General features: G+C 44.1%; 14 protein-coding genes and 1 non-coding gene across 22 annotated transcripts in view; 6 read left to right on the forward strand and 9 right to left on the reverse strand.

The window, feature by feature from the left end:
* Positions 1-7,605, reverse strand: part of ext2 (exostosin glycosyltransferase 2) — a 17,949-nt gene extending 10,344 nt beyond the window's left edge. Inside the window, exons 1-8 of one of the 2 annotated variants that reach the window (XM_076155835.1) lie at positions 7,455-7,605; positions 6,613-6,952; positions 6,305-6,528; positions 5,979-6,068; positions 4,317-4,433; positions 3,524-3,719; positions 3,297-3,436; positions 3,118-3,211 (exon numbers count right to left, since the gene is read on the reverse strand). In XM_076155835.1, the coding sequence (XP_076011950.1) occupies positions 3,118-3,211; positions 3,297-3,436; positions 3,524-3,719; positions 4,317-4,433; positions 5,979-6,068; positions 6,305-6,528; positions 6,613-6,927 (1,176 nt within the window). In that variant the 5' untranslated portion in view covers positions 6,928-6,952; positions 7,455-7,605. Of the gene's footprint in view, positions 1-3,117; positions 3,212-3,296; positions 3,437-3,523; positions 3,720-4,316; positions 4,434-5,978; positions 6,069-6,304; positions 6,529-6,612; positions 6,956-7,454 lie in introns of both variants that reach the window. The other variant, XM_076155834.1, reaches the window with a different exon arrangement.
* Positions 7,606-8,275: 670 nt separating this feature from the next.
* trnac-gca (transfer RNA cysteine (anticodon GCA)) lies at positions 8,276-8,347 on the reverse strand. Its single transcript has one exon. It is a non-coding gene; the product is annotated as a tRNA-Cys (tRNA).
* A 4,362-nt stretch (positions 8,348-12,709) lies between these two features.
* On the reverse strand, positions 12,710-41,603 carry dagla (diacylglycerol lipase, alpha). 2 transcript variants are annotated; one of them, XM_076155465.1, is made up of 20 exons: positions 40,869-41,603; positions 28,191-28,292; positions 27,786-27,997; positions 27,586-27,687; positions 27,357-27,495; positions 27,153-27,240; positions 26,081-26,215; positions 25,902-25,979; positions 25,255-25,379; positions 24,962-25,112; positions 23,186-23,269; positions 22,548-22,625; positions 22,200-22,280; positions 21,661-21,803; positions 20,409-20,477; positions 20,236-20,308; positions 19,543-19,751; positions 18,580-18,706; positions 14,809-14,975; positions 12,710-14,101 (listed from the first exon to the last, which is right to left on the reverse strand). In XM_076155465.1, exons 2-20 carry the CDS (start codon positions 28,283-28,285, stop codon positions 13,009-13,011), a joined length of 3,249 nt encoding a protein of 1,082 aa, XP_076011580.1. In that variant the 5' UTR covers positions 28,286-28,292; positions 40,869-41,603; the 3' UTR covers positions 12,710-13,008. The 2 variants fall into 2 exon arrangements, with proteins under 2 accessions (XP_076011580.1, XP_076011581.1); XM_076155466.1 differs by lacking the exon at positions 40,869-41,603 and adding an exon at positions 35,688-35,763.
* A 5,263-nt stretch (positions 41,604-46,866) lies between these two features.
* On the forward strand, positions 46,867-48,085 carry polr2l (RNA polymerase II, I and III subunit L). Its single transcript, XM_076155822.1, has 3 exons — positions 46,867-46,996; positions 47,357-47,458; positions 47,830-48,085. Exons 2-3 carry the CDS (start codon positions 47,364-47,366, stop codon positions 47,936-47,938), a joined length of 204 nt encoding a protein of 67 aa, XP_076011937.1. The 5' UTR covers positions 46,867-46,996; positions 47,357-47,363; the 3' UTR covers positions 47,939-48,085.
* A 284-nt stretch (positions 48,086-48,369) lies between these two features.
* On the reverse strand, positions 48,370-52,840 carry LOC143004699 (cleavage and polyadenylation specificity factor subunit 7-like). Its single transcript, XM_076155820.1, has 9 exons — positions 52,379-52,840; positions 51,440-51,658; positions 50,841-50,944; positions 50,584-50,729; positions 50,040-50,493; positions 49,853-49,956; positions 49,431-49,575; positions 49,099-49,317; positions 48,370-48,688 (listed from the first exon to the last, which is right to left on the reverse strand). Exons 1-8 carry the CDS (start codon positions 52,523-52,525, stop codon positions 49,107-49,109), a joined length of 1,530 nt encoding a protein of 509 aa, XP_076011935.1. The 5' UTR covers positions 52,526-52,840; the 3' UTR covers positions 48,370-48,688; positions 49,099-49,106.
* Positions 52,841-52,997: 157 nt separating this feature from the next.
* Positions 52,998-55,474, forward strand: sdhaf2 (succinate dehydrogenase complex assembly factor 2). The gene is made up of 4 exons (XM_076155821.1): positions 52,998-53,187; positions 53,737-53,960; positions 54,790-54,899; positions 54,993-55,474. Exons 1-4 carry the CDS (start codon positions 53,170-53,172, stop codon positions 55,121-55,123), a joined length of 483 nt encoding a protein of 160 aa, XP_076011936.1. The 5' UTR covers positions 52,998-53,169; the 3' UTR covers positions 55,124-55,474.
* Positions 55,475-60,916: 5,442 nt separating this feature from the next.
* On the reverse strand, positions 60,917-134,545 carry syt7b (synaptotagmin VIIb). Its single transcript, XM_076156060.1, is given in 12 exon segments — positions 60,917-61,242; positions 62,040-62,239; positions 62,327-62,441; positions 62,726-62,895; positions 62,980-63,244; positions 66,849-66,942; positions 82,221-82,240; positions 88,717-88,731; positions 92,789-92,927; positions 93,840-93,919; positions 99,469-99,572; positions 134,469-134,545. Coding segments are annotated over 12 exon segments (1,341 nt in total). The 5' UTR covers positions 134,503-134,545; the 3' UTR covers positions 60,917-61,137.
* A 3,942-nt stretch (positions 134,546-138,487) lies between these two features.
* Positions 138,488-139,401, forward strand: LOC143004521 (serum amyloid A-5 protein-like). Its single transcript, XM_076155472.1, has 4 exons — positions 138,488-138,596; positions 138,715-138,814; positions 138,930-139,068; positions 139,193-139,401. The coding sequence occupies exons 2-4, from the start codon at positions 138,727-138,729 to the stop codon at positions 139,329-139,331; spliced, it is 366 nt and encodes a 121-aa protein (XP_076011587.1). The 5' UTR covers positions 138,488-138,596; positions 138,715-138,726; the 3' UTR covers positions 139,332-139,401.
* Positions 139,402-140,414: 1,013 nt separating this feature from the next.
* On the reverse strand, positions 140,415-141,333 carry LOC143004520 (serum amyloid A-5 protein-like). The gene is made up of 4 exons (XM_076155471.1): positions 141,222-141,333; positions 141,004-141,103; positions 140,750-140,888; positions 140,415-140,626 (listed from the first exon to the last, which is right to left on the reverse strand). The coding sequence occupies exons 2-4, from the start codon at positions 141,089-141,091 to the stop codon at positions 140,488-140,490; spliced, it is 366 nt and encodes a 121-aa protein (XP_076011586.1). The 5' UTR covers positions 141,092-141,103; positions 141,222-141,333; the 3' UTR covers positions 140,415-140,487.
* Positions 141,334-141,889: 556 nt separating this feature from the next.
* Positions 141,890-143,830, reverse strand: LOC143004522 (serum amyloid A-5 protein-like). Its single transcript, XM_076155473.1, has 4 exons — positions 143,719-143,830; positions 143,501-143,600; positions 143,247-143,385; positions 141,890-143,126 (listed from the first exon to the last, which is right to left on the reverse strand). The coding sequence occupies exons 2-4, from the start codon at positions 143,586-143,588 to the stop codon at positions 142,988-142,990; spliced, it is 366 nt and encodes a 121-aa protein (XP_076011588.1). The 5' UTR covers positions 143,589-143,600; positions 143,719-143,830; the 3' UTR covers positions 141,890-142,987.
* A 1,009-nt stretch (positions 143,831-144,839) lies between these two features.
* apba2b (amyloid beta (A4) precursor protein-binding, family A, member 2b) lies at positions 144,840-195,255 on the forward strand. Its single transcript, XM_076155796.1, has 15 exons — positions 144,840-145,028; positions 158,039-158,091; positions 174,719-175,276; positions 175,355-175,527; positions 175,801-176,493; positions 180,102-180,182; positions 181,325-181,364; positions 181,832-181,977; positions 188,382-188,468; positions 190,451-190,636; positions 192,298-192,477; positions 193,843-194,055; positions 194,152-194,271; positions 194,397-194,537; positions 194,689-195,255. The coding sequence occupies exons 3-15, from the start codon at positions 174,739-174,741 to the stop codon at positions 194,758-194,760; spliced, it is 2,670 nt and encodes an 889-aa protein (XP_076011911.1). The 5' UTR covers positions 144,840-145,028; positions 158,039-158,091; positions 174,719-174,738; the 3' UTR covers positions 194,761-195,255.
* A 993-nt stretch (positions 195,256-196,248) lies between these two features.
* sord (sorbitol dehydrogenase) lies at positions 196,249-199,125 on the reverse strand. Its single transcript, XM_076155913.1, has 9 exons — positions 198,986-199,125; positions 198,844-198,877; positions 198,326-198,490; positions 198,030-198,189; positions 197,806-197,924; positions 197,310-197,375; positions 197,055-197,233; positions 196,844-196,965; positions 196,249-196,695 (listed from the first exon to the last, which is right to left on the reverse strand). The coding sequence occupies exons 1-9, from the start codon at positions 199,037-199,039 to the stop codon at positions 196,530-196,532; spliced, it is 1,065 nt and encodes a 354-aa protein (XP_076012028.1). The 5' UTR covers positions 199,040-199,125; the 3' UTR covers positions 196,249-196,529.
* A 42-nt stretch (positions 199,126-199,167) lies between these two features.
* terb2 (telomere repeat binding bouquet formation protein 2) lies at positions 199,168-201,612 on the reverse strand. The gene is made up of 6 exons (XM_076155815.1): positions 201,549-201,612; positions 200,944-201,025; positions 200,696-200,835; positions 200,530-200,591; positions 200,344-200,434; positions 199,168-200,101 (listed from the first exon to the last, which is right to left on the reverse strand). The coding sequence occupies exons 1-6, from the start codon at positions 201,610-201,612 to the stop codon at positions 199,989-199,991; spliced, it is 552 nt and encodes a 183-aa protein (XP_076011930.1). The 3' UTR covers positions 199,168-199,988.
* A 45,730-nt stretch (positions 201,613-247,342) lies between these two features.
* Positions 247,343-285,888, forward strand: tjp1a (tight junction protein 1a). 6 transcript variants are annotated; one of them, XM_076156212.1, is made up of 29 exons: positions 247,343-247,835; positions 262,142-262,198; positions 263,146-263,270; positions 263,527-263,629; positions 263,775-264,084; positions 264,294-264,397; positions 264,863-265,031; positions 265,167-265,302; positions 268,628-268,767; positions 269,018-269,123; positions 269,458-269,608; positions 270,934-271,042; positions 271,167-271,386; positions 272,039-272,223; positions 272,324-272,419; positions 272,812-272,835; positions 274,591-274,673; positions 274,981-275,191; positions 275,442-275,542; positions 275,633-275,983; positions 276,916-277,167; positions 278,343-279,256; positions 279,397-279,591; positions 279,724-279,833; positions 279,955-280,214; positions 280,330-280,484; positions 280,732-280,949; positions 281,235-281,378; positions 284,640-285,888. In XM_076156212.1, the coding sequence occupies exons 1-29, from the start codon at positions 247,812-247,814 to the stop codon at positions 284,732-284,734; spliced, it is 5,148 nt and encodes a 1,715-aa protein (XP_076012327.1). In that variant the 5' UTR covers positions 247,343-247,811; the 3' UTR covers positions 284,735-285,888. The 6 variants fall into 6 exon arrangements, with proteins under 6 accessions (XP_076012327.1, XP_076012329.1, XP_076012330.1 ...); XM_076156214.1 differs by having other exon boundaries at positions 247,344-247,835; positions 281,235-281,339; XM_076156215.1 differs by having other exon boundaries at positions 247,344-247,835; positions 281,235-281,318.
* Positions 285,889-287,370: 1,482 nt separating this feature from the next.
* Positions 287,371-288,358, forward strand: part of fam189a1 (family with sequence similarity 189 member A1) — a 63,334-nt gene continuing 62,346 nt past the window's right edge. The window contains exon 1 of the mRNA XM_076155970.1: positions 287,371-288,188. Coding sequence (XP_076012085.1) covers positions 287,949-288,188 — 240 coding nt within the window. The 5' untranslated portion in view covers positions 287,371-287,948. The remainder of the gene's footprint in view (positions 288,189-288,358) is intronic.

A 288,358-nucleotide genomic window follows, 5' to 3' on the forward strand; every position in this document is an offset into this window, starting at 1 on the left:
CCAGATTTCACTCTTTGGTTGATTAGATAATTAAACTTAAACTGCTAAAATAACTGGCCGAGATCATAAACAGTTTGGAGTAAAGAAGCCTGGATCGCTTTGTTTAACTCTGTGGGAGTTGGAAGAGTGTGACAGATGAGCCGACCTATACAGAGGAACTGGCAGCCAGCGACTTGTGGACAGAGTTTAACAACTCACAGTATTTTTGGGAGAAAATGAAAAACAGAACCATGGGGCTAAAACTGAGTCTGTTCCAATCGCACCAGTTGCTCACTGTGGGTATTGTTTTGCTCATAATTTATTAACATCTAGCTACAATGAGAATCAGCTGGACTGTAGTTCAAGAGAAGGAGCTTGAAGAGCAGCGCCCCATGGTTTCCTGGATTATAGATGAACCCACAGGCTGAAGTTTGCCTCTGAATATTCTGCAGAGAAGTACAGAGGCACATCATGAGACTGTGGTGCCCTTTGCTGCTGAGATGATCAACTCTGGGCCGTATTACCACTAGTGGAGAGCCTTGTTAGGGTAGGAGAAACTAAATCTAGAACTCTAGGTCGTCCAGGAGGCCAGCAGCACCTGTGACTGTCCTGAGTGAGTGGACAGTGAAGTTCTAGAAGTACGGGGGTCTCAACAATAACACCTGTGACTGGGGCTGAGGGAAAAGAGGAAGTTAGAATGGGAAGGGAGTCTAGATGGACTTGATATGTTCTATCAATCAACTCCTGGTGTGCAGGGGAGGCTCCACCACAGAGAGAGAGAGAGAGAGAGAGAGAGGCAGGCAGCTGTTGGGCAACACTTCCTAACCCCTATACAGTGAATCATACAAACATATAATATTCCTCACGTGTCAAGATGAAACCCAGAGACTTAGTATGAATGCTGGGATGCTTCTTCTCCAGTATATCACTGTAAATGCATACTGCACCTCTGAACCTGTTATCTACAACTGTACAGTGCCATAACTCCATCTGGAAGCAGTATGGACGCACTGTAAGTCTACATGCCTCAACTATTCTGTACACATGTTTGCCCCCCTGCAGAAGCATCAATATGGACACATTTTGCACATTCTTTGTAAGTGCTTTGATGTATACACTCTTTTATAGGATGTGTATCACATTCTTGTCAATCTATACAGAGGACGTAAAAGTGTAATCTTTAAATAATTTACACCGACTATAAATTATATTGATCTTTTAAAACCAGTGCTGTATCATTTTTGCAGTATCACTAAAATGTCTTCATATCTGTTCTACTTTATTGACTAAATAAGGCTCAGTTTATGACCCAAACACAGATAAAGGGGGTCAGTAAGCAGAACCTGGGCTCTACCAAAGCTATAAAACACAAAACATTCATTATTAAAATCAAAAGACTTATTGGTGGTATAATTGGTATGTTCCATTTTAGTTTTTACACATGCAGGCACAAAACGGAGACGTTGTGAAGAGAAACGAAGCAGCTATGTGAAGCAAAGACTGCTGAGCCCCCTGCTGGTCAAATTAAATACAAACAGCTCAAACCCAACAGGAGTCCAGACGCTCATCAAGACTACAGTTACTATCACCCTGTTTAATCCAACAGTGGCGTCAGATCAAGCTGTGTGTGAGGAAGTTAAAAGCAGACAGATTGGACCATTACAGCACCGAAACGTATCTTATCTTTAGGTTAAATGTACAAGTTTATCTCTCTGCTGTGACCCTGCTGATGGACAGGAGACACACTTCTCTTGTTCACATTACAGAGAGTTGTTATTCTTAAGTCTCAGAAGTTGAGGAAGAAAAGGAGTAAATGTGAATTTAATAGTAAATAAGTTGTCAGCTTTGATCTCATTCTGACAGCAAATGTTCTGCTACATGCCAGATTGGACCTCATGCCAAAACCTCCTCCGACGCTCTGTGCACCTGCTTTGAATATCTCTCAGCGCTTCAGCTAATTTATTACAGTGTGATAAGTTAGTTTACAAGCTGCTCTGGCCCGTTCAGCCGTCCAAATGTGCTGCACGGCGGGAAAGGAAAGTATTTGTAGGTGCAAAGTGAGAAATAAATGTAGTACACAAACACAGGCTCATTCATTTTAGAATCTGATACAAATGTGGGACAGAGATGGTGCTTCAGACATCGACAGACCTTTCACAGATCTTATTCAGACTATCTTTGTGTTTCAAAGGTCTGGATTCAATTAACTCTGAGTGAATATGATAAATGCTTAACTGAGTGACTGCTCCAGGATTATTTAATAACATTGTACATCACTGTGACAGTAATAAAATGGTACTTTGTCAGATTCATGGCTAAATCACTTCCTGACACAGACGCCTGAGAGACAAGAATAGGTCGCCGCTATCTTTAGATCATCGAAGAAAAACAGAAGAGTAAAGTGACCGGAGGATAAAGGCATCGGATCCATTTGACCACAAACAGAGCTGTGAGCCAAACCCCGGCCCCACCTGGTGTAACCCGACCTCTAACCCCTGTCTCTAAGCCCTTGGCCCTAAAACGTCTGTTTGGCCACTATAATTGGTAAATGGACTGGAGTTGATACAAGGGAATAAGAAACAGGTTGAATTTGGCGCACGCCTCTCATACAGGCTTTCACTTTTGTTTATTGTGGCTGAATGAAGCGGTGGGATGGAGAGGGAGAGTGCAGCGCTCTCATCTTTGCATTTCACTGGAGCCAAAAAAAATCGAGATTGGAGAGATTTGACAAAGGTCAGGGTCAAATTCAAGAGTCTGCACTTCGTATCCTACCTCCTTCTGACGTTTGTCATTTGTAGTATCATTCATACGTTTTTGATCAATTTAGCCGTTACTGAAATCTTGTTTACATCTTTGTAAAGTGCTCTGAAGTGTGTGAATTGTGCTATATAAATACATTTGCCTGTCATGATGCACATCAGAGAAAATTTGACGTTTGGTTAAAAAAAGAATTAAGCACAACTACTCAAGTCTGATAAGGGTTCATAAAGTAATAATGTGGATCCTTTCCAACTGTGTGTGTGTGTGTGTGTGTGTGTCTGAACCAGTCTGAAGGCAGTTCTGTGTTAGCACTAAACCGTAAAGCACCAAATCACCGAGTCACTTGATCATGTACAGTTGATCCAGTGTGATCTGTACCTGTCTCTGCATCTCCTCCACCTGTCTGTGAGGGATGCTCTTTAGGAAGGTGTACATCTCTGATAGCTTCTCCTCCGGAATCACCACAGATGCCCTGCGGAAAGAAAAAACACATTAATTACCCGAAAAACAAGCAAGCGCTGGTTCTGTCTTTTAGTGGTTCTGTGACCCGTACGGACCTTTTCCAGTCAAGGACTTCGGAGAACGGCAGAATGTAGGAGTCAGCGAGGATGACGGGGACGCATCCGGCCTGCAGCACATCGCTGAGGGCAGCCTGACCCAGACGAGCTCCTCGCAAAACCACACAGAACGAAGACTCCTGCAAGTGAAGTGGGACTTTAGATTCTACATCTTTCTTTAATTGTTAATTTGACACAATGACGACACATCTCTACACTCTGCCCACCTGAAGGATCTGTGGGTAGTCGTACACCTGGCCCTTGTAGCAGCGTTTCCGTGCAGACGCGGCTCCCTGAGAGAGGTTGCTGCACTTATCTAGCAGGAGCAGCGCCTCCCCGTTCTCTTCCTTCAGGCGCTCCAGCTCGGCTCGGTACTCCCGGTGGATGGCGGTCTGAGCGGACAGAATGAAGAAGCGCCGCGGCCTGGGGGGAGGAATGGAGACGGTAGATGTATCGGAGGTTATTACGTCGGATTTTTAAATTCTGATCATAAATATCAACCGAGAGAGAATCAATAAGAAACAAACACTTTGAGTTCATTTCAACGTGAATTCTGAGCATCACAAAAAAATAAGACAGAAAGAGTTTTGGGAAAATTAAAAATAAAAAATAATTTTCAAATCTCATTTTAATAATAAAAAATAATTTATACAATATTGTAAAACGTGGAAATCACTGTAAGCTTTGAACAAAAACAATTAAAATAAAGCAAATATAAATGTTGTATTTTAACCAAGTCATTTGGTTCTTACAAGACAAGCAAGCAGGCAAACTTATTCAAAGTAAATGATCCAGTTTGGTTTATGTTAATGAAAGGAAGGAAACGTTTTAATGATATCGATGATGATGTAGATCAGTATTTGTACCACATTTCCACCAATATAGTCAGCGATAATAAAGGATTACGATGTGTCTGGGGAGCACTGAGTCTAGAGAAGCTGTGTGTAATTAAAAACATGACATGATGATTCAATCTCAGAACGAGACAAAGGTAGTTGAGTGTGTGTGTGTGTAGCTCACCCAGGCTGCCTCTCAGGCAGCTCCACGTCTGCAGACAGGGGGCTGTACACCGGGATGCTGACGTCATAACCTTGTCTGTAGGTCCATGTGGAGAAACCACCACCAGCCAGCAGAGCCCTGAAACAAAGACACGGCTAATTATAATTCTTGAATACCACAGGGTTTCCAAAGAAATGGATTGTGGGAAGAATTCAGTAAAACTCTGCGATAGACTGTGTTGACGTGAGACACAAAGTCACATTACACAGAATGTATAACAGACTGCACACTGTACTGTAGGTGATGATATATATTTTGTATTCTGTCTTCTTCAGACAAGGTGCACACACACACACACACACACGCACAAGCGCACACACACGGTTCTGATGAGGCTCTCTGCCAAATGGAGTCCATATGGATGAGCCCAGGAAATTCCTTACAACTACAGATAAGTGATCATTGTCTCAAGGCTGCCTGCTGCAGAAAAAACAGCTTCTTCCATCCAGAACCATCCGCCTAACCATGAGGGGATCTGGAGAAACACGGATTCTTGGCTGGTAAATACCACAAGATTTGAAACGTCTGCTCAAGGCCTCTGGAATATATGGAATCTCATAACTACTTATAACTATCTCTTTCATCTTCATCAAATGATCATTTCTAACACATTGTGAGCGACTGCAATTATGGTCTGTGTTGCCGAGAGTATCATCCACAGGGAAAATAATTTCCATCTGTTCTGTTTTACCACAAAGTAGCAATACTGAAAGAAAATAACAGCAGAGAGCTAAATGTGAAAATAAAAACATGAAACCCTTCCGTCCTTTTGCTTTTCACCTTCAGGTGTCGATTCACTGAGAGCTGTTTTGACCGCGCTCATCCTGGCATCATGCTTCCCTCTGCTGGTTTGATTGAAAACTTTTCACCTCTTCACCTCTTTATCGTTCACTACCCTCGACCCCAAGGAATCATTAGATCCTCCAGAGTTGAGTGCACACCATGACACAATTCAAAGTAAAAGGCCCTGAACCTAGAACCTAGTAGTGTTTTGTTTTATTTTCCACTAACACACCATAAGGTCTACATGAGTGTTTACCAACCAGTGGCCTTTGTGTGTTCAAGTTAAGCATTTTACCTCATTTCAGTTTCACTTTTTAAGACATGTGAGAGGATTAAACACTCTATTCAACACTTCCTCTACCAGGAGGGAAATGGGAGAGCCTGAACATAAACCATTCTGTGTCACTGGTCAAAATGAAACACATTCCATCACCAAGGCTCTCTGTCTCCCTGCAGCCATAGACGGCCAGTGTTTTGGCTAAAACCAGAAAGCAGACAAAAACATCCTAAATGTGTTTTCCATCATTTTAGGGTGATCATGAGACAGGAGAAAATGGCTCAAGGGTTATACAAGACAAAAAAGGTAGAGGACCACTTGTCTACATAGAAACTCAATAGAAAAAGAATAGTGTGTAGTATTTGATCCCCACAGGCCGCCTGTAGATGAGGTACTCAAGTGTGAGGATGAATTGAGATAAATGATCATCGAGACATTGTAAATGCTCATTCTTACCCTGCCAAAAATAAATTAGATGCTAATTATCATTAGTATCAGTAAATTCATAACATATTAACGTAGATGATATTGATCATAGAGACGATGCTCAAACAGGCATGTACCTGTCTCTGGGCACATCCAAGGCTGTGTTGTAGTCTGGTGGGCCTCCAGGTAACATGTTGAAAAGGAGGTGATTCATCCCTTTGTCCCACCTAAAGCACACACACACACAAACACACACACGCACAATTAGAGCTGAAGTCACAGGCTGAGCTTTTTTGTAGTTGCACCATGTGAAGCTACTTCGTTAAACCACACCAAACATCTACTGGCTATGGAGTAGCTCAAAAGAAGCGGTTGGGGGGTTTAAGTGTCTTGCTCAGGGGCACATCAGCTATGGTCATGGGGAGGGACGAGCTCAAGCTCTTCACGTTGGCGTCATGTTTACCTGGGCAGCATGGCCAGCGCCTGAGCCGTCTCTCTGATGCGGAGGGAGTTCTGATTCAGCACATCGATAGATGGGATGAAAAGACAAGCCCTGGTGACGTCATCCGTGTAGAAGTCACTGTCAGATATGGCGCTGAGCAGGTCGTTGTATTCCCGTGACAGCCCCGTGCTGCTGATGGGGACGCCAAGCTCATCCACAAACCTCTGCAGGGGGTAGATGTAGACCTACGACACACCGGGTCACAACCACAATCAGAACCGCTGCCAATATGTGCTCATGCTGGAGAGGACCATGTACAGTGCAGTCACCTTAATGCGGTTCTTTGGGTTGTAGCCACATCTGTACACATCAAAGCAGGTGTGCATGCGACAGCTGAGGTCTCCCCTCTCAGGAATGGGGCTGGAGGCGGGGAGGCGGACCAGGGGGGCATCGTGAACGCTGCGTTTATCTACAGTCCAGTCAGCCGTGGACTCGATGGAGTGCGGCCAGAACTGGAACATCCCGGTGGCGATGAGTCCCAGCAGCACCACAGAGAAGAGGGTGATGTAGTATATGCGGTGCTTGGTCTTCATCCGCGGGATCAGAGCCGGGCCCCGGGAGCTGTACTTACCTGAGGCGTACATGTCGGACTCCTTACTGCCCAACCAGCTGCTGTTAAAGACACAAGTATGATGAAGGAAGGTTTGAAACATTTGTCACTCATATTGGAGTCCAGTATGGCGTTAGTGCTGACAAACACCTTACATTGTTAGTTACAGCTGATGTTCCTGCTTCGTTTGTTATTGTTTGTTACATAGTTCACCACAGCTTCACACAACACGGGACAGTAAACGGGAATGCGGCCCATTTTCTGACGTCACAGAAAACTACATCCCGATATCTCCATGACGTATTGACAACCACATTAGATCATGTTAGCAGTTACTATCTCAGGATGTAAACAAGATGACGCCACTAAATTTAAATATGAACCCGAACTCAACGTAGAATGAAGCTGACATGACGAAATCAGCGATACAAGGATGTTTAAGTCAGTGATGATGAAGTAGCTACAGCTGCTGCTACTGCTAGTAAACACCTATGAAAGCGCCGCCATTCACGCCCAAAACACAATCTTATCCGACAATTCTATGAAGGTGTGTATGTTTACCTTAACGTTTGACAGAACAGACGTCCACAGCTCGGTGTTAATTCATGGCAACATGTAGAAAACCCGGAATTACAAACATACACCGCTAACGCTAACTTAGCAGCAGGCTAACGATAGCTCTCCGGGAAGCCTTTGAAGTTATTTCCGGAAGTCGTTCTTCTTCGCTTTGGTTTTGGATGTGTTATGGAGAGAAAGTCTACCGTCAAGCGGCCACACGTGGGACACATATTTTTCATTTACTAAACAATTTGTTTTTTGGGTTGTTTTGGCTCAAGCTTAGTTCAATATCCAACACGATACATTGGAGCTTAATTCAACCAGAGACATTAACAAGACAAGATTGCAGTTTAGTGCAATCTTGCTTTTTTTAGGGGAAAGTCCTGCTTTATTCTCCAATGTGATCAAATAACAACTCATCACATAAAGAGCTCACACAGGGTGGGCTGACACGAGATGGAGAGCAGAGTTCAGTTATGAAATGAACAATCACCTGATTAAACTGTGACCAGGTTTGCTCAGTCATTCTCTGCTTTCTTGGCTGGTGAAAAAGAGCTCCAGTAGGACATCGGTGTGACCCATGACTCCTCCATAAAGCTCCAAATAAGACAACCTGATTATCCCAAGGGCAATCGCTGGGTGAATTAAGATAAGATAAGAGATAAGATGAAATTTTATTATCCCGAGGGAAATTACTGTGCAACAGTTACAGCACAGCATGAAAAAACAAGACCCAGAAATCAGAAATCACCCAACTAGTGCAATAATGACAAAGTGCAAGAATGCAAGTAGATAATAAGTACAAGATATTTGCAGTGTAATTAAGGGGGCATCTGGATTTGAACCAGAGACCTCTTGATCTGCAGTCAAATGCTCTACCCCTGAGCTATACCCCCCTTCTGGCAAGTCTACTTCTGGTGTCCATTACGTTCATAATCCACTGCTCCATCACACTCCAAATCCATCCACACTCAGCAGTTCCGAAACTTGATTTTTTACTGCACCATCAATTAATTATTTACATCACAGAAAAGCAACAGAGAAATAGAGAGGGATTGTTTCCTTTCTTGGGGGAATTCAAGGATGAAGTCAGTTTGTGAAATGTAGCCTATTACCTGATTAAATGTCCCCACACTTACAATTCATATCTTCATAATACAACGTGTTTGCTCCAATTCTCACCCGATTAATCTACAGCCGGGTTTAATGAAAGTATTGTAAACAATGCGTCAGACTGAGAAAAGCCGGCAGACCAAAAAACAATGGCTATGATAATCAGAGAGCCGGTGTTAATGAATAAATCCTTTAAAATGGCATTTTCAATTATAACCATAACCTTTACACAATGCCCTTTGGCTTATTCAAATGAGTAATCACTGAGACAATGGAAACAGGCAATTTGAGCATGAAAGGAATCTGACAGAGTCCCGGTCATTTTGTTCATAGTTTATTCCGTTACAGGCAGGGCAGTGAGGGGGATTAAATACATTAAATACATTCTCATTGTGGGGCAGAAAAGGGAGGGAAGCAAACCTGGTAAACATGGACAAGACATAGTTGAATTATTCCTCTTTCAATATAGACCAATTTCTAAATCTGCCAATATTTTGAATATTAATAATATAATAACTTTCAGATGAAATAGATCTTTTATACATGTCAATACATACTGTATATATATATTATAATATAGTCTTTACTTCCTTACAGTTGTTTTCTACATTATTCTATTGGAATTTAATTTTTTTCTTTAGACATCTGCATAAATAAGTACACATATGAGATGGTGCTGTACACATTGTGGTGAAAAGTATCCTAGTGTCTTCTTTACGCAGTGTTAGTTTAGCAGACCACTGCAAACAAAGCTACTAAGGAACACGGCTGGCTCACCCTCAGGGAGTCATGGGGGGGACCCCTGGGACTAGCAGCATTTGAATGGTGACAGTAAACTGAGTGGAACATGTCTGCTGTGAGTTACCGCAGCATGTCCCATTCCAAATAAACTCCCTTAGGTTACTATGGTGACGTCTGTCTTAATGGTGGCATTGTACTAAAGGTCACTGTGAGCAGCCCCTTCTTCACAGCGTGCCTCACTACTATGGAACGTCTGTGAACATACTGTAACCATGCAATGGTAGAATGTGGAATACTTTTTCTTTACTCGGATGGCAAAAAAGAAATCCTCAAAAAGACTCTTAGACCGGGAAAGCCAAAAATTCCCAAACCTGTCTGAACAAAAGAAATTTTAAAAAACCACTGACATCAAACCAATCTGTTGCAAGAGTAATAAGGATAATAATAATATCAAATATACCCATAAAAGTGATAACAACATTAATGGCAATAAATAATGCAAATTATGAGCCAACTGTTACACCTAAAGTGATATGGAAGATTGCATGCCCGTACTTTAAAAAAACGGCATACATAATGTACGAGTCCATTTGGTCCAACTCAAGGATGCCTGAGATGAACCAGTTTAAAGGGAAGCAAACACCTTGAGGTCCAAGATGGCAGAATTTAGAGCACCTTGAGAAAGAAAGAAATGGTAACCAGCTGTACGTCTCCTCGGTACAGAAGAGAGGAGAGGCGACATGCTGTGTTCATAAATGTAACGCAGCCACCATTTATAGAGCGCGGGGACAAGATTCACTGCACAGGAACAAGAACCAGAAAAGAACCAGAAAATATATAACGAGACCAAACAGGAACAAATAAGACCTGGAACTGGATCCAGTTTGGATTCAGCCGTCTTCTGATTACAGTTTGTTTCAGCTGACGTCAGGAGATGCCACAATAGTTCTCCACCAATATTCCAACTTGAGGAGTGTGATTGGTCAATTGGTATCACATGACACCGGAATGCCACACTTGTTTCTCAGTTTTGTGACCATATAGTTCGGAGGGTGTGACAGCATCATGGAGATGAATGAAGCTATTTCTATGTACTTTAAACTAGGAATGTCTCCTGAGCCAGACCAGGATCTGTGTCAGGATCTGTGCGCGCCACCTTACAGTGATGTCACCTCTCCTCTTCCATACCTGAGACATGTCTAGGATGCACAGGTTGGTCTGGTGACCTGCGTTTGTACTGCGCCTCTCAAAGTTTGGGGTTTTCATGTCGGGTCATTTCTGTGTCTCTTTACAGTGTATCCACAATGACTCATTCTATACCAGCCATGCATTACACACGCAGCACCTGACCTGTAACAGCCCGGGCACATTGCTCAGAGCTACAGCACCGTAGCTAGAACAGTTGGACATCGTGATGCACGGATTGGCGCAAACCCTAAGTAAGGGGAGAGTTTTTCAGAGCTGAAAGCCATGGCAGTGTTTCAAGCTCATGATGGCGTTGTCTCCATGGTGCTGCAGTACAAAACCATACTGGTGACTCTACAGAATGTCAGGGAAGGAGATAATACATGAGCTCGGTATCATTGTCTTTAAATTTAGCAATATTCACAAACATACACAAAAGTACATCTCATAAATACATTTGGCAATAAAATGCATTGCATTTTTGGCAAAGGGGGCATATTGAGCATTTGGATGTGTGCAAGAATTTCCAAATGTTATTCTATAAGTGGCTTAGTGACAGTTTCTCTTTAAAAAAAAAAAAAAAAAGGAAAAGAAAAGAAAACTTCATGCACTAGAAACAGTAACCAAAAGACTCAAAAAACATCCATAGGCGTCTTTAAATAACTTTGTCACAATCACTAAATTTGTAAGACATATGAATTCTCACTGATAAAACACACTCTCTCTTTCTCAAAGTCAATTCTTAATAGACCTGAGGAACGTTTTCATCATGTCTGCTCATTTCAATCCGTCGACAATTACGTCCATCTTCACATTCCTGAATAAAAAAAAAGCTGGACAAAAGATCCGGAGCTGCTGAGGGTGCAGGGAGGTGTTCAGTACATCTACCCAGACGATGTGCCTATGCTAACCTCTTCTACAGTATTAGGTTCAAATCCCTGCCCAGTTGTCTGTTCTCCCCCTTTGATCTTAAGTCTGTGAATGAATGTAACACTGATGCGTCCCTACGTGCGGGAGTGGGCATCGTTGTTTTTGAATGGCATCGTGAAGCTACAGTTATTTATATTCACCCATAAGCAGCACAGCCCCCCTGGCATGCAGACAGAGGTATTGTTTTTTTTAGTTGTTGCAATAGTGTGAAAATGCTATACACAGCATTCAAAGGGGGACACCTGAAGAATGGACAAAGTCTGTGAGTTGGTCAGTCATGTTCCGTCATTGTATCACTGATGAGCGACTGCACGGCAGACTGCATTCCGTTGCATGCATGTAACTGTGATATGTTTGAACGTTTTGGATGGATGCACCTCTTAAAGAGATATACTCCTGTGATTTTACAACACGTCATGTTTTTCAGGTGGTTTAGGTGTGAACTAGGTCAGCGGCGTTGTTATCTTTGTAAGTTGCAGCATTCTGGAGACATTTGGCTTTCACTTACCAAGTCTGCAGGCCTTTGAATAGACCCCTGTGGGTCCCCGTGCTCAACATGTGGAGAAGCTTCTAGAAGCAAATCCACATGATATCACATATTAGAAGTGGAGTTAGATAGGAATACTGCATGTTCACAGTTGCCTCATAAGTTGTTCAACTGAAACCTCTTCTATTCATGTGAAGTAGCTGACAGAATGTTGTGGCATCATTGATAAGGTTGGGAATTGTAGACTTTATATGTTCTGCTCTATAAAAACATTTATGAGTCCAACACATCGACGCAGTTAACCTTTGCAGTCCAAACAGCTACAGTGAGCAGAAGATTGGGCACCAAACACGCAAGTGTTGCTTTGTGTCAATCATTTGTTTAGTTATATTATCAATTAATTATAATATTAAGTTATCTTATTTGTACATTTATCTATTTAATTGAAGTGAGATTGATTCCCTTAACATCAGTATTGATTAAAAAAATATATTTTCATTGTTCAAAAACACAAACATGCATTGTGAGATGTCTAAGAGTATCTACAGTACGTCTAACTGTATGTACACTATGTGTCTACACTTATATACGTATAAGAGTATCATTTCCAGCATTTTTCTGACCATATACATTATAATTATCGTTAGCCACAGTAACCCTCAACCTCACTCTGTCTGAGCCAAAATATGATACAATGTACTGTCAAGCACTGGCCCCCCAGCAGCTTAGACTATTAACCGTTAAGGTGGGTCAACTATTGATTAAATAGCTGAAAAATGGCATTCATGCTTTTTGTGAGACATATGGTACATGCATGTTACCATCCATACAGGATATCAGTTCTATTTGTGAATCCAGAAGATACATTTATTTTTTACTGAGGTGTTCATAACCTCTAATTCTGCACTGTTAAAGTAAAGGGATCCATCAGGGTCCATTGAAAGGCAGACGGGCCCCATAAGAAACACCAAACACCTCCAGAATGCTACAACTCACAAAAAAACAGTGACTGTGTTCAGACATAGAAAATCATACAATCTTATAAAATCGACAGAGTATCACTTTAGTCTGAGCAAAGGACACAACAGTCTTCAGAGGACGCTACACCATGGATGACAGTGTGTTGTCCTCCGGACAGTGGCAAGGACCAACCGTTCGTAGGGGGTGTCCGGCTGGAGTAGCACCCTCACCAGGCGAGAGGTCGTTGAGCTCCTCGGATGACGAGAGAGGGAAGGAGGGTGACAAAGAGATGCCGGAGGAGGGCTCAGCAGATCCAGCAAAAGTGCGTGGGGGCTTGGGGACAAGGTTAGGCTCCAGTGTTGCTCTTGCAAGTAGTTGTTGGTCATCCAACTGCTGTTTTTCTCCATGACCCTCACCCTGGCTGAAGGATCCCCGCCCTGACTCAGACTCTGCGTCAGACAGCTCCAGAGGTGGCGAACTGCTGCCGTCCAGTCTGAACAGAGAGTCTAAGTACTGGGCAAACTCCAGCACTGCCTGGCTGGGGTTTCCATTGGATAGTTGGGGTTGAGGAGTAGAAGCTGCCGGTTTGTTCTCTGCACAAAACTGTTTCTCTCCTGTTTCTGTCTCCCACTCTCCGTCATCTCCATCCATTGGTCTGGAGCCAGTCCGTGGACTCAGGGGGGCATCAGGAGTGCTCCCTGGGCTGTAGACACCAGGGATCTGTTGTTGCTGTTCCCCATCAGGAAGCATTTTTGAATTGGCATTAGGCTCAGCTAATGTACTCTGGTTTAGCAGAGCTGGGGAGTGGTGTTCGCTGTAGTGAGACGTGGTTGGGGAGAGTCTCATGGTGTAGTCTGGGGTAGAGCTACCATCCATGGGGGTAAAAAAGGGCCCCACCTCACCCATGTGGTCTGGCGAACCCTGGCAGAGGCAGTCGGCTGCCAGCAGTTCAGTGCGAGAGCTTAGAGACGGATTCTCCTCTGGAATGGGATCATCCAAAGGGAACGGGAGGCTGCTCAGCATTGGTGAGCCCCTTAGTATAGCTGAGGAGCGTCGGGAGTCCAGGCTATAGACAGACTCTGCGTCTGAGAGACTCTCCATGATGGCCAGTGGCGCTTTGCGGTCCCTCAGTTCCACCGTGAGGCGTTCCCGTGCTCCACGCAGCACTACGGGGACCGGAGGAGGAGCACACTCTGAGAAACCATCCAGGGATATTTCAGACTGGGCACAGGAGCTACAGGGAGAGAGGGCGGGAGAGGAGAGCAGAAGGGAGGACACAAGGAGAGAAAACGAGGAAAGGAGAGGAAAGAACAGGACAAGGAGAGAAGGGTTTGAAAAAACAGAGAAACTAAGGGTCAAACACGTCACAGAGGGGAAATGGATTCTAAAAATAAGATACACACCAGCATCACGTTTACATGGGACGAGACAACAGAGAGTAGAAGGGACTGGGGGTCGAGGAGTGTGTACTAAAGTCTATTCGCTTATATTTGTATCTACTACAGTAGAGGAAACATAAGAATTCCACCATCACGATGAGGAGTTGACAGTGATTTAGAACCAGAGAAGGCGAGGAGGGAGCTGAACACTACCATACGAGACAACCGCTCTGTGGTCAGACAGCGTGCATGCATGCGTGTGTGAGAAGAGAAGGGAGCACAAATGCAAAATTAGGAATCTCATGCTTTGCTTACCGCAGCAATGTTTTTTGCCTTTTATCCAAAGAAAAACAGATGGAAAATTGGAATTATTTTGAGAAACAATAAACTTGCAAGTAGAAACTGAAGTGAGAAGCAGCAAAAGCGGCATGCAACAGCTTTCATTACCACTTAACGACTTTGTGTTCTTTCACGTTCATCTCAAAGTGGAATTTTCATGGAGGGAGGATCGACCTCTTTCATAAAACCCAGATTTGATTGACTTGCTCCCTGGTTTACTAACCGAACGCTGCTGTTCCTGCGGTGGTGGGTTGAGGGCGTCGGTTGTTGAGACGTCGTCGATGCATCCAAGAATATGCTCTCTGGGTTCAAGTCCACTTCTGTGGGGCTCACCATGATCTTGGCCGCTGACAACAAGGCTGTTTTCCCTTTGTTGTAGTTCTCCAGCACCTATGAACACAAGGATATGTCACTCATAGTATTGACTGATTACACCATTACATCAATCAAGCAACTTCTGAATTTGGTTTAATTAGCATAAATTCCATCGTATCAGATTGGAGCTATTGGCGAATTTGAATTTGTAGGTAAACAGGTGAAAAGACATAGCAAGATAAAAAGTCAGAAAAATATAGAACACATAATAAAATATTGGATAAGGTGAATAAATCAAAGTAGATTAGAAATAAAATAAAATGATACAATAAAACAAGAAGGTGTAGAAGATATGATAGCAGAGGCCGGGGATCAAATGGATTCCAATTAGGGAAGAACATAAAGTTAGTAAGTAAATGAATCAATTAAATCAATGTGAAAAAAATAAGGGAATGAATCAAATAGATATGAGTAGGACGGATGAAAACAAATTATAAAAGATGGAAGAAAGGATGGAAAATTTGATTCATAACAACAAATAGACTCCAGGGTGTGAGATGGTGCCATTAAAAAGTGCAGAGAGATAAAATTGCAAATAAATCAGGAGAAATATATAAAGATTCATGGGGAAATGCTAATTCTAACTTCTAAATTCTGTTGTCAGTCCTCTGCACCAATGAAAAGAGCCCAGAGCTACAAAAAATACTAATAAACAAAGAAACACATGGAAAGATGAGCCTGCTAGCTTATTTGGTTTTGGTATTTCTCCACTTTCTTCTCATAAAACTTTCAAAAGCCCTCTTTATCCTTCACCAATATCTACTTACGTAAATGAAGCAGCTTAGTCAGACTAGTGTGATGTACGGAGACGTTTCCCCGCCAACAACTCCATCAATATCTAAATGCAGATATGCTTACATCTATTATTATAATGTATCAAAAAGCACAGCGTGGTTCAGATAAAAGTCGGTTGGATCCAAAAGCTGAGCTCACTCCTACTCCAGCTGACATTAAACACCTACAACAGAACCACGGATGCCTGAGCAACAACTACACAAGACCTACCATACATACTTCAAAATCCAAAACGTTAAAGAAAACTCCATCTTACAAGTTCTTATCAATTTGTATAACAAAAGAAAGAAAGAACTAATGCTGCTGGGGAGTCACAACACACGTATTTGCTTATCTTTAATGTCTTAAAAAGCGCTTTTTGAAAGCACAGGATGGCATAAATACAACAGGAAGACAACATTTAACATAAGGTTACATGTTAGAATGATACAAAATACAAAATGTAAATGGCAAGTATGATTTTTTTTTTTAAATGACATGGGTTCAGTTGGTTAAAAATGACATGTTAACTGTGTGTTAACTGTGTTATGGATGTGATGGAGGGTTATGGGTCACAAATGAAACATATACACACATGATACACACATGAGCAAGATCGGTGATGTTGCAAGTGGACCCCTGCGGCAAATGGCACCAAAATTACAACAAGAAATGATTAAAAACAATACAAAGTATGAGGCTGCAGTCTGTACAAAGAGAGAAATGTAAACCACATCAGATCAAATGTACATCGGTTCATTTAACGCAGTTCCTACATTCATACAAAAGGGAGTGGTTCATCAAATGTAAACACGTGCCCTAATAGTTACATCACTTTCATTCACAGGAGCACACAACTGGATGAAATGTACGGACTGGGTGAGGGCAATGTAGAGTCGCAGGTCATAGAGAGGTAAAGAGGTTCAGAAGGAAGGAATAAAGAATGCAGAATTTGGAATAGAGGCGGGGAGAAGACAACATTTCTGGAGCTCCAGTTTTACGGAAAAACCCTGCAAGAAGCCGAGCCAAGAAGGAGGAAAGAGCATTTCATGTGGACGAACTCTGGTTACCATGGAAACCTTGTGAATAAAAAGAAAAACCCGTTAGCTTGAGGGAGAAGGATGCAGTGGATTCATGCCATAGCGCTTGACCAAATGTGGCAGAGCTGTAAGAAGAAGGGAGAAGAGTGAAAGACCGGCAAATAAACCTCCACAAAGAATCTCATCTTTCACTAGAAGAATCCAGCAGGTGGGGTCAGCGTCACGGCGTCAAAAGGACTGGAGGGGTTTTAGACATGTACAACACTGCATCGATCTCCTAAATGACCTTTGCCTCAATCTCCTCATCAACATGGATAAGTAGCCGTGCTTTCTAGGCTGAGAAAGTGCCGTACATGCATTACATCTTCAATATCGCAGCTACTATAGTTTGTATTAGATAAATGGCATCTATAGCAACTTTCTAACACTGATGAGAATGAAATGTGTAGTCTGTACTGAAGGCCGTTTTCCTGCGAGGAAAAGCCTGAACATGACTAAAACGCTTCAAATGGACTGTGCTGCACTGAAAGACATCACTCTATCTGCACATCATTCACAGCATTAACAGTTCCAATGGCAGTGGCCTGAAAGCCGTCTCCTTAAACAGTTAATACTTTTTCACAGGGCTGTCTAATGCTGTGGTGCAGAGAATGTGGAAAGCTGTCATCGATGCTATGCCAATGAAACAGGAGGACTATCTGGCTCTTATAAACTACCAAGCTCATCTGTTTGCAGAGAACTATTGGGCGTTAATAGTATTATAGAACGATTGTCTGCCTGAGTACAGTTAGGCTTCAGATGAGATATCAGGCAGAGGAGAGGGATTTACATCGTCACAAGGGGGAGAGTCAGATGGGTCTGTTTGAGCTTTAAGGTCTGCTGTGGCGTGAGGATAAGAAGAGCCGTTATAAAGTGCTAGGACAGATAAGTCTGAAGGAGGAGCAGCAGGAGGGACAGACTGATCATCTGAAAGAGAAAGAGGACGGGCTATATCGGTCACTGGGACAGGGAGGGCATCAGTCTCTGGGAGGGGGGCGGGGCAGGACAGGTCCTTGTGGGTGAGAGCAGAGGTATCAGATGAGAGAGCGCTCAGGTTTAGTTCACTGCCTGAGAGTACAAGCACAAGAGTGTTGTAGGCAGGATTGGTGAACTCCAGCACCTCTGGTTCCTCGTTTGCCTGCTCAGACAGGGGACAAAATGGCTCCAGTACCTGCAGGAAACACCAGAGGCGTCACACTGTTGTCTCAGCCAATTACATGTACTTCATTCATCACACAACTCCTAAATCAATCAGAAATGAGAAGAGAAAGTGGACAAGTTGGACCCTTTGACATAAGAAACCATAGTGCAAACCCGAGGAAGAGTCTATGCATGCATACCTATCATCATCATCACTACATGTTTGACACCTGAGGACGAGAGAAACCCATGAAGCCTATGAGGAGTGGACAGATCCCATACACCACTGACAGAATCAGAAAGTGTGATTAGTTGTAGATTATCAGTGTGTCCTGTGCATAAATTGCCCATGAGAGAAGATACAACCTAAAGGAGAAAGGGGGGCGTACCACTGCATTTGAAAGCTCGTTTTCGGTCGTACACACACACAGGAGTGAGATTAGATGAGTCAGAAATGGTTCATTGTCCAGCTTTAATTGATCTTATCAAAGTCAAATATGAAAACAGTGGTATTCCCGTAGAGGAACATGAATGAAGAGAATGATTGGCAATCAGTCTGAAGTGGAAACTCATACATGCACCATTACACCAGCACCACCATGCAGATCCGTAGGGGTTAAACAGACCTTGTTGAGGCCCTCCATCACCATGTGGGGCATGTGCTCATTAAGCATGGCAGGTGAAATGATGACCTCATCGAAGGCCTTGTTGTCCCCCCACAGAGCCGAGTAAGTGGGCTCCTCCTGGCCACAACTACAGAGAGGAAAGCAACACTCAGTACACTTATATGCACTTTCAAACTTCGATGACACTGTGAGTACAACAGTTGGTGGCCTTTCATTATGTACTATTTGCACCTTGATGAAATTCTACACAAATCCTATTAGTAAACACAACGTGTTTACTAATAGGATCTGTGTAGAATTTCAGTGGCCTCAGCTTCCTTTTAATTCCGTGCATGTACATGGGTAGATTGCTTTTTTGCATTTACTCACAAGAGGGCAAATAGTGGTACTGAGTCTTGTGTGCATGTACATACACTCAATGTGAAAGAAAGTGACCACAGCCTGGCTCACTTGATATCACTTAATAAGACAGCAAGAGTAGGAGATACTGCCCATCCAAACAGATAGTAGACAAAAGTGATACAAAGGAAGAGACAGAACCCATCATTATCATGTTCTTCAAGCTAAAACCTGATTCTAATATCTAATATCTAACACAGATTGGAGTAGAAAGTGGAGCAGCTGCTGTTTCCTGTATTTCCACAGGAAATGAGGTCATTTAAACCCACACATTTCAATGTTACTGCCCAGTACAGTGGTAGATAGTATTTGTGTGGCCTGATCAAAGAGAGAGAGAAAGAGAGAGAGGCGCTTACAGATGCTAGTGGATCACAGCCTAGTTAGGAGAGGGGAGGGGGGGGGGGGGGGGGGGGGGGGGGGGTCTCTGGCTTCATTCCCTAGTATGATGTGTGTCTTTGCCAAATGACTAATCAGTTATTTTTATCAAATAAATGGCACATTTATACAAATTAATCATTTGCGAACCCCCTCATCAGTTCTGAGCTTTCACAGCTGAGGCCTCACCATGTCTCTGGGGGATGGTTATGCACCACGTGGATGATCCTGCCCGGTGGGTAAAGAGGCGTGGAGGCTGAGAGGGCAATGCTGAGGTCACTGGGGTGAAGCCACAGGCGACTGCTAGGGGGCGCTGCAGGCTGAGACTGAGGATCGTCGTCCTCAAGTGGAAGCTCTGATTTTGGGATACACTTGGTGCCTCCCGCAATGATCCTCCACTGATGCAGGGAAACACAGTTTAGAACATCTCTAACTAAATATATCCTCTGTAAATTGCATATTGTCCTTCATAATTAACATTCACATGATTAACTGCAGATATGCTGTGAATCTCATCACTGGCTCAGCTTTAACAGGCTTTACTGACATTTACAGTTAGACTCTGACAAACTGATTCCATTTGACTCGATGCTACAACCATGATACATGTGCTTGTTTGTATACTTTGTAATATGTAAGTAGACTTGTTTCCAAAGATTAGATTAGAGCCGATCACATTGATTGAGGTTGGAATGAGGGAGTAAAGTGGAACAGCTCCCTCTGCCACCTCCGGGCACAAAATAGCTCTTTACTCAAAAAGACTAGCTCATATCGAGACGTGTTTCCTCTCCTTCTTTTAGATACTACTATACTTTAAAAAGGTGTGTGTGTGTGTGTGTGTGTGTGTCTGTGTGTGCGTGTGCGTGGCCAGCAAAGTCTCACCTTTGGCTTGTTACTTTTCTGTAAGACTTCCAGAAGATGGCGTCGAAAGCCCTCCAGTTGTGAGAGGCCGAGCCTGTGAGAGACCAGAAGCAGAAGCAGACGGGTCTATTCTGGGCAGCTGCAGTATAGATGTGAAAGTAGCAACAGTGCAGTGGCTCTATCAGAGGACATACCTTGGGACCAGGTCTTTTCCCAATACCACAGAGGTGACAAACTCCTTGGAGTACTCCATGGCATCCTCACTGGGTGAATATGAGGGAGGAAGGAGAATTACTTGACAGAATTCAAATCAAAAACAAACTGACCACATGGGATCAAACCATAAGCGGTGGCAAAATATTTAATATATAACAGTGTGAGGGTCGCTGGGCTGTGCCTGTGGTGTACCGGGGTTGTTATGATAATTGCCCAGATGCATTGTGGGTGCCCGTGAGGCTGCGTGCTTGGCCTGAAGAGATTGTAGATGTGTGGTGCAGTGTAACCACAACAAACATGTGGGTGTGAGAGCTGAAACATCCAGGAGCAAAGTTTGGTTTACAAGCTGCTCATTAGTCCATTAGTGACTTATTAAAACCCTACAGCAGTGATGAGAAGAACACACACACACACACACACAGTGCCTAATTTCACCAAATATATTAGTATATTTAGAAATAAAGTAATTATCAATCAGGTTTACTGAGCTGCTTATCACTTTAGCTTGGTGATCCAGGTTTTAAATAGTTGTTGACCATAGAACCTTTTCGTGGTGACAATGGCCACCGAACTAATACACTCCAGGGAAATACTCACAGTTCCAGACATAATCGTAAATACATTTATAAAAAACAAATCCTGCAGCGCTACTGAGAATGAAAATAGTTAAATTCATCCAAAGCTAAGTGATGCATGAAACACTTTACAGTCCAGCAGCTGCACATATTTAAGGTTCATTTATGTATTATCACATCTACATAAGGGTTGTGGTGTAAAATGATGATAATGATGGACAGAATGAGCAGAAGGACACTTAATATACCAATAAATATTTAAAAAACTACCCGTGCAAGCTGGCTTTCTCACTGATTTGCATATAGATTAACTACACAAACAAGTGCAGTTCCCATCCAGCCGTTCCCATCTTCCCTTCCTTTGCATGTGAACACAAACCCAGGACGGGAATGAAGTAAGACAAGATCTGCTGTGTATTTGCTGAGTGTATTGCAGTCAGAAACCCAGAAAGGTAAACAGTGAATGTTGAGGAAGACGTCACACAGCCTCAGTGTTTGCTGTGTAGGTGGAGGCCCTCGCTCGAGTAATCCACAGCACAACAGCAGTGAACATCCAACAGTTTAGGAACACGCAATACAGGACGGTCTTGTGTGTGAGCGATGGAATGATGAGTAAAGGTTGGGAAAAGGTTGACCCGTGTGTTGAACCACTCACCTCAGAAGGCCGCCGGGTGGAGAGTAAGAGTAGCAGTGAAGAGTGGGGTACTGAGGCCTCAGCAGGAAGGAGAGGATAGCAGCAGTGCCTGCACCGAGAGAATGGCCCACGATCACCAGCTCATAGTGCATGGTGCCCTTGTTCTGCAGGGGGACAGTTGGAATCATTCTCTTTTGTAATAACAGTGAAGAGAATCAGATGAAAACAGAACACAAAATGCTTCCACTGGTTTTAACTGTTTGCTCTCTGATATGTTGCACAGCTTGTCCAGCTTTGAAGGAAGCAGAGCAACAGACAGCTGATAGTTCACAGTCCAACACAGACAATGACCATTATTCATCCTTCTCACACACACACACACACACACACACACACACACACACACACACACACACACACACACACACACACACACACACACACACACACACACACACACACACACACACACACACACACACACACACACACACACACACACACACACACACACACACACACACACACACACACACACACTGATGTACTGACTCACGCACCAAGTCTCTTCCGAAAGCTTGTGACAAGATCATTTCCTGCTCCAGTTTCTTCTTAATATATTCTGCTGAGTAAACCATCCCCTGTGAGAGGAGAGCAAGAGTGAGAGAGAGAGAGAGAGTGAGAGAGTGAGAGGGTGAGTCAGCGGAGAGAGAGGGAGAGATTGGACCAGGGACAGAAATGTGGACAGGAAATCTGCCTCATTAATATCTCATTTAAATATCCTTTGTAATTATTCTATTAACTGAAACAACCTTTGGGGTTTATGAGATGATGTTACTTGTCAAAGCTGCACTTTGCAGAACAGAAAATGTGAGGAGGGAATCTCAGAGAAAGCTTAAATGTGGGACCTTGTGGCCGAGCCAGGTGACGTGTTGCTCCTCCACAGGCAAATGCTCAGAGTCCCCGGTCAGGTCAGTCAAGGCATCCTGACACAAAGACAGAGTTAAATATAACCGTAAAGCACAAGCACGGCACAGGGGGAAGAGAAAGACAGGCGATGTAGACGAAGAGGAAGGAGGGAAATCATCTCCTTTGGAATATTAGCTATTACAGACAGGATGAGCTGTGGTGTGTGTGTGTGTGTGTGTGAAACAGTTGCACATGCTCACAATCGCTACACTTCCCAAATCCTGAAGAAAGCTCCAGCAAACAATGAAACCACTGTTACCACGGAAACGTTGTTGACTCCAAAGTTGACTGCCACAACTGAGTAACACTGACCCCGCCCCCTGGTTGGACCTGACCCTCCCTGCCCCCCCGCCTGGTAAAGCACCCAGCCCGTGTGGTCTCTGGGCCAAATGCGGCCTTGGAGGAGGCGTCACAAATCTGACCCGCTGTGCCGTGCTGTATGTGGCGATGTGGCCATGTATGACGTTCTCCGTTCTTCCATTGTTTTCCATCCTCTGTCTTTTACACTGGAGCCTAAAGTGTTGCTGCTTGCAGAGTCAAAGATACAAAATTCCGTCAAAAGAAAGCCGAGTCTCACCTTGGGCGATAACGTTCCTCTGATGCTGATGACCACCTTCTTCTTCCCGTGATCTACCGCCACGAAAAACGGTGTCTCGTACACCTGTATGAGAGGAGCAGAGAGGGGGGGAAAGGAGAGGAAGAGTGAAGAGAGGACAGAATGTACACTGCTGAAATTCTCCTCCATCCCAGCAAATTGTGCCGTTCACAAGAGTCTCAGAGAGAATTTTATAGTTGGAAAGTCGGAGTCGGCCAGCCGGAGTGAGCCAGCAAAGTGCTATGTTCTACAAATCATCGCCATGGCACTGCAGGAGAGTTACTGAGGAAATTCCACATAAAAATAGAACCCATTTTATTGCATGTGATCAGTAAACTGTTTTTACTCGATGCTTTACTGACTGAGGTTGTTTGTTCCATGATGGATCTGAGCCTAAGGAGGATTATCATCAGCCCAGTATGACCGTGATTAACCCTATTATGTAATCCTCTCATTTATAACCAGGAGGGGAAATGTACCTGAACTGGGAATTAAATGACTCATTATCAAAAATGACCCTTAGCAAGTAAGTAGGTTTAAATAAGACCTGACCATTACCTTACAAAATCTAAATGACATTTCCAGGACTCATGGACTGTTAAAGTACTGTATGCTGTGCTTCATGTAATGCATTTGGGCATCTAAAAGCCTGTCTGAACGCTCAAGTGGTTGCCCCGACGACACGACTGGAATGTTGCGTCTAGCATCGTTCATCATCATCATTCATCATCCAGACATCCAGTCCAGATCACAGCGACGACACCCGAGGCAGAGGAGCCCCGCTGCCAAGCCACATCCTGTAGCCCCGCCCATGTGATCCTGGGGTGTTCTTAGCTCCAACAGGATGTATAATCCATCCAGCACATTCTAGGCTGGCCCCCTTCAAGCCATTCTGCCCAAACTGCCTCAACTGGATCCTTGCCTTGCGACGCAGCACCATCCTCCCTGGGATCTTGCGGTCATTTTCAATGCAATCCCACCGGTGGCCTGTGGAGGGCGCACACAGCCACATGCCATGTCTGTGGCACTGGTGTCACAACTCTGTGCAGGCGCCCTGACCAACCAGTAGGGGGCCAGGGTGAGAACACATGAACACAGCCAACTGTGTTTGCCGGAATGCAACAAGGAAACCTTTATCACAGCAGGGATCAGAACCTTGGGCTCGGCGGTGGTGGGAGTGAAATTTGCCCCTTTGCAACCCGTGAGCTCCTTCATCCTGAGAACTGGCATGCAGACTAGCAGGTAAACTCAGAGGCTTTCTTTCAGGATTGGGGTGGTCTTCACCAAAGTTGCTCAAACGTCCAACATGACCGTGAATCCATCTCACACTCCCTTTACCCTTCACCTCCAGCGGGTAATTGAGTTCCTATGGACGTGCTGAGCCACATCTCAGCCGCTTCACACTTGATTGCAAAATGTGTCTGTGTATAGTGGAGTGGCGGTCACAGCCTGATGAAACCAGCAGGAGGGCATCGCCAATAAAGAGCAGAGATGCGCCCAACTACCAACTTGACTTGCCGGTGATTAAGAAGGCAGAGCTCTGGTTCTACTCCCTGTATCTCAACAACGCAACAGATCACTTACAGTACATGTATCAAAACACAAACATCCTGGTATGTGGTTTAACTGATTACCAATGCTTGTTTGCCTATTGGTACGCAAACACAGAATGTTCCACAGCCCTCTTCCTTTTGTTATCCAGGAAGTGGCGCCTAATAGCCCTCTGAATGGCAGTTAGCCTGTTGTCTGAATACTCACGGCATCGTGGCAGGAAGTGTAGACAATGTGGACCTGCTTGAGGTCCCTGTCCAGGAAGTGTCTGCGTATGGCAAGGACATTACAGCCGCAGCAGTTGTCCTCCTCCACGGTCACCGACTGAGACAAGCGAGATCCAGACACTGATGTACAGCTGAGGCGAGATAGAGAGAGAGGGACATCAAAGGGCATCAGAGTTTGTGTTTGAATCTACGACGCCTGTGTGGCTGAGCAACTCAAAAGAGACAGAAGCCAGATGAAAGGAAAGTGTGCAGGTGTGGGTCGAAGGTGCTTACGGGCAGGAGCTGGCCAGGCGGCACACACCGCACGCAGGCTTCCTCATGAGGTACATAGGCCAACCGTACGCAGCCAAGGCAAAGAGCATGTAGTAACACACCTCCTTGTACATGCTCATCTCCGTCTGCGGGCAGAGGGACACGAGTAAGGGCAAGTAAGGGTGATGTCATTCAGATAGATACATAACAAACACTTGTACACACTAATCTCAATATACACTAGAAACAAACAGACGTGTGTTTTGTTGAAAAATGATATGATGTAATTATCTATATTGAATTACATCTCTTTGCTGCGTGACTGAACTGAATTTCTTTAAACGGAGATTAATTGAATTTGCAAACTGTAATTCATTCAACCGGTCACAGATCCTTCATTGTTTTAAACGAATAAAAACCTTTTGAGGGCAAATAGGACTGAAGAGGGCTTTTACTCACTACTGTACTGTGATAGAAGCAAAAATATGACTGATTGGATATTTACTGCTTTGTGAAACTATAAAAGCATTGAATCATGGGAGATCGTAATATTAAAAGTGTAACATTCAACATTCCCAGCTGTCCTCTGCTCTTTCATTGTAAACACACAAAAGTCAGCACTGGTAAAGATCTGTCGCCTCGGCATTATGACACTGACAGAAACCCACCGAGTTCTTAAGGTCCAGGTAGCGAGTATTGCGAGTGACAGGCATTCCAGATAAGAAGGCTAAAATGTCATTGTTGGCCTTAGGGAGAGAGAGAACAACAGAAGGACACCATTATTATCATCAGAGCACATGAGCACACGGGCACAGACACGGTATACAGACATGATGGACAGTGATACCTGGTCCAGGATAGCAGATCTTTTAGATCTCTGTCTCTGGCGGAGAAGCACCAGACCAGCAATAATATCACTAGGCACGATGTCCAGGTCTCTGAAGAACTCTGCAAACAGGCTGGCCACTTCTGAATAGGCATCCTGGACGGGAAAGCAGCAACACGTTCAGTCACTTTAGACACACAAAGCCTACCTTTTGTGCTCATTTATACTGAAAACACAGGCTTGTATATTTGTGCATGGCCCTATTTTGTACACCAAATTTGTACGATCGGGTCGATTCATCACAAAAAGAAGATGAATAATGAAACGTGGAGTTCACAGCTGTCACACAAACGGCTCAATCTCATCTCTGGCTCTGTGAAATACTCACTTCTAATGTGCCGGCAGTTATTTGTTTAGCACATTATACTGTTGACAGAGCAGGTAGCTGTGTCACATCAGGGATCATGTGTGTGTGTGTGTGTGTGTAGACGACACCATTCGCTCTGTCCTTTGCTGTGTAAACGTGTAACGAGTCGGTTAACGTGGACGGACACACACTTGGGCAGCAGCAGCAGACCTCCATAAGTGGCCACAACGCTTTAACAACCGCAGCACCACTGACCAGCCTTTGCATTATCTTTGCATGCTGCGTGTTTAGCTATGCCGTGTATTTCTCCTCGGCCATTAACTGTCATCACTGTGAACGACTTCCATTGAGGGAAAAAAGAACATTTGAAAGCTGACAGCCATTTCTCTTGTTTTGTTTACCTCCTCTGCCTGCACTTCTGCTACAGTGTCGTCCACTAAATGCTTGTCATCAACATTTATACGTCTGTGGTTGAGCTGAACTATTTTTCGATAAACGGCTATTAAATTGATTTTAGCCTGTAATGAAAACACTCCCATTTATATTTCATAAAGTTGTTCAACATGTTTGGGAAGTAGCTGTGTAATGAGCTCTGTGTCACAGTCCTGTTTCAACCCGCTGGGATCAGGAAACTCCATGCTACTCCACACAATTCTGCCTTTATTATTTTCCATATTTTAGTTTAGCTGAGGAAGAGAAATGAGTTGCAGCATTTGGGTGACTCACAGATTGTGTATCCTGGGCTCTTGTGCAGCACATGAAGAATTTCAGCCTCCTGCTCCAGCTGCTGGCTTGGCCTTCCTCTAGTCTGTGTCTACACGCACAGACAAACACAAAGTCACGACTGAGGCGGCCGTGGAGTAAATCTATGCATCACAAGTTAAATGAGACAAGGGACAGAAGAAGCAGAATCTAAGGCCCTGCTGGTACCTGAGCGTATACGTAGTGAGGTTGCGCTGACGCCGACGGGTGGCTTTGAGTTTGACGAAGGTCCGACCCGTAGGATCGAAGGTGCACATGAGGGTGATGCAAACGCTAAATATGACTAACCAGTTACACGCCACGATTCCTGGAGAGAAAAAGAAAACGTTCACATTCAGACATTCGGCAATTCAGCACTGTTCCCTTATTATGTGACTTTGTGTTCCCGTTCACTCACCCAACGCCAGGTTTTTGGCAGTGACGTCAGAGCACGGCTGGTAATACTGGACGAGCCAGGCTATTCCCACTACAGCATACGCTAGCTCCACCAACAGAATAGCTGGTGACAAGGGAATCAGAATGTAGGAAATCTGTCAGCATTTTATCCTGCATAAAGCACATCTATATAAAAGGAAAGTGTGCTTCTTTGTGTCTTACCGAGTCGTATATAGAGGACATACTGCACAGCTTCCCTGGGCTGTGTGTACAGAATGCTGCCTCTCATGCTCAGCCACATGATGGCGCTCTCACAGATGAGGCAGCTGACCAAGATGCCCAGATACCCTCGGCCATGGTCCACCAGTGTGAGAGAGCAGGACTGATCTGAGCCATATGGGAGTCCGAACAGAACCACAGACAGAACCACCAACCTGTGCGACCACACACACACACACACACACACACACACACACACACACACACACACACACACACACGCACACACACACACACACACACACACACACACACACACACGTGAAGAACCAGCCACAAACTCTTTGCTCAGAAGCTCAGTGGAAAAATGTGTTTGCATATATGTAAGTGAAGGGAACGTGGACTTACCAGATGCAGTGCAGCAGAAAAAGGAAGAGGGCAGGCAGCACCAGGTCATCACTGCCAACTGACCAGCGCCGCCGGAAAATCACCATGCCCGGCATCACTGCCCTGTAGGGAGACAGACGCAGCAGAACGATGATGATGATGATGCCTCATTCTGCAAAAGGTACCATGACATCACTACCATCTTATGCACAGAGCACATACAGGAAGTCATAAATACACAAACCAAAAGAGGGTCGAGTCAATACTCTGAGGTTTACCATCTTTCATTTAGCAACAAGGACTGGAGCGTCTGCCTGCGTCCCACCTGTGGCAACACAACACTAAGACACACAGTACACATGCAAAAAGACGCCGCGAGGTCAACCTGGATGTCTGAGTGTGCAGCCATTATTTGTACAGCTCAGACACCTTGAGGAACCTCCTCAGTACACACAAACCAAAGGAATTACTGTATTTTGTTTTCCTATGGGGTTAAAAATGCAAATAGGCAGAGTTGCAGAGAGGTGGAGGAAGATAATGGGAGACAGAGCAGATGAGACTAAAGGCAGAGAGACGGGAGAGAAAATGCAGCACTTAATGAGGTAAAGATCGAGACCCAGCTTCCATATATGATTAAGACTCCCTTCTTATTCCTCATTCCATCTGTTTTTGACAAAGCATTGTGCGTCTCTCTGCTGGCGTCGCCTCAGGCCTGAGCTGGAAAGTAAAAGAGGGAGACCGGGAGAGCAGCAGCACTCACAGAGGGGCTGATGTCGGCCTTCTGGTGCTGATACAGGCTGATGCAGCCTTTACTGTGCACTGCTCATTCTTATTTGTAGAACACTAAAGCACAGACATCCCAGTTGTGACAAGAATATGACCAATGTGAAAAAAAAAGCTTTTCTCTATATAAAACTGAGCCAAAAGACCGGAGGTGAGCTTTGCAACTGATTTAGTAACTCAACTTAGACGTCAATATTAAGGATTTATGTGTCTTACTTAACATTTCCAGTGACTGAGAGACTGGCAGGGCCCCTCCATGATCACCAACAGGTCTCACTCGCTACCTTTACCTGCACACTGATTCAGAGAAATCATGTGCCGATATCAATCTAGTTATGCTGGACCCATTACCCCTGATCCCCGGCCTCCCCTGACCCGCCTTCATACCCCTTAAAAGGGGCCCTTTGGGTGTTTCTACCCTTCCTTGCCGACCCTCCTCAGCACCCCCACTGAGCTGCAACATCTTGTCGAAGCAGTCGCTGTGTCCACTGACATCATTCATGATGTCACTAACTGTGACAACATTCACCCCTAAGCCCCCAGCCTCCCCAGACTCTCCCCTTAAAAGAGCCCTGACTAAAGCAACAGTACGGCTCTCTTACTGTTTCCTGTTAGCTATTAGCACAAAAACGAAGTCACGCACTCGTATCTCTAACATATCTGGTAATGCGCTGCCAGGGAGGACATCATTTATACAAGCCCAACAGTAAGGAAAGCCTAAATGACGTTCAAATTCCTAGACCATGTCCCTATGACCAGAGAACTACCTGGATATGAGTCTTTGTTGAAATGATCCCAGTCATTTGTAACAAACCATCAAATCAAAACAGCAGTGAAGGAGGCATTCAGGTTCCTGAGACGAGGACGGTGTGAAGGCAACACCACTCAGAATAATCTGAAATAGAAATTGAAAATGGAAACCATTCTTACATGCGTTACTCAACGTATGTTTGTCTTTCGACAGACCTCTTCCTCTTTTCTTTCACAAGAGGTTGAGAAACCCTGGTGAATGTGCTGTTTGGAGTCTTGTTTGCAGAGATGGCTGACCTGTGTGTGGAGGGTCTCTTCTCATCTCTCTTCAACATGCAACACTAATGCCTATGAAGTGTTAAAGTCACCTGAATGCATCCCTAGTGTTTGTGACTAAGACTTAGATCCCATCCACAAACCAAGGATGGGATGACTACCAGTTAGCCACAATATGACAGCTTTGCACGGGGTTGTGGACTCGGGAATAAGGGGGTTGGAATTCAATTGGAAAACAAAATTGTTAGTTTCATTGATGTTAACAGTTCCGCACAACCATTTAAAAGTATATAAAAGGAATTTTTAGAAGGTCATCGGTCTGCATTTGTGAATTCACTGTGAATTTGTGACATTTAGCATTGAGGGGAGAAGTATGTGTCTACTTTGAAGGTCACTAAGGTCAGAAAACAAAGCTTGTGCCCCCGAGTGTCAGTTGTTCACACTCGTACAATGATCTAGATGTGGATTGTTGCCAGGTTCAGCCAACTCATTGTATGTAATTAATCTTTAACTGAACACTGAGACTTCCTAAAGCAGAGGTGTGGACGACAAAGTCTCCAGTGTGTGGCGGATGAGGATACTGGGTGAAGGTCATTAGCAAACCGGCTTTATAAGCTGGTGTAAGGCTTTGGTACCTGCCATTAAATCATAAAACCGAGGCACAACAGTGGAAGAAAAAGTAATGGCCTGATAGACGAGATCTCCATAAGACAAAGGGAACGTGAAATTACTTTTGATATACAGCTCCAAGTTCACAACGTTCAGTCCTTCTCACTCAGCGTGGAGGTAAAAAGCAGAAGCGTGAAGGAGACGTGGACGTGTGAATGGGTTCATATCGCTCTCAGAGCTCCGTGTTAAACTCCCATTTGGGTTGGAGTGACATTAAAAGAGGACAGTGGAAACAAGAGGCAAGAAAGAGGGTAAAAGAAGTGAGGGAGTGTCGGAACAAATCACCAACCAAAAAACTAAATTAGGCCAAAACAATGAGGCCAGAGAAATCAAAGCGATCTCCTAGATCCAGGAGGCAGAGCTGAGACCTCGGGGGACCCTGTTATCAGCACTCTGTCTGTCTGTTTGTTACGACATGGCTCAAACTCCCAGCAGAGACATCGGAAGGGGAAAAACATTACAACATAATTGCGAATTAGATGGGATTGGACAGTAAGGATACAAGATGGAAACCAACGCGGTGGCCCAGCGTTCCCTTCGGTACATTTTGTCCACAGTTTACATCCATTCTCTCTACCCAATTATCCTGTTCAGGCTCACGTTGGGGCTAGAATTCACCCCAGGAGTTGGGAAGTGAGAGTCTGAAGACACATAAGCTACTTTTCTTACCAGCAAGGTTCTAGTTCTGGAGCTGGTTTGGTTCCGGTTCTGTGCCGCCAGAAACCACAAAAGTGAATTTGCCACCTACAAGACTTCATCCCTCACCATTTATTGAATCATTTAATATTTCTCTCACCGTCTCTAACACCATGGTTGTCCTCTCTTGGTTCTCTTTTCTTCAAGTTCTCTTTGTTGGTTCTGTAAAGCTATGAATAGAATTGAATTGAGACTGTAAACTATCACATCATTACCTTCTTCACAGTCCTTTCTAGGTTATTTCTTCTTCTCCGATTTGTCACTACAGAGGTTGAGTGGAGATCAATATACAAGGAACACTGAGAAATCCTCTAAATTCACCAAACTATGGCCCTGCAGTGCCGTCACAGCAGCAGAGCCGACGCCGGTCACATTCCACAGAGGATGATCCCAACACTGCTGCTTATTGACATCTTGTGAATATTCCACAGAATCCCATTTGAAGTCTCCGCTCTGCACTTCAGTGTCAGTAGGTTTAAGCCTTTAAGTCATCTGAAGACAGTAACCCTGTAATGGTGGGATCGCAAATCAGTCAAAGGGCATAGTGACACGTTAATCAAAGCCATTAGTTCTCTGTCCGGCTAATCAGCACCGGCCTCTGATGAGACGGCCGCGCTCGCATCGTTTTGTTGAAACACACCGCGGTCATCAGTATCTGCCTTTCCACACTAATAGCTACTGCCTCCTCAAGGGCAGTCTCATCCATCACCCCGGGGACGCTAGGCGGTGTTTGGTTTCGGCCCCAGACAGCAGCAGATGCACTTACTGGAGATGCTGCAGCTACTTTGTTTGGATGCTTTTTCACGTTTCGTCTTCAGCGCGCTCACATCACATTATGTTCTCTGTGTTCCGTTACAGGAAGTAAACACCGCTATGGCTACAGGTGTTTTTGAATTTGAATGTGACTGTTTAGAGGTAACATATGGTGTCGCAAGTGCAGGTATAGAGTCTTATACTTATATACAGGGAGGGAGAGAGAGAGGGAGACTTGTTACATTTGGACCTGGGGCCTTGTTGTCAGGGCTCCTCCACAGTTTAGAAGGTCTAGAAATACATTGAAGGTCTACAGTGATGTCATATTTCAAAGTTGTGACGCACATTCAGCACGTCATTCAGTGTGAAATGGTTCTTTGAGAGCTTTCCTGACATTCCATGTGGTCAGCACTCCTGACTAAACCTTTCCTGATGCATGAGACTCAAGCCGACACAAATCCTCCGTCTACTCTAACTGCATGTGTGCACACCGCTGGGGAGAGCCGTCATTATTTTGTGTATTTACAATAACAACTCTTTCATATCAAAGTGCAGCACATCCTACGCTTTATGAAGTCAAAAGTCATGCTTGCAGAATAACCATAATACCATTTCTCATTTTATTGTGAAAGCAGAGTGACGCTCTCAGCACATAAGCAGGAGGAAAAAAGGAGGAAGTGCTGCTGTGTGTCCCTAAGGTCCCCTTCCCTCATTTATTATGCATCACAATTTAATATTTCAATGCAAATGTGTCTCTTTCTGTCCAAACAACCACAATACAAACACACGTTGCTGTAAATCAAAAATATTCCTTGCTTGTGCATTTGTCATGATGCTTTTCTTGCTTGTTTTTCTAGATTTGTAAATTTAACACAGATAAGGAGCAGGTGTCGGTACAGAGGAGATGTGCAGACGTTAATTCCACAGCATGAATGGGTTGAGAGAATGCTGCCAGTCAGCAACGGCACAGAGGGAATATGTCGGGGAAGAAAAGTGAGAACGTAAAAGGCGACACTAGGGTTTGACTGATGACTGTTCTTACTTCACTAATATTTCATTACTACCGAGACGTTGACCTCCTGTTTGGCGGCCCTGTGCTACCATCCGAGTGGACCCGTGCAGAGTCCCGGCTCGGATCACATGGTGCCGGTGCGTGATAACAACAGAAGCCCAGAGGAAGAAAAGTACAACCCTCCACAAATTTCTTCTACTGAGCTCATTTTGGCACTCACCATTGCCACAAACACATCAAGTATCAAATCTTAAGGTGTTTTGTACGATTCTTGAGCCAACCCTTTATTTGTGGCACTATAGTCGTTGTCCAGGGTAGAACAGAGCCAGAGTGTTGGTTACTGGTCTTCTGTTCTGGCGGTGCTCTTTCTGGGTTTCTGTAGGCTTCACTGAGCTACAGTTGCCCCACCAGGGGGCGACGGCTTTCACGGCCATGGGGAAGCACATTCTCTGGGAAGGGAGAGTAACTACCTTCCATCCTATCCCTTGTATTATATTCTCCCAGTGCTACAGCGCGACTCGGTGGACGTCTGCAGGTTTTTACATTTTTCCAGCTATAATAATCCTTGTGAGCAAAAACACAGTAAAGGGTTGACTTAAGTGGTTTAAATGACTGCAGGGAGGCGTGTGCTTGATGAGGTGAGATGAGCGAGTGGGAAGTGGAGGAATAAAGGAGGCCGTCTTTGCCAACATGAGGAGAAAGTTGAGAGAGAAGCTGCCTGTGGTTGATGTTCTTTCTGTTGAAGCGTTTCAGATGGTGTCTAAATATACAGGGGTATGTTTTGGGTCAAGTCTAACTGTCCTCAGGTCCCTTTTGGGTCAGGTCTATTTTGGAAAATTAATTTACACAGGTTGGTTCGGTTTAACCCAAAAATACACCTCAGCTCCTACAGAACCATCGCAGTTCAATCAGGTAACAAAAGTCCCAACGTGACATCAAAAGGCCTGCGACCTTCGGGCCTGAAGGACGAGGCTACACCGCTGCTGTCCGTCTCCGCTACGCCGGTGCTCCCTCCGTTCACCATGAGTCACGCAAACTCGCACTCTCAGCCAGCAACTCTGTCTGAATCCCCATGACATGTGTTTTGTGAAAAGGCTGTGACAAGTCCCTGCATGTGAGAAATGCTTTTGTGCTGCACGCCGCGTGCTTCTGTGTGCCAGGCCCGGGCCCATACCCACGTGATGCAACAACAATGATGTCACCACAAAGCCGGGGCTCCCTGCCTGTCCTTAGCGTGGAGCGAGTGAAACAAACAGACTGCATCATCACGCAGCAACCATAACCTTTCATAAAGAACACTTACTATTCACCCATTAGCAATGACATAATAGGGCGAGCACCTGCAATTAAAGTATTAACCAACCAGCCTGCTTACTTTGGAGATATATCAATAGAGAACCACAATTACTGCCACTAATCTAAAGCCTCATCACTGTTTTGTTGTTTAGCTGTGTTTTGTTCTCCTGACAGCAGGTTGATCTGGTTTATGAACATATTTCTACCATGAAGGTTAACTTACACATTTTTGCTCTTCCATCACAGCCTCTGTATCCACACACACACACCTCTGAACCCCACCACCTTCACACACTCTTCCAGCTCATTTCTTACGTGTTTGCCTTGTCCTTCTCTCTGCACACACACACAGGACACCGCCGACATTAAAAACAGGTTTGAAAACAAACAGCTGAGCAACGCCGAGGCAACCGTCCATCGCCATAATGGGGTTGTACTCTCAATTCTCGCTGATGATTAATCTGCCACTGATACAAGCGATGAGATCTGTGTCACCGTTGTCTGAATTGGCTGGAATTAACTTTGTTGACCTTTATTTGTAGATGGTTGTATTGCATTAACGTGAATGAAAGACAGAAATCTACTTCAGCATGATTCAGCACACGACAAGCAATAGATCATCATTTGTAATTGGTAATGGCTTTCAGCTGCTCTGTGGCCTAAGATGACAGCAAATCCACAGCAATGAAAACGTACAAATGGTTCAAGCTACAGGCTTTAAATGACAAAGGTGAATTCATTTCAATTACAATGAAAAATGGCACTGAAAGAGGCTCGATTGGAAACTTGGAAAACCTGAAAACCTATCAGAAGCCTTGCAGCGATGATTTGTACTGCAATAAGCTTCCATGTTGGTAGAAACACAATTTGTGGCTAACAGATTTAGTCTGAAATATTGAGAACAGGACACCAAGCCAACCTGGAATCAGGGAACTTGTGAAATGTTTGTATGAAGCAAAGACAAACACAAAATGAAATCCAGTTTCTCTTTTCCTCTGCAGTCTGCTGGCTGCTTCCTCTGGGTGAAACTCACATAATTCATTCTGATGTTTGTGTTGATTTGCTGATCAAACAGCAGATCGAAAATACCAACAAGTAAACAAGCCGACGTGTCTCAACTGTGTGCATGTTCACCTGACAAAAGCAGAGATTGTTTGGATTCCTTGTCTTGTCTTGGTTACCTGGTCATACATGTCTCATTCCTCTGCATAGAGAACTGCATAGTTTTCAATCAGCACGCACACAGAATGTAAACTAAGACATTCAAACACAGCAGCTTGTACCTTAAAACAGCATCTGACACCTTCTGCAGCTTCACCTACTCCCTGCAACGTCCTGAGCCGGTCTGCAGGGTCTGAGCTCACATTGAAGGCATTGAAGGCATGTCTAACAGATCTTATCACTTCAAAAGCCGCTGTCATCCATTCCTTAATTTGTTCTTGTGCAACCTACTGCACTTGATGTAGCAGCTATCAAACACAGCTCGCCATCAACGGTGTGAACCAACAAACGGCAATCTATTTACACAAGTCACGATTCCACCACATGTGTTGCATAAAAGACACAGTTCGGAACGGTGATGGCTGCACGGTGTCAACAGCTGTGTGACGCCTTCAGCAGCAGGCAGGCAGGCAGGCAGGCAGGCAGGCAGGCAGGCAGGCAGGCAGGCAGGCAGGCAGGCAGGCAGGCGGGCAGGCGGGCGGGCAGGCTCAGCACAATGAGATCAGTTACTATGTTCACATTCACTCAGATGATTTCTCTGGACTGTGATTAAAGCAAATATGTAAGGTGCATACATGTGTGGAATGAATGGGATTACACAGTGAAGGAGCTGCATGATCACTGACCAAGATGTTTACATGCCTGGATACATCTATTTACAATTGCGTAATCTAGGTCGGTTACTTGAGGTAATTCTACTGCAAATGATGTTGATTTTCGAGAATCGGTTCATTTATGGCAGTGTAATCGGAGTCTAAACAGGGATTTCTTACAAACTAGGTCTTATAATGGAGCCTTATGGAAGCCTGAGTGATTTCTTCAATGGCAAAAAGATGGAGGTCAGGTACACAACAGCATGTGTGGACACAGAGCCGTGTTATGCTACGGTCTCAAATATGTTGTTCTCAAATCTACCTTGGATACAATAAGATGGTGACCCACAAAGACACAGTGAAGAACAAATTTGTATCCATCTCATATCTTAATGTAGAAGAGCTTTTAGTGGATTGTTCCATGGATCACATTCTCTATAGACTATAGGTGGTAAGAAAACACCAAATATCTTTAACAATGTTCTAATTTACCAAAAGAAAAATGTCAGGGCCCTAGTTTGGACATCATTTCCAGATAGTCATCGTATTTGTGCGAGATACCAGCTTATGTAAGATCCCAGTTTCATTCCTATAGTCATTGGACATATTCCTGCTTAGAGGCGTGTAGTCCTGTAGTCGTGCAGTCGTGGATTGACTTCCTGTCCTGACGGCAGCTTGCAGTGGTGTGAAATTTTAAGAAGGTATAAGAAGAAGAAGAAGAAGAAGAAGAAGAAGAAAAAAAGTGCTTGGAGCAACAGTGTGGGCAGGCGTTTACTGAGGTGTGAGGTTTGGTTCTGGACAGATGGGCTGCAGTGAATCCCTCCACAAAGCACTGAGGTTAAGACGGCGGCCCCCAGGTCCAACGTCTCCCCTGTCCGTCCAAAACCTACCGGCTCACAGTCACGCCACGTCCATCTGCTCCAGTCTCTCCCTTTTTTCTGCCTGGGTCAGAGTCGCATCCCTCACTGCTCCACTCCCAGCGTCTACGCTCATCCTGTCTGTCTTTCTCTCTTTCATTCCAACCCTGTCAGACTGCAGCAGTATTCTGTCCGTCCCTGCTGTCCATCCTAACCTCATCTCTCTCCCATTTGGTTTTTCTTCCTCTCATCTCTTCTCCTCTTCTTACTCTCTTGCCATCTTCATGCGTTGTCTTTCTTCTACCCACACACTCATTCAGTATTCATATTTGCGAGAACATTTATGAACATGGAACAGAGCACGAGCATCTGCACCATTTCCAGAGAGGAAACCGAGATTTCTCTCTCTCTCCTTGCCTCTCCTCCTCCTCTTTCTTATCTTAGCCAATCCAGATTCTGGTTTTGGTTTCGTGTTGCTCTTCTTTTTTTAGACTGAAAGCCATGTGCCACTCACTCCTACTCTCCCTCTGCCTCTTTCTCCATCTTTTTCTCCCACTGCCACCCACTCAATCCCTTTCACCTCTTCCCACTCCATTTTCTCTTCTTTCAGATGAAGTAATAGTGTGTGCACGGCATAATGCAAGTGGGTATGTGTGTGTTTCTCCCTGTGTGTGTGTGTGTGTGTGTGTGGTGTATTAATGTTGGGGTGTTAACATATGTGCTCTGACAACCTATCTGTCTCTTCTGTCTTTCTGCCATAAACCAGAAGCAGATTTGTTTGTCATTTTATCGGTCAGATACTGAAAATAGCTGCTGCGGTTTGGACCGTGATGCGACACACTGCAGTCGTAAGCTTTCAGTGTTGTGTAACCGTCTTAAATAATAGGTCAGGTGCACTTGTCAATGTCCTGCAATGATACAACATCTGATCTTGGTCACTGGTATTATTCTTTTGTAGCATTCTGGAGGTATTTGGTTGCACTTACCAAGCCTGTAAGCCCAACAATCCAATCTATAAACCACCAAAAGCTACTCTACATGATGTTGTACGTTTACTTAGATACAAATATGTTCACCTTTCAATCACGTTTGACCCTGGATAACCATTCATTTTTGAAGGATTTGTAACATTACAGGGACGGTGAGTGAAATATCTGTGGAATAGTTTGGGCCTGAATTCCGTTGAGCCAATCAGTGAGTGACCATTACATTCTACTTTCAATGACATCACATCTTGACTCATTATTAAGGACCTCTTGGGAGCTGTGTGGTGGTGAATACTGTATGAGAAGGAGACTTTGGTTATCACTTTTTAATATCCAGTACAGTAGATACACATTTAGTATAGTGTCATATTTCAGAACTTCAGCTGATTGTGTGGAGGCTCTGATGTTGTGAAGACAGAAATTCAAATTGTGCAAGAGTTGTACTTGAACTCTGGCTTTGGATGAGATTTCGAACGAAATCCAAGATAATAAACAAGACAAAAAACTCAAATAAAACCACCAAGGTTTCCCCTGAACATAGACAGTACCAGGGGGGCCGCCCACGAATCGGTCACTAACCCTGTGGACACTTTCAGCTGTGTACTACTGCTGAAAGTCAGTTGTTGCACTTCCACAGCCTCCTCTGCTGCGCTTGTCCACATTATTCCTGAAGACATTCATCATCCATCACTTTAACATATGCAAACACTAAAATATACGAGTATAGTGGTCAACATTTTCAGTTTCAGCCCACTAAGAAGATTTGTCCAGGGGGAAACACTGCAATACTGGTCCAGGAAGTATAAAGGTTGTTCTTCTGTTTCAACAAACAACTGCAGATGATTCCTTCTAATCTCTTTTTTTGGCAAGTGCCTGAGCATTAAGCAGGATCACCCCCCCCCCCCCCTAACGTGAACTCATCAAAGACACTACACTCTGCTTTGGGGGATTCTTAACAACCGTGTCATCTTCAAATGCCATTCCTGATCCCAAACCTATCCGTTCCTTTACACGCGTGTTACCTTAGGACAACAACAGTGGCAGCCTCAAATTACCACATTGATTCTGGCAGCAGGCACATCTACCAAAGAAGACTATAGATTACTGCTGCTGCTGCTGCTTCACACAAAAAAAGGCTCTGTGATTGCCTCACGTAGCTGTGGACAGGCAAACATCGACACGTCAGGCTGAATCCACCTAAAGGCACGAGTCGATAGAGGACGAGGCCCCAGAAACACATACATGATACTTTTGCCTTTTTTCACGATCACTGACTGGTGGACAGCACCCTTCCCCATCCTTAAGCATGACATCATGGAATAGGGATGAACTGGGTGCTGCACACTTAAAGGCTGCATATGCATTTATTCAAATGTGATTCTATGCATTTATTCAAACGTGATTGTGCCTGTTGCGTGCGCTGCCTCTCTCTTATCTTTGACACAACAAATGTCAAACCGGAAAGAGGCAATGTAGTGGAAGTAGTAGTAGAAGTAAACGCTGGTGTGTGTTTGATTATTCGTGTTCTCAGCACCTTTGCTCGTCTCCAATTCCTCTGCTGCCCTGATGTATTAGTGAAGACTACAACAGGTCAAGAACTGCTGCTGCATTTCAATTATGAGCTGGATCCTCTGGAGCTGGTTTGTCTCTTTTCAGATGGCCGTGCATGCAGGCTGTCCTGTCTTAATGGACGTGCATCCTCCAGAGGATCAAGCCTTTGAATTGGCAAACAATATACGTGCCAACTCGTGTGTAACAAGTCATTAATTAATTTCTACAAGCATTTGCAGATTGACACAGAATCTCAGTGTTCTCTCAGGCTGGGATTCACAGAGTAAGCCTGTTGTTAAGAACCTGCTCCACACAAAACTTGCCCACCATCTGTGACATCAATGATTTTGCTTCTGCACTTGGAGCAGCTGAAGATGACAATCATTTTAAAGAAGAGCTACATGGAGCAAGTCACGTGTGTTTGAGTGTGTGTGTGTTTGTGTTTTAATGGCTCCACAGGGGCTGAATTACATTTCCTGAATTGAGCAGCAGTCCAGAGAGGAACGCCCTGTTATCAGCGCATCCATGGTGACAGTGATAAACGGGTGTGACATTCCTATCATCTATACCAGCTTCTTTTTTTAAACCCAACCATGTCACACACACACACACACACACACACACACACACACACACACACACACACACACACACACACACACACACACACACACAGTCCCAACCAAAGGCACAACAGTGGAGGCATGTAGGCTGAGCTGCAGATCTATATCAGTCAAGATCAATCACCCCAACAAATCAACCAGGTATCCCAGGTTTTACACTTAATTTCCTTCTACAGTTAATTAAGTCTCTATTCAATTTCATGTCATAGTAAAATGAATATTTAGCTGTTTTGGTGGTTAGTTCATCATGAGCACTAGCTACTGTCAAGTGACCCTCTGGTGTCTTTAATCCTAATTTCCGATTATGTCATATCTGATCAGCACCTGTGTTTAGGTTTTACAGAGTAAATCGAGCAAAATGTCATTACATAAAGACGAATTCCATCATTTAAGGGACATTGGCTGCAATATTTAAAAAAGCATCATTCTAACAAGTCCAGCAGCAGCAGCAGCACCAGGACTCTAATCTCATTCAATCAACCGCTCAAAGTGTCATTCTGCAAGACTACTAGCCCAAGGGTACGAGTGCCGAACCACGATGAAAACAAATGAGTCATGTCACTCAGCTGAACGTGCATGCAGCTACAAGCACGTTTCCAGGTATTAGTCTTGTCCCAACCGGCGGCTGCTCACCTGTATTTTCACGATGCCTCGCCGAGACCCACTGTGTCGGTTCCGCCCGCTCGGCCATATCCTTCCGGCTGCCTCGCTCTCCCCCGGCACCAACCAGCCGGCCCAGGAATCCTCAATGTCCACCCGAGAAAATTATGATTTAGCGGCACACACACACGTCATTGGAACAAAACGGGATGAATGGACATCAAAGAACCGGAGCTTCCTACGATATCTGGTGTCAGGCAGAGCTGATACGGGAGCGTATGCCATCAAACGTCGTAGGCGGCACACCGGGCCGGTTCTTCCCGTCTTGGGGGGACCTGGCGGCGGGTTGGACCTCTAGTAAACTGCAACACGTCGTCGGCTGTGGCAGCTCACTGACTGGGTGTCTTTTTCATGTCCCCCCCTCCTCCTCGCCCGGCCGAGTCTCGGCATGCACAAAAGAAGTCAGTCCCTCGGCTTGGACGGACAAGATGGGTCGCTGGGTTTCCAAGGTGTAGTCGGTAGCTCGGGTCTATCATCAGTCGGGCAACTCCCGAACCACAACGCGGATAGCAGCTAAACGGCATCAGCATTTCCCGAGGAGCTGGCCCATCCCCTCGGACATTTCCCCCACTGGATTTTACGTACGCACGGCATATTCTCCTTCCGTTTTCCGCTCGCTGCCGCTGGAATGTGAAGTCGTAGCCGAGCATGTTACGTAGCTCATTTTGTTTACGCACACCTGACTCGGTTTTTTTTTGGTAAATGGAAGACGCGTCGACGGTTTACGGAGAAAGGGCGCCGCTAGTGGCTTTGTGAATACCATCAAATCAGCTCGGTGACGAGAGAAGGGCATATTGTCGACATTACACACTCTGTACGTCAGAAGTCGCGCACACACACGGAGCGGCTTTTTACACACACGTTCGGTCCGTTTGAGCTGTCGGCCGGCGTTCGGTTCGTTTTGTTCGACATGTCGGCCCGTCACATCAAAAGGATGTTAAGTGTGTTTCGCTCCCGTCGTCGTGCCACTATTACGCATGTGCGTGTCAGTCTTGGCGAAACGCAAGCTTCGTAACCATGGCAACGCCGTAGATTTTTCGGCACCATGGCCAAATCAATTACAAATCAATAGACCGTAGGCATAGGTTTCTGTTGTCAACGTATAAAAGCCGAAACCATTTAATATTGATTGTCTTAAAAGTCTCATCTTATTCTAAGAACTACATATAATGAAAGCCTTTTTCTTAAGAAATACAGTTTTTCATATTAAGAAATAAAATATTTTCTCTATATCTTTATTTAAGAAATCTAAAGATGCTGTTTATTTGATCTATTTCCCTTCATGTGTGTAATTATCCCTTTTCCCGAACAGGTTGAGAGTGACTAAACAGTGCCCTCTAGAGGCGACATCATATATTTAACATGGATCCACAAAATCTGTATGGAACCTCTGTTGGTTTTTTACGCATCTTGTAACTTTTGTTTATGTCTTGTAAAATTGAACTCTAAAAGTGTCTGTGGATTGGGTGATCAAGTGGCTGTAAATTATGATGATCCCCTTTTTGTTATTTTACTTTGATTTGATTTTACGAATAATTATGTTATGTTATATCATTATGTTACATTTTAAACTTGTTTCTAATCTAAATGTTAAAGGCCTGTTTGAAGACAAACAATTTGTAAGAACAATCACAACTAAATTTGGACCTACAGTACAATGTTTCAGACCAAGATGACATCAGCAGTGAAAGCACAATGGAACACGTGGCCTACAAGCAACATCTTTGTCAACAACAAGCACTGATATAAACACATGGATTTCCTCTCACATTCACACAACACTGCTGAGCTCAGGGCCTGGAGTTGTTTGACTCCTGTCTAAAAATAGACTGGACGCTCAGCTTTGCAATGTATCTATCCATGAATCTATGTGTCCAGCTAGGTACCACTGTGCATGCTTGTAATATTTAATATACCGTGTTATTTATAAACATGTGTTGCCGCGTCAAAATATGATGCTTCACATTTATATTCCAAATAAACAACATCACTTATCTCTGCTTTATCTCAAAAATGACCAAACTGCTCTGCTGTGTTGTGTGAGCTGAAAAGTGTGAGATGATGCACAATGAGGAAAAACACAGGCGTATTATAGAGCATTGATGATGGCTGCATTCCACTTAGGTGTGACTTAGGGCTCTGGAGTTGTGCCTAATGACTCACTGGGTAAAATGGAACAATATTTTAGTTCAATATTATTTTTTAAAGGTTGCATTTCAATGTTTATCTGTTATTATCGAACAAAATGCTAACGTGTTGACATTTTTTGTCATTTGTCTATTTTAAGTATCACCTGGGTATTAAATGTGTGACTTGTCTTGTCTGGACATGGGACTTGAGTACCAACACTTGAGACTAATTTGAGATTCGACGTCGTCACACCTCTGCTGATAGAATTGCTTTTTTTGCTCAAGACCCTATTTATAAATTGCTGAATATCTCGCAACAATAGAGAGAATCTAATACATGGGAGTATATTTATTCAAAATGACACTCACGACATCCCTAAAAGCTACCAGGATTACACAATGCTCCCATAGCACTAACCAAGCACGCAAAGATAGATTCCCCCCTATGATGAGGATGAAATGGTACATCCCAGTCTCTCCTCCTCTCTCTCTCTCATTCCCCTCCCTCATGCTTTTCACAGTGTCCTCCATCTCCCCAATGTCTCTCATGCTCACATCTTAAGGACATTCTGACTTCCAGTGATTGCTGTGGTGCATCATTCATCCATTATTCCTGTGACATCCTTAAAGCTGAACAGGTATGTAACGTTTCCTCTCATCACACCACAGCAGTATTTGACAGCAGGCATGTATAAAGGCCAGATTACATTCTGCCATCCAGGATTCGATGACATGGTTATTCCATTTTTATAATATTTATTCTTTTCTTTCCTTTTTTCTGATTCAGAATATCTGCCTGAGTATCAGTGATTTTCCCTATTGCACTCTCTGCTTCTCCCCTCCATCTTGTCCTCCATTTATAGCACATATGACTCATGCAGTTCTTCAGGGAGAGCAGAGAGCAGAATAGACAGATTAAACCTGTGTTATGTTGCAGTATCTAGATTTAAGTCTTCTCAGAGTGAATGAAATAGAGGTTTGGTCCTGAGCTGTGAGTGTGACGTGCAGCTGCAGCACCATTCTCTCTTCTTCTATATGGAAACTAGAGGATGCTTCCACAACAAAGCTTTCCACAGGAAACAGCCATAATGAGATTTCTTCAGCGGACTATTATTTGACAGCTGCTCTAGTACAAATAAACAACCCCCCCTGTCCCTCTGTGCATCACAGTGTTCCCATCAATGTTGTCTTTCTCCAAGGTCACATTTTAGGCCCCACTTCCACATGACTACTCTGTTGCTGTACAACGACAGCTCAGATTTTAAGCCTCTATCATACTGGAGCAAGTGCACCATAGGGGCAGAAAGTGCAGACTGACTCTTAGATCAGTGGGATAATCTGTGCCTGTTTCTTTTCAGTGCAGCAGCACAGAGCTAACGTGATCCAGACTCCCCGTGACAAGACCACACCTCTGTCCCCGTGTCCATGGAGGCCAAGGCCAAGTCTGGGGCTCCAGCACCCAAGCAAGCACCTAAAGCAGAGAAGAAGGAGCCAGCAGCCCCACGCAAGGCCGACCCTGCTCCTCCAGCCCCTGAGCCTGACAATCCCCCTCCACAGGATGGTGCAGCAGAAGCTGAGGCATCAGCAGAGGCTGACAATGGTGCAGCCTCTGGAACAGACTGTTTGGAACACCTGAAACCCTTTCTCATTGGTGGTGCAGTCATTGCTGCAGGAGCCATTTTACTGGGAGTGTTGATATTGGCGAAGAGAAATTAAAATCAAATAGATTTCACAACCTACAGTATTTATTGGTTGATGGTTTAGTGGGTCACCTGCAGATTGGTTCACAGACAGTTACGGTAGAGATGGGGGATGGGAGAGAACATGTGACCATTCTTTTTATTTCTCTCTGCTTTCACTTGTAGTGAAGTGAATGCATCAAGATTTGATCAACACCTTAGAACATAAGTACATAGTATATGCATGGCTTCGCTCAGATTTAGTTACTGCAATAATCTGTTTCATAAAAGAAAACTCACACTGTAGTTTTGTGCTTACAGGCCTTAACTCTAAAAATAGCCCATTCATTTGTTGTCTTGCTTAATCCAGTTTGCCCAAATACTGATAGAGGTTTGCAATATTTGTACTTTCTTTCACTGGAAATGAGCTTGGCTACATGGAGATATTACGAAACTAATTTGTGAGGTTAAAACTGAATTCACCAGATATTATGAAAGGTTATTCCTGATTCGGGGTAGAACACATCTCGTCCCAGCAGATCAAAAGTATTTACAGAAAACTGAAGACTACAATGCATAATGTCAACTTTTCCAGAGAGAGAACACCAAAGCATACACTTGTTTGGGAGGTGTGTGTGTGTGTGTAGGTTTGAGAAGAAACGTGTGCGTGATTACTGTCGTATGCAAGTTACAGAGAAGAATAGTGGATTTATTTCTTACTGTAGAATAAGAGATATCTATTTTACTGACAACTGATGTGACAAATCAACAATCTTTCACTTCTCACACAGCTGTCTCATCATGCTGGTTCAGACCTGACCAGTCGACAGTGTTTCAGAAGCAGCTTTGAATGCTGCTGCTGCTGCTGTTTGTTTCTGTTCTCTCTGTGCTCCTCTTCTGTGGTATTAGGACAACCCAATGTTAATCAATGTATCAATGTATCTTTAATTTGGTGTGATGACTCTAGATGGTTTTGAAATGTTGAAGATGGGGTTTAGTTAGATAAACAAATTTTGTCGAGCACAGCCAATTGTCGCTGCTACACACGACTGTCAGCTCACATGTACAGCTCATAGACATATACCTGTTACATGCAGTAGGTAGATAGCAGAAAAGAGCCCAAACAGACACTACTACACTACACATTATGTAGATGTCAGGGTTTATAGGATTCAACAGGTCACTGTAGACAAATACTTCATTGTAATCAACACCCTTGCACACTACGCCAACACCAAAAAACTTCACATCACATTGTGCAATACAGTATATCAAATAAAAAATATTTCATGATTTCAACAGCGTATAAATGCAATAATTCAGATAGGGTTCCTCATTTTAGCACCTGTGTCGTAGCAAGTTAATTTACATAAATGATTATGACAATGATGTGGCGAGTGAGGATGATGTAATGGATGATTATGGTGATGCTGCTGACGATGATGATGGCCATGATGATGGTTTTATGATATATTCTTGATCTATATTCTTATTCTTATATTCTTTCTTAACATATTTTCCTTTGCACTCTCCTCTGCCCTCAAAGCTCTTTAATGTAAAAAAGAAGAGATTGTAACCAGATATTTATTAAAGGCAGTGAACCAACCAAGTCCATATTTCTTTGAATTCAAGTCTTCTCTCAATATATAGTCATTTAAGATTTTGGATTATGAATTGCAAATAGAGTCTTAACTCCTACACATAAATTAGAGGGGATCTGAAACGTGTTCGCACTTTGCCTCATCAAATACATACACACACGTATTTAGTCTCGAATGATTATACATTACATTACGATCATTTGGCAGACGCTTTTATCCAAAGCGACTTACATTACATTACCACCCTTCGCAGAGGGGGGAGCAATTGAGGGTTCGGTGCCTTGCTCAGGGGCACCTCGGCAGGGGCTCGAAGCAGCGACCCTCCGGTTCCCAAGCGGAAGCACTACCCACTGAGCCACTGCCTCCCTTATACAAAGCAAATACTGACTTGGAAGCCCTGCAATCACAATCATTACAATGTCAACAATCGTTTTAATATTAAGTATTCATTGGCAAGTGTGTCTTGAATAACTGAATGATCTGTACAAATTATATTCTTTGTAGCGACTGTACTTTTATCTTGAAGGATTTATAGCGGAAGTCGTACCTTTATTGTTGCTCTAAGCGGAAACCATGCGGCACAGCCATCGTCTCGTTCCTGCTGTGAAATCTCGTGTCAACGCTAGCTAGCTAGCTTCTCACAACAGAGAGGCATTTACTGCATAAATACATAGTAAACCAGTTTGCCGACGGTGAGCAAATACATCTTAAGGTTATGTTGTATATGATTTTAATTTGGTGTTAATTTAAATGTTAGTTAAGTCATCTTCTGGCAGCATCTTACTTTGTTATCATGAGCGGTTTGCTAACAGTCCACTGTGTTATGTTGTCATGTCGCTCTCGTCTTTAACATGTTAGTTTGTCGCTTTAAGCTAACCAGTTGCTGCCCTAACTGTTATGCAGAGAATATATTGTGATGAGTAGAATCTAAATTGCTTTCGCTAGCAGTTAATAACACTGTTTATACTACAACGTGGAGTCGCTCGTGTAGTCCATGACGTCATCAGTCTGCTTCTCGGGTGTTAACGAGTTTGTTGTGCTTCTCCTCCCAGGTTCACGATGATCATCCCGATACGGTGCTTTACCTGCGGGAAGATCGTAGGGAACAAGTGGGAGGCGTACCTGGGCCTGCTGCAGGCGGAATACACGGAAGGGTGAGGAGCTGCAGTGGCCTCGGTGGCCTCAGGGTGTCGCTGTAGCTACGTGTATATTGCGCGCTTTGAAGGCGCTGCTTTGATCTTTGTGAACGAGGAGAGAATACATATTTAAACCCATTTCCCTGTTGTCTCACAGTCCAGCTGCTGTCCGGTTTAGCACAGACAAAGTAACTTCATCCCATCAAAACCTTTATTGCCCATTCAGTATTTGAAGCATGGTTGTGTCTAAATTGTGGCTCAAGATGCAAGTAAACAGAGATAATAATGGTTTCCCTGAGGCCATTAAGCCGTCATCCTGCTGCTTTCATTATTTACTCTGACCTACATGTTTTGAATTTTTCATTATTATTCCCCCGTCTCTCTCAAAGTGATGCTCTGGATGCTCTGGGCCTGAAGAGATACTGCTGCAGACGGATGCTCCTCTCTCATGTGGATCTCATTGAGAAGTTGTTGAATTACGCTCCCCTGGAGAAATGATCACCTGCAACAAACTGCTACATAGACTTGAAACAGAACAGCCTCAGTAAAGTTACATTTGCTTGTAACAAACAAACCGCAGTGACGATGAACATTATTCGTTTGTTTCCTTTCTTTCAGTTTTCTAAATAAACCTGTTGAATGACATTTTCTATTCCTGTCTGATTCAGTTATAATCATAGTCTACAGTTAAGACATTATATTTTTTAGTAGTAAAGGAGTCTAGTGTGCTGTGCATCATTAAGCAGTCACTTACTTTGAGAGGAAGTTGTTTTATTCCATAGCTATAACTTTATAATCACTCTGGATACTCATTTTAGAAGCTGGTTTGTATTTGCTAAATCAAATTCCGCTAGATTTGCATTTTATTAAAGAACGATTAAATCCTGGAACACGACTGCAGGGATAGAAAAACTTTGATTACTAAAGAGTGATTTTCCAACGAGTGTTTTAATATTTAGATTTATATACAATAAGAAGGGGTGAAAACATTCTATGACATACATGAAGAGTCTTTACATGTATAGGTTTGACTTCCAGCAACAAATGTACACCTACATTTCATTTAAAACAGGTTAAAGTCCCAAATCTGCTCACAGATGAGTAGAAAACAAAAATAATAAAAAGGAAAGTTTCGGAGTTAAAGTCAGTCTCATTGCCGTCACTCCTCCGGATGTTTATACAACTTTGTGCAGAAATCAAACGTCCAAAAACAAAAAAGTCCTGTCTTCACTTAGAGACACTGCCAGCCTGGGGAAAATAAAAACAAATCAAACAGTGACTTAACAGATTGAGTTAGTTTTTAAATGATATACAGCTGAGAGAAGGAATGGTTACACATCTGATGGAACATGGACAGATGCAGAGTAGACCACCAGTCGCCACCATGTTCATTTACAGAGCCAGAGTTCAACCGGTGAGGAGGGGAAATGGAGAGAATGGGCTGGAACCTAAAGGGTTTCTCAGTCATTTTTGGTTTCTCATTAAGGCAAATTTTGCGAGGGCTGGATAAGTTTAAGGGAAAGCTGAAAAAGGGATTTGTACGTTTGGTAGAAGATCATAAATACTAACAACCACAACATGGTGCCGATGATGTCATGCAGTAAGAATAGTCCAGGTGTGATGGAGCTTGATGATCATCGTAATGAGGAGAAGCTCACCGTGCCAGCTAGCGGTATCGGTCTCTGTGTTCTCTGTGTCTGTCCCGCTCTCGCTCCCACAAACGCTCCCTGTCCCTTTCTCCGCTGGCAGAACGCCCCCGCTGTCTCCGGGACATGACTTCGAACGGCTCCTCCCTCTCTCGCTCTCGGTCGCGCTCCCGCTCTCTGTCTCGTCCCCTTTCCCGCTCCCTTTCCCGCTCCTTTGAACGACTTCTAGACCTGCAAAGAGAAGAGTGACATGTCCTGTGTTTACACCTCAGTATGTGACAGCTGTGAGTCTGTAAGAGAGTCTGTGTGAGACAGGAAGATGAGAGTCACAGCTGGAAACAAACCTGTAGCCGCAGTTGCCCTGGATGGAGACTAGACAGTCTTTCAAGGAGGTGACCAGGGCTTGGCAACGCTCGTCTCTGAACACTCTGGACTGCTTGATGATGGCGATGGCAGTCAGAAGCGTCTCCATGGCGGCTCGCAGGTCTCCTGAATTAGGCACAGACACATTTCAAGCAGTGAGACATTTCAGAATTGTTTTAAAGAAGGACAAACATGAAAACTTAACACCCTAAAGTCTAAAAGGTCTATAAGACATCACCACAGCCTTCATTTGGTTCAATGTTTCATCACTAATGCTTGCCATTCCATCTGCAGTAGAGATGTGGCCGGCTAATGTGATTAGTGACTAACACTGTGGTCTGAAGGTCTCTGGCTACCTGGGCTCCTCTGGTCCATTATGCAGCAGCTGAGCCGTGGTACTCACCGGTCGTGGCTCCTGACACGGCCTTGGTGATGGCACTGCTGGCAACAGCTCTATTCCTATTCATTAGCTCCTCAAAGTCTCCGTCGGTCGATTCAGACGTGTTTCTGAAAGACACACAGATCAGCGGTCAGAGCGGCGAACAGAACTAAAGCTCTCCTCCAGCCTCTCACCTCCCAGACCTGCTTACTTCTGCTGGCTGTAGGCTTTGCTGCTGTGTCCGTCCTGCACCGGCGTGAAGAACGCCGGGTTTATGTGGAGATTTGGAGACGGCTGTGGCGCGATGGGGACGGGATGGACGGGATGAACGGGATGAACGGGATGAACGGGATGAACGGGATGTACAGGATGAACGGGATGGACAGGATGAACGGGATGAACGGGATGAACGGGATGAACGGGATGGACAGGATGGCCGGGGAACATGTGGTGCGTCGGGGGCGGGGGGATGTTAGGCGGCATCCCGGGGAAGGGAGGAGGCGGGTGAGTGAGGAAGGGGCTGGGCATCGGGGGGAAGCTGTTGGGGAGCGGGTACGATGGGAAGGGCGGCAGCAGAGCGGACGAGCTGGGCTGCTGTGAGAGCAGGGACGGGATCTTCTCTGAGTCCGAGTCCTTGGAATCCTTGGGAGCGCGCAGAGGAATACCTGGAAGCACGGAGCAGAGTGGGATTAGATGGCAGAGGAGGAACATGACATCATCTGGGTCATTTTGTCGGCGTGATGCAACGTTCTTACGTTTGTTGGCGACGTCCTCAAACACGCCCAGGTTGTGGCGAGTGGCAAAGCGACAGTCGATCTTGTCACCGTTGAGTTCACATTGTGGCACTTTCTCCAACAACGTTTTGAGTGACATTTCTGAGGACACCACAACTTCTGCATAGCTTTAACACAGAGAACACACACACATCAGATCACCGTGACTAACACAGATTTATATTGTAGAGCTTTCTCTGTGTGTGTGTGTGTGTGTGTGTGTGTGTGTGTGTACTCACCCTCTCGACTGGCCGTTCATTTTGTTCTCGGCAAACTTGATCTCAGTGATGTCCTTCACACCCAGAGTCTGAGCCATGGTGAGGAGGTCCTTATCAGACGTCCACTGAAGAAAGAGATGGAGGGGAGGAGAGTTACCTTTGTTAGTGAACGACACAGAAACAATGAGAGAGCAGACAGTTTCGTCTCACCATGATACAGACTTTAGAATTCAGATTGTGAATTTGTTCATTCAATTCTCCTTCTGTTTTCTCTAACAGTAAAGAGACTCTGGTGCACACACCCACTCTCTCACACAAACACACAATCTCTCTCACACACACAAACACACTCTCTCCCAGACTCTCTCCCACACGCACACACTCTCTCTCTCACACACACACAAACTCTCTCCCTCTGACTCTCTTTCTCAAACACACACACTCTCTCTCTGACTCTCTCTCTCACACACTGTTTCACACACTGTCTCTCTCTCACACACTCACACACACTCACACTCACACACACACACACACACTCACACACACACACACACACACACACACACGCACACACACACAAACACACACACACACACACACACACAAACACAAAGCCTCACCCAGGAGAAGTTTCCGATGTATATGGAGAACCTCTTGAATGGGTTTGCTGCTCTGACGCTCTTCTGTACAGACTTCCTGTTCTCCTCGTTGCTCTCCTGCGGTCCTCTGTAAACTGAGACACTCTTGCAGGAAACCTTCCTGTGCTCCTGGTTGACCGAGCCGGTCAGCACGGCGTCGTAAAGTTCATTCGCTTCGGCACTTTTGTCGAAGTCGGCGTCCTGTCGGGGAGACACACACACACACACACACACATCTCACTCTGAGGCTGTGAGGAAGTCGCTCACATCTCTGATAAAATAGTTTCCAAGATCACGATGATGTCACTTTCTTAGATAATATCCATGTTAGCAGAGAAGAAGCAGCTTCATATCTGATCTCACATCACAGACTCCTGTGGTCTAAGACACATGTTAGGTTTCTCTATCCTTACCTCCACCAAGGAGGATAAGTTCATGTTTTAGTTTTTTGTTATGTATTCAGAATAACATTAAATAGTGAGAGATTTTAAATGAACTTTAGGTGAGTCTAAGGGACTGTGGAGTAGATTTGGAGGCATTACTGAGTCCAGATCCAGATCCAGGTAGTTCATGTAGTGTGTGTGTCCCATGATGGACGACCATGAGGTGGATGCTCAGAGTGTATCAGGGCTTTACTACGGATCACTGACAGGCTTGGTATCCTCCAAATCGGGGGTGTTTGTATTCACAGTCCAGGAATCTGATTATTAAACTCAAACTATATTTAGTTGTTATGACAGATCAGAGTTTGGGCTCTAAAGTCTGTTGAAAATGTGTTTTAAATCCTGCAACATCCAGTCAGCTGTGATCTGTGTTGTGATCGTGAGCACAGATGCTGAGATCTTACTGAATTCATTGTTAAGGTTCCACCCCCGTGTTCCCTCTGGCTGTGCAGTCAGACGCACGTAAACACAAACTAACCTCGCCGTCGTTCTGGATCAGGTCTCCGTACAGATCAATCAGCTCCTTCTGCTCGCTGTCCGCCGCCATCCTGCAGGCCTGCGGGGATCCAGGCGACCGCACTGCACCGCAGCGTGTGTTTGGGTTCAATGTAGTCGGCACATACATACGCACAAACACCTCCACAATTACGAGCACAAACAGATAACAGGCGCGCCGCCAAAATACGTCGGAGTTTGTCCTCCGCCTTGTTTCCGCCGCTAGCTTCAGTTGGCTAACCAGCGCATCCCGCAGCTCCGCAGAGATTTGTAGATTATTTTACAAACTAAGTATGATCATAAACCGAACGGGCGGCCAAGTGAGCAAACACTAACACTTAATCGGACGGGGCAGTGCAGAGACGCATGCGGTTACGTGGGATGAAGCGCATTGCGGGTACACTTCCACCATCTACGGCTGATGGTGATGCTAGCGGAGCATCTCGGTGCATCCGCGATATGTCACCGCCTGACAACAACAAAAACAAACCCTGGTTCCGCCTGCTGTGGGTGATCAAATGTGGATGAATTGACACAAGCTTGCTACAACGCTGCGAGGGAAATACAAGAGGCAGCGAACGCACCGCACTGTAATCATTGATGTATTGTTTCTGCTATATAATATTTACCATAGCAACGTGGCGTCGGTTTACGTCATTCGATCTGTGATGTGCTTCCGGTTAGCTCCTACTTAAAGCAAAGTTACACAAGCCGTCGTGACCGTGTGAGAGGCGAAACGAAGGATCAGAGAAAAGAAACACACAGCGGGTCAAAATGCTTTTAGTACAAAGAGTAAGTAAAGGAGTCGTGCATTTATTTGTGCCGTTCTTTCCCTCGAAGTCATTTGTATTCCGTGTTTTGTGTGATAGAGGACAGCAGGAGTGTGTAATGTTATGAAACCGTCCGAACAGTGAATATCAGCGAGCCAGGTTTCTGTTGTGATTCATTTTCCTTTGCATTTGAAACAGAAAGAGATATTTACGCACTCGTGTGGTGTAAATTGAATTTTCGAATATATTTTCTTTGTTATTGATAACTTACACACGCACATAGCAGTTGTGTTGCGTTTACGTTCTCAACAAAGACACGGAGGAAGGTCAAGATGCATTCACAACCACAAACATGCATGTGATTCTTGACTCTCTCAGTTAGATGAAATATATTACTGGTTGAATTCAGGGACATGTGTTTGTCTTTCTTCTAATTTTGTACCCAATGTGTTTTAAAATGTGTTAAAATGAGTCTTATATTTGTCAACAACAAAACTGAGTGCAAGATTCCCTGTAAGAAGTTCAGCCCATTGTTATACCTTAAACATCACTTGTGTTTGTGTGTGTTAAGCTTGTAAGCAGGGCCTGTCAGGCAGCACGGAGGCCAGCAGTGACTGGGCTGATGTCGTCCCGGGATTACCGTGGCGAGGCACCGGAGGACAGCAGGGGCGACCTGATAGAGATCCCTCTGCCCCCGTGGGAGGAGAAGCTGGACGAGCCCGTCAACATCAAGAAGAGGCGCCTGCTTTACGAGAGTCGTAAGAGGGGCATGCTGGAGAACTGCATACTGCTCAGGTGGAGAAACTGCACACCTACTTCCTGTTTGACTCAGCTGTCATCTATTGAGATATACGATGGCCCCCTTATACACACACACACACACGTCACACACAGAGTCCAGTCTTAAACCTTCAACAACAACAAAAGTGACCTACAATGCAACAGCAACAACATTCAGATGGACCCCAATGTGATCCACACACACACACACACACACACACACACACACACACACACACACACACACACACACACACACACACACACACACACACACACACACACACACACACACACACACACACACACACACACACACACACACACACACACACACACACACACACACACACACACAGTCATGTCACGTCACATTGGGCTTGTTAGTGTGTAGGAAAGATTTATGGGCTCTAGTTTGTAAAGACAGCAGTCTGTCCCTGCAACCTGACAGCATCAACTCGTGTCCTCTGAAACAATGATTTATTGCCCGTCCTCTCCTGTCCTCTCCTCATCACCAAGGACTCACAGAGCTGTGACATTTTGTTGTTGACCCCCAGTCTTGTCAGACAGATTTACTACACGATGCGGTAGATTTTTAAATCGGCACGGACAATGAAAAGCAAAACAGAGGTTAGAATTACGCTCCATAACTATAAAAGAGTAGCACTGTGTCTCCTTTAGTGACAGGTGAAACATAAATATTGTATTGTAATCTAGTGCCCTGATCTCATTTGGGTCTCCAGTCCATTCATCAGCAGCTCAGACAGATAATTAGGCTTTCACATTTGAATTAAAGGCTCGGACTCAAACCAACTCTTTGTCTCTCTCTCTTTCTGTTTCCCAGCCTGTTTGCAAAGCAGTACCTGAACACGATGAGTGTGACGCAGCTGCATCAATACGACAGACTGATTAACGAGCCCAGCAATGATTGGGACATCTACTACTGGGCCACAGGTGAGAGCAGTCAGTCAGCATGACCTCAGGTAAACACATCAGAGTTTGAAAACCTCACAGCTGTTTTATTCTCTTTTCTCTTCCCGTCTGCAGAAGCAAAGCCGACCCCTGAAATCTACCAAGGAGAGATCATAGATATGCTGATAGAATTCACAAAGAATCGCAATCAAGAGCAGAGGTTGGACGCTCCCGGGTTAGAGTACCTGGAAAAGGAGAGCCAATGAGGCAGAGACTCTTTGATGAACAAACCAAGACGACTCGGTCATCAACTCTCCACTTTGGTTCCTGTAACATTCAAGGAACACTTCACTGTTGAGCTATGGTGGAGGAGAAGTCTTCAGTCAGCTATGTTGGGGAGAGTTTGGTGGATGAGGAGGTTTATTGCTGCGATGCGTCACGATGTGAGGAAAGTGTTCCAAATACGTCAGATTGTTTGGAATCTCATGTTGCAGACACGGAAAAGGATCAATAAGGTATATCAAAGGTGTGATGTCATTAACGGTTGACCTTTGATCTGTATAGCCTTACTTGTGTACAGTGGTCATTGTGTTTTATCTAATAAATATTGATCCTCTACTCAGATTTGGTGGCTTTTTGATGAATTGCATGAAGAGATGATGTCATGACAGGAGGGATGAACAGTTATGTGACTGTGTGTGAAGACTGCAGTACCCACACATGGACACCAGAGAGAAGCACATTTCTTCCATCGCCACCAAAGCACACACAGCTAATGGTTTATGCAATATACATGCAATATACAGCAACACAATATAATACAGCGTTCTGTGTGAATGAGGTTCAATTTGAAGTTAAAGTCAGCGATTCTGGACATTTGATGCACGTGACATTAACATGTTGCACTCATTCAGTCACACAGTGTGTCGGCATGTAAACACGGTTCCTTCCTGTATCAGAATCTGTCGACTGAGGGTGAAATTCCTTTTTTTCTGAGCTGTGAGTCATGTCAGTTCAGTGAAACCTGGTTCTGAGAGCAGAAGGCAAAAGCCCCGTGGCCAGCATATGTGCACGGAATCACAATACGGATGACAGCCCTCCTCGTGTATGGCCACAGAATCATAATGAACACACAGCCACACAAATAAGACGTCTAATGCTCCAGCATGGGATGAACGCAACTCTCCCTCTCATGCAAACGTCCACGGAAGGAAATCAGCGAAATCCGGCAACACGTCTGGTCTCAGTGTGTCCTAAAATAGAGCAAAGTGATGTCAGAAGGGCTCCCCTCTGTGTGCACTCTGCTCCTCTGCCTTCTGTCTCATTATGTGGCTCCATGCAAACAATGATTAATGGGTGTAACATCTTTGTTTGTGTTGCTCGTCTCCCTCTGTGTAAATGCTTCTCTCTGGCTGTACTTTTGTATCAGCAGCCGGTCTACCTTAAATAATAACCATACCACCTGTAGATCCCATGTGCACGTGTTGCAAAATCCCCGTCTCCAGTCCTCTGAAGCTTGTTTGGAGGGTATATTCATCATTGGCCCACGCACGCCTACTGTGCCTATCTGTGGACCTGCTCTCTTGTCATCCTCCACGGCTGCTTCCTGCGTCGTGACAGCTCTCTCTTTTATCCGCAGCCCCGCTGTCACCCCCCTGTTCCTCTGGAATTTCCATCTCGTGTTCTCTTGTTTCCTCCCTCCTCCATCACCTGCATCCCAACCTTTGTCTCATCGTCCCATGGCTGCAGTGGAGCCGCGAGCAGAGAAGCACAGAGGTGGAAAATGAGAGGGAAGTTGCGGATTCCTCTTTGACAGTTTGAAGTGAACTAGTTAAATATTAAACACACACCTCCACCACGCTGCAAAACACAAGAGTGTGTAGGAGGAGGAACACAGGCAATTTCCTTAATTCTAGTGATCTCCTTCTAAAGGTCTGTGTTAATTACCCTTACGCTCTAGGTCCTATTTCTTGCCCGAGGTTGGAGGGAAAGATGGAGGGAAAGATGGAGAGCTTGAGTATTTCCCAGCAGCATTTGCAGTTTGGCGACTCAATTATGATGCAGCGATTAGCGTGATCACTCGGCCCATTTATTGCAGTTAAACAGCTATGAAAGAAGACGTTGATGCTAATCAACACCCAAATCAAACAAAGTAAGTAAACTGTTTGTCAGTAAGTCGGCAGCCAATCTGCATAAAGATTTGTGATTTAGCCGTGCTTGGTATGGGCATTTAGATTGTGGCGCTCTGCAAAATAAATGGAATAAAGCTTTTTCCACAAGTGGAGACCAAATCACAACAATTTAAATAGTGAAATCATATTGGATGGAATGAAGAAATGCATGAAAATGGAATGGAGGCGGAGATTGAAGGAGGGAATGGTGGAGAATGGTGGGCTAAGTAGGGTAAAGGGATGGGATGATGGGGGTGGGGGGAGAGATGAGGAGATGATTGGATGAGCGGGGTAAGTGGATAGCCGGGTGACGAATGAAGGGATGAGAAGATGATTGGATGAAGGATGGGGGAGGAGGCAGGGAGGAGAGGAGAGGATGAGTGGGTGAACGGGACGAGGGAGCGCATGGAGGGACGGATGTAAGGAGAGGATGCAGGCAGATGAATGAGGATGAAGGTGAGTGGGGTCGCTTCCTTTTCTCTGCACTGTAGAACGCCAACAAACAAGACAAATGCACATCAGAAGAATTCATAACATACCAGAAGTATCTTTGTTTTATATACACATTTATATTTGTATATACACTGTACAGACTGCAAAAAATAAATGGTTGATATGTAACATTGTGCAACCCACTGATGTGTAACTACAAACAAACAAGGCAGTGAAAGGGGGGGAGTGATACCAGGACACACAGATATCACACACACACACCCCAGCAAATACTGATGGCTCCATGTTACACACAGCACACACAGTCACAATCATCTGTACAGTAAATCACTTAAATGAAATCAGTTGCTGGTTAACCTCTCTTTGTCTCAAGCAGTCCCCCTAAGAGAATGTCCTCAAGTCCTAAAGTCCTAATGTCCTAAATGTGAATGTGTTCCCAGACGATTCCAGTTAAATTTGTCAAAAAAATTAAACAAAACTACCAAAAACGGACTAATATCTTAATTTGCATCAGACTCTTAGAGTGACTCACTGAGCCGTTGGAATGTAATGCTTGTCGGCAGCGCTCAGAGTGATGCTTTGTTTACACACACACACACACACACAGACCATCAGGAACGGGAGATGACTGTGTTCCCGGTTATTTTTGGGACCGGCGCTCCGATGCTCTGCTCCGACCTGAGACGTAGCAAACTGTGATGCAGAAGAGGAGGATGACTGTCTTCCGTCTTCTCACCTTTTTTTAATTTCCCCTCCCTGATACTTGGAGAGGGAGAGGGGGTAGAAGGAGGAGGGTGGGGCTGGTTGAGGGGGCATATGGTGAAGAGCAAGGCATGGCGGGGTTCATAAGGCACACACACAACACTTTGTGCCAGAAAGCATGTGTGCACAACGGGGGAGATTTGGGGAATCGTCAGCTGTGATGTTCTTTTTTATGGTCTGGTGACAAAACTGGAAGGACACATATGCCTGATGACTGCAGCTACACCGGGCTCACAATACAACACTCAGGGCTGGATTCCATCTCTATTAGGTCTGATCTTTGTGACTCTGTTCACTCTATGTTCACATCTCAGCATCTGGTCACATTTGCAAAGACACAAGACTTCGCTATCAGGATGTGATCAGGACACAATCCATACAAGACGCCTGAATGAACTTCATGTAAACTGTGTGTATCTTGACCGTTCACACTGGTTTAACACAGCTCTGCTCTAAAAGCTCACATATGCACAAATTCAACACACACATGCATGATAAACAAACAACACACACACACACACACACACACACACATACACGACATATGTTCCTCCCGGCCACATACCTAAAAACCCCTCCATGCTTATTTGTAACCAGGCTGCAGACAAACACGGCAACAGACAAAGTGACACAGATGTGATCTCCGTAGTATTGCGGTTGTGGCGACTCAGTGTTGGCACCATGCAGCCTGGGGGGAAATCAACATGGAGGACGGCTACAACAGTGATGGGGGTCACTGAAGAAGACGAGTAGATGGCAGATTTGTTAGTCGAGCTGAATGTGAAGAAGCTTCCATCCATCCCAGCCGAGCACAAAGGAACATATCACAACAAGAGATGGCAGAAGAATAGCTGAACACTGAGCAGGGCGCCATTTGTTGTTGTTGTTGTTGTCAGGGTGTGTGTGAATGTATATCAGAGTTTTTGTAGATTTGGTTGATGTGGCGTTTGAGGGCAGAGCTGTTCCTGAATGTGAGCCATCAAGTCAGACATCAACATTGAGCATAGAGGTAAAGGTAAGTGAAGGTAAAGTAGCTTCCGAGACCAAACGTCGATATCTGCTTGTGTCTGAACTCCAGCCAAGTATTGACCTCTGGACTGCTTTATCTGGGGATTGTTCTAAAGCTAATTTGAGACATTTTTTCCTTTCCTCCCATCCGCTCTGGGTGCTCGTGTGATACATATTTACCTCCTCCCGAGCTGACATCTTAAACCGAGGCGGCTTAAAGCAAATGAACCCTGCTGTGAAGAGAGAGGTTTGTTCCAGCATCGCCGAGTGCAGCAGCGATTCTTTAAGATCATCTGTGACAACTTATAAAAAACAGATTTCTTTGTACATCTGCATCATTTCATACAGAATAAAAACAGTAAACAATGTTCTGTATTAAACTGGCAAAATAGAACTCAGTGCAGACACACACACACACACACACACAGAGGGACTCACAGTAAATACAGTCGCACAAAGGAACCTCCACACAGTGCAAACATACACACATACAGTAGACAAAACCTCACGTTGGAATGTCAAAATGTGTTTTTCATCACACAATATTACTCTGAAATATTTATTTTCATCCTTTCTATTCAATCTGAGACTTGAGGAGCGTGACGCGTTCAGGCGTAAAGCTCTCACCAACGCTGCAGTGTAGATTGTGTAATGTTGTGGTGATGTCATGATGGGGTCATGATGTAACGTGGGTGATGGGAGAGGGGGGGGGGGGGGGGGGGGGGGGGGTTTGTTACTGCATACTCATGGTAAAGTGACCTCCTCCCCAAGTCTTCCGCTCTCTCTATCAAGGGCAATGCTGTAATCGACAATATCTTTAATTCAGCTAAACTCACACGGGACCATTTCTTACACACACACACACACAGACACGCAGACACACAGGCCACTAATCCGCTCTTGTGGTAAATGGTCTGTGCTTCTAGGATGACCTCACATTCTCCTTCATTCACACACTGATGGTAACCTGCAGACCAGGAGCAGTTTGGGGTTCCGGCTCTCTGGGAGGAACCCGGAAGCTTTTTTCTTATTTTCTTGTGTCTGGAAGAACATCTTGATTCTCTAAAACAAAAATATAAACACAACATTTACACTTCACTCTTTTTCTGTCTGTGTTCTTTTCCAAGGAAATAGTAAAGTCAGCTTCTTTTTTTTTTTTTTACACTCGCTCACTGGACCGGGACGAAATGTTCAGTCATCTTATTCCTTTTTTGTTGAAGAACTTCATTAGGGGTTACAGCACATCACCCACAGTACGCACAGACAACGAGGGGGTTCCAGCCAAGGGAGAATTACTACAGCAGTGCCAGAAGAAACTGAGTGAAAACAAGAGATATCAAACATGAGTGGAATTACTGCGAGTCCAATCCAGATCCAAATCTGTCCGTCACTCTCTCTCTCGGAGCCTGTGTTGGTTTTCCTGATTTTCCAGGGAACAGAGGAGTAGTGACAGTAGCAAGAGAAGACGTGGAAAACGGAGCTCCGGAGCGGTTTGACAGGAGGAAGGATCCTCGCTGACAGCAGCTCGTCTCTGAGGGAGGGAACTGGGGTTGATCAGTGTTTTTTGGTCGGTACGTTTGTATTGACGTGAGTGGTGAGAGGTTCTGCTCTGATGCCAGGAATGTTGGACAAAAGTGGTGAGAAATGAGAAATGTGAGTAAAAGACATCAAAGACACATTTAGTTCAGGAGGCAGGTGGACCGCCACAACATTTAGGGGGATGGTGGCACGAGGACGGAGGGGAATCTGGGCTATCAGAGAGGCCTGGGAACCAAAAGATGACGCAACTAAACCTGCATGGAGTGATTAGGAGACGTGTGTGTGTGTGTGTGAGTGTGGGAGGGCTGGGGGGGAGAATACTGTTGGCAGGTTGGTCGCTGGCTCTCTCAGGCCTTGAGAGCGTGCCACTGGGCTACGGTGGTGCGAGGATGACCCATCATGTCTTTCCAATGTTTTACCTCCGCCGGGCCGCTCTTCCACGACAGATAGATCTGTGAGGAAACACACACACACAGACACACACAGACACACACACACACATTAATGTTATTTCTTAAACACACGCTATGAGTCTGAGTTCACAGCCTGACTTCTCCTCTTTGTCTGTCACTCTTATCGCCCCTTTACTTCAATCCAAAGCAGGGAAGAAGAGTGTGTGTGAGAGGAGCGATTTCACTTAAGCCACTAATCCTGATACCAAACAAAGAGAGAGGAGAGGCTGGGCCAGTTTGATCCTCCAGCCAATTACAAAGATATTTATAAATGTGGTGTAATGGGCAACATACAGGAGAACTGTGGTGTGTAGGAAGATAACAGATGCTCCGACAAAGGAAACAACTAGTGGGCTATTAAGCATTTGCCTGAAGAAGAGAATGTAAAGGATCGCATTGAAGAGAAGAAGAGAAGAAGGGAAGAGAATTGGATGTATTAATAAAACTCTGAACAGCTTTATAGATACGAGTATTTAATGGAAATGTCACAAATCTGCTTGGATGGCCTTGCTGTAGTTGGAGCAGCTGCACGCTCACAGCTACACACTAATCTAAGTCTTCAAGCAACAAATGGGACCTAATGCAAAGCGAATTTCAACTCTTATTTGACTGAAAAGGAGTCCTCTCTGTTCATGTATGCATGCCTGAGCACACACACGTGTCTCTGTCTCTGTCTGCGTGTTCCAGCAGGGGTCAGCACAGACACAGACACTGTGTGAGTGCTCAGGCGGCGACGGTCAAACCCTGGAGCAGCAGAGGAAGAGAAGAAGGAGGACACAGAAGATGGAAGGAGGTACCTTTCCAATGACATCATTGCGACTGAGCCTGTCCTTGTCCATGACGGTGATGATGATGGTGGTGTCTCTCAGCACGTGGGCGGGCACGTCGAAGGGGAAAGACTCGTTGAAGACGGGGTTGAGGCAGCGCTTCATCGTCACCGTCTTCTTCTTCTCCACACGTTTGTCCTTGTGCATCAACCACACTTTGACGTAGGGGTCTGAAGGAGAGAGGAGACGCGGCGGTTTACGCGGCTGATCGTGTTAACAGGAAGGAAACGTGGAGGGAAAACAAGCAGCCGGCGTACCAGAGGTGCCTCCGATGTCCATGGCTTTGAGGTTGCGGGCTTTGATGATGCTCACAGTGATGGTGTTGGCTGTGGGGTTGTAGCACAGAGACACCAACAGATCCCCTCGACTCCCCTGGAGAAAACACACACAACACCAATTATTGTTTACCTTTCCTCTGCATCCATGTTGCTGTGTATTCCTGCTCCTCCTGTGGCTCCGTCTTCTCCCCGGTCTACCTGTCAGCCTGCCTCTATCCTCCCCACGCTTCTATCTTTGCTCCCCCCAGCGCTCTGCCACGTCTCCCCCAGGAGCGCAGCGGCAGCCAGGAGTGACATCACCGCATACGTTCTGCCCCGTCTTCTTCTCTTTCCCCTCATCCCTCTCTGTTTCCCTTCTCTCCCCCCTCCTTTACTCACGCTGCCATCGCTACACGGTAACAGCTCCTTCCAGAAGGTCTGCATGTTGGCCAGGTCCAGTTTGCTGAGGGGGATGGATACCTCTCCTATGGGGTCGTTCCTGCTGAAGCGGTCGTAGTCCAGAACCTGCAGATAAAGTGTCCTCTGGACCACCTTATCATATGGGAACCCTGGGAGACAAGCACACACACAGATATGAAGACAGAAACACACAGGCACATGCACACAGAAGCAAAACACCCTGCTGGTCAAACCTTCAAACAGGAAGGTCTCGTTCCAGTGAGGGTTCAGGTTCTTCCTCTTGACTTTGGTCTCCAACTTGTGCTTTTTGTCTGGCAGCAGGTAGAGTTTGACAAAGGGATCAGAAGTCCCAGAGAAGTCCTTAGCAGGCAGATCCTGGCCCTTGAGGATTTTGACGGTCAGGGTGGAGTCTTGGAAGCTGTAGCCCACACTGAACTGGATACGACCCAGCTTCTCACACACTGGACCCTCGTGTTCTTCTTCCTCAGAACCAGACAACTAAGAATGAGAAGATGAAAGAAAATACAAAGTAGTTATTTGTTTATTATGCATTTTGAGATCATTGGGGACTTGACTTGAGTCTTAACTTTCCTGTGTTGACTGAAGACTTCAGTGCCAAGACAATCCACAATGTTGTTATGTTGTGCAATGTTATCTTTGATTCCATTATGAAGGGCGTGCATGTTTAAATGTAGGTTGAACACTTCCAGGGGAGTTTACAGGTGGTCTCATACTTTACTGCAATCCACTGGGGGGCACTAACTCTGCACGCCAACAGAAAGAACCTCTCCTAACTGGTAAAGTGCCACGCTGTTATGTCATACGTCTGTCTGCAGAATGTGTGCAGGGCTGTGTGGAGATGAGGGGGAGATTATTTGCTGGTAGACGGACACTTTGACTGATGGCGGTTTGGGCCTGGTGGGAGAAGGAAACCAGTGAGAATAAGAGCGAGCGACCTAACTGGGGACGAGCTACAGGCATTACAGTTACAAGTTGCAGTTCCAGAAATGTAATATCCAATTCTGTATTCCTCCACACATTTCTGCTCCGTCTCATTCTGCATGCTGAATATGATCGCTTTTCATTATGCAGTCCTCCACCCAACAGCTGGCCTAAATTGCTTTCCTATTGGCTGTGTTGGACGCTCTCTCTCTCTCTCTCTCTCTTTCTCTCTCTCTCTCTCTCTCTCTCTCTCTCTCTCTCTCTTTCTCTCTCTCTCTCTCTCTCTCTCTCTCTCTCTCTCTCTCTCTCTCTTTCTCAGTGTCCTCTCCTCCGCTCATTTAGTTCTTAAACTCACCACTCTATTTTCTCTTTTCTAAAATCCAAACAACCCACGTGCGGCGGAGCCAAACCTGCCTCCGGCACAACATACGGTACACACCACTCCATGAACACTGCATATAAATACACATATAAACCTACACTAACGTACCAAAGTGTCATGAAACTGCGTCAGAGATACGCTCCCGTCTCTGTGATCTGTGGTTCTATGAGCGTTTGACAAAGTGAGCGCAGCATTGAGTTGATGCATCCTTGCCTGAGGCTCTTCACAGGGTCAGTCGCTGGATTTTGATGGAGGATCATACAGCACGTCCGTATACTGACTGCTTTCTTCACAGCAGAGGTGCAGGATGGGTATTTTCAGAGGGGGTTGTGTAACATATAGACAACGCCTTTGGTAAAACTGCCCAGTATGAGTACGATCATTAAGCAGCGCCACTGTGGATCCCTCAGACACACCAAGTGGGCCACATAATTACAAACTGCTTCCTTCCCATCTCCACCATGTTCACCCCGGCACCCACCAGCACTGTATGTTCTCTCGCTGCTAATTACCGAACTACGCTGAATAAGGCACACTTCATCTGTCACTCCGTGGTGATGATTAGGTCTCAGTTAAATGAGAAATAGCATTAAATTCCAGTCAATTCCCGAGGTTGAGCTGCGTGAAATGGGGAAAGTGCCCCCCTGCTTATTAAAGAGGAGACAAAAATGATTCTGACACCTCATGCAAGAGGATTTTAACCATCCCGGTTAAATAATCACTTACTAACCTTGCTACAAAGGATGGCTATATTAGGTCAAATCCCATTTAGCAGCATCTGTGAACTGATAATCAGCACTCAGGCAATCAGCTCTTTGATACGTCAGTGTTCAAAGCCACACAAGGCTGCCAGCAGAGCTCAAAAGAGGCCCATTCATCTGTGTACAAATTGCAGGTGCTTGACTTTGCTTGACTTAAACCCTTTTTCGCACTTAGCGGAGCATAGGTTATCAACAATAGCACAGCAAATTGGATCCACCTGGAAAACACGCTGGTCAACAGGGTCCGGGAGCAGACCGGCGGAGTCAGAGCGTCACAGGAACACAGGCAGTGAAACGTGTCGGAACGTGCAGAGCTAAATTATTTAGCACAACAATGAGTCAGCGGTGACCTCGGGGTGAAACTAAGCAACTTAAGTGTGATGCACATACAGCACACACAGCTGACACGTGTTTATAAGTGACATGGACCTCAACAAACTAAACTTATCATCTTAAAGCACTGAAAGGTTTTGCATATTTTCACTTTACATCACGACTCCTCAACAGGTTTTCAAATTCTAAATCCTGCACTCAACTGTGACCTTTTGTGACACTCTTATCTTTTTCTATTTGGTTCAGTTGGTTTCACATCACTTTAAATGAAGGACATCAAACTGCGGTACATTTATTGACGCGGTTGCTCGCTGATTGGCTGAATTATCTGCTGTCTCAGTCGCTTTTCATTGAAAATGTTTCCTCAGGCTTACTGTGTTCAATGTTACGACTCCTCTTGTGGCATTACAACCAGACGATGACAATGCAGCAACTGTGCGAACATCTGTACAGCTGTCTGAGCTGGGGCGTGTTGCGCTCCATATCTCTTAGGAGGCTGCTGGGTCTCTGCATCGCTCCGTCTTTGGGGAGACTGGTGACCTTAATTGTTCTTGCTTTGTTCTCATTTTGGCGCTCATTTGACATTTTTAAAGTGTCCATGTTTTGTGTGTGGTTGTTTGTTCCAATTGTTCCTTAATGTAGCCCATTTTTCAAGAATGCACTTTATTTGTCCCTCATTTCAAGCTCATAAATCAGTCAGACTGCTGTACAAAACAAGCATACTTCATTTGATTTGTCTGGGTATCACTGTGGTCCAGACCTCCTGCAACAAACTGAACCAGGGTCCACTAGGGAGCAGATAGAGACCTCATTTTTGTAGGATCACGGTTAACTTATTTCATTTGCATCCGAGTGAGACTGAGCCTGTTCCCCCGCCATGCTCCGTTTTTTTTAATACCTAATAACTTCTTCTCTGGGGGCTGTAACGTTCAGGTACCTATTCACAGCCAGGCCCAACTCCCATTTGAGAACTTTATTAAGAAAGAGTGCAGCCAGCCAAACTACATCCATATATGGTATTATAGATCGCATCACAATGTCTTATTTACAACTTGGATGTTGGAACAAAAGGGAGGAAATATCAATATAGTGTATGATTGTTCTATTTCTGAAATCTAGTATCTTTGTGCTATTGGAGAAATAGCATGTGGGGTCGAAAAAGGCTTAGTAAGTGAACCCACATATCTCCAGTATGACACAACTTAAAAAGAAATCCGCCTCAGTAACCGAGTCAGAGGTCCTTCACTTCACCCAAAATGGTAGATCCAATGATTGAATTGAAAAACATGCAGTTTTCATTATCCGGATGGATGCAGCTGCATGTAAGCACGCTGCTAAATCAGTGTGTAAGGGTCATTAAAATGCATGGAAGCACACAAACAAAGCATTCTGCTCCAATGTGGCTTCAAACTGAAACCAACGTTAAAAAGTGATGATCATTTGGACACAGTTTCTCTTTTTGCCACACTGAGCTCATGAGGAAATGTCATAATGGGAGGTTGAGTGGTGTGTTAATGGTGTATTGCATCATTTCTCTCATCCTGGACCTGCTGAGGTTCTGCTTATTGTCTTTGACTTCAAAAGACGATCTTAAAGTTTCATTCATGTGTCTCAATCTCAATTGTAAAAGTATCAATACATGTGTCCTATAAGGCAACAGATATGTCATGTGTGTGTGTGTTACCATGAGCATGTCACTGGTCACAGAGTTGGCCAAGTCAGAGGAGGAGTTGGCATCATGTCGGCGTCCGGTCTCATCAGGCGTCTGACCTTTGGGGCTGCTGCCTGTCTTGTTCCTGTTATAACGGACACACAAACAACATGCGCACACACACACACACACACACACACACACACACACACACACACACACACACACACACACACACACACACACACACACACACACACACACACACACACGCACACACACACACACTCTCTCAATGATGTGCAGTACATCTCTGAAGAAACAAATATTATTGCAGCAGTGACAGTGGTCGATAGACATTGATTGAATAATTATACAGCCAGTAGCCGTGTTTCCTCTGACGTACGTTTTGTACAATTGGAGTTTGCCAAATTGAAAAAATGTGTAATGGAGACACTTTAGATGTTAAATTTCGCAAAAGAAGTTTGTGCGTTCAGTTGATGTGTGATTTTGTGGCGAGTCGGTATTGAAGTCATTTGAAAAAGTGTAATGAAAACAAGTGTGCCACGGTGTGGTTTTGTAGGACATGACATCGTCTCCAGGTTGGGCCTAATGGATGTTTACAGAAGCGTGTCGTATTTTGTGTGGACTGATGAAAACTAAATGTATATACAGGAATTTATCAAGAGCTGCAAGACCATCTGACCAACTGAAGCAAGTTTGAGCTTTCCAATGCAAATCGAGCAAAGCAAGAAATGCTTTGAAATGTAGTTTTTTTTTTACCCAATGGATGAAAGATTAGGCTGATGCATGAAACAGTAGTTTGCAGTCTGCAGAAGCGTTTCCAAGGGATATCCATCATACTGGAGCAATATAACTCCAAACATACACACTTACACATATTAGAGTTTGTTCATGCTTCCCCCTTCACCAAGGATGTTCATGCATGAAACCATACAATTAATCAAAAAAAACAAATTCCCTATTCAAAGGCTTTTGGAATATGAAATAACTCCACCAGAGTGATATTTATCCTTGAAGGAAATCGAGAGAGAGAGAGAAAAGAACCAGAGCTACTAATTGCTCTTTGGGAAATAAGGAAGAGACAAACATCTGAAGCTCATCTCACTATATTGACAGATATGAGTAATGAGCACTGATTGCCGTGAGAGACGCAGCGAGACAGAAAGAGAGGGAATAACTGTGCGAGTCAGAGAGACAGACAGAGCGTGAGAGAGTGAGAAAACAGGTAAAGTGAAACTTGGAGAGGGTATTAATGCGACGCGAAGAGAATTAGAAAGCATCTGTGCAAAGGTTGAGTGAGGAAGAGTGAATATTTCTTTGTGACGACTTGAGGATTAGTAGAACGAAACAATGAAGCTACCGACTCAAATGAGACGCCGCAGCCCGGAAACCAAACAGACAGGGTTTGCTTTGGGAAGCTTTGAAGTGGAGCATAGAAGCAAACTGACACATTAGAGGAGTGAGACAAACAGAAAGAGGCTGGAGAAGTGAGGGGAGAGAGACTGATGGAGGTTTTACAGCAACGAGACAAGTGGAAGGAGTGGGTGAGTGAAGAAGAGGAAGAAGACGGAGGAGAAAGGGATATGATGTGGAAGATCTGAGCACCCACTTCAAAGCCCAGAGTGAAAAAACACGAACACACGGGAGGGAAAACATCACCTCGGGTTGTTTCCTTCAATTCCTTTCCTCACCTAAACAGAGTTTTCAGTAGAACCCTGACTATTATGGATGATGCATAAAGTCCACACCAAAACCAATTGTGAGAGTGTCCATGGAACGCTTCCTGATGTTCCTGTCATTCAAAATGACAAACGACCTCAACATGGACATCCCATAATGCCTCCCAGGTCTAAATGTGTCTTTAAACGCGGCTGCTGCATCCTCAATATGTCAACTACTTCAAAGTCTTCTTCCCAAAACCAACCAAACTCTATCCACTCTCCTTTCCCAACGGCTGGGTGAATAACCAACTTAGTTCACTCGACCCAGATGCCTCTTTGCCTCTTTGCCTCTTTGCCACTTTGCCGGTGGCCACTTTGGCTAGAAAGCACATAAAATACCTGCCTGTCACTCTCGTCTGTCTCCATCCAAAGAGTGTATAAATGTTGACTTGTAGGAGTGGCTGGTCTGTCACTGAGCAACACTAAATCAAGCCCTCACACACATGACAAGCAGAGAACATGAATCCTAAAGATCCACCCTTACATAAACACAGGGGGCATTTTCATTATTTACAATGGAGATCTGCATTGTATTACATTCTACTGCCATCCAGTCAATGTTTGGCTATAAATCATCAAAGCAGAAGAAGCAGATGCAATACCTTAAGCACTGCATGGGAAACTGCTTTAGTTATTGCTGCCTGCATATATTAAGCATGGAGTTTGCCTGTGAACATATTTGCAGCTGGAGTCTGCTGACTGATTATATAATGTCTACTGAAAGACTGTCAGTTGTTCCAGGCGGAATGTGAGAAGTGGAACTGTTGGTTGGACAATAAATGGACGGAGCAAGAGGAAGAAAGTGACGCTATCCTGTGTTTAAGATGACAAGTTATAGAAAACGTTGTCAGTGAAGATGATTGGACATGAATCCAGAAATAGGATGTAAGAAGAAGAAAGGGACAACATGGTTCAGTGCAGGAATGATGGAATGAAATCAGGTTCTTACACATGTTTTATAGTTTTAAACCAGTTACTTTGTTTCAGTCAGATTAAACTGCACTCTGCCTCTGGTTCGCAAGAAACACAGACAGATTAGAGGACATAATGATTATTCATTCCCCAAGAGCTACTAGATTGTGGAGAGAGCCCACTCCATGGTGACGACTCCCTCACTTCACTTCATGTTTAAAAGAAAAAGTGCCGGTTTTGCAAAATGAAACCAACCTTCTTACACTTCTACACTTCTTTCTTTGTTAATCAAAGCTGCACTCCTCAAATTGCACGCACAGATGATCAGACCATGGTCCATCATGGCCGTTTATCCAGAGAACACCATCCCATAATAACACTACAGTACAGTACAGCATGTGTACATGTACAAAAGTGATAGCAGTCTATTCATTTCAAACCGATTCAATAAATTTCCTTCCTGATGCCTCTTTGCCTCTTTATGTTGAAAATACAAAGTAATTGAATTAAAACAACTAATATGTAGTAATTGGCATCCCATCATTCCATTCTGCGACGTATAAAGATGATAACATTCATTTAGGATGGATAATTGACCGAGTCTCCATCATCCCCTCGACTCCATGAAGCCCTGAGGCATTTAGATGAGAGACTACCAGCTGAGCGGTGGCTGCCGGTTCTGGTCAACATAGATTTATATACGCTGACATGATGCCGCCACAGAAGGCAGATAAATCCCTGCTGCCACACCGAGCAGCCTCCTATCACCGCTGTAGAGACGGCAACGGTCTGAGGGACACGGAGCAATTTAGATGCCAACTAGGTGCAGCAGTGAGGTGAGTTCATCCAAGCATATAAATATACACATTTACAGTTAAATATACACACACAGGCAGCAGCAGGGCACTGGTGGTCTGAACCAGAAATAATAATATCCTCACATTAGCTATCTGCAGTGTAGAGGAAAGGAAACATAAACAGGTGGAATTTGATGCAAAATGATGGAGACAGATACAGATTCAGAATAAATCCATTTCCATTCCAGTAGTTCTCACCAAACCCTGGATTATTCCTCATGTAATTGCCTTTATGTTGACCTCACGACCTGCGGTAAAATGGGGAATAAAGTCGGCCATAATGTTGAGTGAGAACGACACACAGGTATAAACTCTTTCTTTATACGATCGTTTGCCTTCTCATGCCTGCGAGTGACGACTTGTCCTTAACACAAACACTAGTTACATAATTTATCCTTTAGAGGTTGTTGTAACCATGGCTACTCAAATATGTGCTTCCACTTAAGGTTGTACTCACTACCACCATCATGTATTTTACAAGGCTTTTGGAGTAGCCATGGTAACAGAAGCCTACATAGAGGGGCAGAGCTCCACAGAAAAGGGGGTGAATTGAAAAATAGTCAAAAGCCCACAGGGGCCAAAGGAGCAAACATCTAGAAACCTTTGAAACTCCCTCTTGAAACACACTCTTTACCTGCACCAACACTCCCATGACCCTGACGGATAAACACAGTGCTGGGGATGTGTGAGCTCATGCTGAAATGGTTGATTCATAAACGACCTCTGGCCATGTGACTGAGAAGATGAGGTGGAATGAGCATCTGTGCTCCTTGAGTTCCCTCGGCTGAAGCTACACAGCTGAATTAAGCACCTGAAGAAAGCTCTGATCTCACTGTGTGTGTGTGAGGTGGAGGGTGACATCCCTGGAGAAAGAGCAGGTCGATTTTAAGGACTGAAGCGTAAACCTTGACTTATGACCTTGTGACCTCTATCTAGGACACCCCTGTGAGGTCTTCACTGCATAATTGCACAGAGCAGGTTGTGACATCCCCGGGGACAAAGCAGAGACATTTTCACTCCTCCTGTCTCATAGATATACGTGTCTGCTGGGGATTGATTAAGGCTGGAGTAAATTAAACAAATGTTTTCCAGTTATCCTGTTGTCATGAACGTGAACAATCAGGCAGAAGAGGAAGAGGAGGAAGGAAGAGGAGGACATCTGTGTAGGAAGTTAGAGGTATAAAAGCAACATGTGCCGTCCAATTTCACGTCTGACACGACATCGGTGTAGCCTGTTCCTGTCTTCACAATCACGCGTGATAAACCGCTGTTGATTCATTGTGACCACATTGTCCTGCTCTCTGCCTCCTCCAAGCTGAGGAGCAGGAAACTATTAGAATGTCTATTGTGCTGGAGCATCCAGCTGCCATCTGTTTGCTTAGAGATGAAACCAAAGCATCTAAGTGTGGCTTTGTGAAGCTGATGACGACTTTCTATTTTCCAGATTCTAGATCCTACTACTATAATTGGAGAGAGGTATGTGTGAGGGTGTGTGAGTGTGTGTGTGTTTGTCCAGATTTGCAAAGAGCACCATTCCAACAATTGCTTCTAAGCTTGCCAAAATCAGGAGTTCAGGCGTCTGTCATTTGCATAGGGAGCTTTTCATTTCATTCACATAAATACTCTATTAGCAGCTTCATTTTTATTTGCATTACTAATAAATGATTATGGAGGCTGGAACCACTTTGGGGCATGCTCTGTGCATAACGTGCGCAGGATTTTAAATCGCCAGCATTTCTAATGAATGGAAGCGAGAGCTACTTTTCAACACATGTTCTGTCCGGAGCTAATGTGAGAACACTACTCTACTTTAAGACCCGGCTACATAATTGTTATTGTCGGGACAAATCAGTTTCCTCACGATGTCTGATGCATTATTTAAACGTACCGACAAAGGTAGCACCTACATAGCTAATCTAAATTTAGTAAGGACTCCCTGCAGTGTGTTACATAATTGTTATTGATAGTGGTGATAGCGAATCAGCTCGACAACTATGTAGACAATTCAGGCGTACAGTGTCTAACCGCCTGTTTTTATTGTCGTACATAAACGTGGCTATGGGGTAGATTGAAGGAGATGGCTAATTTCATCCCTCGCCCTACACTAACAACATAAACAGCCATCATTTCCACACGCCTTACCCCTAACATGGTTACGTGGGTTTAATTTCAGACAACTAACGGTTATCTGACTTTTCAGGGAACTGCTGGGAGGACGATTGTAAGACAAGGAGGCTGATCAGATCATTGGAGCCGCCTACGATCACAGGCAAATACTTAAACTATGACTTTATCCCAGCATCATTCATTTCACATTTGTATTATGGGCGGGAGGGGGAAGGAGGATGAAGGGAGGCTGGGGTCAGGGGTGATGTATAGTGCTGGACTGACTGGGCTGAAACTAGGGGAAACTCTGCTGTGGTCATTAAGATTTTAGAATTCAGTCAGTGTTCCACAGACTGATAACCTTTTTAATCTGTCTGCATTGCCTTAATGTTCATGCTGATTGTTTCAGTGCAAGTTAATAGGAGTTAATAATGGTAAATAATAAGACCCAGCGTTCCTCAACATAGCCCAGCTGTGAGATGTTCTTCATCTGCATCGTCTGCTGAGTGGATCTGCTGCGATCTGCTCTCATACATGCAACAGCAGAATTATTGGCTGTGTTTATTTTCATGAATAATGCACAGCCATGACTTCCAGGCGTGGAAAACAGAGACAAAGAGACCATCAGCACATCTTAGAGAAACATGACATGCCTGAGATGATGACTACATCCTCATACTGCACACTGCTGGAGAAACATGCAGATAACAACAGATCATATAGCAGCTCAATCCAGGCTGTGTCGCAAACTTTGCAGAGTTTTCCATCGGCCCAGCAGAACACTGAACCTACAGCTGGTTGAGCACAGGTTTATATGAGGATTTATGAGGCTTATACAAGCGTCGCTGTGCAGTTTATCATCTAGTCATCAGAATTAGTCACACATCAGTAAACCTTCGATACACTCTCACAAACAGCATAAATAGACTTATCTGTATATTTCACTCAATAGAATGTCTCCATTAGTGCCTGAGTCATGGCTGCGATGTAAACGTTCCTGCTGTTGTTGACAGTAATGAATATTCAATTATATCATATCATTTACAGGTAGAATACTGAATAAAGGAGGGTTACTTATACGACTACGGGACAGCTTGTATTAATAGCTGCGTAATCTCTGTGTTTAGTTTATGGGAAACTAAACTGTTATGTTGCTTTTTTTAAGAAGACGGTAACTCTTCACATGCAACAAAAATGGCTGGTTAAGCCAAACGAAGGGACCGAAAAGGATTCCTCTTTTCTTGTAGGATTCACATGCAGCGTGTAATCACAGCACCAGGTGAGGCCTCCTGTTGAGCAAATGCATGTGGAGTTATCTTACTCACTCACTCAGTCTAAATAAATAGATTTGCAGTCACATAATGGACGTCTATGACTCAGCATGCTCTGATTGATGCCAATTTCATTTCATTATGGTATAGACATGACGTGTATATGCAGAGTGCGTCCATTATGCTGTAACAACCAACAGTAAATACTAACTGCGGATGAAATATGACCAGAGTTAAGCAATGTACATGAAATGAAATGAAATGGTCGGCTTATTCAATAGACAAAATCTGAAAGAGAGTGACAAAGATGCATTGCTTTTCATTTGAAATCCTTGGCAAGGACGTCAGCTTCATATGATGAAATAGTGAGACATATTGAAATAATATTTGACTGAGATACAAAACCACACAACTGCAGCCAGACTGGCACATATCAGAGGTATTAAAAGGCCGTCCAGTATGTGATTACATGGGTGTCCATACATATACTGTATACTGTATATTCATTTGTGAAAACAGTCCAGAGGGAAATCTCATTCCCCCCATTCTGATGTTCAGCAATGATGGTGATTTATCAAAGTGTGGCCTCGCTGACAGTCATCTGCCCTGACAGAGGAGCGCTGCTGTGACATCATCCCATCACAATGCCAGTCAACACCCTCAGGAAAGAGAGGATTAGATGAATATAGAGAGAGAAATGGAAAAGGGGGGAAATGATAGAGAGACTGGCAGACAGGAGGATGAGCAAAGTAAGAAAAAGGGGTTTAATAGATGCAATTAAATAAAGCACAGATGAGATATTGAGGGGGAATGAAAGGGAATGGAGGAGAGATGAGGAGACAAATTGTTATTGAGAAACAAAATGAGGGGTACAGAGGGGAGATGATGGAGAGGAAGCTGATGAAGGGATGGTGAGAGGAATGGGAAGCAGATGGGGGAGGGAAAAGGGGATGGACGGGTGAGCACATGAGGGATGAGGGTTACCAGCAGGGCCAGGCTAGAAAGTGTTTATCCATAAACATATGTGGGTCTTGCTGATCATACACTGCCCCAGGAGACCATGAAACACAATATAGGTTCCATGTGCTATGATGAATGAGGCCAGGGCTCCGATGTCAGCCCATTCAGCGCCACCACCAACAGGGACGAATCACTCAGCCTCCGCCCTCTCAACACACGAGCCTAATACAACTAATGGAGCCATCGACAACAGACGTCTGGGTTGAGGCTTTCCAATAGACTTCTTCTCCAAAATCACTTTACCATCATCATCACCGTCACCATATCCACGGCTGATGCTTAGATGAATACTTATATCGGAAAGTTTCATCAAAGTATCTTTCATTTTTCATGTTAAGTTTGCATAGAATGAGTTTCAAAATATGAAAGTATCTACAATACACTCGACTATTTCTTATGATGTGTTTTTGTGTTGTCTATTCCTTGAACTCAATTTAACAAATCCTAGTAATAACCAGTGTGCTTAACAATCAATAGTGTCTAAAAAGTTACATTGTGTAGCTTCGCAATATTCTACATTCATATTGCAATGTGGGCAAAAATGCTCAATTTAAAAAAGCTCAGAAATCAATCACATCTTTAACCACTGAGTGCACAGTACAAGGTTTTTTTTTCTTTCTAAATGATGGCAATAAGCAGAATGAAAAAACACAATGATAAAGGAGACTTCCAGGTTCTGTAATATAAACACCATTTATGTGTGGGGGTGTTTTTTGTTCCAGTCTCGGTTTTGCACCATGAATCAAAATTTACTTAACAATTGTTCCTGTTAATGTATTATATGTGATGCTAACTGGCGAAATGAGCTCAGTAAAACAAGAGTGGTCGACTAAATGTAACAGTTTGAACATCACAGTGAGAACAGAGCTGTGTGTATCCATGGCAGACTGGACTTCATGGTTTAACCTGACATGTCTACCATGCATTTTTCTTATCAGGAACAGTAAAGATTTGATCAGTGTGAGGTCGGAGAGGCACCCGATACTGACTCACTCTCCTTTCTCTTAAATCAGCTCCCTGCTCTGCTGCAACCAGCCGCATGGTGAATGAGCTACAGGCGTGTATCTGACAGCTTTCTTAAAAAGATGCCTAGTTTGTGCTGACCTACATGGCTTTTTCTTTCCAATCATCTTCCCCCCTGTGCCACTGCTGGCTCTGTGGGGACCAGGGGCCGGACCGGATCCTAAGGAGCCTTGACTCACTGTGATTGCTGGCGTGCACACATAACTTAAACGGTTGAATATAAGGTGGCAACAGCTTCCTGCTTGATTTGTACAGTACAGTGGGTGGGAGGTTACACTACAGGAGTATGTATACATTCTAGATGGAGGGGTAGTAGAAGTCAAACAGTAAATAATTAAACAGTCAAATAAGGGATATCTCTGACAAGTATAGAACTAAAATGACTTCTCAACAGCTGTGATTACCTTTCACACTCACATTTGACCAGAGGGACATTGGTGTGGATTGCACGGGACAACACACTGGCCTCTGATTCTGAAAAGTCAGACCCGATACCTGAATGAAGACCTGGGATTGGCTAAATCAACCCCCCTCACTGAAATCTGTGACTGGCCTGGTAGGATTTCAGTTCCTGACTGAAGCTCTGTGATTGGCCCTTACTGAATTGAGGCCTATGACTGTTTGCAGGAAAAAGATGAATTTGTGGGTGAAAGCAAGTTATGATCCAATTCTTTCCAATGGAAAGTATAAGGTATGAAAATGAGTAGTGAATGCGGGATCATAGCTGGAAGATGGAAGGTGGCTTTATTTTTGTCTGTCTACCCTTAACTGTGGAACTCAAAGTGCTGTACACGCTCCAGATTTCATCTTTCAGAATGGAGGTCGTCCACGGTTCAATTTATTCATATTTCCCCCGATTGCGTGTGTGTGCGGTCAGTCTCTGAGCAATACCAGACTCAGCTCAAACACACAACAACAGGTTTCTGTGGTGATCAGAGCACAGAAAGCTTCACAGCATCTGTCCTAGATATCTGCAGGTGGGCGATTATGTCCAGTCCACTTAAAGACTCAGTGGTCAGTTTACCAATGCAGGACAAATGGTGTGCAACGACTAACAAGAGGCTCCACAGAGCTGCTTAGTAGAGCTTTCACTGAGCACGCAGAGAGAAAAACACCACCATTGTTTGTAGATAACAGATCAGCTAGAGAGGAATGTGCCCTTTGACAATAATATAATTACTGTAATCACAGCAGCCATAGTATCTTATGGGATCTTATCTCTATGATGCAATAAATACAAAACACCATTTGTAGGCAGCATCTACGGCGGCTGCTCCGTCCCTAATCACAGATTAACATTAAATTTTCACGCAGCAAAACACAATGGTGATAAGAAAAACTGGTCCTGTTCCTTCTGGGGTGATTTTGGCCTCACACACACACACAATGTATCACATTACAGAGAGGAGACAAGAGCTCAGCTTTCATCGACTAAAACAGTGTGTCCTGCAACTGTGTGATTAGTATGAGGTTGTAACAAGGGTGACAGGAGGTAAATCAGATCGTGGCTCCATGTTACCTTGTCCGCTGAGCTTTGACTGATTCTCTGCATGCACACCACTGACTGTCTCCATTTCAGAGCTCCATAAAGTCAAAACTACACAATAAGAAAACTATGACACTTGATCACTATTTTATTCTATTCTATTCTAATCTATTCCAATCTATTCTTGGAGTCTCTGATCGCTCCCTTGCTGTCAATTCCCTCCTGTCAGTTTTCATTCCAGGCTGTGGCGTGTGAAATGTTAATGTTCACTCTTTTTCATGATAAAATTTGGGTTTTTTTGAGCCCAGAGCTGTATTTCATTTCATTAATAAACCAACTAAATCCCAAACCTCCGTGGGAATCTATTTTTACCGTGGAGCGCATTTCTCCAGGAGCAAACATTTGCCTCTTTTCCCTCCGTGTCTCTCTTTCTCATTGTCTAACAGCATCTAGTCTTTTTGTGTGTATTCATGGCGGGATGGCCCTGGTCCATTGTTCTCAGTCTACTGGACTCTAGAAAAACAGCCTGAAGCCAGCAGCCAGCAGGCGGGTACAGGAAAACTCGCACTCGCATGGTAACTAGAGCGACAGAGAGATGAGAGAGGAGGACAATGATGGAGAGCTGTTATCTGTTGTGAAATAACACTAGAGGACTCGGCCCGTGCGACCCCTGAGGGCTGAGCTTGCTGCCCGGCTGTGATTACACTTGGATGCTTGACAGACCTCCAGACAGGGAAAGGGAGGAAGACGGGGGGCAAACCGGTCCTCAACACCTGACTGCTTTTGTTTCTGTTTTAAAGAGTAGAAATCACCAATTGTCGCGTCAACATCAAACTTATTATGAATTCATCCCGACACAGATGTCAGCTTTTCTTCCAGAACAGACTTTTCATCCTAAACCAAAAATCCACAGATGACCCAGTTAGTGCAGCACACTCCGATGCACTGCAGAGAAGTTCAGAAGGAACTTTGTGCATTTCAAAAGTAGATGTAAGTTGGGAGGACCAAAGCAGCTTTTCAGAAAATGTATACATAAATATTTATATGAAGGATAACAAAGATGGTGTGGGCCAGTGTGGGACGACATGCAGTCGGATGCTCAGCCTGAGTGTGGAGTGCTACGGCCCTCAAACAGCCTGAAGTGTTACCCAGGCAGCCTAGTTAGTCCGTTGTTCACCGGAGTTGTGCGTGTTTGCCTCTGACAGCTGTTGTGAGATCTCTTACAGATGAGGGTTTAGCATTTTTCTCGAACATGTGTTTCATGCAGCCAAATAATGAGGGTGGCCTTCTCCTGCGGCTGGCACTCGCAGATCAAACTCACAAAGAGTTGCAGACGAGCAGACTAATGAGGGCCCGGATGAATGACATCCAGCGCACAATCGAAACAGAACGACAGGATTCAGAACCTCAAGCTGGAGAAGAAGTGCAGAATGTGAAGGTTTCACAGGAATAGAAAATAAACAACGCATTTGTTCCAAGCACGGCAAAACTCTAGTCCTTCCTGCCTCTGTTTTGCTTTTACAAATTAATATTCTCAGTGGAGTTAACATGAAGTTTCTAGTGTTTAACGGTAGACGAATTCTACCCTGCAGCAATGAACTCTTGAACTTCAAATCAATTCTGCTTGCTTTTTTCATTTCATTTATTGAATTCCAGGTCACCTTCCATTGAGACAAATCGTCCCATTACGCAATCAGATGTCATTACATCATAACCATTAGAGAAAAATGTATTCTATTTCTCCGTGAACCCCCCGACCCTTTGTCATACAATTTGTGCTTTGGCTTGTGAACAGTTTAATATCAAACTGTGTATTTGTCTTGTAAAGATCAGAGTAATTAAGAGAGGCGAGAACACGTGAGCATGTTCCTTTATGTAAGCATGAATGGGAACAGGCTGCTTGAACTGTTTGCACCTCATGATTAATGAACATGCCCTTCAAATATACACTCAAGGAAGATGAAAGTCTGACTCCAACCATTTCTATTCAACTTACCATATTTCTCTCTTAAGTGTTTTTCAAAATTCACTTCTGGGTTCAGTTTGGGGAAAAACAGCAAACCATAATTAAAAGCTCTGCTGATCAGAAAAATCTGGAGTGTGTGTGTGTTTCCTCAGTGCCGAATGTCAAGAGCAGCACCATTAAATGAGCTAAAGTCTCCTCGCACTTCAATCTCCCTCTCCTTACTCATCTGAAATATGTGTTCCTTTGACTCATTATGGTTTTAAGAAAGGTGGTGAGCACTAAGCCCTCTGTGGGTCCAGATGGACTGATGACACATACATGACAAAAGGGTCTCTGTGCTGCTCTCTAAGAAAGCACACATGTGTAATAGCTGCACTTAGACAGTCCCAAATGAAAAACGCACCTGAGTCCGACTAAACCATGTTGGTGTTAAAACAGATCAACTCCAGCAGCATCTCCATGTATCTCTCTCTCTCCCTCTCTCCGCCCCTCTCTCTCTCCCTCATTACCTCTTCTCCGGTGTGGTGTCGTTCTCTTTGCTTGCCGGTGCTTCCTGTAGATCTGGCAGGTTGGCAAAGTCGTCCTGTTCAGCCAGGCCGATGGCTAGAGACAAAACAACCATCTTCCCCTCACTGGACACACAGACAAATAAGAAGGCACAGATACACAGCGTCAACTCTCTTGTCCCATATTGTGTAAAGAGACCAATGTGACAGCGTCCACACAAAGTTAACAAAAGGTCTCCGACACAGATGATGGCTGCATGAATCATTTCTGAACACTGTTTGTTCTTGTAATGGCTTGTTTGTTTGGGTGATGTTCCTCATTGATGTGGGTCTAACACAACATTCACACTGAGCAGCTATGGATAATAAGAATCATGATCAGACTCATCCATAACAAAGCCTTTCCTTAATTATTTATATTTATTACATCGAAGAGTGGTTTTCTAATGCATTAGTGAATACTTAAGTGTTTTATGAGTGTGGTGCTAGAGGATGATAAATGTCCATAATTGTTTTATGAGCCACAGATAGGTGCCATAAATAAAAATTGGTAACAGAATTTGGTTCACTTAAGTCTGCAAAACCCCAGCAGAAAGGCAGGGAAGCTCTGATGCACTCTCAGCTTTATAATGTCTGGATAATCTGTCATCTGATTCATTAAAGAGAAAAGAGAAAAATAGGAAAAGAGAGGCAGTTGACAAACAAAGAAAAGGAAGAGGAGTAAAAGCAAAAAACCGAGCCAGGAGAAATGTGAAATAAACCAAAAGCAACAGCAAAGAAAGATTATTTTTCCTCTCAACATGCCTGAAGTCTTTGAAATAACACTTACTGAAGTGCTGCACAGAGAATCCAATGGTCGGTGCAAACAATGACCTTATATTAACATTGGACCACACACTGATCTTGGTCACAGGCGCACACATGCACACACGCACGCACACACACAGACACACATGCATGCAGCATGTTCCTCAGGGCTTCGGCTACTCTACTTTAACTTATAGATGTGAAGCAGTGAGGTCAGTAATTCTATTCTGGCTTCTGTTCCGCTTCATCACACTCTTCATCACACTCTTCATGATGCTCTTTTTTCCTATTATCCAGCTTCAGCGTCTTGCATAGCGAATCAAGGACAACCACTTCTCTCCACTCCAGCTTTTTTTTTGCTAATTTCCTCCATCCCATCCAGTCTGTGGCCATCGTGTAACATTTTGCTCTATTATCCGTCTTATTTTGCATGTTACAGTTGACTTCAGTTGAGTTTGCATGTTGGCTTAACCAGACTATGATTGACAGAAGGTCCCAGAGAACATTAATCATGGCTGTCAGGTTTATTTTAGACACGAAAACAGAAATCAAAGATGAGGAAATTGGATGGAAGATTCCCACTGCCGTCTTCTCTCCCTTATTGTTTTCCTCAAGATGAAGAAGTGAAAGAAGCTCGGCCAGCCCTCGCATATATGTATTCCTATGTGCACAGGTGGTGCAGATAAAGCATTGGCCCACCGTGGCAGAGACTTATAAACTTTGAGTATTTATTGGGAATCCGTGCGTCTCAGCTCAGCCAAAGACGACGGTGTCATGAATATTCATAACAATGCCCTTGGCTCACCTACTAAAGGAAAATTTGCAGCCAGGGCAGAGAAGAGATTTGGCTGAGGATAGTGAGAGCTCCCCGAGAGTTATACCCAGCCAGGGGGGAAGTCTGACTCCTGCAGGTGTAACAGAGGCGCCTGGTGACATCATGCGTCATGGCCGGCTGCCCCTCCCCCATGATGGATACTGGGGCAAGCAGTGACAACAAGTGGGATTGGCCGCTCCAAATGTGCAGACAAAGGCAGAAAAAGAATCCCTAATCTATGATTCTTTACCAATTAAGATCTTATTTCTCCTTATGACTCATTTGCTCCTCCTCAGTGTTTGTGTCTGATCTGTTCTCTCCTTCATCTGTATTCTAGTCGAGCCGTCTTACTCACACTTCTGTGAGTAAGAGCCAGCCTGCAGTTTCAACTCAAGTATTTTCTCTTCTAGAGCAATTCCTCGACAACAAAAAGGCTGTTTGTTGAAGCAATATCGTTGGCAAGAGGAACACAGGATCACTTGACAAATAGTGGCCCACTGGGGATGAATAAATTGTAGTAACACAAGGCTCGTCGATAAGTTGAATGGATTTGTATAGATGACCAGAAAAGACGTGCACTCCAACTGAGAGTGCTGAAATCATTACCTCCCACACTCTTGCTCTATTGATTGTCAATGTGAACAGGGAGGCTCAGTTCCCACACTGTGAGACACGTGGTAGGTGAGACTGCTAGATAACAGATAGCTTTTGGTTCTTCATATCCCACTGATCACAAACGCGTGAAATAGTACTCCCTACTCCCCCCACGATGTATTTCCCCCCCAGGGTCAACAACCGACAAGTTAGGTCCGGTAAGATTCACGAGGACGGGGACAACAGGCAAGGCCACATCGCCACATATCTGTCCGACCTCATTAGAATGATGACTCACGTGGGGAGCGAGGTCACGGCCTGGGGACAATGTTAATAGGAAAGCACGCAAAAGTAGCAGAGGCTCGAGCCATGTGTGTGTGTGTGTGTGAGACTGTGAAGGGTCCGTGAGCGCATGTTTGTGTGCCGATGGTCAGGAGAGGCCAGCGTTTACGAGAGGCTGTTTTGTAGAGCGCAACATCTGTAATCTATCATTCAGCTCAAGCGGAGTGGAGGCCTCCGTGCTCTGTATCTCAAACAATCAGCCTCTATACATCAGCAGCCGTCTTATTCAGTTCAGACTAAACTGGACAATCGCTTGCATCATCAAATCTCCAATGAACTTTTCCAAGTGTCGACTGAAAAAATAAAGATTTCTCTCTGTGTTCAGAATTGTCAGTTCAACTGTAAAGCCCTTTGTTGGGCAATACCAATCAACTAGACTCGACTTACCTGCTTGTCTGCAGCAGGGAGAGGAAACAGGGACCCTAGGACGCTCACAGCTGCATGTGGAGAACACGCTAAGTCCACACTGAAGGGCCTGAGTCGGAGCCAGCGGGCTTCCAATCAGGACCTTCTTGTAGGTCGACAGAGCCAAACATCAAGTGCCAATTACCGTGTACGTGTTACTCCATATTTATGCCTTCATTACAGTACAGGGAAAGCTTAGTGTATAATGTGCATGTCCATGAAAATGTGACTTATAAAATGATAAAGTATCTCAATTTAACAAACCAAATATCTGTCAAAGCTGTCCAACAAACGGTTCCTCCCCACGCCTCCTTCACACCCAAGGTAATAACTCATCAGTGTTGTGTTATTATGATTCTGGACACATGCGGTCATCTAGAGGAGATTATCCTCACTGCAGTCCATATATCTTAAATATTGCAACCATGTATGTGTGAAGATGCACAGTAAATCACGACCTTGAGGTTTATGAAACCTCCTGAAGAAGCAGCACATTAATTCATGAATGAATGGCACTCTAAGAAAGAGCCAAGGTCGGATTTCTTCGCGAGCTTGAACAGCAAAGCATCAAATGTAAAATAGGAGTGAAAGGCTTTTCAGAAATCCCTGAGAAAACACACTCGGCGGGGCTAAAGAGCACCTGAGATTGACTGATACAGCCTGAAGTGGGCGGACACAACAACACGGCCTGTGTTAACGTGCATACGGCAAACAAAAAGCTTCCATATCTCTTTGAGCAGGACTGTGTTGTGTGTTATATGATGTGTACGTCTTTGTTTACTAGACAGTGGAAATGTGAGGGAAGATGAGATGAAAGAACAAGCTGGATGTTTACCACTGGGGTTAATCAATATGTGCCTGTCACAGTCGCATCAACAACAAAGAGATCATTACGAGCTTAAGAAAGAAAAATATTGGCTTTGATATAAGATCATAAAAAAGGCTGATTTGAGGTAAAAACCTTATTTAAGTGGGCGAGACAACACAACACAAAGAAGACATTGTGGCTCCAATTTCAGAGATTTCATTCTATTCCAGTCCGGGCTTCATGACTTCATCATAAACTGAATCTGTAGCTTAGAGATAAAAGGCCTTTTTGATGACTGATACACTAACGTGAAGTGAACATCAATCAGTAAGTTTAACATCAAACATTTAGACATCACTGTGAGAACTTTGACTTTATAGGTTTTATAATTAGATCTTATTTATGTGATTGAATGGAGTTTTTATATTTAAAGGCAATACTTCTTCCATTGAGGCATTTGCACTTTAACCCAAGTAAAGGACTTCTGTCTGTGTTCTGCAGTGTGAGATTAACAGTCCCATGCTGTGTGTTATCCTGTTTATACCAACATGAGCAGAAGGCATCATGATACTTACAGGAAGGACTTGACATCCAGACCTCTGTGGCGGAGCTGCTCCATCATGTGGTCCCAGCTGCCAGGGTTTGACCTCGATCTTCCGGCCCCCGCCCCTCTGCATCGGGGAGCTCCAGCCGGACTCCCCCGGACCCCGCGCGGGCCCCCGCGGTGGCCCCCGCCTCCCGGGCCCGTGTGGAGTTGGCCCAGGCTCTGTGAAGTGACCGGGGGGTCGTTGGGGCCTGGTGGGGGCCGGTGGGTGAGCGGCTGTTGGAGGCTCTGCTGCCGGACCAGGGGCCGAGGGCGAGCGACAGCCGAGGACGGGATGTGTTCCAGGGTGGAAGCCGACGACAGCGAAGCATCACCGAAACTAAAAACCAGGGAAAGAGACCAATCAAATGAGGAAGACGTCAAGGCTACAGGTCAATATGATTGACATGGGGGCAGCTAGCTTTGATACAACAATGCTATAGCATGCTTTTATAATAATGTGATAATACCAAAATAGAGATAATAAAGATATGAAAAAGCTTTAGATTACTGTAAAACGCATAAATTGACAAAATTGAACTACATATATATATTCTCTTCAATCATTTATCTTTCATTGATTTTATACATAAGATTTATTTTAAAAAATCTAGAAATGATGGTCACATCTTCTAAACTCTTTGTGTGTGTGGCTTTATCTATGAATGTGTGGAAGAAGTGGAAGTGTCCCCAGTGTGCAAAATGATTTCTAAGAGAATCTAAGTGATTGAGTGAATTCTGTTATTGTTGGAAGTGATTCTCAAACATGACTTTCATTAAGGAGAAGATTGATAATTATTCAGTTTTAATAAGAATACATAGAAACGAGACCTGACGCAATAAGCATGGGACCCAACCGGCCCAGAATATGCAGAATATCGTTTGACTCCTCCTGAAGTCTCCGGATGTACAGCACAGTAAGTACACAAGCATCCAACGATATTTAGTGTAAACTCTTGCTTTAAAGGTGGAACCTGGTCAAAATGATACAGACCCATTGCACTCGATCAATATTCTCTAATCTGATGTCACAAACACTCCTCCACATTAACTAGGATTCATTTCAAAGTGCAGTTAGTCTGTCAGTGAGTCTGCAGGAGTGACTTCTGTACCGTGAGCTAACCTGATCAGTCTTGAAACGCTTCTCCATATCTCACCTTTGGCTTCCATCAGTATCTCCCCATGCTTTCTCCTCCCTTGACCTTTGCGCTTGTGAACCCAACCACTTTCCATTTCCCTCCCTCCATTCATCTTTTCATCACCCTTTGGTTCGGCCGTAACATCAGTTTACCTCCACGCTGCCTACACTTTCTCTTCTCAAAGCCCGTTCTCTAATTACAGGGCAGCTTCTCGTACAATCATTTAATAGCGCCTCTCCTCTTATCCGCCCCTCAATCACTGCCCTCCCTGATGACTGTAAGCTTGTGCTAAACAGGCCTGTCTGAAGCTAATGCTGTGCGGGGGGCGATTTACTGCCTGGACTGAGGGTTGTGTCAGCTGCTCTCCAGTATCAACATCGCTTTAACTGTGCTGGAGAGCCTGGAGACAACACACACACACACACACACCCTCCCTCCCTCCCTCCTGAGGAGTAAAACGCAGCTAGACAAAAATAAATCCAAGGAGATCACACACAGACATTTACGCTTGTTCTCAAACGCCTCACAGTGTTTTCAATTGTGCATAATAAACACAAGCCGAGGACGGATTAGTCCACAGGTATACAAGCCTGGTTAGCCGTAATATAGAGCTGCTGTGCATCTAATCATCGTGTGTGTGTGTGTGTGTGTGTATGTGTGCAGGTTTTTCCTTTCTCTTTAGGCCAGTGTATTATGACGAAAAGATGTTTTGTGTAAGATTCTTCGGCCTTGGTGGCGGTAAAGATTCCGCAAGACTGGCCCGATGTGAACGAATGACTGAATAAAACGTTGCTGCCGCTGCGTTTGTGTTGGTCCAGAGTGTCAGCAGGAACATATCAAAGTTGTGTGGCGTGTCACAGCGGTTTGACACGCTGGCTCTCATGTGTGTGTGGAGAGAGCTTTCTCATTCTTTCCTCCACATGATGAATTGTTCTGCTGGTAAAACCACTTAGATTTACACTGTCCCCTGAGAGACGGGCGGCTGGAGTAAGATGGAACGTAAAAGGAAAAATGAAAGGAAATGAATGAAAGCGATAACAACACAGTATGAAGAAACAATGAAGATAAGAAGATTGGAGTTTATAAACAACAACAGGCCAGATGAAGGTGAAGTGTATAAAGTGAATAAACGCAACAGATACTATTTTGCACATGACTTCCTTCTTCAGCCAACATTGATATCAACTCTGACATCATTATAAATCAATACATCTGGTTGGAATCACGGTGGCATCAGGCCAGACATCTGTGAGGAACTCTGTGTGCTAATACATCCTGCCAGTCTGTGCTGTGTCAGGAATTTGGCAAAGTATTTATTCAGATTACAAAATCGGAGGATCTCTGACACAGGAGCCTCTGCTGCTGCTGTGAGCTCCTCTCTCTCTCTCTCTCTCTCTCTCCACTCTATCTCCTTCATATGGCTTCACAAATTAATACTGTATGTTCAAATACGTCTGCGGCTAATCGTCATCCTCTGAGCCCATGATTAGCAACATATACGCCGCCATTCATATTCATATTCATCCTTTGTGTCGGCCGTATCCTGTTATTGACTTTATTCTTTCCTGGGAGGCAATTAAGACGACTATGAGCCCTGAATGAGTTCATAATTAAGGGAAATAGAGGAGATATGAAAGACAAGGAGACAGAAGGAGAGAGAGAGAAACAAATGGCAATGATGAAGAATGAAAGATTGAGAGAGAGAGGGAGGGGGAGGGGGGGAGAGACAGACAGAAATGGAGAGAGAGAGGGAGGGGAGGAGAGAGAGGGGGGAGAGAGAGAGAGAAAGTGAGAGGAGAGGAGAGGAGAGAGAAAGAAGGAGAGAGAGAAAGAAGGAAAGAGAGAGAGAAAGAGAGAGAGAGAGAAAGAAGGAGAAAGAGAGAGAAAGAAGGAGAGAAAGAAGGAGAGAAAGAAGGAGAGAGAGAGAGAGAGAGAGAGAGAGAGAGAGCAAGAGAGAGAGAGAAGGAAGGAGAGAGAGAGAGACAGAGACAGACAGAATGCCCCAAAATAGAAACCAATTCCACAAGAGGAATGGTGATACTGGTAGATGTGAGAGGGGGAGTTAAGGGGGAGTTAAAAGGGAGTGAAAGAGCAGAGTGACAGCAGTGATGGATAACAGCAGACGGGGATTGAAGCTAAAGTTCAACTCCATATTCTCAATTAACGCCCGAGCGTCGAAATCCCAGGCAGTTTTGCAACAACTAAATGGCTGAAAATGATTAGCTTGACTGGGTTCTGCATAAATCAGACTAACAGGCAGTAATGAGTCATCCATGATTTGTGGAAGCAACGCGTGATAACTGACATCCAAAAAGAGACAGGAAAAGAAAAACAAACCCAATCTACCGCAGCGTAAGTGAGTGAGTGAATGAATGAACAAATGGACTCGTTGGCATCTGCAACCTTTACAGGGATATTGTGAGATTTGGCTCTGGATCTCCTGAATGATTTGTTTCAGACTACATAAACACTGTTTGATTATCTGGGGTACAATTTACATACAGGCAACTTTCATAAAATATTCATTGGCCTCTCCTGTGTGCTAATGGTAAACAGCAGGGAAGCTAGAGGAGTTCCAGTAGGTCAGGTGTGGCATGAAATCAACTCCATTCTTCATTTCCTGTGTTCATTGTGTTGTGTGACTGCTGGCCGGAGCGTTTGTGAGGCTGGTTGGATATGAAACTCTCCTGCTCAGTTACATGTACACAATGTAACTGCCACTGGTGCTATGCTAACTGCTACATTCGAACTATGTAAAGTCTTTTTTACTTTCTGGATACATTTCATTAGTTTGGAAGCTTTAGTGGAGCTTTTTCCCCATTATTGCATCAACTAATTGCTCTGGATGTGCAACAACTGTGATTTATACGTCTGGTTGGCATCTTCTCCTTAGAAATGTGAGGTTCATGGGCGCTCGTGTGCTTAAAGCTTTCTACTAAAGCAGCCAGAAGGAAGAAACAGACTAAATGGCTCGTGTGGCTGTGTAAAGCCAGTAAAACTGACCTCTATGACATCACACGGGTTATTTCCTTTTAGTGAAGTAGACAACATATGATGGAGCTACAGATGCTGCTGATGGAGAGAAGTAAAGCCTCTCCTAGACCTTTCAAACATAGCAGTAAACCCACAGATCTACTCATAATGTTTTCACCAAACTTAATTAACATCAACCTAGAATTTCAAGCTCAGCAAATTATAACTTCAGCAAAGCACCTCATATATTCACAGGGCTGATATTGTATTTGGCGCCTGGGCCATGATCTTATCACTCCCTGTGAGAATTCATTCAAAGCTCAATACTGTGGAGCCGGGGGGAGCGATCATAACAAAGTCCCCCCGGGGGGGAAACCTGGAAGGAGAGCCTGCAGGTGGGTGCTGGTCTGCTGGGGATGATGACATGCTACAACACTGAGCAGAGGAGTGAGCAGTGAAGCGGAAGAGTAAGCAGAGCACAAGTTCAGCTGAAACAGAAACCACCTCGCTGCACGTGTGTAGAGTGTGACATGTGTGACTGAACATCACCTCCGCTGGGCTACAGATCACACACACACACACACACACACACACAAACACACACACACACACACACACACACACACACACACACACACACACACATCTGGCTTTGTAACTCATTTGAAATAACATCACACACAACAAATGATATCACTGTGTGATATTTAGCTGGTGGATGTTCTTCATATTTTGTAAATGTCAATCTATAGATCAGTTGTTGGTTCTTCCTCAGGGTGCTTTCACACTGTTACACACTGTCACACTGGTGCAAGTCATACATCTAAATGAAAACACACCTTACTAGCTCAAAACCATCTTGCAAATAGAAACAAATCCAGTAAACACAATGTGGTTTGCTACACAGCGTGATGAACAGACGGGTCACACTCCCCAGACACAGGGACACAGGATCAGGAGAGTTTAAAGTTCTGTTGTAGATTATATAAAGTAAAGTAAGAACATGGTTTTATTGAGTGAAGTTATCCAGATGCTTCTAGGAGCAGGAAAGCAAAGGCCTGTTCCAGTGTTTGTCTAATTTGTGATCAGCTGTGTTTAAATTTAGCTCAAAAAGAAAAAAGAGAAGAAAAAACAAGTGGGATTTCAACCCCATGAATACATAATCAAGCTTCACACACACCTCTCAAAGCTGAGCACTACTTCATCCTGGCAATTTCATTTTGTGGTAATTTCATTGTAATTGTAAAAACAATTTAACTGTTGAACAAAAACAAGCAATATTTTTAAATGGACACGGTGAAACACAATCCAACCTGGGTCGACTTCAACTGTACAAACATGTAATGTTGGCCTTCAAACACTCTTCACATCGAGCTCACTGCTCAAGTGTTACATATCCCACAGCACGCGCTGTGTTAACCTACAGGTGTTCATGGAAATGAGCAACAAGCTATTTCTGAATATTCTCTGTGAGCTTGTTTTGCTTTGGAAATGGTGGATCTGTCACAGGCTTCAGTAAATTGGCCTGTGAGAATGCAGAGGAACGCTTTAGAGCGCCTGTGGTGAGTCACTTTGTCTACGGCAGTCTTGATATCAGCTGGTGGAAGAGGAGTAGCTGACATAGAAGTGGAATTTGTTTATAAGTGAGGATGCTCTCAGTAGTCAAGAGCCTTTAACTAACAGTTTGTCATGCACGGCGGAGCGTCTCCGTGCTGCAGAACAGCTGGCTTCTCCTTCAGCCTTTCCTTCTATTCACGTTGCCTTACGAGTTCATACATCTTCATATCCACACCATGCAATTGTTGTGGCCACTGTTGCCCCTCGTGCATGCCCCTTTTTGTCTCCATGCCACTCACTTGCTGGACCGCAGGCCTCCGGCATGAAGGTGGCTCTGGACCGTCTGCCACCTCCCGGTCTTGGAGCCCCCTGTAAGCATGCTTCGAATGCTGTCGCTGCGACTGGGCCCTGCCCCAGTCCCAGCTCCAGCACCACCCCCGCACTCACTGGCCCCCGGTGAGGGCCCAGCACCGCCCTGCCCGCCCTTATCCACAGCCCCACTTGGAGGGACAGTGGAGCGGATCATAGACAAAGAAACACGGACCCACAGACGATACAGAGAGAGGGAGGGTCAGACGGACAGAGGGAGAGTCGGAGAGCAAAAGTGTTATTAGTGAGGTTAGTCAGGCAATCCGGACGGGCTAAATCCAGACACAAGTGTCCAGGAAACAACACACACTTGGAACAGAAGCTCTTGGTCAGGGAGGTAGTTAGTAAGTTAGATGAGCTAAGATTTACTGTGGAACCCCAAAGTTGTTTTTCAATCGGACACTTACACACAGTCTTAAAAAGTAATGGGATTGTTTTGAGAACTGCACTAAATTCATGGCCAGAGGGAAATTTAATAAGACGCTTTAGAGTTAAAAGCTTTTGTTTAGCTTGCTATAACTTTTGATAAGTGAGTGTGTACTTTTATACGCAGGGAAATTCATATGTCTGACATGTTTAGGTTAACATGTTGGATGCATGCATAGGTCAGGACCCACAGGTGTGTTTGTACTCGATGTGCTGTGGAACCTCAAGTTTTATAAAAATGACAGTAAGACTAAAAAGCACAAGTGGTCCCGCAAGAGTTCAGACTAAAAGAAATGCTTTTATCTTATTAGCTTGAACTAGTAAAGTGTCTAAAATGTTTCATAACATGTTGCCATATTGAGAGGATATAGCTTTTAATTCTTTATGATGAGCACAAGCTATATTTGTGAAGCACATATTCATTATTGCTCCTGGCTCATTCAGCAAACCAGCACTTAGACATCACAGAGACGAGTTCAGACAGCACTTTGACATCCCTACGGGGACGTCCACTCAGAGAGGACAGACCAAACAAGAGACAGCTGCACACCGGGATGTCTTTGACACACACACACACACACACAGTCACAAAACAAAATACGCTGAATGAGTATTTATTGAACACAGAGACATTCTCCACTTCCTGTCACTGTCCAAAGGCCTTGGGAATTTGCACTATAACATTAAAACTATTCCAGATTCACACAGTGACAACGAACCAACTTATCGATCTGCTATCACCTTTTTCCACAAAACCACTTGGCCACTCAAGCCTGAATACTTAATCAATAACTTGGTGTAAAGCAATCACAACAACCACTGTAATCCCTGACCCCATCTTCACACCGTGCCTCTTTTTCTACAAGTTCAACATCAGTGAACAGATATAGAGCAACGTATTGTGCTATTAAAAGAGTGGAGTGAGTTGTAATTAGAGAGGATATAAAGGGAACAGGTTATCTAAAGCCTCAGTGACACCTGTAATGTATCTCAATTACAGCATGAAATGTAATGAGGCGGCGTTATTCTTCCGTCGTCAAACATTTGATTGTCTAGTTTTACCATCTGCACTGTACGGGCTGAATACAGTGTCGGGCCCGGCAGATGAGACTCAGGTGGGCTATGAGGGATGATAACAAATGAGCAGCAGCAGCACAAAAGTGTGGAGTGAAAGAGGTGAGAAGAACACACATAACAGCTGTAAACTCACAAACAACAACACGTCGCAACAGTGACAACGAGTACGAGAGGGAAACGACCCCGCAGCATACAAACACTGGAAGGTTCAGACAAAGCAATTCGATGCTGGGAGCCTGAGACAGATTTTAAGTAACTGGTTTGTGTAAAGAGGAGGCGGTTTGGGGGGGAAACAGACAAGTCCTGTTCTCGGAGGTTTGTCTATCTCCATGGCAACAGTCCACGGGCTGCAGGTGAGAGGGAAATAGGCCTAATGAGTCTAACAGGGCTGTAAGTGATGAAGATATCAAACCTTTCACTTTGAGATTGTTGTTGTTAATCTCACTTAGTTTTGACTGGGACTCAAATCGGCGGTCTTAAAGTGATACACGCCCCAATATTGGAATCTGTTAAAATGCCTGAATTCCGGCTGGAGTTTCACTTTTAAAATACATTTTACTTGCGTACTTAACAGTCCCTGGAATAGTTTAGGAATTGGTTTCTCTCCTCTTCGTATCTTTGATGGATCTTTCAGAAAATGACTGAAATGATGAAGGTTAGGCCAGGCCAAGGAATCACAGTATTAAGGGATGATGGTGGCCCACATCTCTATCTGTGCATGCATGGGCAGCAGTGCATACTAAACACCAGCTCGCTGCCGACATGGCTGAATGCAAACACATGAGGATTACCAGGGATGAGAGCCGACTCCAGTCAAAAGATATGTGAGCCAGACAGTGTGACAAAATAAGGCTTTCTCCCACCCTGAGGCCATTTCATTTGACCTTTGCACAGTTCAGAGTGATGTATCAATGCTTTACTTTGATTGAGAGCATCTATTTAACATATTTTACACAGCATGATCATCATCCTGTTGCATAAGGTGTACTTATGTATGCAAATACCCATCTAGCTACTAGACAGCATTAAAATTACCAAAATTAATGCGCAATACCAAAGCTATATATGCAAAAGAGTTATAATAATACGGAATTTGAATTTGTTTTGGGATTTTACCAGGTGAATACGGAATAAAGGAATAATCCCTGCCCAGGTAGAGGGGGTCCCTTACCAGCCAGGACTGAGACTCACTTGGGTGTGAGGCGAGGGTCTCCATAAGGAGCATAGGGAGACATGTTCAAGAGGAACTCCTTGGGCGGGTAGGAGCTCCATCTCTGTTGCACATTGCTGCTGTCATTGTTATTCCAAAATTCTCTGTCTAGTTCACTGCCATCAGAGAAAGAAAGAGAAGACATGTAAGAGGAATAAACAAGCACAGACATCTGCCGTCATGCATAAGAGAGAAAAAGGTTCAAGAAGAATCAACATAAAAGATCAAAGTTAGAATATTGCCTCAAGAATGTAAAGGTCAACAACGAGAGTTTGTTAATAAATAGGAGAAATGTCAACAATGTCCCTTCAGTTAGAGCCGGGCAGGGAGTTTGCACAACTCTATAAAAAGAGATATCTGATAAACAGTTTTTATCCACAAAGGTTAAAGGGTTAAAATAGCACAACATAATGCTGCCTGATTATAAAACAATCAGGTTGGAAGGACAGTTTATGGCAGTTAGTCATTCAGTCAGGGATTAAGAAGCAAACATGAGAGAGCAAATGGAACAGGAGTTTCACATAAACACATAATGGACACTTTACAGCCTAACCATGGAAACATACATATTAAAATAGCATCAATAGTGTGTTAATAGTGTTAATAGTTCATATTGCTTTCTTCTCTTCCAGGATGGAGCGTCTGGCTTGTTCCATATGAGCTCCACACTTCTGGGCTGCCTGCCTTCTTGCCAGACAACAGGTGGGGAAACACATCCTTAACCCCTAATGCTCCATAGAAAAGCTCCTTTATCAGATTGATTGTAAAATGTGTAGCTTTTTAAAAATGCACAATAAACAGCAAACACACAGTATCTGCACATTTTCTCTGTGTTGAGGACATCATCATCATCATTTCAGGGCGGACATTACAGGCCATTGTGGGGCTGCAGGATTAGTTTTACAAGCAGACGTAAACACAATCAGTAAAGATAAACCAGTTAAGATATGATACTATCACCACGCCATGGCTCATTTCCATGTGCGTCCATCTACGCCTGCCCTGCTCGGCCAGTGTCTGACACCTACTTGATGGCTTTATTTTCCCCTCGACCTCGCACTGAATCTGGCGAGCTGGCAGCCTCCACCCCGGGCTTATTCCTCTTCCCCTGCAAAGAGACGGAGACAGAGAGAGAGAGAGAGAGAGTAATGGGCAAGGCTGTCGTGGAGTCGTGTCTTGTTCATCGTTCACAAAAGCATCCTTACAAGTCAAGTGCTCATTACAGAGGCCTTAGCATAGCATCAGCCTCCAAATGTGTTGTAAAATATGATGAATGAGACAAAAGCAACAAATTGGTTGGATGCCAGCATTACAGCCGGCTTCAGAGGAGCAGGGACCACTTAACGGCAATGAGATGCAAACACACTCTGTCACTCATCCATTGGCTGAAAGTCACACGTGCATGCACGCGTGTTCACACACAAAACAAAACAAGAACTCATTACTGTTATGTTGTGTGACTGATGGTTACCTGGGATACAGAATCAGGCATGATAATGGTGGAGATGCCTACAAACATCGAAGAAGCCAAGATCAGAATTCTACCGAATCTTTTACTGGTTGTATTTTTCTCAACAAGGTCCCGGCGTTCTACTACAGCGAAGCCCGTCAGAGGCAGTTAAAGAAGCTTTCTGACAGCTCTGCTTCCACCCGGAGCAGGAGAGGAGGAGAAGGCTGAGACAAACCTGGCATAAATGCATACGTGCCTCTGTTTGTGCTGCTTTAATTGCTTACTCTTTGCTTCACCGTGTTTTAATGCTTATTTCAATTTTATGTTATGTGACTGTGTGTGTGTGTGTGTGAGAGAGAGAGAGAGAGAGAGAGAGAGAGAGAGAGAGAGAGAGAGAGAGAGAGAGAGAGAGAGAGAGAGAGAGAGAGAGAGAGAGAGAGAGAGAAAGGGGTAGATTGAGACAGAGAGAGAGAGAGAGAGAGAGAGAGAGAGAGAGAGAGATAGAGGGGGGAGGGAAAGAGAGAGAGAGAGAAGGGTAGATTGAGACAGAGAGAGAGAGAGAGAGAGAGAGAGAGAGAGAGAGGGAGGGGGAGACTGAGGGAAGAGAGAGAGAGAGAGAGGGAGGGAGGGAAGAGAGAGAGGGGGAGGGAGGGAAAGAGAGAGGGAGGGAGAGAGGAAAAGAGAGAGGGAGGGAGGGAAAGAGAGATAGATGGAGGGAGGGAGAGAGGGAAGAGAGAGAAAGGGGGAGGGAGGGAGGGAAAGAGAGAGGGGGAGGGAGGGAGGGCGGGAGAGAGAGAGAGAGAGAGAAGGAAAGAGAGAGAGTGGGGAGTGTGTTGGCCTTGTGTCAAGTTTCCGTGCTGTACTGTTCTGTGCTGTTGTACCATGACTCGACCTTGATGAGGTTAAATATCTGAATCCTTTTCCCTCTGAATCCATTCATACATATAATCTGTACATTTTGGACTTGAGTCCCTTTTGAGATCACAAACAGTGATGTGAAACGGTGTCTTTGAAGAATGCAGTAGAGGCTGACGCAACCAAGGTTACAACCTCAGCTTCCATTAAGGAGCCAAATGTATTCTCCTTTGAAGTTGAAGTAATGCCTGTGGTTCCACTTCCTCTCCTTTTTCCTGCAGTGACGTTCACATTGTCGTTGCGTTTAAAAATAGCTGCATCTTTCAAAGACAAAACAAACTTGGTTACTTTTACTCATGCGTGACTGCGTTTCCTGTCATATCTTTGACAGAGGGTGTGTGTGGTTTGGTACCAGCGCCATTTTAAAACACTATTTCGGTGTGTATTCTGTTTTTTACAATGCCAAACGAATGTAAAAATCCAGTCTCAATCAGTGCAAAATACGCAATCAGGACGACTTTCAATTCTCTCTTAAATAGTGCTTCTGTGGGGTCAATGTCTAATATCTATATCTAACTCTACGTTTTGTTTTGTTTGTTTGTACGTTGTGTTATACATTATGTTTCCAAGGCGATCATTTCATCCTCTTGTTCCCCTGAAACAGGAGGCAGTTATGCTGTCGGCTCTACGTCTCCTGATCACCTGAGAGCAAGCTAAAACTTCCACTTGACTTTGTTTCTGCACTTTATTAGCTTTTCTGTTCAGAAAAGCAGCAGAAAAGTATGAAAAATGGAAATTGAGAATTGAGAATCCCATCAGTTTGAAGTTTCTAAGCAGCCTGCAGCCTTCAGTCAGTCAGTAGAGGCTTTCAAACACAACACAGTGCCCAACACTGGTGTGTGGGCAGACAGGTGGCCTCTTTAGAATAGTAGAATCCTGCTGTATGTCTTACAGGTTATCTCCAAAACATCAGCTATACACTACAAACACTTCTCCAGGGAGAGGGGGCAAAGCTTGGGGCCTGACCTGATCTGTCCACTGCACTGTACACACACACCCCCCCCACACACACACAAACACGGAGGACAGAATCACAGTGGATACAGGGACACAGAGACTCAGAGAAGGATGGATTTCTAGCAGTCAAGAATATGCTATCAAGTGCAGCTCATCTATCATTAATCATAATCATAAAATCTTCAGGAGTCAGGAGGGGGAGAGGAGGTCCAGAGAGCTGAGCGAGTGGGAGGGAGTGAGGAGCAGGCTGGTAAGAACAGGCTGGTGAGGGAGGAGAGGAACAGTAGGGTACATCGATGAGTGGAGTGGAGTAGAGGGGCGAGTCGGCATGAGAGAGGAACAGGACCGACGAGGTTTGAAACAGAATCTGGAATAATGGCGGAGGAATAAGGTGTGAAGTGTTGAGGGTGAACTCTGGAGAGAGAGAGGGGAGGAGGAGAGGATGAATCGAGTAGAGGAGCCTCAGTGAGACGAGAGGGGGGGGGGTCCCAGACTGGGAGCCGTGTGGCGCTCTGAGCCGTCCTCCTGAGTCCTGCTGTCATCCTGTCTGTCACACACCTGGATGTTCAACTGTAACCATCACTGCCCTCCCCTCCCCTACCGTCCCCCCCTCCCCTCCCTCTCCATCTGCTTCTCCTTCTGCCTTTCTCAGTCCAACACGTCCCTTCTTCTTCTTCTGCTCTCCTCCTACTCTCCTCCCCTCCACTCCCATTAAACAACCAATGGCATGAGACCAGATCCTGACGTCTTCTTCTTCTTCTAGCCGCAGCACAAACGCTGCTTTCTTTACAGCTTATGTAACTAACATTCATATTTCTGTGACTGATCACATATCTCCTGAATATCTGGGATACACAAAATCTGATTTTAGTAACCTTTTTAATATTCTCATCGCCGGCACATTGGCATCTCTTATATTTAACCTTTGGAATGTGCTACATAACGGGCGGCTAGAAGAAAAAGATAATGATATGAAAGACATAAAGAGTGACAAGGACAATGAAAGGGAAGCCACAGCGGCGGCAGAGGGGAAGGATAAAAGAAATCAGTGACATTCTGACAAGGACATGCAGATAAAGTTACAAAGGGGCAAAAACAAACAAGAGCATTCTGTGTATAAGAGCAGGAAAGAAAACAATACAAAGACATGAGAGTAAACAAAGATAAGCTACAGCTGATGGGATAAAGGTTTGTCATTTAGTGAGCTTCAATGCTCCACAGTAACGACTGGAAGAAGCACGCAGGGCACTTTCTCAATCTGGAAGCTCAGGGATAAACCAAGAATATGGCATTTGGCTTAAATTTGCATTAAAACGGAGATTTGTCTAATTTTCCAATGTTGTGTAAACACAATAATCAGATAGAAATGATCTGATATCAACGCTGGCTTACTAACAGAAGCCACAATAACAGGCGGAGATTAATGCCACGGCAAATAGATTTGATTAGTCTTGTAAATGACTGACGGTGCTGTAATCAGAGTCAAACCAACAACACACACAACGCACACACACACATCTCCTCCCCTGGTGGACGAATCAGGAGCTGCAAACAATGGAGTACTATTGATTCAGTCCATGTGTATGCATTATTTGCAATTATGCTTTAAGGGAATGTAAACACAGAGAGAGAGAGAGAGAGAGAGAGAGAGAGAGAGAGAGAGAGAGAATAGAGAATAGAGAATAGAGAAAACAAAAGTAGGCTGTAGGAAGAAGCAGCAGTTGAGAACATGAAGGAGGAATTACAGTTTCTCCAGCCGTAGCTCAGAGTGTGGCTCATTAGCATATGAATCATTAGCATGGCTCTGGAGGCCAGAGGCAAGCAGCCATGATGTACAAAGCTAAAGGCACACAAAGCCATGTTTGCTGAGCGCACCGAGGTTTTTGATCCCGTTTGCTGTCACGGCCAAACACGCAGCGTCTCTCAGCCCCGGCGTTTCATACAGCGGCGTGCAGCAACGGCACATAGAAATCTGTGTACAGTCAAGCCAAGGTCACGGAGTCGCAAAGGAAAGACTGACCGCCCACACAAGTGGAATTCAACTTCAATCTTGTGTCCAGAACACGTTAATAAATAAGGAGAGCAATCTGCCATCAGTCCTAAGAGAGGAAGAACAGCAAAACTGCAAAAACCTCCAGAGTTGTCTACGTCGTGACTAACTTGAACATAACACTAACACTAAACCTAAAAGCTCCACATCTCCAGCAGAAGCTCAGACTCTAAGCTTCAGTGGTATGATGCTGATTTAGGGGTCCAGACCAGAACCAGAACCAGAACCAGAACAGACAGACCCAATACTCAAACAGAGACAGAACACCAACACTGGCAGCGCTGTGGTGTAAAAATTAACCTGCAGCTTTTCCTTGGGCCTCTTCCTCACGTCTGCGAAGAGCCCCTCAATTTGTCGCAGATCACGACCTCCATCTCACCTTTAAGGGCTAATTTTACTCTACGATGACGGTGATGACGCAACGGTCCGATCAGAGCTCACACACACAGAGAGAAGGAGAGAAAGAGAGAGAGAGAGAGAGAGAGAGAGAGAGAGAGAGAGAGAGAGAGCCTGCTCAGCTCCAGACGCAGGTGTAAGACATATGGACATGCAGGCCCAGGAGCTGATGAATAGCGACACACAAATGAGAGAAATATTGACGCACAGTTTCACACATCTGGAATCATTTGCCGTGTGTCTGATGAGAGAGTGCTTATCTGTCAAATACGCTTGATTTATTTATCCATCTAGTGACCGGACTGATTTTTTTGTGTTTATGTCATTGATGACATGCAGAGGACGTCTCACACACAGCGCAGCGTGAGGGATTCCCACTAACAACTGCACCTAATTGAAAGCGGCCTTGATAGATGGTTTAACATTGGTGTATTGTTTGATATGATGAATGTAAACATGAACAGACTTACTTGGCTGACTTGCCTTAATGAAATGCATCAGATAAAATATTCCCACACTTGATACAGGCCTCGAGAATGAGCTTACAAATAACAAAATACAGACAGCTACGCCCCAGATTGATGTGCAGGAATGAGGTGGAAATTGTTTGTTTACTCGATTTATAAAGGCAGAGTTTGGAGATGAGTGTGACTGGAAGCCTAATGAGGTTCATCTCTGCTTTACTTCATTATTTGTCGTTACTGGCAGTGTTACTGGTGTTCATTAGTTATTTTAAGATGTCGGCACAGGGCGGTGCTGCAAATCTGGAGGAAAACTTAATTTCTTTTTTTGGCTATTGTGGTTCATTTGTTATGGAAAAATGTGTTAAACGAACAACAGTTTAGAAAAATGCCTGCAGTCAAGTCATTTACATAACAATGTCACTCACCAGTTTACGTTGACACCAGGTACAGACGCCACATAGCGCTACGAGCCAAATGGTGCATACTATAGATGCAACAGACACCAGGAATACACTGAGAGACACCGAGCCTGAGGGAGAGACACAGAGAGGGACAAGGGGGGCATTAGAGCAGCAAGTACAGAAGACATTCTCTCTTTCAATGTGTCTGAGGTCAAAGCTTAGGTCCATTGGTTAAAAATCCCCTGAAGTGCAAGTTAAAGCAGGTCTTTCTGACAAAGCTCTCCTTTTGTGGGGAAATATCGGCGTAATAATTAGGAGTATTGCCCACAAGGGGCCCATAGGCATCGACACACAGCAGGGCCATAAATGAACAGCTGTAAAGACACTGAAGCACCATCATGTGTATGTTTCATGCATGTAAGAACAGAAGGTGTGCACATATCAGAGTGAAGTGATCATCACTGCATTATGGGAACAGACGCCACGCAATCAACAGCTTCTGTCTCTCTGTCTCCTTCCAAAGTTGACAGACGAAAACTTGAATTTTTCATCTTCCATTCTTGCCTGACAGCTAAAGAGCCGTTCCTTGATTCTGCAGTGTGATAAATGATTAGAAATGCAGCGGCATGAAGGCAAAACAATGTCAGCAAACAATGAGCTCATAAGTGGTTCATGGTTCCTTCTGTGCAGCTCATGGTGTGTTCCTCTGGACCTCCAGTGGCAGAATGCATCCCATCCCTGCTTTACATCCCTGAACCTTCCACATTTCTAAATTTGTTTGAATCAGTGGATTAGCTCAGATGTTCTAATCCTCCTTATCCACCCTCTCTCCCATTTTTCAATCTGCCTTATTCATCACCTTCATGTATTCTATGCTCTCTCTCTCTCTCTCTTTTTAAATCAGGTTATACACACATGCATTCTCCTCTAACATTCCCTTTCCCACCTGTTTCCAGTTACATAGAACCCTGCTTACCACCGATTACACACTTGTGAAGCCATTCAGATATACAGTGGGAGACATGTGCTGGTGTGGCACATGTCAGCTCTGCTCTGATCTGAAATGTTTCCTCTCAGCGGCACACAGTGCTGCATTCTGCCTTTTCAAAACTGTTAACTGGCTTTTACACCTGAGAAAAACTTCCCCAAAATGTGTCTTCTTCCAACACAGTCATGATAAAAATGGCACCATTAGGAGAGAGGATCAGAGAGTGCCTCACTTTTTGTGGCTCTTTCAGGGGAAAAGCACCTCTACTGACTGACTACATGGCCGATTTGATCATTTACTCCAGGCACTTCCAATGGATACTCGCAATATGTTAAGAACGTCATCATGGCAATTAGTATTCTGAGTATATGCTTGTTATTATTCTACAGCCACACTTGTAGACAAAGCTATCGGCCTCTTTGATAAGGTGTCTGACATTTCTGCATTTCCTTTCCTTCCTTCCTTCCTTGCTTCTCCTCTGTATATTTGAGTGCAGACATCTCACACAACTCACTCATTTGAAACCAAAATGAGTGAGTTCAAATGGCAGCGTTTCATCCAAGAACGTCTTATCGTTGTGTTTTCCAGACGGCCATTCTGAGGACAAACATCAGGACAGCAGTACTCTAAGGTTCTAACTGGCATTTTGGTTGAAAATTAGTTAAACACGTAAACTTAATGAAGGACATTTAATGCTCTTGTGGGACTGTTTTTGTTGTTATTTTATTAAGTTTAAGCGCATGCAACTGAAACTGAAAAGCCAAAATATAGTATTACTAACCAATTAATGCAATGGAAGAAACTTGTATTTGATTGCTGTCCATCCGAGTGAGTTATGAGCCAAAACAATCAACTGATGACGTTCTTCCTCATCTGTAGTCAGAGCAGACTCCAAGACAAGCATGAGAACTAAACATCTATGACATCATGCCTAAATATTAGCTTCAGCGTATTGGATTGATCATCTGCTGGCCAAACCCACATCCCTCCAGACCTTCTGATTGCAATCACACATTCATCATCAATGCTTTTGGGAGCCAATCTCTGCAGGTGTTCACACTGCAGCCCCCATCGCTCATCTAGCCCTCCATTCATTATGCATGGAAGATATTAATTGTAGCTGCGAATTTGGTTCAGTTAGTTTAGTTAGTGGTGGCAGATAGTTAGTTAGTTGTTAAGTTATTTGTGGTTAGTCAGAAATGTCCTCTCATCAACCTGGAATCCCATTGGCTTGTAAGTTTCCTAACTGTAAAACAAATCTTTAAACAGTGGCAGTAGGTGTTGCCAGAATTTAACCATAAAAATTACGATTCAAACATTAAAAAAAACATTACAGTACAAAATTAGAATTTACACTTTAACACTGTGGTTTCATTACAGGGACTCTCACACTCACATGTGCTTTATTTAGAGCTGCTTGCTGGTTTCTTTGCACACACACAGGGATGATGCCAAGTCTTAAAACTATAAGTGTAAACACACAGGGGAAATAAACACAAACACTAGAGAACTGGGGTACAAATGAAACTAATACAGTACAAATAACAGATTAAAATAAATTAATTGATTAGACTGCTGCCAAAGAGATGAGCTCACACTTCTGAAATCAAATGCACAACGCAAGCTGTTTTGTAAAATGACGTATTAAGTGTCTGATAACATGAACACCTGGTTAGTTGTGACTCCCCATCAAACTGCCAGACTCTTGCATTCACGATTGATAACACAGCAGGGTGACGTGTAAAGGCAAGGTGTCAATGGTACAGGTCCTCTAAGAGAAAAATGGATAAATGAAAATGAGGTAAATTTCTGAGATCATTTTGAAGCCAACTATGGAGAAACCTCAACCAGTTGGTATTGGACAGTCTTTGAACGTAAAAATCTAATGCAATTACACAATATCCATAGAAGGAGTCAATTAAAAGACCTGGCCGAGTTCCATCCCAGTGGATAGAGCAAATGTCCAGACTGTGAACCATTGGTGACAGAGAGAGGAGCTCAGTGACGCGGGAAGACCCCAGTGCTGAGCAGCTGCTCCTCCATTTCCAGAGAGAAGCCATCTGAGGTGGTTGGGCCACATGTAAAGATGCCTCCCACATGTCTCTTTGGAAATGAGAAGAGCACAGCTGACAGGTGAGAAGCCCCTGGGCAGGCCTCAGGGCACACTGAGCATCCAGCAGCTGGCCTAAAAAACATCTGGGGATCTACAAAGAGGAGCTGGAGGAAGTAAAGAAGTGTGGCCCTGTGCCACCCTGCTGCCATCATGACTGGCTGTGATGTGGATAATATGCTAGAAACATGGGCAGATGGATGAATGGATGGAAGGATGATGCAGACTGATTGCAAATGGAACTGATGAAGCACTTAGGTTGACCGTGAAGAAATCAATGTTTCTTTTCATCTTTCCACGACTTTTAAACCTCTTCATTGTCCAATTTCCAAAACAAACAAATATTTCATGGACAAATGAATCGTTGTCAACCAGCATGAACGTCTCAGCAAGCGCTTATTAGTTTCCTTTGATGTCGCACACACTTTCATCTGACATTGTGCTTTTTTGTGATACTTGAACTTGGAAATGGGAAATAACATTCTAAACTCTGTAATGGAAAATCTATCATCTCTCCTTGTGACAGGATGTATCTGACATCTCTGTGCTTATTTTGTGACCATATCTTCTGCACTATGTAACTTTGAGAGGTCATGATGCCCTTATGTAATCTTTCTATCATGTCATGAATAGATGTTTGTCACCGTGACCAGACTTGAAGGAGTCACACGGATCTCAACCAGAGCACTATTCTTCAGCAAAACAAGATGTCATTTATTGATCTTAAGTAATATGTCTTTGTTATTATCTCTGTGTAAATATCAAGACGCAGCTCCTGGCTCGTTGCTCATTTGGAGACACTTGCATTAGAGTCAAGCTGTATTCTGCATCTGTTCCTTTCTGAGCCCATGTAGATGCAAATTAAAACTTTTTGGCGTCGGACTTACACCGCAGCACAAACACACAGCATAAAACCATTAAAATAGCAATTCACACGTCTTTAGTGACCTCTCCTATCAGCTCTCAGCACGGTGCCACTATTGGTTTGGATTTCAAAAACCAATCACAGTGCGTGGACGCCCTGTGTTTGAACTGTACACGCTATACCGATGTCATCTCGGGTCACGGATGGCTTGATGAATGTGGATCGGCTCCAGAAATAAGCGCCCGCTGCGCTGTGTTTGCTGTCACACTGTGCCTCCTGTGGATCCCAGTACAAACACGCGACTCTAGCCGTATTGCTCTTATCACTGAATCTCTCTCTCTCTCTCTTACTGTATGCTGTGTAGTATGCATTGTGGCTGTATAGTCTTAGATAATTAAGTTGATATTCTCTACACTACATAACAGAAGTGCTGAATGATACTGAATCACAAACACTGTGTAACCCAGCACCTTCATTTTCTCTCATTAAGTCCTTCAATTCTCTCTTCTTCCTTCTTGCAGACTTTGTTATTTTCACTCTGTGTTATTATATAATTGACTACAACAATGAGAGGACCTGTTCCTATGACATGAGTCCTGCTGCCTCTATCTCTCTCTCCCTCCCAATCCAATCTGTTCAACATTTACAGTATGTAATTATTGACACTCTCCTCATGTTATGGGACAGAACAGGACACACATATTCATCAGCCAGTGAAGTGAATAACGCACAGAACTGCACAGCAAATAGCCTCATTAAGTTTTGTTGATAGAAAGGGTTGCAAATGTGTGTAAATGATGGACTGACTGGGAAGAAAATGCTGAACACACAAGGAGCCATCAGTCTCCTAACTCGATTCTGAGTTCCTATTGAGCAAAAATTAACAATTCATGACATATCAACCCCCCAGGTAATTAAAAAGGCAATACAAAGCAACAGTTGACCAGTTAGTGATTTACCAGACCTGTCAGACGGACAAAACTAGAAAACAGTGTGTGAGAGGAAAGAGAGCGAGTTGTACACACCCTGCCCGTCTGTCTGTCAGCTCACTTGTCCTACACCCCAACCTGCTTCCCTCTTGTTCCTGTCTTAACCTGTGAACAGGTGCATGAGCCGGCAGGAGGGAGCCCAACCCTTCCTCCTGCCCTCACCGCTGAGCCAAACACCAGCTATATATGCGGTAAACAATCATTGTTCCGCAACTAGAAGAATCTCCTGAAGAAAAAGTGCTGGGATCACCGTTTGCTGAAAAGTGTAGCGAGTAGAGAGTGATGTAGGGGGTGGTTACTAGGCCTGTTGCTATGGTCTCGGTAAACACTGATCCTCAGCGTAGGAAACCTGTGCTAGGAGGTAAGAGTCAGTTTGGTGCTTTGGCCCACTCTGGATCAGGCGTATTTGACTCCTCTTGCAGCACTTGCAGTGTCTCCGCTGCTCTGAGGATCACATTCTACCTGCTGAGGGCAGTTAGATTGATCGAACCTCGTCTGCCGCTGTAACTGAGCCTGTGATCTTTGTCCTTTCTTCTGTGTGTCACACAGAGTTTCAGAAGCGGAGTTTCAAACAGTCGGGGTGTGTGTGCGTGTGTGTGTGTGTGTGCCACTTGCCTCTCTCAGCAGTTGGGCTTTGTCGCCTACATCTAGATCTGCCACCTTGTTCGATTACTTCTTCCAGACAGTATTTTAAGGGTTAAAACAAGAAAGATGTACTGAAACACAGCATGAGAAAACTACAAAATCTCATTTTCACATTGAACAGACTCAGAGTAACATGAGCATCCCATTAGAGTTATGCCACTGGCCAGCAGTATTCACCCTTTCAGCTCTGTTTTGGTCGGCAACGGCAACTCCTGAGAAAACCATCTGGGTCTTCCACTCGACGGGGAAGATGCTCGACTTTCTTCCTCATTTCACACTCAGCAGGCAGTGTTTGTTGAGCTTGTCTGAGCTTGTTTGCTGGAAACAGCTGCCTACTGTTTTATTTTGGGGATGAGGGTGGAGGGGGGGTGTGTGTGTGTGTGTGTTTGGGGGGCGTGTGTGGGCGGGGGTTGAGGGGAGGGGAAGACTCAACCATACAGTAGATGCATGGGCTGGAAAAGCAAAAACAATGAGCTAAAAGCCTCACAAAGCTGTAGAGGTGGGTGTTAATTATGTCTGTGTCAATCAAAAATATTGAATAATTCCGGAATCTAAATGTAGAACAGCAGCTTGTCATATTACACATTAAAGTCCAGCGGCACACACAGGATGCTTTGTCACAACACAACAAGAAAACACACCCATGGCGTTAAATCAGCAGTTTAGGACTTTGGAGTGGGTGGAATCGCTGAGGACACCTGATCGACTCCTTCCTCCCTCTTCCTACCTGCTTCTACAAGGTCCCGCCTCCACAACTCCTCCCACCTGAGGCACACCAGACATGACTGACAGCTGGAAATAGTGGTAAATGGTCGTATATCCCAGATAGTGGGCTCTTTAGAGACACGAGTGTGGATTCAGATCACACTTGCCTTAATTTAGGTGATTCATTAATGATTTGCTTAATTACACAACCAGGCAGAAAGAGAGATCAAGGAATTAGCAGCCGTTACTAAGGCGCCATTATACCTGCAGAGCTTATTTGCAAGACCATAACTCCGCTTTAATATCATCATAATCACAAATAACACAAGCAACATTAAGTTTAAGTGATACGCTCTGGAATGCAGGATAAAAATATGACTTTCGTAAAAGAATTGGTGGTTATTCTGTCTGTTGTTGTTGTTGTTCCTGGCCATGATTGGTCCCAATGTGTCATCGCTGAGGCTCCAGCAGGCAGAACTTGACTTCTAACACAAGCAACCATGTGATATTGGCACCAATTGTGGCCAGCGGGAGGTATCGAAATTATCAAATTATTTCGAAAGACCAAAGTTCTCCTTGGGGCCTGAATCACCGTGAGCCTCACAGAGGTCAAGTTTGCTTTGTCACTTTCTGCCTCTTGCTAAAACTCTGCCAACATCCCCTGTTGTCCTTATTAATCCAGTTCCTGCTGCCCTTCCTCGCTGGCCGCAGTATCTCTCCCTGACAAATCTCCTCCTTCCTCTCTCTCTCTCTCTCTGCGCCTCCTTGTCTTCCACCTGCTGTGCTTATCTGTTTGCACTTGTTCCTCTCAGCGACTGGCTCTAGCGCCTGGCCTGACACCGGGAATAAGCACCGTGTTAGTCACAGGAGACTTCTGGTGGAGCGTCTCTTGCCGTAGGTTGGTAGAACATGAAGGGGGCTGCCATCATGGGATATGACCCTTGACTGGCAGGACAGGCGCACAATGAGACCGGTGGGAGGAACATGGGCATCCAATTACAGAGCCAACCTGAGGGGGATGGAAGGGGAACAGCGTGCCTCTGTTATAAAGATTATTACTGTGTCAAAGCGCAGGATTACTTTGAACATCTCACTTGTTTGGATCGTTACACATCTTGCCACGGATGTGTAGTTAATTAACTCTGAAGACTACATAATCTCCTGCTTGTGTTTCAGTATCGGTGACAGCAGTGAGGTAAAACAGAGAGCGCTGAGACGGTTGGCAGGTAGAGGAAGCAGTCGACTCAGACTTGAATTTCCCGTAGGTGTGTGTTTGTCTCACGTAGACACTAACTGACTGCCCACTTGGCTGGAGTTCTAGTATTGAGCTTGTTTATTGTGCTGTCAGACGTACAGAAAGAAACTCAGCGGATGTTTAGATGTGTCACGCAACATAATTAGTCATGGAAAACATCCCTATTTGTCAATTTCTCAGTGTAATGCTTCTATTTGACATCAATGATGTGTTCTCTGAATGTTTACTGTTATACAGAAGATCATTGTGTTGTCCCTGATTGATTTTACAGCCATGTTTGTTGTGGAAACTCAGTAAATTCGATTTCCAGGTCACTTACATCTGAACGAGGTCACTGACATTGCTTTCGTTACTATGGAGATATTTGCAATATTCTATGGTGTTATCTGGCATCTGGTTGAAGATGTGGCTTCCAAACTTCATGTGTGATTGGAGATTGGCTGCTAAAAAAGCTCAGAAATAGAGGGAAAGGTTGTGAACTACACAATATTTTGAGGAGACAACAGGAGAAGTAGAGCTTTATCTTCACATCATGCACACCAAACCTGTTCTATCTGACCATGGAGTCATTAAATTACACCTGGAATCTTCAGGCTACATCCTAATGCTGCCATTTGTCCACAGACACCACAGACTAACTAGAGCATGTTTGTTTTAGATGCAGCCCAAAATGGTTATCATGTCCTCTCCTTTTCCCAGGGGTTCAGAGAAAACGGTAGGACCACATTTTCACACAAAATCGGGATTTTACAGTGAAATATTCACCGCTGTTACAAATCCCTCTTTCCTCTCCTTCTTCTTCAAGCTAAATCTGTTCTGCTCGATGACATATATATTCCCAGTGTCAGTGGGAGAACAGGGTGATGATGGTGGAAGGAAAGGAAGCAGCTGTGTAAATCAACTCCACCAGCTGTCACTCTCACATGGTCTTGACTTCCACATCCAACCATGAACTCCATCATATCACTGCAGACATAATCCTTCGGTACACAATTGTATTTTCCCTCTCATATATGTCAATAAAGCCTTGACACTTGTACATAACAGATGCTATTGTCTCTTTTCAGGCTGGGGACATTGTGAAGTGGATGTGCTGACAGGCTGGGGTTTGTGCAGCTGCACAAGCACAATAGCTCATTATGATGCTAAACACAAAGTGATGGAAATCTGACCTGTGCTGTGATAATTCACAACTCATAAAGGACAGCACTTCCACATGCCATCTACAGTAAAGTGGATAGTTTTTGTGGCGTGTGCTCACCATCAACATTATACAAACATTCATAGTCTGCATACTTGTTTACTTGTGGAAAATTGGAGGTTCTCAAGGGATGTTTTCAGGTCTATGTTGGCCTGAGAGAGTCCCAGGAAGGTCTGCCACCCAAACACCTTACGTACGTTGTGAACTATACCCATATTACTTTGCTAATTGAGTTATTCATTGTCTGTGGAGGCTTAGGCCAGGCTGATGAACTTGCCAGAAAATGTGACGTTCCAGGTCAGCCAGGCTTCGGAGGTATGCAATGTCTCAAAGGGCTTTCCAGGCCCAGGCAGCAGAGGTTTCTGTCTTGGCCCAAGCTCTATGTGAGTGGAGGAAATAGAAAATGTGTGCATATCCTAATAGGAGCATTGATAGCAGCTGCAGTTTAGATCAAAGACAGTTGTGTTATCTCTCACACAACCATGGTGCCGACTTCATAAATGCCTGAGTTTGCACTGACAGAGGAGTTACTGCAGTATTTCCTCATAAAATCCCTGATTTCTTTGCCCACTCAATTGATGAATAAGCTCATCTAAATTTTGAGTGTTCATTGAATCCGGCTAAAAACACCAGTCGAGAGCATGAGACTCTGCTTTCACTGTATGTATTCAAACTGAAAACCAACATCAAGCAAGCGTTTGCCCTTGTGCTCCATAGGAGCATCATGCATGTGTCAATATGCAACAGATGGTCATTAACATGCTGGGTATACTGGTGCGCTAATTAAAGAGTTATTATAAATTCACACCTACAACTCTCAGCAGCCGTCACTGGCTGATGTAGTAACCTGATAAGGGAGTAGACTTCATGGAAATAATATCAGGTTGGTTTATAGATTAGTGCAAATGTCCATGACTTTTTCCAAACTTCGGATATTTCCTCCTTTTCCACGACATTTACATGCCTGAAAAACACAAACTAAATACTTCAACAGTACAAAACCCACATACCACATTGATTTGTTTGTGGCGTGTGAGGGATCTGCATCTGTCCAACAACAAGGAGCAAATCCACACCTCACTGTTTTCCACCAAAACCAAGAATGTAACATTTAATGGCATGGAGCCGCAGGTTGCAGTGGGATGAACAGGGAGCACAGAACACAGAATAAAAACACTTCCTGAACAACAAAGAGCTATAAAATAACTCAGCTAAGACCGGGGCGTCCAGCAGCATGGGTTGTCTCAGTGGCCCTGGAGTGGAAGCACAGTTTGATTCAATGGAAAACTAAAACGCTATGCATTTGTTTTTAATGAAAAAATGTAACATTCCAATGTGCATTGTTCCACTCCACCTGCTTTTTTGTCCTCCTTTCAACCCACAAAAACCCTTTTCACACCCTTTCCCTTAAAGCCCGCCAGCAGACTTCATTACTACCCTGCCAAAGTCTCTCTATGAATCTGGAACCCTGCAAGTCATTCAACTCAAAGTCAAAACATTGCTTGATGTTTGATGCCTCTTAACGCCAAGCCGCACACCGAGGATTGGCACAACAACAGTGCCAACCATCCAGTCCACACTGTCCTTTCTTTCTGCATAGAACATGTGTGTCTATCAGGAGAGACGTACTGTATGACTGCACACTCTGGGATCAAGCAAAGATGAAAACCTTCAGCAAAATAAACAGACATAAGTTCTGCTGTCAGCTACAGTCACTAGCCACAGAGGGCCATGTGTTTTGTTTCTGCACACATGAAGCGCAGGGAACAGGCAGCTTGTTTGCCGTCTCAAAGGGCCACGATACCACAGACCCATGACAGGCTCATAACCTAATACGCTTGACTGGCAGGTGTGTTTATCCAGGCAAAACATCTTAACAGTGTGCAGACAGAAGCATCAAAGGGCGTTTCTGTAAGCCCTGTGCTCTGCTGTCTGTAATGAGGAGGATCCAGAGGTTTTCTGTGCAACAAAGCAGTCTACGGATGAGTGGACACAGCTGAGGAGTCGTTATGAGTCAGACAGAGATGCTGAAGAGCAGCGGAGAAAGAAGGATTCTTAGAGATGCTCACAAAGGGGTTAACAGTATGAAAGTATAAAACACTGAAAAAGTCTGATTTAACTCACTGCGATTTCATTTTGTGACATACTGCAGTTTAGAGTTTCTGCTTTCTTTACATATTAGGCCTAAAAAGTCCCTACCGGCTCTGTACACACACTTGTTGTGATACTGTAAGTACTGATCCCTCACCTGCTTGTGAGACATACAGCAGTTGTTTGAGCCCCTGGGGGGAAGCCGGCAGAGGGATCTAATCCTCCTCTGTGTAGGATCTGGGGGCGCACAGACTCCCGTAGGCGAAAAAGAGGCGTGTGGCTGCATTACAGGGGAAGCATGTGGCAAGCAGTGACAACGACTGGAGAGCGTGTGGGAATGGTCGTAACAAATTGAAAGAGAAGGCGGCAGGGGGCTTCATGTAACCTATGGCTTCTCCCTACATCCCTAATGATATTTGAAGAGTGTTTACATTTAATGAAATATTTAAAACCAGTTCTGTAAACTTGAAATGTGTGGTGTCAGTGTCTTCACATTAGCCTTCTTCCCACTCCCCCCATTGATGGGCCTGAATTAAGTTTTTATGCAAATATGAATGAGTAAATTGCCTCTGTGTTTTAGAGGGGGAGAGAGGCGCACAGGTCCCTCATTAATTTTTCTGTAGTGGTTTATGAATCTGGGTTGTTTATTCATTCTGGTCAGCCCAGCTGCAGCTGCTGTTTGAGTACAATTCCCTGTTGCCACCGAGTATTCACAACTGCACGCTTCACTCAGACGCTGCCTTCATCTCTTTCAGTGCTGAACATGCAGACTTGTAAGCTGACATGTTGCAAGCTACTTAGTGAGCCTCCAAAGGATGAAGACGAAGGCAGCAGTCAGACACAACACTCACACATACAGTAAGTGTAAAGTTCCTAAAGTTTCTCTGCCTGTCTGTTGCCTTTTAGTCTTCTTAAGAAGCTGGCACGATTTGACCCTAAACCCCAATCTCATGACAGTACTCATTCTGTTTCTGTAAATATTTCAGAACAACAAATTTGTTGATGTTTTTCAACTGAACCTGAGGTAAAACATCATCAGAAGACATAAATAAATGACTTCTAGCCATTAGTCCAAATACTAAATGACAGGTCTGTCTGTCTTTGCACCAACACCAGGTTCTAAATCTGTGTTTTGGTTTTTATTTTGGTGGTTGCCAGGCCATTTTAATGTCAATTTGCCTGCAGTTTGTAATGAATCCAATAGTATCTCGAGAAAGGAAATGCTAAGGTGAAGGCCTGATACTGTATATGGGTGTGGCTTAGACCCACAAGTCACTATCAACAGACAAACGCCACTCAATCCCTCCTAAAGACTTCCAGGGACTTAAACAATCTACACCAAAGCAAATTGAGGCTGCTCTGGGGGACCAGGGGGATATTTACCGTCTACTACATACAAACCACATTTCTTCAATTTAGTGAGGTATTGACAAATACTGTTGACATAAGTGAGAGAGGAGAGCCACAGCGGAGTTAACAGAACAAACTGCTTTGTTTAGATTCACAGGAAGCTTTGTGATCTCCTGCTCCAGCTTCTCCTTAATTCAGCGGCACAATAAAGCCTTTGATCTCAAAGAGCTTGATCACCTCAATGACAACACCTTAGATACACAGCTGCTCAGTGCGGCACACATTCTTCGTCTCCTCACCATCTAGACAACACCATGAAGCCGTTTCTTTAATGGAGCAGCTCTATAGGATCGCAGGTGTAAAGAAATAAAGAGTGATGCTATTTGACACATTTGTTTTTTTACGTTATGTCTGGCACTGCTGGAAGTAGAGGGGGATTCATTAAGGATACGATCAATTCGCTCATTTAGAACCAGTGTTACTCTTCTGATGGGTCTCATTCCCTGTGGAAACACACAGAATGGCCAAAGGAACACCAGGACAGATATATGAAGGTCTTTGCAGGTGAGGTATAATGTTTGGAATAAGTGAAGACAACAGGTCTCTAAGCTGCTGCTAGCAATCAATGCCATGCTTGACCTATTGATACGGTCAGTGATTCCTGCTCTGGGAGGCCTAAGGTGCTAAAAAAGTCTTGATTTGATCCACCCACTACAACTCTCCCACAATGGAACTGCCACTTTGTTTAGTATTCCGTATCAGGTAGAGGTTACTTCTTATTGTTCTTCTGTAGGGTTTTTTGACATTGAACTAGTCCCACACACTTCAACCTTTCAGGCCTTCAGACTTCAGGCTTTATAAACAAACAACAGCTTCAAAGAATTTGAGCTTTAGCTGTCACTCAAAGTGCTTGTAACTTCTTCATTCTTTCAGGTAAAGAAAGCATTCACACACATTTCAGCACTTCAGGCTTCATTCTTTCAGGGGTTTGTTTTTTTCAGCATTTTCATATATTTCACATTTTTCAGATAGCTCAAAAACACAAAGGTTTTTCAGCCAAACCCTATTAAAAGGTTTGTTCAGGCCTTCATACTTTCAGGCCCTTCTAACTTCTTCATACAGAAACTATTCAAAAACATTTCAGGCCTTCACACTTCAATCATTCCGTCACTTTTTCAGCATTTGACAAAACTTTTAAGCAAGTTCAATCAAAGCTCATTTTCAGGAAATGCATTTGTAGTTTTTAATCACACTTCTTAGATGCTTTGAATCAAAAAATGAAAGAATCTCACATAAATGAAGGAAACAGTGTGAATAGGGGATAGCAGCAGCAGAGTAGGAAAGGTTTCCAGGTTTTGAAGGGGTTTGAGAGATAAGGGAACAGGCAAATTTGTGTCCCAAAGGAGAAAAGCTGTGTATCAGTAACTAAATGTGAAACTGCAGCTGAGGCATGCAGATGATGATAAACGTGGAGGGAAACCTCTCCAGACCGAGCTGCACTCATGGGCAGACAAATTAAAAACCCAAACTCTGACATTTTGGCATTTTCTAACATGTCGGGTCCGTAGCAGATATGCACCACCTGTAGCTCTCCCAAAAGCAGATGTGCGCAAATACACCCACGCCCAATTTATGAAGAAAGCTTGAGTCAGAAATTGAATTTGGACCTTTTTACAGTACAAATCAGTTTGCAGCTGGTGTAGCGAGTGTGCCAGCGCCCGGCTAAACACAACTGAATAAATTACAACACAAAAGACTGCAGGCAGCCAAGTTTGGGTCAGCTTTGGTTCTATCTGGACACAACTTAAACAGATTTTCCCTGTGCTGTGGCTCAACCTGTTATTTCACATTTTCTTCCAGTAGACGTCTCCTCTTTGGCTCAATGCACCAACATCAACAAGTGCACAGACTTTGCTGTCTTTCCTCAATTATTCACCTGACTGAATCATTATTCAAGTCAATACTTCTCAGCACAACACAAAATACTCCAAACTGACTTTCTGGTCCAAGATTAAACATTATGGCGCACAGCTTAGGGCTCTGTTGGCTGGTTTGCTTTTGTCTCACTAATTTCTGTGGCTCTGTTTCAATATTGCGAAAAAATATATTTAGAAGAATGTTTCTACTCAGCATGACTCACCTCTCCACTCCATCTCCCTCCTCTTTCACTGCTTTCTTGGCAAAGAAAGAAGTTGTTTGTATTTTCTTTTCTCCTTCCATACAGATGTTGCTGTCATAAATGCATTTTTGACTGCTCTGGAGAAAATCAATTGTTCCTGCCAAATCAGGCTCAGACAGACAGGGCACGGCCTCAACTTGGACGAGCTCAACTATTGAGAAACTCCGGCTTGTTGTACTGATGAGAGTCAAATCCCAGTGGAAACTAACATTTAAAGATTATTTTCTGAAAGTAAAACAGACAAATAAATATGTTGGTATTGAGAATCAAAGCAAAAATGCTGGCAATGCCTCACAGGCTTCATATTTAGTATACGGCATCATTTACTGTCAAACTAAAATGTATGACATCAGATACAATACACTTGATTTAGTAATATATATAGATACAGTATAGACTCTCACAATAATGAAGAATTCCTTTTAAATGTCTCATGCCCAGATGCAAATCCAGATCCAGAGCATTTTATGAGAAAAAAAGAACAAATATTTTTTTATAATGAGATATTATTGTGATAATTGTTGTTATTCCTATCAATGATGTCGTAACAACAATAGGTTAGGGGAGATTAAATGTGATTTATATTTATATAAAATATTTATCAAATTGTGACAACCAGCTAAATATTAATATTGAACTTTATTGGATTATTTTCTGAGACAAACCTCTCTCTCTCTCTCGCTCTCTCAGAGGGCGAGTTTGAGCCATGAAACATAAAAATCCCATTTGATAAGCTAAAATGTAACCTGATTGTGGTTGAACATGTAAACAAAGAGTCAAAGCAAAGGAATGAAAGGGATGGAGAGAGATTTGACACCGTCTCTGGCTCACCTGGATGTCTGCAGTGCTCACACATTCAGAATATAAAATCCTGTCTTGTGTTTTTTTGCAGTGAAATGAATATGATTCCTTTTGTCTTTTCCGTATCGCTGCAGATGGCCGTGTGCGCTCGGCAGCAGCAGCAGGACCAGACACACTACTGGGGAGTTCAGCAATACAACATGCAATGAGCTGTCAGCCTGAGCATACAGCGGACATTCAACAATTGTTATGACTGTTGTGATCAATAACGACCTCATACAGGGAGCACCATTTGGAGACATATTCAAATATGTGATATAGGCATTTCTGGTTTCCTTTACCTAAAATAGTAACCGTGCCCTTAATTTCAGTACGGTGGGCTCTGCCAGGATTCAAATTGTAATCTCTACCGTGTAACATCACAGCACTGATAGCATCGCTCGCCCATCTCAGCCCTTCCGCCGTCTGTCCACTTCTTATCTAATCTGTCTCTTTCTCTGTATCATCCCTCCTTTCTCTATCTGTCTCTCAGGCGGAGACACAAAGCCAGACACACGAGCCCACACGCTCCTTTCCCTTAATACACCAGACATGGAGGAGATATGACACCGGGCAGCTTTCAAAGAGGTCCTCAGATGCAAAAAGATTAAAATATTAACAGTTGATATCAGGCGATCTGAGTGTGACGGGTTTAAGTATGACTGTTCTTTCCTGCTTTCAGAACTGGACTGTCACAATCTTAATAAATATGATTCCACATACATCAGTGCATATTTCCTCCTGTTGGATCATCTGATAAGTCTGATTGACTGTTTTTCAGGCCCATTTGTTGTTTTCTTGATTCGTAATGTAATGTAATTTTGCTTCAGATAATGTATATCAGTCGCAGTGTATTATAACACACACTGTATTATGATATATTAAAACGACTCATATATAGATGCTTGATTTGCATCTTTTCCTTTTTCTTTTGAAGGTAAACCCTTTTAAGATAAGACACCTTTGCCAATTCTTAAGATGGGTCTGATTGTTGATGAGGTGTTTGTGGTTTCTGGATAAATACTGAAGTTAAATCCATCTAATCTGAATCTAAAAGTGTTATGAGATCACATCAAAAACTATCTTGTATTTGGCAAGAAAACAAGAGGAAACGAATGAGAATCTCTGAATAATTAAAGAATATTTATAGTAGTTTTATCCAACAAATCCACCTGTGATCATCCAAAATTACATTCACGTCTCCTACTGAGAAACACTGACCTGCACTACACTTTCCTCCATTATTTATCATTCTTAAACCCACCATCAGCCAGGATGAATACATTAGAGCTGAAAAAGGCTTCAAGAAGCTTAACTCAATGTTTTGTCATCCACCTACTGTTTGTTTTTTTTGCAGCAGTAACATAGCAACAGCTGCTCAGTAGCATACTTACTAGCACGTGCCCTGGAGCAGAGTGACTGACATTTTAAAACCTTGCTCCCTGACTGACTGTCACCTTAATCACATAAAAAAACTGCAGGGAAACTAGCAGGACTCGACTAGAAACACACACACACACACACACACACACACACACACACAATAATGTATTTTGCTCAATCATAAATCCAATTTCTATCGTATACCATACAAATAAAAGGATACTGTGATAGATATAAAGACCTTGGTGTTTTCTTTTGGTGACATTGGAGCGAGCGCCAATAGATGGTGTGTGACAGATTGCATAACATACATAAATGCCCTTACATAATACCCCATCTACCATGAGCATTGGCACAGTAATAAGAAGCTGGTTTATGTGTGGTTTAACTTTTAGACACGTGCAGAAACCCAATCGATACACTGATCAACGAATGGTGGCCGTGTCGTCACTTGAGCGTCTGTGTGTGCAGTGTTTAATGGTGTCCTTGCTGGCAGTTAGACCAGAGCGCCGTGTTAACCCTGTCCCACAGCATTATGATGGACTGCTGAGCTGAGTGGCTGTGACAGGGAAGTCCATATAGACACATTTCCTTTAGCCACTCTGTACGGCTCCACTGGCCTGACTAGGTGGCTCTGTCACAGCTCTTCTTATCTCCACCTGTGTGGATGGAAGGCTCTGGTTTGCTCTGCGGCCTTCCAGTCTCACTGGTGCATAAAGGCAGATAGACACAGGCACAAAGGCACATATACCAGGGGCACAGAGACCATGGGCGCCGTGTTTGCGGCTGGAGCGGTGAGGCGGTCGGGGTTGGGCTCCAGAACAGCCTGAGGAGCAGTCAGATCATTAGTAAGACTGTGTCCCGTCTGTTTGACAAGAGAAGGTCTAGCTCATGGAAGACTGCTAATGTCATCCTGTGCTCTAGTTTGAGCCCATTAAGCAGCCAGGATGGACCCCCATCCCCCACCCGCCTCACATCAGGACTACTTTTAAAAATGTGTGCGATTACAGGCGGCACGGTGTCTCAAGGTCAGAATCTGAGAGGGGAAGTGGCCATTATGGCTGCTCTGTAAAATGACCGGGCCGTTGTTGTTTGGCATGTGACACTACAGAGCGTCATTATTCCTGGGACTGAAGGTGACTTTGCAACGGAGAGCAGAGCAACGGGAGGAAAGGAGTGAATTGGGTGTCTGTGGTTATGAAAGGTCAATACAGTAGCACTGGAGACACTTTTGCTCTCAAACTATTTGGCAAAAGTGCAACAATATAGAATGTTTCCTGGATGAAGGCCTTTCTGTGGAGTTCTGCCTTTTTCTGCAGTGGTTTCCTCCAAATGCTTTGCTTTCCTCCCAACTCCAAAGGTTAGCTCAATCGGAAATGCAGAATTGCTCATAGGTGTGAAATGAGAGTGTGAATTTGTGTGAATTGTGTGTGTGTGTGTGTGTGTGTGTGTGTGTGTGTGTGTGTGTGTGTGTGTGTGTGTGTGTGTGTGTGTGTGTGTGTGTGTGTGTGTGTGTGTGTGTGTGTGTGTGTGTGTGTGTGTGTGTGTGTGTGTGTGTGTGTGTGTTAGCCCCGTGATGGACTGGCAACCTGTCCAGGATGCACCCGTGTCTTTGTTGCAGTGTTTGTAATGTTGTTTTTTTTTTGGAATATTTTAAAAATAAATAAATCGGTAATAATTTCATTTAGGGATTCATTCTATTAATTCATTTTCACTTTGATGCATCTTAATCTTCATTATACATAATTGCTGCAATTAGTAAATCCTGACACACACCAACCAGTGTGTCAATATCATACAATGTGTTGATGTTGTGCATTTTCTAATTATAACTTGATGTTTTGATGTCACTTTCTATTCTACTAACTATAATACTTTTAAGCTGTTCATGTACAGCAACAACAGTCTCCTCTTTCCTTTGATGAAGAACACAGAAATTGAGGATCTTACATTCCACTACACTTGACTTGACGTGAGACGAGACTGACCATCATTTCATGGTTGACTCACCTGCTGGTATTGCGTAATGGTTTTGCATTTATAGTGCACTCTACAATGTGGTTGTTTTCTTGGTTAGAAGCTGGGATACAAGCCAACAGACGTTGAAGAGACAGCATTGTTGCTTCAAATGAATGAAGTCAGACGAGGACAAACGTTGAAGTCCATGAGCGCCTTGTCTGGGCCACACGCTGATCATTTATTCAGTTTAACTGTGTAACGCTAATGCAGTGTAAACTGAATTAAAGGAAACTTTCTTAAAGAATATTTGCCAGTGGCCCATTCCATTATGAAAACAATATCGCTACCAGGCACTATGAAATTTCAATTACTACGCTAAAATCACATTTTAATATCATCCTTGAAAAGTGGCCTATACTATTAATTTGAGCATTAATATATTTGTCACACTCCATGACAGCAGGGAGAATTTTTCACATTTTGTAGCGTAGAAAGCTCTTTGCCACATTCACACTTTGGTAAGGGAAAAGAATGGCGACGGCTTGTTTGTTGTTGTTGTTGCGGTGGTTAATGTCTTGAGAAAGCAAAGGTTATGTGTCATGTAGTAAAGACAAGAGGAAAAGAGAGGGATGGGTTTACAAAAGCACTTTCTCAGGCTAAGCAGGAGGAACAGATGGCAAACTGTGGACGAGAAGACAACCTGAGAGTGAAATGTGAAGAATGGAAGAAATGATATGTTGCCTTCATCGTCAAGCCACAAATCCAATCCAGAGAAAGCCAAAGACTCAAGTGTGCTCTCAGTCACAATTAAACCATTTAATCCATACAGCTGGGACATATTTATGAGAAAATTCACCCAAAAGTCAAGAGAAAGAAGAGGAAGAAGAAAGAAAATGTCCCGCTGCTTCATCTTCCCAGTGCAACTCCCTGAACTGAGTTATTTTGAATCGGAAGCTGCAATTTGCCATCAATTTCGTTTTGAACCTGGATATAAATAGAAACTAATTTGGCACCGTAGCCATCTTTGCTTTATACTTACAAAAGACAAATGAAGATTTCTGGTAGAAAATTGCCTGAAGCAAAGTCATAAAAACTTACTCAGTCAAGGGACAGCTCTGTTTTCACTCATCTACCACCAGATCTGGTAATGTGAGCCGACGCTCAGGTGGGTGTAGCCTGAATGCCTCGCCCTGCCTGCCATATCACCTGTTGCCATACCAACAGCCATATTACTCACTTAAGTTGATAATTCCTTGTCATGTTTTGCATCACGTCAGAAATGGAGCTCTAGAGACGCAAATTGGAGCTTTTGTGGAGATCCATTTCAAAACAAAACAGAAAGCACAATAGGACTAAAAGGTTTTAAACGCCATGAGAGAAGTCCCTAAAGGCAATGGCAATGCATGTTACAACCACACAATGTGAACATGTGACATACAGATGGCTATTATTAGAGCCTTGCCATTAGTAAGGCTATAGTCTGTTTGTCCCAAGGAACCTGGGGTTAAAGAATGAATCCTCAGTGAAGCTTCATAATGATCCGCCCTCTACATTTTTAAAACATTTAACATTTCTTTAACAAATGTGGAAATTGAGGTCTGGAGTAGGGCCCTAGAAATATTAGTCTCAACTCTCCAGGGACCATGAACACAGACATTGGGTCTCTGTTCATTAGTTTCTGTCTGAAGTGGTGAAGAGGAAATTTTGGCTATTTTGTGCCATAGAAATTTTCGAGCAGAGGTCATTTGGTTTCTTTACTGTGGGAAAAATAGAGGCAGGATTTTGTAATCACACACACACACACACACAATGTCCAACTGCTCCCAAATTGTAGAGCGGTTTGTGTCAATCCATCCGTGTCTCTTCAAACCATCATTACTACAATCTGGGCTGGGACTGTTACGGTCAGCCCTACTGTTGGCCTGTTGTTACGGACAGCAAAGTGTGTAAATGATGGGGTTTGATGTTGTGATTGAATTACAGCCTAAGTGGGAGTGTGTTGTCTGGTGAAGGCAATGCATCACTTCTGTGCGGAAGTATAGAGGTTGTTGAGGATCCCAGAAGTGCTGTGGGTTTAAATCACCGAGCTGTTTGAGATGGAAGGTACACACAGACTGCGATGTAGCAACAGCCAGCTTCCTCCATAAGCACTCACTTCACTCTGCGGAAAAGTCAGTTTCACTACAGCGACTGCAGCTGGGAGGTGTTTAGAAAAACAACCCTGTGAGGATCTGAGAGGGTTCAGGGTGAGGAACGTAGATGAGCGCTGTTAGCAACAAAGCGTATTTTTAGAACTCAGTGGGCGTTTCCGTTCCAGGATGGTGTTGTGTGCAAGTTAAGGAAAAAACTTCAGACAATCTGAGACGTATAGAGGACGCAGACGCCACATTAACACATAACATTTGAGTGAATAAGCCTCTTTCATGCCCTCGCTTCACCTGTCTCGCTTCTCCACGCCTTCTTGCCTTCCCTCAGTCAGCCAGCTCACTTCTTTCTGTTGCTCACGGCAATAAGTTGAATTCGTTGCGTGAGATTTCCTAAATTCCTGAGACATATTCTGTCATTTAATGTTGCCTAATCCCTAAAGAGGCTTCATCTTTTAAGAGCCATAGCTATGACGAAAGGCTGTTTGCTTGTTTTACCGTAAATACGGGGGAAATTAACATCATCAACTCTTCATGATGGCAGTCCTTGATATCATTTTACATACTCCACTATCATTTCGCAGCTGCCGACTCTTCTGAAGTCAGTATTTACACTTTACAGCACTCATTCCTCAAGATATAAATCTGTGATCTACTACCTTCCACCTTAAACCATCTATAGTCCACTGCTTTCCACCTTAAATCCAGCTTAAGTCCACTACTTTCCACCTTAAAACCGTCCCTAGTCCTCTACTTTCCACCTTAAAACCGTCTCTAGCCCTCTACTTTCCAACTTGAAACTGTAGACATATCGTGCAGCAACATCTAGTGTAGCCTTATGTAACCTGTCTTTGTATTGTCTTGTCCAGAGAATACCAAGAAGAGAGAGAGTTGATACTCCAATGGAAACATCTTTAACTGAATTTAGAGTAGCATTAACTGAGGGAATAAGTTTGGACCTGTAATTTATTTTTAACCTGTGCACAGAAGCACCTATTAAGTCCCTCTGCAGGTGCTTTAACAAGAATCCAATTAATTGAATACTGTAATTGAGGATAAAACGGTCACCAGGGTGTTACCTATAATTAAACGGGTCGATAGCATGTCATTTGTCCAACCAATCATCAGTAAAACGTCTGATCCCAAATTTACTAAGCAATTAAGAGACACCCGTTAGCTGCAACCACATATACATCGATTTTATTCCCTTCATGTTTGGTTTATAGATTTCACGTGCGCACACACAGTCTGCATGTTCCCTTCATGCGTGTGTGTTTTCTTTGGGTTTCTGGGATCCTCAGATAGCACAAGCACACACACACTTGTCACCCACATTATTTTTAGCTCTGTGTCTGAATGAACTTCACGCTTGCCACTGTGAGTCTTTACTCAGACAGGCCGAGCCAAAAAATTAGGCTTCAGTCATGCATTTTGAAAACATTTATCCTATAACAACTGAAAACGCTCTTCTGCGTTCCTCCGGCTGATCTGATCGGCCTGTACATTCCTTAATAACCCACCCGACCTGCAGTTTAGCAAATGTGCCCACACAACCCACGCATCACTGCTCCACATTCACAATGTGTGCAGCTCAGGGAAACACAAACTCTAAATGTGCTAATGTGGAGTTCTGTGCATCTTCCAGCAAGCATATAGATGGATGGATGGATGGATGGATGGAAATGTGTTTAAATCTCAGCAGTGCAAGCCTTATACTATTCAAAACAAACTGTTCAACGAGGTGTGATAGAGCTCGATTATGTGAAGGCGTAAAGCAGCAGGCGTGTGTTTTCCCCCCCGACCTGCCCGTCTGAATTTGGCCGGGTCACATCACGCCGCTGTGGCTCTGTTCATAATTAGTTATTATTAAAGGTAGACTGTTTCAATATTGGAGCCACGCTGGATTCCCTTGTCATGATTAATTTAATATACTCTCTAATATGTCATATATAATTTACAGGAGACGTTGCGTTCTTCTCTCTCACGGCTTCGTCTTGCAGCAGCTGGAGGGCACGACAACTAAAACCTTCTGCACTGTGACATTAAGTGCTGGATATCGGTGATGCTGTTATGTATCGAGTGCTGGAAGAGTCTGTTGTTGTTGTTGTTCAGGTTGCATATAATATAACAGACGTGCTCTGAGGAAATATCTGTGTTGTTCTGAGTATGATTTGATGTGATTGTCGGCTGTCAGTTTTGGGGTGTGACCTCTGCACTGGTAGAGTGTGTTCTCTCTTCTGTGTGTGTGCAGGTTTGTGCTGTGGTCTTCAGCTATAACCTGAAGCCGTTTGGAGCCGTTCATACAGTAAAGTGCAGAAATCCAATGTCACATTACGTCTGTGGGCACCCGATTCAAAGTAACGATCAAATACCGCCTGGAGAAAACGTTCTTATCCTCTGCAAACAGCCACACTGCTGATTTCAAAGATGTCATGTCTTCTCTTTCACTTCAGTAGTCTGCTGTTCCGCCCACTATGCTCTGTGCAATAATTAAATATATTAAATATTAACTGATGCACTAGATATGTGACTATTCCCTGAGCCATCATCTCCTGCAGAGGCCCAGTTCAGAGTCTAACTAAGTGATATGCCACCATGCAGATGAGCACTACAGCAGAGCATCACGCAACTCTCACCACACACCAGACAATCTAATCAATAAAGCGATCGGAGCACTCACACAGCCAAACCCTCGAAATGACCAGCAGCGTGCAATTAACACACGTGACAAACCACAAGTTTGTGCCAGTTATGGTTGTTGTAATTAACAAAAGTATCAACGACCTCTGTGCAAGCAGGTTCTCACAAGACACGATTTTAGTCGGAAACATTTGACATTTAAAACTTCAGAAAGCAGTTTGAATATGTTATTTCACCACTTAAAATCAAATTACTAGCAGGGCAATAACAGCAACCCACAACCACATCACCACCCTGTGATTAGACAGTCAACAGGCCACATTTTACAAAACAAAAATGGGTATTTAATTATTGTCATGGATGGGGTTATAAAGTTCTCTCAGCCATAAAAACACTAAAATATGCAAACTTACCGTCATTTTGAAGCTGGAACTGACCCCGAATTCTGTGGAAGCTTAGTTTGCGGCTACACACTCTCCCACCTACACTGCTTTGATTGACAGTTTCATCCATTTAGGACAGCTTCTGAAATGGCCTGCTCCAATCGGCAGTCGTTTGGCCGACCTATGACCTTCAGAAGAGATGACATTACCATTTTCTGGTTTCTGGTTCCCTTTAGCATTGAATCTCTGAATCAAAATTGAATCTAACTCCATTTTTGGAGCATACATAAGTAAATAGGTTAAGCAGGTTTAATTGCAGAGTGAGGAAAAAACAGGCACCCCCATCATATCTTTATTCGTATTTTTTCAATTATTGTCATTCGTTTCAAGCGCAATTCATTGCATTAGAAGTCACGGCACTGCAATTACTAATCTAGGCCGCTAGATGGCGCATTGACGCTCGAGAGGTATAGAATTAGGTGCCTGCACATTGACGAAGAAGTGAACCTGCACCAGCTAAAGGTCTGTGTCCCTTTCTACTCTGCCTTTATTTAAATGTACACACACACAGTTTAAGAGATGAACATATGTAGTTGATGAGATTGTTTCAAATGTTGTTCAGATAAACGGGTTGTAAGAGGTTTTGTGTGCGTGTATACATTGATAAAAGGCTGTGTGCTTACTCGCCAATGCTAACGCACCTGTGGAGTGTGGAGTAGTGTGTACTGCGAAAGTTAAAGGAAAGTTGTGAATTTAATAAATGCACTTAATTTATTCTCATGTATTACGGACTTGACCGAATGTACTTTTTTATGTAAATGTACATTTACAAAAAAAATGTAATGCACTGTTATCTAATAAATTGGCATATTTAGTGTCAAACTTGCCAAATACTTGACGCAATGATTTAGTACAAAATGGCGACCGCACGATGTGTAATGGAGGACAGCGCACATATTTTTGAATGTATCTGTAGGAGTTGGAGTCGCTGTAGAAGATGTTTGTTTCTTGAACAAATGGAAATGTGTGATTTGTAGTTATTGAAGCAAGCATTTGACATGACAGTGGAAATGTGTGATTTGTGTTTAAAAAGGCAAATAATCTCTTTCATGAATACTGTGAGGAGAGCTTTGTTGTTGCAGCTCAGTGTTGTATGTGGTCATGCTGTACAAAATAAATAAATCCAAGCCTGAAGCCTTAACTCAAGAAATAGACACAGCCAGTTTTGTCATATAAATGAGATTCCTCTTTGGTTCCAAGTTGATAGATATTTTTGAATAACCTAATAATAATAATCTTAGTTTCTTAACATCAACAATCTGGGCAATTGTTTTCCAGAATGTGTCATTACTTTAAGAATGTAAGTATATTTCATTGCTAACATTGTTTTGTAAAAGTATGAAAATAGTTTTCCTCATATTTTTTTTTTTTACTCAAGCCTTTTATTTGAATGGATGAATCATTGGTTAATAAATACAGCTTGTATAATACAGATTTATACAATAACGGTGCGTTGTATAAGGTTCGTTTGTCTATCTAGTAATACAGCATACACACATCTACAGATCTACTCTATGACAAACAGACTGGCTATGTGTGAATAAGGGGTTCTTTTATTTTACACTATTACCCTACTTATACATCTGTCCCTTTCATGTTATCCAACACACACAAACACACATCTCTGCATTTAACACACAGATTCAATGCACCCAATCACACATCCTCTTATATAATTGCTTGCTCCGTCCTTTTTGCTATTTATTTCTGCCTTTGTGTTTCTGGGCCCTCGGAGACACTGTGATGTAGGGCAACATCATAAAGCGCATCAGTGTAAATATTTTTCGCCTATATAGAGTGTAAGACTGAGAGAGAGGGAGTGAATGAATGGAGAAATAACAGCATGAAGGATCTTTTTGATGGCACAGATTCCAAGATAGCAGACAAACTGTAGTCTAATAATGTTATCATGTTAACCTTGGTATGGTAATATCTGTTTTCTGTCACCGAAATTGATTAAGCATTTTCCCATTGCGACCTGATGCAGCTGCACTTCCTGAGGACATTATACTGTGTATACAAACTGACTCTGACCATGTTTGAAAATTCTGGATTTGTGTTTGCATCCCCTACATATCCAACCAGGGAATAACCCATGAGGCCATTTGATGGTTCCTTTTAAATTATTCAAAGTGTTTATTTATAAATAAACACTGGCTGCTGCTGCCTCTCACTGTCTAGTTCTCTCTCCAGGAACTGTATAACCTCCAGCAACCATCACTCCAACCAAGTACACGACCGGAGAACTCGCAGCAAACCCCAGAACTTCTCTTTTTACATCACTGTACCACACCTCTGACCCTTCCTACCTCTCTCTCCCTCCCCCCCCCCCCCCAAGTATTCTTCTTGGATCTTAAACTTCTTCTTCTCCTCTCACACCGAAATAAAGTTATATACATTAACTTACAAACAAAAACCTGAGTTTTTATGGGATTGTGACCTTGCGCAGTCATAGGCGCGGAATATCGGATTGAGGATGTTTCGCTATCGTTTGGTTTGTTCATTTACGGTGATGAGACAGATGCCTTTTCTTCCAGAAAAACCTGTGACCCTCCATGTGTCAAACTGAGCTAAATGGGAATAAATAGTAGTTGGAAATAAACATCTTCAATCTAATTTTACAGTCCAGTGATTGCACTTTAACTTTATCTTCCTACTACCTGGATGGCTGAGCTAAACCGTCACACACAGCTAATGAACATGCCTGCTATCTGCGCTTGATGGGTTCATATCTGCCAGCTGTTCTACAGGATCAGTCTCTGTAGGCTCTGTTTACGCAGATTTAAACCTGCAGATGGAATTTTGACACACAATGACACCTGCTTGGATATAAATATTCTATATTGGCTAAACAGAGTTGTGGACTTGCAGGTCATTGAATGTGATTAATGTGAAATCTTTACACTGCAGATGTGGCAAACCATGTAGGGAGGATTGACATTGGTGCATAAGATGTAAATTAGGACTTCTTCTTTCTAAGGGCCCTAATTGGAATTGGATTGTTGAAGCAATACATATACGTAGTGTAACTCTACACAGCAATCAACGCACAGTGGGGAAGAACATTAAAGCAGAATGAAAACATTCACTCAGTTTTCTTCACACGTGTGATTGTGCAAAACAAACTGAAGCTAATTAGTATTTATAAAACTTTGTTCTTCAACTCTAATCATTGAATCAGAGCCTGCTGGCCTTCAGTTGGATGTGCTTGCTCAAACTACTGACGCCAATACCACACAGGAAAAGCTGGATAGACTGAAAACTCCCAATAACTAATTATTGTTAGATATGAATCTAGAACTTTTGGCCATGAAATATTCAATATGAATAATGAATTTCACAATGAAATGTTCCTTTTATGGTACCTGGGGCTAAATACATGCACCTTTTTCAAATCTATTCTTCTATTGTGAAGAATTTGCGGTTAATATTTATTGAAATCGACATCAATATTGGCTGAGTTTCCAATAATTCTGTAGCTCATTAATCTGTGAATAAGAAACCTGTGCTTCAAGACCGATAGATCCAATATTTTACTGTTGCGACCCTTTTGTTCACTCCTAGATCAGAGAATTTGCCACTTGTCGATCCATTCAGACAGCAAACGCGTGTGTATTTGGTGTCGAGTGTAAAACGCAGAGCAATGTGTTTGGCTGAGCCTCTAAAGAAGCAACTGTTGCCTGAATGAAGACCTGCTGCCTATGTTGGGGCTCAGGTGGTCCGGCCTTATTATTTCCTCACTCCTCAGATCGTCTCCCTTTCGCCTGCTTTGTTCTCCTCGGCAAAATTCTCAGTGGATTGTCACCTTTGCTCTCCATCCTCTTTCCATCCCCCTGTCACCATTTCCATTACTCCAATTTAAGCGTTTTAAATGTGTGATGGCTTTTAGACACACAGCAAAAATAAAAATCGTCCATTAAAAGCAGGTGGAAACTGAAGTGATGTTGGAGCTGCTTGACACTGATGCAAAAATGGATGTGGACGGTCTCACACACCAATGAAAAAAAACACACACACACACACAGGCGCTCTTCAAATCTAATTCCCCTAAGGAGAGGTAAGTGTATATACTATAGCAGTTACAATCATCAGTGGCATTATACAGGTAGTGGGTGTTTGTTGGTTTGCTAAGTGGAATATCACTAAGTGTATTGTGAGGTTAAAGCGATCCGGTCAGCCTCTACCAGGCTTTTAAAAAATATGTATAGAAACACACTCACAAACCCACAAACAGATTCCCAGATCACCAGACCACACTAATTTACAGTGCTGGCCCATAGACAGTAAGAGCTCTTCCCCAGGAGTGAGCAGACTACTGATGAGCAAGGAAGGGCCAGGATTACATGTGTGTAGTCAACAGTAACACAGGCAACGTAGGTGTACTGCACATACAGTGTAATTAGATATCAGGGAAAGGGAAAGGGAGCAAAACAAATGGATGAGACAGATAGAAAAGGTGAAAATGTTCAGGTATTTACATTTGATGGTTATTTACACTGAATTTCTCAAAATATATCACTGCCTCTGCACAATCCTGTCAAAAATGTTCAGCAAGAGTAAGGCTGAGTCACCATCAGGACCTGTGTGCCTCAGGAGAGGAACACCGGAGCACATCTTCAGCCTGTTCCCAAATGGCCAGAAATGGCCGCGCAGTGACCAGACGTTGAAGGTTGCAGCAGACATTGTCCTTGGAGGCAACGTCCTAAGGCAAACCGCCTCATCAGGCAACGCAGACCTCCACTTTCACTATTGGAGGAGAAACCGCTGCACATCACAGATCATCAGTCCTCGGAAGACAGTGAAACTGGCAGATGAAGTGCAAGCGGCTCAAATTCCCATATTCTCTGGTCTGAGGATTCATGTGTCAGACATGCGGTTCTGTCTGAAAGAGCAGGAGTGGTGCGTTCGCATCAGCCGCACACTTGTGGTATTGCAACAGCTTGGTAAGAAAGTGTCATGGTTTCATCTCACACACTCCTTCCTCGTTAAGACTCATGTCTTGACTGTTACTGTGAGATGAACAATGGGAGATAAGCTCGTACCAGTGCAGTGCTGGAACAAGACAGTGCACCACCAGTGACGTCAACGTGGAAGCTCGACTGCAGAGCCTCAGCAAATCCCAACTTGATCTTGTCGGAACGCAATAAGCTAAAGGCAAATGGTGGGCTGGCTTGTTAGGCCGGTGAAATATGGAGATTTGTTGGAAGCGTGCCAGGGCCAGTGTGTGCTCATCAAGGTGAGCTGGAGCAGGTTGGAAAGTCTCTCCTGAGCATGACAGGGACGGGCACCCGCGACAAACACCCCAGGGTGATGTTTGGGCGTGGGTGTCTGCTGTGCGTTTGACAAGATGCAAACATCATTAACTGTCAGGTAAACATAGGTGCAACATTTAATACTTACAGAGAGCTTTACTGCACCATCTTATTTAATTATATTGCAAGCCTACTGACTGTAAAAAGAAATCATAAAGTCTTCCAATCAGAGTGGGCTGCAAAACAAGGTCAAATGAAAGTATATGGCTCAAGCAAGAGTTATTGAATAGAATCCGTCTGTTTTACATAACATTTCTCAGTAATACAGTAAGGAACATTGAAGGGTAGATGGAGGGTTTGTAGAAGAGGATTGGTTGGTGGCTGAAAATGGAAAAGGAGAGGAAACTAAGCAAAGAAGGAGAGAGGAAATGATGGGTTAGGGGAGCAACGGTGATGGGGATCCTCCCGTCTCATCTGTGCTGCTTCATCAGGACTTTTACAAGTCCAAATCAGTGTTTGTGTGCTTCTGCGCATGTATACACTCACGCTGACACTATTCTGTCAGCCTCGTATTGGCAGGAAGATCCTGTCTGTGCGTAGATCTGTCTCACCATCTGTTCCTGGCTAGACTGCTGATATCTGTTCTTATAATATCCTGTTTCCATCGCCACGCTCCGTCTAGGTGGGGTGCACACGTCTTGTATCGCCTGTTCTTTTCATCTTTCCTCCATCCATCTGTACCATCAGTCTAGCCATCCAGCTACCAATCAATTATTTTTGTGTACTGTTCAATAATATGAGAAGAGGCAGGTTTTTCGCTAATTCTTGATGGAATTTTCTCTCTCTCTCTCTCTCCGTCTCTCTCTCTCTCTCTCTCTCTCTCTCTCTCTCTCTCTCTCTCTCTCTCTCTCTCTCTCTCTCTCCTCCTCTCTCATTCTCCACTCTGAGCAGGCGAACGAACCACAAATAGGCTGTGTGTGTTACTCATCCTGAGAGTCTTTCAGAGTCACACCAGGCCATCGTGGGCTGAGATGGGAGTCACACAATTCCACATTGTCATCGTTTTTTTGGTCGACACGTTTCTCCTCCTGTGTCACAGAAGACAAAACCACTCTAATTCCTGCCAACACTCCCTCTAAATTGGACTTTTAATGGATTTGTTCTCGCAAAATGTAGGTGTCTGGGCATAGTTTCAATCCATCACTTGCTTTGAGATTAATATAGAACAGTAATTATGAGGCCCTTCATGTGCTTTACTTGGAGTCTCATTCTTCATTAGAAAAATATAAAGGGTGAAGCCGTTAGTGATACGGAGAGCAGGTGGAACATCAGGAGTGAGCTCTGATCAGAACCAATGACGGGGTTCTGACATCCAATCAGAATACCTCATGGCCTCTTTCCCCAGCTCCACATGCCTGATCCCCGTTTCCCCATCAACTACCTCAGTATGTTACGAAATTAAAGACTGTTGTTATTGATCTGCCGCTCTACGGAGAGCGAGCTAAACGAGCAGCTGCCCTCAGACTACAGAGCCACCGCAGCTGCCTGATAGAGGCACAGCATGTATGTACACAACCAGCAGTGGAATAAGAACAGACTCGGACCTTTGCAGTGTGAAATTCCAGGTTCGTGTTTAAAAAAGCGATGTTGATACTGTGACAGATCCTACAGAACACATAAACTAGGCACTCTTGTTAGCCAGATGCTAACATATCGTAGCTTTTTGTCCATACTCGCAGACTCTAAGCCGATAGAGTCATGTACAGTGGGAATAGAGCCGTTTCCCGGAATATCACCCACACTAATCCATCCCCATGTTAACAAAACAAGTCGTGATGAGAACATGTCCCACGCCACTGAGTCCTCCCTGAGTGGAGTGGGCCAAATACTGTACCTTCTTTGAGTGTTCAAAATTTGAGATTATGTGGATGTAATGTTCTTAGAAGAGAACAAAATCTATAGTGGCTCTTATTGCCTGCATAGATAAGAGAACTTGGATCCCACAGTTCCCGCAAATTTTCATCAATGAGTATTGAAATAGACACATCCACCCTCTTGCTTCCCTCTTTCTGTCCTATGTACATGTGATTCCCTCCTTGTAGAGTATCTAGAGACCCTCGTTGCTTTAGACTGGACTGATTAAAAGGCATACTATGTATGTCTCTCTGTCTCTTCTGCTTCCTCTTCAGAAGTGCTCACTTCTGGGAGGCTTTACACTGATATTCTCTCTAAATTTCTACTCCCTCTTCTTCTGTCTCCAATTATCTATTTCTGTCTTTCTCCACCAGCCCCTATATCTGCCAGTAACATTTCCAACCCACACTGCTGGTAGTGGGCTTGCTTCTTGATACAACCTCGTCCGGATTACAAAATCTTCCCTGCCATCTCTGGTCTGTTTGCCTGCTCGCTCCTACTTAGCAGTAATTGCAAAGTAGAAGCCAGACAGGATGGCAAACAGGGTCAAGTGAGGAAGGGGAGAGCAAAGGGGAATGAAGAGAACAATTAAGATGCTGTCTTCACTTATGAAAGATTGCAGGCATGTCTACTTACACACACATGGACACACTCACACACCACATACACTGTGGTACAGAACATTTTCTTGATACCTTCAGTTCAGATTGGACACCATGAGGGAAATCAATGTGACAGTCTACTGAAGCAAGTGTCCAACCATGCTCTCTCTCTCTCTCTCTCTCTCTCTCTCTCTCTCTCTCTCTCTCTCTCCCTCCTGACATGGTTTTCTCACACATCACAGCCACTCTTGCACTCTCCCTCTCTCGCTCCCTCTCCCTCTCTCTTTTCATGACACTTGGTGCGTCTTTCAGCCCCTCGGTTGTAAATATGTATGCAGCCAAGTCAAACGGAGCCATACTTCTGCTTTCATGGCCTTACTGTCCTCTTGTTCCAGCGGTCTGTTCATCTGAGCTTGTTTCCAAGCAATGTGGTTACAGAGGGGATAAAAATAAATTTACTTTCTGATGCTATTAATTACCACTCTCTCCACTCTCTTTCACACATTGTCTGAAAGCCATAAAAAAATTGCATTTCATTATATTTAAACTGTAATGCAATAAAACACTCTCATCTAAATGTGAGAGAAGTGTAATGATAAGCATGTACCTCTGGGACTCCATGTAATGGATTAATAAAGAGCCTCTTCTCCACCTTGAGACCAAATTGACACCTGACTATTACAACTGTCCTTTTTTTGCAGAGATTACAACACACCAGGAAGACTTGACGACTCTTTGTGCTCCACACTACATTCATTTCTTTCTTTTATGAAGTGTATTCATCTAACAGTAGAGTACATAAGGCGACGGTGTGTATTGTTTATCATGTCATATTCTGTGCAGTTGTTCCAAGCATTACGACTTGAACAAGTTGTGTGTGATAGTCTGATATTCTTCATCTCTTGGACGGCCAATTGATATTTGTGAAAATGAAAGTGTGTTATGCAGCGTCAGTCGCCACATATTGTGTGATGGTGTGATGAAAATATGAACTTGTGACCTCACAAAGACACAAATGAGGCAGTGAATGTTTGATTCTGTTTAACACTCAAAGGAAGTCTGAAATAGAATAATTCTACTAAGCCTAAGCGCACCCGTGTGCACACTCATCTTTAATGTAACCACATCTTGTATTTCATTATGTGACATTCCAGACACTGTACCCCGATTAACAAAGAGGCAGATGTTTCAATTCTATGGTTGAGGTTTTTTAATTGTAAGTCACTCAGACGATGTCCTGGTCGAATCAAACATACACCCGTTTGTATCGCCTTCCCAATGGGGACATTGTACCAACTCACATTCCTTCCATGGAGCCCTTCATTTAGCTCACTGGCTCTACAGTTAATGTAATATTCTCTGGCATTAGAGGGTAGAGTCGCATCTAATCAGATGGATGTGTTTCTTTACAGTTAGCCTTGCAGTTTGCACTTAAAGAGCTTGTTTGTGACCCTGCATGAGCACATTTTCCTATCAGCTCCATTACAAACACTATATTACACATTGAGGCCAAATGAAAACATCTTTCCTCAGTCAACTTAACTTAAGTCAACTTAAAATACATTGACAATCAAGGCTTAAGGTTAAACTGTATTTTTCTACGATTCATCTACACTACTGATCTAATACATTTTGACACAGTAGGCAAAAACTCTCTGTTGGCTGGAAAAAGTGGATAAAGCCATAATAAAAAACCTGTAATCTTGAATATGTCACAAATATTTGGCTGTTTGATTCAAATGTACATGTTCTCAAAAACATTAATCAGCATTTGGGATCTATTTTGTTTTATAAATGGGTCTCAGTCATTAAGTGGTGGATCATAGTTACTTGAAGAAATGAATTCATCTTTGTATCATTTGTAAATTCAGTATGTTTCCTAGAAAGTTTCAATATTTATTACCATTGTTTTGATATTATTATCAATATTATCATTCAAAGTAGTAGTAGTAGGAGTAATAGTTGTAGTAGTTGTAGTAGTCGTAGTAGTAGTGGTAATGCACAAATTGTTATGAATGATCTGAATTGCTTTACAAAATTTACAGATGAATAATTGTAGATCATAACAATGGAAAATCTCTTCTCCTCCACTGATGTGCACCACTCTAGCACACATTTGCACTCATTCCCTTGGTTACACACACACGTGCATGCACACACTCACACACACACACACACACAGTCAAGCCTGTCAAACAATCGTGAAATCTCCTCTGGTTGCAGATGGTGACTCATCTCTTGTCCCCAGTGAAACCTTATCTGGCAGTGAGGTCATAAGACATTTTGGATGAGGAACCACACAGTGTGCAGGGCGCCGCTCACTGCAAAGGGGGAACTCCTCACAGAAGAGAGCAGCGTGCTTTACAGCTGCTAAAAACAAAGATATTAGCTGCCAATAAATCTTGACAGCTGCACATAAAATTGAAATGTTGTTAGTCCCTTGCCAACAATATCATATCATTATCACATGGAAAGTGTTTCAGGGGAGGTTTTGTGCACTTGCTGTGTGGCAGAGTAGTGTCCTGGCCGGGAGTTCAGTCACAAATAACTTATTTCACCAGGGACAATGTGGGAGCCACCAACACTGAACCAGAGCCTCAAACACACAGAACTGATGGGTGGATCTCTAATCAGTCTGGCAGGTTAAGTCATACATTTATCTTTTCTTTTTGTCAGGGGCCATTGAAACTGTCTCTGTAATATAAATAAAATGATGCTTTACAAACTCTTTGCTGATGTGGTGCACACAGGACGAGTCACAGGCGATCTGCTCTGCATGCAGCATCAGGTGTTAGTCGGTGACCTCAGCCTCAGACAGAGAAGAAGACACGCGCGCGCGCACACACGCACACACACACACACACACACACACTCACAGCGCTCCCTATTTACTCCATCGTTACTTAGCGGTTCGTCTCATGACACGCCGCCTGCTCCATCACGTCTCCCCCCTCTCTCCTCCCCTCCGACTGCAGAGGGACACCGGTGATGTGGCGGTAAATCTGTTACACCCGACAACTGTGCAAAACACACGCAAGCAAAGCGCCGCCGCGGTCCGTCGGTCGGTCGGTATGCAGGCGGCTCATCGGTATGGATGACCTTGTGCGTCTCCACTCAGGTCACCCCCGCCGTGGATGTGAGACCCACAGCGGGTACAACAAGTGCCCAAGTGCCCGTCTCACCACCTGGCTGCACGCAGCGTCAGACAGCTGCCGTGTGTGTGTGTGTGTGTGTGTGTGTGTGTGTGTGTGTGTTTGGGTGAGAGGCAGTTTGGCAAACACACACACACCCGGGCAGGTGCCAACATCTTACCGGAACATGACCCTCAGCAGCAACACTTAAGCAACATGACACACTTCAAGGGCATCTCGCTGCTCAGAGGGAGGCAGAGACATTTAGACGTGTCCCCTGATGAGGAGGATGAGGATGAGGATGATGAGGATGATGGCAGCTGATGTTTCTTTCTCACCTTTGCTGTTGTCTTCTTCTGCGTTTAGATGCATGACTCTTCTTCTCGCCGTCTACTCATTTAGAGCTGTGTAGTCCCCTCTCGCTCCTCCCTCCCACAGAGTTTTGATGGAGGTGAACTCTTATTAGTCCCCAATTGTTGGATGTCTGCTCCCAGCCCTGCTTCTTGTCCTGCCGGGCTCACACGCATACGGACACGCCTGCACTTGTGCGTTCTCCTCCCCTTGTTTGTGCCTGAGCAGGTAGTCTAGGTGATGTTTGGAGTCTGCATGGATGCTGCCTCCTCCTCCTCCTCCTCTCTTCTCTCTCTCTCTCTCTCTTACAAACACACACACGGGCGCGCACACACACTTTCTCCCCCTCCGTCTCTCTCTCTCCCAGTCTCAGAGTGGCTCAGAGGGATGGTCGCCGTAAAGGTTGTAGGGAGGAGACAGCGGGCAGACACACACACATACACACACACACACACACACACAGACACACAGACACACGGGCGGGGTGACGTGTGGAGTAAAGCGGGGTAGTCTCCCTCCATGCGCCCTCGGTCATGATGGTTCCCTCCGAGGTGCCCTGATTTTTGGGAACATTTTGCGCTCAGCTTTCTTCTTTGAAACCAAAAACCAGTTGATTTGACAAACGTAACGATGTTGTTGACAATCACAGGCTGCACGGTCACACGAGCGGGCGGTGTGTAAATATGAATTATGGCACAGATGCGTTTGATATGACATGATGTTATCCTTCTATTCTATTCTGTATTGGTGATTGTGTCACATGTCCTCGTTCCTCTATACTAGTAATCAATTGTAGAGCAGAAGTAGAAGAATATATAAGAGAAATAGGTGCTTATGGTGACAAATGTGAGTTTTTCCCACAACCAGACTGGAGAACAGGTTGATGTTGACTGTTTTGTATGGGATTGTGACACAGTCAAATGAGCAGCGTGAAGCGGGTTTGCACCTCGCATCGTGTATGAACAGACTTCCGGTGATTTTATTGTCATCAATTAATTTTAATTGGATACATTCGACAATTTAAACCGTCTCAGGCACTCGTGTTGTTGTCCTACACCAAGCTCTCCATATGCCAGTTGAAAGGTATTGAAGCCCGTGTGTGTGTGTGTGTGTGTGTGTGTGTGTGTGTGTGTGTGTGTGTGTGTGTGTGTGTGTGTGTGTGTGTGTGTGTGTGTGTGTGTGTGTGTGTGTGTGTTCATCATGAGCATCATGTCATCGCAGCCAATAGGTCTGTACAGCTGATAAGGCACATTGACTCCCAATTCACGTCCGCCCGGAGGAGCAACTCAGAACAAGGCTCACTGGCGGCCTCTAGCGTTAGAGTTCAATCAGTGACATTCATGAAGGCGCTGATGATTGGGGTCATTATTCCACCGATCTATCGTTATCGCGCCTAAATCTATGAAATAGACCGTGGACAAATGATTCCTGCAACGTATATGCTATTTATAAATGTATAAGTATTAGTAAAGTAGTGGAATGAGGGTGTGTGGTGGCTTCATGAGAACATAAACTGAATTGTGAATACAGAATATTGCAGTGGCACAACACTCTGGATGACTCGTTCATTCACTTACTGGCTTTCAAATGATCTCATTTTGTATAGCAGTTATTGTATCTGTGTGGAAAACCCATCTCACACACAAATGCTCTTACAAGGGATCAAATACAGGAATAGAAACTTCAGAGACAACAGGAAATAGTTAGGGATTGCTCCATAAAGTGATGTCAAAATGTGAGCAACCCCAAGAAGTCACATCGGGACCAAAAAGTTGTGATTAATTGCCTGCAAAGTCTGCAGATGCATAGAGAGACTGCAGGGTGAAAGTGTAGCTGCTGTGCTGCTGTTGATGAGCGACAGTTTCTCCTCACACCTGTTTGTGTCTCACACCTCTGTCTCTCTCGCTCTGTGTCTCACTCTGTCACAGCACCTCTGGCATTCCGTGATGTCTGTGTTGGTGTAAAGACGCTCTTCTGGTTCTGCTATAGATGTTCATTCCACACTGATTCTAGTCTTTGCATGTATTTTTTCTGTTTCAAATGTCTGATTGCATCATCTCTCTCTCTCTCTCTCTCTCTCTCTCTCTCTCTCTCTCTCTCCTCACCCTCATCCTTCTCACACATCTTCAGAATGCATATTTATTAGCCGGCCACAGTGTCTGTGTCTTCTCTCAACTCAAAATACCTTCATCAACACAAGTCACAACACAACTTTTGTCAGCTCATGACACATTGTAATCCACCGGGGGTTGGCAGTGACACCGACAGCACTGACGGAGGAGAGCGAGGAGACGTTCACACTGCCAGTCTGATGTCGGCATCTTCATCATCATCAATATTAAAGGTATTAAAGCGATTGAAGTGACAATGTTGTGTTACTAAACAGCAACGAAAAAGGAAACCCCCAGACACACACAAGATGACAGATCTACACAACAAGTTGATGGTTCTCAAAGATCAATACTTTCATCCATCCATCTCCACCCCTCTAACTGAACACTGATACTCCATAACTCCACGTTTCATGTTTCACCACATTTGTGTTCCCTTCAGCTCTGACAGCTCTGCAGTGTTTGCTTCTCTCTACAGGAAGCAGAGGTTAGAACGCACACATGAGGGGAGAGAGGTTGCTTCTCCGACTGTTTGCTCTTCAGTCCCTTTAGAATGGATGAGACCCAAGTGTTGTAGCATCAACATTGCCTGTGTGCTGTGATCATTCTCAAACTCCTGGCACAATTGAGGCTGTATCAGGCGATGATTCCACCTGTTCTGATTCATACAGGTGATTCTGGAGTCTCTCTCTCTCTCTCTCTCTCTCTCTCTCTCTCTCAAATTAACACACAAAACACACAACATCACCACAAATTTGATGCTAAACCTGTTTGAGATACAGGAATATGATCCCAAAGCCCAGGGACGCCCAACAGCAACAAAGCACCATGGGTACTAGAAGCTTTGAACACAGGGATGTGGACTAGAATCACTTGACAACATTGAGCAGCATGACCATTTTACAGACTGAGCAGTGTGAGGATTTCATCATCTTCTCAGAAACTCAATGAAGAAATGCAAGCAGGCTGACTGTGATAGAACACTGATGGCTCTGAATCCCCCCATTTTACAACAGCATCTGTTCAGAGCAGTGAGAGTTCTTCCTCACCAATATCATCATCATTACAACTAGAATCATTGAGGACACTTCTTCTTCACAAACATGACGTTGAAATAGTTTAAATAACATATTAACTAACAAACTTTATTTGAAAGGATAAATTATAAACTGTTCTCGTTTTTCCTTATAGATGATACAGATGTCACATAAAGAGAGTCCAGTATTGTGAAGCCTGTAATCGAGTCTTCGGTCACTGCTGGGAAGTCACTTTCACTCGTGAACGGTGTTTGTTTACAGAAACATTGCGCAATCTCAGTCTCGCCCAGATTTCATCATCAATGTCCCGCTGTTATCTCCTGCTCTCAGGTGGGGGAGTTTTCTCCATCCGATTCCAGGATTTATATTAGTGAAGAGAATATTGTATGACTTGGTTTTTAATATAATAATAATAATAATTTCTGAAACAATTGATACAATTTCTGTACAAAGTGCAAGTGCAAAGAACAAACACTCTTCCTCTGGCAGCAAACTGTCTCACTGACCCAATGGAAGTTCACCTCATTTGTAATCACACTGTAGGTTTGTTCAGGGAGTGCTGCTGTCAGAGAGCTCCCTCTAGTGGAGATCCAGAATCGAACAGATATCATAATTAATATTCATCATCATGTTACAAAGTTAGACTGTGGAGAAAAACAAATGTGGATGTGCAGCAAACTCAGTCCAGTATTGTGAAAATGCAGAACATGTGATTGACTGGTCGTCTCTGTCACTCCTGTATTTAGTGTGTTTGTTGGTACAAGATACGACTTTGTACACATTGGTCACTTTCAAATGAAGATCAGTAAATGTCGTCATCAATGTCTGGTGGAGTTTCCGTCCTGATGAAAGCTCACAGCCCAGCTTGGTTCAGGATTGTATATAAGAAGAGTCACATCAGCAGAGTCCTCAATGAGAGGAGACACCAGGATCCACTAACTTCTCTAAACTCTGCACAGACTGCAAGGTAAGACTGAGCTGATTTGACTGAAAGGATTAACTGAACAGAAATGTGAATATTTCCTCAGTGTTCCTGTGTTTCTGACACTTCTCCTTCTCCTCTTCTCCTCTCCTCCTCCTCTTAGACATCTGTAACCATGAAGCTGCTGCTAGCAGGACTCATTCTGGTTCTAGTTGTGGGAACTGAAGCCGACTGGTACAACTTTCCTGGTGAAGCTTTTCAAGGTCAGAACACAAACCCACTCCTTTTCCTGGCCTTTATAACAACAATGGGGATCAAACTGGTGTGAAATATTTTGTATTCTCTGTTCAAACTCTGTGTTTGTTTGATTCTCCTCAGGAGCCAAAGACATGTGGACCGCATACACAGACATGAGGGATGCAAACTTCCAAAACTCTGACAAATACTTTCACGCCAGAGGAAACAGTGATGCTGCTGAGAGAGGACCAGGAGGAAGATGGGCCTCTGAAGTGATCAGGTGAGGAGCAACACCCTCAAGTGTACTCTGTATTGGTTGAAGACTTGTTTGGTAAAATGAATTCAGATCAATGTGTTTGTTGTGTGTTGGTGCTGATCTTCATGGTGTGTGTCCATGTTTTCAGTAATGCCAGAGAGTCGGTGCAGGAAGCCCTGGGTCACGGCCATGAGGACTCTTTGGCTGATCAGGAGGCTAATGCATGGGGACGCAACGGAGGAGATCCCAACCGCTTCAGGCCAGAGGGACTTCCTGACAAATACTGAGGAGTCAAACTACTTACTTATATTCATTTATTCCTATAAATGTGCTGAATAAAGACGAAAAAGATACTAAGTTGTGTGTCTTTGCCTTTGTTGTGCAAACATGACCCTCATAAACTCCTTGGTCACCGGTTAAACAGCGCCTCCTGCTGGAACTGAAGCCAAACCATCTTCTTTGACTAAATCTAAATTTAAGTCCACTCAACGACTTTATTGAAGCTTTGGCCATTGAAATGCACGTTTTTAGAGACTGGAGGAATCCAGCATAGAGATCAGAAGGTTCCTGGTTAGATTCCGGGTTTCTCCTGGGGAGTATTGTTGAGCAAGACACCGACCCTGAATGTGTGGAGTCACCTCACACCTGTTGACACAAATAGCAAACTGACAAAGTAATGATTGATTTGTCTGCCACAGCCAGTTTAGTGTCAGAGAACATCACAAATGTCTTTGCTGAGTCATCGACCCCCTGCAGACACAGAATAGCGTTCCCAGTGCTGCCAGGAGCCGATTCATGCAGCGGTTTGAATCTCATCCTTTAAAGTTTAAGTGTCTTGCTGTGATTGCAGCGTGAAAGGGTCAAAGATGTCTGAGATGGTGACATCGATATCAGGAGGTCATACAGTTCCTCACACACTTGTACGCCCCTCAGCACATTATGGCGTATTGATGATTTAATAGAACTGTTTCACTTCCATTGGGTCAGTGAAACAGTTTGCTGCTAGAGGACGTGTGTTTGTTCACCTCACTGTGTCTCTGAAAGACAAACATCAGGCTGCTCTACCGTAAAAAGACACAGATGCTCAGAGGACAACACACAAAGATCAAAGTCCCCTCTGGAGTGTTACACATGTTGTACTTTGTACTTTGAATACATGATCAGAAATGTACGTTTTTAATCTCTTTTTTGAGATATTTCACATTTAGCCAAAACCTCAGCAGCCCCTCTTGGCATCGGCCCAGCAAAAACAAACACGTGGACTAACATGGAAGTGACAAATGTTTGATTTATAAACTTAATTTCTTACCAACTTGAACATTGTGATACAAATGTTTCATGTTTCACAACAAAGGCAAAGACACAACAACTTAGTATCTCATTCGTCTTTATTCAGCACATTTTTTAGAATAAACGAATATAAAAGTACTATAAAAATACTCCTCAGTATTCTTCAGGGAGTGCTGCTGGCCTGTAGCGGTTGAGATCTCCTCCGTTGCGTCCATATGCATTAGCCTCCTGATCAGCTAAAGACTGCGCCGCGGTGCCACCCCTGACTCTGTCCGTCCACTCTCTGGCATTACTGAAACATGGACACACACCATGAAGATCAGCACCAACACACAACAAACACATTGATCTGAATACATTTTACCAAACATGTTTTCAATTAATACAGAGTACACTTGAGCGTGTTGCTCCTCACCTGATCACTTCAGAGGCCCATCTTCCTCCTGGTCCTCTCTGAGCAGCATCACGGTTTCCTCTGGCGTGGAAGTATTTGTCAGAGTTTTGGAAGTTTGCCTCCCTCATGTCTGTGTATGCGTTCCACATGTCTTTGGCTCCTGAGGAGAATCAAACAAACACAGAGTTTGAACAGAGAATACAAAATATTTCACACCAGTTTGATCCCCATTGTTGTTATAAAGGCCAGGAAAAGGAGTGGGTTTGTGTTCTGACCTTGAAAAGCTTCACCAGGAAAGTTGTACCACTCGGCTTCAGTTCCCACAACTAGAACCAGAATGAGTCCTGCTAGCAGCAGCTTCATGGTTACAGATGTCTAAGAGGAGGAGGAGAGGAGAAGAGGAGAAGGAGAAGTGTCAGAAACACAGGAACACTGAGGAAATATTCACATTTCTGTTCAGTTGCTCCTTTCAGTCAAATCAGCTCAGTCTTACCTTGCAGCCTGTGCAGAGTTTAGAGAAGTTAGTGGATCCTGGTGTCTCCTCTCACTGAGGACTCTGCTGATGTGACTCTTCTTATATACAATCCTGAACCAAGCTGGGCTGTGAGCTTTCATCAGGACGGAAACTCCACCAGACATTGATGACAGCATTTACTGATCTTCATTTGAAAGTGACCAATGTGTACAAAGTCGTATCTTGTACCAACAAACAAACTAAATACAGGAGTGACAGAGACGACCAGTCAATCACATGTTCTGCATTTTCACAATACTGGACTGAGTTTGCTGCACATCTACATTTGTTTTTATCTCTCTCTGACAGCAGCACTCCCTGAACAAACCTACAGTTTGATGACAGAGGAGGTGAACTTTCTTTGAATCAGTGAAACAGTTTGCTGCTAGAGGACGTGTGTTTCATCACCTCTCTGTGTCTCTGAAAGACAAACATCAAGCTGCTCTTACCGTAAAGAGACACAGATGCTCAGAGGAAAACACACAAAGATGAAATTCCCCTCTGGAGTGTTACACATGTTGTACTTTGTACTTTGAATACATGATCAGAAATTTAACGTTTTTAATCACTTTTTTGATTTATTTCACATTTAGCCAAAACCTCAGCAGCCCAAACAAACACGTGGAACAACATGGAAGTGACAAATGTTTGATTTATAAACTTTATTTCTAACCAACTTGAATATTGTAATACAAAATACAGTGTGTGGAATATGTACACAACCAATGGCATCAGTCTCTCAGTTCATCTCCAGGTATACGACCGGGAAATCAAGTTCTTCCGTAAACTAAACTTCTTTGGTTTTTAATATCGTCAATAAAATTCAGAAAATAAGTGTTGAAAGCCGATTTCAACCGAGAGATGAGAGATGTCATAAATGAATAATAATAATAATAACAAAAAATAATAATAATAATAATAATACTAATAAATAAATTAAAAAATTAACAAATAGAAATAAAAAAAACATACAATAAAAACACAATAAAAAAAAATAATGAGCAGGTCATGCAGCGGTTTGAATCTCATCCTTTAAAGTTTAAGTGTCTTGCTGTGATTGCAGCGTGAAAGGGTCAAAGATGTCTGAGATGGTGACATCCATATCAGGATGTCATACATTTCCTGACGCCCTTGTACGCCCCTCAGCACATTATGGCGTATTGATGATTTAATCAAGCGGTTTGTTCGTGCCTCTGTAGATGTGTCCAGTGTGTGTGTTACTTTAATCCAAGTGACCGTATAAAAGTCACAATTATTGAATTTTCTTTCCTAGCAGGTGAGACATATGAACAGATCAGAAGACATTACATACATGTTGAAAGTTATTGGGGAAAAACTGGGGGGTTACACGTTTTTCTCCCTGTCATCTGTGGACACATTCGAGCAGAAATATGAATGTTTATGTTTACAAATGTTCATTCTTGATCAGCATTTTTACAATGTTGATTAAAAGAGAAATATGCTTTCTGAAAGGGGAAATATCAACACGTTCAAGAGGTTTAACTCATTTATGGACCTCAAAGTCTAAACCTGAGGTTAATTTTTGCACAACATTAGCAAAGACACAAAAACTTACAATGACCAGAGCTTCAATAAAGTCATTGAATGGACTTAAATTTAGATTTAGTCAAAAAGCAGTTTTTCATGTTTTCACAACAAAGGCAAAGACACAACAACTTAATATCTTATTCGTCTCTATTCTGCACATTTATAGGAATAAATGAATACAAAACTATTCTGACTCCTCAGTATTGGTGAGGCAGTAGTGGTGGCCTGTAGCGGTTGGGATCTCCTCCGTTGCGTCCCCATGCATTAGCCTCCTGATCAGCTAAGGAGTCCTGGTGGCCGTGACCCATGGCTTCCTGCACCCACTCTCTGGTATTACTGAAACATGGACACACACCATAAAGATCAGCACCAACACACAACAAACACATTGATCTGAATTCATTTTACCAAACTATTCAATCAATAAAAAGTAGCCTTGAGCGCGTTGCTCCTCACCTGATCACTTCAGAGGCCCATCTTCCTCCTGGTCCTCTCCGAGCAGCATCACTGTTTCCTCTGGCGTGAAAGTATTTGTCAGCGTTTTGGAAGTTTGCCTCCCTCATGTCTGTGTATGCGGTCCACATGTCTTTGGCTCCTGAGGAGAATCAAACAAACACAGAGTTTGAACAGAGAATACTAAATATTTCACACCAGTTTGATCCCCATTGTTGTTCTAAAGGCCAGGAAAAGGAGTGGGTTTGTGTTCTGACCTTGAACAGCTTCACCAGGAAAGTTGTACCACTCGGCTTCAGTTCCCACAACTAGAACCAGAATGAGTCCTGCTAGCAGCAGCTTCATGGTTACAGATGTCTAGGAGGAGGAGGAGAGGAGAAGAGGAGAAGGAGAAGTGTCAGAAACAGAGGAACACTGAGGAAATATTCACGTTTCTGTTCAGTCGCTCCTTTCAGTCAAATCAGCTCAGTCTTACCTTGCAGCCTGTGCAGAGTTTAGAGAAGTTAGTGGATCCTGGTGTCTCCTCTCACTGTGGACTCTGCTGATGTGACTCTTCTTATATACAATCCTGAACCAAGCTGGGCTGTGAGCTTTCATCAGGACGGAAACTCCACCAGACATTGATGACGACATTTACTGATCTTCATTTGAAAGTGACCAATGTGTACAAAGTCTTATCTTGTACCAACAAACAAACTAAATGCAGGAGTGACAAAGATGACCAGTCAATGACATGTTCTCCTTAATCTAACTTTGTAACATGATGATGAATATTAATTATGATATCTGTTCGATTCTGGATCTCCACTAGAGGGAGCTCTCTGACAGCAGCACTCCCTGAACAAACCTACAGTGTGATTACAAAGGAGGTGAACTTCCATTGGGTCAGTGAGACAGTTTGCTGCTAGAGGACGTGTGTTTGTTCACCTCACTGTGTCTCTGAAAGACAAACATCAGGCTGCTCTACCGTAAAAAGACACAGATGCTCAGAGGAAAACACACAGAGATCAAAGTCCCCTCTGGAGTGTTACACATGTTGTACTTTGTACTTTGAATACATGATCAGAAATGTACGTTTTTAATCTCTTTTTTGAGATATTTCACATTTAGCCAAAACCTCAGCAGCCCAAACAAACACGTGGATCAACATGGAAGTGACAAATGTTTGATTTATAAACTTTATTTCTAACCAACTTGAACATTGTAATACAAAATACAGTGTGTGGAATATGTACACAACCAATGGCATCAGTCTCTTAGTTCATCTCCAGGTATACGACCGGGAAATCAAGTTCTTCCGAATATGTTTATTTGGGTTTTAATATCGTTAGTAAAATTCGGAAAATAAATGTTGAAAGCCGATTTAAACCCAGAGATGAGAGATTTCGTAAATAAAAAATAAAATACATAAAAAGAATATATATTTTTTACTAAATTAGCAGGTTAAACAGGAAAAAGCAGTCTCTCTTTCTCTCTCTCTCTCTCTCTCTTTCTCGCTCTCTCCCTCCGTGTGTGTGTGTGTGTGTGTGTGTGTGTATGTGTGTGTGTGTGTGTGTCCATTCACCCACCAGACAACTGCAGTGGGGTGTTTTGGTTGTATTCAGCTTCCGGGGCACCGCTGTCAGGCTGAGTGTGTGTGAGCGTGCGTGTGTGTGTGAGCGTGTGCGTGTGTGTGTGAGCGTTCTGTCGGCGGACCTGCTCTCACTGAGGGATGCTGCTCTAGTCGCCATCCTCCCTCTCTGCGCTCCACACCAGGTGACTTCAGCACCACAGAACATCTTCCAGGTAAGACAAGACGCTCACCAAACCAGCCGGTAAACAAACAAACGATGCAAACGTCCATCTCCTCTTCATCCTCTACCTCCTCTACCTCCTCTTCCCCCTCCTCCTCCACCTTCGCGGAGCAGCGGCGGGTGGATGCTGATCTTGCCCAGCCTGCGCTCCTCAGCCTCGGCGTGATCAGGGCGGCTTTAGCCCCGGAACGGCGCCGAACATCGCTGCTTTCGAACGCGTAACAACATTAAAGTCCGTATCATCGCTCCAACAAACACAGATTCGAATGTCTGGGCACAACAAAATGTTACAGATCGAGACGATTGATTCATGCGCAGCGAGTCTACGCCTCAAATGAGTGAGTAGAGTTACACTGCCACAGGCCTGGACGAGTCTGAGGGGATGTTGTGTACATTTATGTCCTTAATTGTCCAATTGCTGTCCAGATATTGTTGTATTAATGGGCTCCAGGCAGGTGTACAGGCTGTTCTGGAGGAATCTGTCCACTTCCTACACGACACCCCCCTGACAGTTACCACATAGTTGTCAAACTCGGTATTTCTTCCATCCGTGTTGCTTGTTACTAAAGGAAACAGTGTGAACTCGCTCCTGTGTCTAAGTCCAATAGTACAACCTCTGGAGACGCTCTGCTGAAGCTGCGTGTCGCTGCATTGAGTCTGTATCTCCGTCGTGTTGTGTACCACTGGGTTCCAGTCCCAGGGCAGCGTGCGGTGGGCAGGCCTGTTGTTGTTCAGTGGGAGCGGTGGAGATGATGAAATGGGGCTTGTTATCACCAGATCGGTGTGCTTTTGAGCCAGAGTGTCATGTGTTTCTGTATCTTTGCACCATGCAGTCCCTCGCCATCTTCCCACTCCCATCTTGTCCTCGTGAGCCTGCGGGCTGTGTGTATAGCCAATATATAGCAGTAAAAGATTTGTCGTATTATCATACCGTACGTTTGCCACATTCTTGGTTGATGTTGTTCAGAAGAGGGGCTGAGAAATGGTCTTTATAATGATTTCAGTGTTCAATCACAGCGCCTGATGTTGATTTCCAATAGCAACTCAAAGCCACCATAGCATCCTGACCTTTTACATTCTATGATAACAATCCGTGTTGCATTCATGAGCCCTTGGTTTTGACCTGACAGAGGCCCCATGCTTCCTTCACACCAAACCGTGATGATGAGGCAGGCAGTAGCTCAGTGGGTAGTGCTTCTGCTTGGGAACCGGAGGGTTGCCGGTTCGAGCCCCTGCCGAGGTGCTCCTGAGCAAGGCACCGATCCCTCAATTGCTCCCCCCTCTGCGAAGGGTGGTAATGTAATGTAAGTCGCTTTGGATAAAAGCGTCTGCCAAATGATCGTAATGTAATGTAATGATGAAGGTTTGTACTGAAAAAACTACCTTCAGTACAAAATCAGCGTTCAGCATTGCACAGTTTCAATTTCAACACACACACACACACATACAAGGATAATGGCTGCAATGAAATGAAAAGCAGCCATAGACAAAATTACATCACCCGTTGTCAGTCCATGGTTGATGACTTCATATTGTAGGAAATGCAGCGACTCATCACGCGAGAAGCTGAAACACTTTATTGATGAAAGACTAAAATGATAAATCAGTTCTTAAACATTGTGCCGCTTGACGTTCTTGTTGTCTCAGATGTGCAATTGGTTTAAGCAGTAACTTGCAGTGCATGGATGTACAGTTTCAGTCAGAACTGATGTATGGATGCATTCAGGGTCGTGTCAGACCAGGAGAAGGACTGATAAATGCCTGTAAACCCCTGGCACAGTACAGAACCGGAGCCACAAAGAGGCGTAAAGACGACGGGAGAAAGGGGGCTGGTACAGCGTGGGCTGGAGAACAGAGAGGGAGAGGCAGAGAACAATGGCTGTGGTGGGGCTGTGGAAGAGAGAGAGAGAGAGAGAGAGAGAGTGATGACCGAAGCGATAGCCAATGAGGACAGATCGAGGAGAGTAATGATAGAGGAGAGTAAAAGTGAGGGGCCCCGGGGGAGCCATGATAGAAACCTATAAGGCCTTGGAGGATGTGAACTTGCTGTTATATGGAAAGTGGAGATGCCAAATGTATTTTCTGCGTCGCTCCCTCATATTTCCATATCTCACCCCACCTTTCCCATCAGCTCTATCCTCACTCGTCCTGCTGTCTCGCTCTCCCTACAGTGCTTTGTCTCACTATCTCTGTCCCCGCAATTTAATGCGTGACACCGGCACCGAAGGACAAACACACAGCCTGCTGGGATCTTACTTGTGCTGCAGCAGGGGAGGAGGATCCTAAATGGGATCTGGAAGCAGGAGGAAGCAGATTATGGCAACTGCCTTCTGCCCCCACAGCATTAGATTAAGAAATCAGGATAGGAAACGTCCGATTCAGTCTTGAGCCTATCAAGACAAGTGATCTAAATGCACCTATTAGGCTGAGCTGTACTAAAGTGTCCCTGTAGCTGCAGTGTATCTGCCTGAGCATCGTGGGCCGGCGGTGCTACAGGCAAATCAGTTATGTAATGTTATAATATCATGTGTAGCATCTTAAAAGCTTTGGAAGCGACGGATCTCTCACATCACACATTATGTTTTCACTCTGCTCATGTATGCTTAACAGAGACGTGGGTGGCGGTAAAATTATAGACTGTGATGGCCTTTGGCAAAAAACAAGGAAGATTCCAGGATAGATGGATTTCAGCGATATGGTGGCTGTGTGGATGTTGTTGTTCAAGCATTAGGAGGAAAAGGCAAATGGAACAATGGTGTATAATGAGGCGTTTGTGGTGGTCAGACAACTGTGCGCTCAATTAGTACAGCTACAAATGTTCCAGCGCATCATTCAGCATGTAGCTGCTGAGCTGTGGACCACAGAGATGTGGTGCAGATGTATGTATAATCATCACAAAGAGCTTCATGCTGCTGCTGTTGCTGCCACTGCAGGTAAACACAGAGGCTCACAGCCTGCATACACAAGCACATTCACAGAGGTTCCTTTGATCAATGGGGAGAGTTGTCAATATGTGTATACGTATATATACTCTATATATAGTATCAGAGTCTTTCTTCTGTAAAAGAGACAAGAAGGAGATTTTTAAATGAAACTACAAACTCAGCTAATAATAATAATGATAATAATAATAATAATAATAAATCTTCTCAATTTGGTTCTTATATGAATATGATAACGACATCTAAGCCATAGACCCGGATGTGGTGCATTCTCACTTTAAGACCCAATGACAGCAGAAGTTAGCTTAGCTTAGCACCGGTCAGGAGCCATGTTTACTTCAATTACTTTGGCGAATAATCGATCATGTGGGATTTCAAATTTCTGAGAGTTGTTGATAATAAGTGATTCATTGTGTTCGCTCTAATGACATCAGTCTCCATACAGTGAGTGGACTGATGATTGTGTCACAACACTTTATGCTATTGGTCTGCCAGGACTCAGTAGGCTTATAGTAGAGTATATCCCTGTTAAACATTATGACCTGATGAGATTTACGTCAATGCTACTCTGGGATATGAAGAACCCAAACCTTGCTGCTGCTGCTGCTGCTGCTGCCAGCTCGAGTGGGCACTTGCAAATAAACAAAGCAGAATCTAACGCTGACTGTAGCATTCTACATCTGCTGCTGCTGAAAATGTGCTGAACACTTCTAACCCAACCAGCTCTGTTTCATAAAGTCACTTGAAATTGAAACCTATATATTATATAGTATGTGCTTTAGTTGGTTTGCTTGTGCTGTGCAGATTTTTGCTGACTGTTCACTTTGCACTTTAAGGATTCAGATCCTTTATTTTTCTGTTTGCCCAGAGCCGTTTTTTTATTTAAATACAAATCATTTTCCAAGGTCTATAGACGAATGGGGACTCAATGATCATCATTCAGGGAACTCTTTTGTGTTTTACATATGGCCTCGATTACAGCGTCCAGCAGTAGTCAGAGCTGCAGGAATAATTGACTCACCAGCATAAAATCAAATAGCCTGCATATCTTATGTGATTCTCATCCACAAATCTGCTCCCTCCTTTTTCTAATCCATCTCCAATGGTCGTGGTGCTATTTGTAGTTGGCACAGTGGTTTGATACGTTTGGTTTCTGTCTGACTGTTTAAGCATTTTGCTGTTTAGCTGTTTGTTACATTTGGGCCTTTGTGCTAAGAATCCATCCATGTCCTGAAGGAGTACCCTAAGCTGTCAACTTTGCCCTTACACACAGGAATATGATGAGCGTGAGTGTTGCTGGAGTTGTTTTGATGTCACCCTCTCATGTTCCAGGACTGTGATCCACATCTCAGCCTCGGCCTGTACAGTACAGTACATTTCATTTTAATCAGCTGCTGTGATGGGTGCATGAAGCATCGTTTAACAGCTCCCAAAATGTGTGATCATCTCTGAGCTGTAGTTGAGGTGTTGCTTCTGCTGGAGGGGATGTGGACTCTGTCAGTACTGAATGGGTACAGACTGCAGGCTGCAGAGTCACTTTCAACATGCCCTCTCTGTCCTACCCCTCTGGTCCTTGTATCAAACCCATGCCATGCAAAGAGAGTGTCCAAAAATGAATGAACCTCTCTCATCTTTACTGCCTTAAGCACCTTCATGTCCTCTGTGTGGGAGGAGGTCAGCGGGGCCATGAGGAGGCTGTGAAAGCTGAGGCAGACCGGCCAGCTTCCAGACGCCAGCAGGACGCCTCTTGTTCGTTCTCTCTATGCTGAGTGTTCAAACTGAAAGCGTGATAGGCAAGACTGTAGTGTCCCTAAGATGAGATCCTTAAGGGTTGTGTTCCCACACCATGTGTTGCAGGCATAAAGCTCCTGCTGAAACTACTGCAGTTAGCAAGTGGCACCATATCCTTTTTTAGAACCCAAACTGTGTAGATATTGTAGTGGAAAATGTCACTGGGAATAGTGTGGCTGTTAAATGGAACTATTTTTGGCTTTGTAGCTTTTTTTTATTGGGTCTTGGCTGGTGGTCAGAACCAGCAGATGTCTGAAAACGGCTCCCTTCTTTTCTCCATCCAACCATCCATTCTCTGCCCCTGCTTATGCTGTGCTGGTGTGCTGGGGACTGGAGCCTATTAAAGCATTCAGCGGGTTCAAACTGCACAAATATGAGGTCACCGAGGTCCAGACCCATTTGATTATTTCAGAGTGAAAAACAGAAATGGGCTAAATAATACAAAAAACATCTCTTGCCCAGTAGCAGTGTGTGTGTGTGTGTGTGTGTGTGTGTGTGTGTGTGTGTGTGTGAGAGAGAGACGATTGAACACACTGGTACGGCCCCTCGCACAAAGCTAAAGATGCTTTCATCTGGACCTCAAAATGTCTTCTTCTTCTTCTTCTTCTTCCTGACCAACTGTGGTGGAGGAAAATCAAAAACAGAGATGAGAAAAGAGAAACAAACACTGAGACATGGCTCGATTCCTAAAACACAACTTTAATGATGAATGGCCACAATATTCATGTTGTGATCCTGTGTTTTTCTGTTGTTACTTCCTGTTTTACTTTGTACTAGTTTCAGTTGTGTGTATTTGACTTGACTTTCTGCCTCTGTGTTTCTTGTATGGCGTTACCTGATTGCTGCCCCCTGTGCGATTGTCCTCACCTGTTCCACACCATGTCCGTTGGTTCATACTGGTCTGTCCTGGTCTTTTTCTTGTGCATCTCGTAGTTTCCTGGTTCTGTCCCTGGTTCTGGTCGTGTCTCTGGTTTCTGCGTTGCTCTCATTCTTGTCTCATTCAAGTCTGCTGTTGTCTCTTGTTCCTTGCCTCTCTGGTTCTTGTCTCTGTGTTTGATATTTCTTGAATCTTTAGTCAGTGGGCGTCTCCCCCTTGTGTCTTCATCTCTGGTTTACTTCCTTATGTTTTCTGTCCACTAGTTTTGTTCCTGTCATATTCCTCTTATCACCCTGAGCCTTATTCAGCTCCAGTACTTGTGTTCACCTTTCCCACCAAGCTGTGTGATTGTAGTTGCTCTACCTGCCCCCCCTTGTGTCTTATACGTTTAGAGTCGGTGCTATCATAAGAAGTGGAAACGTAAAATGCCATAACAAAACCCCAGCACGTTGAGGAAAGCGACACACAGCCGTCTGCGGTAAGGAAAGCAACACTGAATGAAGTCAAAGCTCAGAATGAATGAATGCTTAACAAAAGTCCTCAGCCCCTCACTGCTCAACAACCTTGGTGTTTTCAAAACCCTGATGTTACTTTGCAACATTTTCTAAACGTGCCTATAACATGCAGCATGTAACCAAAGACTACTTTAACACACACACACATTTCAGCATGCCAAGTGAGTCATGCTCAAACTTGCTCTTCAACCAAATCAAGGCATTTAGAGGAAAGAAAGAAACCTATTTTCCCACACAGCGCGTTTTTGAGAGGAAGCCATTCATCGCTGCATTAATCATGGGTGGCACCGGAGAAAAGAAGAAGGCTCTGAGGCCGCGCCAGAGAAAGAGAGAGAGAGAGAGAGGGACCCTGAAACCAGAGACACTTGTTCTGCTCTGCCGTCACAGTTGTGTTCGGTGTTGTCAGTGGTCTTTCTCTACGGGGAGACGATCCTGTCATGATTGCAGAGCGCGGTCTGTCAATCCAAGAGTAGAATTTATTCATTTACCAGCCCTCGCACTCAAAATGTCTCTGCTCGCACTTAAAACTCAGCTGCTCGCACTCAAAATGTCTCTGCTTGCACTTAAACTTCAGCTGGTCGCACTAACATGTCCCTGCTTGTGCTTGGAATCGTGCTACTCGCGCTCAAACTGTATGTTATCTGCGCTCTGGCTGTTTCTGTGACGACCCTGGCGAAAGTCCCCAGCCAATAGAACAGCAGGAGGACTTTGACCATGTGTGATGTGTGTGTGGATGGATTTGCTCTGCATTGCCGCTGACCAGCGTTCACATAGAATTCTATCTTTTTGTCCTTCATAGGTAAATACTTGGTTGGGCCGCAGCGTGGAGTGGCTGTACCAGAGAATATTAGGCTCAGTCAGTTGAGGGGCGCCTCCTCTTACCCGGCAGCCATTTTATGCTTTTAGCTGCTCCCTTAAAATTGCTCCATTATCTGAAGGAACAGACAAACCAGGCCACATCCTTTAACTTAAACCCTTTCCTTGATCTTTGTACTGTGTTTGGTGGTGTACAGTTCTATGGTTGGTCGTTGGTGTGTGTGTGTCTTTTTCCTCCCTCCCTCCTACACACGCCTGTTAGATCTCAAATATACTGTATATGCACACAAACATGTCACATAACATCCGATGTTCCTATGTCACATCTGACCTGCCTGTACAAGTACACGCTTGACTAACTTCCCCCCAACACACACACACACAGTGGCTGAACAGTTCAAATGACATCGGGGGGCTTTTATGGGCTGTTAACATTTAAAATATAGGTGAGAGATGAGATAAAGACCTGTTTAAGTGCTTGTGCCCATTCAATTAATGGCATGAATGTCCTGACATGTCATGGCACGTGTGTGTTTGTGTGCGTGTGTGTGTGCGTGTGCATGTGTGTGTTTCCGTAGACGAGATACATTTGATCGCTGCTGGTAGTACACAATAATTCTATAACCTTGAAAACTGGAGTTTCTGCTGTTAGTTTTTATGTTGTGTGTGTGTGCTTGTGTGTGTACATGTGCGAGCTGTGTGATGAGTTGAATGTTGATTAGGTATGCATGTGTGACCTTAATGAACCCATTCCAGCGCCCCTCCTGCTGTGCTGCGAGTCAGAAGATGACTCTTATCCCTCTGCATGCTGTCAGTTTTGTCGATACTTGGCTTCAGGATGCATTCAGGCTCACTCATTAGCTTCAGCATGTGTTTGAGGAGCAGCATGACATTAGCATTTAGATGTGCTGGGAGCCTCACCTGCGGCTGTCATTGTCAGGCTGAATGGACAAATTCACATCTGGTAAATTTCCTTCTTTGCTGCAGTTCATCAACACAACCAATGTCTGTGGAAGTAGAAGTAAATATGTTCCCAGGCATAATGCAGCCTGTTGTCTTCAGTCAGGCATGATGAGGACAAAACTCAATCTGGATTTGTTTTGGAGGCGGCCTGCTCACCGCTGTGCCATCATTGCTACAGACGTGTCATGTGTCTTGTTTGACCACACAGCTAAAGACAAAATCAAAACAGTTTGAGCGTCAACACTTCAGGCAAACCAATACAGAGCCGGAGCAGTATTCTATGTTTACCTTACTTTGATGTGCTTGCTCGCTTGTATGATGGTTTGGGTCTGCCAGCTCCGGCTAACATTCGATTCCCTTTGGCATGCATAATGTCCGGCTTACTTTCATCAGCCACTTATTTTGTCCGGCTGTCCGCCACCTAATGCCGAGGAGGTTGTATGCAAACAGCTTGCGAGTTCCTGACCCGGGAACGGCTCCCTTCTGTTGTACGAGAGGAAGTTCATGCTCAAGCGAAGACACACAAAGACACGGTGGCAAAGCAAAACGATGAACTCGGAGCGGATAAATGCTGCATGGAGCTGCATGCTGGGTGTTGGTTTTAGAGAGATCAGCTGTACTGGCAACCTTTTTGCATAAAAAGGAGTCATGAATTCCAAATGACTGGTTAAAGGAGCGTTTCAGTGGAAAGAAGGTGCAAGTTTCCATCGACTGATACATGAAATGGTTCTGCACCACTACACACATATTGGTGGTTGGAGATTAGATACTGACTCATTATTTTGTACTTTGTTTTAGCTGCGGTCCAGTCATCTCACTTTTGTGTGAATGGTTTAAACATCCTCTGGATTTAGTAACTGAGGTGTGAGGCCATTAAATGTTGTAGTTGTTGTGATATGATGACCTGAGAGAATTCAGTGAGCTGATGCAATAATTGCACTTCCTCTGGCAGGGACAGCTCATCAGTATCCACTCTGTGACAGGACAAAGGGGGGGTAGGACCGTCCACCGAGCCTCCAACTGACAGACGTGCAGTTTTTACGCTGCTGTGCTGTGCAGGAGTGAAGGATCGGGACCAATGTGACACACTTAGAACCTCTGAAACTCGTCTAAGCCGACACTCTGCAACCACATTCCTGCTACAGTGTCTCAGTATGAATCTGGCACCGCAGGACAGTTAAGCCAGTGGATGGGTCAGACTAGGAGGATGTGTTACACTGGTAAGATGCAGCAAATATAAATATGTGTGTTTAATTCTGAACTGTCACACAACACGACATCAGCACAACAAAGCACAGCGACAGCCTGCGTGTGATTAGCTAAATCAAGTGCAGGGAGAGATGGAAAGCTGTATACTCTGGGTTATTCTCTGTGTGAGGCTTAACAAATTAACGATCAATGGAGTTATGCTGAATTTAAAAAGAACTTGATTCAAAAAGATGGATTGAGTTATGATTTATGATTGCACGCTCCTGTGTTCATGGAGACGGGTGCATGTGTGGTGATCAGCATGTGTCTGATTGGCTGATGGAAAGACGACATAGTGCTTCATCCCAGCAGAGCAAGAGATCCTCATGGAGGCTATGAAGAATTTAAAAACATTATATTCACTTTATCCTTTCTGTCACTACTCCTCATGTCAGGTTAAAGTTGAATACAAAAATATTCCACCTAACACTACAGTATGTGCTCCATCCCCTAACATTCACATCCATATGAGTACAGTCTGTCTTTGTGTTGCCTCTTGAGTGAACAGCTGCAGTGGTGAACATTCACACTGCAGTGCATTATGTCACATCCATTCAATATCGGTGTAAGCAGAATAGACAAATCCATTTCATCATGCATTTCTGGATTTCTTGTTCCATTACTGGGTATGCAGCTCACTCATAGATGAGGATCATAAGGTTCAGCACCTGGAGTAAAGTTTGAATCTTGGTGGTCAGGCCGTCCTAAGTCAAATCTTAACAGCAAAGGGCTTGTTTAGCTCTTCTCCTCCATGAAGCCCTCTCATTTTATCCCCCCTGCTATATTTTGTTTAGTAGAGCTGTGTGACTGTGCTGGGACAGGAGGTCGAAACAGCATGGCAGCGAGCAACCTTGTAAAATGTTGACAGGGTATAAAATGGCAGAGAACAGCTTATCTAAGGTTTCAGAGTTCACACTGTGCTGGAAGCCTCGCCGTGATACACCAGAGAAGGGGATCAGTGGGAACACATTTCCTCCTGGTCATGATCTCAAACTGAATTGTGCAGGTGTGCATACATGTCCGGCTACCAATTGTTGCCTGTGTATACACTTGGGGGTGTGTGTGTGTGTGTGTGTGCCTGCAGACCAGCTAAAGCAGTGTGATGTCACATCTCTACCAGGCGATGACAAAACTACTATTCTTTGGCATAATAGTGAAGCCTCTTGGTTCTATCTCCTGTTAAAAGTGATACTAATGGAGCCAGTGATGCTTGATGTTATAGGACGGCTCAGGCTCTATCTATATCCTGCTCAGATTACATGGCTCTACATCCGTGAATAGCTAATTTTCTCCATTTTCCCGTCTATCGTCTATTCAGGTACGTATCCGTGCAGATCTGGGGATTCAAGGGATTTAGCTTTCTAATTCCAGACACGTGCTTGCACATGATTGTTGAGGAACGATCTCCAATGAGGGAATTCAGGAAAGCAGATGCAAAAGCAGTGATATGGGCAGATACAGTACGAGTAAGAAGTGTGACATGAAGTAGATTAGGACACAGTCATGAAGATACACGGTACCTAAAGATGCCTAGACTGCAGATGTATTGAAGATCTGCTTCTGTTAGGTTTGGGTTGGATGTAAGTGATCTGCTGAGTGTTTAGTCCCAGACTCCAGCTGCAGAGTGCTGCAGTGTGAGTTGTGCCTGTGGGACCGATCCAGGCCTCCAGGCTGTATGTAAATTGGAGGAGGGGAGCTGTGCTGAACTTCAACAGAGCTTAGATGTGGAGATGCGTTGTCGTTATAATAACCCAGTATGTGTCGGTCCATTCTGGTGTGATTTATGTGTACTCAGATCTTTGGACTCTAAAGCTAAATGCTGCAGAAAAATAGTTGTTACTTTTATAACCGCTTTGCTGAGAAATCATTTTACAGCTTCTGAAAGAAAGTTCTAAAAGTTGCAATTTTCCCTCCTAATAGTTTCCAACAGCGGCTCTGGTCTTTGTAAGAAACTCTCCACTCTCCGCTTCATATCTCAACCAAACTTTGTGTTCAGTAGGGAGAATGAGTGTGCGAGTGTCGATCACAGCCGGTTCAAAAGACCATTTTGCTCCTCTCTTTACTGCCCTCATCCAATACGTGGCTAGCATGTTAATGGGAATCTGCAGTGAGGATACAGCATCCTGTCAACTGTTCCTCTTCCTCAGTAGCAGGAAACCTCATGTATCAAATTGAAGGTTAGCATGTGGTTGTAGATCATCTGAAGGTGTAGCCACTGCTCAAAGATGGCTTCAAATATATTAAAAACATCGTATTTCTCCTCTTTTTTGTTTTGTAGTCTCCCCTGTCCTCTGACCGGGACCTAGTCAGTTGATATTTTGAATATTCTGTACCTTGTCTACCTAAACTCCACGCACGCATGAGTGGATAGGTGCTATCGCTTTGGCACAATCAATAAAGCGTCTTTTACAGAGCGAGGAGCAGGTGCTGAAGTCTGATCTGAAGGGATCTCAGTCTAGGACGGTGTTCAGACTTACTACAGCACTGCCAGGAAATAATGTTTTAGTGTTCCACCGGGGAAATGTGTCTAGCTCGCAGATGTTTATGTTTTATCTGAACATACATTATAGCTTCCCGCTCAAAATTGTTTCCATTGTGTGTTATTTAGCTGTTAGCACTCCAAAATGGTTCTGGGTTTCTGTACAATTGTTCAAAGATCAGTCATATATGTGTATGTTTATTCATATAAGGGCCTCCTAATGCATCATAATGCACTTAACTGGATCACCAGAGGGAAACAAACCCCCTCACATTGTTGACTTGCTCTATGTAGAGTTGCTTTTAGCTCCGTTATGTAATCAAGTGCTTTTCAGTCAAGTCAAAACGTCCTGTGACCTCCCAGAGCATCACTGACATCTTCTCCAATATGTGGTATACATAATACACATTATTATGAAGTTTGGTGAAAGGACCAACGGCTATGACTAAGAACGTACAGTATGGTAATTATGTTGTTGTTCCATTGTGAACATGTAATAACTCAGCAACATTTAACTATAATCACACCTAATCTAAAACTCTAGACCTTATTTGTCCTCATGATTCTGTCTCTATAATAGCTGTTCTGTTATTCAGTGCCCAGCTACTGCAACCACCACATTTGCTATATTTACCACATCTCAATCTTAGTCATGGCCTCTTCCCTAGTTCCCCCCTGCACCCTGTCAGCTCCACACAGCCCCCTCCTGGCTACTGTAAAGGAGCAATCGCCCTGACACCAACAGCGTGGAAGCTGCTGATGTGTTTTCTGGCTGATCTGATGCAACTGCTGAGCAAGGACAGCAGCAACCTTGAGGCTGTCACAGGGGGACCGAAGCCACGAGGATGAGATGTGACATGTGGCCTTGACTCAGTGGCAGATGGCAGAGCCCTGCTGCAGCCCAGGGTTTGGTAGTGCAGCTAATGGAATATGGTTGCTTTGCCAGTTTTGCTGTTAGCCGTGGCCTGAAATCCTCCCTCCAGCATGAGAGAGGCTGGTCAGTCTCAGTCTCAGTCTCTGTCAAAAGCAATCAAGGTCAGAGAACATTTTTTAACCCCATGAGGCTCAGATGCGTAAAATGATGTAAGTGTGTGTTTGGTTACCTGTGGACTAGAGGTTGGTTCCTGTGGCCTGATAGTTAGGATGGGTTAAATGCTGTCAGGACCCCAGCCCATGTGCACCATGTTTGTAGGTCCTCTCCCTCAGTGGAGTCTGAGCGATGTGGTGCAGTGTCACACTCTGCCGCCGGCCCTCCTTCCCTCCCCGCATCCCAGGGAGGACAGGGAGATCAAAGCTAAATCTTCCAAGCCAACTATGAGTCTTTCATCTCAGTGTTCAGATTGATTCTGAGTTTATCTCCTTCTGTTTTAGGTCAGTGCCTGGAGCGTACAGTGAAGCTGCTCTACCCACTTACACACATCCCAGTAAGTCACCTTTATGTTGTGCCTTGGCATGTGTTTCACATTCAGATTTCCTAATTATACATTTTCCTCTGCTGCCATCTGTGTACCTCCACAACGCTCTTTGCCTTCCCCCATCCGCTCTACTTTGTCATGTGTTTGTGTGCGCTGACGCAGTGAGACCTGTTGCTGGTTCCAAACACACACATAGCAACCTGTGGGCCTTAGAGAGCTCCTAAGCCCAGCGCTCCGCAGAGTCTTTCCATCCTGACGTTGAACAAAAACCCTGATAGGAACAGAAGTGGAAAGGGAATAATTATAGAAGTGATGGAAAATGAGGGAAGCACCCAGTCGTTCCTTAAAACACCTTTTGGGCCAAACAGGGATGTGTGAGAGGAGAGATGGAGCGTTTAGGTGTGGAGGTTACAGGAAATAGATGGAGGGAGCTTGTGTGCTGAGGGGAAAACTGAAGACGTACAGGGTTGGAGGGAAAAGAGGGGAAAACAACCGTTAAGCGAAGCACAGAGTCGTGAGCCTCTCAACACTGCCTCACCTCATCATTTATTCAAGTTGTGCTGGAATATTCATCCCCCCTGTAGAGTGCCATCATCCTGGAGAGAAATTAATAGAGCTCTGTATCATCCTGACACTGGATTGTGGTTATTGTAGCCACTTGATTAGCATCTGGCTTCATCCAGGAGCTACATTGAGTTTGTCTGTAAGTGTGGTTAAGACGGTAGGCGCAGTATCTCTGTTCTATGACCTCTTGTCTTCTTATTTACAGAATCTTTGTCATAGCTCGTCACCACATCCAGTACTAAGAGCTGCGACTGCACAACCAGATTACTGACAGGATCCTCACATCATATTTGAGTCGGTCCATCACCAGCTTAGGTGAGATGGGTCTCTGTCCATCTGTGCGTCACTCCTAGTATTAAAGGGCTCACGCATAAAGCTTCAGCTGTGGACTGTTTTTGGGATGGCTGGTTTTTGGAATTTGAGACAGCCAGTGCACTGATGTGCGCTCAGTCTGCCAGCTGCCACACTTCACTTATTCTGATTAAATCCTTTGAAGATGAAACAGAGGACAAAGGAGCTGGCGGTCTGGTAGCTTGTTATAAATCATCAAAAGCCAGAGCGGCTTTACTAATGGCTATACGGGCTCATAATAGCCATCAGTGATACTGCACTGTGAATGCAATGATAACTATCCTCTAATCTGCTGTGGAGTTTGATGTCACAGTATGAACTTGGTCATCTCCTGTTGTCTGTCTGAGGAGATTTAACTTTACTTTCCCTCTTCTCTTCTTCTGTTCTTCTCAATTATTGCATCAATCTCAATGTTGTAAACAAGCGTAAATCCTGATGCTGGCACAGGCATATTTCCCACTGGCATTTTGTACACGGCTCTGTGCATCTGTCTTCATTTATGCACCTGTGAACGCATCCTGACTTTTATGCATGCAGCATATCAATTCTCCTGCTTATTGCCAATTCATCAATTTTGCCAGAGTGAAGGCACAGAATGAAGAATGAGGTCACCGTGGATGTGTGAGGTCCTCTGAGAAACAAAAACGGGTAAAGTCTTACATTTTAACCGTGCAAACAGTCTTTTGTCTCTGTGCCCAGCTTGTCCGTCCCCACTGACCTCCTCTGTCCAGCTGAGCTGCTCTGATATACGGCCTGGATCATTCCAATGAGCTGAAGCCCAGCACTTAAAGCACTCGTGTAAGTGCTTAATTAAAATACCAGTTGCCTTAAATAAAACAAATAATCACCTAGGACTTCTCGCTCATTAATACATTTTATATTGTGCCATTGTGGCCGATTCTTGGATAAGTTTTACGTCAGCTTGTCAAACTTGAAAACATAAAAACAAAAACATTTGCCATTAAATCCTTGTGTTTGGCTCTGTAAGTTCCATTTAGGTGTTACTGCTTCAATGCCATTTTTGTGTAAATCAAGTTAGAGCCATTTTCTGCAGCCATGGTACTTTCTATTATTATATTATAACTATTATATTCAGCATAAAGTTTTTGGAGGCCTGTCCAACGTTGTGAAATGGTTTTCCCTTGTAGTGGAACGCTGTTTTACATACAGAGCAGCTTCTGGAGTGATCTGCCAGGCTGGTTGCTGGTGCCAGCTGCTAGTTCAGTTTTGGCCCTCATCACGTCTGCCCTTCACATCACCATGACCCTGTAGAGGCTCTGCTGACTCTCTCATTCAGAAACAATGAACGAGGAAAAACTCAAAGCCTTAGCTGATAAATGTTTGGATTTAGTTTGGAGGGCATTTCATGAAGGAACCCAAGGTCAGTGTGTAGTAAGCTCAGGTCCAAACCCACAATATGCAGATTGTCTTGGGCAGCAGATAATCTAACATCTAAACCAGTGACAGCAGTGATGTAATGATTTGCTCCCTGTCACTGTTATCATCAGGCCCCCCGTTTATATCGCCTCAGCTGTGGTAAAACCTGAAGTACCTCTCTTCATTGACTCCTTTAAATCAACCAGTGCAGGGTCACCTACCAGATTGAGAACTGGGAGTTGGTTCTGATTCAGTGATTCAGGCCACTCTTCAGCAGATCTCGCAAGTGTGTGTGTGGACCCAGGTCCTCCGGGTGAATGATGGCCCCTCCATCTACCAGGAAACGGTAACACCCACTCTGTCCTATAGGGAGTAAGTACGGTAGTAAGGGTCCTCAATGAAGGTTAAAGGCAGTGAGAGGTACTAGATAAAGAGCAATGTGACGAAAGGGGATTCAACTGAGAGCTGTGCTAATCCAGATTTCCGTCATTGCCTCAGATAACCCTGCTGAGTCCTGCCAGACCCTCTGTCCTTTCTGTCTCATCTGATCCCTGAGTCCTTCCCCAGGACCTGCCAGTAATAGTCACCAATCCTATCCTATGCAGTATGAGCCCCAATACAACTGGTGTGTTTATCTTGTCATGTAGTTCATTGCACCGACCTGTTATCCTGAGTTGTTCTCTCAAAGCTTCTGTGTTTTCATTGATTGATCTGTTTTAAGTCTGTCTTTCTCTTATAATCCCTGACTCTTTTCTCTTATAATTATCCCTTTTTCACACACACAAACTCTGTGTGTGTGTGTGTGTGTGTGTGTGTGTGTGTGTGTGTGTGTGTGTGTGTGTGTGTGTGTGTGTGTGTGTGTGTGTGTGTGTGTGTGTGTGTGTGTGTGTGTGTGTGTGCAGATAGTAAGAATGAATCATCACATGAATGAATTATGCTTTCCAGCTGTTCTGATTGAAAACCAAAATAATGGCGTTCTCTAAGCAGCGTCTGTTCCTTTCCCAAGTTTGACAGGAAACAGCAGCATGAGTGCTTTGTAGAGGCAGTGGCTCAGTGGTAGAGTTTCTGCTTGGAAACCGGATGGTTGCCGGTTCGAGTCCCTGCCGAGGTGCCCCTGAGCAAGGCACCGAACCCTCGATTCCCCCCCCCCCTCCTCTGTAACTTACTAGGTGGTAATGTAATGTACGTCGCTTTGGATAAAAGCGTCTGCCAAGTGCTTGTAATGTAATGTAATGCTTTTCTTCATTTAAAATGGCTTTGTGATTGTTACACTGAAGGCACCTGTGAGACTAACAGATGACATATCCTCTTCTTAAAGTATCACTGTAGTATAATTGATTCATATTATTTTTTCACTCGTTTGTTTACTTTGCTTCAAACCAAAAGGCATGCAAGTATAGAAGGCAAAAGATCTTTACATTTCAACACTTTTAAGGAAGAACGGTGAATTATCTGAACGTAAGAGGCGCCAATACTTGTGTCTGTAGGTTGACTGGTCTGATTTATTCATGCTGCTGTTCAGTGTTTAGCCAAACCCACGCACCACTGAGTGAAAAATTGTCCCACGTTCATCGCACTAACTTCTCAATTCAGCAGCCTTTTCATTTTCCGCCACATTGCTTCAGCATTTCCTCTCCAGCGTTCCCCACCTCCTCTATCCCATCTAACCGTTATCACACCTGAACGTGGAGCTGTGGCTGTTTTCCATCTCCTTCCCTCCATAAGTACGTGTGTGTGTGTGTGTCCCTGTGCTCTTTATTCAGAAAACCGGATGCAGAAGCTTTTGTGTTACTCTGCATACAAATTGCCGTAAATGTTGCATGGAGAGTGAATCGCTCACAAGAATTGAATCTGTCTCATATTACTACTCCATCGCCATAGTAACATCTGTAGACCTGATGGAAATACGTTTTGACATTACATTGTAAAAGGCTGTTGGATCAATACTTATATACAGAACATGACTCATACTCCACTGCCTTCTCCTTCTTTATATTGGGTCTCTTCCCATATTTGATCGATGGGTTCAGCTTTGTGAACATCATCTCAGGTTCAGTCTCCAGCTTCTCAGGTGTAGGAATCTGCTTCTTTTCAACATTTCATATCAAAATGAATTACTGACGGCTCTGTTAACTTTTATACGCATTTGACATTGACTATGTAATGAAACCAACATCATACAGGAATGAATCAGCGATGAAAACTGAATATTTGTATTGAAGAAAGCAGCTGGATGGCCCTGCTAGACTCTCTGTGTCTCGCCTTAACTAGTGTTTGCATTAAGCTCACTCAGGTCACTAAGGCTAAACTAAGCTGCTGTGGATTCCCAGATGCTAACCAGAGGCGTTTCTCTGTGTATCTCTGAGAGAGAGAGAAGCTGCATCGTTACCAAACCCAGGCAGTGAGTGTGTTCCTTGGCTGTCTCACAGGGTGATGTGAGCGGTATTTCCCCAAAGAAATCTAGGTTTAGCAATCCACAATCTTAAAATAGCTTTGAATCATGCATTATTACAGAGCGGGCCAGGCTGCATTCACTGCTGTGCTCAGTGTCTTATTGTCTCCTTTTCCAAATCTGTAAAGACTCTCTAAACTCATTAACATGGCTTTGTAGTTGGCAGGAAGAGTCTCACAGATTTCCTCTCTGAAAAAACGCAATACACTTAAAAATCCTGGATGATGAAAATGAAAGGATGCATGAATATACAGAATATTCAATATACAAGCTTTATTCTGTAAGAACGGTCACAGGGGGGATATTAAAACAGCACACCTGCTTTTTGGTGTGTGTTTGTGTGTAGTCGGTGTCTACGTGAGTGGAAGTGAGCAGATTCCAATCTCCGAGCCTGAATATTTGTGTTTCCCCTGGGTTCAGCAAAGCTTGAAGGATGCTGAGAGGTGTGACAGCCCCTCCTGATCCAGCCGCTGATGGATGTGACAATTACACACACACACACACACACACACACACACACACACACACACACACACACACACACACACACACACACACATTCATGCATACGCAGATAAGCAAAATGGCAGTGCAACACGGCGCTGGACTGATAATCAAATCCAGACCCCCCCCTGTGCGTCTGTGTGTCTGTCTGTCTTTTGTTCCTGTCGGGGTGTCGCTGCATGTGTGTGGCCTGAGCTCACAGTGTGGAGGTGATTAATCCACCGCCTGTCAGCTGGACAGCAGTGATACTAAAACCAAACAAAAACTCAGAAAAGGCTCCGGAGCATTTATGATTGAATTCAGAAGAGAATCCGACCTAGAAAGCAAATTTAAACGCTTATATCCGTATAGAAATTTGGCTGAAATATGATGTCTAGGTTACAAATCCCAGCTTTGTTTTCAATCGCTTTGACTTTGTCTCCATTTCCCACAATGGAGAGAAAAGTTACTGTTTTTCTGTTAATACTATTTTTCAGATTTTTGACTTGTTGCCACCACATTTCACTCCTGAATGCCTGCTCCTGGTGTGTGTGTGTGCATGTGTGTGATTAATATTTCCCTCCTGTTGTCCCTGAGGATGGTGTGATTGACCAAAGCCTGAGGTGATTTCACGTGCCTGCCAGCAGACTGCGAAACAGGCCCGGTCGTTAGCGCTCAGCCTGTCTGTCTCGTCACCAGATAAGGGAATATTTCCCAGCCAATATTGCTTTGCTGTGTTCTGTGCTGTCACTGAATACAATGGCCATCACCACAGTTAATGAATACTATTAGCATTTTTCCTGGGATTCTGTCAGTGTGGAAGACAGCTTTGTGAAATATGAAATCCAGGCTGTTGCTCAGAGTCGATTCTGGTGTGTGTTGTCCGGTGTGTTGCCTCAAATGTGATTATGAGGCAGCCGTTGAGCACAAATTAGGACGAGGTGTTTAAATGCTGAGTGGCTAATGACAGAATAGACAGACGAGGTGGAAACACAGACAGGCACTGCTTTGGACACTATCAACCATTCTATTCTCCTCACTCCTCTTCATCCCCCGTCATCACTGCTGCCTTCTCCACCCTGTCTTACTGCCCTGGATGTAAACCAACCTTTGCCTTTTGAGCCTCATGTCGACCACATCAACAAAACTTTTCCACCTCACAAACCACAGCTGGTCTCCGATCCTCCCCCTCCTTCTCAACCACTGAAACTCTCATCCAGGCATGATCACCCCAAGACTCCACTCCTGCAATAGAATCCTCACTGGCTCCCTGTCCAGCAAAGACTCTGACCTCAGCGAGCTCCTTCACCAGCACACCCACGAGACATTTCTGAGTGTTGAGAGCATTGCAACTTCAGTGTTCTGCTGTTGACCCAGGTTGAATAGATCTAACGGAGGTCAAGAGATTGAAAAATAAAGGCTGTTGATTAGATTTGTAGGCCTCAGACTCTGGAGAGATGATAATGATAGGAGGCAGGAAAGTGGAAGACCTCTCACTGTCTGGTGGACCACTGGGTCAGACAGGAAGTCATTCTCATTACAGTGGACACCGTGTATTAGAGGTATTACATTGATAACGTGAATATTAACCTGAGGCCTGAGGAGACTCCGAAACGACTTTGTTTGCTTCAGTCTCAACAACAGAACTGTTAATTGAGTAGTTATGTGAATGAAATGACAAGCACCATATGCAAATGCCAAAACACTCAACTAATGTTTTTGGCAAGGTTGGAGGCAATTGTGGGAATAGTGCTCGTTGCAGCTTCGGATAAACAGACACACACACACACACACACACACACACACACACACGCACACATGCTGCTCTCCAATTATAGTAGTAGGATCATAATATTCATGCTGAGCTGGATTTACGCCTCGCATTAAAAAATAGTGTTGTCATCTGGATTTTGGAATTTGTGGTCTCTAGATGTCTGTGTTCCAGCTGCAGCTATTTACTCCTCCTGATTCAAAATAACTTCATTAATGACAGCAAGTGGGACGGAAATGTGTTATCTCACAGTGGGCTCCAGATGTGCAGATTGCATTCATAGCTGGCGAGCCGTCACTGAGATCGAGTCACAACTGGATGACGGCGAGGATTAGGATTGTGTTGAGTCCATTTGTTACAGACTACAGATCTGGTCTTTGAACACCTCAGAAAAAAAAACAATGGCAGTTACCAAGTTTTGACAGATTTCTTGCTTAAAATGTGTCTCAGCTGGTTGGACTGCATTTATTGGTGGCTTGTTGTGAGTAAGATCCAGTCACAAAGCTCAAATACGGTGTAGTCGGTTAGATCGCACTCCAATCTCAAACCGTTCAGCATTTACACCCTGCAATTAACATACAAGTGTCTGGTTACAGAATATTTAATGTTATGGAGTGCATTCATCATGCTCAGACATAAATTAAACAGGTTATAAGATTTTATTACAGCCATCCTGCCCTGTTTAACATGCAGGGAGATGCAGAGGCTCGGGCAGATTTACAGCCTGAGTATTTCTTCATCTTTATTTCTCAGTTAATATATTGCTAAATGTCAGCAATATATTCCTACATAACATTCCTTTTTGATCATCTAGAAAGTGTAAAAGTACTAATATCTATAATTCAGTTGTTTTCAAAATGAAGCTCATTAGGGTGAAGTTCTGATACAGAGTTTATTCATCCATATATAATAATAATAATAATAATAATCACTGAGGATTGCATTTTGATTTGTTTGGGGTAATGATGCATCACATCAATGATTTCTGGTCTATTCAGAATTACACTGATTGACCCAAAGGAGCTGCTACAATTGTTAATAATGAAGGTGACAGCTTTGTATGAAACACAACATTTTCATTAGATACTTGTGATTTAGAAGAAAGAACTCCTACCGGATCGTCACTCAACACAAAATGTTTATTGAACAGGAATAAATAAAGAATTATCATTTTTCTTCAAGGTTTTACATTCCGTGTTTTTCCATCTTGATTACATTTCTGCTTTGGAATTTGTTCTTGCTTAAATGAATTCCTTAATAATGGGCTGAGTGAATGTTATCACAGTGTTCTAAACTCATTTCAGTGATATGTGCAGGCGTGTTCTTTAAATGTTAAACACAGAGAGGAAAGAGCAGATTTGTTGGCTCTGTTAGTTAAATACTGTATTAAAGACAGCACATATCCAGAATCCCAGCTACGAGTCTGTCTGAAAGCAGCTACACACAGAGGAACAGGAAACATGCAAAAGTCACAATTCTATCCTCAGTGTGGATTTGGTGTAAATCCTTCCATCTTGTCAGGGAATTTCATTTAGTCTTCACTTTAACATCCCGATGAATGAACGTTACAATCCTCCCCTGGAACAGTGAGACATATTTTGTGAGTTTTGTGGCGTGTGAAGCCTCTCTGCACGATATTATCTCTCCTCATATAAAGATCATTCAGCTGATCCACACGCTGACTTCACTTCTCATTTCTTGATTCTGGTCTTGTCCAGCCTATTTTCCTGGGACTTCTACTTACAAATAATAGCTCATCTCCTTATAAACACAAATGAACTCATCTGTTTAAGACTCCCATCTTATCAACAGACCAAATAAAGGACCACATTTCTTAATTTAGATCATTTCAGCAATATTTATTATCTCATCCCTGTTTATTTGGCTTCCAGATTATAGCTATTTATTCAGTTGTCACATCTTTGGCCTGGTAGGGAGGAAACATGGTGGAGGCAGGAAGCTTCTCATTATGTGCTAAACACAAATCCTCCCCCTGATGTGCACAGTGGAGGCAGAAGCAGCCGTGAATGGCTCTTAGCTGGATGTCAAGGCGGCTCTAACAGTTCTTTCCTTCCAAACTTCTCAGCGTTCCATTCCCAGCCATCAACAAGTTAAGCAAATCCCTTTGACAGCTTCAATTAAACCCTGTGAAATCGTCCCAGTATCTGGCTCCCTCTGGGGCCATTTAGCCGTGTTTAGCTCTCTCCATGCTGGGACTGTCGCCAGGCAAACTTTGGGGAGTGTTTCATGTCCCTTAATATGTAGGCCAACTTCAAAGCGCCTGAGTGTACGTGTGTTCCCACTGTGAGGCACCTAGCTGAAGTTAGACCTGATCTCTGTTGTGGTACAAAGCTGTATTCTTCATCAGTCTCAGTATTTTGTAATTTGTACAGTATCATCACATGTTGATTATCATGACTTCTAACCTCACCGCTGCTACTTATCACTTTATAACTGAAGCTGACTAACAGTGTAGTTCTGAGGCTGATTCATATTTAACTAATAAAACAGCACAACATATAAGAATTTCTATACATTTGAATATCTGAGTCTGATCATTTGTAACAAGTGCAGCGTTTAATGCAGGATTTTTTGTTTTTTGTTTGTAGGAAATTTTCAACTGCCAAAATTTAAAATGTACTGGAAATTGAAAGTAAACATTAAACCAGAGACATAAGAAATGTAAACTTGTGAAAATATGTAGCATGTACATAGTTCTTTTGCAATATCTACCAACCTGCAGTATATGGAAATACATCACAGTAAATAAAGAGGTCAGTCAATCTCAGTATGTCTCCATGCAAACTGCTATTAATTGACCTTCAGTTACTCTAAATAACAGGCCTAGATTGTGCCATTGACTGGAGAATGTCAGCGGTATAATTAGATGAAGCCACCTGTGGACACGTTTCTCCACCAGGCTCACTGTGGAAGAAGAGTCTGTTATGTTTCACTGCAGATATTCCACCAATGGCAGAATCCTTTCCGTTCCTTTTATGTTGTGTCTTTCTCGTGCAGCCTGCATGTGAACAGGAGATGAGGCTCCACCTGACGAGTCCCCAGGCTGGATCTCGGCTCACGTGTGTTGTTTTCCTCTCTTTGTGTTTCCAATGCAGAGCGAGAACAATTAGTTGCCTAATTAGGAGAAAGGTTGTCTCATTTTGAAAATTGATTATGTGCTTAGATTATCTTTACAATGAAAAAATCAAACCTGCTCTGTCTTCTAAGATGTGAAGATTTTCACATAATTACATTTTAAAAACAGTAAATCAGTTAATTATAAGGTATTTTTCTTTGCTGCTCAGGTCTTTTTCTGTATAGTTGTTGCTGTTTTACGGTTGTAAAGCTTTTCCCGGCCTGTATTCATGACTAATTCATGAGCTGTCGTTCAGATCTTGACCACCACATTGAACTCTCTGTTCCCTCAGACTTGTTTATGTTTGTTGTGCGTTGACACGTTGCTGCAGCTACAGATCCTGGCCCCCTTTTGACTCATGATGACTAAAGTTCTGCTTGATTTGTTCTGCCATTGTTTGCTCTGACAGATTTACCCGTCAGCTGATCGCATGTTTCTTATTTTGCCCTAAACTGCACAAACAAGGGAAGCATAATCGTGTTAATTGTTGGGTTTGAATAGCGTGTGCGTGTGCATGTGCATGTGCATGCATTAGCGTGTGCATTTGTTGTGGTGAAAGGCTTAGTTGGCCTGTGTGGTTGTTGATGATTGGCTGAGGCAGACCTCCTCCGAGAGACTGCTTTGGAAACAAAGAGTCGCCATAGTAACAGTCAGGGGTGAAGGAGGAGGGTGTGTCTGTGGTGTTGTGCATGAAGTGGCGAGATGGGCACTAGGGGGTGGGGGGTTGGGGGGGTGTGATGCTTTCAGTGCTCCTGTGCCATTCCAAGCCTCTGCCTTCCTTCCCTTCCTGTCTCCTGTGTCGCTCTCTCATCGTTGTCCTGTAGTGAGTGGGAGGCTGCGAGGAGAACAAACGCTGAATCTCAATGAGACAGCTGAAGGGAAATCATTCCTCTCTCCCGCTCTATCGCTCTCTCTCTCTTTCTTCCTCCCTCCTTCTCTCCCTCTCTCTCTCTCTGATAGGCCTTTTATTTAGAATTTACAAGCAGCATAACTCAGCTTGGTCAAATTGTTCCACATAACTGTATATCCCCATCTTTATGACGTGTCAGTGATGCAGTTGAAAGTGGTGGGAGCTGCTGACCTAATAAACACCAGCAGATGCCTCATAAAAAGGCAGCGGGATGCTGTTATGGACCAACAAAGGCTTTACATGCTCACTGTCAAGGGAATTTAGATTTCTCCTCTTCATGGTAGAAAATAGCCTCACAGTCCATTAGGAAGTGTGTGTGTGTGTGTGTGTGTAGCAGCACGATGCAGACTTGACTCCCAGTTTGGCTGCACCTGTCATAGTGATGCTGGAAGGAGAGACTTCCTCTGCAGGCTGTAACCTCCAACCTGATTAAGAGATAGTTTCCCCCCTGAGGGATGAACTGTGGAACTCTAACTAAACTGGATGTAAAGCGTGCTGATCCGTGTAATGGAGAGCGGTTTTCATCTCTGTTACTTTTTGTGGTTCTGCCCATTGAGCCCAAAGGAGTCGGGTCTGGTGTCACGTTTCCAGATGCTGCAACTGCTCTGCAACCTGGGCGCCTGGAAAGGATTACACCGATACAAATGAGTTTAAAGAATCAGGTTTTCCTCCATCTTTACTTGAACTATCCGGATGAAATTAATTTTACCACCATCAGCATGACCACATTTGTGAAATGAGACTTTTGCTTCATCTCAGTGTGTGTTGCAGACTGAGGCTGAGCTGTGCATGCTGTCACACCGTCCAGCTGTCAGGATGTAACCAGGCTCACTGTGAATCCATTACATCACCTCATAAAACAGGAATGTTATGATCTTGCATTAGAATGAACAAGAAAATTCATTACCAAGCGATGGTATTGAAATAAATGAAGACGCTGTGTTGTGGGGCTCTGCAAATTATAGAAATGTTTCATAAATGTGATGTCAACACAAATATGTCCAATGAACTCATGTCAGCCTTAATATGGTTGAACAGAGCTCATATTTGTGTGTGATGGGGATGATGGATGTGAGAGAGAGAGAGAGAGAGAGAGAGAGAGAGAGAGAGAGAGAGAGAGAGAGAGAGAGAGAGAGAGAGAGAGAGAGAGAGAGAGAGAGAGAGAGAGAGAGAGAGAGATTTCCTCTGCAGCAGGTCTCCATCTTCAAACAGCCCTCTAACAGAGAGGATTCTTCTTCTCTCTATTCTCTCTTCCTCTCCTGACAGTGAATCCAATCTCATCCCATTTTTACATTGTAAGACTCCAGCAGACCTTCAATGAGCGACTCTCTCTCTGTTTGGGGGGAAAATTGAGGCAGTTATGGAGCTGAGCCTTCCTCAGAGATGCAGGGAGGCAGAGTGAGAATCTGTAGTGGAAGCAATCAGACTGCAGTGTGGACAAAGAGCAGCAGATATGAGGCCCCAGTCACATTTCTCACAGGGAGTTAATATTCCTTACATTCAAAACATGAGCCTGACTTCAATACTCTAATATGGCTGATATGATTAACGCTTTACAGACTCGCCTAAGCTTCACACAGAGTCGCTCAAAGGATCTGTGTGACACAAACACTTCTGTGTCTAAACAGAGAGAGAGCCGCTCGGGTGAAGCATTTGAGGTTTGGAAATGGAAGAGTTTACATCTTATCAATGAGTAAGATCAACTTTTAGAAGGAAGTGGTGAGGCACAGCTGATGGAGCAGTGATGAAATCCAATCCAAAGCCACTCACACTTCCACCAGCGGCTAATTTAGTGCTCATGCCTCCGATGGCAGCCTGCAGCAAACTTCTGCCTCTGTCAGAGCTCTTGGACTCAGATGCCAGTTTGACTGCAGCCGCTGCTCCAATGTGAGCAAACTGGCATGGAAGGATGACAAGTCCATGATGAATTTCTGCCTACGTAGTTTTCACCACATTTATAGCCCAATCTGACATGTATCATACTTGGTGCTGCACAGTTTCACACTGGAAACCATCTGAATTTATAAAATAGCTGCTATTTCACATTTGGAAGGAGGAATTGGCCTCTTTTATAAACATTAGTGTCACTCAATAATCACTAAATTCAGTCACACATAGTAATGGAACGACACCAGAGCATGCATGAGTGTTCGGAACGTTGCTGCTAAGGATTTAAGTGATTGACCGCACAGCAAGAGGATTCATTCGTTCATTTATTCATTTATTCATTCATTCATTCATTCATTTAAATGCAAAACATGTCAAGTTGTTTTTCCAGAGATTGGAAGGTTTCATTGAGTTCACAGTTTGTCACGCTCTTCATGGTTCTCCCACATTCCCGTCTGTTCCGTCTTGAATCTTCCCTGTTGAATCCCGACTGATTCCCTGCTGTGAGCGCAGGAGGCATCAGTATTCCCAAGGATCCACAGGCCGACCAAACCATCTGCCACTTTCATATGTGTGTGTGTGTGTGTGTGTGTGTGTGTGTGTGTGTGTGTGTGTGTGTGTGTCAACCATTCAGAGTGATGATGGTAACACTTTAAATCAGCACCTACCTACATTCTAACACATTTATGTCACAGGCGTGTTTGTGTGCAGGTGGGTTTTACAGAAAGGATTGTAAGTGGATTGATTTGCGATCATTCATTCATGTTCCTTCGCTCACATCCCATTCAGGTTCCTTGAGGATTCTCCCAGCACAGATAAGGCAGAAACCAGTGAAACAACCATGTAATGGCTCCTTGAACTGTTTGCGCTTCATGAATTTCTCGTTATTTGGCCCTTTAACTAGCTTCACTATAATGAACTACTTTATCCAGAGCTTGTGGTCCATCTAAGTACTTTTTTTAAGAGAGAAGCTTGCCTACAGTTTAACTACTTTAAATCATTAGTAGTAGTAGTAGAACCGTTTCACTGAAGCATCCTGGACACTGTGGAGGAAGCATGAGAGCCTAATGCTGCTAAACAGGCACAGACCCACAGAGTCTTATGATGTTAGTAACACACATGTAGAAATACATCCAATCTGAAATTCAGGCAAGACTATAGGAGGTAAATCTTCATCATCGCAGACAAAAGCTCCCACGAACAGTGAAACCGCAGCATGAAACACAAACACACCCCCGTGCTTTGGCGATACCAGACCACAAATGGAGGTCTGATGAATCCAGGAGAGGCAACAAAGAAAGAGGTCAAAGGGTATCGCTCCCCAGAGGATGCAGTTACCCATAGTTACCAAGCCCCACTCTGAGAGTAAGCCCGGGGGGGGGGGGGGGAGGATGGGGCGGGGCTGAGCGCCTGTTGGAGGATGCTAGGGTATAATTTGGAAGAGGAAGGAGGAGGAGGAGGAGGGTGTGGTGAGGGAGGTGCATGCTGTGTAGCAGCTGGTGGGGGAAGGGAGGAGCGATGGGAGAGATGGGAGGGAGGACGAGGCCGTTGTTGGAAACAGATCAGCGTGTGATTGTTACTCAACCACACATCCTCTTCCTCAGGACATCAGGTAAGGGAGACAGTTTGTTACTATATACACAGTTTGGAGAGCGGAAGGTGGGTAGTTGTTAAAACAATATCCAGAATAGATCGAGATGTTTCTGTGTTTAGCTCCTGTGGTATTCAATGGTGAAGAGAACTGGGCTACTATTTGTGTGTGTGTGTGTGTGTGTGTGTGTGTGTGTGTGTGTGTGTGTGTGTGTGTGTGTGTGTGTGTGTGTGTGTGTGTGTGTGTGTGTGTGTGTGTGTGTGTGTGTGGAAGATGTGGGTGTAGTTCAATTCTGTCTTCAGCTTCATGTTATCTTAAGATGGACTTGGCTACGCGAGGAACAACAGTAGGGTGTGTGTCTGTGTGTGTGCGTGCGTGTGTGTGTTTCTATCTGTGTGTGTGTGTGTGTGTTTTGGAGGGTATATGTGTGCACGAGATAATTGACCGTTGTAATCACGGCTGCTGGAAAATTGGATTAGGGGGAAGGAACATGGAGGAAAGCAGGAAGAACAACAGGCCGTCTGAGGAGCACGGAGCAACGATGTGACAGGTGACATAAAGGATGCGTAAAAAGGTGTCTGACAGGAAGACGTGCACCAAACATGCTCCGAGTTCAAGTTCAGGTTATGGGGTTTGTTTGTATCCACACTTCACCGTCTCCTCAGCTTCAGAGTCGGTCGTCTCACGCGTTGTTGTCACCCGGCGAGCGTCTATAAAGAGGTTATCTTGACAATGTTTCACACAATTTCCAAACACGGGCTCTTCTGTCTCTCTCCCTGGATCTTCAATAGTTGTCACGGCTGACATTTGTTGCACTGGCCCTCCAAATACACACACACACACTCAGTTTGGATTGATATTCCAGCTGCTTTGACGACTGTAGACTGTAAGTTGTGTTTTTTAAGATTGATGAACTTTACTAACAGGAACTTGTGTGTGCAGAGGTTTGACGGGACATTTCCCTCTCTTCCCTCTCTTCCCTCTCTCCCCTCTCTAATTGGATTGTCTTACATTGTACCAATATCTTGTTTTGCCTTCTTCATACTGAGATCAGAGCTTGTAGTCGAGTTTGTACGCAGCATTTGTCACAGCTGGTTCCTCTGAAAGCCAAACTAACTGCTGGTGGGAAACCTTCTTGTTGCTCCGACTGGATTGTGATGCCACAAAAACATTCATCTTCATCTTTGGATGTGACGCGTGTGTTCATTAATTCCTGCTAGAGGGCCAAATAACATCAGATAACACAGATACTGGCCGCGTATCTCAAGCGTGTGTGAAAACGTTCATTAGTTCCAGCATGTGTCTGTGTTTAGACTTCAAATAACCACCATCAGGACTGGAATCAGCAATTTCCCACTGGGATTAATAAAGGTTTATGATTATGATTATGATTCTTGCTATACGGGTGGCAAATAATTAGGATCAGCCTCACAAAATTCATGATTATGGCCACCAGGCTGCTTGGAGAAATAGACTCATCTCCCCGGTTGAACATCCTCAGCCGGCAAGCTGCTGGAGGATCAATACGCCTCTCGATTAACAGATCATCTACAAATCAAAGCTGCTGCTATTCATGCCCCCGAACAGCACATGTGTGCAGATGACCTTGATTTAACTATTGATTTGTTGTTTGTCACTGTCCTGTTAGCTTTTATGTGAAGGCAGCTTGATTACAAAGACTATTCAATGTGTCTTTCTGCTCCGGGGCCAGAGGACCAGAGGAGATATTGAGCCTGTGAGAGCGTCGTGAAGCCAAAGTTGTGCCTTGTCAGCGCTAAAGTGCAGCCCTGATTGTGGACGAAAGTAAATGAGAGACGCTCTTCTTGCTCCGTGACTGCAATAGAGGCGATAGATTGGTTTGTCAGGCCCTGGAGATAAATTGCAGCTGTATGCAAAATGTAGCGTAAAAAGGGAGTTAGATATACAGAGGAAGAGTGTGTGTGTATGTGTGTGTGTGTGCTGCTGGTTTGTGGTTGATCAAGGGAATCAATCAGCTGTTTTGATGGAGGGATGGATATCAGCAGCTCTTCCTCTGGCTGGTATAAACACAATGAGGTTCATCTCTCTGTTCACTCTAAAGATGTCCGTGTGTGTGTGTCTGCTCTGTCTTCCAGGATTAAACCAATAACCATGCATGGCCTGTAAGCCCCCAGTCATGGCTCACAGGAAGAGGCCGGGGACCAGTGGAGGAAACGCCATGGCTGCTCCCGTCCCCAACCCCTGTCCTGCCGCTCACCCTACAGAGTCCTGCGGTGTGAACGCCGCCGCCCCCCCTCAGCGACGCCCGGTGCGCTACCCCAAAGAGTCGCACAAGCAGGAACCCCTGCCCCGTCATTGTAAGGCACAATATTCTGCTCCCAAGTCTCCCGATTTGGGTCGCAACCAACCAGAAGTGGAAGTGGAGGAAGCGGAGGCGGATGTTGAGGCGGAGGTTGAGGCGGAGGTCGAGGTGGAGGTCGATGCGACGCGTTACAGCAGCCAAGCAGATGAAGACCCGGAGGACCAGAGAGCGGCAACACCGTCCACACCGGAACCTGACTGCGGCGGCCAAGACCTTCAGCATCAACCACCGCCACCGCCGGCAGACTTCCACGGTGGAGCCGACAGCCTGGACGAAGACTCCAGCTCTGATTACATTAACAACACCTCAGAAGATGAAGACTATGATGATGGTGAGTGTGATCTGTTTGCTTATTCTGAGAGGAACCTTCATCACATCAACACGTGTTTGTGCTCGTTAACTCCTCCAGGTCTGGCAGAGGAGGACGAAGGTGTAACTTACTACATCCGTTACTGCCCAGAGGACGACAGCTACATGGAGGGGATGGACTGCAGCAGCCAGGGAGACTGTAACCATAGCCACAGTCAGGGGGAGCCACCCAGCCAGCCTGGGGGGGGACACACAGACGACTGCCAGGAGGCTGTAGAGGGCTGGGCGGAGGGAGAGGAGGAGGAGGAGGGAGAGGAAGAGGAGGGGGCAGAGGGGGAGGTGAGAGAAGAAGAGTGGGTAGAAGATGAGGATGGGGAAGGCGTGATGAGGGAAGAGTGGAGGGAGGAGGAGGAGGAGGAGGAGGAGGAGGGAGAAGTCAGGGAAGAGTGGAGAGAGGGAGATGATGAGCCCGGGGAAGAGTGGAGAGAGGAGGGGCAGGTCAGGCAGGAGCAGTGGGCCGGGAGAGAGAGACACAGGGTGGAGGAGTGGGTGGAGGGAGACGGGGAGGTCCGCTGCGACGTGGTGGAACAAGACCCCGACGAACAGATATACAACGGGAGACCAGAACCCATCCTGGACCATCACCACCTTCATCACCCTCAGCTCCAGCACCACCACCCCCACCACCAGCACCACCACCGCCAGCCCCCACAGCAAGACAACCTGCACCCTGACGGACAGGAAGAGGAGGAGGCAGAGAGCGAGGAGTACTGCCACAATGAGGAAGAAGACGAGGAGGGCGAAGAGGAGGAGGAGGAGGAGGAGAGACACGGGAGAGCTTACACGGGAGACTACTACGCCCCAGAGGACAATGGCAACTCGGTGCACGTCTCGCCGTACCGCGGCGGCAAGGTGATGGTGGTGGAGGGGGAGACGGGGGAGGAGGCGGAGGAGGACATTGACCTCATCGTGGCGGAGATAAAGATGAGTATGAGCATGGGGAGTCTAAGCAGCAGCACAGACCAAAGCCCCGAGGAACTGACCCAAGATCCTGCACCGGGCAGCTACTCACACGCCAAACCTGACGCAGCCCCCTACCCCCCGCCCCCCCACCGCCATGACAGCAGGCCCAAGTCCCTCAACCTGCCGTCCATGCACCACAACAACCCTGAGCTCCAGAGAGGCATCAAGCCACGCCCACGCTCCCCCGAAGACAGGCAGAGATGGAGTCAGGAGCAGGTGAGTCACTCAGGGTTCGGGCCTAAAGGTTCTCTTAGACAGAGCGAGGCGGCCGGTGGTTGAAGCTTCTCCAAGGCCTCCGTGTTGATGAGGTCGCCTCGTTAGAGCCACAATACAGACAATCAGCAGCAGCACTGAATAAAGTCTGATTCACTCGGGGTATATCCGATCACTGCGGCAGAAAAGAGTCCAATCACAGAGCTCAAATCTGGCTTGAGAAGGTAAAAGCACCAAAAAACACCAAATTCAGACAACGAAGCACAGAGTCAGTGTTTCATATAGTGTTGTTTGGAATAGCAGAGGGATGGAGCTGGGTGTCCTTCAGTGGAGCTGAGTTATTACGTCTCTCAGCGACTCCACAGCCTTAACGTGATAAGCCTCATAAAGGGAGGATTTACGGCCGCGCTCAGGTATCGGATTGCATTAGATTTTACATGTGTTGCTATTTATCTCATATTTCACTGTGCAGAGGAAGGCAAAGGGAGCAGAGCAGCACTACAGAGCTTTTTGCAGATGTGCTCCACACTCTGGGGGTCTTTCTAACGCTCCATCTTGCCCCCCGGTTGTGATTAAAGGGAGATTTCTGCAGAGGAGATAAAGATGAGTTACAGGTGACATGTCACTTATTGCCGGCCAAAGAAAAGCTGGAGCCTTCCCCTCCCCCCTCGCAGTCTTCATCCTCCTCATCTACATTGTTCGCATGAATGCACACATACTGTATAGGCTCACACACGCCCACACACACACACACACACACACACACACACACACACACACACACACACACACACACCTTCCCCAGCTCCTATAAGTCAGGTGGTAAGAGGAGGAGAGTCTCCTGCGGGCAGCATGCTGATACACACCTGCTCCACACTGAGCGTTGTGCCGGCACATTATTTGGGGCGAGTACATTGTAGCAGTGTAGCAGTGTAGGAGTGTAACTGGGTCACATAGTATCACTGCTTTCAAATGGATGTACTGTGTGTACGGAGCAGCGCAGGTTCAGTGGCTCTACACTCAGGCCATTCATTTGTATTGTCCTCTTATAGCAGATAAATGTTCTGCATAGATGACTTCATCAGCAGCACAGTGGACCCCAGGACATCACACACAAGGTTTACATGGTGTCTCTATACAGGTCAATTACAGTGCATTGCTCTCGCCTATTAAATGGCTCTACAAACAGAATCATAAAGCATCTGCGCATGAAATAATGATGGGATGTGTGTGTTCACCTGTGGCGGTGGAGTCACGTTGCAGCTGGTTGATCTGCCTAAGAGTTTAGAGCACATTTCCTCTGAAGCAGATGTTTGCTTCTTAAATGAAGCTTTTAGTGATGAACCTTTTATGTTCCCTTTGTGAGATAAACTAAGACATCAAAGCGGCAGATTTAAAGTGTTAGCCAACTTCATTTCACCCCTGACTTATACCAGCCAATGTGTCGGTATATAAACATGGTCTGTCAGCATGTATGGCATAATTAGGCTCAGCAGTTTGAGTCTGTCGGGGAGATTTAACTCGCCGCCATCACAGTGACCAGTGTAACATGTTAATGCATGCAGCTTTATGTCCATGCCCTTTCAATCTGTTATCCATCAATGTTAAAGGGCAACAGTGTAGCTTAAAGTAAAGACCTCCCCTGTTACCAACATGTTCAGTCTGGACCATTGCCCCTGTGATTAAAGCCCAGATTTACTGGGTACAAGTGTTCAAAGAGTTAATTTGCATTAACAGCTAAGCTCCAATAAAAATAAATAGATTTAGTCGTTCAGTCCAGGTAATAGCAATCAAACTGTATGACTGTATAAGAAACACTTAACCTGCTGTAACCTGTGATGTTCCCTCATCTATCCGCTCCCTGAGTCGATTCTGAATAGAGATTAACCTCTTAAAGATTGACTAGAAGAATATTTGTGTTTGTATTTTATGCTTTTTCATTATGTGTGGGTTTCTTGCTGCAGTGTAACCAAACAGTGTAGTTAAGGCTCATTTTGCAGTATCCTCAGTGTAACTCATGTGACAGATGGCACCTTGGACCCGGTGGCTGTAGTGTTAATTATGTCTCAGAATGCTGAGGAACATCAAATAGCTTTAATCGCTCCTTCAGGCTGATGTGGTGAGACACTAATGGCTGCATACATCAGGAAAACTAACCCAAAAACTATGAGACATCACAGCCCAACACAGCCTGCAGGGTTTCCAAGTCAACACATTCAAAGGCCACAAACAACAGACTTTATAATTAACTCAAAATACAGAATATTTCAGAGGAAGGACCGTGCAGTGAGTGTGTGAGTGCAGGAGTGTGGATGCAGCGCCACACCCTTCCTAAAAATCCATTTATTGACCTATGAGTTCTTGGTGGAACAAGTCCACATTAACCAAGCCATCGATCCGTCCAGCAGATGGGGTCAGCCTGCAGATTTACAGCCACAGCAGACCTGCAGGCTCACGAGCTCACGCTGCTGCTGCTCCTCCTCCTCCTCCTCCTGTGCTTTGTGGTTAATATGTGGTTTGATGTGATGATGCTTTTACAGGTGCTCTCTACATGGTTTGTGGAAATTCCGGGTCAATCTGTGCCCCGGCAGCACAGATTATCATTCTATTCCACCAAACCACACTACAAGAATCTGATTAATTTAATGAATGTGCGGCGAGCGTGTTGAATACTGATGGGGACTTTATGTTGACCTCTCTGTTGTAGAAAGAAAGAGACTAATGTCACATCTGTGGTGATTCATCTCAATGCCACACGCACAACAGCGATGTGTGTGCTTCACCTTTGCACTTTCCATTATTGCCACTCCAAAGAGGGAGGGGTTTCATTGGCAGAGTGATTTAATTTCAACACATAATACAAACGAATGTTAATAAGCTGCTGCAGGCTGTAAAGTGACTTTCTAGGATAAGAAATGTAATTGCTCCTGCTGCACTCCTGTATGCTGGATGTATATTTCCACGTATGGAGAGAGAGGAGAGAGAACAGAGCGCTGGCTGGAGGGAGGGAGTGTGACAGGGAGAGCAAGGACTCTTACTGCTGAGAGTTAAAAAAGCTCCCATGTCAGATCTGGAGATTACAATAAGTTTTTTTGCGTGAACTCTCAAGAACCCAGTACAGTATGTGGAGGGAACCAATAGGATTCCAAGCTCCCAAAGAATGAAAAACCAAGAATGTGGAGAGTGGGCGTGGCCTACTAGGATGTTTATGTGTCTGAATAAATTGACTTCCACTCACCTCAACACAACACACACCTAATCCAGGTCTCTTAGTATAATAAGCATACTTTAGTTTATGCCAGTTTGAAGTGCAGTGGTGTTTACACATTTGTATATATTGCCAAAATAAATCAGCTTTAAATGTGAGTGGGATCAGTTTTGCAGAGTAAAATCAGGCAAATGAAGTTTTAATCTGGTGGACCTTTGAGGAGCTGTGTTGTTGTAGTAAATCAGATTATCTAAAGATGGAAGCAGAGGGTAATATTGCTAAATTGTGTTTCTACACTGAGCTAGTTGATAAAGATCCACAGTTGCTATCAGGCGAGGTTATGCAATATCAATTCTATTGTATTGTAATTATTTTCCCTCTCTTTCTCTCTGTGACCTCTCAGATGAGCAACGGTGCCGAGCAACCAAGAAAACAGCAGCGCTCCGACCTCAACGTTCCCCTGGAGAACAACAACGTGCCAGAGGTAAGAGAGCGCTGGGCGTCGTGCTGCAGCCACACACACACACACACATCCCACACACACCCTGTAGATGTGCACCAAGGACAGCTGCACTCCAGACAGATGCTATTGTTGTTTATATGTGTTTGTGTGTGTGTGTGTGTATGCCCGTGTGTGCGCAGATGTGTGGGTGAATGTCTGAGCAAATGAGTAATTGTGTAATTACAACCTCAGCTCATGTCCCGTGCTTATGGCGTGATAGCGTCCTCGTAATTCAGCATCATGCCAGCTCGCTGTTTTATGAGAGCCGTTTTTCACCGACGCGTCTCCCGCACGGTTCTACATCCACACCTCCTCCGGGCCCGGACTCGGTTTTGAATGTGCGCTGCTGAGCAGGTTAGGAGATCTGATGGGGATGAGAGTTTGTATCCCAGCAGAGCCTCGTCTTCCTCTGCTCTAATGAATCACGCCGCTCCTCTCTCTCTCTCTCTCTCTCTCTCTCTCTGCAGCCATCTCACGTCAGCAGCTTCCTCCTCCTCCTCCTCCTCCTCCTCTCTCCTTCGCACCCTCTTTGGCCAGCATCCCACGGGGGCTGTGAATGTGTGAAGCCGATGCGTAACACTCTCTGCTCTCTCTACGCCCAATTTGGAGGTGCCCTTGAGCAAGGCACTTAAACCTAGTTGCTGCTGCAGTCAGAAACTATATTTGCACCGGGCGGCTCCCAGGTGTGGAGGCATGTAATTCTGTTAATGTGCAGCAGGGCATTTCTGGAAAAGAGCATAAATTCCTCAATGGCAGTGAACGCCTCGTCAAAATAAAAGCAGAAAAGGGGATTTCTATTCTGGGATCAACAAATTGAGTCGTCCTCTTCTTTATCCCCTCGCCTCTCAGCCATCACATCACATCCACGCTTCACTGACGCTCAAAATATAAGAGCCATCACGGGAGCCGTCATCGATCTTTGCACCCATGTGGCAATTTAACTCGACATCCCTGCAGCCGGCTAGATCCTCATTTTACCAGACAAAGAAAGCAACATGTCTGCGAAGAACGCACTGTTGTTGTCGTTTCAAGGTGGATTCTCGCGCGCCGTCTAAATGCAATGCGTCAGTGTCCAGATTGTTTCTCTTCATCCTTCCTCACTGCCTGTTTTTTTTGTTTTCCAGCCAACAAAGAAGGCTGCGTCGTTCCCCAGCTTCGTCGACGGTAAGTTAATCCGCCTGTACACCTGTTTGCTGATGAAATCAAACTATAGTAATTACATGGAAGGGGGCCAAGGTTTGCTTTGGCTTCAGTCTGTCCCAGGCTTGATGTAACTAATGTATTTTTCTGTCTCTGATGAGATGCCTGGTCTAATAATGAAAGAGACCGTCAGCTCTCTGCTCTGCTTCTGCAGGTCACAACACTGCATTGTGTCCCTCATTGGCTTAGAGTCCACATCTGTACGTCCCATTGATCTCAGCCCCACCGCTCGATCTTCCCCGACTCGTTACCACCCTCTCCGTATTTCCAGAGCCGTAGCGTTTGGCTCCATTTGTCCACACGGCACACGGGCGGCTGTGATTACGATCCCCTCCCCTCTGCACCCTCGGCCCCTTCCATCTAACCGCGCTCTGTCCTGCTCTGTGTCTCGTCCATTAATCACCGTCCTCGTCTTTCTGTCCCTGGCCCAGTCCCAGGACCCTGCGAGCCAGAAGACCTGATTGATGGAATTATCTTTGCTGCTAATTATCTGGGCTCCACTCAGCTGCTGTCTGAGCGGAACCCCTCCAAGAACATTCGCATGATGCAGGCACAGGAGGCCGTCAGCCGGGTCAAGGTACTCATACACACACACACACACACACCCACAAACACCCACAAGTAAACAAGCATGCTGTGTTGTGTTGTGTTGTGTTGTGTTTGTTGTGAATCATCATTTGTAGCAATCAGTGGGACAATAACTATTCAAACAATCCTGCATGGTAACAAAACCACATTCAAAATTCTACATTAAGTAAAAGATCAACTGAAAAAGTAAATTGTACTTTTTTGTATTCTGGAACCCAAAAAGACTTTAATTCCCCAATGTTGAAGATTGTGGACCTTCAGGTAATTGATTGAAGTCTTATCTGCTTCTCTGCAGGAGTTTCAAAAACCTTTTGGATAATGTCTAAAAGGCTTTTACCTGGAAAGCAACAAAATCAAATTATCCTCCATCATGTTGATGGATCGTTCTAGAATTTATGATTCTTATAGTGTTTTCAGCATTGTGTCTATCTCTTGTGCTGATCTGATTCATCTGCTTACTGTGCCCCACTTATTCATTTCAGAGTCGGCCCTATTCAACTCATTGTAGTCTGTTTATTTATCTGTTTTATCTCCTGTGTACAGAGTGGAGTCCACTATATGTTTTTCTGCTTTGCTTTTGCTTTTGTATCCACTGTGTTTATTTGCTGTTCTTTTCAAGCAGCAATGACTCCAAGACAAATGTCCCTCTGGGATGATAAAAAGTCTTATTATCTTATCTTAAGATCTTCATCTACAAACACATAACTACACAAGAATATATAATCAATATTTGATAAGAAGGTCAATCTTTCCATCCGAGATGTGGGAAGTAGAGAGCAGCACAGAACAGAAACACAGACACCAGTACAGCCAAATGGCAACATCCTCATACTTCCTCAGATCTAAAGGTTCTGTGGGAGCATTTAGTTCTGTACTGTACCACGACTGAAGCCTAACAGACCTCGGCTCTGTTAGGCCCAGCAAAACCCCGCAATCAGGCGTCATCATTCACAACCTCGGCTTTTATTAATGTGGCTACAAAGATGAGCCAATAGGAACAAGATTGAATGGCCACGTGAGGCGTATTTCAGATCCGAGGAGCAAAGAATTATTTCTAAGGCGTATGAAGAATATAAAGCTAAGAAGAACGCAAAGAGCAACACCACTGCTGCACATGTCCCAGAGGAATGCTGGTAGAAAACTGCAAATAGTGTAAATGATTAAGTTGATACTGTAAAATGCCTCACTGAGCCTTAATGATGCGTTCACGGGATCCTGCAGGAACGGTGACACTATTTTTCAAGGGAATTAATTGGTAGTGAAGCAGGTTCATCAGACTTGAGCCTGAAGTTAGATGGTTAACCCCTTCATCTGGCCTGCAGGCTCTTACAGGACTTGTTTTGACATGTGGTGTATCTTCACACCCCAGGAGACTTATCTCAATCAGTTCTCTGCTTGCTGTTCCATCCTAAAAAAGCATTTTGTGTCACGGTGGGTCCCTTTGTTCTCACCAGAGGAGATGTGTTGATGTGTTGTATTTTCCAGGCTCCATTGGTAGCAAATGTCAAAGCAGACTGAAGCCCTGTGGAGGAAATGTGCCTAGAAGTATGACCTAATATATTGGATTGTTGTAGTTATACAGCATACACGTTTGTTTCACATCACTCCACATATCCAGAGAGGAAAGATGGGTGTTCCTGCCTTTAAGAACATTTCCACAAACTCAAGTGAAGAAGAGAAACTCCAGAACCCCTGTAGCTCCAAGAGAGATGGAGGGAAACATGTTGTTTTCACGCTACATCCCTGTGCTTCTGGTCCAGATTGCGCCTAATAAAATGTGCTGTGTTTGTCCAGAGCCAGATTGAGAGGTTGGCATATCAGGCACGTTGAGTCTTTTAGGGCAGCTTCAGAGCTTGGCCTGATGGAGCGGTGGGCCATGTGTCTGACACAGCCGGCAGGCAGAGGGGCTCCTGGAATGCAGACCTTAAGATTTCCCCTGTTGACACTCACCCCCTGCTGTTCACTTATATTGCTCTTATCATGACATTCCTGCACAGATCTTGTGGAATAGTGTGGACGGTACCAGAACAGTGTGGTGGAGCGCAAAGCACATTACCTTTTGATTAGCCTGATCAGCTTAATTGCTTTGCTCATCACTGTTAACTGCCGCCTGTGTGTGTGTGTCCAGTTTATGGAAATACAGGATTTTCCAATTAGCCGTCTTAACATTTCCCTCTTGGTGGAAAAGCCGGGTTTGCAACCAGATTTGATCACATGGCTCAGTCGTGGATACACACATGGTCCACCTGTAGTCTGAGTGAATTGATTATGACCTATTGATTAGATTTTGACCAAGTAGCTTGACCTGAGCGTAGACGTATGTAGAATTAATAAATGAGGAAAAACGGATAATCTCCATTTTTATAAACATTTGAAGTTGTATTTTTTATTGTGCATTCTAGATTATGATCATCAATTATTATGAAACTGCAGGCTTTTTGTGTTTTGCTTGTTTATTTAGATTTTTTTTATTTATTTATAACATCAGGTTTGTTTGGCTGATGTCCAGAGCATCCAGCATTAATGGACACCTGTTCCCAGATGGCTTAGAAACGAGCTGATTATCATTATTTTGTTCTCTCTTTACCTTTGTTTGTCTTTCAGTTTGTTAAATGTCATAATTGAGAGGTGGAGCAGTAGGCTGGACAGTCAGGATGTGTTCAGTGCGGTGTCTTTGTTGAGCTCGTACAGTGAGAGGAAACACACTCTCCATCTGTCTGAACCGTCCTTTACTTTCCATCTCTTCACGACAAACTGGGATCATTTCAAACGTTCCAACCTCTGCTTCTCTCTCAATCACTCCGTCAAGCACGTTTGCTTTCATTGTCGGGGATGAAACCATGGCAACAGTAAAAACCTCCATTTGCGCTGCGCGATTTTGGAGCAAGTTCATTGAAGTAGAAGTCATTCAACGCTTCTCTGATTTGTCCCGTGTGGAGAAATGAATAACCAAACAACAAACACAATCTAACCTTCAGCGCTGAGTCACTCTCACTTTTATTGCACACAAACTCAAATATTGAACCGCTGTATTATTGAAGGTTGTACTTTTGTGTTTGCACGCATGCAGTCGCAGGCACAGGAATTCATTTCAATCTTATTTACGCTACCAAATGAGTACATTGGCTACATTGCAGCATGCATCTGTGTGCCGTTAGTGCAGAGATTTGTGGAGTGTGGCAACGTTCACTCTGTTTGATGTAATATTTATGCAGTTTCTTCACCCACTCAATCTTTCCTCCTGTCTGTGTCCTCCCTCCCTGCTCAGCTGCTCCTCAGCAGAGCAAGGAGATGTTGCTGCTCACTTGTGTGTGTGTGTGTGTGTGTTTGTGTGTGTGAGGGTTGATGATGGCAACCGTAGAAAATGTAAAGCCAGAAAGATTCCTGCCTTGCGGCTGTTTCCTCCGCTCTGCCTTACCGGTTACGGCTCTGCACTCGGGCTGGAGGAAACATTCTCAGTCTCCGAAATGTGATAAGGGTCAAGATCATTTCCTCTGATCGATGGCAGATGGAGAGGGGGCAGCAGCTCGGCTTGAACCTTATACTGTGTAATAAGGCTGTGCAGCTCTCTGAGGCCGACACTAGCCACTCCTCTATGGATCAGCAACCAGCCCATGCACTTAAGATACATTTTAAGCAACCAATGATACAATACAATTTAGCCCTCTGTCAAAAGATACAATGCAATCCAATCTGGTGTTATGTTCACGGTGAAGCAGAGTGTGTTGCAAAGAGATCCCAGAATAAAGCATTTGGCTCTTCCTTATTCAGACTTACTAGCCTAGACTTTACATGATCATATCTGGGTATGAGTAATGCTTTAGGTCGGACTAATATCACAACAACTGCAGGACCGCACCAGGACACAAATAACTTCTAAACTCAGTAATCACATTAACTGGAAAGTGCTGTCATGTTGATCTAAGCTGCTGAATTCCAAACATCAGGACTCAACCTTGGCATTTTTTGGATGTAACCCAGAAGACGAGTCCCAAGTGTGCAGCCCAGAGCCTCGCTGTAGTCCTCAGGCTCAGAGTGCCATCAGGGCAGCAGACCTGAATCACACTGTCCACTGGTATAAACAGGATCAAATATCAATCAATAATGCTCTCAGAAATGGGACGTTTCCCTTATGTCTTCCAATTAATCGATGATCTGTAAACGTAACCATGCAGCGATCAAATGTGAAACACGTATTAGAGCAGAAATGAGGAAAGACTCCTGAGTGCTGCGTTCCCTCGTGGTGCTGTATTATTTAGATGTCAGGGAAGCAGGAGCCATGTCTGTTCATGTCTGCACGCATTTTGATTTGCTGTAGCAATTATTGTTCTCTGTAATTGCTGTTTTGATTTGCATCTGACAACCCACATGGCTGTGCCAACACACACATACTGTACACACACCTGTGTGCCCCCCTCTCTCTCTCTCTCTCTCTCTCTCTCTCTCTCTCTCGCTCTCACTTTCACTCTGTATTTATGAGAGAGCAACAATCTTTGGTTCGGGGTTTTTGTTGTCTTACCTTTTTTCATTTTCCTTCTTAATTTCCTCCTCTCTCTTCCTCCCGTAACTGCTGACGTTGTCCTGTCTCAATGCCTGCCAGAGGGTTCAGAAGGCTGCCAAAATCAAGAAAAAGGCGGTGTGTAACAATCAAATCATAAGAGCCTTTTGCCACCGTGCACTCCATTGTCGCCTTTCTTCCATTTGTGTGTATTTTTCTGTGTATCTTCCTCTTGAACACTGGTCTTTGTCATGCATGTGTTCACTGAATCAACGTCAAAACCATTTCAGCTTCTCCTGGTCTATGACGTTTGTTTGTTTTTGTGAATGTTACTGTCATCCATCAGACCAAAGGTTTTAGAATCTTTCAAACCCGATGGTGAAAAATGACTTTTGTGAAAAGTAGAATTTTTTTTTTGTTATTTTGATTATTGGGAAGCAATGAGCCCGTCACCTTCAAATCAGAATATTCTACCTTACACTCTATATATCAGTCATTCTTTAGCTCTGTTGCGTCTCATGTTGCACAGTAACGCGCACATCGACTGGAATTTGCCCTGAGACATGATGCATTGCTACATGAATGCTAAATGAAGCACTTTACCAAACAGAGTGATTGAGTTTCAGAGTGTTCTCTTGCCATTGGCTCCCTTATTACCACGAGCCAGTCCAGTCAGAAGAATCAGAAGCTTTAAAGGGTTTGATGTCGTGCAATCATGTATGAATGATCAGGATATGGATTTGATCAAGGAAAACATCAGGTTCACATCAGCTCCGGGATAAAAGAAATGCCTCCTTTAATCTTCAATCAATCAGATGAACCTTCACTACAGACAGAAGCTCCCAACGCAGAGGACAACCTGCATTTTAAACCAGGAGCGTTTCTTATCACACGTGTTCCAAAGGCATTCTGGGAAACATTCTGAAGTAGAACTATAATGCACCCAAAAAGTAAATTATTTCACTTCATTTATCTCAAATTAACTCAATGTATGCAAAGAGCTTGAAATAATAATGAGATCTAGCAGTTTATGAGTGACTGATGATGGATTTTATTCTTTTCGTTAGTCTCAAATTACAGCTGTTTAGTCTGCAGAATTCAGCATCATCACAAACTAATAGACTGACACGTCCTGCAGTCTGCTGGAGGAAATGGATTGAGAGTAGAAGTGTTGCACTAAGTGGTAGTTTTGATGTTGGAGTCTTTTTGCAAAAATGGTCCAATAGCTGAAATGTTGAATCATTGAAAAGTGGAATCTTGGCCTCTTTGGTTTGTAATTAACATATAAACATGCATATTTACAAATAAGGTTCCTCACAACTTCTGTATTGGAGGAATAGATATTAAGATTTAAGTGAATATTTGATTTCAGCCCCTGTTTGGTTGGAGCATGTTTTCAGGTTAGCTGTTTCATGGTAAACGCATTAGACAAGTCAAATAAAGCATAATTGTATTAGTCTGCATGCACAGTGATTAGAGGGAGATGTGTGCAGGTCTGTGCTGTGCTGAGGCTGTGAGCCGTTCACTGCCTAACAGCTGGTGAGGGTTTAGTGTTAAGCTGTTACTTGTTTCCGTGCCAGCTCACCATCTCCATGCCAGAGCGACTCATGTAAACTAACACCACTGACAAGCACACCATGTCCACCTCACCCCAACGACGGCCCGTTCCACCGTCCCTGCAGCAGCATCGCTCGGGCCTGACCGCCCGACCGCCCGACTACTCATGCATGCACTGTTGCCACCATGGCTGTTTTTGTTTTGCAGTGTCTTAAAGCTGATTTACCTTCTCTGATTATGTGAACCATTCTGGATAGTTATGATGATGATTATCATTAATTAGCTGGGTAAAAAAAGTGTGTGACCAGCTGTTGTGTTTGTGTCTGGATTCCCTGCAGAGTGCAGACGGAGACGCTCAGACGCTCACTGAGGTCGACTTGTTCATCTCCACCCAGAGGATCAAAGTTCTCAATGCAGATTCACAGGTGAGCACATTGCATGTTCCTGTTAAAGGAGCCACTTGAAGGAATACCAGCTGTTCACTGTGATGGTGTGAGGATCAGCCCCCCCACGGAGCTGAAACAGCCCTGCTTCCTCTAAACCCCACGTCTCATTCATGTGGTTGTTTGACATTTATTTGTGTGCTTAATCTGATGCCGTCTATGTCAGAAGCCCCACTGGGCCAGGATAGAAATAGAAGCTCCAAATCCTTGAACATCTGAGCATAGAGGGCGACTTGGAGAACCTGCACCAAGGAAGCTGTTTGACAAGGCTCACTTTGCAAGTTCAATCAGGTTTCACTTTAATTTCATCCATAAAAACACAACTGCAGTGCTCCCGCACCCGACATCACCAACCAACAGGAGCCCATTGGAAAACATTGAAATATGATGGGTAAGGGAAAGATATGGGTTCATATCTCAACCATGGAATGAAACAGGAAGCTGTAATTAAAAGATACAACATCAGGACCACGGCAGTGAGCATTGTTGAGACTTTGAATGGGATTGACATTGAAATTTGTTCAGCCGGGGATAGAATTGTTCATTTTCTTTTAAAGGTCACAAATAAATCATACCATATAGACTTTAACGTTATAATTTCAGGGACTAACTGTGTGTGTAAGGGATCTGCAGCTTCTAGTAGTTCAACATGCAAAACATGCATCAAACTTCATCCAGATGGTGAGTGATGAAATGAGTCATGACTTCTCCCTCCAGATCATCACAGTGAATAAATAGTTAGGGCGAATGTTTTTATTGAAGTTGAAATTGTAGCTAGTTTGCAGACATGACAGGCCAGACAAGCCAGAGACAGACGAGCTGATCTTTGGGCTTCTGCAGGTCTTAATGAAGGAAACACGTAATTCCTCTGTCAGATTCCCTCTGGTTCAGCAGCTCATCCTTGAAGCTTTGTTCAATTTCACAAAAGTTTTCGAGTAGGAGTAGAAGTGTTCACAAGAGAGAGAGAGAGAGAGAGAGAGAGAGATGGTGCAATGCAGTGTCTCTTCCTCTCCATTTTGGTGTGTTTGCACTGTGTGCTGCAGTTGAGACAGGCAGAATTTTAACAAGCCTTCATCGTGTAATTCAAAGGCTCCATTCAGCTTCCGGGGATTACAGGCCTTTATTCATCATACGCAGAATCTAAGGTTGAAAAGCAGCAGTAGGAATTGTGTGATAAGTGTGGGTCTGTGGAGTGAACAAAATGACACATTCGCACATTCAACACAACATCTTTTCCAGAGAAGAAGAGAAGGAAGAGAATAGGAGTGAAGCCATTACCAGGCTGAGTGAACAAACACCATTAAAGCGTGTCTTATAAACACAAACACCTGATTGTTGTCTGAGCATTGATGAGTTTTGGAGCTTGTTGTGTACTCTTCATCAGATTTACAGCAGTGTTATTGGGCTGTAATCAGAGTGCATTGTGGGTAATCCATATGCTTACCATGAAGACTTCTATCTCCCTGTGCTCATCACTTACACTCTGATTACTGGAGCCAAACCAAACTACAACACAACATTTGGTGTCACCAGTTGGTCTTTTTACTGTTTTTATTGTAAATGTTATTATTATTATTGAACATTATGAAATTGGGATTCGTCCTCAATGGTCCCTCGACATGATAGATCATTATGTTATGGTGATATTATGCTCCAGTTTGGTTTATTTACATTTACATAACTGACTTCAGGATGAGTTTGAATCGTCACTGAACATGTATGAACGCTAGAAGTCGATGTTTTCAAAGCTTCATCTAAACTGGTTGCTTGATCATCAGCTGGCACTTTTCTCAGTTGGTATCGTCACATTGAATTAGAGAATAAGTTTGATTTGACTCAAGTCCAAGTGAGGGAATCTGCCCATATCCCAGTCAAACCCTGTTGCTGTCGGTGTCCAAATTCAGGAATGAGCCATGCAATGTTTATGTTTGCAATGCACTTCTATGTTTGCTCTGCCCACACAGGAAACCATGATGGACAACGCGCTCCGTACCATTTCCTACATCGCTGACATTGGGAACATCGTGGTCCTGATGGCGAGGCGCAGGATGCCACGCACCGCCTCGCAGGACTGCATCGAAACCACGCCCGGGGCGCCAGAGGCAAAGAAACAGTACAAGATGATTTGCCACGTCTTTGAGTCGGAGGATGTAAGTGAATGTGTATGTGTGTGTGTGTGTGTGTGTGTATGTGTGTGTGTGTGTGTGTGTGTGTGTGTGTGTGTTCACTAAGCCTGTGTTGGTCTGGTGTGTATATCAGAATGTTTGCATTTAAATTCTCCTTTGGCTGGCAGCTCCACAGATGCAGGAAGCTATTCACATTCATCCGTCATTAAGTGAAGTGAGTCATTTGGTGTGTGAATCACTCCACAGCCGTCATGACTCATATCAGGGACATGAGATGTGATAGAAGGAGGTTCAATCCCAGATATAATTAACAATATGGACGTTGATCAATCTGTTGCATTCACTGGCACATTCCCAATTTCTAAAGTACAGGAGGGACAAACATTTGATCATGATGTAATTACATCCGTCCTGGCTGCAACCCATGATTGAGGCTGTGTAGCCCGCGGCCACAAGACGTTTGCCTCTTCACAAACACAGAGGTTCAGCTGGAACCTGTGATGGGGGAAAAAAAGAAAAGATGATGTAATGTCACTCATGCAGGATTGTTATTTTTTACTTTAATGAAACTGAGAAAAATCCCTCCAGCATTCCAGAGAGCAGATTAGAAATGGGACAAAGCATCCTGTTGGCTCAGAAATGATCAATCAATCCCTGTATTGTATTTGTGTTTCTTCTCCACTAGGTGACAAGAACAACTTTATTTATTTGTTTTTTTTATCATTTGCCTTTTTTGAGCCTTTAAAGTGGCTGTTAGTCTGTGTGTAATGCTGATAGCTGCTTAGAGAAACATCGTTACACAGTGTGAGCGCGTGCAGGCAGCTGAGCTCAGCCTGCTGAGGTGAAATGATGAGGGTCGCTTGGGCAGTTGGACTTTTTTCAGCGCCGAGCTGCTGCTTGCCTTGTTGAAGCAGATTTACTAAGACTTGGCTGCTCGCAGTGCGCGGCGTGAAGGAGCCAGTATCCAGTCTGTGCCAGTCAGAAGAAAGGCTGGACTCCAATCTGTCCTCTCTTTGCACTCCATCACTTCACTGCCAGGTTTCACAGGCCAGCCAGAGTTATAATAGAAGCATTCAGCCGCTAATCCCTCAATTTATAAACTGTTTCTCTCCTGATTCTGGTTTATCTACTTAGAATAAAAGTTTTTGTGGATGTTATTATCCATCGAAATCCTTTCAAAGTACTTTGCATGTGGAGGTTTGGGACTTTTAAGCAGCAGTGTGTGAGATTGTGGAGTAAACTGGACTCCCTCCTCCTTCTTACCTGCTTAATCAGAGTCCATCAGGAGGATTCCAGCAAGTTTCTACCAAAACACGGTTTACAAAGTGGCATATGGGAGCTTTAATGACGCCAATGTCTGCTAGCAATGATATGAAAGCAGCTACTAGCAGTTTTTTAATAAATCAAACTTGGGTTTAAATGTATTAATTTCTCTATTGAATGTGAACAAAGAGCTGGCAGTGAAAATCTCTTTTATCTTCCTTTAATGTATTCTTGGCCAACAAATTGCCACTATTGTTTGATTGCACAGAAAACTTCCTCCCGCAGTGTAATTATGTGAAAGCGTCTCAGTGAAGATACTGCAGGCGTCACTGCATGGGAGCGCTCCAGATCACACACACACACACACACACACACACACGGTTTGCATGTTGATTTCCTGCTTCCTGCGTTCTTGTCTGCAGGCTCAGCTCATCGCTCAGTCCATCGGTCAGGCTTTCAGCGTGGCGTACCAGGAGTTCCTGAGAGCAAACGGCATCAACCCCGAGGACCTGAGTCAGAAAGAGTACAGTGACATCATCAACACCCAGGAGATGTACAATGATGACCTCATTCACTTCTCCAACTCTGAAAACTGCAAAGAGGTTTGTTGACACCCGATATCCTGCAAAATCTGTAATTGTTGGTCACCTCTCGGATTTAAAAAGGAGATATCAGTGAGGCGTGATCCTCTTCTACTCTTCTTCTGCTGTAGAAAATAGACATACATAGTTTTATAGTGGTCTTCTTCTTCCAGAGGTTTTCATGTTTACTGTCTATTAGGTTTTTAGGATCTTTGGTTCAGCCGAGTTTCAGAAACACATCAACATTTTGGACACATATTGTGGAGTCTGTGCAGTATTCTTCTCATTAAATGTTACAATAGCCACCAGGACACATAATTGAAGAAGTGTAATTAACTACTACGACCCCAGAAATTGGATTGACCTCGTGTTTCCTGAGGGAAGAGCGGTGTGGTGTTTTTCTACAGCAGTTGAGTTTTTGGAGACAGACAGCATCCAGGGGCCGTTTGGTCTTCTTGGCTCCTGCATTCTCCTTCTTCCTGCACATCTTTATCTAAACACACACACACAAAACAAACACAGATTGAGGCAGACTCCACACGTGCCACTGGGGTGTAAATCACACATTTCAGGGCCGTTAGAGAAACATGTTATAAGCATACATTAGCTGGTGCCTACAGTAATTATACATCCTAACAGGCAGATGGTGCAGTGTAATCTACTTTTAGTGTTTGAACTCCGGCTCGTTCCTTTTTTCTGCTGCAGTATTTCTTCTTTAGCACTTATCCCTGAAAGCAACACTGGAGGATTCTGGGGGAATAAAGGTTTCTGCTGTTTGATGCTGCAGCAGAACATAAGAACACAGCAGATGTGTGGAGGCACATGAGTGACGGGGAGACAGGCTTTCTGGAAACATTAAGACGACATGTTGGGTTCATTTATCCAGATTTGAAGTGTTAGAAGTCTTACAGCAGATAGATCAGACATTATTCTGATAAGTACAATAGGTGAGGAGGTAAATGCCTGTTAATTATGATGTATAAACACTCCTGATTGTTGGCTTGGAGCTCAGATGAGATGAGATGAAGGTTTGCAGTGCAGATTATAAACTTGGCAATTGTAAAATTAATAACATTGTGGAACGTTCTGGATTAGAATCTGCCTCAAAAACACAACTCCCACCTGTTTATAACATTGAATTGATATTAGGATCAATATTATAAAGATATCCAGCCAGCAAACTGACAGACAGAAGATGAAGACAGCCTCAGTGTTCGTGTTGAAGCTCTGCTGTTACACAAACATCAGTGCTCACTGCTCATATTACATTCTGTCCATCACGGTTAATCTCAGGGAACCTTGAGCGAAACACTGAATCCTTCCAAAGCTACAGTGATGGTGTGTGTATAACCTCTCCCCGGTCTCCTCTTCCTCGTTCATCCACAGCTGCAGCTGGAGAAGAGTAAAGGGGAGATCCTTGGTGTGGTGATCGTGGAGTCCGGCTGGGGCTCCATTCTGCCCACAGTCATCTTAGCCAACATGATGAACGGCGGGCCGGCGGCACGCTCGGGCAAGCTCAGCATCGGAGACCAGATCATGTCCATCAACAACACCAGCCTAGTGGGGCTGCCGCTGGCTACCTGTCAGGGAATCATCAAGGTACACAGAGAACAAACACACCAACAAGGGACTTCATGCACAAGCTGCTGAAAAATAGACTTTATAACTTTGAATGTTTTGGTTTGTCTGTTTCAGGGCTTGAAAAACCAGGTTCAGGTGAAAATGAACATCGTCAGCTGCCCTCCTGTCACCACCGTCCTTATCAAGAGGCCAGATCTGAAGTACCAGCTGGGCTTCAGTGTCCAGAACGGCATTGTAAGAACGGAACAGACATCTTTCTGTCAACATCGACTGTGGAAATATGCAAACTTGATGATTTGAACTTCAGAACATTGTTTGTTTACGTTCACCTTCCTGTGTGTGTTTGTGTTGCCCTACAGATATGCAGTCTGATGCGTGGAGGCATTGCAGAGCGAGGTGGCGTCCGTGTGGGACACCGAATCATAGAGATCAACGGTCAGAGTGTGGTTGCTACAGCACATGAGAAGATCGTCCAGGCACTCTCGAACTCTGTTGGCGAGGTCAAACATGCATCCACACACACACACTCACACACACACACACACACACACACACACACACACACACACACAAACTCAGAGAGAGAGAGAGATAAACTGACAGAATGAAACTGTTTTATTGAGTCTGCTTTGTTGTTTCTTTCCCTTCCAGATCCACATGAAGACGATGCCAGCAGCCATGTTCAGACTCCTAACAGGACAGGAGACGCCCATGTACATATAAGTGATGGACAGGGACCATTTCACGTGATGAGCCGTCAGCCATGATTGGTTATCCATGTCACACGGATCAAACTGTCCGGTGGCAGGGGAGGACGGCTTCTCACTGTCCAGTCATTTCTTTTCCTTTGAGCTGATGACTTCAGTTCTCCGTCATCTCTCCATCATCTGTGCTCAACATGCAAAGGCCGTAACTGACATGAGACACTTTCCCATCTGACCAGCCACAGAAAGAGTGTGTGTGTGTGTGTGTGTGTGTGCTGTGTACGTGTGGATACTGTGAGTTATTTATTTGTCCCGTCTGTGCTTTGCTGTGTCACCTCAGTGGGATTGTACGGTCTGATCGAGCGAATGCGTCACAATTTATTTTTTTATATCCATGTAATGCAATACGGCACTTCGACGCTACTTTCTTGTACACAGTTTCATTTTCTTTCTTCTCCGTTTATTTATTTCTCATGTAAATACATATTTTGCTAATATTGGTGACTGAAGAAAATGGGAAAAGGGGCACAGCTGCATTGTAAATATTTATCGATCCTCGCTGTTGAATTGATGGCAGACGGTGACGTAGGCAAAGACACAAGCAATCGCCGGTTATGACTGAGATGTCAGTGAGAAGGAAATGACTTTAGTGTGTGACATGTTGGATTTAAATATGCTTAGTTGATGTGATGTAAATGTGAATCAAACCGATGCTTGCAGCAAGGGTTTATGGGAGAAATGCCATATCCTTTTGATTTTAATTCATTTTAGGGCAATAGACAAGTTCAACCTCTGAATGGCAAGTTTTCTAAAACAGTGCAACACTCACACACGTACGCAACTCCAAACTATTAACATGATGCATTGATTGTGCTTTTGATATCAAAGTCACACATATGAAAAATGAAGTTGGATTTTTGTTTTTGTGCTCTTCTGTGTGTTCATCTGTAGTGTTCCTGACTGAAGCTCATACCTACTATGAGTGGATTGTGAATGTACTGTGTTATGTGAGCTGCTCCATTGCCATAAGCGGTATTAGAATGTCTGTACATAAAGAGAAACGTGTCTCGTATCGTGCTCATGTAAAAGAAACACAGGTTTAGTCACTGCAAACATCTTCCCACCTGTATGTCGGCTTTGGGTCTGGAGAGGGAAAGAGAACTGTGAATCACACACACTGTGACAGAGAAAGCCTTACCAGTGAGTAATGGTTTTACAAAGCATTGTACTAAATCCTAAGCATATGAACATTATCTGTGTGCATGCCTAGTAAAATAGTACCATGTCATTGTGGCAAGATAATAAAATCAAAGAGGAAACCCGCTGGTTTTGTTGGAGTGTATCGACCTGAATGAGCTCAAAAGAGGTTTGTCCTATTAAAGAGTAACTGGAGCACAAAGGAGAGAGAACACAGAGGAGCTGTCTGCTATTTCCTTTCTGAGCCTCTGCTTCCCCCTAGTGTTTACAATCTGGCAACGCAAGATGTGATAATAAAAAACATTTGATATGATTTCAGTTTTCTTTATTTAAGAATTACTGCAACAGCGGCTGCTATAAAATAATCTCCAAAATAAAATTAAGTTATTGATTAAAGTTCAAATTAAAAAGATGACTTCATTTGTTCCGTCTGATGCTTATTGCAGCTCTGATCAGCAGGTAAAGTAGCAGTGTTATTGACTTGTGTCCTTAAAGTGGAGCTGTTATCTTTGAGGTCAATGTCCAGTTTGTGAATGAATGTCTGCCTGTCATGCTGAGTTGCATTTACTGTCTTGTTTGTTTCAGTGGAGGTTAAGGGTTCTGGTCGTTGAGGTCACACTTTAACATGACCTTTATCCCTGCACCCTGATGGGTCGTCTCAAAGGCCTGGACGGCCTGCTCCAGGGAGAAGCGGTGAGTCACCAGGGGCTTCACGTTCACTTTACCGGACGCCAACATCGCTATAGCCATCGGCCAACTGAAACATAATATATACACATTCAAATATAGAATATACAAACGTCATAATTGCTGTTCAACATAAACTGAAATATAGCGTCACTATATGACAAGATAACTGAACTTTAAAAATCTGCTCAGAATAAGAGAACAAGATGTTTTCTTACGTATTGCAGTAGCGGAACACTCCTCTGATGTCCACCTCTTTTATAGTAGCATTGACCAGAGGAACAGTGGTCATCTGAGGGCCCATACCCACCAGCACCACCACGCCTCCAGAGCGAGTGGCCTGAAAGGCAGCAAACAACAATCACTTTGATTATTCAACTGGATGAATCTAAAAGGTTCCAGTGAACAGTGGCAGAGTTCTTCACATACATATATGGCAGTATGGACGCTGCTCTCAGCACCGGTGCACTCAATAGTAATGTGAGGCTGCGCTCCCAGCATGCCCTCCACTGTCGTGGCCAGGTTTTGGGGTGTGTCCTCTCTCTTCACTGTCACCTGGAAGTCAGCACCTAGCTCTTTGGCCATGGCCAAGCGCTCTGCAGCCAAATCTGAAGACAACAAAATATATCAGAATATGGATATTGAGTTAGTCACATTATAGAAACATTCATCAACATGCGTTACCAGTGATGACGACTTGTGAGGCTCCCATGGCCTTGGCCACCAGCAGGCAGACCAACCCAATAGGACCTATGAAGGAAATAATGAAGACACCATATCATCACAACACCACAACACACACCACATCCTGTGCACTGATAATGTGCATGATTATGATCATGAGTGTTGGGCTCAACATTGTAACAATGAGCCAAACACAAGCCACTGTTAAAGGCTCATTAACTTGTTTTTACCAAGTTAAACAGCTTAATTATTATTATGTCTCTTACAGGTCCGTTTAGGATCATTGCTTCATCCACAGTAGTTTTGTTGAGTCAGTAGGATTCCCACTGTTGTGACTACACTGCATGTTGATTTAGAGGCCTGATTCACTGGATGTTCAATGGAATGCAAACATTACCTCATATGCTCTGACTAGTAGTCTGCAGAATCTCGTGGTTGAATGTTTATACAAGACCACGTATATAGTTTGTGTGTTATTATTTTGAATCCTTATCACCTGCACCACAGATAAGCACGGTGCTGCCCAGAGCCACGCCTGCTCTGCGACAGGCGTGGATCCCCACAGAAAGAGGTTCGATCAGAGCTCCCTCCTCAAAAGTCACATTATCAGGCAACCTAGACAGTTGGACAAAGACACAGAAAGAGAAATGTGGCAATATAAAGCAAGAGGGTGAGATTGGTAATGTGTTAGGTAACTTCTTGAGTGCCCCGCTGCAATACTTGTAACAGAAGTTGGCGCTGTGCTTGTAGTATCTGCACAGGTTCCCATCATCAGGAGGAGTGGCACAGAAGAAGATGGAGGGCGACAGGTTATAGCGTCCGTTTTTCAAGAAGTCGTCCATCTCACGGGGAACACCTGGCTCAATCGCCACCCTGTCACCTAGGAAACGATCGAACATGAATTCATATTAAACATTACTTAAAGAGCCCACTCAGCAAGGCTATTTTTCTTTAAGCAGAAGCAGGTTTGGTTGCGCGACACAGCCTCTGCGACCTTACATACACCAAGGACTTACCAACTTTGAGATGCTTGACTTCTGACCCGACCTTCACAACCCGCCCCGCTGCCTCATGACCCAGGATCATGGGTTTTTTGACCACAAAGTCCCCGATTCGACCGTTCTGCCAGAAGTGGACATCTGACCCACAAATCCCAACAGAGTGCATTTGGAGCAACACATCTGGACACAACAAGTGACATACAAGACAGGGACACCATGAGGAAACTAGATGGCTGATCATTGATGATCATTTCTTGAAGTTAAATGCAGACACAAAACAGAAATCCTTATTTCTGCCGCTCCTAGTCTTGTCCGGACCCTAAGGAAGAATCTTGGGCCTCTTGTCTCGACAGTTAAATATTCCACAAGACATCTAGGTGTAACCATGCACCAGCGCTCAAGGCCACTGCATTCCAAATACGTGGAAAAAGGAGCTCGGGGAAATTGGAAATACATGCTAACGAATGAATAATAGGCGCTAAATCTTCTAATACTAGATCCATTTTCTTTCTTGCCCTGCATGGTCCTCATACCGTTGGGTCCGGGCTCCGGGACGGGCCGGTTTTCCTGTAAGATTGGAGATGTAGTCATAGTTTAGTCAAACCAGTTTAGTCATAATAATCCATAAAATGCTGCGAGTTCATGTGATGGCAGGTGTGTGTCGGGGCGTCGTACCAGCCGGAGGTCTCCCTGCGAGTGCAGCACCACACACAGATTATCCTGCTCCATGACTGCGAGACCCACTAAGCACTGAGCAGAAGACCCGACGTGTCCGTGTGAGTCCGGCTGTAACACATTGACAAAGTCCACCTTCACTTGGGGCCGGAACCACAACAAACTCTGTGATTGGATGAACCCCCGTGGACTGGTCCATTTTAGAGGGGTGGACAAAACACAAACACATTGGAGTACACTTAAAACTTGAAGCGTCTCGATAAATACTATATTATAATATCTTCAAATAAATAAAGATACAGTAAGAAAATGCCGATTTACACTTGTATCAAGTCTGAACTATTGATAAGCTGTTTACTTACTAGCACCGCACCCCTTTAAGACATTTTTCATATTCATATCGATTGTCCAATAGGAAAGAAGGGATATACATTTCGTAAGTGTTTTGAAAGATTACTGGTACATGTATTATATTCCATCTTCTTCCTTTTTAACTACGCCTCCTTACCTTAAATTAGTTTTCAGTGGGTTTGCGAAATCGACTCAAATAACGTCTGCCCCTTACTGTTACATTTCAAGGTAGAGTGTTCATCATTCTAAAATATAAAAACATGCTGACTCCTATTGTGTTCTTTAAATTATTATTTTATTCAGGAGTGAGTTTTATGCATATTGTCTGAGCCTGACCCCAGAGAGAGACGGCTTAGATAAAGTCCTCATCACTTGAAGAAGCAATTCTAAAGCAGAATCCAGTGTGTAGTTTATGGATCATTTGCTTAATCTAGTGTGCATTTCGGGAATCATTCTTTATTTTGCTGAGAAAAGTAAACATAACTGAGACATAACATGACAAAATGAGAGGAATGTTCGCTGTGGTCTAACCATTTATTTTGTCTTCAATTCATCACATCATTTGCTGCTAAAAAAAAAAGTTCAACTTGACAAGAGTGCATAGCCACTAGTTTCTGTTCTCAAACACACAGTACATTTTACTTCTTTTCATTTAAGTGTGCAGCAGGCAGCAGTGAAGATTACAGGCAGAGCATCTGAAACATCCAAGATAGAAATCACACAGATCGCCTGAATATTTCTGCAGGTTTTCCATGCTGACATACCCTGTAGTGAACAAGACAACAAAAAGAGATAATTAACAAATGAATGATGATGATCTACAATATAATGGATGAGGAAATTAACGTTATACCTGTACAATTGTGGCGAACTGTATTATCTTCAGAACACAGAAGTGCTTCACATTCTGATGTGTCTGCGTCTGATCTAAAAGTGGGGGGGGAAAGTACTTTAGCAGTTTTGGAAAATTCGGGCGCTAGTATAATCTGTAGTATAATCTATAGTACTGTTTAGAGAAGAGCGCATAACCCACAGGCTGCCGTTATCTGCTTTACTGGAGCTTTGTTCAGTCTTGATATGTAATTGGTCATGGGAACCCTATAAAACAAAACAACCAAACAAAGACGCACAATATCCGTGAGTGTCTTTTGTGTATAAATTAGCATGAAATGATGTCATTCCTGTGTACTTACCCGAGCCACTGATTGATCCTCTTCACGTTCCCAAATAAACCTCCCAACTGTATTTCTGACCTCTTCAATGATCCCCACAAGAAAACAACATTTAATTTTTAACATATAAAACAGTTTTATGTTTGAAAATGTTTGAAAACCTTGAGTTTAATCGCACATTGCTCACCGTGTTGCACAGAGGCCGGGGGCAGCACATAGTGTCCTGTACACACAGACTGAACACTCTGCCGCTTCTCACAGGCAGAGAGAAACGAGCTGTGAAACACTGTCACTTTGTGCCATAGATAATCTTTGCTCTCAAATATCCTGAGAGTGGAATTGAGGATAAAATGTGAAGGTAATTACAGAGACTGTGCTTGAAATGATTATGCAGATGATGAATGTGTATCTTCTTGTCTCTGTCATTCTGTTAACCTCAAAGTATCAGGACATGTAGCATCATCGCTGAAGAGATAATCTGCTGTCCTACAACTCGCCAAGGTTCCACCTTCAGATGCTACACAAAAACATATGTTAGGAACACAAAGACAGATCTTACACGGCTTCAAATGTGACAACATGTGAGGGAAACTGTGAATGTATATCCAAACTTTACATACACAGATTCACAAGTAACTTTGGTAAGACAGCTTTAAAATAGCAGCTAAACAGAACCTGCCACAGGTCTAAAATAAAATGATACAGTAGATTTGGAGTTGAGATTGTTATTGTGGTTGGGTGAGAAGCAAATGCTGAAAATCTTCAACTAAGTTTTGATAATAATTTAGATCCAACACATAATCAATATCCTTAATAATTACTGTAAAGGAAGACAAAGAAACCGACAAACGGAGCAGCAATCAAAGCAATGTAAAATGGATTATCATTATAATCGTTATCTATTATTCATTGAATTATTTTAGTGGCTTTGGTTTCGTCATTTCTTAAATTTTAATTAAGCCAAATGAACACCAGCAGGTGGTTACTAGCTCGCAGCTAGCTGAGACAAACTGCCGTAAGGCCAAACTAAAGTTACTTACTCCAAAAGCTGTAACCGGACAGTGGCACACTACGTGAGAACCAGGCAGTCTTGTTCCGGAACATGGTCAGTATACCTTTTCAAAAAGTGTTTTAGTTTGTTATTATTACATTGAATTCTCTTCACTTGTTAGCTTTTAGTTCCATTCCATGCTTAATGGCTCTGTTGCGTTTAAAACCTTTGGAAAACGTAGTACATTTTTAATTACAAGAGCTGGAAATTAAATATGAAAGTAATTGTCATCTTAATAAGTAGAGATTCAGTTTTTCTTGTGATGTTAGTCAAATTTCCAAACAGGCCTGCATATCTTCAGTTGGTTTATTCAAAGGTCCAACTAGAAGACTACAACCACTTTGACTTCTGTATGAAACAGTGAAGTAAACCATGTGTCCACTGTTCAGGTTATATCCAGCAAATACGAGAAAGTGCACATTGTGATTGAACTGAAATAGCTTAAGCGTCAGTATAAGGATTACTGTAAAATACTTACACTTAAGGCAATAATCAATGTTTTATGCCAATATTCAGTATTGACACCAGACCGCCAACAGTTTTGCAGTACTACGTATAACCACTAGATGGAGATATTATGTAACATGTTATATACTGTTGTCCATTTTATGTTGCTTATAGTCTCTCAGTTAAACAATCAGTGTAGTATAAGGTCACATACTGAGGGCACTTTATTTCATTTGGCTCAGCGCAGTTGCTGTTGAATCATTGTTGGTTTCTAAACTGTTTGTCACCATATCTGCAATATGCAGTGGCCTGATAACCTGGTGTGTGAGCAATTAGGTGTTGACTTTAAAGAGGTTTACAGTGATGCTGTGCCACAGCTTATTATTTAAGGACAACACCATTAATTAAGTCCCTTTCCAGTCTATTTCCGTTGTTGTAAGTGTGTGTATATGTAATGGTCAAAAAACAAGAAATGTTGTTGGACTCCAAGTGATTCTTCAAATGAAGGACTGGCCGAATATTTCAGCTGATCAGACATTCCAACAAATTCCCAATAATATCACGAGCTGTGCTGCATCACATATGGGCTTAATGTGTATCTTCTGGTCCACTTTCTATAACCACTTAGGAAGGGTTGCCTGCAGGTCAGGTGCTCATGCTGTCTCTCTCTCTCTCCCTCTCTGTTCTCACACACAGGCACACACTCAAACACACAGCGAACAAATTGACTCCTGCTTGCTACGCCCAATAATGTCATGTAACCTTGTGCTTTATAACAGCACCAGCCTATTAAGGGAGATGTGGCTGTACAGCAGCATTGCCACTGTGCTGTTCATAGAATTGATGGTCTATGCTTGTTTGAACTCTGAAATGCCACAGAGGCAATCTCTCTGTCACCAAAGCCTCGCAGACAAGGCTGTAGCTTAAGCTATTATGATGCTGCTCTATGAAATTGATCAGAAAAACACATACTACCGACACTCCTCATCCATATACTTCAGCATAGCTCAGATGCAGTAAAATCTAGATTTCTCTGAGCTTGTTTTGTTTTTGCATGTTTTGGATGGCTTGCTTGCACACCGTAATAGGCGAGAGTTCCTCCAGTGTGCACCATGACTGGGTCAAATCAGTGATAACTCTGTTGCCATGACAACAGCAAAGGCCACACCCAGTATGTTTCCCAACCCCCAACATGCTCTGTGCAGAACAAAGCGCTGGGATGAGGGTCTGGGTGGTGGCTCATGGCGCTGAGCGATCGCATGAAGCAGCACCCAAAACAGAATGGTTAAGCAGCTGTTGCGCAGCATCAGCAGCACACGGCAGCTTGATAATAATGAAGACAAATCCCATTTATGATTGGGCATCCATTTATTATCTGCCAAGTAGTGTAAAACATGGTATCAATATAACTGTGCTACACTCAGTTCATTACTTTGTAGTTATTAGCAGAATATGAAAATGTATGACCTCAAGAGAAACATTTGAAAATGTCAATAATAAATATAAATGGATAAAGAGAGAGGCTGGCTTGATGGAAGGATGGATGGATTACATACACAGGGGTATTGTTGTGCATTACAATGTGCATGGTAAGTACAACAAGTGTTGTATTTTGTTAGATTCTGGATTATGTTTATTTTCATGTCCAGTGATCATCTCACATGTGTAAAAGTTATACGATGAATTGAAAATATCCCCTTTGCTTGTGGTTGTTTTGTGAAATCACAGCACAGCTTTTGTTGTTTTGCCTCTTCCTCCTGGCTGTGTGCAGTAAACAGCCTGTTGTGGCTTTTACCGGCTGCCCAAAGAGCATTGATCTCCCTTTACTTTACTACATTGTTCCATTGTATCATAGGAAAGATTATTGAATTGCCATTGCACTGTTTTGTTGCCGTGTTGTGTAACAGGTCATTGTGAAAACCTCTACCATGTCATCACAGCTATAGATTTGTCACTGATTTTTCCCTCACTAATGGACGCCATCTGAACGCCTGACTGACTGAGAGCCAGACCCCAGATTTGGTTCTCCTTCCTACCAGGCTGGATTTTGACTGGTTTGGATTTTTGCTGGACAAACGTAGACCAATGTTTACTCCTGCTGTCACTGTGGTTCGTTTACAATGAGACAGCAACAGGAATTTATACTATAAATAATTGTAATGGGACAGTTTGGGTGCAGCAGAGGCTGATTCATTTGTGTTGTAAAAATAACAGGCTACATAATTCTTATTGATTTGCAAACAATGTATGAGCTGTGTGTGTGTGTGTGTGTGTGTGTGTGTGTGTGTGTGTGTGTGTGTGTGTGTGTGTGTCATGAGATGTGTGTACGCATCTAAAGCTCCGAGGCGAGCTCAGTGGCTACGACTGTCTTTATGATTGACTTCTGGCTTTAAATTTAGCATATTTGCTGCTTTAATAAGACATCGCCAGGCAGCCAATCAGCACTGTTATATGTACATTGTCATCATGATGAGCAGTAAACCAGTGTTGTATTTTTATCCATTGTTTTATGCATTGTTCACACCATTCTGTCACTTTAATTTGAGTTTAGTAAATAAGCCCTATGTGACAGAACCCCCAACCCCCCCTCTTTCTCTCTTTCTCTCTTTCTCTCTGATATCTATCAAGTCTCTTTCTCTGCAGCTACATCAAAGCAGTGAGCTTCAAATCGCAGGTGTTGAAGGATTAAGGCCACCGCAGGACAGGCTTTTATTCTGAGCCCCATCTTTGATGTACTCTGACTGGCACTCACTCGTGTCTGTAACCTGTTACATTACTTGACTGCCCAGGAGTGTCCTGTACTGAATTGTATAGATTATGTTATATACTCACGTACTTATATACTTATACTCACAGAGCTACAAGTGGAATTCAAATAGGTTGCACCCAGGAGTGTTCTATCAAATGAATATTTTAGATTGTCTACAAGGTTTCTCAGTAGTTAACTTCACTTGTGTACTAATTAAGCTTTAATTTGGCAAATGACAGTTATGTGTAAGAGCTCAGGTTGAGGTGATGTAAATTTACATAACCAAATGATTCAGCTATGCCATTAATGCAACTGCAATGTAAATGCAACAAGGCAGCTGCCGGCCGGTGTTAGTGACAGAGGTGTTTAGGTGTGTGTGTTCTCTGTGTGAGGCAGCTGGAGAGAAAGTTCTATAGGAACATGCATATTTGAATGCTGGAACAAGTTTCTTGCCTTCATATTCAGTCTAATTTAGGCTTGATTGAATATATTTACATGTATGGCTAATTTGAAAGCCAACATGTTGAACCGAGCACAGCATTACTGTGATTTCTGCACACTGATCCCTCTGGAAGTGTTCTTAGTTTTCATTTTAGATATTTATCTGACTTTCATCTCAAGTATCCAAGACCTCATTTGCATAAGAGTCAAAAATGATTCTACTGTTACTAATTTCATTAAGTATTTCACAGATTATGCCCTGTTTAACCCATGAACCCCATAATTGTTCCAAATTACAGAATAACAAATACACAGATGCACAGTAAGAGGCTAGGGTTTCACAGCACTGCACAGTCGTACTTGCCTCTGAGCAAATGTGACGTGAAGAAGAAGAGTGGAGTTTTAGAGGGTGACCCTGCTGGTGTTCACTGTAGGCTCTGTCTTAACCTTGGGTCAGCAGGGTCGGTGAGGAGGGACAGGGGGGTAAATTGCTCTGAAGAGCGTAAGAAGTCACGTAGACAACAGCTGAGCAGCGTCTGACAGGAGGGTCATGAGGAAACATGGCAGCCTCCAAAGGCTTATCTTCAGGGGAGCAGGATGACTCCGAGGTCTGGAATAAAAGGTTTCCAGCATATGGAGTCATACATGTATCACAGAGTCACTGCAAGCAGAAACGTGCACATGCCTGCACATGTGTATGCATCATGCAGGGACTCACAGAGGTGCAGGTGTGTGATGTGTTTGATACCTGCAAAACTGAAACTGCTGGCAGAATTCAAGTTTTACTGAACTTAGCCAACTTCATGCCCCGCAGATTTCTGTCCTGCTGCTCTTCCAGATCATGTGTGAAAGATATTTGTGCTCTGAGCTCCTCGGGTCCACGATGACTCATGATTTGGAGTTTGGAAGATGACATAATTGGCGACTTCCTGGGAGTGATGCCCCGCTGAGTAACAATCACCAAGGTTAATGGCCTGACTTCTATTTCTCATCATCTCCAGCTTTTGTTATCATTTCCTCTGGATGTCTTCCCCTGTCGGTTCATGTAAAGTTGAGATGAAGTGGCAAACGAGCAAATCCAGTAATTATTAACCATGACTAATAGCCACTTGATTTATTTACATATTGGCTACATATACAACATGAATGAACTAGAAACATGGTGTGACGTTTTTCCATGTATCATAGAATAATGTAAACAGAAGACAGACTCAAACAACTTAAAGAATGTAATTGGATGTCTGGCTTCTTTCTTATTCTCCTGTGCCGTTGTGGTCCCTTCTTTTTGACCAGCACAGGATGCCTCTGTATAAACACAGGCCCCTTTCTCTCCTCACAACACACACACACACACACATACACATACAAACACACACACACACACACACACACACACACACACAGGTCTTGCTTTGGCACTGTCTCTCAAATGTATGTGCCTGTTTCATGTACCTTGCTGTCACAGAACAAAAGACAGAGATATAAACAATTTATCCATGTCAGCTATAGCTCCTTGCTGGATTCTTCATTTTGCTTTAGTATCTACCTTTGACTGCCATTACAGGTTCTGGGGACAACTTCACGTACTGGCAAGTTGTGTGAGGCAAGGTGCCGATCCTAGGAGAGGAGACTCCAGCAACGCTTGTCGTATTGCACACAACTTAATTGGAGGAAAACCAATGTGTTTCGGCTGAAGGTACTCAAGTTTTCCTCCCTTTCCATAGCAAACCTGGTGTGAAATGACAGTATGCAGACACAAACATTCCTCTTGCTTGCAATGTTGTTATGCCTCTGAGATCTCCGCTCACACGTTCAGGACGATGTTTCATTTCACACTCAGGCTGGAGACTGTGAGTGCTCTCCTCCATTGCAGTCATTGGTTCAGGTTACTCGTGCCTCTGGCGGCAAGTACGCCTGCTGTGACCTTGACCTTGGCCCTGCAGATCTGCTCAGTGCTGCAGAATCTCTCTCTCCCTCTCTCTCCCTGATGCTCTCAAGCCCTCCCTCACCAACTCACCTGCCTCTTCATTAGCTCACTCAGTGGGGTTGTTAATTTTTGAGCATATTCTTTTAGTGTCCCAGGAAAGACACTAAAGACACCTATTTCAGCTTTCCCACCCTTGCTGTGTGCTTATTTTAGAATCTTTTTCAGTTTTAATGTTAACTTTAAGCACTTCATGACCTGACTACTAGTTATATTGCAGATTTCTAAATCTCTTTGGGCCGATGTTGAGCCTGCTCTCATGGTTTCCATTTTAATTAAAGGTCTTCCCTTGTTATCCTTTTGAAGTGAATGTTTTGCTGTTGCTCTTGTTGCTGACTGTATTTTAAGAAACTAATCTCTTTAATTGTCCTTTGCTGTAAAGGACATTGAAGCTGTTCTTTAGAAAGTGCTGTCTAGATAAAGTGTATTATTGTTATTATAACAGGAACTCAATTACGGGCGTGACAGATACTGGTGTGTTTACAGTATCTGAAGCCCCCACTACACAGTTTCTTGGCGAAATTAATAATGCAGTCGTGACTATGACCTTAGAACCCTTTAATTAAGGGCAAGAGACTATTCAGACTTTAATTAGTTTGAAGGACAAGGATAATACTATATACTATTTCTATTTTGTAACGCCGGCAATACCGTTGTATTACAGAGAGGACTTACTTACAGGATTACACTGAACACAAACAACCAAATGATCACATCAAATGTGTAATCTGTATCTGTAAGTAACTTCTTTATCCAGCTAAAATGTTATGGTGCACAGCGTTACAACAGAAAATGTTGGTTTGGTTCTACAGTTTTATATGCTCAGCATCATTGAAGTCAAAGACGATATACGTAGAGACGTTTGTATTTGCAGTAGGGCACATCTCCAGCAGCAGCAGCTTGCAGTTCTACATATGCATTGTACCATTACATAGATGCAGGCATGAACAGATGGTATAATGTGTTATTTGCACTATTGGCTGAGATGGTGTGATGAGATGCAGAGCGACGGCGAACACAGCACACACATGTGAAGCCTCCTGGCACCTAACACAGGAAACTTCTAATTAAAACAACTATTATATTTTCTCCTATGTAAGAAAGAAAAGACCAGCTTGTTATGTTCTTATAAGCTCCTTCTCCATCATCTAGACACACTGTTTTAATTCAACTGCCCTCTGTATGAACATGGTGGTTGTACTGAGCAGTGTTGACCAGAGAGGTAGAGAGGTTGTCTAGGGACTGGAAGGTGCCTGATTCGATTGTGGGCTCCTCCCAGGGAGCTGCTCAAAGTGACAGACAGCTTTGCATCGACATGTATGTTAATGGCTAACAAGCTAAATGGGCACAGAGGAGGGGGGAGAGGACAGGGGAGACGGCGAGAGGACACCTGTCACTCAGCTCGGGAAGGTGCATGTTCATCAGGAAAGTTCTGACTGAAGCAGAGGGAGATCCTCAATGGTTTACAATAAAAGGTTTGTGCACATCAATCATCTTTGTAAACACAGCAGTAAAATCATTTTTATACTTTGTTCTATATTATGATCAACAGCTACAGCATACAGGAACAACTACTGGAAGTACAGAATATTTATCACTGTAAACACTGTACACTGTTACCAGTAAACAAGCTTTCTGACAGACCGGAGAACAGATCCCTCCGTTGTTCGTCTCTTACCTCAGCAAAACCAGAGGCTACAGTGGAACACGGGGAGAAAGTCTCCACCTGGCAGGTTGTTAATAAAGGTAACAGCGGGATTGCGATGGGGGAGGGAGCTGCAGGTGTCGAGCCCTGTTGACCAGAGGCAGAGGAGCCTAATACTGATGTACCATGATAGATCATAGACTCAGACACACCCACAGAAATACACTGGTGCTGTTTTCACTAGATGGTGTTTTCATTTACTTGTACATTCCTTTTAAGGTGGAACCATCCTCGCTTCTTTCCTCCGCCCTCTCATCTCCCCCGAAATCTGGACCATAAATCAATGTCCGGGTTCCTCCAGCAGTCGTTTAGTCTCCATGGCTGCTGGTGTGCATTTCTCTCTCCCTCTGTTTGTTTTCCAATCTAACCCCCATGCCTCCCCACCTCCCGGCTCCTGCTCTGACCCTATAACACCGAGATGCTGAGTACTTAAAAATAAGTCATCTGTCTTTGGATCACCTGTTACTTAGCAACAGCCAGGCGGAAGGACTTTGGAGCTAATGTGGCAGCCAATGAAAACTGCATGAACTAAACCGTTTTCATCACAGGCTCTAGCCCGTGTAACTCACAGTGACTTTGACCTGAGATGCAGCCGCTGCGCTTGGAAGCCGAATTTGTGAGAAACAGAATAGCGCGCACAGATTGTGTGTTTCCAGTGTGTCGCTGCTCGTTTATATCACATGGAGTGTTGTGGAAACAGCAGTAGGCACATTCATTTCAGCAACTGTCTCATTTACATATTGCATTAGCCTTGGTTGGATTCATATGCTTCAAACAGCCTCTGCAGCCTCCATGTCTGGTAGTCCCTGGGTGCCTTCTTATCACATCATAGCTCTCTGGCAAGTCTCACACATGTCTCGGGCCAGCTTCATCATCCTGATGCAGCTGTGGGTTATTGTTTTTTTCTCTACTGTACATCGCAGACCTGGATTTGGACTCCAACAACAATTCCTCTCAATGTTCAGCATTCCCTTTTATCTCAAATTGGCACAAGCCTCTATAATAAGTAAAGGATTATTTAAAGGATCCGTATAAAGGATTCATTCCATTTTGAATTGCTGTCATTTCCATATTTTATTTAGTGTTCTTTTGGGAACACTCCTTTTGAACCTCATGTTTGCTTGATCAAATGTAAGATTGAACAATAGAAAGGTAAAAACCGATGAAAATGTTATTAAATCTTGTCACTGCATGAGTTCTGATTAAGAATCTTCCATTCTCATTTGTGCCTGTAAAGCATCCAACAAACCAGGACAAACACTTTTTCATACCTCATTTCTTTGACCACTGAATATGGAAACCCATGTTAAGCCAGTGACATCTCAGCCCAACTCAGAGTTACTGTTGCCGTGGAGATGCAAGGTCTGGCAGTGGTGTGGTGAAGGGCTGCGGTGGAGTGTTGAGTTACAGGATGCATACAGCAAACATGATCGGTAGACTAGAGAGACTCTGCACACTGCAACCTCCACAAGGTGTATGGTCTTAACTGTATTAGTAAAGACTGATAACAGGTGGATGCTAGAAAACACCAGCCACTCTGAACAGGTTCAAGCTGACTGTGTGTTGTAATCTCTTTGTGCTACTGTATGCTTGGCTACTGTGGTCAGTCTGTCGTCTCCTGCTATGTGCTTCTCCATTATTTCTATGCCTTGTGCATGAAATGGACATAGGGAGAGCAAGCCAGTGACAGGGGAAGAGTCCAAGGCTACAGCTTTAATCTGGCTGCTGTGGTCATGTGATTAATCGTGGCTAGGGGCCAGTGGATAGTGTAATTTATGGTGTGTGTGTGACGGGGGTCAACGTATTTGGATGTTTGCTGGTCCTGGGGGAAATCTCACCCTCACACCAATCCTGTGTTCTTCTCTCTCTCTCTCTCTCTCTCACTGTTATATCCCTGCTGTGACAGTTGTATTTTGGAGGAGCATTAAGGCATTTGGACAATTATGTGTGTGACTATAAAGATGTTGAAATGAAGCCCTTAGGTAATTGTATTTAATAGATAGTGTTATGTATGCATCAGTGCATTTTTCTAAGACATTACATTGTTGCCATCCTGAATGCTGTTAGCAAACAAACAATGGAATGATTCAGTAGTTCTTCTATTTGAGGGCAGGCAATGAGAGCAGATTTATATTGTAGGAAAGGTGGGAGGACGCTTGGGAGTTAAACATATACAACATATACAGGAGCCCCCAAAAATGATTGATTCCGTTACAGTTACAGAAAAAAGGATTACAGATTTGCATTTTAAATGGTTGATTTTCTGACACACACACACCTCTCACACTCTCCTCTGAAGTGAAACCGGCAGCTGCCAATTCACAAGCCTGATAGTGTCAGAACCCAGCCTTAGGATTTCCTCAGACATGATTTTGAGAAAGAGCCAGCAGCGCAAATGTAGATGAGCTTACCAGCTGAAAATGGTTTTGCTTCCTCTGCAAGTCAAACAGCAGCAAACACGCGTAGAAAACCACTGGGCTCCATTTCACTGCCACACCGGACACATGCTGGTCCAGCTACTAATATAATGAGCAGTATCTAAATGAATATGTTTACATACAACTGTGCAATATTTGACATTGATGTCATTCAAAAATCATTGAAAGTAATCAGATGCCATTATAATATTGTGATTCTTGGATTAGGTTACTAATGACATTATTTAACTGGTGATTAGTAACTGTCAATCATGACCTCCCCTGTGTTTGGCTTTGAGACCTTATCACTGATGTGGTGACCTCTCCATCCTCAGCCTCTTTCACGCCAGCATGTGAAAGTGTGTTTGTGTTTTAGGCTTAATCCTCTTTTCCAAACCAAGCATTGTGAGTAAACTTGAGTGTCGTCAGAGGAAGCAGAGGTGGAGTTTTTATGAATTTTCTGTTGTTTCCATATCTGCCAGCATCACACCGTGCTGATAACAGCACTTTCCAACTGACCTTCCCCACCAGCTGCTCACCAGCCTGTTCTATCCAGCAAGATTTGTCTGCTTCCTGTGCTGCTTTTCTGAGTTCCTCCTCAGTAATTTGGTTTTAGCGTTCTTCTTTCTTGATGGAGTAAATGTCTACATTTACTTTGCAGTGCATGCATGGGTCATGTCAACGACATCTTGGTTTATATGCAGCCGGCCCTCCTTCATTCATTTTGTTTATTCATCTGGACAAATATGTAAATACGATGGCAGTGATGTGCTGTGTCACCTCATGTTCTGCACCTCTGGCGCTAACAGCAGATAGAGAAATACATTAGACAGAGACAGGGTTGATGTAATGTTTAGTTTAATGAAGCAGTGACTTCAGTGAAAGGAGTTGATGAATGTCACTGCAGAGCGTAAATGTAGAGAAACATTGCCACTCAGCACACACAAACATGTCACATGTGGATAGGCACAAACATGAGACCTCTTCCTACCACAGTCTCCTCACCGCGAATTTCAATTCAAGCAATACAGAATTGAATAGCATCCTCGTAGAAAAACTTTTAACTACCACTCTTTCATTGTCATCACACACGGACTTGGAGACAATAAAGTGGAGAGCTGCAGTAAGTTTACTAATCTCTCAATCCACTTTAAAACCCCTAAGCCAATGAACTTACTTATGTATTGATTCGTACTGTGCCCTTGTTACTAAACCAGTAAACTACTCAACAACACATTGCAACATTCCTCATACAATTCTGTCTTAGACGTTTTGACATTTTAAACTCCACTTTTTAACTCAAACTCCTCTATAGCTTTGATTGGTTGTTTAAAAAGCCCAGTTACTTATTCCGCTTCCTGCGGTCCAGACCTGTCTCCCATAGAAAATATGTGGCGCATTATGAAGCACAATATACAACAGCAGAGACTCCAGACTGTTGAGCAGCTGAAGTCTTATATCAAGCAAGACTGGGGAAAACATCCATTTTCAAAACTACATCAATAAGTGCCCTTAGCTCCCAAATGATTGCTGATTGCTAAAAGGAAAGGTGAAGTAACGGTGCTAAACAAGTGTGTATGTTTACAAAAAAAAATATATTTAATCTATTTCATACATAGATAAGTTTGATATGAAATTTAAAGCCTTAATAAAAGTACAATAGTACTACTGAGATGTGCTCAGTAGCCATGACATCGTTCCCCGTCTTCCTCCTCTTCCTTTTCTCCTCTCCCTCGACTCTGAGCCAGCAAAGACGCGTTTGTATATAATTCTTATCCCATGATGTATACACTTAGTATCAACTCAAGTGCCCTTAAATCTTTGACTTTAATGCTACAGATTTCACTTAAATTATTTTCAAATACCTTGCATTGAGGTACATTAATAAAACCCCGAATCATTTATGTAAACAACAGAGTGAGGAAGGATGTTTGGAGTTTCACTGATTGCTCTGTTCAGCATCATCTTCAGCTGTGACTTACTCAGCTCTTAAAGCACTACAGTGACGTGTTTGGCACCCTCTAGGGTTGTGTTGTTGTCATTTATTTACTTTTACATTACTGTTGTATACCATAATCATTGGAATCATACATACATTTCATACTGTATCCTACACTACCTGCAAACAATGTGTTCATGACTCAAGAATTAATGTCAAGTAGAAAGAGGTCCGATTCACCATCTATGTTTTTCGTCCCGTAGTCCTCACTATGGGACAAAAGTACTCCATGCTTGTCCTTCACATTCCCCCTTCATCTTTCTCTCCTCACCTCTTGGACTAGAGCCTGTTTTTCCTGCTCCTTCTGTCTGCCATTCTTCAGCTTTTACAGTCCTGTTTCCTCGGTTCATTTGGCTCAAGAAGTACCAGAGAGCTTAAAGAGACACCAAGACCACGTGTGACTTTGTTTATGACTTAAAGCAACATCAATCTATCTTACCCATTAATATATGTTATAGTTACTACAAATCTTACATCTTCAGGTGAAAAAAATACAGTTATGTTTCAACCTTGTTAGTTGAATTAAAGTGTAAGATATCAAATTAAGGGGCTTTCAAATCTGACCTCAGAATCAAGAGGATTAATTGTACTTAATGAGAGAAAACCTGACCAAAATAATGAGTTGCTTTCAGTTATGCAATTCTGATTAACTCGGCAGAGAAGTAGGCGACCCCCTCTCAAGCCCACACCGCTCCTTCTCATCCTCCTCCTCTCCTCTCCTCTCCTCCACCCCCTCCCCCTCTCACTCTCCCTCCCTCTCTCTCTCCCTCTGTACACACGCACTGTCTCCTTCCCACCTCTCAGACGCTGAAGTGCGGCGCGTCGCCACATCCTCTCCCTCCACTCCTCTTCTCCTTCGTCTCCTCCACTGAGGCAAAAACGGGGAAAACAACTACAAAGACAAAAGTGCCAGTTAACAATGAGCCGCTCCTGACTAAAATTGAATGGATTAGCTAATCTATTCTGAGCTCTAATGAGATTACAGAGTCAACGCAGACATGGGTCGCCGCGGCGTGGAACCTCTCGTGGAGCTTCTCCTCCCCGGTCAGTCCTCCAGCCGTGGAAATGACGACTTTGACGCTGAAGATGCTGGACGCCGAGGGACAATAACAAACGTATAGATGCGCGCTCACCTGTGACGCGCGGTTTCCTAGAAGTAGTAGTCGTAGAAGTAGTGGTTTTAAGTAGTAGTTTTAGCGTAAGTAGTAGTAGTAGTTGTAGTAGTAGCTGTAGTTGTAGTTGTAGTAGTAGCGGTGGGCAACATGAAGTACCAGAAGTACATCACGGTGATGCAGATGGCCATGGGAGTGACAGCCTCCAACAAAGACTGCCTGCCCGTCAAGAGACAGCTGTGGTGAGTACGAGAGAGGGAGACGGGGCGCGAGCGAGCGAGCACGCACGCACGCGGGCGGGCGGGCGGGAGACTTGTGTTTATATATGCGCGTGCCGGCGGGAGATTTGTGTTTATATATGCGCGCGCGTGACGGCACGAGAAACTGAGCGGCAAAAGTGGTGATATGTTGTGTTTTCGTGCGTAAAAATAGCCGCCGTGAAATTAGCCTGCTAGCTTTGTTTTCACTCCTGTTATTCTTTCTCTCTGTACCTCTGTGTGTGTCTCTCTCTCTTTTCATCCATTCCTCTCTCTCTCTCTCTCTCTCTCTCTCTCTCTCTCTCTCTCTCTCTCTCTCTCTCTCTCTCTCTCTCTCTCTCTCTCTCTCTCAAAGTTTAACCTGAGCAGCTGTTGGTAGAAGTCTCCATTGCTCCTTTCCCTGTGAAATAAAAAAAACAGCTGTCAGACTGGTGTGTTGCTGGTGTGCATGTGTGTTGTGTGCATGCATGTCTTTACCTGTGTGTGTGTGTGTGTGTTGTGTTCAGCTGGCAAGGATGTGTTTCAGGTGAATAATACACAGCAGGTGAATGCTGATGCTTTCCCCGGCTGTATACCCTAGAGACTGATCTAGGTGTTATCGTTCTGTGATTGTTTGTGTTCTCTGAAATGCCTTAATCTTGGTTACTGGTTGTAGTATTTTCTCAGTATCAAGTGAATCTATTTTGGGAGGTGTTGTATTGAAACATGTCAGCTGATTTCCCCTCTCTCATCACTTATTCAGTACCTTGCTCCGTGCGATTACAATGTGGAAAAGTAATGCTAAGTGGTTGGCTCATGGGCAAGGCTTTGCTCATTGTGCGTGTTCATGTGAAGCTTCCCACATCAATTTGTTGGCGTCATAGTCTGTTGTCGGTGACCTGTTTATCTCAAATCCAGCAGGATTTTGGTGACACTTCAAAGCTTTTTCCATTTTAATTGGTATAAAGAACCCATTCTCTCTGATGGAGAGTGAACTGAACTGATTTTGAATGAGCTTCTTTCCATCCGCACAGTAGAGATGGCAAACCCATGGCTGATATATCCTCCACTGAGTTATATCATGTCATAAACTAACCAACCAAAATTAATACAGATAAGGGGAAAAAATCACAACTCGGATTTGTTAATGCATTGTAGCTACCAGACATTATGTCATGTGCGGTTGCCACCTTTGATAGAGTAGATTCACATCTTGTAAAATCGCTTGAAGGACTACTTACCTTTGCATTAGATGGAGTATTTCATGTTTTTGATTGGACAGGAAATTTCTCCCAGGATTCCCCCCCCCCAGAGCTGCTTACACATGGGATTTCCTTGTAACTAGGAATTACAGATTATAATTGATTGGATTTCGATAATGTGATCAAGAACGGATCATCATGGTAGAATGACCCTCACCAGCAGGGGGCCTGTGGGAGGAGGTTTAATGATGGTACCTCACATTAGCGTTCAGTGGATAGGTTTTCTGCATTATTTGTTTGTGTGTAATCCACACACACAACATGAAGCATGTGGCCTAATCCTTCCAGATTGGCATGATTACTTTTTGGTGAAACAAATCTGAAGGGTAGGTTTTCTCTTACATGATGTCGCACAGTGGTGACTTGGTTTTGACACGTCTCCCTTTAGAGAGGCACGGCGGTTACTCCGGGGCCATCACATTGTGGTGGGGGAAGGGACACGGCCATTAAAACAGGATTACTGTCTCTCCTCCGACAGATACTTTAAGGAAAGGAAGCTGAGCCAATGTGTGTGTTGAGGAGTCAGTCAGTGAATCCGTTTATTTCTTCCATGTGAAGGAACGTCCAGGAATCAGTATGTTTACATGGTACAAGTGACTCCGTGGGGATGTCCAGGCTGAGGCAAGTGTCTCTGTCCAAGTCAGAGAATAGTCAGGGAATATTGGAATGACAGCGACTAGAACTAGATCCCTAGAGTGCTTTTGCAATGCACAAGATGCGATGGATGCAGATGAGTTTCACCGTCATCATCGCTGCATCATAATGGTGAATGGGAGCTGATGTGTAGAAGAATATCCTGTGGCGTTTTGCGTTTCCATCCACATAAAAACCCATAAAACAAAGGAAACACACTGATATTTTTACAAAACATGTAATGGCTCTTAATTACGAATGCCCAATAGTTAACATCAAATGATCCATTAACAATAAATGAGCATGAGTGCGTTTCAACTGGTTGCAGCTCTTCCTAATGTGTGGGTGTATGGTCCTGTATTGTGCAGTGCCAGATGTCACTCTACATGGACAGCCCTGCCTGGTGTTTTCAGGTCCACCTGCTTAATGATGCATGAAGTCACCGCGCCTCTGTCCCAAGTGCCCCCCCCCCCCATTACCACACACACACATGCATGCAATGCCTTCTGCCCCCTGATTTGTCTCTCTTCGTGACCTCCCTCCCAGCTCATCAAAGAACCACACACACTGACATGATACACCGCATACACAGCATCAACAGCTCCTCTCCTCCTACCGTCTTCATTCTTCCAGTCCAAGTCATGGAGCCATGATGCGTAATCTCACCCAAACTGACAATGTCGTGCGTTAGCTACCTCAGCAGGAGCCTGAGTCTGGGCCTGTCTTGTTAACCACTTCTCCTTCATAAACATGTAGAAATACTCTTTCCTCTCTCTCTCTCTCTCTCTCTCTCTCTCTCTCTCTCTCTCTCTATCTCTCTCTCCCTTTCATGCTTGATCTCTTTGTTTCTCCCTCCCTAAAGTAAAAAAGCCTTTTTTTGTTAACGTCATGATATCTGATCCTGAAACACAAGTCTCATGACTCCACAGTCTCAGAAAGGGCCTATGTGTGGGCACACACACACACACACACACACGCATTATTGTGTTTGCATTCAGTGTTTATGTCCATTAGGAACTCTGATGCTCTTACTTTGGCCGAGTGGTGGTAATCTCCTCTCAGATGGTTCATACCACTAAAGGGAGCAGATTACACAGGCTTTATTGACTTGTGGCCCCTTAGCCCACCCACTTTCACCGGTGTGTCTGTGCAGCATGTGTTTTGTGCATGTGTGTCAATTTGAATTTTTGGGTGGTTGTGCCAGTGCGAGTCTGTGTTTGTATGTCTGTTAGTTAGACCCTTTATTGATTCATCTTTGGGTCCAATGCTGAAGTTGATAATTAAGGGCTAAATGTCCTTATCCAATATCTTTATCTTTATAACATTTCCTTTGGTGTTTGGGGAATTCTAACAGAATTTGTGTAGTATTCCTTTTCCTATCCTACAGCTGTAACTGGACTTTTACACCCAACATGCAAGTGGGGCATTATGCAGAGAAAGAGCATTGTTTTCAATGTAACACACAGCTGCACAGGTCTTCAAACTCCTGTGAATGCAAAAGGCACTGACAGGCTTTGCACCAAACTAAGTTAAGATCAACTGAGATTTGATCCCAGACATGCTGACCGCTAAGAGGCAGATCCATTTGCATTCTTGCAGGAGGTATAATAGCATTCTTGTTGACTGCAAATATGATAAAGCAAATGTTATGTTCTAATGTAGTTTTATTGCATTATATCATTCGACACTGCATTCACATTTCCCCAGAAAAGAAAACCTCACCAGCAAAGGATGTGGACATGAGATGAGACTTGTAACATTGTTTACATTACAGTTGCAGGTCAATGATTGAGCTGACCTGAAAGTGTAAACTGTCACATTAAAATAACAGTGTGAGTGATCTAATTGTGTCGCATGCAACTAAGCCTGCTTCATTTCTCATTAGGTGACTTCAGTTTGATCATGGGTGGAGATATTTGGCTGGGCCCATGTTCTGTATTTTTTCTTCACTTAGACATTTTAAAAGTCTAAACACAGTAAAATGTAAAGTTGTGCGTGTGTGTGGTTTGTGGGAGTTGAAAGAAGCACTTGAATCAATCACCATCAATAACACTTAAGTGGGCCAGGGGGTCACATTGGAATCCTTTTTAAGAGAGAGTGGTGAGTGTGACATTAAGGGCATTCCGCTCGATCAACTAATCCAGCAGCTCAGCTTCAAATGTTGGGCTGCTGATTGCCGTGCTGTGCGCCCTCTCAATCAAAGCATCCATAAAACATTGAAACATTCAGACTTGTCATTTCAAAGTAATGGTCTTAGATTGTGAGACACATACTGACAGACAAGATGACAAGATGGATGACATATTTCAGCCTGCATCATTTTCTCCCTTCTTGTCACAGTGCTGATGATAATGAATTTAAAGAATTGCATAGTTCACAGGAGGGTTACTTGTCAGATTTACAGCATCAATGACTGAAAACTTGGCGACCAAACAATGTATTGCTGGTCTGAATGCGTGTAGTTCTAGCTGAAGGTCTGGTAATGGCTGCTAAAGAGCCTGTCAGTGGTTAGTGATGGTAAGGGAGCTCTTTCAGACATCGTCCTTTACATCAGAGCCAGATGCTGAGCAGGAATGACTTTTAGATAGTCTGAGTCACCCCAGTGGCTCACAAATGTCACGATGGCTCACAGGGGGGCTGACAAGATCCATCAGAAATCCATCACCACTGCCCCACGAGCAGCGAAGGACACAGCACAGCCATCCTCCTCCTCCTCCTCCTCTTCGTCCTGAAACTAAACCCAATTCATCCCTTTCTGTCTGTCGATTTGTTTGCACTTTATTTTGACCCATCTGTCATGATTTATATTTTGTAATCATGCAATTGATGCTCTTCACTGTACTCAGTATTATGTGACCTTATAGTGTAGAGAGTGACTGATCATGTAGATTAGCGTGCATTGTGCTCCTCTAAAGTGCTTCATTAGCTTTATTATGGAGTGCTGTGTTTGAGCCCATTAACTACAAATCACCACAGCTCCTCTTAACTAGACTGCACCTGTTCCTTGTTTTGTTTCTGTACGTTTCAGGACATCCCCTGCTAGTAAAGGGCACCGTCAATTCATTTATTAGATAAGGTGTAAACATCCCTGAGCAGGAGTGAATAAAGACATGATTACAGAGGGAAGGAGTCCAGCAGGGTCCAGTAATCTCAGCGCGTCTCCCCTCGTCTTCGAGCAGATCCTCGCAGGTTTGCAAGTTATTCTGTTGATGAGGAGGGACAGTGTCTATTTCCGTCATCCTCCTCTCCCCGGGGGGTCAGGCAGCATTCGGACGTGACCGTTGGCCTGCCTCGTTTGATTCACGTCTGTACGCCTAATCTGGTCTGTCCATCTGTCAGCCCTGTCTGGCCTAATAAGAGGCGAGTTCCCGCCACAGATTTCCTGTCCCATCCTCCTCTGCCCAGGTGGCTTTTAAGGGGCTTACACACACACACACAGCACACACACCACTCGACTGGGGTTTCTTCCTTCGCTTTCTCCTCAGCATCTTTCAAGGATGTATTTCGCCGGCCGACATATTAGTCATTTGTTTTGTGCTCCTTATACAGAAGGATTGTGAGGTCATCATGTTTACTGGATGTCGTCATTTCAGTCAGGCATTACGAATCAGTCGGTGTCCTTCTGTCCTTTGTCCCCTTATATCACTGTACGTCTCTCCTCTTTCTCAGCCCCCGTGTCTCTTGTTCAATGTTCAGCCTTTTTCTTCTTCAGTATCTTCTTTCTTGGTCCTAGTTGTTGTCTGAAAGCGAATAAAAAGGCCCGGGAACATAAAGGCATCTATTTTGGATGCACCTCTGTCGCTCAGTGAGTTGGAAGATATGAACAAAGGCAGATCCCAGGAGCTTTGACGTCCCTTCAGAACTCCTCTTAAGATTCTGGAAAGAACTGGTCCGCTAGAATGAGGAATTATTGGGAAAAAAGCTGAGTAAAATGTTCTTTTCGAATCCTGAGAGCCACCTGGAAAAAGGGATAAAGGAGGACTCTCTCTCTCTCGCTCTCTCACACTCTCTCTCTTTCCCTCTTCACTCTCTCCCCTCTCTCTCTCTTTCTCCCTCTCTCTCTCTCTCTCTCTCTCCCCCTCTGTCTCTGTCTCTTTCTCTCCCTCTGTCTCTCCCCTTCCCTCTGTCTCTCTCTCTCCTCTGTCTCTCTCCCTCCCTCTGTCTGTCTGTCTCTCTCCCTCCCTCTGTCTCTCTCTCTCTGGTAATATCGTGTGTTTTCTAATGCTATGATGATCAAACCAGCTTGTTTTGTCACCATGTCAATTTCTTGTCAATCAACTCTACACAGTTTATACACAATAAGCCTCTCTTCCTGACACATTGTTGCGATGCTGGGATGAGGTCATCAGTGAGGCTTTGCTGCTGACTTCGTCACTCCCGCACAGAGAGGGAGGTTCTCTATTTTGGGCCTAAACCTTATGTAATATTCAGGAACTTCACATTTGCTGTCGTCAATTCTTGATAGCTATTCCTTGTTGTTTCTATTTTTGTTTGTTCCATTGTGCACTTTGTGGGTCGCTTAGGTTGCACAATGTGAGTGCACTCTGGCCTGTCTGTGAGTCCCTCCATATTTCTCCAGAGGCCTTGAATAGTGAAAGAAGCTTCTGTCTGCACAGTAAGCAAGACTGTCCGCTTCACTGACCCTCCAGCTCCCATATATCTTCCCTAAAATCCTGTGGCATCACTGAGCAAACATACTGACCCTGTTGGCCTTTTATTAATATTGCATCAGGTTTGTCACAAGTCTCCAGGAAGTAGCTTTAGAACTGAGAGAAGACATTGAGAGAATGAGGACATATTGAGTCATATTTACATCATCAAAACAACCTCTGGATCAATAATATAATAAATCATTGAATTGATTGTTCATGAAAATAACCTGTGGTTGATCTTATCTCTGTTTTTGTCATTTGTTAGTGTAGGATGTACACAAAGTGAGTGACAACCTTAACCAGCCTCACACACACACAGTGCTGTCATTATAACGCAAAGGTTACAGTAGAGGATAAATACTGACAATTAATAAGAAGCTCTGTAAATGTTGTTAATGTAAAAAAATTTGCTGCTCCTATTGTTCCATTTTGATGTAACACAATCATATAGAAAGCCTTGTTACGCACAAAACATCATCACAGAAACAGGGAGCAAGTGTTACAGTTACTAACACTGATATTTAAGTCACTTATCAATGCTTTTCTCAGGCAGGATGTTGTATTTTTAGCTCTTTCCCTGCTTGTAACCGAGGAGCCCGGTTTGTCATATCATCAGAGCAGGGTACAACAGGGCACCGTGCCAACCGTGTCTCTGTCCCCATCGGATCATCCCTCAGTCCCAGCGCCAGACAAGGTAGTAACTCAGTGCGTCTGTAAATCAAACTGTTTGTTATGAATCAAAGACGACAGAAACCAGATCTCCAGGCTATTCATCAGAAGTGAAAAGTATTCCGCTGAGACACAGTGCAGCTCTAATGCAAGACGGAGCGCGCTGCTATTGATCTGTCCCCAGTTTGTTTGCTCTTTCTTATCAAAACAGAGTGGAAGCTGCGTAAATAAGAAACAGGAAGTGTCAAAAACATCAAATTTAGTCCGGTAGTAGTGCAGCAATTAGTCAGACTTGTCTTGTAACCTTGACATTAAGTTGTTCCCCCATAGCAGCTGTGAATCCAGTTTTAGTACGTTTGATAAAGACACTCAACTGTCACCGGCTCACAAGTTGTTTTGGATTATAACACTGTCTGATGTCCGACACATTAAGGTGAACATTCTCCGTGGAAAACCGCATCTGTTATCTTTATCGAATTCCTATGTTGCGATCCATACGTCTTAGCGGCCATAAAAGAACAGACAATGTGTATTGACGGAGCCTGAGGACCTACATGGAGGTGCAAAGTGCTTACATACGCTACATGATGTGACAATAAAGGCACTTGAATAAGTAGTCAGTCAGAGGTGGTCAGCACTATTGTATTGCAGTAACGTCACTGAAACACTGCACTTCACAGCTTTGGCTTATTGCTTTGGATAAGACCTGTTTGGATCCATGTCAAACTACATTACACACAAGCACCCAGTCCAGAGGAGCCCTTGTGTTTTTCTCTTCTCTGCCTCTGTTAGCCACGCTCCTGTTGAATAGATGGGACTGAGCGGCCATGTTTACAGGTCACATTTCAATGTTCTATTTATCACATGCACAGTATAACACAGGGTCGTTCTGAACAGGGAAATTGTTTAGACAAGGCAAGCAAAACTGTGAAATAAGCAAGAGAAGAAGTGTGGGACAAGGTTGTATACAATGTGATTCTACTACCTCTGCCCTGTGGACAATCGATTCAAACCTCTCATACCTTCTCACCTCTGTTAAAGGTTTGCTATAGGCTGTAAGGATGTGAATGACTGTGATCCTGGATTCAGTGTCCAGAGCTGACAGCCTCAGTGTGATTGTTTCATACTGTGCCATCATCTCCCTGTCTCAGTCTATTAATACACTGAAAATGACACTGATGACATTGCCACTGTCTCACCTCTAAAGAACATCATTCAGTTTTCTCTTTCAAAGCCTTCATGCTGTGGACTCGTAATGCGGTGCTGGCCTGAGCTTCCTAGAATGAATCGTGGCACAGGACAGAGAATGTAATGCTGACTGCTTTGAGAAATGCTCAGCACTTAAAGGCTGCAAAAGGCAAAAAATCCTTTTAACATTAATGACCCGATTGCTTTTCCTCTAGCACCACCCTTAGGATAAACCTTCTGTTTTAGTCTCACTGTGACCCAATAAACATCATCTGTACACGGCTCTGTCCAACATGGGGAAGGTTTTATATCTCAAGTCTATTAGAAAGAACATAAGCTACCACAGAGCATTAGGAAAACTTGAAATAGAGACATTTCTAGAAAGTAGTTGCGATAGTGTTTTGGAAAAAAGTTGCTAGTGTAATAAAAGATATACAATAATAAAGTTGTACTCTTTCAAGAACAAATGTTGAAATATTATGATAAAGGTGTAATGTACTTAGAATTCAATGGCAAGCCAAAATCAATTACTTCAAAATCAGGTGTTAAGTATTTGATGATATGAGATCCGATAGTAAAGTATAACTTTTTTTCTCCTGTGTACTCAAATGCCCACAATTCACACTGAACATTGCAGCTTTTTTGTAAACATTTTGTCTTATTTCCCCAAAAAAATCTGACTTTATTCTCAAAAGTTGATTTTTAATTCAAAACTAAATGTCCAAAAGTGGCCCAAATACTCTGTGGTAACCAATTGCAGTCCAATCATGTGTGGATACAATCTGATCAGATCTCTGTCTGAACTCTGTGCCTGCTCTTGTGTTCTCCACATTCTCCACATCTATGATGGTTTTACGATGTTTACAGAGTAACTTCCATGCTGGACCGTGTGCAGCTTGGTTTTGGCTTAATAATAGAAGACAAGAGCGCCTCCACCTGCAGGCTACACGCTGACATTCAACCCACTTCCCCACACTTGCTTTGAATGCCACTGCACTCCACAGGAAAGGATGTCGCTCCAAAAGTAAAGCAAGCAGTAGAGGGTAGAAGGTTATGGTCCTGATCTTCTATGCTGTGGTGTCTTCTTGACCTGACAAATGATACAATAACAGAAACATCCTGGAGTTCAGCATCGTGTGTATTTCACTCGTGTGTCACAGGTTAGATCCGTCCTGAACTTCAGTGCCTTTCTCAGCGTTGACGTCGTCCTTGTTTCTCCGTCTCTCTGCCCCAGGGTGACCCCACAAGATGGAGACACGCCCACTGGTGATCCAGGGTGCTCAGACGGGTCCAATGGTGCTACTGGCGGTGCCGGTGCTATGGCGATGCATGCCACCTCCACCCTGTCGTTGCCCATGAGCCAGGGCAAACCCTCCCTTCGCCGCATCAAAGGCCGCATTCACCGCAGCAAGAGCCTGGACAGCATCGACCTGCTGGACTCCAATGTAAGCCTCTTCGTTTTCAGACGACACAACTTTGCCATAATTCACTGTAACTGTTTGCTTTAATTAGATTTGAGTATACCACCTCATAATGGCATTGCTGTACACTGATCATTGGAAACACATTTAGAGTTATTGACTCCATTAACTATTAAAAACAAATCCTCATCCTGTGACAATGAGAATGTCTTTGTTTGTTTACTGTATTAGGAGGAGTTATTGTTCAGTATACAGGCCTAATACAGTACAGGAAGACCAGAACAGGCTCACTGAATGACTTTGTAGATGTGCAATGCTTGTCTGGTTGTGAGACGAGCCCAGCTGAACACGTTCCCTATGTCTCCGGTTATGAGAGCTTAATTCTTCAAAGTATTAATCTGATAAATGATTGGTTAAGCTGCTTGAACCCTAAAAGCCCTTTCTAACTCTGGGATAGACCATTGAGCTGAGAACTGCTTTTGGCTCAACTGTATACAGTGTGTATGTGTGTGTGTGTGTGTGTGTGTGTGTGTGTGTGTGTGTGTGTGTGTGTGTGTGTGTGTGATATGAGTGATGCAAGCAGAGTAGCTTTTGCGAATCAATGCTTGCCAACTTTGGTGTTATGCACGGGGCCAGAGAGGGCACAGATAAAACTGTCTCCCATACTGCACAACAGTTCTGTGTGTGTGTCTCTCTCCCTGTCTGTCTCCCTGTCTGTCTCCCTGTCTCCCTGTGTGTCTCTCTCTCTCTCTCTCCCTGGCGCACGCTCTCCTGTGATCCTCTTACATCTCCTGACCCTCACTAGATGTCTCCTTTAATAAATGTTCTCAGCATGATGTTTCCTCATCCGCCCCCATCCTTCCTCAGCATGCTCATAGTCTTCATTGTGTGTGTGTGTGTGTGTGTGGTGTGTGTGTGTGTGTGTGTATCAGCCTGTATGTGGGTTTCACTCGGCTGTAATTGGGTGCCGGAGTGGAGCGCTCATTACTCCATCTCTCCACTCCGGCAGCCGGCCTGTTGTCTGGAGTGGGACTCATTATGATGAGGTTGAAAAGAGGAAGCATCTGCAGGTCACACCAGTTAATGCCTTATTGGTGTGAAGGAGGCCAGAACATGGACACGAGCAGTAGATGGGTGGAGCTGCGCGGCACAGCACAGCCTCAACAACCTGAAGCATGCAAAATGCACACACAGAAACACACCGCCCACACACACACACACACACACACACACACACATATACTCAGAGCTAGTTTGTCAATTTGATTGATTCCTGGCTATACGTTTGCTGTCACTGTCTCATTTTGAGACAGAGGTGGACATATTCTCTGTCCTCCGTTGCGTAATTCTTGGCAGCGAGCCGTTTGGCCTAAATCAATTCTTTCCTTACCTTAGCATCCGTGACTGAAACATGAGCAGGGGGGGAGGGGGGAGGGTGGCAGATGTGTTTGTAAAGGAGCTGCACAGGCCGATGAATGAAAGCTGAATGTGACTTTGATAAGGTATCATATGCACAGACCCAAACATGTGGGACGCATTGTGCTGCTTTTTGGTTGAAAGCTTCCTGCTAAATAAAGGGAGCGTCTTCTGGAGGGCCACATAGAGTCAGAGTCACATAGAGCAGCTGATTCTGCTACCTGATGTTTCAATAGTGTCCCATGATGACAAAACGACATTGTGTTAGGACTTACAATCAAAAATAAATTGACAACTGGAGGATTTGTTTTTCTTTTTAATTCATATAAGTTTAGAAAAGTAAATGACACAAAGATTTCACTGCCATTTCTCCACTGCAGAGCACATACACACATACAAGTGAACAATGACCCGTATACATGCATACTGTATGTGTACGGGTCATTTGTTTGCTGCGGGAGGAAGTGGCCAGTGCAGTGTGTGCAGTTTTGCACATATTTAGCCTATTTATGGTAGTTGTGGGTAAACCAAGAAATGTTAACATGTATTAAGTGTGGTACACGTTGGTGGTGAGCTGATTGGGTGGAAGATGACATGTGATCTTAATAATCCAAGTCGTGAAATCATTGAATTGTGTAGGAGTTATATTTATATCTCTCAATCCTGAATAAGGGAATCATGTGTGTGTGTGTGTGTGTGTGTGTGTGCTGCCACCTTCCCTAATCCCATAGCTGGTGTTCACTCTGTAGGAAATGCACACACAGTTGGAAAGCAGGAGATGGTTGCCAGGTTTGATCAAAGAAAAATCTCTCCCAAAGCCTTTGCTGCTGTCAGAAACACAGAACGTGGACTGTATCATTCATTGATGTTACCATTTCTGGGCTTTAAAGCCAGAGTCTGAGCTGGAGTTGGGTTCCCACATTCACCAGTTCACCTCTGTATCTGTATCTTTAGATGTTTATCTCTGTTCTTACCATATCTTCCTCCTCCCATGAAGAGGAAACAATGACAGGCACAGCAGCATTTGTTTAGCTTGTGGTCATAAAGTCCCATAACATGATATTCAGCTGCGGTCCTGCTGTATTTAGAACGTGACTCTCAACTATCGATACTCAATAAGACCTCCTTACCCTATCATCAACATAACATATAATACATACAGTATACTAAAAAAGCCCCAGTATCCATTTCATCTGGGCATCGGATGTGTGGAGCATGTTCCTCGTTAGTTTACAATCTCCCTCTGTGCACTGTGTATCAAAATATCTTCAGGAGTGGAAGTCTGAGGCATGAATAATGGATGGGAAAAACGGAAGGAATCTAGAGCCTTTTTTCTGGGAATAGCAGTTATTTTTGTGCAGTAAAAACATCAACGTGAAGGAGAGGAGGGTCTAAAAACAAATCTGTTGGAGCAATCAGCTGGGATTTGAGCTCTTAATTATTCAACAAAGACCAACGGTCCCTATATTTGTCTTCTAATGTAAAGCAGCTGCCAATGTTTGCTTCACTCTAGGAAAAAGGGATCGATTCCTCAGGATTCTGTCACGGGGATGGACGTGTGTGTGTGTGTGTGTGTGTGTGTGTGTGTGTGTGTGCGCGCGCGCGCATGTGTACGTGTGTGTGTGCGCCTGTGTCCGTGTGTGTGTGTGTGTGATTCTGTAAGGCTGTTTGAAGTGTGACCTATTTTTAATATGCAGAGTCCTTGAGTTGAATGTAAGCACTCTGTTGGAGAGAACAGTGCTGTGCGCTGTGTGATTTGTAGCTTCACGTCTTTGTTTGGTGCTGTAGCTTCATCCATAACCTTTCAACAACAATTACATTCATGCAAAGACTGGATTCTGTCATGTTCTGTTTTTTAATTAATCCCATTTTTAATACGCCCATGAATCACACAGGACAGCAAAAGTCATGGAATTTTATCCAGGCCTGGAAATGTTGTTTTGGAAATGATTAAATATCCCAAATATGCAGGAAACACATGGTTATCTGCTAAAATATTCATATAAAAATACAGAATATGGCTTAAACAGGTTTAGATTACAATGACATAGTGGTTGTAAAGTTTGCTTTGCTTATCATTCCTTGGAAAAGTCAAGGAAAAGTTTTAGACCTAACTTGAAAGAAAGTGTAGAAAGACTGTTATTCTGTCTTTTTACCCTTCACGGCCTCAATGTTTGATTCAGCTTAGTCAGGTTTCCCAAGGAGCTCGGCTCATGTAATGTAAGTAGAAGGGGAGAGCAGCACTTGAACCACTTCCTGTCAAAGCAAACTGCATCTTCATTTAATTGGTTTGAGATGAAAACAAAGATATTAGACAAACCCAAAGTGCTGGGACAATGTTTTTCAGAACCCAACAATAATGAGCTCAAATGTTTGAACTCAATAGAATGATGCACTTAACACCGGACCTGTCCACTGTCAGTCAACAAGCAAACAAATGGAATTCCAAATTAAGTAAATTGGCTTGTCATTTGTAATTTAAGAAGCTTTCAGAAGAGAAAAGCGACATTTTTTTCCACATTCACTGGTTGTCCAAGGTTTTGGGGTGTAGTATGATTATAGCCTGTGGGGAAGCAGAGATGCAAGATGGCAAGAGAGAGAGAGAGAGAGAGAGAGGGAGTAGGAGAGAGAGATTACAGAAGTGAGTGATAAATGTGAGGGAGGAGTGGAGGTTATGACACGGATGGGCAGGATGAGAGATGAGAGAATTGTGTGACGGCCCGGGTGCAGAATGTTCAGATTAGATGAATATATTTCCTGGGTGTGGACAGGAGGCTCTGGAGACGCCGTATAACTCATTCTCTTCATGCCTTGTTCCCGGGACACAACAGGACAAAATTGCATTGCACATACAAGTCGTTAATCTTACCTGAGTTGAAACGTTCAGTGCGGATTCTCTCCTGTGCTGTGCGGAGCCTTTGCATGCATTTATGGTATGAGACGCTTATATATGAACCGTCCAAACATGAAACCCACAGAGCCACCAAGCTCCTGAGATCAAACTGAGCCTCAGTCATTTCAAACTTACTCCAATTATACTCCAATTAAAACAATAACTGGATTTCTTTCCCCCAATGCCGCGTACACCACATTACGCATCATAATACTTCATAAATCAACATAGATGAAAGATTAAAGCGCCGTAAATCAATGTATTCATATGCATGTAAACATCATGAGGGACCTTTGATGGAGGATTCTCTCTGTACTCTGATTACACAAAGCCTCGTGTGTATTCTGTGAACCGTGTGCTCATATTACTGCCATCCATGCATTCTTACCTAAACTGCAGTACAGACAAAGCATCAAGGTATGTGCTGCATATAAACAATGACTGAGTAAAAGTAAACATTAACTTAAAGTGCTGAATTTGTAAGCTCTGTTAGTCAGCAAACCAGCTACTCTGGTTAAATAATAACAGTCCTGCTGCTACTGTTACTAATAACCAACTGCTGCTACTTCATACGAGAATATGAATAATAAGCTGGCATACCTCCATCAAGGCCAAACAAGCCAAGACAAAATGTGTTTTGCTGGAATAACATAGTGCCCGACCCTTCTGCTACATATCTACTCATTGATTTATAGATTTTGAGCAGTAGTTGTAATAACGTCCTTGGGGGAGTGAAGAAGAAGAAGAAGAAGAAGAAGCAGAAGAAGCCAAGTTATCCCAGTTGGGTAATAGTGCTGTTACTCAGAGCTCATAGAGTTTGAGCACTTGAGTGAGCTGAGGCTTCCTGAGCGTATGCCGGCCTCACAGGATAAACCTACGAGTCCTCCCCTAATTGCATTCACCATTAACCAGGGGCAAAATCTATAGGCTAATGCTTTCAGGTTGCCTATGGCTTTGATTTTGATGGGAGTGATTCATTAGCTGTTTAAAGACGCCACCGTCTCTGAGGGAGCGGCTGCATAATGACGCCCTCCCTGCCCCTCACGTTAGCCGGCTGCATCTGTAATGTCAGGCAGGAAGGGCAGGCAGGATCAATGTCAGCTCTATAGATAGATGAAGCAATGATCTATGACAGTGAGAAGCCCTTATTCAACACAGGGTCATATGGAACCATTCACATTAAATTAAATTAATCAATCACTCTGGGTTTGCAGTGTGTTTGAGTGTGTAAAAGGAAGAGCGGCCGCATACATTTCGGGAAGCGTGTCTTCATATTTGTATGTCCGGCCGGTCGACTGTCCTCTGCATGATATTGATTGGTGGCATTAGGGAGTCTGCAGGTCAGCGTTTCTCAGATGGGGACAGAAGGAGAACGGGGCAGAAGAGGAGAGAAAGATTTACTAGAGGGCATAGTGAGTTAGGATGAGCAAGGAAAGGAAAGGAGGAGAGATGGAGAGAAAGATGAAAGATGATAAACGGAAAGATTGATAGGTGGAAGGTAAATATAGTTGTGTTTTTATCCCTTGGACTCTGAGCTCAGCCGCTCACATGGGACTCATTCTTCTCCCCCTCTGCTTGTTTGTTTACATTTATTGGCATTTCTCTATGAACCGTCAATAACGAATAAATAGCTTTCATCATCATTCTCGCCCCGCAAAGTTTACTTAACGGAGCAGAGGAATTAATTTTATTGATCGGATCAGAGCGGCCGACCCCGCGGATCGGTCGGCCTTCCGTTGCTCTCCCCCGGGACGCCATTGTTGTTGTTTGTGTTGGCTTAGCTATCAAACGTGTTTATGCCAAATAAGCACTAATTTTAGTAACAAATGCTCTAATTGGACAGAAGTATGGACTCAGTAACCTTCTGGAGCTGCGCTGCTTTCATGTCTGATCTCAGTCCCCGTTTGAGCCCCCGCCCCCGCCCGCCCACCCCTCTGTTCCTAGTCCGGGTCTCGGGGCTAAAATGTTTCTCTTTGAATAATTTATCACACGTAGAAGCAATTTGAACAGTTTGAAGTACTTTGTAGTGTTGAGTTGAATTAAGCTTAATGCCATTGTAGTTGTAACTCCCAGTGCTTTGCGTTGGTGTTAAATGGCGGCCGGGGTCGCTGATTGTGATGGCAGCCAGCCGGGGGGCCGTGAGTGAGCGGTGCTGGATGGCGACGGGAGGAGATCGGGTTCATTTATCTCTTCAACAGGCTGGACCACGTGGCAGCAGCAGCAGCAGCCTCGTCTAATGAGATGGGACGGATTCTCCTCAATACAATTTAGGCCCTCGCCGCTGTTTCCATGGCAACGCCATTTCTTGCCCTTGGTGTGGGAGGTTGGGGGGTGATGATGCACGTTAATGCACACAGGTTAGAGGTGATGTGAATGGGCAGCGTTTATGGTTAGAGGGCAGGGAACGGGAGCAGATCTGTTACATGAGCTCGTTCATTCTGAGGTTTGTATTGACGTCTCGCTCTTGGGAGTTACACGGAGTCATAAAATCCAGATTGCAGCCGGTGTGTAAGCTGAGTAATAAAAGACGAGCGCTCACAGCTGAGTAGCCTGCCAGTCAGAGACGAAACTCCCCAAATACGACTGATCTTCAAGGAACCATTACTTTATAAATTGCCTCCTGCTCACACATACACACACTTACCCTTGATATAGAACTGACATTTACAAAGCAGAGCCAAAATCCCTGCAGTGATACAGACTTTATGGTAAAGAGCCCCTGTGCCTTTGTCCTCTGTACTCTATGCCCTCCTGTAGTTTGTTTTACACTCTGCAAGCAATGTCAGTGGCCTCTGTGTTACAGGTCTATACCAAGATAGGGCCGGGCCTGTGTGCCCACTTGTTCCCTCCACTCAGGCTCCTCTAGGGGCTCGCATTTCACGTTTGACTTTTACTTTCCCTCTGAACTCCATCGAGCATCCAGAAATGTGAAACTTTGTAAAGCGAGATGCCCCGGGGGAACTCGTGATGCCAAACTGCAACCTGCAACCTGGCTGTGAGGCGTGTGTGTGTGTGTGTGTGCACGGAAGAGTAAAGTCAGGGAGGGAAACAAATGAGGAGGAAATGGGTTAATTGGAGTGGACGGGCGCACGGTGTGTGTGTGTGTCTCTGGAGGACTCCTTACTTGGGGACAGGGGGGGCGCTCAGGACAGAGTCACCAGGAGCCAGGGGCTGTGTACACACCGTTAGATTCACTGGGACTATTTCAGGATGCTACCTGCTGAGAGATGGACTCGCCAAGCTGTGTTGCTCCCCACCCCACACCCCCATCATAGCATGGGACCTATTTTCACAAACTGACCGGCAAAACGTAGTCTTAAACGTTTGTGTCAGCAGTTTAATGTATTTCCGTCCCAAAGAGCTCAAGGTGAAACAACAGTCAACAATAACAACAGAGTGAACCTGCCGCAGTCTGCTCTGATGTCTAATGAGGCGGAGAGACCGGAGACATTAAGAGTGAGTTTTATTCACTTCCCACAGACAGACAGTATTTATAAATGTAAGCATTTGTTTGTTTCAAAGTAATCGAATGGAATTGTGGTGGAAATGAGAGATGAATGGAGTCGTTCCCTAAATAACCACGATTGAATGGAATCACCTTGGGGCCGGATTTACACCCCACTGATGAATGAGGTGTGTGTGTGTGTGTGTGTGTGTGTGTGTGTGTGTGTGTGTGTGTGTGTGTGTGTATTTGTGTCTGTGTGTGTGTGTGTGTGTGTATTTGTGTGTGTGTGTGTGTGTGTGTGTGTGTGTGTGTGTGTGTTTGTTTTTTTCCCTTGAGCAACATGAGTCAGCATTCTGTCCTGTTTGGCTTCCACAGCACAGACACAGGCAGGGTGACCTCTGCTCCCACAGGGGGTGAAGATCACATCTACCTGTAAAAATTGCTTCAGATTTATGAGACACGGACACACAGACTGGCAGGAGTCAGTGTGGAGAATTGACAACTTTTTTAATTGCAGGTAGCATGAATGTTAAATGAATACATTCAGCTTTCAATTCAGGTTTTGCAGATTCTCAGTATTCAATATGCTGAGCAATGAAAAGTGACCATGTAGCGTTGAAGAGCATTTGAAATATGTAGGATTTTTATTTTGTTGTCAAATGTTCTGATACACTCTGACTTTTAACAGATAAAATAGTGCAACACATTAATTAAATACTCTGTAACATTATTCTTCAGCACGAGAGACCAACAGCAGATTGTGTCCTGCAGAGGGCAGCATTTCACCACTAACTACTTTAACTCAACCCACTTACCCAGCTACTGTTCATTTTAACTGCCTCAAAGGGAAAAGACACAATTGTTTAACATGAGTGGAAATATGGCATTTGTTGTCCATACACTCTTTTTCATGTCTCCCTTTCCTTTCGCCTCTCTGGATCTGGTTTACATTCAGATGTTAGTACAATTCAGAGGCAGTGGCTCAGTGGGTAGAGCTTCCGCTTGGGAACCGGAGGGTTGCCAGCCCCTGCCGAGGCGCCCCTGAGCAAGGCACCGAACCCTCTGCGAAGGGTGGTAATGTAATGTAAGTCGCTTTGGATAAAAGCGTCTGCCAAATGATCGTAATCTAATCTAATTCATTCAGTCTTGAGATGGATTTCTTCATCTGAATCAGTCATTTAGATACACAGGATAAAACACACACACACACCCCAACTTCATAAATTCCATTGGTGGACTAATTATGAGTATATTACACTTACATTCAAGAGTCTCTCGGATTTTGTGCAGAGGACTGTGATGTGGCTCCCTCTGTGATGCCAGAACATTTAATTAATGGAAAATGACATTCCAGAAAAAAGCCACAGGGGATCCCAGAGAGATAGGGGGGCGAGAGAGAGAGAGAGAGAGAGAGAGAGAGAGAGAGAGAGAGACGGAGAGAGGAGAGAGAGACGGAGAGAGGAGAGAGAGACAAAGAGACGGAGAGAGAGACAAAGAGACGGAGAGAGGGAGAGTGAGAGAGTGTTTTGAGAAATTGGCTACATTCTGTGAACATTAGGAAAGCAGAGAGCTCAGTTAAACTCTAAAAGTAAACAAAACAGTAGCCTGTGCCGTGTATTCTCAAATTGTCCCAGTTTGTTCATTTGTTCAAAGCAACATTGAGTTTGATTTGGGCTTTGACTAAACCTCTCAAAACAATCACTCAGGACATATTCCACTATCTACTTGTTGTTTAGTGAACTAGCTGGTAAGTTTGGCCTTGACCAAGTAAGCACTTAATGGAATGCTGTGTTTGAGTCAACTCAACCTTAAGATCAAACATTGCTACTATTACAATTGAAGTGTTGAATTTATCTAACAGCTGCAGTTGTTACTCAACCTAGCATGATATTCTACCTGATGTGAAGGAATTTCAAAGTCAGTTTTTCCCTGACTGGAAACGTTCAAATATTTGGATGACAAGAACAAAACGCTCTGATGTTTTGTGTGGATGGAACAGAAAAAGGGGAGATATGAACTCCCAGCATGCCTGCTCATATTTGTGCGGTGCGGTCACGTCTTGGCTGAAGACGTTCTGTTAAGAATAAATGACTGGGTGGGGGGAGGAGGGGAGGAGGGGAGGAGGGGGAGAGCAGCAGGGATGACTGCACCGTCAGGTGATAGGGATTTTGTCATCTATGGGTCAGCGCCTCTCTCTGCTCCTGCCAGGCATCCGAGACACTGACAAAAGCATGATTCCATCCTGTTCTATTCTATCTGTTCCCTGTCCTCGACCTGTTGCCGTATGTATTTAGCTGCACTCCACCGAGCTGCTTCACTGAGGCACCATCAGACGAGATGTCTTCCTGCTGGCTTGTTTTCAGTGGGAGCTCCCTCCCCGAGCCTCAGTGGAGCTGCCAGCAGATTAACTGTGCTCATATCCCCGTATCCCTTATTTCTCCTGATTGTTTTCTTTTAATAATACCGGCTCGCCTCCTTAGTCCTGAAGCAAGCAGGCAGACAGATGGAGAGGCAGGCAAAAAGCTGAGCAGGGGCAGGAATAACAGGTAGGTTCAGCCTGGTGGTGAATAAGGTCAACACAGAGGCCGGGAGAGCAGGACGCCCCGGATGGTGCGTTCACAGGCACAGGGAATGTGTCATGTTCTCAATCTGGTTTCTCTCTTTGCTGTGCCTGCTGTTGCACTCTTGGAGGGATGAGGTGGAGACTGTTGTATCACCCAATCACACCCTCTGTGACTGATTTGAGGAAAATTCCAAACTGTGGATAAATGAAGACTATGAAGACGCTTCAACCCGATTATTCCAGTAAGGTGGAGATTAATAGAACGATTGCAACAATAAAAAATGTCTGCATCCCTCTCGCTGTGCTGATTGGGTTCTCAGGAGAGGCAGCTGTGTGTGTGTGTGTTGGCGACTCCGTCCTTCCCCTGGAGATCCTCCTCTCTTTACCTGCAACTCAGTTATCATAGCTGCGGAGAGTTCATCCCTAATGGTGACTCATAAATAAAGCACCAAGCGATGGAGAGAATTGATTTCCAGACGCGTGGAGGAGTGGTGGAGATTTACGACAGCAGTTGGACTCGGCTGCGGGGCGTAGATCACTCTGTCTGACTTGTTTTGCCCTTCATCTCTTTTTTCCAGACCATCACCTGCTTCAGACTATAATGCCCAGAACAAAGTGTTCTCTCTCCTTTTTTTTTTTTTGAGATCGCACCATTTGCCAATCTCTCTTGCTTTTCTGATTGATCCTCCAGTTTATCTTCTCTTGTTTTGGTTACCACTTGTAGCATTAGATCATCCTCTTTCTCTCTGTACATATCTATGTTTATATCTATATCTATCCATGTATACATACTAAAAATATAAACCTAGTGTATATACGTATTTTCAGTCCTGACCTTCTGTTATCATCTCATTTTGATATATTTCAGTTTGAGTTTCTTCGCATTTGGATTTCATTTGGATCTAAACTTGTGTGACTTCACTGAAAAGTCCAGACATCCAAACATCTGAAGCACTTATATAATAAACGCTTCAGTAGAACGCTGTCCTAACCTTTAGAATCGACTCCCACGATCTCTAAAAACTCCTTTTTATTATTTTCCTCCTGTGATCCTGATCAGGCGCTGTGTAATCTGCATGTAGAAGAGATCCCATCATCTCCTGTAATCCAGCTCACTGATTCACATTACATAGATAATCCAACTACACAGCTACATATGGATCGGCTTGCTCCAGATTTGCACATTGTATGGCAGATGTTTTATACTTGCACGCATGTGTGTGTGTTTCTGTATGACTGTGTGTGTGTGTGTGTGTGTGCTCCTGTATGTTGCTTCATCCTGCTGTGGGCAACCAGGTGCTTGAAGCGCCAGGAGCCATAACAGACCTCAATTCGGTAATGTTCTTCATTTCCTTTCGTCTGTTCCTCTCCCGACTACCCGGTTGCTCTGTTCTTCAGTCAAACATTCCACACACTCTGCTGGAATTAAGGGAGAGGCCTGTGGTGAGGCAGGGAATGAGCTCAGGAATGTCTCTGTTATCACAGGGAGGATGAGAACAGGGGGGTCAGGACAGAGGGCTCCGCCGCGGTTAGGTCAGCTTAATGCAGAAGAAGTATTGGTGGTTTCCATCATCAAAGCTTTGCTGGTGACACCGTCCTGTGCTCATTGGCCTTCATTAGCACAGAGGTGCATGACTCCAGCCCAATCAGAATGCACAGGGATCTAAATTTAGACCTGCTTTTAAATCAATATCTCCACTCCTCTTGGTGGCAGTGTCATGTAGATTATCTGGCGGCCGTCATAGATGTCACCCCAGCTTTGCTCTGCGATCAGTCCAGTGTGTGTGTGCTGCTGCTGCTGCTGCTGCTGCTGCTGCTGCTGCTGAGGATCACATGCACTCACACAGGCCGACACACTGACTTCCATAGCCATCGCGCATGTGGAGGGACATAAACGGACAAAAGCATCCCGCTGGGTTAGCCACAGCTGGAGTCCGAGCGTATGCAGGCGATGCATGCGTGTGCGGTGAGTTTAAGTGATGTGTGATGATTTGATAATGAACGAAGAGGACAGCGTGGAGCAAACAGAATTGTTGTTGTGTTGAAAGTTGTAGACTGCAGCAGACTGGTTTTTACTTTGTTGGTGTTTAATCCAACCCAGCTTTTTGTTGTAACGATGCTCTGACACACTCAGCCTTCTGTAGTCTGCTGAACTGTCACATTAAGTCAGTGTTTTGCTGTGCAGCCAGGGTGTGTGTGCTCGTACTGATTTTCATCTTGTAGTCCTGTTGTGTCTTTGCTGATGGCAACATGGAGGAAATGCATGGATGAAGTTTAGACTAAATTTACACTAATTAAGCGACTAGTAAGTTGGAACCCTCTGGTGTTTACTGGAACTTTGGCACGGAAATACACAAACTCTCTGTATTTTTTTTTTGCATTTTTCACAAAAATGCATCACTTTACATAAAGACAAAGCATAATGACCGGCCGCTCTCACATGACAGTACAGTCTGACAAAGCTTGTGTCCACTGAAGAGATTTCAGCGTGAAATTCACCGTTTAATCTCAGCCATGCATGTAGCCTATATAGAAATACAAAGAGGATTATTTTCATCCATTTGCTATTCATGCTGTAGTGTAGATGGTTTGAGACGGGGCTTTCAGCGCCAACACATCAAATATTTTCAGACACCTGAATGTTATCTTCTGTGTGAAGATTGTCTAAAGTGGATTAACCTACTTTCTCCCTTAATGTGGCTGAATGTACAACACACTCACACATTCTCCCCCCCCCCCCCCCCCCCCCCGCCCTCTGCTATCTTCATATCTATCTGCCTCTCTGTCCTAACCAGTTCCAGTGTGTCAAACAGTCTGATCCTCCCGCTGGACTGCTGCTCTTGCACTTTTACACACTAACAGCATGACAGCAGAACTAATCTCAGCCTTGTCGCTGCGGTCTGCATAACGTTCCCTCTGACACGCTGCAGAATTAAAGCTGCAGGTTGTAACTTTTAATCAAAGAACACTTTTAATTGAATTTGCTGAAGTTCGGGTGACAGCTTCACGGTAATCAATAAAGCCAGCGTGTTCTGAAAATGATCACGTCTCTGCAGCGCCTCCTATTGATGGAATCTGTCCGCACGGAGGAGTCGCCACCTCCACCGTTATCAATCACGTCCCATGTTCTCAGGTGGGAATATTTATGGAGGCAGGACCGGGGGAGGGAGGAGGGAGGAGGAGGAGGAGGGAGTCAATAAGATTTCATCAGTGATGTTGCCAACTTCCCAATCGTTAACATGTTTCATCAGCTGCCTGCGGTGAACGGACAGACATGAGTCCATCGTTAGGTCTGAATACACACCTGGAGCAGAAGCTGTTGTTGTACTGCATGTTCCTTTAAAAGTGTAGCAATTTCAAATCAGCACCGTTCACTGATAGCAGAATCTGTGTGCTATGAACAGGAGTGTAGTATTAAATTGCAGTTCTGTGTCTCCGTGTCCCCTGGTGCTGGTTTGTCCCTGCGCTGTGGTTTCCATATGCTGTTTACTGTGCGTGTCACACAGTTGGGCCGGTGGCACTTGTTTGACGCCGGGGGCCCCAGGTGATACCAGAGCTGAAGGCAAACAGGAACAGATAGCATCTCTACACAGGCTCTGCATTGTGTTGATGGGGCAGCATGTGTTGATTCTTTTCATGTTGTTTTGTGTGATTGGATTTTCTCTTTTGTGTTCCTTTAATTAGATTTCTTAGATGAGTCACAGTTAAGAAAGATAGAAATAAATGGAACATCCAGGTTTCATGATGTTAATATTCATTTTGATGCATAGACTCTTACTAATCAACCTGGACTGTTTGATTTTAACTGATTAAACCCTGTGAGCCCGCTAAACTTTGATTCCATCATATGCGTGTGCCCGGCATGCCTGAACGAGCACATTCTGTCTCGTCTCCCATGGGAGCACACGAGCTGTCTGCACTGTTGAAAGAGCTACTGTAAACCCCCCTCTCCCACCTCTCCACTGACCCAGGCCGGCCCTGACTGTGCCCCCTACAAGAGAGGTGGCTTAGGCCGGCTTTCAGGCCTGCTGCCTTTCTGCTGAGTTCATCAGGCTGCTCCTCTCTTGCAGCTCTTTCTTTCTGTTCGGGGCGACAAATGTGCTAAAGCAGCAATTTGTAATCACTTGGCATTAGGGGCTGTTGTGTTGGGCTTTAGTGGTTAGAATTGAGTGGGATGTTATAAAAATGAGTGTGACAGGGGAACACCAGAGCTGATGAGTCTGGATCCTGGCTGTGGATGGGCGTTGGATTAGTTGGCCAACATACTGACTGAGTCGTCTGCAGGGGTTCGGGTCCCGTCACACCTACACTCCAGCAGGCCTGAGGCTTCTCCCTGAGGAGGCTGAGTCTCCATCTTCACCTCTGAGTCTCCATCTTCACCTCTCCTTCCTCCACCATTATAGCAATCATAAATCATCTCCACTCATCTGGCCGTGGCGTCATGGGAGGAGCATGTGATTTCATCCACATAGGAGTGTGTGGAGTGGCAGGCAAGCAAGACAAAAGCTCATTTATTTAGACTGAGAGAGTGTTGAGTCTGGGTCTTAGGCTGATGTAGTTATGACAACAAGGACTGCACTATTTAGCTTAGAACATCATATTGTGTTTATTCATTTTGATTTGATCTAAGATATGATAAACACACCATGTGAGCACTTTGTTTAAAATGCATAAAGTCAGTCTAATAACACAGTTTGTCAGTGTGTATTTAACAAATTAAACAAATCTTTTCTGAATTATACAAACCACAAAATAGAATACACTAAATCAAACAAGAGAAGTTGTGTTTACTCTTCTCTTAACCTCAATTACATCCAGATATTAACAGTAAATAAACATGAATCATTAACGTTTCATATATTATAGACTATGGAGAAGATAAAGCAGAGCAGAGCTGTGTCTTCTCTGGTACATGCAGTGCAGCCAGACTTTAATGAGCTCATTAAGTCACAACCTCTCACCATTTAGTAATTGCACATTTTCATATTGTAATTTTGATTAATTATGCTGCCATGATTACAAGTCAGAAATAAACACGAACACAAGGAAACTGAGATCACATCTTTGACTGGAGGAAGCAGCTCCACTGTTAGATTCCTGATTGATCCACACACACACACACACACACGCACACACACACACACACAGGTTTTTACAACGTGTATTGCCACTTCGGTGCATTACATGTAAAAGCCTTGAGAGAGAAATAAGACGTCTTTTTACTTCTCTAATATAATCTAGCGATAAGCAAGTTACCATAAATCAGTTTATCCCATTATCCCATCCCATTATGTTCCATTTACTGCACAAACACTAACAATGCTTTGCTTCTGAAGTTAATTCCATTGATTTGACAGAATTACAGCTGCTTTCCCTCTGACAGGCCCTGCTGAGCTTTGCCTTTTCCTCCACTTTGGGCTCCTTTGCCCCCGTGCAGTTGGCCTCATACTGTTGGAATGCAGCAGTAACAGGCAGTACCATGGGAAGAGTCACTGACGCAGGGTCCAGATCCACGTCCCTCATTCAGGCCTCTAGAGTGTGTTTGTGGCACAGTGGAGCTTTTTCTTCTCCCCTCTTTTCTCATCTTGGCAACTCTCTCCCTCCTCAGTCACATTGTTGCCCTGTTGTGAATGACATACTGCTGACTTCTGCACGTCTTTATTTTACACAGCTGCACTCTGGGTGTTCAGGCCGGCGCTGAGCAGCAGCATTCTATCAAATATATAGAATTTTGACTCTCTATAACACTTTGCTCTGTTATCTAATCTATGTAGGCCGCAGTCACGTTCAGAAACATTAACGTGTCATCAAACCACAATCCACACTGTGCCACAAACAAGAACATGTATCACTCTATGAAAACAACCCACCCAAGGTTGGACTGTAGGTTCACTTTGTAACAGGAGACAGTTTGTGTTTGTTTTTATTTTCAGGCTGAGGTTTCAGTTTTAAGAGAATGTATTGTCTTTAAGTGTAAAAGTGTTTTTTTGTGAAGACCATTGTTCTCTCTTGCTCTGACAGAGAGGACAGTGTGTGTTCATGCTCTTGGAGGTTTATCTCCAGGGGAAAAACAATGATAACTACAGAGGAACCTTTTTAACAAGCAGGGGAATAACAGTTCCTCTTCTTCTTGCGTTACTCTCAGTAGAAGCTGAAGTCAATCTTATCTTCTCATGGTCACACCTTTCTTATCATTATGAAAATCTGAGCAGGGTCCTTAATCCACGACACACATGCATTCTAGGTTTTGTGTCTTTAAACGGTGGCGCCATGAAGTCGACTCCCTTCGCCGGATTTTTAACCTTGATGTTGAAGATCTCAATTGTCAACTGCAATGCCCAACAGGAACGAGGGGCCCTGATCACAGCTGGAAGACATGAAGCCTGGAAGACATGAAGCCAAACTGTGAACAGAGATGAGACTCAAGAAACATACCAGAGGAAAGGAGAAAGTTTACAGTCACCGCCCAAACATTTTACCTCCTCAGTGACGATTTTGAGAAGCAGATCAACTCCGATCAAGATGTGTGTCGGCTCCGCAGGGACAGATGCCACATAAATCCTCACACTGACCAGAGTGAAATTGTTTTAGAAGAACATGACAACCTGAAAATCCACACCTCTTCCCTGCATTAGACGTGTAAATCTTTACTCCTCCCTGAGAGCCAATTTCATGCCACTTATGTGTCAAATGGCACTCCAGTGCCTGCTGCTGGCTGTCCACACTGTAACTGGAGCTGCAGCTGTTGGACTGAGCGTGATATTATTCTGTCTCTCAATTTCACTTTGGCAGCCTTGGAGCTCTTTTGCATCTGTAGCCTGTAGTATTGGCTAAGATGTAATTCACACCCTGCATGGTCATTTACCCAAACACAGACATGTTAGCACTTGCAAATGCAGAGGGCTTGCAGATAGACACCCTATAAGGAGCAGGGCCTAAGTGTGGGGTGTCCCTAAATAAGCTCTCCCTCAGCTTGATCTGACCTCTCTAGCATCTACGGCTATTTATGTTCCACAACTTTTGAATTATAGAGTGAGGTTGTGATTCATTGTGACTTAGAAACTACACTTTAAGGTTCCATCAGCAAACTTGTCATGTTTGTGTCTCGGCACTGCTATTATAGCCGAAGGTGGGCAGACGCTGTAAGTGCTGCCCAGACAGTTTAACTGCAGCTTTTATGACTCACTCTCTTACTCTGTCTGATGTGGCACATAAACCTGCTCCAGGTAACTGAATGGCATAATTGCTGTACATTTGTGCATTCATTCATGTGAGTTGTGTAGATTTATAGATACTGATCTGATACTGATCTGTGACCTTTTTTGTTGTTGTGCCAAATGAGCCCTGGAGGCTGAATGGCTCCTCTGCATAGTTTGCGTGTTGCGGTGCGTACCTGTGGCGTCTCCATAGCCACGTGAAACGCCCCGCCGTGCTCCTCCTCACAGAGATAATGACAGGTTGTGGCTTCCGTGTAGACTGGCAGAGCTGTGATTGTTCAGCGTGGCATGCTTTCGCTTTTTTTTCACCATGTGTCTGGTGCTGTTTGTGTTTGTTGATTGTGAAGACAAGATTGAAGAACCTGAGGAGATATTTCCTGCTCTGACCTTCTCATGATTGTGCCACTTGATCATAAAGTAAGTGAGAGAACATGATTTCTTAGGAATACTGTATAATAAATGAATTCCTTATGTAACCATGCAACACCGTGATGTAGCAGCATGATTTGCAAACCACCTTTTATAAGCATTCATGATGAAAAGCATGAATTAAGCTAAAGCTACCTAAGTGCTGTTTGTCCTCACACTGCTGTTATTTTTCATGATCCATCGACAGTTTGGCTTGGCTACGTCTACTGAATGACTTTATTGACCAGTGCACTTTACAGCCTGACAAACCACTACAGGCATCACTTTATAATGCAAATCACACCATATCAGTCATCATCACTAGTTTGAAACAAAGAGTTAACTTGAGGATACTTTTAAAACAATAACACATCTGTTTCTGGCATCATTTTCTGTTTTTGTACCAATAGGAGCAGAATTAGACACTAAACATCACTCTAACCTGTGAAGTAAGGAAAGTGAGTCTAACCTTCATAAACCTGACAGGGTGGGAAGAAATCCAGTAATGTCAGTAAACGTTTCCCTGCCCCCACCTGCCACCTTCAGTGTGTGAGTGTGATCTGATGATTAAAAATCACATAGAAGTGCAACTTGGGTCGATGCTATGTCACACATCTGTGTCACAATAATATTTTGTACCTGAAACGTGTAAATACTTTATTATTTAGTCTTTGAAATGCATAGATTTTGGATGGATTTGCTATTTTTTGCTTTTTGAGTTTGCAAGATTTCATTATCGGTCTTAGAATGTTGTGGGTTATCACTGTAAACAGAATGATTATAGTGGGAGTGTGACGGGGAAACTTTGGCCAACAGCCTGCACCCTCCCTCTGTGTGTGTGTGTGAGGGTGTGGGGATGAGAGAGAGAGAGAGAGAGAGATTGCTGTTTCGAGTTCCATTAGCATTGTCTGTATCCAATATCACAACAATAAAGGGAAAGGGTTGAACTGTTTTGAACCGAAGTATTGACTGCCAATAGTAGTGATGTGCTTTGGGATTTCGACTGTTTTCAAGTGACACCACTCTCGTTCTGTAGCAAACAATAGGGTCAGCATGTGGGTGAACGGTGCAGATTGATGATTTGGCTTTTCCTCATCACTCTGCTTCTTCAAGATGTGTGCAGTGTGTTGGCTGTTACTAGGCGGGGCCTCACACTGAGTAATGCACAACAGCTGCCAGTTTTCTGTATTGAGAAATATTTATAGACGCATTAATTTTGTGGAATTTTCAAGTAAACTTCATAGAATGTTACACAATTTGAAGCTTTTACTTGTTATGCTACGTGAGGTGCTATCATGAGGGATCGGTCAGGTTGGCTGCAGTCCGTGGCGTCTGGCTGTGAAGGAACGTTCCTATGGGGAAGAGAGAGCAAGAGGGAGCGAAAGGGCCCGAGAGAGATTTATGTGTTGGTTGATCAGAGGCCGCCTCTTGAGGTTAAGAGATTAAAAAGTGCCTGCTTATTATCAGCGATCCTATCAAGTCCCTCCAGCTTCACACTGAGAAGGCATGGCGTTCTGTTCATCAGAGGAGAAGGAGTGGAATGATATACCAGCAGCTCAGACTAATCTGCTTTCTCAACTGTCACTAAATATGAAGACATGCATTAACAATTAAGACAATAAATACATATTATCAAAGCTCATTTAAACACTATAATTAGATCAGATTAGAGCAGGTAAAGGTTATAATCAACCTTAACCAGCTCCACATGCATAACCTCACCTGGCCGACACTCCCTCACAGTGGATTGGGTTAGATTACTTTAGATTAGTTAATATTAGATTAGACATCTTTATTGTCCATGTGAGTTTGTAATTAACCCATAAGTAACATAAATATTACTTACTTTGACCTTATGAGAGCATCCATATGCAACAGATGCAGATTCTGTGAAATACTGGATCAAACAATGACGGAGCAAGAGGCCTTAGAAACCCTTTATTCCATCTTTATTCCATTATGTTGGACGTACCGCTGTTGAAAGGTTTGAGCAGAGAAAAGTCACTTCAGCTCACCAGCTAGAAACAGCGGTGAGCGTATGTTTTGGTAGGAAATGATTGATGAAGCGCCCGTGCAGTCACTGAATATGGAACAGCAGGACTGGAAGCAGTTGACAGTTTCAGTGGAAGATCAGGTTTAAAGGCCGCCTCAGAGGATGGAGACCTGAGTTATTGTAAGGATATATGTGTGTGTGTGTGTGTGTGTGTGTGTGTGTGTGTACCCTTCACCCTGTCAGTCTTTTTGGCACCTGCTCATGTAAAGCAGCAGTTAGGAAGTGTGTTTGCACTGGCCACATTGAAGCTGATATGAGGAAGGTAAAATAGAGGTTAAAAGCTTTGGTCATGGCTTATTCAAGTAGAACAAAGAAGAAGAGGCACCGAAACCAGATTTGTATTTTCAGTCTCTACAAAAACCTGAGCAACAATCTGGACAGTGGAGGCTGAATTCTGGAGATTCTTACTAATCCTGTCATATGATTCTAATCTGGTCACAAATACTGAGCCTCCTAAGCAGAGATGTGACATTTGTTTAGTGAGTGTTTGTGGGTTACACCACAACCTTTTGTGTATTTTTCTGTGGATTAACATTCCTTAAGAGAATATTCCTTATAGTGAACCGCGGGAAAGTTTTTCTTCCTGTTAAAACAACCTACACAACTACTTAACGTTTAAAAAAGTAGCCTACATCCAGAGAAATGGCTTTATCGTACCTGTGCTGCATGAAAGCTGCTAGAGGAGCTCAAGTTTGATCCCTGTGTGCCCAGAAGGTTCTGATTAGCTGAAGAAACAAAGAGCCTCTGCAGGACCTGCAGGGCAAGACTGCCCTGAGTCAACACATCAGAGAGGCTCACATGGCCCCTCACACACACCAAACTCAGGACAGATGAAGACAATTAAACATCTACCTATCAACTTCCGCCCATGCAAAACACTGGGGTCAAATCAAACCACACATCCTTCTGCACTCATGAACACAGAGTTGTGTGTTTACTGATGTGCATTCCTTTCAATGCAAGGTTCAGTGTTTTAAGCTGTGCACTTTATGCTCTTTCGCTCTACATTAGCCTTTTTGGTGCAGGAGAAGCTGGGGTGAGTGAAGCCTGTGATGTGCTCTAACCAAACATGGGCCTGAATATCCCCCTACGCATTTCCCATGTGCTTGCTCTTCCATGAGCACACCTGAGCTCTGAAGCTTTGTGCTGCCCTGAAGGTGTTTCGCGTCCGCGTTTGTGTGTATTTGAGCGAGGGAGAGAACTGTAAGGGCAGCAATGCAGTGTGCAAGTACAGAGGACAAAGCTTTGATCACATCGGAGTGTCACTAATGTTTTGCTTCTCTCTGTCAGAGCAGCAGAGTTGCCACACACGATCGGATGAGGGTGAAGCTGAGCAGTAGCTTCTTTTACATTGCAGTTTGCAGAGGCTAGGCGGCATATTTTAATGCTCGATTTTTTTTTTAAAACTAAACAAATTGGACTACTGTTAGTGTGATCATGTTGAACATCCTGCTACCTGCACTGTTTGATCCTGAGAGACATTTAAGGACCTTCAGAAGAAGCGAGCGACTTGCATCTATACTAGTACGTATCATCCTTGACCCTGATGAATGATTAGTTTAGTTGCTATTACGCTACAACTTTATTGTATTTTAACCATCAGCTCCTATCAGTCTCTTCATCAAAGTACAGCTAAGATATATTCCGGCCTATTTACTACATGTTCATTATTTAAAATGGCACCTATGAGTTTGACTAGTACTTAGCTTCATGGCACTTGGTCTTGTTGTTCTTTCCTGATCTTGTCCTTGCTTGTGTTGTACACAAAGTGTGTTTATCTGTGGTTGAAGAGTAGGGCTGTGGGGTTTAGAGCTGTTCATCTGTCTCTATTCTCTTCTCAGTTTGACCCAGTCATTTTGCAGGTCAATGTTCAAGCCCTGTCTGCCACTCCTGGCTGGCTTTATTTTAGCTTTGTGGGATTATGCGTGGTGGGAATTAACACCTAGGACCACCAACATGGCTACCAAGCCCTACAGTGCTCAGCTGAAGAAGAAAAAGGAAGTGATCATTAGAGAGCTGGTTTGATGGAATGTAAACTGCTTAGTTTGGTTAAAGATGGGCGTGTGGGTTTAGTACCTAAATAACTGCTCACATGAACACTGCAAATGTTTCTCGCAGTATTCTGTTTTTTTATTACACACCTGCACTATTTTGTGTTTTTAATATGGCTAAATCTTCGGTTGCATGTGTTGTTTGCTAGAAACAAGTCAACTGTGAAACAATGCAAGCTGAGATTGTTGCATCCTGTGGGTGGGGTCTGGTTTAGGAAGTCATAGGAACTTCACTGAACGGTATTTGTGGTTTCCTGTGAGGTGGCTTATCAACCACAAGCACAGCCAAATTTCTCAGTGCTGAGAAATGCTTTGTTGTAAGGCCCCCGTTTAGTTTATTGCCTCCCTTTTGTTATTTGTTAACTTATATGATGCATCACCCCAAAACAACTGGCACAGGCAAGAGGAAAGCAAGAGTAAATTGTCCTTATTTTCCATTGGATTAAATTCCCACATATTGTGTTCGCGTTGTTTAATTCTCCAAAGTCTTGTGTCGTGCCTCGCATCGTTTCCCCTTTAAGTGTAACATCACACAAACGCCACACAAGCCACCATCACACGGTGAAAGTGCATGTAGCATCAGCCGGGATAGCGGCGTGCCCTCTCCTCTCTTTACGATTGTATCCCGGCCAGACTCTTCCCTGGGATAACAGGGGTGGCCGCCTTTTTTCGTCGCGATTAAAATCGGCACAAAAGGGGCTGGTGAGAGAATAAATTAGATAACAAACCATATTATCGGGTATTCTATTCAAAGTGGTTATTTAATTGTTTTGTCCGCGGTGCAAGAACAATGTCCTCAATTTCCCCTCGAGCTCTCCACCCCTGCTAGCCACAATGGTCCGCCCCGCTCCGTCGTTGCTGAGAGCCGAGAGCAGGGAGAGGTTTCCACAGCCTGCTGCCATTGCAGTCCACTGCCCGCAGCCGAGTGAGTGATGCCGACTCTCTACAACTTTTCATCCAGTGGTTAAGGAGGAAACGCCAAAGCAAGGTCGTCTTCTTGGGTTATTTCCACCCCGGAGAGAGCCTTCCATGACTCGCTACCTGTCCGGAGTAACGCTAACTTTTCCACGGGAGATAAGGGAATGAACTTCGGACTCCACACACGGCTTTTCGTGTCATGTTTCCCGTCGTACTGGAGAGAATAAAATAACAACGCAGCCCGGCGTGGCGGCAGCTGGGCGAAAATTCAACTGGAAGAGGAAACAAGCGCACTCATAATAAGATACTCTGACACAAAAACTACACCAGCAACTTTAAACGTGCCTATTTTGGAGCGGAATAGGGGTGGAACATGTCTTCCAAAGCGTCGAACAAGGTGGGTAGGATGGCTTGATGGACGGAATTCAAGTGTAAAGTGTTGTTCTTATGTGTTGCCACTGCTGCTGGCTAATGTTCGACTAAATAGCAAAACACGTCCCAAAATAGGGAAGTTTAGGGCGTGTAGCTATCCCACAGGATGGACTATCTAACTTGGTGGAGTACTGGTTGTAGTAATAGTAGTCTATCATTCATGGTGGTGTTTGTGTGCGCGCGCGTGTGTTTGTGTGTGTGTGTGTAGCCTATGGGGATATTCCGAATTTGTAACAGCCTAAAACAAACTCTGTTGCTTGTACTGTAAGGGAAACATTCTGGCTGTACTGGAGAGAAGCTGGAGAGTCGTTGAATCACCAGGCAGGCAAACAACCTGTTGATATCTGGGATCTTATCAGCTTACGATAGCAACAATATGGAGGCAGGGAAGCCCCATACATCCCAAAGCCCGCTCACTCCCATCTCTACTTGCTCACACTTTGTCCTTATTGATTCCTTAAGAGAACTAAAAATGGAGTAAACTGGCTTCCATGTTAGCAAGATTTGCCCTGTAGGTGGACACTTTACAAAGAGTTTGTGTGTTAAGGATTAGTATTGCTGTCTGTTTTGGTAGGACGGTAGTAACTACAAAGGGAAGAAAGGAAATGAAAGAGTGACTACATAGATAATCTTATTGTGCTGACTAAGTGAATGAGATAACTTTGGAAATGGAGCATTCCCCATTTTGTTGAGGCCCCCTCAGGCACCTATCACACCCCCTCTGGGTCCCTTTTTAGTAACCACCATCCTCATGGACACACAGTGATCTTTAATCACCGTCCACCCAGTTTCACCGAGCGATCATCTGCTACTACAGTGTTTATTTGATATTCGTTTGTTTTTTCCCGGAGTATGTGTGCATGGCAGTAAAGAAAGCAGTCCCTGCAACATAAGCCTGCAGAATTTGTTGAAAACTAGGTCATGTCAGGTGTACACCTGACGGCAGAGCGGAATGCAGTGAGTACTGTAGTAGGCTTTCAGCTGGAAATGCAGCATGCGGCTGAATCAGCCTTTTTATAAACAGTGCATTATCCGTGTCAGTATTGCAACCATGGTTGTAGAATTATAATAATATAGGGGTCTTAAGCAAAGTATTTAACTAGGTCAGTCCTCATGTTGGACCTAAATATTGTGTGTGCCATATCCAAAAGCTGTTTCCTCTGATAGGAATTTGTATTTCTGTAGTTTGACAAGCGAGGAATGTGCTGTGTTTATCTTACGGAGGTGGTGATATTCAGGTTTGGTCGGTTGTTCCAGTTAGGCGAAACTCTCTGCCATGTCAGCTGGTGACGTTATGTTCTACTGTATGCGATAGTGTAGGTGGCGGTTGACTCAAAACATAAAGTACACCTACTGTGTTTACTACAGCCATTTGTACAAAATGTTATTTATTGTTAATTGATAAAATGGTTCAGCAATGAACAACTTAGTGTTTAAAGAATAGTAGTCCTGTCAATATGTTCATAAAAGGTCTGAAAGCTGCTTTTTATCCAAAGTCACGTCCATGTAGTAATCATCTTATTTATTTAGCTTCCACTCTCTCTCATTCATAGTGATACGATAAGCCAGCAGGTAGAAGATCAGTGTTGATTAAATCTGTGACCTGGTTATCACAGCCTGGTTTTTGCCATGACATAGTTATCATGTTTAATTGATCTTAAAATCAGTCCTCTGGTGTTACATAAACTCTGACCTCTGTGGATTAATTAATGAAAGCAAATCACTGTCAGCACGATAACTGCATGCTTCAGGTCCAGGACAGATGCAGCCTGTTTATCATCTTTGATACTATTCCAGTTTTAGGATTTGAAAAGACCCAATCACACAGAACTTTGCTATGGGTATTGTCAGAAACTGTTGGTACTACTTAGCCTACCAGTGTGTTACAGTGACTGCCCCAGTAATTACACCAGATGAGCCTGATGAGCTGTGATAAACAGCCATTCCACCCGTATTAGTCACGTCCCACGTAAAGACGCAGAGTGATAAACGGTGATAATGTGCATCGGTGCTGTCAGGACTAGAGGAACATGTGTGGGTGTGGTGACCTCATGTTTCAGAGGTCATAATGCTATTACTGCTCTACTGTGTGGACTCATAATGTGTCACTCACTAGGTTAATATGTTGCTACAGTAAATATTACACATTGACATAATTGGAATGCATTTGCCGGGAACGGTGGACTCCATACAAGGATGTATCCAAATGAATCTAAGTTAAGGTTCAGATTTTCCTGATACTGGATTAGAACATAACATGTAGGTGACCTTATGCTAATTACTAAAGGGGGGAAGGGGGAGATGTTCCTGCTTGGTGCCACTGTCCCTGCTGCTTCTCCTTCAACACCAAGAGGGAGAAAAGCACAGCCTGACCGATTAAACCACAGAATGCTGCTTGCATTAAAACTAGCACATTAACTTTTCACTTCACTAAATGTCCTCATTCGTCCTCTCCAGCCTTCAGCCATTCCCGCTTTTGTTAAGAGAACGGACAGAGGAAAATATAATTTAGATTATCAGCGCAGCCTCCAGTTTCACACTGAGTTTATGAAGACCATTTTAAACAAGTGGAATGTAAATGTGAGGAGATATTGAATTACAGCAACACTGTGGCAACAGAACAGCTTCTCTTTAGCTTTGATGATTATGCATCACCATTTAAATTGATGAAAGAGGAGGAACATGGAAGGACATGTAATGAGACAACCAAGTGCTATGGGAAGGTGAAGAGAGGTGCTGGATTTGTTCTTGTCCTTGGCTCCTAGCTGAGGGAGGGTTTTTTTGTTTTTGGACGTAGGAGGGATCAGGGCAGCAGTATAACATGACACGTGAAAAGTTCAGATGTTTTTGACAAGGAGTCACTGCAGCAGTTCACAAAGGCATCAGGAGTTCCTTTTACATGTCCATGCTCCCATTAAACTAGAGAAGCCCACAGAGAAGAATACTCCTTCCATATTCTCTGGCTGCACTTGATACAGAGTGTGAACAGAGAAGTGCTGGATGTTGTCAGAAAAACTGAGTGATGATCCATGGCAGACTTCATCAGAGCGAAACACGGCGTAGGTGTGAGCCGTGTGCTGTAAATGGCTGCGGTCACAGACGCTCGGTTACACACGGATGAAAGATGCACTGAGAATCACAGAGGACGCCAACGAAGCCCAGCTGCATTTCATGCATCAGACAAACTCAGTAGCAGCAGCCATCACTCACCCTAACAGGCAGGTCTTTGATTACAGCCCTTTGATTTTAAGGAAGCCCTCTCAGCCCTTGAGTGCACGTTTAAATCGTCTGCCTATAAGCTGAAAGGGTTGCCAGTCAACCATATGGAAAGTAGCAGCCCCAGTATCGTGTCTAGTTTGTCTCCGGCTGTGAAGTATCTGGATCCTTGGCAAAAGAAGACCCTGCACCTGTGAGCAGCCTCGCCCAGAGAACATGTGCAAGCACTTAAAGTCATATATATCTATTTCTTGACTTTTTACAATCTAGTATTAGTTTCATACAGATGGGAAATTATCCGACTCGCCTTGCTTTGTTGACAACATTCTTGAAGCTGTTGGCTTGCAGTTCAAAACTTACATTCACGGTGTGTGTGTGATTTAACAAGTACGTAACACTGAAATGCCTTTGACCTGGGAAGTGTTAAGGACACCGTTCCCACCATATGACCCTTTATTTGTGCCAGACAGTAAACAACAGTAAAAGCAGCAAACGCATTCTTGAGTGAGAAGTTACATTGGCTCGCTTCAATAAATATGATTGTCCTCAGATGCAGAGGTTGGATACAAAGGGAAGGAACCTGAGTTTCATTGTTTGGCAGACAGAAGTGCGGCAGCTATCGAATATATATCTGACCCTGCATATCCTTTCATCTCTGGAGGGAAATTCAGGGCAGACGCTACACAGCAGGAGGCTGGTGGAATAGCGGGGAGAAAAAAGAAGAAACAGAAAATTCCATACGGGGGAGGAGGTGATAGTGAGGAGGGCAAGTCTGAGGGGTGAAGCTGAGAGAGGAGAGGAAGGAGCGGGAGGGAGGGAGAGAGGTGCACCGCCTATAATCTGAGTCACATGGACGACCTGAAAAACACTATGCCTCCCGCTTCCATAACAACGATCCGCCGGGGCTGTTTCAAAGACGGAGCTGTCAGGAAGATCAAATCTGGGCTTGACGTTCACCGCGAGCTTTTACGAGCAAGTTTGAAACATGTGAGACCTTGGCTGCCACTGTGTAGGGAAGGAATTCACCACCTTTCACCTGCTCAAGAGATGGATGGATGAGGGATGAGGGTGGGGAGAGAGAGAGGGAGGGAGGAAGGCAGGCAGGCAGGCAGGCAGGCAGGCAGGCAAGTCTTTTTCCCGGATTGTCCTTTCCCCCGTCAAACAACCGACCTGTGTGTTCACTCCAGGCTTACAGTGTGTGTGAGAGGAAGGGAGAGAAGATGGCAGGACGCTGGAAAAATATGAATTCTCCAAGTGCCTCTTGTTGGAATTAGTTGTCCAGTATTTTCTACAGTATGTCTGTGCTGATATCCAGGCTAAGGTCCTGCTAACAAACACATTATAGTATGAAGATAGAGAAACATGTGGCCGTATTTCCACACTGAAGCAATTATTTCCCCAGTGAACTTCCTGCCTTAACGAGTGTCTTTGTCCTGTTCGACTGCCCTGTGTGTGTGTGTGTTATTGTGTGCGAGGTGGGTGTGGGGATCCATCAGATTACACCCACTTTAGCCCCTCATTTAATTGCCTTTTCCATAAACAACTCCAGCATACCGAATGTTTAAACCGTGTATCCTGTCCCGGTTAATTTCCTGCTAGATTTGCAAAGCTACTGTACCTTTCTCAATCTCTTTGGCGTTCCTCTTAAGTTACCTCTTTTCTTTTAATGAAAATGAAGAGTAAAGTTGCTCTAATCTGATGGAAAAGAGTTGTTTTAGGTGTCGTACTGCAGAATTCATCGTTATATTCGCTAATATTTGCTAACCTTCCTGCAACCTTCGCTAAATTCCATACTCGCCCTCATTAAACATCGCCCTTCCACTTTGTGATGAGTTCATTGGTGTCCTTGGCAGATAGAAGCTTCCTCTCCATGCAGGGGTGGTGAGGAGTCCCTTGCCTGTGTTATATGAAGTCATTTCTGTGTTATCGCTTGTGCGTCTCCTCGCTGAGGGAATAGTAATTGTGTTTCCAGTTAAGTGCTGGGAAAATGTCCGCTTCAGCAGTGTCTCATTAATTCACTATAGATGCCGGCCCACAACATGCCTATTGTATCAAACTTCTCAGAAGCCCGGGGAATGCTGCTGAGTGGGCTCGGCCTCTTGTTTTACCACACCATGTGACCCCCGACAGACTTTTAATGGTGATCCAGAGTTTCATAGTGTGAAATGTTGTGCCCCCTTTAAATTGAAAGGCTTTACGTCGGCACTGGGTGTTGATGGTTTGACCCAGAGTTTATACTTAAACTTATATATATATATGGCTCGTGTCGCCACAATCACCAGTAGCCTTTGTGGTTGCCCGGCGACAGTGGAGATTCTGTGCGCTTCCCCTGGCTGGCAGTAGCTAATTTTGGTTATCCTGTGGATGCAGACCAACATGAAGAGCATTGCTGGCTGAATGAGCCCTTTGTTTGACGAGTCCGTCTGCGTATGTGAGGCCGTGCCTGCATTACGGCGGGTTTCACTCGGGTCAGGTTCAGTGTTCAACGTCCGTGAAGTGGAAACCCTGACGCGCAAACTCGGCATACAGTCGATTCGCTCTCTCGATATTCTCAAACACTGACACTCCTTGACACTTTGAACTGTGTCGTAAGTTGTTTTGCTCACTGGTGGCATTGTAGTGAAGTGGATGAAGCGTTGCAGGCAGCTCATTATGTCTCTGCAAGTCAGTGTGTGGAGAGGAGCGTTCAGTATTCTGGAATGTTTACAAGTTCAAATACTGTATGTGTAAGGAGACTTTAAGATCAGGGAGAGATTACAGGCTCGGCCATGGTTTTAAAATTTATAGAGGGGAGTCTTCTACCAATATGAAGATACATTGCACAGCGATGAATACATCAACCATCCTTCAATTTGATTTGATGTTGAGGTTAGATGTTAACTGCAGCGGTATCAAGACGAATCCCATGAAAAGCAGTCGTGCCGTTAGAGGCAGTCGGCACGTTTACATTCATACTATACTGCCATTTGTATCTGTCCTGGAAAATATGGAGTAAGAGCCATTGCTGGAATAAATAGAATTGAGTCGTTAGCAGATGAGGAAGCGCGAGATTGCTTTACTTTGAATATAAAACAATGGATTGACGATGGATTGATTTGCACTCACTCAATGTAGGCGTGTGTTACTCTGAGTGCAGCTGTGTTGATTTATGCCACTTATAATGTGATACTCATAGTCACATGACGTTTGAAAGAATTGATTAATTGCATCGATGTGAGTTTAAACCTGTGTGTGTAATTCAGGCCGGTGCAGATTTGTAAAAGAACGAAGTCACCGGTCATTGTAAACGTATTGAGACTCGTGATTTGGCTTTGAGATATTGAATGGAATATGACCCAGTTACACATGAGCAATTAAACATTTAGCTGATTTGTAGGCTTACTTTCATTTTGTGTTCATTGTCATTTGGAGGAAAGAGAAAACTGAGATAAGACACAACATACAAAGATACATGGAGCAGGAGAGTGAGAGATACAGGCGGTGGAGGGAAAGGTGAGAGAAAGCATTTGGCATGAGAAACAGGCACAGTGAGAGAGTTTAGGCCTCAGCCCCTTATCTCACATTCCTGCAGTGTGTGTGTGTGTGTGAAGGGAGGGGTAGAGTGGGAATGCTGATAGCTCCGTGTACAGCGATTGGCCAATTCCAAAGGCTCCCGCGGTGGCTCTGGTTATCGTTCTCAGCGCCTCTGCCTGCACGTTGCTGTCAGAGACACAAAAACAAAGTGCAATCAAAGGCCTTTTCTGTATCTGTGTTTTGTGTTTGAATGAACATGAATGTACTGCTTGCTAGGGAGAGCAGTTGTGTTATACAGAACAACCTCTGTCTTTCTCGGATGTTGGACCAGCATTTGTCAAACCTTTCTCTTCTTTTACTGCTGAACTCATGTCCTGGACAATATTGGTCTTGTCCAGCAGATGCTTATGTAATCCTCCTCTGCCATGAATGCCGTTCTGGTGCATTAAAGGACATAAAGCAACATTTAGAGGAAGCCTGAAGGATGGTCTCCCTGTTCGGGGAACATTGGTGACCGTTTAAACTCTAAAAACTTAAAGAATCCGATATAAAATAACTGTATTACAATTATTCATATATATATGCACAAGTAACTTACATAGAAACAAGTGTGTATGTTGAGGCAGAACAGGACAGTTTCATTGTTCAAATATACTGTACATGTTTTAGGTAAGAACAAAAACTTCTAAAATGCTATTTCCTATTGTAATAAAACTCTGGGGCTGTAAAAATCCGTGTGGAGGAAGTTTGCCTGCTGTGAGTCGTCTCCAGACCTCTGCTCTGCTTTGTCTCTCTGACAATGGACCAGGCCATGGTGAAGTCATAGCTCCTTCTATACTCCCAATATGAAATCTACATAAAAGTACGTCTGAAGTTTTTGTTTGTCCTAAAGTATGGTGTATTTAATAATATTGCTAAGAACTCAAAACATCTAAGCTTGGATAGTCTATTTCTTACATTTCATTAGAAGATGAATGAGAACTGTAATAGATGTTGAAGTTGTTTCATGCCATCAATGAACCGTCACCAAACACTTTGTTGTTGAGAAAAATCTCGATGTGCAATAGCTAATTTAGTCACATGGTTGAGGTTTGCTCCTTCCACTTGACAGTTTACTTAATACCTGAGTTTGAAAACGCTGTTGTAGTTTTGTCACACGGCAGACTGTAAACAATCTGACGTATGTAAACAAAACCTGTCCACCGATTTAAGAGCTTATGGTGTATAATGTACAACAATAATCAAACTAACGCTCTGCTTTGCTCTGTGATGTGATGGGATTACAGACGCTCTGCCTCAGGCCGCACGTTGCCTCTCATTGCACCAGAGAGAGGAAACAGAGATGCACGTCAACAGTTTGGCCTTTTTGTTGAATTCAAATATTTAATGAATTGTGTCGTAGCCCTCTGTGATAGACACGTCGCACAAATGACATTGTTCACTGTTTAAACCAAACCAGAGGTCAGTCAGACATTACTGCTGTGATCCGTGACCTGGGCTCTCTGCTCGTCTCTCCAGGCTGGGAACAGTTGGTTTGGTGGAGCTGGGATGACTTTGCTGCCGGATAAGCAGCATGTGAGATACGAGTCCAGCTGTGTGTTTGGGTCAGTGGACAGGAGAAGACGGGCCGCTGCACATTGACTCTGGAAAGCTGTGATTCCACAGTTTTTATATAAGTTACGATCTGGGTGTTAGCCGTTGTTGTATTGTCTAATTAGCTGGTAGCAGCACAGACAGGCCGCTGCAGAGGGCGTCGGGTCGGTTCCCACTGCTTAAATCATTTCATCCAGCTCTATAAATATTTCCGCCACACTGGCAGAACTGAACTGGCTGACTGGATAGTTCCTGCATGCTGTCATCTGTCTGTCCGTTCATCCATACATGTATCCATCTACTGTGTCCCTGCTGCTGTCATGATCCCTCAGCAGTTGACTTCAGAGGGGAGCAGAGCTCAGATTAACATTTTAATCCAAAAACCTGGATTATAGGTTTCATATTTTATTCCTTCCCTCACCATTCCAGCTGTAACACTTTTTTCAGTTATAGGCGTGTGTGTCTGAACAGATCCTGATACAGGTGGTTTTCAGTGAACTATGTCACAGGAAAGAGCCGCTGCTGTGTGAGACTAATGAACTGAAACACTTCTGAGCATGTCAGCATAACAGTGCATCATTGCTGGCTGGGGCTCTGTATCATCATCATCATCGTCCTCCTCATCCTCGTCATCTGCCTTTTGGCTAGTTGCCCTCATCTGCATCCCCCATGAGTCCACATATGTGAACACTTGCAGTCTTCTCCTCCTCCTCCTGTCATCTTCTTCCTTTACCCTACAGCTGGATTCATCAACTCAACCTATCAAATTCAAGGTGACACTAGAGTTTTAGTTTGGTTTGTTATTGACTGTAAGCCACACCTCACTGGGTAGTGCGCACACACACACGCGCGCGCACACACACTCGTTTGAGAGACAGAATGTTAAAGCTTGTACAAGTAGCTTTCGTGCATTTGCATGTGTTTGCCGCTGAGCACTTTGCCCTCCAGGAACAGTGTGTATGTGTATGTGCGTGTGTTTGTGTTTAATTGTGGGTTGTTGTTGTTCTAGCATAGTGCTCTACTCTGAGATGCAGTGAAAGGGGACATACAATTACCATGGACACAATTGCCCCAGTGACATGGAGAAGAGCTGATGCACAGGGATGATTGTGACTGAATATGGACCTAATTGTATCGTCTCAAATGACTGATTGTAGTCTATTGGTCCTTGGGCTCTTCTCCTCTCTTCTCTTCTCTTGAGATGATTATATAAATTGGACTCAAAACAACTTGTACAACAGTGATTGATTGTAATCTGTCTGCCTTTGAGATGAAGGAGTTTTTACTTTGATCAGTTAAGATACATTTTCTATTTTACTTTCCCCCTCAAGTGCATTGACGCCTCTAAATGTCTGTCAGTGAGAGAAAACCTGGCTTCTTTCTGATAGAGGTTGAAGTATTCTATATGGGAAGAAGTTTTCAGGAGTGTGTGTGTGTGTGTAGGGATTTCTCTGTAAACTGGAGTTATTTCCTGCAAACAGGAAGTGGAGTGTTTTCCTGTGGGTGCAGCGGCTGCTCTCGCTCACATCCTGCCTGAGGCTATCAGAGAGGCACAGACGCTCTGACCCAAAGCTCTGTCAGGGTTTCACCTCGTACTTCATCATTCACCATCACTTACACAGGTGCTGCTGACTACTCTGCTTTATACCTCAGAATAACCCAGGAGAAGTGAATTATTGGCACTCTGACCCACTCTTCCCCTCCTGACAACACTCACATCCAGTCTGTTCTCCAAGCTTGGGCCCATTCAGAGCCGTTGCATAAAGCATTCCTGTGGATGAAGGGAGGTGATGAGTAATGCTTTACTGGACCACGCGTCAGCAGACTTAGGTTGTGCTTCTTCGGAACTTCCTGTCAGCGCATGCCATTACTCACGGGATGATGTCACCTGTTGGTTGATTTCTTTTCATGGCCTTTGTTAAAACGGTGTAAAGCCTCATGTACTTGGGTACTATGAGGGTGTTTGCCAAGTGCATCTACTATTGCAGGGATGCGCACAAAAAGGTTGGGTGAAATATAACAAGTCAAATCTGTAGCTGAACGCAGATGAGGCAAGTTACTCTATAAGAAGCATGAGCTGAAGACCCCGACGCCCGGCCCCACCCTGTTTACCCCAGCTTTCTGCAGGGGGTTGTTATTGTTGGGTCGGTCAGTGATTTGCCCCCCAACAACTGGATTTGTCTCTGCCTGCCTTTGAAGAGCCTGAGTGAACTGTTATCATCTGGAGTGGACTGTGCAATGGTGGGCCAGGCAGGGCAGAGCCAGGCTGGCTGTGGCTTGAACAAAGAGGCCCTGTAGTGTTAAATCATGGTGTGTGTGTGTGTGTCTGTGTGTGTGTGTATGTGGCTTTGTGTGTGTGTGTAGTTTGTCGCCTGCTCTTTGTTTCCCAGCCCTGGGCCTTGCTGGCCAGAGCTCAAGCCTGACTAATGTGGATATATAAATATACTAGGCTGCCGTCAGTTCGCTCAACATCAAGCGCGCCATTGTTTTAGCACAACTCTGTGACTCCAGAGATCATTTGGTCCTCTTTTGTTCCCGCCCAATATTTTTATTATTTTCCCTTTTTTGTTTTTACTTCAGAAAATGATCCACAGTTGAGTTCTCTTGGTCCGGTGTGTGTGTTTGGGCTCTTTGCTTTTATATGATCTGGAATGTTCTCTGATATAACACACGGGGGTCACAGCAGCTCCACACCTAACATGTGAACATTCCTGTGTGTGTGGCCTTTTTTTTTTATAGAAACTCAATCCCACAGTGTTTGCTACATCCATAAACATCACACACACATAGCTGCTGAAAAGGGAGGGGCTTGACTGTTAAATATGAAGTTTGGTGCTCAGATCAATGTAATTTCAAGCTTATTAATATTCATTCTGCATCCGCATTCACAGAGACATTGACCCATTCAGAGTGAGGGCCAGCACTCTGACAGCAGCATTAGAGCTCCTGTCTGCTTTGTCCAAACAAGCAAACTGTTCACTGTTTAAATTTCACTGTTTGATCAATCACCTGTAAACTGTTTTATTCAAAAGTCGCTGCCCTGTGTAACATTTGCTACACAATGTGCAAATGTTATAAATGTCATATGTTGTCATTATATTTTGCCGTATGCTGTAACGACATCATTAGAAATCTATCAACATTTATGTATATTTATATCCAAGCATACACACTAACCTGACAGAAAGACAGACTTTTTGTGTACCTTTACAATGTTAAGTGTGTTTCTGTCTCGCTGCTTTCTCTCCTGCTCATACGTCACAGCCAATCAGCAGGCACCTTAATCATCATTCCACATCACAGTGATTAATTAGTATCATAATCTCATCTGAGACACGGAGCTCTCCCAGCGGAGGAAACGCTCAGCATCTCTCTCTCTCTCCTTAACATTCTGGAGCTGCCACTCACTATCCTGCACCCAATACACTGGAGGCATCAAGAAGCTGTTAGTGTGTGTGTGTGTGTGTGTGTGTGTGTGTGTGTGTGTGTGTGTGTGTGTGTGTGTGTGTGTGTGTGTGTGTGTGTGTGTGTGTGTGTGTGTGTGTGTGTGTGTGTGTGTCATTGCTTTGATTTGGAGGCGTTGGATGTGTGTGTTTATATGGAAAAGGTTTGCAAGTCCTGTTATTCTTCTCAGCTTGCTTTTGGGAAGATCTATGCATTTGGTTTAATGGTTAAACATTTCTGGAATGTGTTTCGGTGATGAAATCGAAAGGCAAGAGATCAGAGAATAAATGTGACGATATGATGGTTGTTAACATGTCATCTGCTTCAGTCTGCTGGGCCAGATGCACTGAGCCTCTTGCGCTGGTTTGGGCCACAGATTTTGGTGCATTCTGCTCTAGGAAACATGTGTGTGTGTGGTGTGTCTCACACAGGCACACAGCCCTGGAAGCGTAGTTTGCATGTCTGCTCTGTAAGTCTTTGCAAAGTGCACTCCTCCCCTTCATGCATATGTGTTTAAGGGAGGATCGCAGTGTCGATCAATTAGCGTGGCTCAATACTGCGTGAGATTTCTCTCCCTCCCAAGGTCAGAACCACGGGTACATCACACTCTGCATTCTGTCACAGCCGGGTCCTGCTGCTGTTTCCTGTCTGTCCCCTGTCTCATGGTATATATGTGTGTGTTGTAGTAAGGCTCAGCCCTGCTCTCCTCCCTCTCCTCCTCCACCTTCATCCGCTGCCTCTCAACGTTATCCACAGTTCAAGGACAAGGCCACCTGCCTGCCTGCTCTCCTAGTCACATGACCCCAACACACTGTTGTTTCTCATGCCTCCCCCCCTTTTGCTGTACTTTTGGTTCAATGAATGGATGGACGGACAGATGAATGTATGACAAAACCCTCCGTAGGAATGTGTGTGTTTGGAAGTTTGGGGTGGGAGCAGTGGTTAAATAGGTCAGGTCCACTCACACAATAGTGGCATTACTGTGGGAGTCATAGGGGAGGGGGGAGAGAGAGGGAGGACACCCAAGCCCTCTGCACCAATTAAGGACATAAATAAGATCCACATAGAGCTGCTATGGAAATGAGGGTCAAAGGGTTAACTATGTGTGCTTTATAGAGCTTGGCGTTCAGGCCAACTGATCGTTTGGCAAAGGAGAAAAAAGAAAACAGTTTTGACTGAGCAGAAATCCAAATTGTGAGACTTTGGGGGCCGATTAGAGTCGACAGAAGCTGTGACCATGTTTCAGAATATGAAGTGTCTTCTTAATAACACCGTTACTGTGATGATGTCCAGGCTTGGGCTATATGATCATTCAAACACCTTAACCTGGTTATGATGCCTGCATTAATGTCACAAGCAGAGAAAGCTAAACGCGAAGAGAAAAAGGTTTAATCTGCTCACAATCGACACCATGCGAGTTTGTATTGAGACGCTTTGCAAAACTGAAAAAAGTCAGCTGCTCCTCCAAACTCCCTGCCACTTTACCTTTTCCTGTTAACCGTTGGGCCCCAGCGTATCCTGGACATTCCCCCTTCCCAGCAGCTCTGTTCCCTGCCATGTCGCCAAACAGCAGACACTCTTATCAGCCGTCTGTCTCCTCTCGACAGACAGACAGTCTGTAACACCGCAGCCTGAGCCCACCAGCAGCTGTATATTTAGGATAAAGGAAGGTGATGACAGTAATGACCGTGTGACGCCGAAGATGACAGGGGGAGGTGGTTTGGACACTAACAGTGATGATTAAAGGGCGAAGTGGCGATTACACTGATGACGGGGTGGACCGATGACACGGCCTGTTGTTTTTAAAAGGCTGATTATGGAAGGTGGAGTAAATAAGCACTTTGTCACGTGTGTGCTGTTTGGGCCTGTCCCTTCTCCTGCCACATTGGTCTGTGCTCAGCGCTTTGCAGTTGACAGCTGGACCATCACTCCCTGCAGGCACACACACACACACACACACACAGGACGGTAGATCTGCTTCATCAGCTGCAGGAAAACAGCGTTGGTCTGGGATTTAAAGCTCAGGACAATGTGCTAATAGGAATTTAAAATAAAAGAGTGCTGTTGATGTTGTTACATTCTGAATGAGATCCATATTCAGGATTCATGTCTGGAGTTTCTGTCAATTATTGACTTTGCATCGGTGAACCAACAATGGTGAATCAAAAGCGCGAGACGTTGGCAGACGTAAAACAACGACATGACTAAGACAACTCCTGTGGCCAAATATGAGTCATATGAGAGGAGTAACGTAGAGAGATGTGTTCCCTCCTCGTGTTGCTTTAACCCAGTTTGGTTCCAAGCCGCACTGCACGAATGTAAATATCTCCTGTGCTGCGGCTCTCAAGTGACCCGGCTTTTAATAGGAATGTTCAACATAACACAGAACACCAGGACTCTCAGCATGGCCACCGTACGTACTGTATGTGTGTTTGTATGTGTATTTGTATGTGATGTGTCTTCATGTTGGCTGCAGATGTTGACCCTTTGCCTTTTGTGTTGCAGAGTGCCGCAATGGAAGAAACCGTCATCTGGGAACAGCACACCGTGACCCTTCAGAGGGTGAGTGTGTTTACTATGTCTTTAATCCACTTTCCTTCCCTTTCTTTTCCAGTGTCCCACCCCTGTCTTTGTGTGTGTGTCTGTGTGTGTGTCCTGTGTTGCTCTCTTTCTCACTTTCCTCCATGATCCCTCAAGTCCTCTGTGCCGCTTTCTCTCCTTCTTCTTCTTCTTTCTCTGGACGCACTCAGATGTCCAGATGCAGCAGCAGGATGTGTGGCACTGGAACAATAGTCAGGCAGCCCAGATGGCAGGAAGCAATGCATAGGAACACAGAAAGAACAGCATCCACGTCCTTATTTCTTCTCTCCATTTCCTTCCTGTTGGCGACCCACTCTTCCTTTACGCAATTGCAGGGAAACACAATGATGGTGTTTTTTGTTCCCGTGCTTTTGGTCCTGTGTGTCGTTACACAGCTGGCTGATAAACGAATAGACTCGCTGGCTTTATAAAGGCTGAATCTTTGTGTATACTTCACCCTGCCTCAGTCACCTGGGATTGTGTAGAGTACCTGTCTAGACCGGCCTGCCTGCCCGCTGCAATCTAATTAGCAGCGGCTTTATCCAGGCTGAAGTGGCGGCCCCGGTGTCCGCTGTGGTTATTGGCGTTTGCTGCTCAGCTGTGTTGTTGCGGTGGTGAGATTAGGTGCTCGGGTCACATGGCTGACTTCCCTGCAACCTACACACTCCCACGGAAATGTGTCCAGAAAGTCTTCCAGTAATCCAAAATAGGAAAATAACTTGCACAAGCACAGTTCTGCACAGCTTTGTTATTGTTCACAGTAGCTGCTCTCATGTCCTTATTTACCAGCACTGAACACTGACATGACGTCTCTGCCTGCAGTGTAGCTGATGATTGGCATATTGCTGTTTACAACAAAGGCTGAGACAGGAATAAACTGAGTCCTATGTATCTGCCAAGTATGTCTGATATTTTATGTGTGTGTGTAGGCTCCAGGGTTTGGCTTTGGAATCGCCATCTCGGGTGGACGAGACAACCCCCATTTCCAGAGCGGAGAGACGTCCATTGTAATATCTGATGTGTTGAAAGGGGGTCCTGCTGAAGGCCTGCTACAGTAAGTCCCTCAAATCACTATCTACTATCTGAAACACTAGTAGAGGGTCTGTGTTTCTGCCTCAATGTCTGGACCAAGAAGGCATCTATTTATTGTGAAGTCATTTTCCATTTTCACCTTTTTTACAGACGCAATAGATTTTCCATAAATTCTTGATTAGTGTATGGTTGCATCCATCATCTACCATCCCCGACTTATGTTTTTGTATTTCCGTAGAGGTCTTGATAACAATTCCTTCTTTTCTTCTTTGTTACAGAGAAAATGATCGAGTGGTGATGGTCAATGCCGTCTCTATGGACAACGTGGAGCACGCCTATGCTGTGCAGCAGCTCCGCAAGAGCGGCAAAAATGCAAAGATTGTAAGTTTAATGCTGCTATTTACTTGGATTGATTGGATTGGAACATTTGTTGCATATTTCAGATTTAAAGAAAAAAGGCAGTCCTGTTTCCATTTTCATTGCTGTTTGCCCTCATTAACATTCAAAACTCCCTCTCTTATCTCAGACGATTCGAAGGAAAAGGAAAGTACAGATCCCCGTCTCTCGGCCAGGGGACAGGGAGACGATGTCGGAGCACGAGGAGGAAGAGACTGACGAGGACGAAGGCTATGAGCACCAGAGTGGGCCCAGTGCCTATGGAGGAGCGAGCGGAGGCGGAGGCACCAGCAGGCAAGAGCGTAGCAGCAGCGGCAGGCGAGATCACAGCGCCTCACGGGAGAGGAGCATCTCGCCGCGCTCCGACCGCCGCTCACAGGCGTCCTTAGCCCCGGCCAGGCCCGCCAAGGTCACCCTCGTCAAGTCCCGCAAGAATGAAGGTGAGCGACACTGTCAGTATTTACCGCTTGACCAATTTGACTTTTTTTAACTGATCAAGAGAAGCACGATGAAGTACGGTTAACTTATGAAGGTAATATACAAACGTGAACAAGGTTATGAATAAAAAAGTGTAGACTGAGGGACTTTCTGCTTTTCTGTCAGCTTTCCTTGTGTGCTTTGTTCTAACGGTTATTTATGTTGAAAGCAGAATATGGGTTGCGGTTGGCCAGCCACATTTTTGTGAAGGACATCTCTCCTGAGAGCCTCGCTGCCAGGGATGGAAACATACAAGAGGGAGACGTCGTGCTCAAGGTAAGAGAAGAAAGAGGACAACAAAGCAATTGAACGATGATATGAAAGTGATGAGCTAACTGAAAGGAACCTGATAATTGGAAGACCTGAGCGGAGTGGACAGGAAGGGCATGTCGGGAAATGTTTGGGCCAGCTTTGATCAGTCGGCTGTTGTAATCTGTCATGCTGAAAGTGAGGTCATGGTTCATTAGCATGCCGGTCCTCCGCAGGAATACCACACATTCCACGAGTCCTTTAATTTGTCGTCACATACTGTCATTGACAAAACATTCTTTCACTTCAAGCTATATTCTATTCTGAAGAGTTTATTTCATATTTACAACATTATTACTGTTCATATAAATCTAAAATATCATAGTAGTCATAACCGTGTCTTGGGCTGGGCTTCCAAAGAGTGCAGTGAAGAAGACACTTGTCCAGCCGCAGCTGCATGACGGTGCTGAACATTTCCTCTTCCTCCACCAGATCAATGGCACAGTTACAGAGAACCTATCACTGATCGATGCCAAGAAGCTGATAGAGCGGTCAAAAGGAAAGTTGAAGATGGTAGTCCAGAGGGACGAGCGAGCCACACTGCTAAACATTCCCGACCTCGACGACAGCGTCCCTTCGGCCAATAACTCCGACAGAGACGGTGAGACATCCTGCGTCACCTCGGAGGCTACAGCTGCATCTATTGTCTGAGTTGTATCATTCTAACCTGATCTTATAACACATATCGGTCATTAAGTTATTTAAAATCCTGATTTATACCCCTCACCTTTTCCAGATATTTCCGAAATACACTCTCTGACATCAGACCATTCCAATCGATCTCCAGCCCGAGGCAGTCGATCACGTTCTCCTGACAGGCCTGAGTCAGCAGATCATCTCCGTCACTCACCTCGACAGATCAGCAATGGCAGGTAAGAGTGTTTCAGCCCCATCTGAGCGCACACACACACACACAGACATGAAACTAATGAGACGATCATCGCCTCTACAAGGGGAAAAGTTAAAAGTGACAACAAGAACGCTATTCTGAGTAGAAAGGTAGTGTTCTATTTATATTCAGCCGGGACAGGTTGAAGAATACAAAGGATCTAATCTGACGCCGTTTGTTTGCAGTTCCAGGATTGGATTCCCGCTCGGTCCCAAACAGAGGGGGGTTAGCTAGAGGTGTATTTATCCTGTTCATTTCCTGTTTCACCCCAGGGATGAGTCCAAGCATGCAGATGTTCTAATTTTGTATTCCTCTTTATGTCCTGTCTCATTTTCATCCTTTTTTTTGCACATTGACAGCTGGAGTCAACAGTAAGTGAGCTTCCTTGTAGTTCTCTGATGACTGCATATCTTTCTGTAGAGATATGAGATAGATTCAGAGAGAGCTAGAGGTAGACATGGAGAATGTGTCCTCAGTGCTCAGGTGTGTGTGGCTCCTCCCTGACTGGCCCGAGCTGATTGGTGGCTGGCTGGGCTAGAGAATACTTTTCTTTAATGAAAATGATAAGATGACTCAACGTTGATTTGAAGTCACCTGATGAAACAGGAAACCGGAACGGGCAGTGAAACAGGCTTTATACTTTTGGTATGTGATCCATGTTAATGCTGTCATTGGTTGTAGTGATGACACAGAAAGAACATGACATGACAAAAACATGTTGCAGTGCCTGATATGTGGCATAGGCGTGGGTGCAGGAACAGGGACTGATGACAGAGATCCATGGTATTTGATGGCTTGAAGCACTGTTTTGAATACTACTATCAGAGTTGGAGTACTCTAGCATCGCCAGGCCTCATTCATGCTCATGGTCATTGTTTGAAGCATTACACGCTAACATGTGACTGTAGTTAAGTTTTATTCCCAGTACTTGTTTGTACCCAAACACAAATCTCTGAGTCCCTGTAGCTGCTAGATGTTAGTCTAGTGTGTAACTGTTAGTTTATCTCTGTGTCTCCCCATCGTGCCCCTAGCTTTAGTCTTCCTCCCATACTGCCGTTCATTACAGCAACTGAGCAGTGCTGCTGACTGTTGACTAACCGTGCTTGTCCCTATGTAGGATGAGAGTGGGGGCACTATGGCGCAGATTACTGTCAGTGTAAGTGACTGTGGAATGGACTGTGTTCTCAATGATCTTATAGTTACTCTTTCCATTTGTACTTTGTGTCTCCCATGTCTTCGTCATCTTCCTTCAGCACTGTGTTGGTTCAGAAAATCCCTGTGTGACTAGATAGATCGATTGTTACTTTATTCATCCCCTTGGGGAAATACAGGACAGTTACAATGCAATGCTTTGATCATTGGAAACTGCTGGTGACAACATTAAGTCTCAGAGTAGCAGTCGACCATTTATTTGTTTGATTACGACTGAAGAAGTAAGTCAAAATCAGAGGTGGACCACCGCACAGTGGTGTAAGTTGTTTTACCATCTTCCTATTAAAGGGGAATGTGACATACTTCCCACAGGGCTTTGCCCCCCCAGCCAGACGGTTGTTTTAACCTGATTGGCTGTTGGGCTTGATGACATTCTTCTACCCAGGACTCCGACACTGTTCCATGTTTTTGAATCCACCGGGCCAGCGAGTGTGTCTCCCACTGAGCACATGATCACTCTCTGCTTAGGCAAGAAGGAGTCACATTCAGTCAGGGAATTAAACTCACATTACTAAGAGTCATGGTCCAGCTGACAGAGACATTTCTGTGAGTAATACTTTTCTAATCTAATTCAAATGGTTTTTAATTTGCCGCCCTTTCTGTTTGTTAGTTAAGTCTTCTAGACAGTTTTATTATTTTTCAACTTTGGGATGCCATTCTATCTTATTGTCTTTTCATTATTTAAAGAGGCAGGCAGTTTTATTTGATTACAGCCCTTGTAGATGTCCTGGGGCAGCAGAGTAATATGTGTTATATATATATTTAGAGAGAGTATTTGTTTATGTCTTGAGCCTTCTCTTCCTCTTCCTCTCCTCCTCCATTTACACTCCACAGAGTGTAAATGACAGGATTGAGAAGCCTTTTTAGTAACATTCTACAGAAACCAGGAACATATTTAGGCCACCAGACACATTTATCTATCCCCCGTATCTGTCTGTCTTTTACTCTGCTTGTATCTTTCATCTGTCAGATCCATGCACAGCTTTAACCTTCAGTTTGTAATGTAACTAACTGTAGGTGATTTTGTTTCGGTGTGTCTTGCGAGATTTGGAGGACAGGCCTTGGAGAAGTAGCTTAGTCTGAGCTGAGAGCAAGATGGTGGCACAGCTTTACACCTTCAGTCTTTTTACAAAAGCCCCTGAAAACCGCTCAAGTAGTGTGCCAGCAGCCAGTCATGTGACCAGACTGGAATTCAACCATTGTTTTAAGCAGCAGAGCAGGGTCTTTTCTGTTCTGCTCTGTTACACGTTCCACACACGCACACACACGCACACACACGCACACACACGCGCACACACACACACACACACACACACACACACACACACACACACACACACACACACACACACACACACACACACACACACACACACACACACACACACACACACACACACACACACACACACACACACACACACACAAATCCCTTTCCCTTGTTTATTTTATCTGGGTTACAGGAACTTAGACTGAAAAGTATCCAAACTGAAGAGCCAATGTTGAGAGAGTGGGTCCGATTTTCATTTTTCCACATCTACCGAGCCGTCTCTCTCTCTCTCTCCCTGCGTGTTTTCCTTGGAACTGTTCCTCTCTGGTTAACAACATGTGCACCGACATCAGCCTTTGAAAAACAAAGAATATCGTTTGTAACCTTAATGTTTTCAAACCATGTCTGCTCTGGTTGAACGTGATATCAGTCTCTGGTCACAGTGTGGTGTGCCGCTGACATAATATCCTGTATTACAGACCACACAATTCAAAAGCTCCACCACAACAGAGGTGAAACAGCTTGGTGGAGCGTTGAGGGGCTGCATGAAGAGACGCACATCCTTCTTTTTTACTGCTTATTGTTTTCTCATTCAAATTTCTGACCCTTTGCCCTCATTGCGGATTCCATGGTTCATGCTACTTCCCCTCAGGTTCGTTTTAGCATCAGTCCCTACAGTATATCTTGTAATTGCAGACACTCACACACACACACACGTTGCTTTTTTCAGCCTCAATCACTCGCCACATACATCACAGCAGGGTGGATGCAGCTGGAAGTCCCTGTTGCACACGATGACGTCCTGTGTTATTTTTATGTATTTCAGCCACAGAAGTCGAGATGACGACCGCGTGTCCAAGCCGGGGGCCATGTCCACACCCGTCAAAAGCTCTGACGACGGTGTGTTGTCACAGGCCAGTGACCAGGCCAGCTCCAGAGATGACAAACAGTTACCCCCACTGCCTGGTACACAGCTCTCTGCACCTCAGCCCCTCAGCTCCATGAATTGCTACAATCACCACCATAACTTTGTTCATCGATTTCCCATTATTACAACACAGAGATTGATTTCTTTGCAATCGTGATTTATTTGCCAATATCTAAATGATTATAAATATTGTATCATTGTAATTTTCACTCCTCTGACATTTCTCACACAAGTACTGTTGATTGCATGTGTGTGTCCCTGAACCTGCTTTGTTTGTATTGGCAACAGAACCAAAGCCAGTGTATGCACAGCCCGGTCAGCCTGATGTGGACCTGCCAGTGAGCCCCTCTGACGCCCCCGTGCCAAGCGCCGCTCACGACGACAGCATCCTCCGGTAACTGCTCTTATATTGCTTCAAATGCAATTTGTTAGATGCTCTCATCCAAATGACCGTAAATGTTCTGTGTAGGCTGTTAAATTGGGAATCGTTGTGCTAAATGTTTACCAACAACAAATATACAGCAGCAGGGCATTGGCATCCCTTTAAGAGTCCACTGTCTTGCCAAGTATTTGACTTAACTGCTATGTACAGTTAATAGACGGCACAATCAAAATGCTTTAGGTTTACCACAGATTTCTTCTGAACCGCTGTGTCAGTTCTGCCTCTTAAATTTATGGCCTTCTTATGAATTTTTCATTTTCTGACATTGTGGTTTGTTTCCCCGCAGGCCGAGTATGAAGTTGGTGAAGTTTAAGAAGGGAGAGAGTGTCGGCCTACGGTTAGCAGGAGGGAACGACGTCGGTATTTTTGTGGCTGGAGTTCTGGAGGACAGCCCTGCGGCCAAAGAGGGACTGGAGGAGGGAGACCAGATTCTCAGGGTACTCAACTCTCCGTGTGTTTCTCTTCTGAAGGAGATGTTAAGACTTACTGTGGATGGAGTAGATCTTTTAATTTTGTTCTCTTGAAATAGCAGTGTGTTGTCCAGTTTTATGTCGCCTCTCTAGTTTCTATTTCTATATTTGTTTTATCCTTGTTTTATTGTTCTTGGGTTTTTTTTTTATTATGTGTGGTTTCACTTAAAAAATGTGAATGAAGAAGGAAAGAATGCCTGGCCAGAACAGACACACCTTCCCCTGCCTACGCACACTTTAGATGTCCATCTGTGAAACTATGTGGTCCCCTCTCCATGTGCAGCCACAATAGCTTTATTTCAGTGAAGGCATCATGGGAATAGAACACAATGTGTCCGTCAGCCCATGAGTCATTCCTGAGCTCCTCATCATGTCAAAACTCCCCTTGTTTTTAAAGCAGACACACAATGGAGGTCATTCTTGTACTCTGACCTTGAACAGTTGCCTTTCTGTTGCCTCGGACACTAGAATAACAGTGTTTGTGGGCTGGAAACTCTCTTGATGTCAGGCTTGGATCACTCTGAGTCAGGGATTACACCTGCACTATATAACTCTGTAACTGGATGAGCACAGAACTCAGCATTTATACACTGCTTATCTGATAAACACAGCTCTCCATTCCCTCCTGAGGGCTGGACTACCAAGTGAGATATAGATACATAGACATATAGAGTATACATCTTATTTTCCTCCCACTTCACAGCACAGGATCTCAGTGTTCCAAGTACCTAACCCTTCCCACTGTACAAACACATTTCGAGACTTCCAGGACATTGTTTTCAGTCTTAAAGGTTGTTTTCCTTTGGTCAAAGTGTGCTAGTGGAGATAAAGACGGCAAGCCCTCCAGTTTCTGGGAAGGATAAAGGTGTCTTTCTGAGGTGCAGTGATTCAGTCCATGTGTTTCTGGTTCCCCTGCTGCCCCGTTAGCAGAGTCAATAAACAGTGGTTATTGTGTTTGGGACAGCAGCAGTGGGGGAGTCGATCATCCTGCCTCTGTTGTGGAGCAAACTTTTCCTCTGTTTCATGTCGCTCTGTGAGAAACCACACCAGTGATGATGCAGGTGTTAGCGCTGTGCAAAACCTTTGTTCCCCCCTGGAATTTAAAAATCGCTGCTTTTGCTGCAGCAATTTCCTTAATTTTGCTTAAAAAAAAATTACACTTTTTATTTGTATTGACAATGAGTTTCTCCGCTTTTGGTCAAATGGAAAAATGATGCGGTAAACAACATGTATGCTATACTTGCATTCCCCAGCTTAACTTAGTTTTTTCAACGATTATTTTGTTCTTGTAGGTGAACAATGTGGACTTTGCTAACATTATTCGTGAGGAGGCGGTGCTGTTTCTGCTGGATCTCCCGAGAGGTGAAGAAGTTACCATTCTGGCTCAGAAGAAGAAGGATGGTGAGTCCTGGGCAGCGCATGGGCACAGTACTGTAAATAAACACATTCTAGTGGCAGGTACACTGGCGTACCAGTTTATAGAATGTTGTAATAATCCCTCATATTCGCTGCTTTATCTCTACAGTGTACAGGAGGATAGTAGAATCAGATGTGGGAGACTCCTTCTACATTCGGACCCATTTTGAATATGAAAAGGAGTCACCGTATGGGCTGAGTTTTAACAAAGGCGAGGTGTTCCGGGTGGTAGACACTCTCTACAATGGCAAACTAGGCTCCTGGTTGGCTATCCGTATTGGCAAGAACCATCAAGAGGTGGAAAGGGGCATCATCCCAAACAAGAACAGGTAAAAGAAGACTCGGGTTACACCTTTATTACTTGTAGAGCTCGTTCTGGCGCTTTGTGAGTGGACAAGGGTGGAGACTTGACAGAATTCAAACCAGAGGACCAGGTTTCATATGAGAGTAGCAGGGAAGGATTTATTATGAGCTGTGGATAATCAACTCTATATTTTGCATTTATTGCTCATGGTTCTCTTTTTCTTTGTCAGACAATCTGAAACAATTTCTTGTTATTAAATTGTTTTATGTTGTGCTGTCAGCTAGAAGAGTGTATCAAGTGGTTCATTCATTCATGTGCTAATCACTGAATATCCATGCCTGTCTGGCTGATGGTGTGTATTAATAACATAGTCTAGCCAGCAGCCATGTGTTATCAGGTACCGTCTCTGTAGCCTTCAGCAGCCACGGGACATGTTTACATAGATTGTAAATGACAGCTTTCTAAATACAGCACACATTTCTGTCACACACTGTACATCAAGCAGTATGAAATATGATAAATCTGATCTCCTGTCGTTTTAAACATTTGGCGTTGTTCTCTTTCAAAGACAAAATTGTCAATATATATTATTAGATCACTAAGAGAAGGATGAATGTAATTTTTGTTCAGTAGTTTTGACTGAAACCCTGATAACGGACCTTTCTTATCTCTACCAGAGCGGAGCAACTGTCCAGTGTCCAGTACACCCTTCCCAAAACAGCAGGGGGCGACAGGGCAGATTTCTGGAGATTCCGTGGATTGCGAAGCTCTAAGAGGAACTTGCGGAAAAGCAGGGAGGACCTGTCAGCCCAGCCAGTCCAGACCAAGTTCCCGGCCTATGAGAGGGTTGTGCTACGGGAAGGTAGGAGGACAATTCATGACAATACAGTGAGACCAAATTCTTGTGGTTAGTCCTTAATATGTCTAACCTTTTGGTAACCTCCTGACTTGTTCTTGAATAGCTGGGTTCCTGAGGCCTGTGGTCATCTTTGGGCCCATAGCAGATGTGGCCAGAGAGAAACTGGCCCGGGACGAGCCAGACATTTATGAACTAGCAAGTAAGTAGTAAAGTTTATATCTTCTCTCTTCCCATGTGCTCTGTCCTGTTGAGGTCTAAATGTTGGAATAGACTGAAGTAGTCGTCAAGTCACTATTTCACACTCCATGCAGAGCCGCACACTTCCTTTGAATCCATCTGGAGACCATGACAATCTCCTATCTAATCATGAAATTGCAATGTTCTTTGATGTTAAGTGCTCATTTGAACACTCGCCATTGAATTCTTAGCATGAGCAATCAATTTCCTCGACTGCTGACACACACGTAGAGTATGTACATATGTATGTATATGTACATGCATACAGAACATACATATACATGTGTTTCCATTCTTTGATGTGTGTTTGCATAACCCCACTGATATGTGTGTGTAACTGTGTTTACTTTTCAGAAACACAGCAACAAGGAGGGGAAAGTATGTCACATAGTGCATCAACTGTTGTTTGTTTGATTTCAGTCAGTAAATGGCAGATAAACAATAAGTTAGTGTTTGATGACTAGCTGGCCTGTCTAGATGTTTAAACATAAAGGGGAAAAGCACTTGACTTAATACTTGTCACTTGTATTTGTAATCGGACATTAATTTAAATTATATTTCAAAATGCTATGAAAGCCATGGAGAAAATTAATGAACATTGATTAATTCTGAGTTGGATTGAGTGCTATTCCCCTCTTTAAGGCAGGTTGCATCATGACAAGCAACACCAGGACAGCATGTGCACCTGTGCAGTTGATAGTCCATTTAAGGGGATCGGTGAAGTAGTTTGTGGAAACTGGGAAGTGAATAGCAGACTGTTGAACTTTAAGTTTATTAAGGATTCAAACTTTACAATCCTTTTTAAACTCTTACATCCAGTTTGTCTCGTCGCAACAATTACAATTTTAAATTGAGGAGGAGGCAGCACTGGTGGACTGTGGGCTTTATAATGGATGGTTAAAGTTGATCAAGTGTGGCTGTATCATGTGAGCTTGCTGGTTGTTGCTCCCATCCAGCTGACTTATCTTTGACCATCAAAGTGCACCGTTAGGGATTTCTTTAAAGTGTCCATAAGGCAGACAGGCATATCATAGCTTTGGCTCTTACAAAAAGAAATAGTAAGTGTGAAAACGTGGCGGCTGATGGCCATCTTAGGGTGTTTGTGTCCTAATGTAAATTATAACCATGATGTTTATGTATTCATGGGTAAGGGAACTCTTTCACCAAATATTTGAAATGCCTGGTTCATGTGGCATTTCGTCTCTCACAACTCAGAATGGTGACACCGGGATACAACTTTGATACAAATCTGTGAATGTTGTGTGTGTGTGTCCCAGGACTGATGATGCAAAGATGATTATTAAGCCAGTGTGTCAAAGTGACTAAATGTATTTGATGGCTGTTTCTTCTCATCACTCACACAAGTCCGACTTTCAAATTTCCTGGTGACGGGCACAGTATTGGTCTTTGCTATCATTGCCATGCACGCTTGAACCTCTGACTTGTTGCATGGCTCTATTATCTGCTTCTCTTTTGATTTGTTTTCAGTATTAAGGTAGCTCTGAACAGTGTGCAAGATCATAGATCTTATTAGTTTATTAGATGTAAGTGCTTTGAAAGCGTGGTTCTGATGATGTGATGATGTGCTTGAGGCAATACTATACATAATATTCTTCAGAGGTGACTGCCCCGCTTTGCGCCATGTGTTTCTATGCAGAAAAATAGATCTTTTTATAAATCATAAACCCATTTGCACATTCTTGAGGCCTACTCTGATCATGCATTGACTCAAATGACCTTGCTCTTGATTGTGCATAATTCATATTAGTGTTTCATATGTAACAGAAATCATTAGAATCTTATAATAATGATGTTGTTAGTATGTTGTATGCAGTAGCATATTCATTGAACACTGTATATTTAATTTCTCCAAATTACCTAATGACTCTTGCATGAATTGGCTGCCGTTTTCATTTTTCTCTTTTAATATTTAGCTGCATCTCATAAACGTACTCATCCTCTCCCATATTACATCACAACTCTGTGCTTATCAGCTCTGATTATGGGAGAGGGCAAATACATATCACACGGATGTCTAATTGGGGCACAGCCTGTGTTTTGTGTTGTGTGTGTGTGTGTGTGTGCGCGCTGTGTTGATGTGAGGCATTAACTCTGTCCGTTGGTTGTCTGCAGAGAGTGAACCCAGGGATGCAGGAACTGACCAGAAAAGCACCGGCATCATCCGCCTGCACACAATTAAGCAGATCATTGACCACGTGAGTTAAGCTAGATACACACATATACACACACACACACACACATACAGTACAAACAGATGTACCACAACTGACACATTGTATTTATTGGTTGTGGTAATGAAGAATGGCAGTGAGTGTAATTGTCTATACAGCTCTCTGCTGCCCCCTTGTGTGCAGCACTTTTAAATACTTGCTAGGTGTATGAACCTGTGGGATATTCTGAAGAGAGCTGACATATGACAAGAATGTCATCCAATAAACATACAAACATACAATATGGAATGGAATGTCTTCTTTAATTGTTTCCTGTTTCCTGTGCATTAAGGACAAACACGCCGTGCTGGACATCACCCCGAATGCAGTGGACCGCCTCAACTATGCTCAGTGGTATCCCATTGTGGTGTTCCTCAACCCAGATACTAAGCAGGGCATCAAGAACATGAGGACCCGCCTCTGCTCCGAGTCTAGGAAGAGTGCCAGGAAGCTCTTTGAACGGGCGCTCAAATTAAGGAAGAACAATCACCACCTCTTCACTAGTGAGTTCAGTGGTGGGGGATAACTGGGGTGGAAAAATATATACTCAGCATGGACTCATCAAGTAAAGGGATGTGGTGTGGTTCTGCCGTGAAGTTTTGCAGCCTGAAGTGTATGAAATAATAATATGATGCACAATATCCAGCAATTCCCATTCTCAGTTATGATAATTGCTAACTGTATTATTGTTTGTGTTCATGTCATGAGAGAGAGTTTGCTCTTCCCTTTTCTCATCTTTCTTTTTGTGTTCAGCAACCATTAACTTAAACAGCATGAATGATGGTTGGTATGGAGCTCTGAAGGAGAACATCCAGGCGCAGCAGAACCAGCTGGTTTGGGTTTCAGAGGGCAAGGTGAGGCAGACGGACACTTACGCGCATCAAAACAACACACACGCACACATTGAAATCCAAGACGGTAATCCTCTTCCGCCTGTCCCCCAGGCTGACGGGGCCGCTGAGGATGACCTGGACATCCACGACGACCGCCTGTCTTACCTGTCGGCGCCGGGCAGTGAGTATTCTATGTACAGCACTGACAGCCGCCACACTTCTGACTACGAGGACACGGACACAGAAGGCGGCGCCTACACCGACCAGGAGCTGGACGAAACACTGAACGATGACGTGGGTCCGCCCACGGAGCCTGCCATCACCCGTTCCTCCGAGCCCGTCCGCGAGGAACCGCCCGTCATCCAGGAACCGCCCGGTTACTCTGGCTACCAGCATACAGTGCAGCCGGACCCCCTGAACCGCATCAACCCAGCTGGGTTTAAGGCTCCAGCGGCACAGCAGGTAGCGTTTCTGAGAGCTGTACGTCTGCCCTGTTGTCTGGAGGACGTGGTGTGCGTTAGGAAGGTTTTCTGGAGGCGCTATTGAAGCCACTTTTTTTTAGTTATTTTATCTATCGACAACATCAGGGGGAGAGAGGAAACTTACGTGGCTGGCCAAGTATTTATCTTAATATATAGATGGCATATATATATTCTATATCAATATTTATTATCTATTTTATGTATTTGCCTATATCTTTCTGTCTGTGGTTTTCTGTGTGTGTGTGTGTGTGTGTGTGTGCGTGTCTGTGTGAGTTTCATTTTTAATAAGGAGAGGACCGTAAGAATACCTTACTGTGATTATTATACTCAGTATTACCACAAGCTGTCTTATTGGTGCAAGTGTTGCTGTTGTTCTCACAGAGAAGCATACAGCGTGTGTGTGTGTGTGTGTGTGTGGGTCTTAAGTGTCTGTACTCACCTTTGTGCACTTCTTACCTAACTCTGACCTGTGATCGGGACTCATGATATGACTCCAGAGAGTATTATGTGCATGTGGGTAAAGCCAGTGTTAACCAGTGTTCTTGTTAAATGTATTTGATCGCCGTCCAATTGGCTCGTGTTATACCCAAATCTAAACGTTTGATGTCTGATGTGTTACTCAAGGAAACGGAAGAAGAAGAAGACATTGTACTGTAAGCCTAGAATTAAAATCAAACCAGTATACATTAACAAAGAAAACTTGTCCTGCTACTAATTCTGACCCTCGCTTGGCATCGGTTGATTCACCTATACTGCTTCGTATGAAGTCGGGTAAACCCTCTGTAATCTTTAGGTGTGTGTGTGTGTGAGGAGCACACCTTTGCAGAGGGGCTGTGAAGCTAGTAGCACCTTTTAGTACTGCACCCTCGTCTGTCAGCGCATGTTATTAAACATTTCTGAACCACTTCACAGAAAGCAGAAGGCGCTGCCATCCCTAGCACCCCCCAGCAGCCCGAGCCCCCGGCTGACACAGTGCCCCCTGCTGTCAACGTTACTGTAAACACTATAGGGGGTTTGAGCACTGACGAGGCTCCTGCAGCTCCCCAGAGCCAGCCAAGCCCCAACCACGAGTCTGGCTCACTCAGGTGGCCCACTCCTGAGCTAGCCCCTAAGAGCATCACTCCAGAACCTCTACCGTCCGGACTGGGCAGTTCGGAACCAAAGGTATCCATCTGACCGTCAATGGATGCTCCGTGACCTGGGCCCAGCTCAGCTCAGACCGGTCTGACCTGGCTGACCTCCTGTGCTGCTGCTGCCGCTGCGTGTCTACCTTCCTGCCTCCTGCTGCAACGCTTCTCTCTTTCTCCCTCTTGCCCTGCATGTCTGCTGACCACAGTGCTGCCCAGAAGAGACAGAGATGTGTGTGTGTGTGTGTGTGCGGGTGTGTGCATGCCAGAGTGTGAGCAAATGCTGGTAAACAACAGTGGGTGATGATGATTGCCTCAGCGCTCCTACATGCAGAACAATGCCAGTCCTCTCTCACTGTTGCTTACTCTCTCTGCATGGCTGCAACAGTTTGGCTCATTGTCTGTTAACCACTACAAAATGTTGTGTGTTGTGTTTATCAATGAAAACTGTCTGGACTGTCTTTTTTGTAAAAGTAGCCATTATTTCTCCAGCCATTTCATCTGCAGTTTAGACGTAACAAAAAACCTTGAAACAGAGGTTTTCTTCAAATATGGATGGATTTCTAATGGTTACTTCTCCAGTTTCGTGATTTTTAAACAAAATTGACTTTATACAATGGGGTTGGGTGCTCGTGATATGTTAAATATTATTGCAGATTTTAAGTTGCCTTATCATGGCACAGGACATTGGGGGAAATTTTCTCTTGTGAATGCAAACGTATAAGTGCACTCAAAACAAATTAAAAAACAAAACAAGAAATATAATAGATTTCAAGTTAATGGATGTCTTATATGTATGTGTGTATTTACCGTACATACATATATAGTTTCTCTGCAATTTAAAAAAAAAAAAAAAAATAATAATAATTCATCAAGACAAGAGAATTTGATCCCATAGTTTTGTTTCTTTTCCCAACTATTGAACGTTGTTGGAGTGTTGAAGTCGCTATGGTATGATCAGAAACGCCGTGTGGTTGGCCGTGCTTGCATTTCTTGTGTATCTAATCTACAACCTGACCAGTAACCCCTCCCTCTCAGCTTCTCTATTTCAGGTCTTTCCCTTCTCTTTTCCTCTTCTATTACTCTCACAGATGTTTTTTAAAATGTCATTTTCTTTAACTAAGTTTGTATGTCTAAATTTTCCTATCATATTTAGTATCGACACATCCGGCTCAGACGTTAACCTCAGTCTTTGTTGTGTTTTCTTGGTAGATATTTCAGAAAGACCCGTACATCCCAGAGAGCCCGGAGAGGATCAGTCAGGGCATGAAGCCTGTGAGCTACAACCCTCAGCAGCCGTATCACCCTGACCAGCAGCCCTACAGAGATTATGACCAGCCGCCCAGTCGCTATGACATTAGCAGCAGTGGCGTCAGCAGCGGAGGAGGTTACCCGGAGCCAAAGTACCGCAACTATGACTCCCACCTGCCCTACGAGAACAGCGTGCCTCACTACGACCAACAGTGGAACCCCTACAACCAGCCGCACCCTACTGCCACCCCCCAGGGATACGACGCCCGCCTGCCATACAGTGACGGCCTGGACCATCAGTACACCCCTCCGCTCCGCTACGACGAGCCCCCGCAGCAGCACGGTCTGGACGGGCGGCCTCGGTACGGTAAGCCACCCGGTCCGGCGCCCGTTCGCTTCGATGAGCCGCCGCCTACTGCTCCAGCACACGACCACCGCTCCAGCCAGGAGTCTCATCTGAACACGTACCCTTCAGCCGCTCACTCCCCCGACCCCGCGGCCCCACGGCCCACCTACAACCAGGGACCCCCACCGCAACCAAAAAGCTACAAACCTCAGCAGTATGACCCTCTTCCTGTGAACTCTGAAACCAGCCCGCCCACGCCACCTCCCAAACCAGAGGCCTCCTCACCTCCTCCAGCCGACCTGCCCAAGCCTGTCGCTGCTAGAGAGGAGAAACCGGAAGATGACCCGGCCATGCGGCACCAGTCGGTCCTGACTCGGGTCAAGATGTTTGAGAACAAACGCTCAGTGTCTGTGGACCGAGTAAAGGATGCCGGGGAACCAACTGCAAACAAGGATTTACCTTTGAAGCCAGGCGGAGGAGTCCCCAAAGCTAATTCTCTGAGCAACCTGGATCAAGAGAAGACCTTCAGGTGAGCCACCGGTTATGCTGGTCACTCTATCTAACCACTTACATTGTAGCCCATCCATTAAACTCAAAATGCATCATTGCTCCTCCTGCTCTTCATATTTCTGCCTTCCATTTTTACATTTGATTGCCTTGTGACCCCAGAGCCCCTGAGCCTCAGAAACCTCAACCTCAGCCTCAGCCTCAGCCCAAACCAGCAGACGACATTGTGCGTGCAAACCATTACGACCCTGATGAGGACGAGGACTACTACAGGAAACAGTTGTCTTACTTTGACAGGCTTCAGGTCGGACCCAGCAAACCACAAGCACAACCACAATCCAGCTACAACTACCCCAGGTAAGTCTTTGATTACCCCACTAATCAGAATTAACACGAGTTTGAGACACATCTGTCCCTCATACTGCAGCCCTGTGTCAGTCATTTACACCACCTGACACCAACAAAATGTGTTTGATCCTCGTGCTACAGGGCAGAATCACTGGAGAAAGTAAATCCAGTGGAAAAAAGATATGAACCGGTTCCTCAAGTGACGCCTGCTCTGCCACCGGCCACGCTGCCCAAACCCACCCCACCTGAAGGTACAATGCTCCTTTTGATTTACAGAACATGGTTGATTAGAGATTGTAATCATCAAACATCTTTGAATTGTCTAACAGTGTGATGAGGTTCGAAATGACACGTGTACTTGGCTTCCTTTAGTGGCTCCCGCCGCAAAGCCTCCCGCCCGTGAGGACACTGTCCAGGCCAGCTTCCTGCCACACAAGAGTTTCCCTGAGAAGTCTCCTGTTAACGGCACAAGTGAGCCGCCTCCCAAAACAGGAGCACCAGCAGCCCCCAGCTACAACCGCTACGTCCCCAAACCCTACACCACCTCAGCCAGGCCTTTTGAGCGCAAGTTCGACAGTCCTAAATTCAACCACAATTTACTGCCCAATGACAAGCCAGACACTGCTCCAAAGGTAAGCAGCCTCTACATTAACATGACGTAAACTTGGCTTGGCGTTGCTTTTACTGCACCTGATATGTTGGGGCAGCGACGTGCCGCTACATTTATATATCTTGTGTTTCAAACAGGGGCCGAGCCCGATCCCAGTGAAGACTCCGATCCTCCCGCAGCCCCAGAACACAGACCATGACAGTGGCCTGGACACTTTCACACGCACAATGGACCAGCGCCCCAAATACCAGCACAACAACGTCAACGCTGTGCCCAAAGCCATCCCTGTGAGGTAACCAGGACACTTACTCTACGTCTAGTTTGTGTATCCATGGGCTTGTGAGAGTTGGCTAGAGTCTGTGTGGCCAGCATTTCTTCATCTCACACTCACACTCAGCTGGCTTATTTGGTTTCCTTCCACAGTTGAAACACACGCCAGTTTAAACTGTATGTGTGAATGTAAAAGTGAATTTGTGTGTGTTGATTGAATCAAAGAAGTTTATGAGGGTGTGTGACCTTTCAAGCTCTCTGTCTCTCAGCCCAAGTGCCCTGGACGACGACGAGGAAGACGAGGGCCACACAGTGGTCGCGACTGCTCGGGGGATCTTTAACTCTAACGGCGGCGTGCTGAGCTCCATCGAGACGGGAGTCAGCATCATTATCCCACAGGGCGCTATCCCTGAGGGCGTGGAGCAGGAGATCTACTTCAAGGTCTGCAGAGACAACAGCATCCTGCCGCCACTGGACAAAGAGAAAGGTAACATCACAAAGATTGGGTGATGGGCTTTTATACATTTTTCTTGTTTCTTGTTTGTAATATTGTGAGCCTGTCCTTGTGTAAGATGTGTTGGTTCAGAGGCTACAGTACATTTGCATTTAGATGAAGCCTGCATAGTTCCTGTATGAATCAAGACACACAGTCTAACCGTTGACCTTCTGCAGCTCCAGCAGTCCAACACCACTGCAGGGAGAATATTGTCTTTGCTCGCTGTTTGTCACGTATGTTGTTATTATTCATTGAATGTGTCTGCGGTGTTTTCAGGAGAGACCCTGCTCAGCCCCCTGGTGATGTGTGGACCTCACGGCCTCAAGTTTTTGAAGCCTGTGGAGCTGCGCCTACCTCACTGTGCGTCTATGACCCCTGATGGTTGGTCTTTTGCTCTAAAATCCTCTGACTCGTCGTCGGGTATGCGGTGCTTCTCTGTTCTTCTGGGGTCTTTTGGGCTGGCTGTGTGATTGAAAGTTGTGGGTTCGCTGGTTTATCAGATTTTCCCCTAGTTTTGATTTTCATCCTAAAAATTATTTTCAATTGTTAAATATGGAGATGAAACAATTTTGGTCCATTTTGGTCAACGTGTATGAAATCAATCTAGGGGAAAATCTCTTCATTTGATTGCTTGTTTGATTAGTTTTCATTATTTTCCATGTATTTGTATAGATAATGTTTAACTCACACACACGTATCCTCATGTCTCACTGGTCTCACTGGTCTCACTGTTCACACATCAGAGTCTCACCTCATGGTTGTTCCACGCTCACGCTGCAGTGTTTCCCCTTCTCATCTCACCTCTGTGTCACCTTAACACATTTTCTCCATCTCATATCATTTAACATGCATGAACTAGATGATCACCAGGCTGTGCACTGACTTTTAATCACACGTGTCCATGATTTAATCACAACGCATGCCGCTTTGTGGAATTTTCTCACATAGCCACCCAAGGTCCTGACCTGAAGAACAGCCTTGTACAGATCCTCAGTCATTTAGACAAAACCAACAATGTCTGTCTTTATTATCCTGGAGCAATGAAACTTTAGATGGAGATGTGTCGTTAAGAAATGGAAACATTCTTTGAATTTAGCTCCCTTGTGTTCTTTCTCAGTTTGTGATGTTACAAGCCGATGAGATTTGATTTGTTTTGTTGTTTATGTTGGCAGCAGATACACAAAGCATTCACAGCTCTCTGCCTTTACACAGAATATGGATTGGGGTGAAATTGCTGAAGCTTACTCAGGATTTTCTCTAAGTGGATTTCTGTAACTGCTGCGAGTTTCATTTAATTTTATTTCCTCTTTTACCCGCCCGCCTTTGAGGTGTGATTCACCGCGTATAGTAGAAACATTAGCTGTACAAATAAATGAGTCTGTAGCCAAAGGACCGTGTGAAATCACAAAGCTTGAGTGCTGTAATGGAGTTCTGCTCGCTGTGGGAAGGATGGGAATTAGTCACCATGTAGAAAGACGACAAGGAGAAAAACTAAAACCACTCCAAAAAGTCTTGTTTGTGGTTTTTAGTTTTGCAGTTTCCAACACAGCGTAACCCTTGTTAGTGTCATATGGGATTCAGTATCCTTGACAGCAAAAACCCTCTTTACTGCTGCATGACCGCAAAACTGAATTACCTTTTTAAAATGAACGTGATCCATGAAAACTGAAGCAGAGATGAAACGGCGTCATCACAAAGGACATCCTTCACATTTTGAACTCTGAACAGACACGTTGGTCTGTAACGTTAATGAGCAACAACAGCAAACGTGAGGGAGAAGAACCTGGCCTCGTACAGAAGTGGAAGTTCTGTCCTCCTCACTGTCCTCAGAGCTTGGCGGTCAGGATTAGCTGTTAATTAGCCTCATTTTCAGGATGAGACTCGCCGAGCTGAATGCGGTTGCAGCCCCGCTCTGTTGTCCCGCTGAATTGTGGGAGGATTATCAGGCTTCCTCGTAATCCTCTTATTGTCAAGCAGGCGAGGCCCCTCTCTGGCCTCCCCCCCTGTCCTCCCTCCTGTCCTCCCCCCTGTCCCCTCTGCAGTGTTGCTCTCCCTTTGCTTCCCCGCTGCTGCTGCTGCTCGCTCCTCTTCCTCTACATTTGTCTTCTCTTCCTGCTCCTTTGCTTCTCCTCCTGGATTTGCTGTGAATACAAATTATGTTGTTATCACAGCTCCCTAATATATCCAATCAAAACATACAGATACTGCATCTTCTATGTCTTAAAGGTGTTCTGTAAGGCAACATGCCAGTAATCTACCTTTAACAAGTCATTTTATTTATATTACAGACTTGTTTTAATTGTGACAGCACAGTTAAATCACCTGGTTAGGTGTCTTATAAAGTCATTTCTGAAATTGGAGGATGCTGCTTAAAATTTTCCACACCTGAACTACACTTCATGAAAATTCTGGAAAAGTCATGGAATTGCAGAATGCGTTTTGAAAATGATGAAATATGCCAAAAGATTGTATTTTGTAACATGTCATTATAGGAAAACAAGACGGTTGCTATGGGTTATCTTGTGATTGCTTGTGCAATTACCGATTTTTGCACAAATGTGAGACTTTGGACTGGAGCTCACTGCTTATTAGGCTGTGACTCATAAAAATGCAGTCCACAGTGAGCAGCGTTCAGTTTACAACACCGTTAAAGTGCAGTTGTAAAGGTTGTTCTACTCTTTACACTGTGGAACATGTGTGACTGTAGAAACCCTGTGAGTTGGTACTATGCTGCTATGACTCACACTAGATAAAGGTGCTCTGTATGTTGTGGTGCTCAGCTTTAGTGCACTGGTTGCGGCCAGAATTGGAAGTATTGATTGATTTCCTACATTGGAAGTTGATATCAATGAGGAGGCTGTAAACACGTTGTCACGTGTGTGTTCTGTTTGTGCCGTTGGTCTTCAGCCAAAAGCTGCCTGCCTGAACTCTGATTGATTACTGGAACTTTCCTCTTGGCACAGGCCTGTATTTTTATAATTGTAATTACACTCTGTCCTCGCAGTGACTGGGCTTTAATTTGCAATCAACAAGCAGCTGGAGGGAGGCGGTGGATGTAAGAGCCTCTGTTCCGCCGCTCGTGTAGCCGCGCCTTCATATGACTGACGTGGTTTACAGACAATAGATACTCAGCAGCAGTTGTTGCCATTTTAACATGAACTTTATATTTTATCCCTCTGGACTCTGGAGTGCAACATTCTCTCTAAAGGCTTCACTGCTGTGTAAAGGTCTGAGGGAGTTAAGTCAGAGAACATTTAGGGTTTCTACAGTCATGCAAATGCTACAAGTCATGGAATTAGATAAAATGTGTTTTCCAGGTGTGGACGTGTTTAAGAAAATAAATGAATATTCCAAATATAGGAGACAAAAACTGTTATTATATTTAACTGGAATTCTGTTCTCATTGGAATTCCACTGATGGTTTCTGTGAGACTTTGTCCTGTGAGTCCCTATTCTAGCCTGATTTATGATTTTGGTAATGTTATCTATAGTAGCTGACAGTAAGATGCTTGAGTTTCTGTCACAAAGTCGGGTAAAGGTTCTGGTTAACTTCTTCTGCTTGAATACGTTACGGAAAGGTTGAAGGTTTGGAAACGGTAAAATGCATCGCAGTTGGCATTTTACATGAAAGGTCTGTTGAAGGTGGCCGTCACTCACTTCTCCCCCTGTGTTCGTCCTCAGGTGACCCTAAAAGCTGGCAGAACAAGTCTCTGCCTGGAGACCCCAACTACCTGGTGGGAGCCAACTGTGTGTCCGTGCTCATCGACCACTTTTAAAAGAGCCCAGCGCTGCCGATCTCACTGAGCGTGGAACCGCGGAGGATAAAATGAAGAAGCAGCAGCACACACCTCTCCTCCTACAAGTCCACACACACACACACACACACACACACACACACACACACACACACACACACACACACACACACACACACACACACACACACACACACACACACCACAGTGGAGTATGAAGGAGATCCAGTCAGTGCTGTTTACCGCACCCATGGATGAAGGCAGGACACTGATGATGCTTTTTTGTTACACGCTGTCCTTAAAACTCTTCCCCCCCCCACTTCCTGTTTGACGTTTTGATGTGAAATTGAATCATGGATGGACTGCATGCACCAGGCCACTGTGGACCAGATCTATATACTGTAAACTGTATACGCCAACCTTTAATGTCATTTGCTAACATAAATATAAATGGATGGATGAGCTTTGAGGTTGCACACTTCAGACTCTGTAGGTATATTTATGCTATATATGCATACAGTATATATAGTAGTATAGAGACAGTTTTCAATTTAGTGGAATTTTTACGATTGATGAATTCAATTACTGTTATTTTTCAGTTGAGTTGACTGAATTTAACTCGCCACGGTTTTTTCCCCACGTTGTTTTTCTCCACGTTGAGGGAATTTAAATGAAGTTTAGAGACGGAGCTGAGGTTCGATGTCGACAGGGAACCGGTGATGGTGAAACTCGCAAGTGTCTCTGCCAGGAAGGTGTCGCTGTAACGTGAAGAGGACGTGAAGACGAGCAGCACTTTGTTAGAATGGTTCTTCCTTGCTTCCTTTCCTACTTTCTTCCTCTACCTACAGGAATATCTCAGTTTCTTTTCTTATGACTCCTTCCAGCCTGAGGGAGATCTATGCATGTGCTTTACTCAGGTCCAGTAGACTTCTCACTCTCTCTCACTCTCACTCTCTCGTTCTCTCACTCTCTCACACTCTTGGTGCACTCACACAACAATAAGCAGTGATGCCTCACGTTTCATTAGAAAATAAATTATGTTAAATTATGGCTCAATGAAATTTGTTTTCTTTAGTCATTTTGTGAAGCGGCTGTATAAATAACGTTGGGTCGAGCACACACACACAATAACGGCTGATTGAAGAGTAACAAAAGTACCTGCTATGCATTACTTACAGGAAAACAAAATGTTAAAGCAGTGGCTGTAAATAAAGCTAGCATATTGCCTTGGTTCTTTTGTTTGTAAATGAACTTTTTGTATGTCTGTTTTTTTGTGTTTTTTTTTTTTTGTATAAAACTTAGAGAAAACATGTTTTAAAAAGAAATTGAAGGTGGTTATCTTTGTATTCTGGACATACCCTCGAGCCTTGGAACTTGTAACCTTACAGTTAAACATCACATCTTTTCTACCAATATATTCACATGATATAATGATAATGATCACACAAATGTCTTTTTATGGCTATTTATGAGACAGGAAAGTGCTTGGGTTCAAATACATTAAAAAATGCCTGTTCTTTTCAAAAGGGTGTGCTCTGAAAGTATTCCCCTCACTGATTGATGATGATACTGGATGCTGTATTGTGTGCCCTTAAATGTATTTTTGTACTAATAGACAATATATGATGTATGGCACAGCAGTTCCATTTTATTTTTAGATATAACACGGCTTCAGTTGGATATTAGCTTCTTCACGTGTGGCTGACTTTTCTTTTCCTCTGCAACACAATTTTCAGTATACCACTGTATTAATAAATAAAATCATTTTAAGTAAAGCAGCTTGTCTGTAATGTCATGAATGGTGTTTGTTATAGTGTTCTGTCGTGGATCTAAGTTTTAGGTTTAGTGTTCTAGACGCCTCAGCGCCATGGCCGTGACTTCAACACTGGGTGGCGCAGCTGAGCTCTGAAAGCCGCTGAACAAGGTCAGAAATGCGGCGGTCCCTCAGCAGGGATTCGGTCACAGCGGCTCTTTCATTCTCGACACAAGTCTCCTATAGAATCTTCACAACCCTGCAGTGTTTCTATAGAAGCCTCTGTCATGTGTAGCTTATGGTGAGAAATCCTGACCAGGTGGTGGAACCTGAACGCGCCGTGCTGTATTCACCTGTCAGGATTGAACAATGGATGATGCGTTTAAGTGCGTGAAGGATGAACGGTTTACGGAGATGAATGTGCTCACGCTGGACGCTGCATGTGTGTCCACGCTGCTGCTCTCTGCGTGTTCAACCTACACACACTGCTGATGTTCTAAAGAGCAAACCCATCATCTTATAGGAATCAAACTACAAGCGAAGGCGAAGCTCAAATCCGCACTTTTTTTTGGTAGAACTAAAACGATTTGGTCCTGTGTGTGTGTGTGTGTGCTTGTGTTTGCGTGTGTGTGTGTGTGATGTTCCTCCTCTGCAGATCACAACATCACCAGCAGCGGTAACAAATCACGCCGTGCCGCTGTGATGTTGCCCGGTAGTAAACGCGCTCTCCTCTCCTCTCCTCTCCTCTCCTCCCCGCTCCGCTCGGTGCGCTATCGTAGTAACGCAGACGCCATATAGACGCGCTGAGTGGCACATCTCCAATGCGCAGTGTGCGTCCGTCCCCCCATCCCCCCTCCTCCCCCTATACACATACACTCACACACACACATTCCCTGTCGGCCGGAGAAGTGCTGCTCATTCAGGGTTGCGGACAAGCGGGAGGGCTTCAGCGGGATTTCAGCCATTTAAGACGTCTGGGGCTTTGAAAGTACGCAAGGTGTATCTGCCGTCTGTTACCCGGTACCCACGCATCATCTCCGGCCGGGAGTTGAGCAGGAAAAGCCCGCAGAGGTGAGCGGGGTGACGGTGCCTGACAGACGCCGCGTTTCCGCCGTGACTTTTTTTGAGGGATGGATCGTTTCCCTGTGCGTTTATCGAGAAGTCCTGCGGCTCGTTCGGCTTATTTCGACTTGAACATCGGTGCGTGTGTTGTGGTGAACATCTGGCTGCTCTTCCTCTCTGCTCCTCTTCGCTCCTCTCTCACCTTCCTCCTCCTCCTCCTCCTCCTCTCCGTCGCCGCCGCAGCGCGTCTTTAATTGGAGCGACTCTGCGCAGCTTTGATTGATGAGGCGCGTCTCCACCTGGCACTGACCTCCGCTTACGTCGTTTAACGTGCGCACCTGGAGCTGAGACCGCGCAGAGTCCGGTTGTGGATGATATTTGTCCTTTTTTGATCGGCAGTGCTGCGTTTAAGTGCCGAGCATGCCGGTGAACGCGCTGCCCCGCGGCGGCGTCGGTGGCCCCGGTTCCCTCAGCCCCGCGTCGCTGTCCCGCAGCCTGTCCAGACTGAGGGAGTACCGGACGCGGACGCGGATCATGCTGGCCCTGGGGGTCTCTCAGATGGTCCTGGGGAGCCTCATCCTGGCCGTCAGCTTCGCGGCTCTGGCGCTCACCACGTCGCCCAGAGTCCGGCACTCGTGTCCCTTCTGGGCCGGATTCTCGGTGAGTAAACGAGCTTCTGCTTCACACGGATCCCGCTGGGTTCCATTCATCCAGAGAAGGAGAGACACAAGTGATCCAAACGCAATGAAAACACGCAGCTAAGACCCCAGAGCGACATAAACACGAGTGGGAAGCTGGTTTATTGTATCATTGTGCCTATTTTGTCATTG

Source organism: Genypterus blacodes, unplaced genomic scaffold, assembly GCF_046128005.1.
Source record: "Genypterus blacodes isolate CSIRO-AG114 ecotype Tasmania unplaced genomic scaffold, CSIRO-AGI_Gbla_v1 ptg000067l_1, whole genome shotgun sequence".
Classification (NCBI taxonomy): domain Eukaryota; kingdom Metazoa; phylum Chordata; class Actinopteri; order Ophidiiformes; family Ophidiidae; genus Genypterus; species Genypterus blacodes.

Excerpts from the sequence above, each read along its gene's own strand:
- dagla (XM_076155465.1), bottom strand. The coding sequence starts at position 28,285 with ATGCCGGGCATGGTGATTTTCCGGCGGCGCTGGTCAGTTGGCAGTGAT. Across the intron at positions 27,998-28,190 it reads TTTCTGCTGCACTGCATCTG|GTTGGTGGTTCTGTCTGTGG; the intron begins GTAAGTCCACGT and ends GTGGTCGCACAG. Across the intron at positions 25,380-25,901 it reads ACCTGGACCTTAAGAACTCG|ACGGAGATGAGCATGTACAA; the intron begins GTGGGTTTCTGT and ends CTCTGCCCGCAG.
- polr2l (XM_076155822.1), top strand. The coding sequence starts at position 47,364 with ATGATCATCCCGATACGGTGCTTTACCTGCGGGAAGATCGTAGGGAAC. Across the intron at positions 47,459-47,829 it reads CAGGCGGAATACACGGAAGG|TGATGCTCTGGATGCTCTGG; the intron begins GTGAGGAGCTGC and ends TCTCTCTCAAAG.
- LOC143004699 (XM_076155820.1), bottom strand. The coding sequence starts at position 52,525 with ATGTATGTGCCGACTACATTGAACCCAAACACACGCTGCGGTGCAGTG. Across the intron at positions 50,730-50,840 it reads ATGAACGGCCAGTCGAGAGG|CTATGCAGAAGTTGTGGTGT; the intron begins GTGAGTACACAC and ends TCTGTGTTAAAG. Across the intron at positions 50,494-50,583 it reads TGAGGACGTCGCCAACAAAC|GTATTCCTCTGCGCGCTCCC; the intron begins GTAAGAACGTTG and ends CCGTGCTTCCAG.
- sdhaf2 (XM_076155821.1), top strand. Across the intron at positions 53,961-54,789 it reads GAGAACTGCATACTGCTCAG|CCTGTTTGCAAAGCAGTACC; the intron begins GTGGAGAAACTG and ends TCTGTTTCCCAG. Across the intron at positions 54,900-54,992 it reads CATCTACTACTGGGCCACAG|AAGCAAAGCCGACCCCTGAA; the intron begins GTGAGAGCAGTC and ends TCCCGTCTGCAG.
- LOC143004521 (XM_076155472.1), top strand. The coding sequence starts at position 138,727 with ATGAAGCTGCTGCTAGCAGGACTCATTCTGGTTCTAGTTGTGGGAACT. Across the intron at positions 138,815-138,929 it reads TCCTGGTGAAGCTTTTCAAG|GAGCCAAAGACATGTGGACC; the intron begins GTCAGAACACAA and ends GATTCTCCTCAG. Across the intron at positions 139,069-139,192 it reads TGGGCCTCTGAAGTGATCAG|TAATGCCAGAGAGTCGGTGC; the intron begins GTGAGGAGCAAC and ends CCATGTTTTCAG.
- LOC143004520 (XM_076155471.1), bottom strand. The coding sequence starts at position 141,091 with ATGAAGCTGCTGCTAGCAGGACTCATTCTGGTTCTAGTTGTGGGAACT. Across the intron at positions 140,889-141,003 it reads TCCTGGTGAAGCTTTTCAAG|GAGCCAAAGACATGTGGAAC; the intron begins GTCAGAACACAA and ends GATTCTCCTCAG. Across the intron at positions 140,627-140,749 it reads TGGGCCTCTGAAGTGATCAG|TAATGCCAGAGAGTGGACGG; the intron begins GTGAGGAGCAAC and ends TCCATGTTTCAG.
- LOC143004522 (XM_076155473.1), bottom strand. The coding sequence starts at position 143,588 with ATGAAGCTGCTGCTAGCAGGACTCATTCTGGTTCTAGTTGTGGGAACT. Across the intron at positions 143,386-143,500 it reads TCCTGGTGAAGCTGTTCAAG|GAGCCAAAGACATGTGGACC; the intron begins GTCAGAACACAA and ends GATTCTCCTCAG. Across the intron at positions 143,127-143,246 it reads TGGGCCTCTGAAGTGATCAG|TAATACCAGAGAGTGGGTGC; the intron begins GTGAGGAGCAAC and ends TCCATGTTTCAG.
- apba2b (XM_076155796.1), top strand. The coding sequence starts at position 174,739 with ATGGCCTGTAAGCCCCCAGTCATGGCTCACAGGAAGAGGCCGGGGACC. Across the intron at positions 175,277-175,354 it reads AGATGAAGACTATGATGATG|GTCTGGCAGAGGAGGACGAA; the intron begins GTGAGTGTGATC and ends TAACTCCTCCAG. Across the intron at positions 194,538-194,688 it reads TCTCGAACTCTGTTGGCGAG|ATCCACATGAAGACGATGCC; the intron begins GTCAAACATGCA and ends TTTCCCTTCCAG.
- sord (XM_076155913.1), bottom strand. The coding sequence starts at position 199,039 with ATGGAGCAGGATAATCTGTGTGTGGTGCTGCACTCGCAGGGAGACCTC. Across the intron at positions 198,491-198,843 it reads CCCGGAGCCCGGACCCAACG|ATGTGTTGCTCCAAATGCAC; the intron begins GTATGAGGACCA and ends TGTTGTGTCCAG. Across the intron at positions 198,190-198,325 it reads AGTCAAGCATCTCAAAGTTG|GTGACAGGGTGGCGATTGAG; the intron begins GTAAGTCCTTGG and ends ATCGTTTCCTAG.
- terb2 (XM_076155815.1), bottom strand. The coding sequence starts at position 201,612 with ATGTTCCGGAACAAGACTGCCTGGTTCTCACGTAGTGTGCCACTGTCC. Across the intron at positions 201,026-201,548 it reads GTCCGGTTACAGCTTTTGGA|CATCTGAAGGTGGAACCTTG; the intron begins GTAAGTAACTTT and ends GTTTTTGTGTAG. Across the intron at positions 200,102-200,343 it reads TATGCGCTCTTCTCTAAACA|GGTATGTCAGCATGGAAAAC; the intron begins GTACTATAGATT and ends TGTTCACTACAG.
- tjp1a (XM_076156212.1), top strand. The coding sequence starts at position 247,812 with ATGTCTTCCAAAGCGTCGAACAAG. Across the intron at positions 272,224-272,323 it reads GAGGGTTGTGCTACGGGAAG|CTGGGTTCCTGAGGCCTGTG; the intron begins GTAGGAGGACAA and ends GTTCTTGAATAG. Across the intron at positions 279,257-279,396 it reads GATCAAGAGAAGACCTTCAG|AGCCCCTGAGCCTCAGAAAC; the intron begins GTGAGCCACCGG and ends TTGTGACCCCAG.